Raw genomic sequence first — 288,358 nt, 5'->3', positions numbered from 1 at the left:
GTTAGATGCGCAAGGAAACCGCCTCTGCCGGTCCCTCGGGTGGGGTCACGGCGGGCAGGGCATCTATCATTATTGTACAACCACCCTGCAGTGTGCCGTTGGCGGCACCAGAAAGGTTCGCAGGAGAGCCCCTGAAATATATGATGTTTTTGATGCGATGTAGATTACATTTCCTATTCAAACCAGCTGCTTTTGAAACCATTCAGGCCAGGATAGTGTTTGTAATTTTGTACTTGACAGGGATGCTGCCGCATAGGCAATGCGCCTGATACAGAAGGATGATCTTTACTGTATAACTGGGAAGGATTTTTGGCAGAGTTTGGAAAATTGTTTGACCGACGTGAGGTATCTTTGGTACAGGATAAAGAGCTATTGGCTTTAAGGCAGGGGAAACACGATTGATATCATATGTGACCCAGTTTAACAATGGGTAGCAAATACTGTAGTAAACCAGAACTCACAATTGTACATTTTGGTGACATTTTATTTTTTGCACTAACTAAGCAGGAAGTATCAGCAATTGTAGATTCTGGGGCTACAGGGAATTTTATTGATATCAGCTTGGCAGAACAATTGCGGTTGCCTTTGCAGGACAAGGAACAAGTGGAGGGGGTGCAATCAGTGGATGGATCACCATTCATTTCAGGGTCCATTCGACAGTAAACACACTCCTTACAAATGAGGTGTGTGTCAGGGCATGTGAAGAAATTGGGCCTCATTACCAATCAGGTGTTAAGGGGTTAACGGCGCCGTAAACGGCGCCGACCCTTAACACCTGATTACAAGGTCCCTTAGCGCCATGGTGATTTTAACGCCTGCTAAGGGACCATGGTGCTAATTACGCCACCGTAATTTACGGTGGCGTAATTAGCGCCTTCCCCACTCCCATTATGCCCTATGGGGCAAAAATGGGAATGGGGAAGGGTAAAATGGGAAATGGGGATTTACCGCCCCACTCACCTTGGAATGGGGCGGTAAATCCGCCATCCACCATGGTGTAAACACAGTTTACACCATGGTGGTAAGGGTACGACCCAGACGGTAACTTACCGCCTGGGTCGTAATGAGGCCCATTGTGTTTGATTTAATAGCAGCTCCACAGTTTGGTCTCATTTTAGGAATGCCATGGTTAGTCGAGCATAACCCACAGATTGATTGGGCAATGCGCAAAGTGATTTTTGAGACCCAGGAGTGTGGGAGGCCTTTGGAGGGAGAAATGGATGCCACCCTGTTCTTGGCAGACAAGACACAAACACTGCAGGTGGTAGGAGCCATGGGAACGGGGATTCCGCCCCAATATATTGAGTTTGCTGGGGTCTTTGAAAAGGGTGGAGCTTAGAGGTTGCCCCCTTAGCAACCGTATAACTGTGTGATTGATTTAGAACCTGTGGCTAAGTTGCCATCTAGTAGGATATACGCTCTAACTGAAGTGGAGAATCAACACTTGCGAGGCTACTTGGATGGAATGCTAGAAAAGGGTTTCATTAGGCATTCCACTTCACCCTTATACTTGCCCTTATTTTTTGTGCCGAAGAAGGAAGGAACGCTCAGGACTTGTATTGACTATCATGCATTGAATAAGGTAACCATTAAGAATAGCTAACCGCTGCCTTTGATTGCTGTATTGCTTGACCAAGTAAAAGCAGCAGTGGTCCATACCAAACTTCATTGAGGGGTGCCTATCATTATACAAGGGTGAAAGAGGGGGATGAGTGTAAGACAGCTTTCAGAACTAAATTTGGGTTGTTTAAATACCTAGTTATCCACTTCAGATTTTGAAATGCCCCAGGCGCTTTGCAACATATTGTGCAGGATGTGTTGATCGAGTTCATTGATGTGTTTGTCATTGTGTACATCAATGACATTCTGATTTATTTGTCCTCAAACGAACAACATATAGAACATGTGAGAGCAGTGTTGAAAAGGTTGCAGGAATGTCAATTGTATGTAAAACTGGAGAAATGTAAGTTTCTCACAACACAGGTTGAGTTTTTGGGTTCACTCTGACCCCTACAGGCATTTTCATGGACACGTAAAAAGGTGCAGGCAGTCACTGAATGGCCTGCACCTCAATGTATAAAAGATATCCAATCCTTCCTGGGATTTGCCAACTTTCACCAGAGGTTCATTGCTGATTTTCCCCAGATTGTTGCTCCTATAACTAAGTTGCTGAGGAAGGCCACAAGTTTCAATTAGAATAAGTAGGCAGAGGGAGCTTTTTAAGAATTGAAAGAAAATGTTACTTCAACCGCAGTTTTGAGACATCCAGATCCTGTGAAGCCTTTTCAAGTTGAGACAGATGCTTCTAACATGGCAGTGGGGGCAGTATTGTCTCAGAAAGATGAGGAGGGTATCTGGCATCCAGTGGCTTTCTATTCTCACAAACTCACCAGCTGCAAGCAGAATTCTTTGATTACGGATAAAGAGTTAATAACCATTCGGGCTGCCTTTTTGCAATGGAGGCATTATTTGTTGGGGGCCAGGCATCAGGTGGTGGAGGTGACAGACCATAAAAACTTTCAATACTTTAAGACAGCCTAAGGCAATTGCGTTGGTCACTATATTTCAAAGAGTTTGACTTTGGGGTAACTTTTCGGCCTGGAAAGAGAAATGGGAAGGCTGATGCCTAAACGACGCAGCAAAACCTAGAGAATGTAGTAACAGAAGTCAGGTCGATCATTCCCACTGAGAAGGTTGTTGGGGCTATTACTAAGAAATTGCTCTGCCAAGTAAGAACAAGTATGAGACAACAGGAAGTGTTGCAGTGGGAAGTGGGGGACCTGTTGAAAACCATTTGAGATGGGCTTCATTATTATGCAGGGAAATTGTTCTTACCCATCATGAACTACAAAGAAAAGCCCTGTATTGGTGTCAAAGCATGCTAGAAAAGTATTTCTGGTGGCAGGACTTGATGAAAGATTCCATTGAGTACATTCAAAGACGTGAGACGTGTGTTCACAACAAGTGGACCATTTAAGGAAGGTGGGGTCGTTCCAACCTTTACAGATTCCTCAAAGGGCTTGGACACACATTTCTATGGATGTTAATACTGATCTTCCTCCCGATAATCAATATGAGATGATTTGGGTGGTGGTAGATTATCTATCCAAACAGGCTCACCTTGTGCTGTGTATTGGTATACATGGTGCAGGACAACTGGCAGAGTTATTTCTACAACATATCACTAGATTGCATGGACTGCCTCAAAGTATTGTTTCAGATGGGGGCCCTCAATTTAATTCCAGATTTTGTTGTGCCTTCTGCCGTATGTTGAGAATCAACTGTGCGCTGCCTACAAGCTATCATCCACAGATGGATGGGCAGACTGAGAGGGTCAAACAGACACTGGAACAGTATTTTTCCCTGTTACTTGGGAGATGGAATAGAGTCATGGGTAAGAGCTTTGTGGTTAGCAGAATGTATATACACCAATACTGAACAGGCCTTGCTGGGTATGGCCCCAAATGGATGTATGTAGGGGCATGAGCAAAATATGCTACCCGAGAGTCTATCCAAGGTGGAACATATTCCAGTTCAACAAGAAAGGAAACAGTTGCTTCTAGACATTAGGTGAAAGGCACGGTCTGATTTGTAACAGGCCAAAGTGGCCTACAAAAAACAAGCAGACAAGAAATGCCAGAAAGCCCCAATGTACAATGTGTATGGTTGTCAACACGTAACCTGCCTCTGGTGTGACATCGTAACTTTGCACCCAGATATATTAGTCCCTATGGCATTTTGCAGAGTGTATCTGCAGTGGCTGTTAAATTGCAATTACATACAAATTTAAAGATACTTCCAGTATTCCATGTGTCTCGGCTTAAACCTGCAACTCCTGGTATGCGTATGCAGAAACCACCAGTGATTATGAAGGACGGTCAAGCCAATATGAGGTGAAGCGGATTTTGGTATCAAGGAGAAGGCAATAAATATTGTGGTATTTGATTCAATGGTGTGGTTATGGTCCGGAGGACTGTTCGTGGGAGCCGGCAAGCGTGGTTCATGCACCAAGACTTGTGTGCCAATTTCACTTGAGTCACCCTGAGAAGCCAAGGCCTGGGAAGAGGCCTGGGAGAGGAGGTACTGTCAGGAAATGGGGATGGGGCATGAAAAAGGAGTGTAGTGGATTTGTAGGTCCAGATAGATTGGTGGGAGAAATACATTTCCCAGCAGCCCTGGGGAAGAGTTGTAGTATTTGCGCTTAACGCACATGATCAGCTGGGAATAATTAGTATCAGTCTATTTAACATGCCAGCCGTCCCTGCTCTGGGTCTGCTTATTGAAGATTTCCTGCATGGGTGTTCACAGTGTTTTGTTTGGGGAATTCTGAAGCTGGGAGGGATGCCAGAGTAATGCAGCAGTACTCTCATCCCAGGCCATAGCGGTGATCGAGGAAACAGTTCGGTGTGTGCTATGTTCTACAACTTAAGGTCCGGGTCGCCCTGAGGAGCTCCAGACACTCGGTTAATTGCTTGCAAAGATTACAGTACATTTGTCTGGTGCATTTCATGATTGTGCGCTCCTCGCATGGATTAACTCTGAGTGGGGAAAGCGCTACGCCTGCACGCCCTACCGCTCCACAGTTAGGAGGGTGTTCTTGAACGTAGAGTTGACGAGTTTGCTTATACTTCAGAGACGTTTACTGAGTCGCAAGGGGAAACCAGCGGAAAGCACGTTTACATTTTAGACTGTGAGATGTCAAGTTAAGATTATCGTCATGGCATGAGGAGGAGGGGCCAACCCTTGGATTTGTTATGTATAATCAAGTTGGGCCATGTTTTTGTTCATTCATGAAGGGGAAACCCCTTCTTTGTGCCATCATGCTTGCACTTGTGCCAATAAGTGTTCCACATACTACAAACAATTCCATATTCTTTTTTGCAATGCTTTGTTGAGTCAGTTGTTATGTGCTTTCATGTGACATTGAGTTTTATGTTACATGCTCCATGTTTCAGTGCGCTCTCTATGTGTTCTGCTTCCAGGCTATGTACTTCTATGCCACATTCATGTTATATGGTGGTAATTCCACATTGCAGTAGCAGGATAGGAGGTTCAGTAAGGACGCTAGTAGGTTAGGTTTTCGGAAATTATGACAAACCAGGGTTCTTGGTGAAGTTAGGTCAGGGGTGTTAATATATGTTTATGTTTGTTTTTTTCCCAGAACTGCCCCAAACTTATCCAAATTACGTTACCCTATCCTCTCTCCAGTGTTTCTCAGCACCCCCTACCTATCCACAACCTCTCCCTAATCCCTCTTCCCCCCATTGGGTGACACTTGGTTACCTGTTTAACTAACATTCAGGCGCCAGTGCCAGTGGGAGGGTCAATCTATTTGGCTTCTGTGGTTCGGGGGAGGGTGTCGGTACCCTCTTCCCCCTTGGTTCTTGACAGGTATCCTTAAAAAGCATGAAGCATGCAGATGTCTGAGAAATCAAATGAGCTTCTTCTACACGATCAAACTTTACTTCAATATGTTCAATATTTGTACTGTGAGGAAAAGTGTGAAATGCAATCACTGTTTCCATTGCTCCATTGACTAGACATTTTCTTCATTCAAGTTCCTCTTTAACATTACACATACATTGATGCACAGTTTTAAAACTGCTTCTAGACCGGCTGTTTTAGAAATGTAATTCTCTAGTTGAACTAATCAAGCTTTTGCTCTTTTATCTAACTCTAATGGCATAACATGGCAGTCAAAAACCTCACCCAATTTCATCTTCACAATAATTTGCTTCTGAGAGAGCAGCATTGTAGAGTTAAACGTGTTGCACTCTGCAAATGTACAAATCAAAGCAACACAAGATTTTGTTTTCTTGAAGAGGAAACATGACATAATTAACTAAAGTTTTTTCATTGAATATATATGTGTGAATCGAGATCTGTTTGTTTATCAAACAATCATGTCCCAATTTGAGGAGCGTGCACCTGCCCGTAATCCAATCCATTTACAGATTTTTCTACGCTGAAAGAACAATTTTGAAATAAATTAGTATTTTTTTTTCTTTATGTTGCAGTGACTGGAAAGCCTAATTCTCCTGCTCTCTTTAGATTGAATCTTGGTGTGGTCACACAGAAGGTGTTAGATGAGCTAGTGGGTCTTGATAACAGAATTATTTAAAAATATATGCAACAGGTAGGCTGGGGCAGTGTTGTAGAGGCATTTATGTGTAATGGACAACGTTTTAAACATAATGCACTCTTGCACAGTGTGCCAGTGATCCTGTTTTATAGCAGCAGATATTCAGAGGGCATTGTTCTGTATGAATTGTAGCTTGTTAATCTTATGGCTGGAGGTGCCTGAAAATAAGGCATTACAGTAGTCTAACCTCAAACCAATGAATGCCTAGGCAACTGTCAGGGGAAAGAAATGTTCTGCTGGCGTTGATTAGTTTGGTGGAGTGCGCCACTTAGGGGGCAATGGCATTGACCTGCCATGTTAGCAAAATGTTAACATAAAGATAGATACCCAGGGTTTTCACACCGCTCAACACTGGGATAGCTTTCCCCTCGATGGTTAATGAGTTGTTGGCTTTGTCACGTTTATTGAGTACCATTTTGGAGCTGACAAGGATTATTTAGTCATCATTCATACAAAGCATGTGAGAGGCCATTCATGCCTGGATTGTTTGGTACACTGATTGCAGCATGTTCGGATGTGAGGCGTAGTTGTCTGAGAGAAGGACTAGGATCTTCATGTTATCCACATAGTTAGTACAAGAGATGGCCAGCTCAACCAGAAGATCAAATAACGGTTTTGTAAAAATACTCTACTATGTTGGGGATAAGCAAGAGCCTTGGGGTATGAAGCAAGTGACTGGGGAGGGGGTGGCATCAGCATTGTATGCAAACACTCGCATGGATCTGTCAGCCAGGAACAGGGAGATCCAGGAGATGTCTTCAAGTGAGAAGTTGGCTGCAGTGGACAAGTGCTGACACTGAATTCGGAGGTCCACCAGATCAAAGGCTGCAGACAGGTATATCAGAAGGAGGATCACTGACTTACCTTCATCCTCTATGTCATATAACTGGTTTTCCAACATCTAGCAATGCAGATTCTGTTCAATAACTGGGTCTGAACCCAGATTGGCACAAGCCCAGGATGCCGTTAGCTTCAAGGCATCTCTGAATCTGGACATAGGCTGCTTGATCAAGGATCTTCAGAAGAAATGGAACTGTGGTGATAGGGCAGTTTTTGGTGGGGATTTCTATGTCTAAGGTGGGTTTCTTGACAACGGGGAGCACCCAGGCTTCATTCAGGTTGAATGACACTTGACAGGACAAGGAGGCATTGATAAACAAAGTGATGAACATCGAGAGGGCTTCTGTGCAGTTCTTGATGACAGTGACAGGACATGTATCGCCAATGCAGCAAGAGCATTCCAGAACTTTCATGAGCAGTGTGACCTCCTCAATTTTGACTAGTAGAAAGTGGAATTGGGGCAGGTTTGGTCAGTCTGCAGGCATGGGAGGGATGCTTGGACACAGTGAGTCGGCACCCACAGAAGATTTTTTCATGAGGATCTTTTTCTGGAGTGTCTCGATTTTGTTGAGGAGAGCGTTTTGGATACTAGAGCACCAGGTGAGGAGGAAGGGGTGTCAGTGGAGGATTCTAGCTCACACAGGTTGCGTAAAGCTCCTGAGAGCTTGATTTGGAGTTTGAGATTCTGGAGTTGTAGGAGGAGCCTTTTGCATGTAGTATGGGCAGTTTGTAAATTTACACCAGGGAAGTAAAGTAAATGATGTTACTGTCTGTGGGAGTTTTCCTCCAAGTGATTTCTGCTCCACGTTTTTTTTTGCTGGATTGTACGAATGTCATTAGTGAACCAGGCATTAAGGTGCTTGGCGGGTTTAGGTTTGTGCAGGGCCAGTGGTGTGATAGTGTAGATGGTGGCAGTGATCGTTTTGTTCAAGAGATTAAAAATGAGTGGGTTTAATACAGTTACTGTGCGCTAGTGACCATTTTGTAAGGTATGAATATTAGAAGTTTTGAACCGGCAGCGAGGATCACAAAACAAGAAACCCACTAGGGTTTGACACATAATTCTTTGTGATCGTTTTGTTTTAAAGATTTACTAGGAGGGTAGGGTCAGGTAACTGAGGCAGTGGGGGCTGCAGTTCATACACCAGAGGTAGGATGCAGTCTTTAGTGAGGTTAAGGGTGCTTCTGGCCATGGTGGCAGGGAAAGGTGGGATGGCACAAAGGTTTGGAGTCGCCGTGGGAATAGAGAATGTGATGAGATGATGATCAGTCCACAGGCAAGGTAGAATGGGCAGATCAATACTTGGCAGTTAAGGTCTGCTAGCTAGTCTAAGATGCAACCTTTGGAATCAGTTGGGCTGAGGATGAGTAGGGTAAAGCCAAACGAGGTAAGGGAGGCAGCTAATGAAAAAGCATTGTTGACGTCAGTGTCATTATTGGGAAAGTTCAAACTTTGCATGCCATACAACTGACTGGCGGTGGACATGCCATTATCGTCATTTCTGTCACTTTCACAAATTGGTACTAATACTAGAATATGCATAATAAATGGGATAAGGGTTACATTTAGGTTAATTTGTGTTATTTTGTATAGCATTGACACGTTTGTAGATTTGCATGCACGCAGAAACATAACAATAAAACATTGTTACACAGAGGGCCCCTCTCTTTTCAGGTAAAGCAGGCGATCTATATGTGATGCCAAGTTTCTCCCATTCTAAGTCAATGTGCAGTTCCTCTCCTCATTTGCTGGACCCCCACCTTTTTAAAGTGTCACTCCTCTTTCAAGCATGTGACATAAGCAGAAAGGTCTGAGTTTATGTTAGCTTAACCCTTCAAAGCATGTGATGTTGGCATGTGATGTTCTGATAATAGCTCCTAATGAGCACATTATGGGCTTTGTGACCTCAAGGTCACAGCAATGGTCCTATCTGGTCTTCACTACATTTCTGATCTAGGAAATAATTATTTCTTGTATATTTAAGGAATGGTTCTGATGGATGATGACAACCAGTCCTGAATCTCCACGGCAACAGGGGGAGGTCCTGGAGTTCAGTTTCACATCTGAAAAAAATGGTCAGCAGCTCATGGCCTTTCAAACTCACACACAATTACTTTAAATGATACCTCATATGTCACCCAATTTAAGAAGATATGTATATTTTTTCTGAATCGTATGTGTACATGAGAACACCATGCCAAGCTAGAAAGTCTGGTGGGAGTTTTGCTGAGGATGTTGTTAATCTTCGAATATTATATAATTTAATCCACATGTAAAATGTTCAGTTTCACTGCAGTTGTGTGAAACAAATTTCTGGCATCCCATTGAAGATACTGTGCACTGCGGTTTCCATATCTGTCGGTGCAGCTTTCCATAGATTTGTCAAACATTGTTTCCATGTGTCTTTCTTTCCCTTAAGAAATGCATTGCTCTCATTTTCGTGTTTTGAAATTGAGGATCACTTTCTTTACTTTTGATTTGGGTTCACTAGACCTTATGTCCAACATCATTTCTGTGCTGGCCTTTTATTTTGGTGAGCCCTCATAACTGACTATGCCCTCTTTATTTCTGGCATTCAGGGGCCAGATATTACCACAGAGGTCAGCTGCTCGGACTTGAGCCTGTGCCCCTACTCCTCATATCCATAGGACTCCCATCTGCAGTGGTCCCAGTGCCGGGACCCTCTGGCACTTCATGCCTTTTTCAGTAGGCTTGAGGAGCTTTGCCACAGGAGTTCTCAAGTTCTGCTTCAGACTGTACAAAGACGCCTTATCGGCCGCTTTCACGCAAGCTTCAGGACTCCTTGGAGCCTCAATCAGTGCTGCGCGAGTTCACAGGTGCAATCTTAGATCTTCAGATCTAAGCTTATCGGCTCTCCAAACACCACGGCTTGCTTTTTTCAGCAGCGGGACCTGTGCAAACCAATTTGGTATCTATTCCAATATCCATAGCTTCAGTTAGCAGCAACATTGGCACAATATTAAATATATTCCTAGAGCATCATGCAGGATCAGAAACTAACACGAGACACTATCACCTGATCAATAAAAAAAGGAAACAAGAACGTACCTTAAAGAAACAACCCAAACAGAACTTCACCTCACAAGAGCCCATCAAATAAAGATAACACTCCACAACAGACTTCTCAAAACTCTCCAAATGCCCTAACAGCTTGCGAGTGTGTGTTTCCCTGTGTAACGCCTACTGTCACAGCCTATCAAAACCCACTGAAATCTTGGACAAATAGCCAAAGAGGGACCTGGTTGGCTAGACAAACATGATAAATGAACCTGTTATTTCCATTGAGTTCTGCCACTCCGGATTGAGTGACGAATCATAACGCAAGTCTTTGACGCCTTGGGTAGTTATCATTGCGGAAACCCCATCCTGTTAATCCAGTAGGGATAATTCTTCTCTAAAAGATCATTTCACTTCTACAGGTCTATTTTCTAAGAAATGCATCTGTGCCTACTCCTGAAACTATGTGGCATCTAGATAGATAAAGCAAATGAAAGTTATCACAAATGAAACTCATATCCACCATCAGACCCTCAGGCTTAAGATTTGGTTAAGATTCAATTTTTCACTTTTAAATTCCTTCTGTCAAACTTTAAATTGTATATCAAATTGGTCTGTCTCCTTAGCGAATATCAGCTGTTATAATGGCAACTAAAACATGGTCTTCAACAAGGGAAAAGGCCCAACAGCTTAAAAAAACTGTAGATATTTGTGGAGTCTCGCAAGAGTTTGCAGCAAGTCAATCTGGCAAGAAAATGACATGATATAGGGGATTATAGGAGGTCGGAGACACCACAATAAAATGACAAGATATATATATATTAAGAGCCAGGAACGATTAGAGGGGGGTGCATGCATTAGTCAATGTGAAATAGCTAACCACAGGGGCATTCTGGAACACAATAATCAGAAAATGACCTGGGCATCATCAAAATATTTTAAAAAATTCAAGTACTCATTCTACTGCCTAACCTTATGAAAGACAGCAAAAGACATGGATAGCTAGCAGTAATAATACTGTATTGAAAAGACAAGTAATCACACATGACATGTCTATTATAGGTGCGCTAGTGGAGCACATACATCCAAGTAATACCACTGGCTTCGGCTGATTGTTCGCTATTCAATCAGATATTCATTTAGATTAGTAATAATTTGGATCCTTCAGAAATTCAGGCCTAATTTTCAAAAATGTTTTAACATGGGAAAATCCCATTGAATCCATGTTCAACTTTATATAACATTTGTCCTTGTATATCTACACAGACTAAATTGAAATTGTGCGACCATTAGCAAGAAAGACATGCCATGCAAAAAATATTACAAAATAAATCATTTAAAAGTACTCCTGTGACTAAACTCTGTTCTTAGTTTGAGCTATTAGGTGTCACTTGCAGAGCATATAAAGCTCAAAACATTGCCTTTGAATACTGATTCAAGTACAGATAGGGGGAATAGCATATGATGAGGGACTCAGAGGAATGACATTTGAGGAGGGACACACAGTGTATAGATGTTGTTTGGTTATAAACCCACCCATTGCTTTCTCCCTACGGCCTCTCCTTAGGGGAGGAAGGAGGCAGGTCAGTAGAGGAAGGAGGCAGGTCTCATGGAAGAGTGCAGCTGCAGCGTTGCATTGCTTGATCAGCTTGAGTTAAAGTTTGAGAGATTTTAAGAGTGCTTCTGTTTTTTTTTTCTTTTATGTTGAACATAAAGAACCACACTTGGGGAAACGTCCTAGCAAGGCAAGAGAAGCTGGGTTGTAGCATGAAGTGAGTTTTGAAGATGCTGCCTCGGACAAGGTTGAGTTCTTCAATTTGTTCCAGTACCATAATCTAAATGCTTTAAGATGGCATGGGCTCTTTGTGTCTTCAAAATAGTTTGAATCCTTTGAAAACATTTCTCCTCTGATGCTATCATGAGCAAGCTATTCCACATAGGGGCTCTGAATTTTAGCGGTAGGACTCTACATTTCAACGGTTCATCATTTTAGCATGCACATGTTAGCATGGGTTTGAACTGCAATAGTGGCTCAGGGGATGAAACTAATTTCTGGACTCAAGAGTGTGAGTGTAAGGCAGAATTAAATAGATGCCAGTGCACCTAGCATATGGTTGAAATTGCACATTGCTTCAGGATGATATTTTAATGGATTGAGCTGCACTAAACATAATACTAATATAAATTAACATACTATCCCAATCCCATTTAACATGTAACTGAATCCCTTAATAACATTTCCATGTAATAATGTCCCCACAAAAATGTCTCCTGACAAAAAAGTTGCCGTTTTTTACGGATACATTATTACATTGAACATGCGGGAGACACCGCAAACCATCCCCATACATAATGTCACCATATATAATGTCACCAATGGCTTTTCCCGGTGACATTATGCATGGACACATTATGTATGGGGTCATTATTATGTGATACCTTAACAACACTTAGTGCAAATTAAGCTATGATGAAATAGTCTGAGGGCAGATTAGGAAAATGCATGATGCCTTTTAAATTGGAAATGAAACATGCATCCTGAATTTGCGCTGGGTGATAATAAATGTAAAGATCCGTTCCACTGAAAACAGGTCACTGAATTGAGCAGGAAAATCATGGAGAGATGTATCTTTTTCTCTCCAGCAATGAAATCATATGCCATTTCAGTGGAACGAAATGCTCAAGGGGAGGTATTCCCCTTGAGTGGCAGGGGGATTTAATAAAAAGGGCTTTGAGAGGGAGTACCTTGGAGACATCTTCGGGCACTGGGAGACAAAGTAACAGAGTCTGACTAGGCATATGAAATGATGCTGGAGCAGTCCTTCTCTGAGCAACCCTGAGCGAACCAGGTGGAAAGATTGGGGAAGATTGCTATGCCAAACTGAATCAGAAATATCAGCAACATATCTAGGTAAATATGGGTTTAAGTGAGGGGCTGCTGTTTTGAATGAGGTCAGGTACTCTTATTGGGTGTTATCTATTTTTAAACGTGCATGTAAACCTGCATTTATGTGTTGAAAGGTTTTGCTACATTTTGATTTCCTTCTAAAGAGTATTTCTCTTGCCCAGTGCCATGTTGCCAAGGACATTTGGCAAGACTTGGCACAGACATAAACACATAAGATATTACAATGCATTTGCACTATGAAATGCAATGTGGGCATAACTGTTACTCCGTGTAATTTGCATATTTCTTTCTAACAATAAAAAACAGGTTTCAAAGTAACTTGTAGTCTCATTGCATTTATGCTGCATTTAGTGCATGTTATTTGACATGCATAAAAAGACAGAAGTGCCATGTAAGAGATCTCTTAAAATTAGTAGCTGCCGTGAGCTATTTAGCTAGTGAGATTGAATGAATGTGCAATATTTCAATCGCGTGCTTTACAATTATTGAAACTCTGCCAAAAGGATATATTGTGGTATTGTACATAAGGTACCAAATGGGACATGAGCCATTCATCCAGAGAGTATCATGTCCGGTATTTTTCTTGTTGTTAGTGACCCTGGTAAACAATTATTAGGTAATATTCTGAATTTACTCTAACCACTATAAAAATACCCCAATGAGTTACCACAATTTATTAACAAGCAATACAGAAATAGATATAATCCCACAATATATCCAACATATTTGGTTCATTGGCTGGGAAACTTTAAAACAGTTGCTGGGTGTGGTCTTGCATTCTAAAGCATACCATATTGTGCACTCATTAATTGAATTAGTGCTGTGATGTGGTGCAATACTGTGTGCTCATTTGACTCACACAATAGTGTCACCATGTCTACAATCCAAGCAGAGTTTTCTGAATTGGCTAAATATCTTGAGGCAAAGCTTTATGCCCATGCAGTTTGGTCCTCAGAAAATGCAACAATATGTAAAGACAGAATTACCACAGAGGTAGAACGGGAGGCATTTGAAAACATTTTTGATGAATGAAACATTGTGCAGGTGTGCCTCCTGGGGCTATTCCAAGCACCAGAACGCAAGGAGGAGAAAAACTGCATCACAGATTATGCACAAAATTGCAGTTTTTGCTACATAGGTCCTTAAGGATGCAAGGGAATAACAGTGAAGTTATTAGAACATTACAGTGCAGATTGGACATAGAATGTGTTCAGGTGCACTAGTTAAAAGCAGAATTAAAACAGAGGGATTAGGCACGGAATTGCAAGCTAAACGCAGCATAATAGCTACTCAACTGGCTCGGAGAGAGAAACAATTTAATGAGAGTGAGCAAAAATGAACCAACTTAAAAGCAATGTTAGATGAAATAAGACAAGACAAATATGTTGCTATTTTGGAAATACAAACCGTTAGAGAAGATAAAAGTGAGAAATACCAATAATTCCATGCTATGGAACAGGAGATATTCACATTACTGGAAGAAAATGACAAAAAGGACAAAGCGCTTAATCAGTTTCAGACACAAATCAATGAATCACAAGCAATAATCAATAAGGTCATAGAGGAGAATTCTGATCTCTGTCATGAGGCAGAACAGCTTCATGGACGGTGCACAAACTTAGATCAGCAAATATTTAGTCTCAGGTATTAGGAAAGGCGACAAGGCACCACATTCAGCGGAACTCACATCAGTCACAGCTATGGCTAAAAACTAGTCCTGTGGCCAGACCTGGTTATAACCCAATGGTGGTGTACGAATCACCAGCAAGTATTCACAATCATTCCTGCCCACAAGGGAACAGAATTGAGTGACAGAATGACACTCACCAGAATGCACCATGTAGTCCTATCAAAATTATGAAATCTATCAAGACTTTGATAAACCATTCATTCAAAAAGGGAGGCGATTGTTGCATGGAAGACCATTTAGAAACCATTTATGATATACTTAAAGCCCTCCACATACCTAGTGAACAATTTAGACAATACTTTCACCTAAACCTAGATTCAGCAGCTACTAGTGTCATTTGTGGCCTCAATGAGAAGGACAATTTGTCATGGGCAGACTTTGAGAAAGAGGTTAGACAGCTTACCATGGCGACCAAATGACACCATATGCACCATATGCAATTGAAATGCAGGTGAAAATGGATGTTACCATTCCGGCATTCACCATACAAGTTACAGTAGCGTTAAAATACAGAACGGGACAACAGATAAAAGGTTCTGATGCATTTGTATCCCTAAATGAATTCATTAGCCAAGTGAAATAGTGTGCTGTCATCAAGATGATTGTACTCTATTCAACTTAAGTGAATCTAAAAGAGAAAATAAGCATATTGAAATGGAGTTCAATGTCCCAAAATATTTCAGTGTAGTGGCCCTCCAAAGAGATACTGCCACACCATTAGAGGAACGCACAGAGGTTCCTCCTTTTGAGGACTTCCCAGAGTTTTCTAAAATGGTAGAAGAGGACATTTTAGCTACTGAAGCTTGCATAAGTGAAGAAAAAAAATACCAATTGAGAAAGATATTTATGGAATTCAAACAGGTTATTGCCAAATATGCATATGATTGTGGGTTAACAGATAAGCATGTTGCCACACTATGAAAAGTACATGGTAGGGAGCCAGTATTTGTGTGACAGTATAGGTTACCCCGGCATGTTTAGAATCACTAGCTGAAATAATCAAATATTTAGAATCTAGAGGAATCATTAGGCTTATTCATAGTACATCACATGCTCCTATATTTGTTGTGCTAAAACCTTATGGACAGTGGCGCTTGTGTGCAAATCTACAAGAATTAAACAAAAAGGCACCTGTTTCAAGGTGGCCCCTTCCATTTATTGGTCAGGGTCTTGCACAGGTTCATGGGTCAAGGGTGTTTGCCACATTACCTTACAGCTGGGTACTGGTGTGTGCCACTAGCTGAAGATATTCAACATGTGTTTGCATTTTCTTTTGACAAATCACAATATGCCTGATTCCAGAGACCTTTTGGGTATGTCAATAGTGGGAGTGAGTTTGGGATATTCCTGTGCAAGGCACTACCAAATACAACCAAAAGGGGGACGATAGTTTATGTGGATGATGTGCTAATCAAAAACTAAGATCTGAAAAGCCACTTCAATTAAATTAGACATGTGCTTAGACAGCTACAGAAGGCTGGGGCAAAATTATCTTTACAGAAAACACAGTGGTGTAAAAACAAGGGCAAACATCCTAGGTCATGAAGTGATAGAATATGGATTAAACCCACACAAGAAAAAGGTTGAGGCGATTTAGAAACTGAAAGATCCAACTAATTTAAAAAAGTCTAAAGAGTTTGTTAGGAATGACAAGTTACACAGGAAATGTATTAAGAATTATGCAGAGATTATACAACCTCTAACAAGATTAATGAAGCAGGGTGTACCATGGAAATGGGAAAAAGAACAAAATGAGGCAGTAGCCATGCCAAAAGAGTGTCTAATGAACACTCCTTGTTTGGCATATCCAATGAAAAAACAGGATTTATTGGTAGAAATAAGAATTAGAAATCAATGCATGTCAGTAGTGCTATATCAAAAACAGGATGTGAATAAAAAAAAACATTGCATATAAGCAAAGCGTTGTCACAAGTAGAGTTTAGTGAATGTGAAAAAGTGCTTATGACCACTGTCAGGGCGTTACAACATTTCCGCTACATAATTCAAGGGGAGCGGTTGATTATTGAAACAAATTATCAGCCCCTACAATTTTTGCAAGGTAAGAGAATCATCAGGCATTTCGGCCGAGTCAACATTAGACCCAGTGGACATTAGCACTTTAGGGATATCCTGTAGAAGTAAAGTATGGACAAAATAAAAAGAGTCCAGTTGCTAAAGGACAAGCAGAATTGCATGATTGTGCAGCCGTATGTGCACCTGAAGACATAGAGTTAGAAACAAATTTTAATGAATGTGAGCAATCGCTACACAAAGCATTCAACAAAGAAACATGTAAGGATTTACCAACGGTGTATGTAGATTGATGTGCATACCATGTAGAAAATGATACAGAAAAATAGCTTGTAGCAGGAATAGAAAACATATGGTTTAAATGTGACATCATTCCAAGAGTAAGTATGAGGATAGGTCCCAGAAGTAGTCAATTGGCAGAATTGGCCGCTATTAATAAGCCAATAACTACAGCAGTAGAAAATAAACTCAAAGAAATAGTTCCAGTAACTGATTCTGATTATGTATGAAATAGGTTTGTGGAGTATTTACCTGGCTGGAAAGTGAAAGGCATGCTCACTGATAATAAGAAACCACTCAAACATGGCAAGTTGATGCAACCTAAAGACAAGCTTGTGACAGAAAATGATCTAATAATCCATTGGAGGAAATTATGTGTACATTTGTAAACACCAGGCGAGGATAAGGAGGAAAATGATAAGGCAGATCAGTTAGCCATAATTGGAGATGTAAAGGGGGAGTTATGTCCGATTGAACACCTGCTTGGTGAAATACAGATAGATGCGATAACACGCTCCAAGACTCCAAACGCAGTTGAGCAGTCTGTGGCACAATGGAGTTTTAATACTCCAGATCAGTACCTGATCAAAGCTTAAAAGGAAGACCTTATTCTATGCCTATGTTATAAATATTTGCTAGATGCAGAACAATATTCTCTGGCTGAAGAAGATTGCAAAGGGAAAGAAGAATTGAGGGTAGTATTAAACAACAAAAATACCCTGTGTACCGCAAAGGAACAGAGCGTGACTGAAGATGAACTTTTGCGGATCGACAGCAAAGACAAATGCAAATCGCTGAAAATTCTCTAAACATTTGATGTCAAATAAAAGTACTTCACGAAATGTACAATCTTGCTGTTTGCTTTTAAATCACAGTTTCATATTCCGAATTGTGGCGCGCTGTGTTGTGAGATGATCTGTGTTGTTTTCCGGGATCTGTGTAAAGTCGCGTAGGACTGGAGACGACTGGGCGCGTTTGGCTACGCAACCTGTAACGTCACAGAGAGAGATGGGGAATATGAATGCTTTGATAATATCAGGCTTACAGGCGGGAGATATGATTTAGTGTCGCAAAAGCAGGTCAGCCAGGTCGATGGGGCAAGTGATAGGATTATCACATAATGTCGGCGAACAGCAGCCTGATTTATCGTTTGTTTAGTGGACTAAAAGTCGGATAAGGCCCATAGGAAATTGTAATGTCAACGGACATAAGGAGGGTTCTTAGAACATTTTCAACCTGACAACGAACAATACGAACAGCGTTCTCAGAACACCCCCATTTTGTTTAATTGCAAACATTACCTCCACGTCCACTCTTCCTCGTCCCAGTATTTACTTCATGAGGCTCCTGCCTCCGACACGGGACCTTCTTCTATTTCTTTAAATTCCTATAACTCCTCCCTCACATCCACATCACTCAGTTTCATATTACCAAGCCAGAGCATGGGACCTTCCCCGCAGGGAGGGTGAGGAGGGTTGTGAGTACTCTGACGAGGAAGAGTAGGACTAGGAGTAATGAAGATTACCGGTAAGTAATCAGAGCATTTCAGGACACCGCGAGTGTTCTTAGAACACATTCAACTTGCCAGAGTACAATACGGACAGCGTCCTCAGGACACCCCCATTTTGTTTATGTACGAACATTTAAGGACACCCCGAGTCTTCTTAGCTCAACTTTTGCTTGCGAACAAAACGGACACATACTCCGTCCTCAGAACACCCCACCATTTAGATTATATAGAACATTTCAGAACAGCCGTGTTGTCCACAGACGAATCGAACACAACAAAAGTGTCTAGCATATAACAAAAACAGAACATTGAACCTATCTCATACTCCCCACCTTCCCCAAACACTCTTACACACCAACACACTCCACTAAATACAATTTTTAATCCAAGTTTCACCGAGCTGTCCGCGGTCGTCGGCGAATGAAAACCAGATAATCATTAGATTTATCAGCACTTTCTCATAGTTTTATTTTTATTACTATACCTTCCCTGTATATGCTCATATTTGTATACATTGTAGTCACACTCCTTTCCTTAGGGTTCACTGACATCATTTGATACACATACATACAGTAAGTAGCACCTTTGAAACAGAGCAATCATTTCTCTGCATAAAGATAATCAGTTAGGTTATGAACTCTTTCTGCTACTACTTCTGCTTTTTTGCTTACTTCTCTGTCCCTTTATATACTCATATGTGTATGTGTTGTTGTCTCTTTGTGTTTTGTCTGTATTAAGTGTAATTATGTATTAAGTGGGTTTTATTAGCTACTTATTACATGTTAGATTATGAATATTGCACCTTCATCATGTATACTGCACCATCTGCCTAAGTTTCTGCATGAGTTGCTTAGTATACTGGATAGAACTTCATAATAGAATGCTATTTATATCAATTCATTGCTTAATGCACTAATTAGCTCATGATATGTATTCAAATGATCCTTCACACTTTTTGGTCAACATTATAAGGATCACTCCTACAGAGTTTTCATGAAAAGTAAATGCACATGTGATGTCATCAGTGATGTCATCAATGCCATTTGTGATGTAATCTTTGATGTCCTGGGTGTTAGTGTTAGCAGTGCACAGTGGCGTGAGTTATGATTGCTTATCTTACCAGAACTGACGAATTTCAGGGTTTTTTCGGTTTTACTTTGAACCATAACGCCCCTTTAACAAAGTTTTTTTACTGAATTTGATAGGTTTTTAGTAGCACAACTTAACCATAATGTCCCTTTAACAAAGTTTTTTTAGTGAATTTGATAGGTTTTTAGTAGCGCAACTTAACCATAACGTCCCTTTAACAAAGTTTTTTTTACTGAATTTCATATGTTTTTAGTAGCACAACTTAACCATAATATCCCTGACTTTATATACATGTAACATAGAACATACTGATGGCAAGTTGAAAGTGTTCTAAGAACAGTCGGGGTGTCCTGAAATGTTTGCAAATAAACAAAATGGGGGTGTTCTGAGGACGCTGTCCGTATTGTTCGTTGTCAAGTTGAAAGTGTTCTAAGAACTGTCTCGGTATCCTGAAATGTTTGTAAATAAACAAAATGGGGGTGTGTTCTAAGAACACACGCGTTGTCCTGAAATGTTCGTAGGGGGTGTCCTGAGGACGCTGTCCGTATTGTTTGTTGTCGAGTTGAAAGTATTCTAAAAACTCTTCTGGTGTCCTGAAATATTCACAGGGGGTGTCCTGAAGACGCTGTCCGTTTTGTTCGATGGCAAGTTGAAAGTGTTCTAAGAACACACGCGTTGTCCTGAAATGTTCGTAGGGGGTGTCCTGAGGACGCTGTCCGTATTGTTCGTTGTCGAGTTGAAAGTGTTCTAAGAACTCTCATGGTGTCCTGAAATGTTCGCAGGGGGTGTCCTGAAGACGCTGTCCATATTGTTCGATGGCAAGTTGAAAGTGTTCTAAGAACACTCGGGGTGTCCTGAAATGTTCGCAAATAAACAAAATGGGGGTGTTCTGAGGACGCTGTCCGTATTGTTCGTTGTCAAGTTGAAAGTGTTCTAAGAACTCTCGCGTTGTCCTGAAATTTTTGCACATAAACAAAATGCGGGTGTGTTCTAAGAACACACGCGTTGTCCTGAAATGTTCGTAGGGGGTGTCCTGAGGATGCTGTCCGTATTGTTTGTTGTCGAGTTGAAAGTGTTCTAAGAACTCTTGCGTTGTCCTGAAATGTTCGTAGGGGGTGTTCTGAAGACGCTGTCCGTATTGTTGGCTGGCAAATTGAAAGTGTTCTAAGAACACTGGTAATGTCCGTGGACAGTAAAAGTTTCCATAGGCCATAGTTGAAATGTTTTACTCTATGGGTGTGAAATGCTGTGGTGGTTGTGGCCAGGGCATAGAGTGTTGGGTGCATGGCCACTTGGCCATGCACCCAACACTCTATGCCCTGGCCACAACCACCACAGCATATCACATTTATAGTTGCTTATGACTTTGGGTCAAAAACAAATTTATAAGGAACAAAGTTATAAGATACTATGGATGTGATATGCTGTGATGGTTGTGGCCATGGCATAGAGTGTATAATATACTTACTGTTTGGTTTAGTAACTGGAGTACATGTATTTCTTGTTAATTTCTGTGATAAAAGGAAATAGCATGTTAGTATTAGTATTTTGTAATGACTTTTTACATTGTATAATCAACATTTTTTTCTGGACCCTCTTATTTAGTAGATTACAAACTAGAGTACAGTGCAATTTGCTCAGTTACTGTGTTTGTTGCTAAAATCATTGGGTCTGTGGGAGAAAAATAAATCCATGTTGGATTAAAAAAAAAAACTTTTTCTGTTATGCTACAGTTTATTTGTTTGTTTGTGTGTTTGTTTGTTTTCATGTTTTCAGTGTTCATTTGTTGTTTCTGAATAATGCTTTATACATTGGGTTGTTGCATTTTTTTGGAGCAGTAGCATATTATTTATTTGTTTGGATATTATGAAATGTTGGAGCAGTTAGATACCAGTAGGCGTATTCTAACTGTCTATTTTTTTATATAGTTTAGTGGTATTGATTTATCTGTTTGGATATTGTTAAATTTTGGGACAGTTAGATACCAATTGGCGTATTCTAATTGTCTTTGTTTTGCTCTAATATAGTGGTATTCATTTATGTGATTAATTGTTGTAGAATCTTTGGGCAGTTAGATAGCTTTTGGAATATTCTAACAGTTTAAATTTTTTACTACAAGTTTACTTGAGGTTTAAGTACAGTTTAGTTATCAAATTTTGGTTTTAAGAACATTAAATAAGCGTTTGTAAGATTTGCTTGTAATCTCTGCTTTAGAGTAATGGTACTATCATTACATTGAAACCATCCACATTTCTTTTTTATATATGCAGTGTAGTGCCCTGATTTGGTTGTGGCTCCTGCGTGGTAGATTATAACTATTGTTGTGAAGGTTTTCTTACCAAGTGATATTTGGCCATGTGTGAATCCAGTCAGCTTGCAGTTGTTTTTGGTACCATCTGCATTGTAACATAGAAGCATTAGTATTACGTATTTACTATGTGTTTATATTACTAACGTGGAGCGATTATCTGAATTGCAGGTAGAGCATAATCTACCTAGGTTTGCATTTTGTACAAGTTGCTGAAATGGAATGGATTCACAATTAGGTATTGATATATATATATGACGCGTTCATTGGTGATTTCTTCTTGTGTTACAATGTTGCAGAGAGTGCATGTATGTTTCCACATGTATGAAATCTGGAAGATTTCATTTATAGGTATGTTTTTGTTTTCCAGTACTTGTAGTAAGTACATTAGAAATTCTTGTGGATTTTCCTGTGAGCTTATAGTGAATTTCACCATTCCAGCACAGTAGTCCAATTGTTGTCTTATTCCATAAACACTATACGTGTTGTCAGGATTGTTTGCTGCATTTCTGTGAAGTACTAACATTTGCATACACAATGGGTCTGTACTGTGTAAGTAAATGTTGTCAACCTGGGTATCACTGGTCAGGCTCTGGCGTGGCTGACCTCTTTCCTTTCAAATCGACCCTCCCAGGTCCAACTGGGGTCCTTCCTCTCTGACATCTTTTTCTCCACCTGTGGTGTCCCCCAGGGATCTAATCTCTCTCCCTGGCTGTTCAACCAGTACCTGGCACTCCTTGCCCACCGCATCGCCGCTCTCTACCCTAATTTCCAGTGCTACGCGGACGATACCCAGCTCATTTTCAGGCTACCCTCAGCCTCCCCCTCTCCTTCCCTCATCTCTGACTGTCTGTCTGCTATCCAGGAATGGTGTGCCGCCAATGACCTCTGCCTTAATGCCAGTAAGACTGAGATTCTACTCATCGGTACACCCACTCCCTCCTTCCCTGCAGCTCTCTGGCCTGCTTCCCTTGCCCCCCTCCCTGCTCCTACCTGCAATGCAAAAAACCTTGGGGTCATCTTCGACTCCACACTCTCCTTCTCTCCTCATATTTCTGACGTCGCTAAGAAGTCACACTACCAGCTGCACCTCCTCAGAGGTATTCTTCCCTTCCTCTCCTTCCCCCAGAAGCTCACTGTCTCCCGAGCCCTGGTTCTCTCGAAGCTGGATTACTGTAACAGCCTCTACCTTAAACTGCCTGCCTCCACTCTCCGCCCTCTGCAACTCATACAGAACAGAACTGCGAGCATTGTCCTTGGCCTCAAGCCCAGGGACCGTATCTCTCCAGGACTGAAATCTCTACACTGGCTCCCAGTGGCTGCGAGGATAAAGTTCAAAACCCTCTGCATTGTCCACAAGGCCTTCTGGGGCCTTGGTCCTAAATACCTTCAACTCTCTTCCCAAATATCTTCCTTCCCGAGCCCTTCGCTCATCCGCCTCCAACTCCCTCAGGGTCAGCCGCTTCTCGAAGCAACGCGTTGGGGGTAGATCTCTCTCTGCGGCAGGGGCCTCCCTCTGGAACAGCCTTCCTGCCTCCCTGAAAGTTGAGGAGAACCATCTCCGGTTCCGGAAGCACCTCAAAACCTTCCTCTTTGTCTCTGCTTTCTCTCTCCCTCTCCCCTGCTGAACAGCTAAAATTCTTCACTGAAACTGCACTGATTCTGCAACTGGACCACTCTTAACGGCCTTGGTCCTGGGCCCAGCCACTCTCCACTTGCACTGATGCCCTGGAACCCCTCTGCACTGCGGGACTGTCTCTGTATCCCTACAGCCCCCCCCTTTTCCAGCACTTGTTCTGCACTTACCTTGCACTTGCCACCAGCTGGCCCTATTTATTTATTACTTTACGCCACTTACCTTGTACTGCACTTCCCCCCCTCCCTTTCCCCTTGCACTTTTCCCCCTCCCCCACCCATGCACTTGCACGATCTGAATGACACCTGGCCTAGTAGGATCGTTGTCTGTCTCCCCTTGTTTCCTCCCCTCCCTGCCTCGTCGCGCCTTGAAACACCTGTGTATAGGCGTGCTACAAATGTCATATCATATCATATCATATCATAACAATTGGTAGTAATTGAATAGAATATTCATTGCTACATTTGCGTAGCAACTTACACCAACTATATTTGAGAGTTTACATGGACCAGGTAGTTCTGTATCTGACTGCTTTATTTGGAGTTTGTCTTCCTTCTTTGAAGAAGTACCTGATTTACTTTCCCTAATTGATTCTTTTTTGCTTGTGGTACTTGATGAAGTATTACTTTCTTTTACTCTCTTTGGAGGATTTGCAGTGACATCCTGTTGCTTTTCTGTTTGATTTATTTTTCTTTTATAACTTTTTACTTTTTGTGGAACAGAATATGCGTTTAGATGGGGAGTGTATAGTGAGCGAAGTCTATTGTATTCTAAAATGCAAGGAATATCAGCGTTTATTTTACTTGCATCAAAGTTGATTAGAAATAGACCGTCAAGTGAACGTAAGCGTGATAGTGCTACATAGCTCATGCCTTTTTTAAAGACTGTGTTACCAATATCTAACATTGCTTTGTCTAGGGTAAGACCTTGTGATTTATGAATTGTGACTGCGTATGCAAGAGTTAGAGAAAATTGTTCTCTGCGTACATACATGTCTTTGAAGAGAAGGAATCAAGCTGTTGAGCATCCTATCCTTTTAACTTCTGAAAGTTTGTCAAAGAGTATATTGACAAACTGAATTGTGTTGTCACATGGGTATGTTTGAAAGCCAACAACTGTACCCAGTGCTCCATTAACTAGTCCTTGGTCCACGTCAAGGTTACGTTTAAGCATTACTCTGCAATTTAAGAATAATTTTAATATCTTTTCGAAGCCTGCTGTGTTTGAGATTGATTTTTCTAAACTATTAGTCTTGTTGTGGCTTGATCACACATAGGTAGTGTCATACCATGTACATCTAGTTTGCCTGTGGCGATAATTTCCATTATTGGTTGCATTTCTTTACTTAACATTATTTCATTGAATTTGAAACAGCTTGCAAGAGTTGGCATTAAGGCCATACAATTGACATTTTTGTGGTCTAATTGTTCCATAACACCTGTAGCACATGCATTATCGCCATAAAGTGCATTAATTTGCTGGGTTTTCAATATTGTTTCTGCTTCTTTAGAGAGTATACCAACTCTGATACTTTTTAAGATGTTGGCATAAGTGAGATCTGCAGATTGACGCATGTTTTCTGTTAATTCTCTGTATTGGAAATGTTGCCAAAGGTTGACATTTCCAATGCTGCCAACAGTTTTACGGTAGAGTTTGTGTCCTAATGTTTTAAAAATAGGCTCACCTTTTACTTTTGTCAATTGAAGAAGATCTCCGAAAACAATAATGTGTTTTCCTGCAAAGAGCTCTTCATTGTTTGTTTTCAGTACTTCTTGTAATCTGAGGTGAATCAAAGCCAAAATTAGGTTGGAGACCATGCTCACTTCATCTATTAGTAGCATTTTCATGTGTTTCAATACTCTGCGTAGTTCCATTGCAGCTTCTTCAGAAAGTTTGTAATAGTCTAATTTGTTCTGGTGTTCTACTGGCAATAGTAGTAATCGGTGTAAAGTGACACCACCTATGTTGTAGGCAGCTAAACCTGTGGGGGCAATGACAACAGCTGACAGTTTGTTGTTTGTCAATTGTTGAAGGAATTTGCTGATGATTTTGATTAGGAATGTTTTGCCAGAACCAGCTTCACCACTGACGTGCAGTAGTATAAGTTTATAATTATGGCAGGAACATTCTTTATTTTCATGTTGTACACCATGTGCAATTTGTTTTGTTACTTCTTCAAAAATGCTATGTTGTTCGTTGTTTAGTTTTGATTGTAGTATATTTAAGTCTTCTTTATCTTCATACTGACACATGGTGTTTTCTACTTCTATCATAGCTAATTCTGCCTCATTTATTATGAGTGGTTTTCCGAGTGGTTCTTGGCTTCCTGTTACAGAAGGTTGACCACTGTCAAGATTGTCTTTATCTAGTTGGGCCTGGAGTTCTTCTTCATGTTGCTGTTCATTGTGCAACATTGTTTTGTATTGTGTAAAGTTTACATCAGTTATAGTGCTTTCATTTGCTTTGAAAGCATCTTCATATGAGTCATAGTTTTCTAGTATTTCTTCTTCTTTTCTCCATGGTTTAAAGAGTTGTAGCAGGGACATGTGATATATTTCTTTATGTTGAGGAGTCTTCAATGACAATTTGATATGATTAATTAAATATGGTTTAATGAGTTTAACTAAGCTGCCTTCACAGTTTGTCACTCTGTATTTACCTTTTTTTTCATCAGGATTTATATTTTTTCTGTATGTGTAGTTTTGGGCTATGTGTTATAGACACATGGTTTCCAAAGTATTACTTCTGTTTGGGTAGTATGTGTCCAATAAATTGTTTTTTAAAATGTCTTGGCTGTTGGGATCATGTTTGGCTATTGTTTCTATATCTTCGTATGTTTTAGAATTCTTTTTCTAGATTTAGCTGGACCACGGCTTAGCCATACTATATTTTCAGATTTGCCATACAATGCAGTACCAGTTAAACGATCAGCTGCTTCATATGATCCACATTCTCTATGGGAGAGCATTTTTATGCCCAAGCTGTATAATTTCTGAGACACTGTTTTATCTGATGACAGGTCATTCCAGAGGTCTTGGAGCTCTGTCTTTTCTGTTTCGGTTAAGTATGCTGTGACATATCGTGCAACTGCAGTAGAATTGTCTGCAATGTACTGCACATCTATGTTTGCATTCCATAAGTGGGCAATGATTGCATTATAATCATTGATATATTTTTCTTCTTCTTTTCTTTTTGTGTAATGTGTATTTTTAGGTGACCTACCTTTAACACTATGTCTAACTGAAGACATGAGGTTGTTCACTTGACCTGTATTTGTAACTGGTCTAGGGAAACTAAATCGGCATTTGGTGTAGTATTTCCCTTTGTTTTTGTATTTGCAACAACAATATTTACCACATTTATGTCTTTGAAATTGTATAATTTGTGCATGAAGATCACTATTTGTGGATTCTGATGGAATTTCACAAGTGACATATTTTTCAATAAAATGTAAAACAGTGGCATCACTGTCTTGACCAAATTTAGGAGCATGTTTAATCCATAAAAGCATGTGGATATGTGGTGCTCCTCTGGGTTGGTATTCTTTTCTCCAAAAGAAGTGTTGCACTTCTCCAAGGGGAGGAACAGTTTTATTACAGATAAAATGTAGCATAGCAATGAAGCGATGGTGAAAATATCTTGAAACATTAACAGGATCCAAATAACCAAGTTCTCCTGGTGTTAGTATATCTATGTTTGTTTTGTTTTTATTCGATATGTATAGGAAATCATGTAAATCTTGCCATGCATATTCTGCACAACTTAATGTAACAAACCAAGTGGGTGGGCCAATGTTTCTGATCATACAACGTACATCTCCATGACTTCAAAACCAGTACTCTTTAGTACCACGCATATTTGCTAATAGATTTGTAACATTTGAATTTAAAACCTCATCCTTTTGTTGCACTTTTTGTAATAATTGTGTAGCTGTCACATTTTGAAAGTGTGATCCTGATTTTAATATGAGTGCAACTCTGTAACATAAAGTTGCTAGTTCACTTTCAAAGAGTAGGTGGAATATGTATTCCACATTTTGTCTAAATCTGGGATCTTCAGAATACATCCGTAACGAGCGGTATACTAAAGCTGATATTTGAATAGATCTATCATCATACTTTCCTCCTTTGCCAGTAGGAAAAAGTAGAGGAAAACCATGTGCTTCTATACTTTTTTCCCATATGCTGATTGGTGATCCTTTTGTTTGACGCATTTGGTATGTTTCCAGTGCATCTTATATGGTGTCATTACAGTGCAAAGGATGAATTGTATACTGGTCTAAAGTATTTGATATTGTAGCAGGATCGAGTAGCTCAAATTGACCAGCTTCTTGTGTTTCTTGAATTATTTCAGTTGTATCTTTCAAGTTTTCTTCAATATTAATTTCTTTGTAATATTCATTATTCTCTTTAAGATATTGTAAGGCTTGTCTAACTTTATATAAATCTACCAGCTGTTGCCATATTTTTTTGTCTTTTGTAGGTACTCCATTTACTAAGATAATTAAAGATTGCTGCATTGGACGTTGCACTCCTAGAGTATGCACATTTTCTTTTAGATCTAATGGTAAATAAACTACTTTTCCACGAATGCCTTTTACCAATTCAGAGGGAGGTCATTTTGCTGTTTTTGGTTGAAGGTGTATTATTGCTTGAAAGGGGTGCACTGTTTGAATTATGATGCTCTCATATAAATTGAGTTGTTGTAGGGGTTTTGGTAGTGGGAATAATTCCAGATTATTTGTGATAGCACGTGAAGGAGTTTGGTTGTTGCCAAGTTTAGTAGTGCAGTAACTGCAAAGTATTAAGGGGTCAGTTATTTCGTTTTTTTTTCTGCTATAAGGTAGAGAGCTAATTCAAACAATTTAGAATCTTCATTGTCTTCTATTTTATATGATAGGTCTACAGTTTTCGTGTCACTTTTATAAAAAGTTCTGCGGCAACATACACATACATGGTTTGGTACTTCAGCTGATGTACTTTTACATTTTAGTATTTATTTTTTGTATGTGTTTAGTAAAAGGTTGCCATGCGTAGAATTGTTGCTAATTTGGTTTAAAGCTATTTCATTCTGTAAGTGGCTTTCACTTCCAAAATATTTTTTCTGGATATAGTCAATTTCTTGAAGTAGGTCTTTCGCTGTACCATGTAGAAGAATGTAATTTAAATATGCTAGTGCTAAAGCAGGACTTTTACCATAGTACAGTTTATAGACTAGATTTCTTATAGTTGAATGATGTGTTGATATTCTTTTGATATCATGGAAGGTGGTTTTACAAGTAGGTCCTGTAATGCAGGCCAATGAATGTCCATGTAGTCCTGTGTATTTGCGCACTGGACAGGTATCCATATTTTGCAGTAGTTTAATTTTGATTTTGTCTTTGCTTTTTACATATTGATTGAGGAATTGGCATAAAAACTTGAAAAATTGTTGGGGAATGTTACATATTGACGTGCATGGCCATTTGTACACTAGACGTTCTGATTCAGTTGAATGGAGGGGTAATTCTAAGTTTTCAGGGCATATTTTTGTAAGGAGTAATTCTTGTTCCATTATGGTATTATTAACTTTTTCATAACCTCGACCAATTGTATTTGTTTGCTTTTGTTTGTACGCTATGCTTCTTCATTAAAATATGGTTATGTGCTCGTAGTGTGATTCCATTCACCTCTGCAGATACTTAAGAAGTTCTTTCTGTTGACATTTCGTTTATTGAGAAGTCTTTTTTGTAATTTAGTTATTAGTTTTGTTAGTGGTTTAATTTTGTTTAACACTAAAATAAATTACTTTCTTTTGAGAAGAATTGCACTACCTATCAACGCTTCTAAAATTAATTTCCTACATAGGTTTTAAGCATTGAACCTGATTTCTCTCCTGTTTTAATAAGATTTTGAAGGACTTTGTGATGGAACATTTTGGCTAAAATATTTTTCTTGGTATACTTACTTTGCACTATATTAAAATTTAAACAATTAGTTTTATCTGTAGTCATAGCTGATTTTCTGTTAATTGTTATTTGGTTTGTTTTACATTTTGATAGAGGAGGCAAAGTTTTTGTACTTGAAACTTCTTGGGTTTCACTAAATGACTGTATTAGCTGTTTTGTTTCAACTTTTTTTACAAATTCTGCTAGAGATGGATGCTTATGTTGGACACTTTTATTTTCATTTGCTCTACTTCTGTGTTGCTTTCTACGGACTTGACTTTTGGTAGGCATTCTTTAGGGTCTGTTGAAAAAAATAAAGAAGATATGGTTTGGGGTGTTCTGCAATATATGTGTGCTGTGGGCATGAGAAAAAAGTAAGCTGGTGGTGTGGAGAAGTATAAATAGTATATCTAATGCTATACAATGAAAACAGTTGTTTGTTCTATAACATCTAAATTCTAGCGGTTGAGTCGGGTAATTTGTGTGTCCAAAAGTAGGAATTTGTGCGCCATTCTGGCTGCAAATCGCTGTTTAAGACATGGGGATTTTTGGACAGAATGGTGCACAATCTCTATTTTTAGGTACAGAAATAGCATGAATTAACTTTACAGTATGTTTGAGTAATAATACAAATATAATGCTGATATTCTACTTACTTTTTTTCTAAAATGAGTAGTTTAATTCTTAGTTCTTCTTTGTTCCTGAAATTCGGCTGCTTCTTTTCAGGAGAATGGTCTTCACTGCAATTGTAAAAGAAACAAATTAGTAATTTTGTTTGTATATAGCATTGTTTTTAATTTAGATATTGATTTTTTTAATTGAAATCCTCAGCGCCTTTCTTAAAACCATTAAAACTATCTTATTCACATAAGATATATTGCACCAGTTCAATACATATGATATGTTCTTAATGAACAAATTGTATTGCAATGAGTAACTGTAACAAACAAAATATCTTTAGTATGTCTTGTGAAATTCATAATGTACTACTGAATACCACCATTTCTGTAACTAAGCTGTTCTAGGTAATAGTGCCTTACAGGGTAATTCATAGAATTTCGCAGAAAAGTGTCGCAAGCGGCTGGCGCAGAGTGTCCGCGTGCGATTGTCTGCGCCAGGCGCGTGCGCTAAAACCGATTTCCACGCACAGCGTATTCATGGATTTCAGACTCCCAAACCAGCCGTGGCGCAGAGTATCGCAGCGACCCTGCAGCAGCGCCAGTAACGCCCCCAAGAACGCCCTCGCCCAACGAAAGGCCATCAAAATCGCTAAATCATCGCAAAGGGCTGCGCTAACCCTGGACCAGTTTACAGGGCTGCCAAACAAGGAACGCAAAGCGGGTAACGTTTATATCAGGGGTACGCAGGAAGTTGTACATGCGATTAGCCAGGGTAAGTGTATTACAGGGGTACGCGGGAAGTTTTACATGCGATTAGCCAGGGTACGTGTATTACAGGGGTACGCGTGAAGTTTTACACGCGATTAGCCAGGGTACGTGTATTACAGGGGTACGCGTGAAGTTTTACACGCGATTAGCCAGTGTACGTGTATTACAGGGGTACGCGGGAATTATCACACGCGATTTGGCAGGGTACGTGTATTACAGGGGTACGCGTGAAGTTTTACACGCGATTAGCCAGGATACGTGTATTACAGGGGTACGCGTGAAGTTTTACACACGATTAGCCAGGGTACGTGTATTACAGGGGTACGCGGGAATTATCACACGCGATTTGGCTGGGTACGTGTATTACAGGGGTGCGCAGGAATTATCACACGCGATTTGGCTGGGTACGTGTATTACAGGGGTGCGCGGGAATTATCACACGTGATTTGGCTGGGTACGTGTATTACAGGGGTGCGCGGGAATTATCACACGCGATTTGGCTGGGTACGTGTATTACAGGGGTGCGCGGGAAGTTACACACACTATTAGGCTGGGTGGGTTCTCACAGGTGTTCCCTGTACACCCTCCACGGCCCCTGCAGGCAGCCCACAAAACAGAGGACTACCCTGCACACCTGCTCATGTCTTACACCCCCCCCAGCAGTGTGGGGCACCCTCCACCAGGCCCCAATCATGTCCCCTATCACCTCCACCCCCAGCAGTGCAGGGGCAGCCTCCACCAGGCCCCCACTCATGTCTCCCACCACCCCCACCCCCCAGCCACCATGGGCAGCCCCCACCAGGCTCCCACCCATGTCTACCACCACCCCCACCCCCAGCAGTGCAGGGGCAGCCTCCACCAGGCCCCCACTCATGTCTCCTACCCCCACCCCCCCTAGCAGTGTGGGGCACCCTCCACCAGGCCCCCACACATGTCCCCTATCACCTCCACCCCCAGCAGTGCAGGGGCAGCCTCCACCAGGCCCCACTCATGTCTCCCACCACCCCCACCCCCCAGCCACCATGGGCAGCCCCCACCAGGCCCCCACTCATGTCTCCCACCACCCCCACCCCCCAGCCACCATGGGCAGCCCCCACCAGGCTCCCACCCATGTCTACCACCACCCCCACCCCGCAGCACTGTGGGGCAGCCTCCACCAGGCCCCCACTCATGTCTCTGTTAGGGAGAATTCTCTGTTTAGGCTGAATTTCCTAACCTAGTGAGTCCCCCAGCAGCTTTGCTGGATTTCTGGAGTTTGTTTTTTCCATCCTGCCAAGAGTGAGACTCTTTTTCTCCCACTCTTGGACATGTATGTGTGTAATTCCTTTGAATGTCAATGTGTTCTATGGGCTATGGGGTCTTTTACTCCATAGGGTCTCGTATGTTTTTCTATGTGTGTTACACCGCCCCCTATGTGCCGTAGCACTGAGGCGTCCTAGCGGACCTCCACCATAGACTCCATACCCGGGGACTGACTACTGTCTCCCCGGGCATGTAAAGTCACCATTGGCTTTACTAGACCTAAATTTACTAACAGAACTAGTACAAACCATCTTATTGTGGACATACTAGTAGGGGTAATTCGATTACTCCTGGATCTGTTACTCGAGGGGGCACTGTCCCGTCCCCCCTTGTCGAGTTTTGGCTGGTGGCAGTGGAAACTACTTGTTATGTTCGACCCCGAACATAACCCTATGGGCTTCGTTCCATTGTTGGAGATTGATACTTTTTCTCGTTAATCTCTAACGTACCACCAATCTACTTATCTTAAATAAGTTTATCGGATGGTATTTTCTGCCAGAACTCGGTTTGTAAAATGGCGTCTGTGTTCGTCTCTGTGACTCCTAAACCAAAGGTTGAGCCCTTTGTTCCACTTTTGGCGGGCCTCTGTACAGAGACCCTCCAAAGTGGTGCCATTCTGTCTGGGTTACCACAGGGGTGTGGGAGGGGGTTTACGCACCCTGGACCGAGTTGCCTTGCCAACTCCGGTCGCACTCTGGAGTGATTGGCTCAAGTGGTGAGTCTTCCCGCTCACCACTTAGCATGTGTTGATTGACAGCTAGGCTGAATGAATGGGGGTTTTCTGCATAAAAGCTGGGCTTTTGGGACTGGATCTTCAGAAGTCGCCACAGGACCTAAGAATCCAACGAGGGTAACGCTGAGCCGACCTGCACGACGACACCGCCGGCGGAGCCCTGCGTAACAGACTCACCACTTCCCAACGACAGAGGAGATCTCCCTGCTGGACAGTCTCTTCCCCTGGCTGGTGGGAACAACCAGTCCCCTTTTCTTTTTATTCGCCTCAGGACGCAGTGGTCGAATTGTCCATGCAGAGCACCTCAGCAACCGGATAGCCACTACCCCTGTACCGCGACCAAAAGGTGGTGCCTTGTGACGGAGCACTCCGCGGCTGGTCTCTTCCCTGGTGGTGCACCGGACTTCACTTTTGTTCGACGACGAGAACATTTCTACTCTTGGCGAAGACCCGACATGCACCCACCACCAGGAACAACTGCCCCCGCCGGAACTGCCCTCCACAACAAGGTACCGTGTCCGCCTGGCTTCCCTTTCAATCGGTTCGAGTGAGGTGTCTTAATCCTATCCGTTCCGTTGGGTCGCCTCCAAGCTTTTCTGATTTATTTTTTCTGAACGGGTTCAATCTGCTGATAACAATTTGCTACAAAGACTTGAATGCATCTCCACTAGAGACTTGTTGGGACATCGCGCCTTGCCTCTCTCCGAGTGGGCCTGGCCTCTGAACTTTATGATCTATTGTGATTCTTGCCTTCCTGCCTTGCATTTTATCCGCGAAGGATTGAACTGTGTTGATTTCATAACCTTCCTATCTTTTTTCTCTCCCGTCCTAACTAATATTCGAGTGTCATCTAGGTTGAGGTATACACCTCTGTCTGTAAATAAGTGGTACCGGTAGAACCTAGAGTTGTCGAAATATTGCTAGGGGGATTGATCGTTTCTTCTTCGTAGAGTAATTGTGTTTGATTTGTTTGCCGTGATAGTGCCATAGTGTTTTTCATAGATGTGTTGTTATAAATAAATACCTTAATATCTTTACACTAAGCCTCGTTGCGTGTTTGCTTGTCTTGCTGTGAAGAATTGCCCTATTTTCTAAACTAGGAAAACAAAAGATATAAATGAATAGGTCCAAGGATGCTAGGCTCATAACAACACCTCCACATGTATTATCAAAATCTGCATTGCTACGGAAGGAATCACTCTTCAATAGTATGTTGTAGAGATAAATCTCATTTTTTTATATTAGAGTTGTGTGCAAAAAGACATAAATCCAACATTTAGAGAAATTAAGACATCAAAATGGTTTGCTAAAATAGAACAATCAGACAAAAAAACAGAAAGATATTTACAACACACAGTGCCAAAAAAACATTTTGTGGGACAATCTCCAAATTGTGTGTGTGCAACAAACCCGACTCCTATTAGGATTTGCCATGAAATTCACATATTACAGTGTACATATTCAAGTCAACATTTGTGGAAAACACATAGAACAATGGTGGGTACACAAAATTATTGTTCTTGCATAAACAGCATTAATGTGCTGTAGTTTTGGGGGGAGTAGTGCGTCTACACCAGGTGTTTCAGCCGTTTCTAGGTGGGCTAGGTGTGCCTCATCTTTAACACGGCCTTCATCAGGACGGAGTTCTGTGTAGATTGACGTCTGTGCTGCAGGGGAAGGAGACTACAGTCAGGGGGGTGTCTGAGCCAAAATTATTTATTTTGAGTGAATCACTTGTGGTTGATGTAAAATCACTATGGGTTAATAGATTTCACAGGCGCTAAATTTGAGATCTGCTAGCAGCATGGGCTGGTCTCTGTATGATCCTGTTGCAAATAACAGAGAACGAGAGAAGCAAAGGGAGGTTGAAGCTAAACATGTCCGCGTTTAAAAAGGCATGAAAAAAAGTTCAGGGAAAAAAGTCTTACCTCTCGCTGGAGGTCGGAAAATGCTGAACCAGGGTGGTATCAGTGGGAAACAGACACGGCTTGCACAGCTAAAAAATATATATGGCTCAAGGTGAGTGTGGTTACCTAGTAACAACTGTCTCATATATATAGCAGTAAGTGCAGGGTTTATTTTAAAGTACCTGTGAGGGTTGCAGCATGGGCAGCCTGTCTGCAAAAAAGAACGAGCTGGAGCCCCTCAGGCTGCTGAATCACAGATGAGACTGCAGGGGCCTGACTGCAAAGCGTTGGTAACGCTGTTGCTAGGTCCCTGTAGGTATTTATATGTCGGCCATCTTGGAATGGCCCTAGGATCGAGTGGGAAACAAAATGATGGATTCTGCTCCATCCGGGGGGCACAAAAAAAGCTCAATCAATTTTGGGTGTGATTAGTGTCAACGCGTGTCTAAAAAGTTAATTTAGACAATATTGTTGACAAACGGTTGTCATGGCAACCGTAAGCATTGCGGAGTGGCATTGGTTTTTTATACTCTGAAACAACATAGCTAATGGCCCCATGAGGTTGTGATTACCGAAAATACTTCATTTCTATATGTTGTGGCATGGATCACAAAATGTGTATGTGTCTCAGGAATCTCAGCAGAGAAAAACCATGATTAAGTAAGTGGACAGTTTGTATTGTATTACTAACAGCCCGAGAGGGTGAGAATTAGGGCGTGTCGCCTGGAAACTTACTACATAGTTTCATAATGACAGAAAACATTTGGAATTAACAAAGAAAGTAAACTATTGTCCTGGGCAATTGGGGGTCAAAGGGGTTGGGTACCAGATGGTAATCGTACCCTAGTGCTCTAGCAAGGCTGAATGTGACCCCTGAGGAACGATGACGGGTCACGCAACGCACAGGAAGCCCAAAAAAGGGAGATAACGTGCACGCAACCCCTCCTAGACCACGTGTGTGGAAAAATAAACCTGCACTACGCTGTGGCACCCAGTAACACAAGAATGAACGTATGTGTGTCACACGCAGCCTAGAATGACCTCTGAAGGGGTAGGCTACACACGGGGCAAGCACAGATGTTAGATACGTGCGTGACTCACCGTCTGCCAGGTAAAAGAGCGTGAAAAAGAAGAGCGTGTGCGCGCTGGCAACACCCCCGCCAAAAGAAGAATTGTATGCTGCGTGAGGAGGCAGGACAACAGTAGAAGGGAATGCTGTTTGAGGGAACAGGCCCAGGAAAACCAGAAAAAGAGAAAAAAGAGAAAAAGATGTCAGAGGTAACAGGGAGTACGAACTTGAAACGCCGTGAAGTAAATTGCGTGTGAAACGACAAGAAGTACAGATTTCACCCACTCGCTCTCCACGAAAAGCACATACAAGGAAATGGTGTTCTACACGTACCTTTTATGCAGGCCCACACGTCCAGCGTCACTTCCGCGTGTACGCGCTAGGGCCATTTCCACCAATTACACGCTTTGTCACTTCCGTGTGTACGCTCTAGGGCCATTTCCACCAATTACACGCTTTGTCATTTCCGCGTGTACGTGCTAGGGCCATTTCCACCAATTACACGCTTTGTCACTTCCGCGTGTACGCGCTAAGGCCATTTCCACCAATTACACGCTTTGACACTCGGACGTGACTTTCATTTTTTTAACACGCACAATTTCGAACGTGTGCCATATTCAACGTGCACGTGACTTCATAGACGCGCATACTCTGGTGGCCTTTGGGCCAATGAATGTACAGACGTGTGCTGACGCGCTTACGCGCTAAGGGCCGTTCCTCGAATTACACGCAGACGTGCTGGATTTTCACGTGCAAAATCACTCCGTATCAAGCTGGCCACGCGTTCACACACGGAAGACCACGCTCCTGCCCAGAAGGCCGAATTACTGCCCCCCAGAGCCCTGAGCACGCTCCCACCTGCCATCTGCTGCTGCCTGACTGCCTGCTGCCCACGTGCCCTGACATTTGCTGCTGCACATCAGCCATCTGCAGGGGTCCAGTTGCTGTGTCCACCCCTGCTGGGACAGAAGACTCCCGACTGGGATAACATCGCTCCACAGCCCAGCCCCAGGACCCAGTTGCCCACCCACTCCTGCCTCTGGGGTTGCCATGTCGGGCACTTCGACATCTGGCACCAGTGGCAACCCCAGGCCAGAGGGGCAGAGGGGCACCAGCTTCACTGCCACCGAAGTTGGTGTCCTGGTGGAGCATGTCCTGGGGCAGTATGATGCCCTCTTTGGATTGTCCCGCGCCAGCAAGGAAGGATGGCAGAGGATCTGGGCCGACTGTGTGGTTGCCATCAAAGCGGAGGGGGTGGCAACCCGCAACGTCCAGAAGATCAAGAAGCGCTGGGAGGACTTGAGGTCCAGGACCCTCGTGAAGGCCCGGTGCCTCGTGGAGGGGGGCCGGGGCCGCATGAGTTCCACCCAGATGAGGGTCCTGGAACGCGTACGCCCAGCGCTCCACGCCCAGATCCTTGAGAGGGAGACCAGTCTGGAGTTGAGCGGTAAGTGGCCAAGCATTGCTGTGTGAGACAGGGCATGTTGCGGTGTGCTGGTTGTCTGATACTTGCCTGTATGTGTGACATAGGCCATGTACGCATGTATGTGTGCAGGGACATCATGGTAATGCATGTGCGACCAGTGATGTGCGAACCACATGGTCGTTGCATGTGTTTAAATACGACATGGGGAGCCCTATGCAGATTTTACACATGAGAGCATGCCAGTCTCTGTTCCTGGACATGGGTAGGGGTGAGGGATGGGTGCTGATGCCAGGTACATATATGGTAGCCATGTCTGCGTGCCTGACCTGCGTGTCTGTGACTTGTGAATGCCATGGATGCATGACACATGTCTGTGACAATGCACATATTCACTGATGCAGCCTAGTTATCCTTGTATCCGCTGTGTTTGGGGTGTATGAGGCCAGATGGATGTGACTGAGGTGAAGTGTGTGCATGTGATAGGCATGACCCATGATGCATGTGAGTTCCATATCATTGTATGTTTCAAGAGTCCATTGGACATGTATGGAAATGTCAATGGCATGCTCCATGCCTGTTACTGTGTGTGTTTTGCCTGGACTGACCCATGTGTTGTGGAGGGACATGATGGAAGTGTACTTTGACAGTGTTACTCATCTGCTATTGCTTCCTGTCTAGGGGACCATTGTACAGTACCCTGATGCTTGTGTTCTATGTCTCCCTCTATGCAGCGGCTAGTGAAGAAGAGACGGCGCTGTGGAGGAAGGCGGCGGGGATGCCCCCACGGCTGCAAAGGAAAGGGGTGGGTGAGCCCCCACAGGGGTCTGCTACGGCGGAAGACGGTGAGGAGCCATCCCGGTTGGTGGTTTCCACAAAGGAGGAGGAGGCCGCCACTGAGGCGCACATGGGGACTGGTGGGGGCATCCCTGCTGGTGCAAGTGGTGCAGTCCAGGGGCAGGGGCAGGAGGCAGCACAGGTCACCGTGGAGGGGCCTGTTCATGTCGCTGTCCCTGACCCTGTGAGTGCACCACCATGCACCAGCAGGGATGCCGCGTCCCAGGCCCGTCCGCAGGTAGAGGGGATGTCATGTCACATGACTCCCCTCCACCTGTGGACGAGGGGACCTGTGGCTGTATGGAGAAGGTCCTGATTGGGGTCGCGATGCGCGCGGGTGCAATTCGTGATGACGTGCGTGCTTCCCGGGAGGAGCACGCACGTCATCACGAAGAGCACCGTGCCGACGTGGCCCAAATGGGATCTTCCATGTTCGGGGGTTTCCTGCATGTGTCGGCCAATCTGGCGGCCCTCTCCTCCTCTGTGCAGGCTATACGCCGGTCGTTCTCCTTGCCTTCTTAAGGCCCAGATGCCACCAGGGCCCCCTGTGGACCTGCCCTGACAAATGCAGCCAGCTCGGTGGGGATCCCATCCCTGCCACAGTCGGGAGTCGGAGGTCCAGCAGGGGTGGACACCACAGCAACTGTACCCCAGCAGATGGAGGATGTGCCGGCATCATCAGGCAGGGCACGTGCACGACGGCGTCGGTGGATTTCATCAGCCTGGATCCCGTCGTGCTGGCAGAGGCGGTTGCGTCGGAGGCAGCAGCAGAGTCAACGTGGGAGGCATCATGGCTCGGGGCCATCAACATCGGAGGGGCAGGCATCGGCCGGAGGGCAGGAGGACCCAGGACAGGAAGAGTCTTCCGTGTGGCTGCGGTTGGGCCAGCAGATAGGTGGGGAGCGGCGACGGGCGGAAGAGGCACGGCTCACGATGGTCAGGGCGGAGAACTCCATGCGGAGGGCCCTGAGGCAGGCCGAGTGCCTCGAGGCAATCCACAGGGGGTTGGAGGAGCAGATGGCGTCGTCCCTGCGGACCCTCTGGGTCATGGAACAGGACCGCCTCCGGGACATCAAAGAGGAGTTTGATGATGCCCTGGCCCGGAACACCACGGAGTGAGCCGCTGGACTTGCCCGTCGCCTTTGTATATAATTCTTTAGTTTTAGGGTTCCTTTGTTTCTTCTTATGATTTGGAGTCGACGGACACTGCTCCACTTTTTGTATATAGTTGCATTTTAGTTAGGGTTTTTTGTAGGTTTCCTTTGTTCAGTTGGGCTCATGGACCCTTGGGTGTTTTGTGTATAGTTCTTCATTGGATTGTTTTAGTTTTTTGTTTTTATTTATTCACCATGGAGCAATGGTCTTTGCATTTGTTTTTCTCTCTCGGATTGATTTTATTTTTAATGTGACTTTGGACAACATTTTTTTGAATTTGGATTTGTAGTTTTAATTTTTTTTGACGGACATGCAGCTTATCTTTTTTTTATTGACATTGTAGTTTGTTTCATTTCATTTGCATTCAATTTTTTTTAATACAATTTTGTTTTCATACTTCACTGTGTGGTATCATCTCATTGGTTTCATGCATGTCATGTTGGGTGTTTTCCCATTCAATTGCAACCATTGTGTGTGACAGACATGGGTTCATTTGCTTTATGAACATTGGGGGTGTAACATGTAATTTCCATTTCCATGTGGCTGAATGGGTTACTTGGTAGGGCCTTTTGGCTGTGGAGGCTGACCATAACGCAAATGATTGGGGATTGTGAGGACCTGGGTGCAGGGGGACATGAGTGGGGGCCTGCTGGCAGGTGCCCCACAGTGCTGGGGGGTGGGGGTGGTGGGAGTCATGAGTGGGGGCCTGGTGGAGGCTGCCCCTGGTGGCTGGGGGTGGGGTGGTGGGAAACATGAGTGGGGGCCTGGTGGAGGCTGCCCCTGGTGGCTGGGGGGTGGGGGTGGTGGGAGACATGAGTGGGGGCCTGGTGGAGGCTGCCCCTGCACTGCTGGGGGGTGGGGGTGATAGGGGACATGAGTGGGGGCCTGGTGGAGTCTGCCCCTGGTGGCTGATGGGTGGGGGTGGTGGCAGACATGAGTGGGGGCCTGGTGGAGGCTGCCCCTGGTGGCTGGGGGGTGGGGGTGATAGGGGACATGAGTGGGGGCCTGGTGGAGGCTGCTGATGCACTGCTAGGGGGTGGGGGTGGTGGGAGACATGAGTGGGGGCCTGGTGGAGGCTGCCCCTGCACTGCTGGGGGGTGGGGGTGATAGGGGACATGAGTGGGGGCCTGGTGGAGGCTGCCCCTGGTGGCTGGGGGGTGGGGGTGGTGGGAGACATGAGTGGGGGCCTGGTGGAGGCTGCCCATGGTGGCTGGGGGGTGGGGGTGGTGGGAGACATGAGTGGGGGCCTGGTGGAGGCTGCCCCTGCATTGCTGGGGGGTGGGGGTGATAGGGGACATGAGTGGGGGCCTGGTGGAGGCTGCCCCTGCACTGCTAGGGGGTGGGGGTGGTGGGGGATATGAGTGGGGGCCTGGTGGAGGCTGCCCCTGCATTGCTGGGGGGTGGGGGTGATAGGGGACATGAGTGGGGGCCTGGTGGAGGCTACCCATGGTGGCTGGGGGGTGGGGGTGGTTGGAGACATGAGTGCGGGCCTGGTGGAGGCTGCCCCTGCACTGCTGGGCGGTGGGGTTGATAGGGGACATGAGTGGGGGCCTGGTGGAGGGTGCCCCTGCACTGCTGGGGGGTGGGGGTGATAGGGGACATGAGTGGGGGCCTGGTGGAGGCTGCCCCTGGTGGCTGGTGGGTGGGGGTGGTGGGAGACATGAGTGGGGGCCTGGTGGAAGCTGCCCCTGGTGCCTGGGGGGTGGGGGTGATAGGGGACATGAGTGGGGGCCTGGTGGAGGCTGCCGATGCACTGCTAGGGGGTGGGGGTGGTGGGAGACATGAGTGGGGGCCTGGTGGAGGCTGCCCCTGCACTGCTGGGGGGTGGGGGTGATAGGGGACATGAGTGGGGGCCTGGTGGAGGCTGCCCCTGGTGGCTGGGGGGTGGGGGTGGTGGGAGACATGAGTGGGGGCCTGGTGGAGGCTGCCCATGGTGGCTGGGGGGTGGGGGTGGTGGGACACATGAGTGGGGGGCCTGGTGGAGGCTGCCCCTGCATTGCTGGGGGATGGGGGTGATAGGGGACATGAGTGGGGGCCTGGTGGAGGCTGCCCCTGCACTGCTAGGGGGTGCGGGTGGTGGGGGACATGAGTGGGGGCCTGGTGGTAGCTGCCCCTGCACTGCTGGGTGGTAGGGGTGATAGGGGACATGAGTGGGGGCCTGGTGGAGGGTGCCCCTGCACTGCTGGGGGGTGGGGGTGATAGGGGACATGAGTGGGGGCCTGGTGGAGGCTGCCCCTGGTGGCTGGGGGTGGGGGTGGTGGGAGACATGAGTGGGGGCCAGGTGGAGGCTACCCATGGTGGCTGGGGGGTGGGGGTGGATGGAGACATGAGTGCGGGCCTGGTGGAGGCTGCCCCTGCACTGCTGGGCGGTGGGGTTGATAGGGGACATGAGTGGGGGCCTGGGGGAGGCTGCCCCTGGTGGCTGAGGGGTGGGGGTGGTGGGAGACATGAGTGGGGGCCTGGTGGAGGCTGCCCATGGTGGCTGGGGTGTGGGGGTGGTGGGAGACATGAGTGGGGGTCTGGTGGAGGCTGCCCCTGCACTTCTGGGGGGTGGGGGTGATAGGGGACATGAGTGGGGCCCTGGTGGTGCTGCCCCTGCACTGCTAGGGGGTGGGATTGGTGGGAGACATGAGTGGGGGCCTGGTGGAGGCTGCCCCTGCACTGCTGGGGGGTGGGGGTGATAGGGGACATGAGTGGGGGCCTGGTGGAGGCTGCCCCTGGTGGCTGGGGGGTGGGGTGGTAGGAGACATGAGTGGGGGCCTGGTGGAGGCTGCCCATGGTGGCTGGGGGGTGGGGGTGATGGGAGACATAAGTGGGGGCCTGGTGGAGGCTGCCCCTGCACTGCTGGGGGGTGGGGGTGATAGGGGACATGAGTGGGGGCCTGGTGGAGGGTGCCCCTGCACTGCTGGGGGGTGGGGGTGATAGGGGACATGAGTGGGGGCCTGGTGGAGGCTGCCCCTGGTGGCTGGTGGGTGGGGGTGGTGGGAGACATGAGTGGGGGCCTGGTGGAAGCTGCCCCTGGTGGCTGGGGGGTGGGGGTGATAGGGGACATGAGTGGGGGCCTGGTGGAGGCTGCCCCTGCATTGCTGGGGGGTGGAGGTGATAGGGGACATGAGTGGGGGCCTGGTGGAGGCTGCCCCTGCACTGCTAGGGGGTAGGGGTGGTGGGGGATATGAGTGGGGGCCTGGTGGAGGCTGCCCCTGCATTGCTGGGGGGTGGGGGTGATAGGGGACATGAGTGGGGGCCTGGTGGAGGCTACCCATGGTGGCTGGGGGGTGGGGGTGGTTGGAGACATGAGTGCGGGCCTGGTGGAGGCTGCCCCTGCACTGCTGGGCGGTGGGGTTGATAGGGGACATGAGTGGGGGCCTGGTGGAGGGTGCCCCTGCACTGCTGGGGGGTGGGGGTGATAGGGGACATGAGTGGGGGCCTGGTGGAGGCTGCCCCTGGTGGCTGGTGGGTGGGGGTGGTGGGAGACATGAGTGGGGGCCTGGTGGAAGCTGCCCCTGGTGGCTGGGGGGTGGGGGTGATAGGGGACATGAGTGGGGGCCTGGTGGAGGCTGCCGATGCACTGCTAGGGGGTGGGGGTGGTGGGAGACATGAGTGGGGGCCTGGTGGAGGCTGCCCCTGCACTGCTGGGGGGTGGGGGTGATAGGGGACATGAGTGGGGGCCTGGTGGAGGCTGCCCCTGGTGGCTGGGGGGTGGGGGTGGTGGGAGACATGAGTGGGGGCCTGGTGGAGGCTGCCCATGGTGGCTGGGGGGTGGGGTGGTGGGACACATGAGTGGGGGGCCTGGTGGAGGCTGCCCCTGCATTGCTGGGGGATGGGGGTGATAGGGGACATGAGTGGGGGCCTGGTGGAGGCTGCCCCTGCACTGCTAGGGGGTGCGGGTGGTGGGGGACATGAGTGGGGGCCTGGTGGAGGCTGCCCCTGCACTGCTGGGGGGTAGGGGTGATAGGGGACATGAGTGGGGGCCTGGTGGAGGGTGCCCCTGCACTGCTGGGGGGTGGGGGTGATAGGGGACATGAGTGGGGGCCTGGTGGAGGCTGCCCCTGGTGGCTGGGGGTGGGGGTGGTGGGAGACATGAGTGGGGGCCAGGTGGAGGCTACCCATGGTGGCTGGGGGGTGGGGGTGGATGGAGACATGAGTGCGGGCCTGGTGGAGGCTGCCCCTGCACTGCTGGGCGGTGGGGTTGATAGGGGACATGAGTGGGGGCCTGGGGGAGGCTGCCCCTGGTGGCTGAGGGGTGGGGGTGGTGGGAGACATGAGTGGGGGCCTGGTGGAGGCTGCCCATGGTGGCTGGGGTGTGGGGGTGGTGGGAGACATGAGTGGGGGCCTGGTGGAGGCTGCCCCTGCACTGCTGGGGGGTGGGGGTGATAGGGGACATGAGTGGGGCCCTGGTGGTGCTGCCCCTGCACTGCTAGGGGGTGGGATTGGTGGGAGACATGAGTGGGGGCCTGGTGGAGGCTGCTCCTGCACTGCTGGGGGGTGGGGGTGATAGGGGACATGAGTGGGGGCCTGGTGGAGGCTGCCCCTGGTGGCTGGGGGGTGGGGTGGTAGGAGACATGAGTGGGGGCCTGGTGGAGGCTGCCCATGGTGGCTGGGGGTGATGGGAGACATAAGTGGGGGCCTGGTGGAGGCTGCCCCTGCACTGCTGGGGGGTGGGGGTGATAGGGGACATGAGTGGGGGCCTGGTGTTGCTGCCCCTGCACTGCTAGGGGGTGGGGGTGGTGGGAGACATGAGTGGGGGCCTGGTGGAGGCTGCCCCTGCACTGCTGGGGGGTGGGGGTGATAGGGGACATGAGTGGGGGCCTGGTGGTACTGCCCCTGCACTGCTAGGGGGTGGGGGTGGTGGGAGACATGAGTGGGGGCCTGGTGGAGGCTGCCACAGCACTGCTGGGGGGTGGGGGTGATGGGGGACATGAGTGGGGGCCTGGTGGCGCTGCCCCTGCACTGCTGGGGGGTGGGGGTGGTGGGAGACATGAGTGGGGGCCTGGTGGAGGCTGCCCCTGGTGGCTGTTCGGTGGGGGTGGTGGGAGACATGAGTGGGGGCCTGGTGGAGGCTGCCCCTGGTGGCTGGGGGTGGGGGTGATAGGGGACATGAGTGGGGGCCTGGTGGAGGCTGCCCCTGCACTGCTAGTGGGTGGGGGTGGTGGGAGACATGAGAGGGGGCCTGGTGGAGGCTGCCCAGCACTGCTGGGGGGTGGGGGTGATAGGGGACATGAGTGGGGGCCTGGTGGTGCTGCCCCTGCACTGCTAGGGGTTGGGGTGGTGGGAGACATGAGTGGGGGCCTGGTGGAGGCTGCCCCTGCACTGCTGGGGGGTGGGGGTGATAGGGGAAATGAGTGGGGGCCTGGTGGTGCTGCCCCTGCACTGCTAGGGGGTGGGGGTGGTGGGAGACATGAGTGGGGCCTGCTGGAGGCTGCCCCTGCACTGCTGGGGGGTGGGAGTGATAGGGGACATGAGTGGGGGCCTGGTGGTGCTGCCCCTGCACTGCTGGGGGGTGGGGGTGGTGGGAGACATGAGTGGGGGCCTGGTGGAGGCTGCCCCTGCACTGCTGGGGGATGGGGGTGATAGGGGACATGAGTGGGGGGCTGGTGGAGGCTGCCCCCGGTGGATGGGGGGTGGGGGTGGTGGGAGACATGAGTGGGGGCCTGGTGGAGGCTGCCCCTGCACTGCTGGGTGGTGGGGGTGGTGGGAGACATGAGTGGGGGCCTGGTGGAGGCTGCCCCTGGTGGCTGGTGGGTGGGGGTGGTTGGAGACATGAGTGGGGGCCTGGTGGAGGCTGCCCCTGGTGGCCGGGGGGTGGGGGTGGTGGGAGACATGAGTGGGGGCCTGGTGGTGCTGCCCTTCACTGCCAGGGGGTGGGGGTGGTGGGAGACATGAGTGGGGGCCTGGTGGAGGCTGCCCCTGCACTGCTGGGGGGTGGGGGTGATAGGGGACATGAGTGGGGGCCTGGTGGTGCTGCCCCTGCACTGCTAGGGGGTGGGGGTGGTGGGAGACATGAGTGGGGGCCTGGTGGAGGCTGCCACAGCACTGCTGGGGGGTGGGGGTGATGGGGGACATGAGTGGGGGCCTGGTGGCGCTGCCCCTGCACTGCTGGGGGGTGGGGGTGGTGGGAGACATGAGTGGGGGCCTGGTGGAGGCTGCCCCTGGTGGCTGGTCGGTGGGGGTGGTGGGAGACATGAGTGGGGGCCTGGTGGAGGCTGCCCCTGGTGGCTGGGGGTGGGGGTGATAGGGGACATGAGTGGGGGCCTGGTGGAGGCTGCCCCTGCACTGCTAGGGGGTGGGGGTGGTGGGAGACATGAGAGGGGGCCTGGTGGAGGCTGCCCAGCACTGCTGGGGGGTGGGGGTGATAGGGGACATGAGTGGGGGCCTGGTGGTGCTGCCCCTGCACTGCTAGGGGTTGGGGTGGTGGGAGACATGAGTGGGGGCCTGGTGGAGGCTGCCCCTGCACTGCTGGGGGGTGGGGGTGATAGGGGAAATGAGTGGGGGCCTGGTGGTGCTGCCCCTGCACTGCTAGGGGGTGGGGGTGGTGGGAGACATGAGTGGGGCCTGCTGGAGGCTGCCCCTGCACTGCTGGGGGGTGGGAGTGATAGGGGACATGAGTGGGGGCCTGGTGGTGCTGCCCCTGCACTGCTGGGGGGTGGGGGTGGTGGGAGACATGAGTGGGGGCCTGGTGGAGGCTGCCCCTGCACTGCTGGGGGATGGGGGTGATAGGGGACATGAGTGGGGGGCTGGTGGAGGCTGCCCCCGGTGGATGGGGGTGGGGGTGGTGGGAGACATGAGTGGGGGCCTGGTGGAGGCTGCCCCTGCACTGCTGGGGGGTGGGGGTGGTGGGAGACATGAGTGGGGGCCTGGTGGAGGCTGCCCCTGGTGGCTGGTGGGTGGGGGTGGTTGGAGACATGAGTGGGGGCCTGGTGGAGGCTGCCCCTGGTGGCCGGGGGGTGGGGGTGGTGGGAGACATGAGTGGGGGCCTGGTGGAGGCTGCCCCTGGTGGCTGGGGGGTGGGGGTGGTGGGAGACATGAGTGGGTGCCTGGTGGAGGCTGCCCCTGGTGGCTGGGGGGTGGGGTGGTGGGAGACATGAGTGGGGGCCTGGTGGAGGCTGCCCCTGCACTGCTGGGGGGTGGGTGTGATAGGGGACATGGGTGGGGGCCTGGTGGTGCTGCCCCTGCACTGCTAGGGGGTGGGGGTGGTGGGAGACATGAGTGGGGGCCTGGTGGAGGCTGCCCCTGCACTGCTGGGGGTTGGGGGTGATAGGGGACATGAGTGGGGGCCTGGTGGAGGGTGCCCCTGCACTGCTGGGGGGTGGGGGTGCAGGGAGACATGAGTGGGGGCCTGGTGGAGGGTGCCCCACAGTGCTGGGGGGTGGGGGTGCTGGGTGACATGAGCAGGTGTGCAGGGTAGTCCCCTGTGGTGTCGGCTGCCTGCAGGGGCCGTGGAGGGTGTACAGGGAATACCTGGGAGCACCCAGCCAAATCGCGTGTAGAATTTCCCGCGTACCCCTGAAATACACGTACCCAGCCAAATCGCGTGTGGAAATTCCCGCGCACGTACCCAGCCAAATCGCGTGTGGAACTTCCCGCGCACCCATGAAATCCACGTACACTGCCAAATTGCGTGTGAAACTTCCCGCGCACCCCTGAGATCCATGTACCCAGCAAAATCGCGTGTGGAAATTCCTGTGCATGTACCCCCGCCCACCCCTGAAATCCACGTACCCTGCCAAATCGCGTGTGAAACTTCCTGCGCACCCCGAAATACACGCACACGTTATTTTTCAGTCAGCAGGTGTCCGTGTTTGTGGGTACCCCTTTGCACGTCATTTGTCCTGGAGGGCCACAGTATAGGACATTCATCATAGCTGTATATAGGTGTTATTTGTTGGCGCACCTTTTGGCGCACATTTATTACAGGCGCATAGACGCTATCGCCTTCTTTCTTGTGGCGGTCGTGTTTGTACCTGTGCGCTGGTTTGACCGTGCGCTTTTTTGCCCTATTCAATTCCATGAATACGTGTTGTAGGCGAGCGTGTGGGCGTTCCGCGCAATTGCACCCTGTTCTTCCCCCGTGACGCCCACATTTTGGCAAGTTGATCCCCATTCCGAGTGTTACGCCCCGTGTTCCGCCTACTTTTGTTGTGTGCGCCGCGCTATGTGCGATTTTCGCTGTGGCGTGTCCGATTTTCACTGTGACCTGGCGCACGCCGTTAGATGGCCTGTGCGCCAACGTGCGCCGCACACTGCGATTTTCGCTATTCCACTGCGAATCGCACGTTTTTGGCCACTTGCGCCGCGCTAATTATTCCATGAATCGGCCTGTATATGTCATGCTTAAATTAAAGTAATCAAATAAATAAATAAATAAAAAATGTAATTGTATAAGTATTATTTTTTGAGATTTTAATATAGAGTGTGCATGCATGCAATTTTGTTTAAATATATGTAGTCTATAAATTTCATTTAAAAAATGTTAGTTTAACATGATTTGATAGTGTGTGTATAAAGAAAGTAAATAGTATAAAGGTTTATAAATTGATTTTAGGAAATTGGAAAAAAGACAGTAAATTCATTTTACAGATTACACAAGCTAAAAGTCAGTTTGAAAATGTGTTCATGTACTGTACAGAAAATATGCATACCTGTAGTTTGCGTTCATGCATATGGATATGCATGGAGCTGCAAGTAGAAATCTTGGAGACTTTTACAGTATTTCTTGTAGATGGTGCTTACCAATGATATGACACTTGTACTCAGAGAGATTCACGGTACCTTTGCAGTGCTGATCTATGATGATGCAGTTAGATGTAGAGGTCTTGAATGTGATTGGTGCATGGTCATGTGATTTCTTAGCTACATACAATGAGGGAAAGGCAGAGAGAGTGAAGTGGAAATGGTAGAAGGGCTGTTCATGTTACGATATGTCCGCGGACATGGCGGTAGTTTGCGGACATCGGGAGTTACATCCAGGGATTTTTGGATTCAGAAGTCATGCAAATGAGAATGAGCAGTGAAAGTGATTGGTCAGGAAAGTTTAGTGGGTGTGTTGTGCCAGGAGAGAGTTTCTCAGTTACTCTTATTGCTGAGAGAACAACAGATAGCTATGGCTGTGTGTTTCAGAAAACAGATTGTTTGGATTTTGGGAGATTGGTGGATACATTGGTTGAAGGTGCATGCAGAAAGCTGTGGAGTAGCTGTAGATCTTGGATTTCCACATGTGGAAGTACACTGGCATGGAGTACGTGGGATGAAATGGTTGGACTTGCTACCTCTCTTTGCTACTTTGGAAACAAAGCAACATCCAGACATAATTGTAATTCATTGTGGAGGGAACAGTTTAGGACATGTGTCTGGAATTTCTTTGCAATTTGCTATGAAAGAAGGTCTTGGGAAAGTCATGGACATGTTTCCTAATTCTCAAGTAATATTTTCACGGATTGCGCAGAGACAAATGTGGCTTCGTTCTTCTTCATTTGGTCCACAAATGGAAAAAGCAAGGCGCAATGTTAATAAGGCTGTTTGTGCATTTCTAAGAGATTTTGGCATGTCCTCTTGTCACAATGAAAATATTATGTTTCGTAGTACGTACATTTTTCGCAGAGATGGAGTCCATCTTACTTATGCTGGCAATCAGATTTTTCTGAGAAATGCATTGCGACCTTTTAGAAATACAGCATCCATTTTGAAGTAGGTGTTAAGTATTTATAATTTTTTGACATACAAACAACTCCCAAAGACTCTTTTCAGAGCCACCACTTCCTCCCAGAGAAAAATGCAATGGTAACAATAGGGTAGCACCCCAATTTTTTTATTGTTCGTGAACTGTCTGCGGACTTTTAAGAAATACAAATGGCCCTGCTTTATTTATCTTCACTTCTATTTTTTAACTGTGAAAGGCGGCTCTGAAAAGAGCCTTATTTTTTTTTATTTTTGTAATTTTGTATTTTGTTTTTGCTTTTTTAGACACAAAACACTAGAAGAGGAGGGGAAAGGAGGGTAAAGGGGGGACACCAACCACAGTGATAAGAAAGGGCGAGCTGAGAGAGGAAGATGTAGAGTGGGTTTTAATTGGGTAGTGAGCAGGTCTTCTCGTGCTCTGAGACGATAGTCTCAAAAGCACTCCGAAGTCGCTCCCCCCTGCAGAGTACTGTGTCACAGTACATACATACAACTGTGACCCTCGAAAGGTAAGGGTCATCAGCATTCTGTATGGCCTGTGAGGCAGCTTGAGGAAGACGCTGTCCCACAGATGTGGTCCTTGTGGTGACAGGATCAGAAACGGAGGATGAAGTAGAGGAAATCAACCTACTACGTTCTTCGCAAGGTACAACCTTGCGAATAGCCCCAGAGTGAAATGACCTCAGGTGTCGCTTCATTGTCGTGGCCCCAAAACTGTACGAACCGTGCTTCCCGTGACTGAGTATCATTTTGCACTCATTGCAGATAACACGGTTCGCACGAGCCTTAGGACCATTCCCATAAATGGAAAATAACCGCCAAACCCAAGACTCACGTCTAGTGCTGGTAGTAGGGATTTCCTCTACCTCATTCTCGTCATCCTCTTCTTCCTCCTCTGCATACTCACTCCTGTTCCCCTCTTCAGGCCCTTCGGAAGGTGGTGGTGGTGGAGGGGGTGGTGCTGAAGCAGGTGCAGCACCAGGTGACAGTTCTGCAGCCAGGGATGCCATCTCGATGGTGTAATCAGCAAGTTGCTGGAGAAATAGCTGTGCTCTAAAGAATAGCCAGAAACACAATGTGAATAAGCTCTAGGGCGCTGTCCGCGGACAGATCGTACACAAAAAAGGGTTCAAAAAGTTTCAAAAGATATGTTGAAACTCAGGATTACTATGTGGGACTTGTGCCATGATGAGTTTTTATGGAAAAATATTATGGATTACTCGAAAATGTACTTTTAAATTGTTCGGGGACACGAACAGTGTCCTCATTCAGAACACGCGATCAGCATGGGCGTGGTCACATGATCCCTTCGCGAACAGGTCCGCGATGGAAGCTCCTGTCCGCAGGATACCAAATGCACGGACATTGGTTTGCGCATGCGCTTTGATGTTCTACGGACTGTGTTCGGGTCAAGAATTAATTAAAAGTGCGTCACACATCAAACGAACATTTCTGGACATCGCATATGTTCTAGAACAGTTTAAACTTGCTAGCAAACACTACGGACAGGTATAGTGTTCTTTAGGACACTTCCATTTTCGTTTGATTACGAACTTTTCAGGGCATCAATTGTGTTCTTAGAACAGTTTAACTTGCTAGCGAACATTACGGACAGGTATAGTGTTCTTTAGGACACCTCCATTTTCATTTAATTACGAACATTTCAGGACATCAATTGGGTTCTTAGAACAGTTTGAATTTGCTAGCGAACAGTACGGACAGGTATAGTGTTCTTTAGGACACCTCCATTTTCGTTTAATTACGAACATTTCAGGACACCGCTTGTGTTTTTAGAACAGTTTCAACTTGCTAGCAAACAGTATGAACAGGTATAGTGTTCTTTAGGACACCTCCATTTTCGTTTAATTACGAACATTTCAGGACACCAATTGGGTTCTTAGAACAGTTTCAACTTTCTAGCGAACAAAACGGACAGGTATAGTGTTCTTCAGGACACCTCCATTTTCGTTTATTTACAAACAGTTCAGAACACCCACGCTGTCCGCAGACATCTACATTGTTTTTAAAAAAATAAAAAATGGGAAGTAATTACAACACAATATAAAAATTTAACTTTATTTCACATATATTAATAATTTATGACAGAGAAGGTGAGGCAGAAACAGAAACAAAAACAGGAGAATTAGGGGTTTCAACATAATTGGTATCAGGTGAAGAAGGGATGGAAGTCTCATGAAAACGTTTTGGATTATGGAGAGGGTTTGGGGATAATTGACTGTGATATGGTGAGGGGGGACAAGTACATGTGGGACAATGGTATGAGGTTTTTTTTAAAAAATGATCCTCAACAAAAGTTTTCAAATTATTAAAATTGCTCAATAATAAATCCATTGTTTCTTTTAAGCTGTCAAGCGTGGTTCCATATAAGTTTCTTCAGACATATTTTCTATTTTGGTATGATCTGTACAAAAACAAATATATATGTTAAATATATATAAAATAATAACAATTAAATGGTTTATATTATAAAGTGTGTACCATTAGCTTCACTATTTTCTGACATTTCGTCACGTGGGAAGTGCTCCTCTAGCCATTCCAGAGTACTAGACATTTCTGTGAGAAAAAAAAAATATATATATTTTTTTTAATCTAATACAGAAAGTTTATAAAGATATGAGTAAAATGATGTACACTTACTATTTCAGGTAAGATATGTTCTGAGTACCATGTAGGTCTCGTCTTGGTCTTAGTTGTGGAGTGTGTGTGAGGTAATTATGTTGGAAGCCTATTTATCTTCTCTTGGTATATTCCATTTTAGAATATATTGTATTTAAATGAATGGTTAGTGAGGTACATATATGGGTTACATTTCTTATGTATTACTACATATAATATGTATGTGTACTACTTTGTGAATTTTTTAAACGTTATCATGTTGTAATATAACAATTAAACATACTCCCCCCCATACTTTTTAGGTAGTCGTACTGTTGTCCGAATATGTCCGCGGACATCAAAAATGTTTGCGGACATTACATTCAGTAGAAGTGGTTCAGTATGTTCCATATTACATGTACATAAAGTCGAAGTTACTCTTGTTAAGCTTTGCTACTAAAAACCTATGAAATTCAGTAAAAAAAACTTTGTTAAAGGGACGTTATGGTTAAGTTGCACTACTAAAAACCTATGAAATTCAGTGAAAAATCTTTGTTAAAGGGACGTTATGGTTCCAAGTAAAACCGAAAAACCCTTGAAATTCGCCAGTTATGGTAAGCTGAGCAACCATAACTCGCGCCACCACCGTGCACTGCTAAGACTAACACCCACGACATCAAAGATGACATCACATATGTCATTGATGACCTAACTGATGACATCACGTCTGGCTCACTCTTTTTTCATTTGCTGACATATCTAGGCCACATGGTTTTCTTCAGTAACAGTCAGAAACTAAACATTTTATTTTATTTGTAGACGTATCCTTTAAGTAGGTTCTTACAGTAATTCCCTTAGAGTATAGTCACATCATATGAAATATATACATAGGGGAAGACACAAGCTTGAAAGACAGCAATCCTTTTTGTGCATAAAGATAATCAATAGACTTATCAGCACTTTCTGATAGTTCTGTTGTTTTTGTATGGCTGTACTTTCCCTGTATATGGTCATATTTGTATACATTGTACTCACACTACTTTCCTTAGGGTCCAATCACATCAAGGGATACATATACATAGGGTAAATAGCAGCGTTGAAACAGAGCAATCATTTATTTGCATGAAAATGATCAGTTAGGTTATGAATTGTTTCTGCTACTACTTGTGCTTTTTTGCTAACTTCACTTTCCCTGTATATACCCATATTGGTATGTGTTCTTGTCTCTCTGTGTTTTGTCTATAGTAATGCAATTATGTAATACATGGGTTTTATTAGCTACTCATTACATATTTCACAGTACACAAAAAGCTATTAAGAAAACAATTATCATTTCATTATTCAACATATTAACATTATGTATATTATACCTTCATCTTGTACGCTGCACACAATGCTATGTTTCTGCATGAGTAGCGTAGTATACTAGATAGAACCCCATAATAGAATGCTATTTATATCAATGCATCATTCAATGCACTAATTAGGGTATGATATTTATTGCAATGATCCTTAACACTTTTTTGCAACATTATAATAAGAATCCCTTGTACACATATTTCATGAAAAGTACATACACATGTGATGTCATCAGTGATGTCATCAATGACATTTGTGATGTCATCTTTGATGTCCTGGGTGTTAGTCTTAGCAGTGCACGGTGGTGGCGTGAGTTATGGTTGCTTAGCTTACCATAACTGGCAAATTTCAAGGGTTTTTCGGTTTTACTTGGAACCATAACATCCCTTTAACAAAGTTTATTAACTGAATTTCATAGGTTTTTAGTAGCGCAACTTAACCATAACTTCCCTTAAACAACATTTTTTCAATGAATTTCATAGGTTTTTAGTAGCGCAACTTAACCATAACGTCCCTTTAACAAAGGTTTTTCATTGAATTTTGTAGGTTTTTAGTAGTGCAACTTAACAATAATGACTTTCACTTTATATACATATCATATGGAACTGACTGAATCTCTTCTACTGTACTTGATGTCCGCAAACTCATTTAATGTTCGCGGACATGTTCGAAGAACAGTACCACTACCTAAAAAACTCTGGGGGGGTATGTTTGGTTGTTATATCATAACAGAGGAACATTTAACAAATTCAAAAAAAAGCACACAATCACATTATATGTACTAATACATAATAAATGTAACCCATATATATAACACACTAACCATTAATTTAAATGCACTATGTTCTAAAACGGAATATATCACAAGAAAATAAATTGGCTTCCACCATAATTACCTCACAAACACAACAGAACTGAGAACAAGAGCAGACCCACTGAGTACATAGGACATATCTTACCTGAAATAGTAAGTGTACTTAATTTTATTTATATATTTATAAACTTTCAGAAATGTCTAGTACTCTGGAATGGCTAGAGGAACATTTCCCACATGAAGAAATGTCACAAGACAGTGAAACTAATGGTAAACACTTTATAATATAAACCATTTAAATATTATTATTTTGTATACATTTAACATATATTTTTTTTTGCACAGAGCATAACAAAATAGAAACTACTTCTGAAGAAGCTGTTATGGAAAACACGCTTGACAACATAAAAGAAAAAATTGATTAATTGTTGACCAATTTGAACAATTTGAAAACTTTTGTTGAAGATCATTTTAAAACGAAAACATCATACCATTGCCCCACATGTACTTGTCCCGCCTCACCATATCCCAGTCAATTATCCCCAAACCCTCTCCATAACCCAAAACGTTTTGATGAGACTTCCACCCCTTCTTCACCTAATAACAATCATGATGAAACCCCTAATTCTCCTGTTTTTGTTTCTGTTTCTGCCTCACCTTCTCTGTAATAAGTTATTAATATATGTTAAATAAAGTTAAATTTTTATATTGTTTTGTAAATAGTTTCGTTTTTTTTTAAAAACAATGTAGGTGTCCGCGGACAGTGCAGGTGTTCGAAAATGTTCGTAAACAAACGAAAATGGAGGTGTCCTGAAGAACACTATACCTGTTCGTACTGTTCATTAGCAAGATGAAACTATTCTAAGAACACACGCGGTGTCCTGAATTGTTCGTAATTAAACGAAAACGGAGGTGTCTTAAAGAACACTATACCTGTCTGTACTGTTCGCTAGTAACTTGAAAATGTTCTAAGAACCCAATTGGTGTCCTGAAATGTTCATACATAAACGAAATTGAACGTGTCCTAAAGAACACTATACCTGTCCGTACTGTTCGCTAGCAAATTTAAACTGTTCTAAGAACACACGCAGTGTCCTGAAATGTTCGTTTCACGTGTGACGCAATTTTAATTTGTTCAGGACCCGAACAGTGTCCGTAGGAACATCAACGCGCATGCTCTAGCCAATCTCCGTGCATTTGGTGTCCTGCGGACATGCGCTTCCTTCACGGACTTGTTCGCGAACGGATCATATGACCACGCCCACGCTGATCGCGTGTTCTGAATGCGGACACTGTTTGGGTCCCCGAACAAATTAAAAGTACATTTTCAATTAATCCATAATATTTTTCAATAAAATCTCACCATGGCACAAGTAATCCTGAGTTTCTACATACCTTTTGAAACTTATCAAACTTTTTTTTGTGTTCGATCTGTCCGCGGACAGCGCACATGTCCGCGGACCGCGCACAAGCACCCCTATAAAAGACCACGCCCTAGACCTTATTCTCATTGTGTTTCTGGCTATTCTTCGAAACACAGCTATTTTTGCGACCAACTACAGATTTCCATCGCATCTTTGATGGCATCCCTGGCTGCTGAACTGCCACCTGGTGCTGCACCTGCTTCAGCACCACCCCCACCACCTCCACCACCACCACCTCCCCAAGGGCCTGAAGAGGGGAACAGGAGTGAGGATGCAGAGGAGGAAGAAGAGGATGATGAGAATGAGGTAGAGGAAAACCCTACTACCCGCACTAGGTGTGAGTCTTGGGTGTGGCGGTTATTTACCATTCATGGTAATGTTCCTAAGGCTTGTGCGAACCGTGTTACCTGCAATGAGTGCAAAATGATACTCAGTCGTGGGAAGCACGGTAAGTACAGCTTTGGGACCACTACTATGAAGCGACACCTGAGATCATTTCACTCTGGGGCTATTCGCAGGGTTGTACCTTGCGAAGAACGTAGCAGGTTGATTTCCTCTACTTCATCCTCTGTTTGTGATCATGTCACCACAAGGACCACCTCTGTGGGACAGCGTCTTCCTCAAGCTGCCTCACAGGCCATACAGAATGCTGATGACCCTTACCTTTCGAGGGTCACAGTTGTATGTATGTACTGTGACACAGTACTCTGCGGGGGGATTGACTTCGTAGTGCTTTTGAGGCTATCGTCTCAGAGCACAAGAAGATCTGCTCACTACCCAAATAAAACCCACTCTACATCTTCCTCTCTCAGCTCCCCCTTTCTTATCCCTGTGGTTGGTGTCCCCCCCTTTAACTTCCTTTCCCCTCCTCTCCTAGTGTGTCGTGTATAAAAAACAAAAAAAGAAATATCAAAAATCAACAAAACAAATAAGGCTCTTTTCAGAGCCACCTTTCACAGTTAAAAAATAGAAGTGAAAATAAATGAAGCAGGGCCCTTTGTGTTTTTTAGAAGTCCGCGGACAGTTCGAGAACATTTAAAAAATTGGGTTGCTACCCCATCACAAGCATTGCAATTTTCTCTGGGAAGAAGTGGTGGCTCTGAAACGAGCCTTTGGGTGGTGTTTGTAAGTCAAAAATTATAAATGCTTAACACCTACTTCAAAATGGTTGTTGTAATTCCAAAAAAGGTCGCAATTCATTTTGTACATTTCTCAGAAAAATCTAATTGCCAGCATAAGTAAGATGGACTCCATCTCTGCGAAAAATGTATGTACTACGAAACATAATATTTTCATTGTGAAAAGAGGACATGCCAAAATCTCTTAGAAAGGCACAAACATCCATATTAACATTGCGCCTTGCTTTTTACATTTGTGGACCAAATGAAGAAGAACAAAGCCACATTTGTCTCTGCGCAATCCGTGAAAATATCACTTCAGAATTAGGAAACATGTCCATAACCTTCCCAAGTCCTTCTTTCATAGCAAATTGCAAAAAAAATCCAGTCACATGTCCTTACCTGTTCCCTCCACAATGAATTACAATTATGTCTGGATGTTGCTCTGTCTCCAAAGTAGCACAGAGAGGTAGCAAGTCCAACCACTTAATTCCACGTACTCCATGCCAGTGTTCTTCCACATGTGGGAATCCAGGATCTACAGCTACTCCACAGCTTTCTGCATGCACCTTCAACCAATGTATCCACGAATCTCCCAAAATCCAAACAATTTGTTTTCTGAAAAACACAGCCATAGCTATCTTTTGTTCTCTCAACAAAATGAGAATCTGAGAGACTCTCCCCTGGCACAACACACCCACTAAACTTTCCTGACCAATCCCTTTCAGTGCTTATTCTCATTTGCATGACTTCTGAACCCAAAAATCCCCGATGTAATTCCCGATGTCCACGAACTACCGCCATGTCCACGGACAATCGTAACATGAACAGCCCTTCTACCATTTCCACTTCACTCTCTCTGCCATTCCCTTATTGGATGTAGCTAAAAAAATCACATGACCATGCACCAATCACATTCAAGACCTCTAGATCTAACTGCATCATCATAGATCAGCACTGCAAATGTACTGTGAATCTCTCTGAGTACAAGTGTCATATCATTGGCAAGCACCATCTACCAGAAATACTGTACAAGTCTCCAAGATTTCTACTTGCCGCTCCATGCATATCCATATGCATGAACACAAACTTCAGGCATGCATATTTTCTGTACAGTAGATGAATACATTTTTAAACATACTTTTAGCTTGTGTAATCTGTAAAATGAATTTACTGTATTTTTTTCAATATCCTAAAATCAACTATCACTTATAAACCTTTATACTATTTACTTTCTTTATACACACACACTCAAATCATGTTAAACTAACATTTTTTAAATAAAATATATAGACTACATATATTCAAACAAAATTGCATGCAAGCACAATCTATGTTTAAATCTTTAAAAAAATACTTATACAATTTCATTTCTTTTTTGTTTTTATTTATTTATTTACTTAATTACTTTAATTTAGACATGACATTGAGGCGCTATTACCTAGATCAGCTTACTTACAGAAATATTAGTATTCACTGGTATAGTATACATTTCACAAGACATAGTAAAGATATTTTTTTTTGCTACAGTTAGTCATTCAATACAATTTGTTCATTAAGAACATATCATATGTACTGAACTGATGCAATGTATCTTATGTAAATAAATTAGTTTAATGGTTTTAAAGAAGGCACTGAGGATTTCAATTAAATAAATCAATATCTAAATTAAAAACAGCACTATATACAAACAAAGTTACTAATTTGAAGCTTTTAGAATTGCAGTGAAGACCAGTCTACTGAAAAGAAGCAGCCGAATTCGAAGAACAAAAAAGAACTAAGAAGTTACCTGTTAATTTAAGAAACAAAGTAAGTAGAATATCACCATCATTTTTGTATTATTAATCAAACATACTATAACATTAATACAAGCTATTCTGGTGCCTAAAAATAGAGATTGTGTACCATTTTGTCCAGAAATCTCCATGTCTTAAACAGCGATTTACAGCCAGAATGGCCCACAAATTCCTATTTTTGGACACACAAATTACCCAACTGAACCACTACAATTGTCATATTATAGAACAAACAACTGTTTTAATTGTATACATTAGATTTACTATTTGTACTTTTCCACACCAGTAGCTTACTTTTTTTTTTGTCATCTGAACCCCAGTTTAGTAACACATAAATTCAAGAATACCTATCCCTACTAGTTGTAGTTCCCAATGCACAATCACACACCATTACATACATCTTTATCATCTTACTCAAACACTCATGCACACAGTACACATACATTCCAGAACACCCCAACCCATATCTTCTTTATTTTTTTCAACAGACCCTAAAGAATGCCTACCAAAAGTCAAGTCCGTAGAAAGCAACGCAAAAGTAGAGCAAATTAAAATAAAAGTGTCCAACATAAGCATCCATCTCTAGCAGAATTTGTAAAAAAAAGTTGAAACAAAACAGCTAATACAGTCATTTAGTGAAACACAAGAAGATTCAAGTACAAAAACTTTGCCTCCTCTATCAAAATGTAAAACAAACCAAAAAACAATTAACAGAAAATCAGCTATCACTACAGATAAAACTACTTCTTCAAATTTTAATATAGTGCAACGTAAGCATACCAAGAAAAGTATTTTAGCCAAAATGTACCGTCACAAAGTCCTTCAAAATCTTATAAAAACAGGAGAGAAATCAGGTTCAATGCTTAAAACCTATCGTAGGAAATTAATCTTAGAAGCGTTGGTGGACAGTGCAATTCTTCTGAAAAGAAAGTTATTTATTTTACTGTTAAACAAAATGAAACCACTAACAAAACTAATAACTAAATTACAAAAAAGACTTCTCAATAAGCGAAATGTCAACAGAAAGAACTTCTTAAGTATCTGCGGAGTTGAATGGATTCACACTACGAGCACAGAACCATATTTTAATGAAGAAGCGTACAAACAAAAGCAAACAAATACAATTGCCATACATAGCAGTGGTCGAGGTTATGAAAAAGTGAATAATACCATCATGGAACAAGAAGTACTCCTTACAAAAATATGCCCTGAAAACTTAGAGTTACCCCTCCCTTCAACTGAATCAGAACGTCTAGTGTGCAAATGGCCATGCACGTCAATGTGTAACATTCCCAAACAATGTTTCAAATCTTTACGCCAATTCCTCAATAAATATGTAAAAAGCAAAGACAAAATCAAAATTAAATTACTGCAAAATTTGGATACCTGTCCAGTGCGCAAGTACACAGGACTACAAGGACATTCATTGGCCTGCATTACAGGACCTACTTGTAAAACCACTTTCCATGATATCAAAAGGATGTCAACACATCATTCAACTATAAGAAATCTAGTCTATAAACTGTACTATGCTAAAAGTCCTGCTTTAGCACTGGCAAAGACAAATAACATCCTTCTACATGGCACAGCAAAAGACCTACTTGAAGAAATTCACTATATCCAGAAAAAATATTTTGGAAGTGAAAGCCATTTACAGAATGAAATAGCTTTAAACCAATTAAGCAACAATTCTACACATGGCAACTTTTTGCTAAACACATACAAAAAAGAATTACTAAAATTTAAAAGTACATCAGCTGAAATACCAAACCATGTATGTGTATGTTGCCGTAGAACTTTTTTTAAAAGTAACACAAAAACTGTAGACCTATCATACAAAATAGAAGACAATGAAGATTCTAAATGGTTTGAATTAGCTCTCTACCTTGTAGCAGAAAACAAATACGAAATAACTGAGCCCTTAATACTTTGCAGTTACTGCACTACAAAACTTGACAACAACCAAACTCCTTCACGTGCTATCACAAATAATTTGGAATTATACCCAGTACCAAAACCCCTACAACAACTTAATTTATATGAGAGCATCATAATTCAAACAGTACACCCATTTCAAGCAATAATACGCTTTCAACCAAAAACAGCAACATTACCTCCTTCTGAATTGGTAAAAGGCATTCGTGGAAAAGTAGTTTATTTACTATTAGATCTAAAAGAAAATGTGCATACTCTAGGAGTGCAACGTCCAATGCAGCAATCATTAATTATTTTAGTAAATGGAGTACCGACAAAAGACAAAAAAATATGGCAACAGCTGGTAGATTTATATAAAGTTAGCCAAGCCTTCCAATATCTTAAAGAGAATAATGAATATTACAAAGAAATTAATATTGAAGAAAACTTGAAAGATACAAATGAAATAATTCAAGAAACACAAGAAGCTGGTCAATTTGAGCTACTAGATCCTGCTACAATATCAAATACTTTAGACCATTATACAATTCATCCTTTGCACTGTAATGACACCGTAGAAGATGCACTGGAAACTTACCAAATGCGTCAAACAAAAGGATCGCCAATCAGCATATGGGAAAAAAGTATAGAAGCACGTGCTTTTCCTCTACTCTTGCCTACTGGCAAAGGAGGAAGGTGTGATGATAGACCTATTCAAATATCAGCTTCAGAATACCGCTCATTACGGATGTATTCTGAAGATCCCAGATTTAGACAAAATGTGGAATACATATTCCACCTACTCTTTGAAAGTGAACTAGCAACTTTATGTTACGGAGTTGCACACATATTAAAATCAGGATCACACTTTCAAAATATGACAGCTACACAATTATTAAAAAAAAGTGCAACAAAAGGATGAGGTTTTACAATCAAATATTACAAATCTATTAGCAAATATGGGTGGTACTAAAGAGTACTGGTTTCGACATCATGGAGATGTACGTTGTATGATCAGAAACCTTGGCCCACCCACTTGGTTTGTTACATTAAGTTGTGCAGAATATTTATGGGAAGATTTACATGATTTCCTACGCATATCAAATAAAAACAAAACAAACATAGATATACTCACACCTGGAGAACTTTGTTCTCTGGATCCTGTTAATGTTTGAAGATATTTTCACCATCGTTTCATTGCTATGCTACATTTTAATTGTAATAAAACTATTCCTCCCCTTGGAGAAGTGCAACACTTCTTTTGGAGAAAAAAATACCAAAGCAGAGGAGCACCACATATCCACATGCTTTTATGGATTCAAGATGCTCCTAAATTTGGTCAAGACAGTGATGCCACTGTTTTACAGTTTATTGAAAAATATGTCACTTGTGAAATTCCATCAGAAGCCACAATTAGTGATCTTCATGCACACATTATACAATTTCAAAGACACAAATATGGAAAATATTGTCGTCGCTAATACAAAAACAAAGAGAAATACTATACCAAATGCTGATTTGGTTTCCCTAGACCAGTTACAAATGCAGGTCAAGTGAACAACCTCATGTCTTCAGTTAGACATAGTGTTAAAGGTAAGTCACCTAAAAATACATATTACATAAAAAGAAAAGAAGAAGAAAAATATATCAATGATTATAATGCAATCATTGCCCACTTATGGAATGCAAACATAGATGTGCAGTACATTGCAGACAATTCTACTGCAGTTGCACGATATGTCAGAGCATACTTAACTAAAGCAGAAAAGACAGAGCTCCAAGACCTCTGGAATGACCTGTCATCAGATAAAACAGCATCACAGAAATTATACAGCTTGTGCATAAAAATGCTCACCCATAGAGAATGTGGATCATATGAAGCAGCTGATCGTTTAACTGGTACCGCATTGTATGGTAAATCTGAAAATATAATATGGCTAAGTCCTGGTCCAGCTAAATCTAGAAAAAGAGTTCTAAAATCATATGAAGATATAGAAACAATAGCCAAACATGATCCCAACAGCCAAGACATTTTAAAAAACAATTTATTGGACACATACTACCCAAACAGAAGTAATACTTTGGAAAACATGTGTCTATACCACATAGCCCAAAATTACACATACAAAAATAATATGAAACCTGAAAGGTAAATATAGAGTGACAAACTGTGAAGGCAGCTTAGTTAAACTCAATAAACCAAATATAATTAATCACATCAAATTGTCATTAAAGACTCCTCAACATAAAGAAGTATATTACATGTCCCTGCTACAACTCTTCAAACCATGGAGAAAAGAAGAACAATTGCTAGATAACTATGACTCATATGGGGATGCTTTCAAAGCAAATGAAAGCACTATAACTGATGTAAACTTTACACAGTACAAAACAATGTTGCACAATGAACAGCAACACGAAGAAGAACTCCAAGCCCAACTAGATAAGGACACTCCTGACAGTAGTCAACCTTCTGTAACAGGAAGCCAAGAACCACTGGGAGAACCACTAATAATAAATGAGGCAGAATTAGCTATGATAGAAGTAGAAAACACCATGTGTCAGTATGAAGATAAGGAAGACTTGGCTATACTACAATCAAAACTAAACAATGAGCAAAGTAGCATTTTTCAAGAAGTAACAAAACAAATTGCACATGGTGTAAACATGAAAATAAAGAATGTTCCTGCCATAATTATAAACCTATACTACTGTACGTCAGTGGTGAAGCTGGTTCTGGCAAAACATTCCTAATCAAAATCATTAGTAAGTTCCTTCAACAATTGACAAACAACAAACTGTCAGCTGTTGTCACTGCCCCCACAGGTTTAGCTGCCTACAACATAGGTGGTGTTACATTACACCGATTACTACTATTACCAGTAGAACACCAGAACAAATTAGACTATTACAAACTTTCTGCAGAAGCTGCAATGGAATTACGCAGAGTATTGAAACAAATGAAAATGCTACTAATAGATGAAGTGAGCATGGTCTCCAACCTGATGTTAGCTTTGATTCACCTCAGATTACAAGAAGTACTCAAAACAGACTATGAAGAGCTCTTTGCAGGAAAACACATTATTGTTTTTGGAGATCTGCTTCAATTAACACCAGTAAAAGGTGAGCCTATTTTTAAAACATTAGGACACAAACTCTGCCGTAAAACTGTTGGCAGCATTGGAAATGTCAACCTTTGGCAACATTTCCAATACAGAGAATTAACAGAAAACATGCAGCAATCTGCAGATCTCACGTATGCCAACATTTTAAAAAGTATCAGAGTTGGTATACTTTCTAAAGAAGCAGAAGGAATATTGAAAGCCCGGCACATTAATGCACTTTATGACGATAATGCATGTGCTACAGATGTTATGGAACAATTAGCCCACAAAAATGTCAATTGTATGGCCTTAATGCCAACTCTTGCAAGCTGTTTCAAATTCAATGAAATCATGCTAAGTAAAGAAATGCAACCAATCATGGAAATTAGCACCACAGACAAACTAGATGTACATGGTATGACACTACCCATGTGTGACCAAGCCACAACAAGACTAAATAATTTAGAAAAATCAATCTCAAACACAGCAGGCTTAGAAAAGATATTAAAATTATCCTTAAATTGCAGAGTAATGCTAAAACGTAACCTTAACGTGGACCAAGGACTAGTTAATGGAGCACTGGGTACAGTTGTTGGCTTTCAAACATACCCACGCGACAACAAAATTCAGTTTGTCCATATACTCTTTGACAAACTTTCAGAAGTAAAAAGGATAGGACGCTCAACAGCTAGATTCCTTCTCTGCAAAGATATGTATGTACGCAGAGAACAATTTTCTCTAACTCTTGCATACGCAGTGACGATTCATAAATCACAAGGTTTTACCCTAGACAAAGCAATGATAGATATTGGTAACATAGTCTTTAAAGAAGGCTTGAGCTATGTAGCACTATCACGCTTACGTACACTTGACGGTCTATTTCCTATCAACTTTGATGCAAGTAAAATAAACGCTGATATTCCTTGCATTTTAGAATACAATAGACTTCGCTCACTATACACCCCCCACCTAAACACATATTCTGTTCCACAAAAAGTAAAACGTTATAAAAGAAAAATAAATCAAACAGAAATGCAACAGGATGTCACTGCAAATCCTCCAAAGAGAATAAAATAAACTAATACTTCATCAAGTACCACAAGCAAAAAAGAATCAATTAGGGAAAGTAAACCAAGTACTTCTTTAAAGAAGGAAGACAAACTCCAAAAAAAGCAGTTAGATACAGAATTAGCTCGACCATTTAAATTCTCAAATATAGTTGGTGTAAGTTGCTACGCAAATGTAGCAATGAATATTCTATTTCAATTACCACCAATTGTTGACAACATTTACTTACACAGTACAGACCCATTGTGTTTGCAAATGTTAGTACTTCACAGAAATGCAGCAAACAATCCTGACAACACATATAGTGTTTTTGGAATAAGACAACAATTGGACTACTGTGGTTGAATGGTGAAATTCACTATAAATTCATAGGAAGATCCACAAGAATTTCTAATGTACTTACTACAAGTACTGGAAAACAAAAACATACCTATAAATGAAATCTTTCAGATTTCATACATGTGGAAACATACATGCACTCTCTGCAACAATGTGACAAAATGAACGCTTCATATATATATATCAATACCAAATTGTGAATCCATTCCATTTCAGCGACTTGTACAAAATGCAAACCATGGTAGATTATGCTCTACCTGTAATTCAGATAATCGCTCCATGTTAGTAATACAAACACATAGTAAATACATAACACTAATGCTTCTACGTTACAATGCAGATGGTACCAAAAACAACTGCAAGCTGACTGGATTCACACATGGTCAAATATCACTTGGTAAGAAAACCTTCACAACAATAGGTATAATCTACCACGCATGAGCCACAACCAATTCAGGGCACTACACTGCATATATAAAAAAGAAATGTGGATGGTTTGAATGTAATGATAGTACCATTACTCTAAAGCAGAGATTACCCGGAAATCTTACAAACGCTTAGTTGATGTTCTTAAAACCAAAATTTGATAACTAAACTGTATTTAAACCCTAAGTAAACTTGTGTTAAGAAAATATAAACTGTTAGAATACTCCAAAAGCTATCTAACTGCTCAAAGATTCTACAACAACTAATCAGATAAATGAATACCACTAAATTAGACCAAAAAATATACAGTTAGAATACGCCAATTGGTATTTAACTGTCCCAAAATTTAACAATATCCAAATAGATAAATCTATACCACTAAAATATATCAAAAAAATAGACAGTTAGAATACGCCAATTGGTATCTAATTGCTCCAAAATTTTATAATATCAAAACAAATAAATAATATGTTACAGCTCCAGAAAAATACAACAAGCCAAAGTATTAAGCATTAGCCAGAAACAACAGGTGAACACTGAAAACAAACAAACAAATAAACTGTAACAGAAAAAGGTTTTTTTTTAATCCAACATGGATTTTTTTTCTCCCACAGACCCAATGATTTTAGCAACAAATACAGAAACTGAGCAAATTGCACAGTACTCTGATTTGTAATCTACTAAATATGAGGGTCAAAAAAAAAAAAGTATATTGATTATACAATGTAATAAGTCATTACAAAATACTAATACTAACATGCTATTTTCTTTTATCACAGAAATTAACAAGAAAAACATGGACTCCCGTTACTAGACCAAACAGTAAGTATCCAATAATAAGGAGAACCATAGCAGCATATCACATCCATAGTATCTAATACCTTTGTTCCTTATACATTTGTTTTTCACCCAAAGTTATAAGCAAATATGAATGTGATATGCTGCGGTGGTTGTTGCCAGGGCATAGAGTCTTGGGTGCATGGCCAAATGGCCATTCACCCAAGACTCTATGCCCTGGCAACAACCATCGCAGCATATCACATCCATAGTCAAACATTTCAACTATGGTCTATGGAAACTTTTAATGTCCGTGGATTTTATGAGTGTTCTTAGAACACTTTCAACTTGCCAGTGAACAATACGGACAGCGTTTTCAGGACACCCCTACGAACATTTTAGAACAACGCGATAGTTCTTAGAACACTTTCCACTTCACAATGAACAATACGGACAGTGTCCTCAGGACACCCCCATTTTGTATATTTGCGAACATTTCAGGACACTACGAGTGTTCTTAGAACACATTCAACTTGCCAGTGAACAACACGGACTACGTCTTCAGGACACCCCCTACATACATTCCAGGACACCGCGAGTGTTCTTAGAAACGTCTTCAGAACACCCCCATTTTGTTTATTTGCAAACATTTCAGGACACCGCAAATGTTCTTAGAACACATTCAACTTGACAATGAACAATACGGACAGTGTCCTCAGAACACCCCCATTTCGTTTATTTGCAAACATTTCAGGACACCACGAGTGTTCTTAGAACACATTCAACTTGATAGAGAACAATACGGACAGCGTCCTCAGGACACCCCCATTTTGTTTATTTGCGAACATTTCAGAACACTGCGAGTGTTCTTAGAACACATTCAACTTGCCAGCGAACAATACGGACTACGCCTTCAGGACACCCCCAACGAACATTCCAGGACACTCGGAGTGTTCTTAGAAACGTCTTCAGAACACCGCCATTTTGTTTAGTTGCGAACATTTCAGGACACCGCAAGTGTTCTTAGAACACACACAACTTGAAAGAGAACAATACGGACAGCGTCCTCAGGACACCCCGTACGAACATTCCCCGGACACCGCGAGTGTTCTTAGAAGCGTCTTCAGAACACCACCATCTTGTTTATTTGCGAACATTTCAGGACACTGCGAGTGTTCTTAGAACACATTCAACTTGACAACGAACAATACGGACAGTGTCCTCAGAACACCCCCATTTCGTTTATTTGCGAACATTTCAGGACACCATGAGTGTTCTAAGAACACATTCAACTTGCCAACGAACAATACGGACTACGCCTTCAGGACACCCCCTACGAACATTCCAGGACACCGGGAGTGTTCTTAGAAACGTCTTCAGAACACCTCCATTTTGTTTATTTGCGAACATTTCAGGACACCGCGAATGTTCTTAGAACACATTCAACTTGCCAGCGAACAATGCGGACTACACCTTCAGGACACCCCTTACGAACATTCCAGGACACCGGGAGTGTTCTTAGAAACGTCTTCAGAACACCTCCATTTTGTTTATTTGCGAAACATTTCAGGACATCGCAAGTGTTCTTAGAACACATTCAACTTTCGAGCAAACAATACGGACTACGCCTTCAGGACACCCCTTACAAACATTCCAGGACACCGGGAGTGTTCTTAGAAACGTCTTCAGAACACCTCCATTTTGTTTATTTGCGAACATTTCAGTACACCGCGAGTGTTCTTAGAACACATTCAAATTGACAGAGACCAATACGGACAGCGTCCTCAGGACACCCCCATTTTGTTTATTTGCGAACATTTCAGGAGACCACGAGTGTTCTTAGAACACATTCAACTTGACAGAGAACAATACGGACAGCGTGCACAGTACACACAATAATAAAAAAACATTTATGATTTCACTATTCAACATTTCAACATGGGAAGATTATAAATCCTCCATCATGTATGCTGCACACAATGCTTATGTTTATACATGAGTAGCTTATTATATTGTAAAGAACTTCATAATACAATGCTATTTATATAAATGCATTGCTTAATGCACTGGATAGCTCATGACATCTATTCCAATGATCCTTGACACTTTTGTCAACATTATAATAAGAATCCCGTGTACACTTTTCATGAAAACTATTTGCACATGTGATGTCATCAGTGATGTCATCAATGACATTTGTGATGTCATCTTTGATGTCCTGGGTGTTAGTCTTAGCAATGCACGGTGGTGGCACGAGATATGGTTGCTTAGCTTACCACAACTAGCAAGTTTTAGGTGATTTTCTGTTTTACTTGGAACCATAACGTCCCTTTAACAAAGATTTTTTACTGAATTTCATAGGTTTTTAGTAGCGCAACTTAACCATAACATCCCTTTATCAAAGTTTTATTTATTTTATTGAATTTGATAGATGTTTACTAGGATTCCCTTACTTTATATATATGTAACATAGAATATACTGAACCCGCTGCTAGTGATTTTGATGTCCACGGACTGTGCGCATGTCCACGGATGGACACGGACAACATCAACACTACCCAAAAATTCAGGGGGTATCTTAGATTTATCTATCATGCCACATAAACGCTGAACAAGTTGAAAAAGCAGCACATGAACAAATTATATGTAATAATAAATAAAAAGTGGAACCTATATATGTAAGACATGAACCGTCAATTTAAATAGCATATGTACTAGAATGGAATATACCAAAACAAAAAAGATATGCCTCCAACATAATTCCCTCACAGAAACTGCACAGCAAGCAGCAACAGCAGACCTACACAACAGTAACAACAAAAGTTACCAGAAACTAGTAAGTAAACGTTTTCTTATATATTTCTAAACTTTCTTTATTAGATATACTAAAAGTAATATATATATTTTTTTACACAGAAATGTCCAATACTTTGGAATGGCTTGAAGAACATTTCCCACGTGATGAAATGAGTGAAGACAGTGGTACTAATGGTAGACACTTGATACTCATGGTAGACACTTCTGTATATAAGCAAATTAATAATCATTACTTTATGTGCACTTAACACATTTTTTTTAACAGACCATCAAACAGTGAGCATAATATAGCAAAAGAGACATTAGAAAATGCTCTGCAGCGAATGGAACTAAAAATGGATATTGTAATGGAACATTTCAACCTTTTAAAACATTTTGTGGAGGACCACATAAAAGAAAAAAATTAAATATCATTGTCCCACATGTACCTGTTCCCCCTCTCCATGTCCCAGTCAACTATCCCCAACCCTCACTACCAAGAAAAAAGTTATGATGAGACTTCCATCCCTTCATCCCCTCCCATCCATCTTCTCCAAACCCCTAATTCCCCTCTACTTGTGTCAGTTTCTGCTTCCCCCTCGTTCATAAATTTTATATTTGTATATAAGAAAAAAATGGTGTGTTTTAATTCAATCCTCTGTGTCTTTCTTTCTTTAAAAAGGCAGTTGGGGTGTCCGCGGCCAGCGCGGGTGTCCAGAATGTCTGTATTTAACCAAAATGGAGGTGTCCTAAGGACACTATACCTAGCCTTACTGTCCGCAATCAAAATTGAACTGTTCTTGGAACACACTCAGTGTCCATAATGTCCGCAATTAACCAAAATAGAGGTGTTCTAAAGACACTATACCTGTCCGTACTTTCCGTAGAACATCTAAGCACATGCGCACCACACCCATAGGTCCTACGAACATCGTGCCTGTCCGTAACTGTCCATCACACTTTTAATAAGTTTGAGGACCCGAACCCTGTCCGTGGAACACCCGCGTGCATGTGCATAACCGACCCTGCACATTTGGTGTCCTGCAGACACCGTCCCATTCGCGGATGTGTTCGCAATATCATCATTTGGCCGCACCCACGCTAAGCGTGTGTCCTGATTTGCGGACACTGTCCTGGACCCCGAACATTTGAAAAGTACTTCTTTGGACAATCCAAAGTATTTTACAGTAAACATTCACCATTGCACATGTCCCAGAAAATGTCCCTGGTGATCTACATACTTTTTGGAACTGTTTGAGGCTTTTTTGGCTGTTCGAAGTGTCAGCGGACAGCACAGGTGTTCGCAGAGTGCTCACCAGCACCCCTATAAAAGGGCACACCCCAGAGCTGATCCTCATTGTGCTTCTGGCTACCTGACAGAGCATTGTCATTCCAGTACTGCAGAATAACCTGGCAGATTGACCTGTTTTTGCTGATTTTACTGCTTTTGCTTCCTGGTTCCTGATGGTATCCCAAATTGCTTCAGTTACTCCTGCATCAGCATCAGCACCCCCACCCCCTCCACCACCACCACATCCCAAAGGGCCTGCAGAGGGGAACAGGTTTGAGGATGTAGAGGAGACAGATGAAAAGGATGAAGAGGATGAGGTAGTGGTAGTCCTTACTACCAGCACTTGCCGTCAGTCTTGGGTGTTGCGGTTGTTTACCACTCTTGATGGAGTGCCAAAAGTGGTGCAAATAGGGTCACTTGCAACCAGTGCAAAATTGTGCTGAGTCGTGGGAGGCCTGGTTCGTACAGCTTTGGTATGACATCAATAAAGCGACACCTAAGGTCGTTCCAAGGTTGTACCTTGTGATAAACGTAGTAGGTTGAGTTCCTCTACAACATCCTCCATTTCCACTCCTGTCACCACAAGAAATACTCCTGTGGGACAGCGCATCCCTCCATCTGCCTCACAGGCCATTCATGATGCTGTTGACCCTTACCTTTCGAGGGTCACAATATTGTGTATGTACTGTGATGAAGGACTCTGCAGGGGGACTATCTTTGGAGTGCTTTCAAGACTGCAGTCAGGGATCATGAGAAGGTCTGCTGCCTACCTAAATAAGGCCCACCCTACATCTTCCTCTCTCCACCTGCCCCTTCTTATCCCCGTGGTTGGTGTCCCTTCCTTACCTTCCTTTTCCCTCTTTCCTTGTGTGTCGTGTTTAAAAAAATATATATATAAAACAATAAAAAAAACAAAAAATGTTCTTTTCAGAGCCGCCTTTCACAGTTTAAAAATAGAAGTACAATTAAATAGTGCAGGGCCCTGTGCATTTTTTTTCGACGTCCCGCGGACAGTCCGCGGACATTTATTTTTGGGGGGTGCTGCCCTATCAGAACCATTGCACTTTTCTATGGGAGGAAGTGGTGGCTCTGAAAAGAGCCTTTTGGTGGTGTTTTTTGTGTTTCAAAAACTTCAAATGATTAACACCTACTGCAATTTTTTTTAATGTAATTATAAAAAGGTTGCAATGCATTTTGTATATTTCGCAGAAAAATCTGATTGCCAGCGTAAGTAAGATGTACTCCATCTCTACGAAAAATGTATGAGCTATGGAACATAATATTTTCATTGTGAAAAGAGGACATGCCAACATCTCTTAAAAAGGTACAAACATCCTTATTGACATTATGCCTCGCTTTCTCCATTTGTGGACCAAATGAAGAAGAATGCAGCCACATTTGTCTCTGTGCAATACGGAAAACAATTACTTAGGAATTTGGAAACATGTCCATGACCTTCCCAATTCCTTCTTTCATTGCAAATTGCAAAGAAATTCCAGACACATGTCCAAAACTGTTCCCTCCACAATGAATTATAATTATGTCTGGATGATGCTGTGTCTCCAAAGTAGCACAGAGAGGTACCAAATCCAGCCACTTCATTCCACACACTCTATGCCAGTGCACTTCCACATGAGGGAATCCGAGATGTGCACCCACTCCAAAGAGTTATTCATGCACCTCCAACCAATGTATCCATGAGTCTCCCAAAATCCAGATAATCTTTTTTCTGAAACACACAGCCATAGCTATCTTTTCTTCTCTCAGGAAAAAGACTTTCTGACAAACTTTCTCCTTATACAATACAGCCAGTAAACTTAATTGACCAATCCCTTGCTCTACTAATTTTCATTTGCATGCCTCTCCACCCCCAAATCTCTTTAAGTAATACACGCTGTCAGCAGACAACTGCCATGTATGCGGACATATCGAAAAATTTGATTGTGATGAATTTCAATTTAAATAATGTACCAGATTTCCACTTTGAGGTTGGCTGGAAAAGTGGAAAAGAACTGTTTTTTTGTAGATGCTTGAGAGAAACATGTAATTTTGTATTTTTTTTTGTCTTACTTTACTCCTAAAATCTTCACAAAAGCTTCTCCAAAGCACCCCTTATATTCCAAACCAGCATGGCATTTCCCATAAAAGATAAAGAAATGCCATCTTCTTTAAAATAAACAGCATTACTAGAATCAATATTCTCATAATTACAAAAGAACATACCAGCTCTAAGAATGAAAGCAAGCATGCCTTGGTTGATTGCACACCTAGCAATGTTTTGCTGAGGACAAAAAACAGAACTATTGTCCCATATTGCCCTAGGTACTAAACCAGAAAAAATAACTTTGGCATTTGGAAGGTCGTTAATCACTGCTTGAACCAAGTGTTCCAAATCTGCCAACAAAGTAGGGGCACTGACATAGCCCAAAGGCAAAGCACCACAGTGCAAAACTACCACATGGGGACTGTTCAAGATAAGCAACCACATGGGGACTGTTCAAGATAAGCAACCATAACTGGCTCCCTCTTTTTTCCTTTACTGATATATCTAGGCCAGTTACAATCAGGAACTAAAAATTCACTATACTATAAACAAAGTACTATGTTTGTAGACTTATACTACAAATATGTTCTTACAGTAATTCACTTAGGGTCCACTCAAAGCATATGAACCATATACGAGGGAGAAAACACAGACTTGGAAGACAACAATGCTTTCTATGTATGAAGATGATTAGTACGGTTATCAACACTGTGTTATAGTTCTGCTATTTCTTTATTACTGTACTTTCCCTGAATATGCTCATATTTGTACACATTGCACGTACACTACTTTCATTAGGGTCTAGTCACAATATGTGATAGTTATACATAGGGAAGTAGTAGCTTTGAAGCAGAGCAATCATTTCTGTACATGAAGATAATCAGTTACGTTATGAAAATTGTCGGGTAATACTGCTGTTTTTTTGTTTACTTCACTTTCCCTGTATATGCTCTATTTGTATGTCTTATTGTCTGTTTGTGTTTGGTGTGCAGTAATGCAATAATGTAGTAATTGGGTTTTATTAGCTATCTATTACATGTTTCACATTATGCAAAACTCTAATAAAAAAGCAGTTATCATTTCAGTATTCAACATGGCAAGATTATGAATATTGCACCTTCATCATTTATGCTGCACACACTGCTTATGTTTCTGCATGAATAGCTTAGTATACTGGATAGAGCTTCATAATAGAATGTTATTTATATCAACACATTCCTTAATGCACTAATTAGCTCATGATATTTATTCCAATGATCCTTGACACTTTTTTGTCAATATTACAATAAGAATCCCTTCTACAGAGTTTTCATGAAAAGTAAATGCACATGTGATGTCTTCTGTGATGTCATCAATGACATTTGTGATGTCATCTTTGATGTCCTGGGTGTTAGTCTTAGCAGTGCACGGTGGCGGCGCGAGTTATTTTTGCTTATCTTACCATAACTGCCGAATTTCAGGGGTTTTTTGGTTTTACTTTGAACCATAACATCCCTTTAACAAAGTTTTTTCACTGAATTTCATAGGTTTTTAGTAGCGCAACTTAACCATAACGTCCCTTTAACAACATTTTTTTACTGAATTTCATAGGTTTTTAGTAGCGCAATTTAACCATAACATACCTTTAACAAAGTTTGTTTACTGAATTTCATAGTTTTTTAGTAGCACAACTTAACAATAATAACTTTGACTTTATGTACATATAATATGGAACATACTGAACCCTTTCTACTGAATTTGATGGTCCGCAAACATGTTTGGACAACAGTACCACCACCTAAAAACTCTGGGGAGGTATGTGTAATAGTTATATCATAACACAGGAACATTTAACAAATTCACAAAGCAGCACACATACAAAGTATATGTAGTAATACTTAAAAAATTTTACCCATATATGTAACACACTAACCATTCATGTAAATACAATATGTTTTAAAATGGATATACCAAAAGAAGATAAAGTGGCTTCCACCATAATTACCTCACAGACGCTCCACAACCAACAACAAGACCAGATGTATACACTACTGATTACATATCTCACCAGACATAGTAAGTGCACTTCTTTTTACTCATATATTTATAAACTTTCTATATTAGAAAAAAAAAACATATTACTTTTTTGTTTTCTCACAGAAATGTGCAGTACTCTCGACTGGCTAGAGGAGCATTTCCCACGAGAGGAAATGTTAGAAAATAGTCCACCTAATGGTACATACTTTATTATATAAACCAATTAATAAATATTATTTTGTATACATTTAACATATACATTTTTTTTATTACAGACATACAAAAATTCCAAGCATCTCACAACAACAATCAGAGGATATCACTCTACAGCAGATTAATCAAAAAATGGACGACCTTATGCAAAATTTTATGGATTTGAAAAACTTTGTGGAAAATTATGTGAAACCCCCAACAGCACACCATTGTGCAACCTGCACTTGTCCCCCCTCACCCTATCCCACGCAGTTAACCCCAAACCCTGTCTATGGACCAAAGCGTTTCGATGAGATTTCCTTCCCTTCTTCACCTGATCAAAGTTATCTAGAAATCCCTAATTCTCCTGTTTTTGTTTCCGTTTCTGCCCCACCTTCCCAGTCATAATTGTATATATATACGAAATAAAGTTACTTTTCTTATATTGTGTTGTAATTACTTTCAGTACCTTGTGATAAAACCAATTTAGGTGTCCACGGACACCGCGGTTGTTCGGAAATGTTCGTAAAGAAACGAAAATGTAACTGTCCTGAGGACACTACATCTGTCCGTAATGTTCTCATGCAAGTTGAAAATGTTCTAAGAACACTCGTAGTGTCCTGAAATGTTCGTAAATAAATGAAAATGGAGGTGTCCTTAAGAACACTATGGGCCTCATTCCGAGTCCGGCGCTAATGGAAAAACGATGGCGGTAAAGTAATTCCGCCATCCTTTTCCGCCGTGGACTATTCCGACCCTTCACACCGTAATTACCGCCGCCGTAAACTACGACGGCGTAAATAGCGGACCAGTGTCGCGCGCTCGACACACCACGTCGGAAATAACGCCAAGGCGTAAACCAGTGCTGATCCCAAGTAAAGCGGACACGTTAAAAACGGCCTCCACAAGGGCGCAAAGTACCTTAACGCCATGGCGTAATTACCGCCATCGCAGAGAAGGTGTTAACAACCCTGAACAGTGCCAGAAAGAGGAACAGGTGCACCCAATCAGCACAGGTGGAGTCCATAGAGTCAGGCACAACACAAAAGGAGCACACCCACAAACCACACCCCCTCCCACACCAAGATGATACCAATTCTCGCAGCATTCATGGAGCTGGAGGCCCTGCTTGCAAGGCAGCAACGACGACAACATCAACAACAGCAACCACAGCAACCACAGCACCCACCACAGAGGATACACAGGAGGAGAAGGAGGCAGAGACAGGCCCAGCATGCCCTACCGGTGCAGCCACCATTACCACGCCGTCAACCCCCAATTCCACGCATCAGACCCACCCCCTTCAACCTCACACCAGAGCAGATACACACCCTGTACCGGCTTGACCGGGACACGATAACCACCATAGTGGCCCTGATACATAACGACATAGTGAGCCTAATAGAAATCAGCACTGCCATCCCCCCTCTACTAAAGGTAGTGTCTGTGCTCCACTTCCTTGCCACAGGGACCTACCAGCATACAGTGGGGCACATGCATGGCATTTCACAGCCCATATTTTCCCGGATACTCAACCAAGTGCTCGATGCCCTCCTCAAGCACAGAAGGGACTACATATGCCTCCCCCGGACTCCCCAGGAGACATATGATACCAAAGCTGCTTTCCATGCACTTGCAGGCATGCCAAATTGCATAGGTGCCATCGACTGCACCCACGTAGAATTGGTGGTTCCCCATGCCATGGAGGTGCCGTATCGCAACCGCAAGCAATATCACTCCATCAACGTCCAGATGGTGTGTAATGCCAGTAAAGCCATCACACAATGCAATGCCCGATACCCCGGATCAACTCATGACTCCTTGGTCCTGCGCAACTCTACACTACCACGCTACATGGAGCGACATGCTGAACGACGTACCTGGCTGCTTGGTGAGTAACTGGAATGGGCCATGGCAGTCCATTGGGGCTGTGAGTAGGCTGTCAGCATACTCCACCCGGGTGGTAAAGGGTGGGGTAGAGAGATGCATAAGGGTGGGACAGTCAACGCCATTGTACGATGTAATGGGGTGACTGTATCCTGGGACATGTGTGCATGGCCAGTGAACACCTGCTGCAATGTCAGATTAGCCCAATTCTCCACCATGATTGCACGAACACTTACCTTCATTCCACTCTCATGCAGGTGATGCTGGCTACCCATTGAAGCCATGGCTCATGACCCCGGTCCGCAACCCACAAAACAGGCACCAGGAGGACTACAATAGATCTCATACCCGTACACGGGTGGTGATAGAGCAGACCTTCGGCCTTTTGAAGGCACGATTTCGTTGCCTCAGCCGGTCAGGTGGGGCCCTCATCTACAGCCACGAGAAGGTGTCCAAGATCACCATGGCATGTGCAATGCTGCACAACATGTGCATCCATCGGAACGTGCCACTGCCCCCTGACGTGGGTCTGCTACCACCAGAGGAGGAGGAGGAGGAGGAGGAGGAAGGAATGGCAGGACAGCATCACGGGGCCGATGCACAGGAGGGACGTCACGTGCGACAAGCATTGATTGACCAATATTTCTGAGTCACAAGTCAGCTGAGGGGGTGAGGATGACAGGACATTGGGCACTGGGTGTGGGGATACATGTACTACATGCACTGTGAGACATTAAAAGACACATGCACAATGATCAATGTCCACTCTGTTTTCCAGGATACACCAAACTGTGTATTGTAGAATCATGTGAAAACGTGTACAAATAATCCTCCACCTTCACCCCCCTCCCCCCCAACTCCCACGCACACCCTCACCCCCTCCCCCCCAACTCCCACGCACACCCTCACCCCCTCCCCCCCAACTCCCACGCACACCCTCACCCCCTCCCCCCAACTCCCACGCACACCCTCACCCCCTCACCCTCCCCCCACAACAGCCCCACAATGGTCCCATCAATACTACATAGGCCACATGTGTGTGGCTTCATAGTCAATGGGCACGCCCCGAGCATGAGGAATCATTTACGCATTGTGCGTTGTGACCTGCGGACCGGGCTGGTCTGCGTGGAGGAGCACTGGGAGGGTGGTTCCTCCTGCTGGGGCTGAGGTCTGGGGGTAGCTGCCTCCAGGGCATCAGCAATCCTGCCGAGCACCTCACAGAGCCGGTTTGTTGATGTAGTGATGACCTCGCCCAGAGCCTGCAGGTCATTGTGATGCACCAACCCTGATTCCCGGTTGTCCCGGAGAAACTCCTCAATCATGGCCGTGAGGTTCTGGGAGTGCACAGCTTCTGCGGCCGATGTGGGGGATGTGGTTGGCAGGCTCGGTATTGGGCCTGCAGGCCTCTCAGGTGTTTCGCCAGGGGAAGTGGGCTGATGTGAGACAGGTGTTACCCCTTCGCCTGTGAGACCTGGCCCATCACTCGACCCGGAGTCGCTGTGTGCAACCTGGCTGTATGATGGTGACTCAGGGCTGCAGACGTTGGTCTCCTCCACGTTGACCACGGAATGGGATGTGGGGCTGTCTGGCACACTAAGGAGGCACATGGCAGCATTCTCCCCTGACATGCTGGATTCCTCAGGGTGCAGCGTGGGGCATGTTTCCGGCGGTACTGCAGCCATGTCCAGGTGCGCGGGTGGGGGTTGTGTACCCTCCATGGGGGTTGCTGGAGCAGGTGGTGTAGTATGGGCCTTATGTCTGCCAGCAGGTATGCGCTGTACCCTGCCCCTGTCCCGGGAGGTACTTGGCCGGGAGCCTTCCTGCTCCTCACTTTCATGACCGCTACCTGTGGGGGGCAAGAGAGAGACAGCACGATCAATGATCTGGGGGTCATCATGACTTCAAGCCTATGGTAACACATTGGGAGAGCAGCGTCTTGGTGATATTTTGGTTGGTGAGAGAACTTGGCTTGGATGGTGAAAGCATACTGTTGGCGGGGTCAATGATGTTGGCGGAGTACTGTGGTGAGTGACATTGACCAGCTTTCTGTGTGGAATGGCCAATATGGGTGTCAGCCTTGCACCTGACATCATCCTGGGTCCCACTTGTTACGACATGGTTGGGGGGGGGGGGGCTACGAAGCAAACATGATGTGACTCTTTGGCCGGCCCTTTGCGGTGAATTAAATTAGGGATGCATGTACTGTTTGGACTCATGACACTCACCTGCATCAGCGGATGAGGGGTCACCGCAATCCATTTCGCCCACACCTTCGATGGCTTCTGTGCCCATCATCTCCGCACATGTTTCCTCCCAGGGCATCATTTTAATGGGTGAGCCTGGGCCTCCTCCTGTCTCCAGGGCCTGCTGACGGTTTGCTGACATGATGGCCCGCACCCTGAGACGGAGGTCATCCCAGCGTTTGCGGCAATGCGTTGTGCTGCGGGGGGTGTTCCCAACGGCGCTCACCCTCTGTGCGACCAACTCCCATATCTCCTTCTTTCTGAGGATGGTGGGCCTACGCATGTCGCTGCAGAATACGATATCTGCATGTTCATGCAGAGTGTCGACCAGGACCTGTAACTCATCCTGGGTGAATTTTTCTTTTCGGATGCGCGCAGCGCCCTTTTTCAGAACTTTAGGCATGATGATCTTCTCTGTTGTATATTTGGTCGATCTGAGTCCTGTATGGAGTCCTGTATGTCCTGTATGGAGAGGATTGCAATGGATTGTGATTTTAAATATGGCCGCCGTGATGCTTCCCGTTCCTGTGCGATGACGTTATTTCCGTTTCCGGTTTTTAACGGTGGCCGTAATTTACGGTTAGCGTAAATTACGGTCTCCGCTAATTACGGATTCCATCGAAGGCGATGGTGTTAATTACGTCTAGGTTTATGGCGGTAAGGGGTTTGACGGGACCTTTTGCGCTATGCCGCTAGGGAGTTTACCGCCATGGCGGAATACTCGTGCACGCGAAGTCGGAATATGGTGGAAATAGCGCCTTCCAACCACATCGTACATGGTATTTACGCCATGGCGGTAATTACTGTTACTTACCGCCGGACTCGGAATGAGGCCCTATGCCTATTCGTAGTGTTCGATAGCAAGCAGAAACTGTTCTAAGAACACTCGTGGTGTCCTGAATTGTTCGTAAATAAACGAAAATGGAGGTGTGCTTGAAACGCTATGTCTGTCCGTATTGTTAGCAAATAAATTAAACTGTGCAAAGAACAAACGACTGTCCGTAACTGTTCGTTTTACATGTGACGCACTTTTAATTAGTTCAGGACCTGAACACTGTCCGTAGAACATCAACACGCATGCGCAAAACAATGTCTGTACATTGGGTGTCCTGCGGACGACCGCTACCTTAGCGAACATGCTCACAAAACAATCATGTGACCGCGCCAACGCTCATCTCGTGCTCTAAATGCGGACACTGTTCGTGTCCCTGACCAGTTTAAAAGTACATTTCCAAGTAATCCACAATATTTCTCATTAAAAATTCACCATACCACAAATCCCACATACTAATCCTAACTTTCCACATAGTTTTTGTGACTTTTTGAACCTTTTTTGATGTTCGATCTGTCTTGCGGACGGCGCACATTTCCACGACCCGCGCACAAGCACCCCGATATAAGACCACGCTCTGGAGCGCATTCTCATTGTGTTTCTGACTATTCCACAGAGCACACTGCATTTTGCTGTATACTTTGCAGATTTTGAGATTTCCATCTCCAACCTAAGACATCCATGGCTCGACTATTACCACATGGTGCTACATCTGCCTCAGCAGCACCCCACCCCCTCCACCACCACCATTTCCCCCAAGGGCCTGAAGAGAGGAACAGGAGTGAGGATACAGAGGAGGAAGAAGAGGATGACGAGAATGAGGTAGAGGAAATCCCTACAACCCACCGTCAGCGTGAATCTTGGGTCTGGCAGTTGTTTACCTTTCATGGAAACGGTCCTAAGTCTCATGCGAACCGTGTCACCTGTAATGAGTGCAAAATGGTACTCAGTCGCAGGAAGCATGGTTCATATAGCTTTGGGACCACTACCATGAAGCGACACCTGCGCTCATTCCACATTGGGGCCATTCGCAAGGTTGTACCTTGCGAGAAGCGTAGTAGGTTGATTGCCTCTACTTCATCCTCCGTTCCTGATCCTGTCACCACAAGGAACACCTCTGTGGGACAGCGTTTTCCTCAAGCTGCCTCACAGGCCATACAGAATTCTGATGACCCTTACCTTTCGAGGGTCACAGTTGTATGTGCGTACTGTGACACAGTACTCTGCAGGGGGGAGCGACGTCGGAGTACTTTTGAGACGATCGTCTCAGAGCACCAGAAGACCTGCTCACTACCCAAATAAAACCCACTCTACATTTTCCTCTCTCAGCTCGCCCTTTCTTATCCCTTTGGTTGGTGTCCCCCTCCCTTTACCATCCTTTCCCTCCTCTCCTAGTGTGTCGTGTATAAAAAAGAACAAAAAAAATACAAAATAACAAAAATCAAAAAAAAAAAGAAGGCTCTTTTCAGAGCCGCCTTTCACAGTTAAAAAATAGAAGTGAACATACATAAAGCATAGCCATTTCCATTTCGTGAAAGTCCGCGGACGGTCCGCGAACAGAAAAACAATTGCATTGCTGCCCTATTGAAACCAATGCATTTTTCTCTAACAGGAAGTGGTTGCTCGGAAAAGAGACTTTGGGAGGTGTTTGAATGTAAAACATTTTAACTACTTAAAACGTACTTCAAAACTAATGCTGTATTTCTAAAAAAGGTCGCAATGCATTTTGTACATTTCTCAGAAAAATCTGATTGCCAGCATAAGTAAGATGGACTCCATCTTTGCGAAAAACTTATGTACTACGAAACAAAATATTGTCATTGTTAAAAGAGGACATGCCAAAATCTCTTAGGAAGGCACAAACAGCCTTATTAACATTACGCCTTGCTTTCTCCATTTGTGGACCACATGAGAAAGAACAAAGTCACACTTGTCTCTGCCCAATCCGTGAAAAAATTATTTTAGAGTTTGGAAACATGTCCATTATCTTCTGAAGTCCTTCTTTCATTGCAAATTGCAAAGAAATTCCAGACACTTGTCCTAAACTGTTCCCTCCACAATGAATTACAATTATGTCTGGATGTTCCTCTATCTTCAAAGTTGCACCGAGAGGTAGCAAGTCCAACCACTTCATTTCACGCACTCCATGCCATTGCACTTCCACATGTGGGAATCCAAGATCTATAGATACTCCACAGCTTTCTGAATGACCCTTCAACCAATGAATCCACGAGTCTCCCAAAATCCATACAATCTGTGTTTTGAAACACTCAGCCATAGCTATCTGTTCTTCTCTCAGCAAAAACAATATCTGAGAAAACCTCTCCTAGCACAACACACTCACTAAACTTTACTGACCAATCCCTTGCTTCATCCAATCTCATTTCCATACCTCCCCTCCCCAAATTCCCCGGATGTAATACGCGGTGTCCTAGAACTACCGCCATGTCCGCGAACGTATCGTAACATGTACAGCCCTTCTACCATTTCGATTTCACTCTCTGTGCAATTCCCTCATTGGATGTAGCTAAGCAATCACATGACCATCAACCAATCAAATCCAATAACTCTACATGTAACTGCATCATCATATAGCAGCACTACAAATGTACGGTGTACCTCTCGGAGTACAAGTCTCATACCATTGACAACCACGATCTACGAGAAATACTATACAAATCTCCAATATTTCTACTTGCAGCTTGGTCCATATCCATATACATTAACAGAAAGTACAGGTATGCATATTTTCTACACAGTACATGAACACATTTTCTAACCGACTTTTACCTTCTATAATCTGAAAAATGAATGGACGATCATTGTTTCATTGTCCTAAAATGACCTGTCACTTACAAACCTTTATATCATTTAATTTCTTCATACACACACACACATGCAAATACTATGAAACTAACATTTTTGAAATAAAATATATACACGACATATAATCACACAAAATAACATACACACTCTATGATCAAATCGCAGAAAATAATATTTGTACAAAAACATAATTGGTTTTAATTTTATTCGTTTACACATTTATATAGGGCAAGCAGACTATGACATTCACTCACTGTTACGTGCAAAAGCAGGCTATGACACATAGCTCTCAACTCACACGCTTTTGGCAGGTGTCACCTGCCTTGTAAACGACTGACTCACCCGCCAAGCCTCCTGCACGCCAATTCATTCCAATGGGTGTCTCACCCGCCAAAAACAAAATCAGATGATTTTACCCGCCTAAGCGACACACATGATTGAGAGCTATGATGACAATGACTCACTATTACGTGGAAAAGCTTAGTTACAAGAATAGTGGTATACGTTGGTAGATTATGAATTCCACAAACCATAGTAAAGATATTTTCTTTCCTACTCTTAGTCATAATATAGTTTTAATGGTTTTCAGGAAGGCGCTGAGCATTTCAATTTAAAAAAATCTATGTCTAAAATGAAAACAGTGCTATATAGCAACCAAATTACTCATTTCTTTCTTTTACAATTGCAGTGAAGCCCATTCTCCTGAATAGAAGCAGCCGATTTTGATTTACCAAGAACAACTAAGAAGCAAACAACTCATTTTTGAAAAAAAAGTAAGTAGATTGTTACCCTAATATTTGATTTATAACTCACACGCACTCTACGGTGCATTCATGGTATTTCTGTGCCTAAAAATAGAGATTCTGCACCATTCTGACCAAAAATCCCCCCCGTCTTAAACAGTGATCTCCTGTCAGAATGACCCTCAAATTCCTATTTTTCGGCACACAAATTACCCAACTCAGCTGCTAGAATGTAGATGTTGTAGAACAAACAACTGTTTTAATTGTATAGCTTTACCTATATTATTTATTCTTCTCCACACCACCGGCTTACTTATTTCTGTCATCTGAACCCCAGTTTAGTAATACATTAATTGAAGAATACCCATCCCTAGTAGTTCAACTTCCCAATTCACAATCACACACCATTACATACATCTTTATCATCTTACTCAAACAATCATGCACACAGCACACATGCATTGCAGAAAACCCCAACCCATACCTTCTGTATTTTTTTCAACAGACGCTAAAGAATGCCCACCAAAAAGCAACTCCGTAGAAAGGGACGCAGAAGTAGAGCAAATGAATAGAAAAGTCTCCAATATAAACACCCATCTATAGCAGAATTTGTAAAACACGTTGAAACACAACAGCTAATACAGTCATGTTGTGAAACAGAAGTGCAAAAACGTTGCCTCCTCTATCACAAAGTAAAACGACCCAAAAAACTATTAACAGAAAATCAACTATCACTACAAATAAAACGTCTTCTATAAATCTTGTCAAAGTCCTTCAAAATCTGATAAAAACAGGAGAGAAACCAGGTTCAACACTTCAAACCTATCGTAGGAAAGTAATCTTAGAAGCGTTGATAGACAGTGCAATTCTTCTCAAAAGAAACTTATTTCTTGTTGTGTTAAACAGAATTAAACCACTAACAAAACTAATAACTAAATTTCAAAAAAGACTTCTCAATAAACGAAATGTGAACAGAAATAACTGCTTAAATATCTGTGGAGGTGAATGGAGTCACACTACAAGCACAGAACCATACTTTAATGAAGAAGCGTACAAACAAAAGCAAACAAATACAATTGCCATACATAGCAGGGGTCGAGGTTATGAAAAAGTTAATAATACCATAATGGAACAAGAAGTAATCCTTACAGAAATATGCCCTGAAAACTTAGATTTACCCCTCCATTCGACTGAATCAGAACATCTAATTTACACATGGCCATGCACGTCAATGTGTAACATTCCCAAAAAAATGTTCAAATCTTTACGCCTATTCCTCAATCAATATGTGAAAAGCAAAGACAAAATCAAAATTAAAATACTGCAAAGTATGGATGCTTGTCCAGTACGCAAGCACACAGGACTGCAAGGACATTTGTTGGCCTGCATATCAGGAGCTACTTGCAAAGCAACCTTCCATGATATCAAAAGGATATGAACACATCATGCAAGTATAAGAAATCGAGTTTATAAACTGTATTATGCAAAAAGTCCTGCTTTAGCACTAGTAAATTTAAATAACATTCTTCTACATGGTACACCAAAAGACCTACTAGAAGAAATCGAGTATATACAGAAAAAATATTTTGGAAATGAAACCCACTTACAAGATGAATTAGCTGTCAACCAACTTCGTAACAAATCTGCACATGGCAACCTTTCACGACACACATACAAAAAAGAAATACTAAAATTTCAAAGCACTTCAGCTGAAGTACCAAACCACATGTGTGTATGTTGCCGCAGAACGTGTTATAAAAGTAACACAAAAACTATAGACCTTTCATACAAAATAGAAGACAATGAAGATTCTAAATGGTTTGAATTAGCTCTCTACCTTATAGCAGAAAATAAATACGAAATAACTGACCCCATAATACTTTGCAGTTACTGCACTACCAAACTTGACAACAACCAAACTCCTTCATGTGCTATCTCAAATAACTTGGAATTACATGCACTACCAAAACTCCTTCAACAACTTAATTTATATGAGAGCATCATAATTCAAACAGTTCATCCATTTCAAGCAATAATATGCCTTCAACCAAAAACTGCAAAATTACCTCCCTCTGAATTAGTGAAAGGTATTTGTGGAAAATTAGTGTATTTACCATTAGATCTAAAAGAAAATGTGCACACTCTAGGAGTGCAACGTCCAATGCAACAATCTTTAATTATCTTGGTAAATGGAGTACCTACAAAAGACAAAACATTTTGGCAACAACTGGTAGATTTACATAAAGTTAGAGAAGCCCTGCAATATCTCAAAGAGAATAATGATTATTACAAAGAAATTAATTTCCAAGAAAACTTGAAAGATACAACTGAAATAATTCAAGAGACACAAGAAACTGGTCAATTTGAGCTCCTAGATCCTGCTACAATAGCAAACACTTTAGACCACTATACAATTCACCCATTGCACTCTAATGACACCATAGAAGATGCACTGGAAACGTACCAAATGCGTCAAACAAAAGGATCACCAATCAGCATATGGGAAAAAAGTATAGAAGCATGTGCTTTTCCTCTACTCTTTCCTACTGGCAAAGGAGGAAGATACGATGATAGACCTGTTCAAATATCAGCATCAGAATATCGCTCATTACGAATGTATTCTGAAGATCCCAGATTTCGACAAAATGTGGAATACATATTCCACCTACTCTTTGAAAGTGAACTAGCAACTTTATGTTACGGAGTTGCACACATATTAAAATCAGGATCACACTTTCAAAATATGACAGCCACACAATTATTACAAAAAGTACAACAAAAAGATGAGGTTTTACAGGCAAATCTTACAAATCTATTAGCAAATATGCGAGGTACTAAAGAGTACTGGTTTCGACGCCATGGAGATGTACGTTGTATGATCAGAAACCTTGGCCCACCCACTTGGTTTGTTACATTAAGTTGCGCAGAATATGCATGGGAAGATTTACATGATTTCCTACGCATATCAAACGAAAACAAAACAAACATAGATATACTAACACCTGGAGAACTTTGTTCTCAGGATGCTGTTAATGTTTCTAGATATTTTCACCATCGCTTCATTGCTATGCTACATTTTATTTGTAATAAAACTGTTCCTCTCCTTGGAGAAGTGCAGCACTTCTTTTGGAGAAAAGAATACCAAGCCAGAGGAGCACCACATGTCCACATGCTTTTATGGATTAAAGATGCTCCTAAATTTGGTCAAGACAGTGATGCCACCGTTTTACAGTTTATTGAAAAATATGTCACTTGTGAAATTCCGTCAGAATCCACAAATAGTGATCTTCATGCAAAAATCTTACAATTCCAAAGACACAAATGTGGCAAATATTGTCGTCGCAAATACAAAAACAAAGGGAAATACTACACCAAATGCCGATTTGGTTTCCCTAGACCAGTTACAAATACAGGTCAAGTGAACAACCTCATGTCTTCAGTTAGACATAGTGTTAAAGGTAAGTCACCTAAAAATACATATTGCATAAAAAGAAAAGAAGAAGAAAAATATATCAATGATTACAATGCAATCATTGCCCACTTGTGGAATGCAAACATAGATGTGCAGTACATTGCAGACAATTCTACTGCAGTTGCACGATATGTCACAGCATACATAACCAAATCAGAAAAGAAAGAGCTCCAAGACCTCTGGAATGACCTGTCATCAGATAAAACAGTGTCTCAGATATTATACAGCTTGGGCATAAAAATGCTGTCCCATAGAGAATGTGGATCCTATGAAGCAGCTGATCGATTAACTGGTACTGTATTGTATGGTAAATCTGCAAATATAGTATGGCTAAGTCTTGGTCCAGCTAAATCTAGAAAAAGAGTTCTACAATCATACGAAGATATAGAAACAATAGCCAAACATGATCCCAACAACCAAGACATTTTTAAAAACAATTTATTGGACACATACTACCCAAACAGGAGTACCACTTTGGAAACCATGTGTCTATACCACATAGCCCAAAACTACACATACAAAAACAATATAAAACCTGATGAGCAAAACCGTAAATACAAAGTGACAAACTGTGATGGCAGCTTAGTAAAAAACACCAAACCAAATTTAATTAATCATATCAAATTGTCATTAAAGACTCCTCAACATAAAGACATATATTACATGTCCCTGCTACAACTCTTTAAACCATGGAGAAAAGAAGAAGAAATACTAGATACCTATGACTCATATGAAGACGCTTTCAAAGCCAATGAAAGCAGTATAACTGATGTAAACTTTGCACAGTACAAAACAATGTTGCACAATGAACCGCAACACGAAGAGGAACTCCAGGCCCAACTAGATAAGGACACTCCTGACAGTAGTCAACCTTCTGTCACAGGAAGCCAAGAACCACTGGGAGAACCACTAATAACAAATTAGGCAGAATTAGCTATGATAGAAGTAGAAAACACCATGTGTCACTATGAAGATAAAGAAGACTTAACTACACTACAATCAAAACTAAACAAAGAGCAATGTAGCATTTTTCAAGAAATAACAAAAGAAATTGCACATGGTGTGCAACATGAAAACAAAGAATGCACCTGCCAAAATTAAAAACCTATACTATTGTATGTCAGTGGTGAAGCTGGTTCTGGCAAAACATTCCTAATCAAAATCATCAGTAAGTTCCTTCAACAATTGACAAACAACAAACTGTCAGCTGTTGTCACTGCCCCCACAAGTTTAGCTGCCTACAACATAGGTGGTGTCACTTTACACCGATTACTACTCCTGCCAGTAGAACACCAAAACAAGTTAGATTATTACAAACTTTCTGCAGAAGCTGCAATGGAACTACACAGAGTATTGAAACAAATGAAAATGCTACTAATAGATGAAGTGAGCATGGTGTCCAACCTAATGTTAGCTTTGATTCACCTCAGATTACAAGAAGTACTCAAAACAAACTATGAAGAGCTCTTTGCAGGAAAACACATCATTGTTTTCGGAGATCTTCTACAATTGACACCTGTAAAAGGTGAGCCTACTTTTAAAACATTAGGACACAATCTCTGCCGTAAAACTGTTGGCAGCATTGGAAATGTCAACCTTTGGCAACATTTCCAATACAGAGAATTAACAGAAAACACGCAGCAATCTGCAGATCTCACTTATGGCAACATCTTAAAAAGTATCAGAGTTGGTATACTTTCTAGAGAAGCAGAAGCAATATTGAAAACCCGGCACATTCATGCACTTTATGGTGCTAATGCATGTGCTACAGATGTTATGGAACAATTAGCCCACAAAAATGTCAATTGTATGGCCTTAATGCCAACTCTTGCAAGCTGTTTCAAATTCAATAAAATAATGTTAAGCAAAGAAATGCAACCAATTATGGAAATTAGCGCCACAGACAAACTAGATGTACATGGAATGACACTACCCATGTGTGACCAAGCCACAACAAGACTAAATATTTTAGAAAAATCAATCTCAAACACAGCAGGCTTGGAAAAGATATTAAAATTATCCTTAAATTGCAGAGTAATGCTTAAACGTAACCTTGACGTGGACCAAGGACTAGTTAATGGAGCACTGGGTACAGTTGTTGGCTTTCAAACATACCCACGTGACAACAAAATTCAGTTTGTCAATATTCTCTTTGACAAACTTTCAGAAGTAAAAAGAATAGGATCCTCAACAGCTCGATTCCTTCTCTTCAAAGACATGTATGTACGCAGAGAACAATTTTCTCTAACTCTTGCATACGCAGTCACCATTCATAAATCAGAAGGTCTTACTCTAGACAAAGCAATGATAGACATTGGTAACACAGTCTTTAAAGAAGGCATGAGCTACGTAGCACTGTCACGCCTACGTACAATTGACGGTCTATTTCTAATAAACTTTGGTGCAAGTAAAGTAAACGCTGATATTCCTTGCGTTTTAGAATATAATAGACTTTATTCACTATACACCCCCATCTACAAACATATCCTGTTCCACAAAAAGGAAAATGTTCTAAAAGAAAACTAAATCAAACAGAAATGCAACAGGATGTCACTGCAAATCCTCCAAAGAGACTAAAAGAAACTAAAACTTTATCAAGTACCACAAGCAAAAAAGAATCAATTAGGGAAAGTAAACCAGGTACTTCTTTAAAGAAGGGAGACAAACTCCAAAAAAAGCAGTTAGATACAGAACTACCTGGACCATTTAAATTCTCAAATATAGTTGGTGTAAGTTGCTACGCAAATGTAGCAATGAATATTCTATTTCAGTTACCACCAATTGTTCACAAAATTTACTTACACAGTACAGACCCATTGTGTTTGCAAATGTTAGTGCTTCACAGAAATGCAGCAAACAATCCTGACAACACGTATAGTGTTTTTGGAATGAGACAACAATTGGACTACTGTGCTGGAATGGTGAAATTCACTATAAACTCACAGGAAGATCCACAAGAATTTCTAATGTACTTACTATTAGTACTGGAAAACAAAAACATACCTATAAATGAAATCTTCCAGATTTCATACATGTGGAAACATACATGCACTCTCTGCAACAATGTGACACAAGAACAAATCCCCAATGAGCGCTTTGTCTATATATCAATACCTAATTGTGAATCCGTTCCATTTCAGCAACTTGTACAAAATGCAAACCACGGTAGATTATGTTCTACCTGCAATTCGGATAATCGCTCCACATTACTAATACAAACACATAGTAAATACGTAATACTAATGCTTCTATGTTACAATGCAGATGGTACGAAAAACAACTGCAAGCTGACTGGATTCACACATGGTCAAATATCACTTGGTAGGAAAACCTTCACAACAATAGGTATAATATACCACGCAGGAGCCACAACCAACTCAGGGCACTACACTGCATATATATAAAAAAATGTGGATGGTTTGAATGTAATGATAGTATCGTTACTCTAAAGCAGAGATTACCAGCTAATCTTACAAATGCGTATTTAATGTTCTTAAAACCAAAATTTGATAACTGAACTTTACTTAAACCTTAAGTACACTTGTAGTAAAAAAATATAAACTGTCACAATATTTCAAAACCTATCTAACTGCCCAAAGATTCTACAGATAAATTAATACCACTCAAATAGAGCAAAAAATAGACAGTTAGAATACGCCAATTGGTATCTAACTGTCCCAAAATTTACAAATATGCAAACAGATAAATCAATACCACAAAATTATATCAAAACATAAACAGTTAGAATACGCCTACTGGTATCTAACTGGGCCAAAATTTTACAATATCCAAACAAATACCTAATATCTTACTGCTCACAAAAACTGAAACAATCCAATGCATATAGCATTAGGCAGAAAGAACAAATAAACGCGGAAAACAAACAAATAAATAAACTGTAGCATAACAGAAAAAGGGTTTTTTTTTTAATCCAACATGGATTTTTTTTCTCCCACAGACCCAATGATTTAAGCAACAAACGCAGAAACTTTGCAAATTGCACAGTACTCTGGTTTGTAATCTACTAAATATGAGGGTCAATAAAAAGAAGAAAATGTTGATTGTACAATGTAATAAGTCATTATAAAATACTAATACTAACATGCTATTTTCTTTTATTTCAGAAATGAACAAGAAAAACATGGACTCCCGTTACTAAACCAAATAGTATGTATAACAAGATAAATACAACCATCGCAGCATATCACACCCATACAAGCTTATAACATTGTTCCGTATAAATTAGTTTTTGACCCAAAGTTAAAAGCCACTATGGGTGTGATATGCTGCGGTGGTTGTGGCCAGGGCATACACTCTTGGGTGCATGGCCAAATGGCCATGCACCCAACATTCTATACCCTGGCCACAACCACCGCAGCATATCACACACATAGATGCAAGCATTGCAACCATTTTTATGTCCGCGGACAGGGGGAAGGTCCTACGACACATTCAACTTGCCAGAGGACAATACAAACAGCGTCCTCAGGACACCCCCATTTTCTTTATGTACGAACATTTCAGGACACCGCGATTGTTCTTAAAACATGTTCACCTTGCCAACGAACAATACAGGCAACGTCTCCAGGACACCCCCTGCAAACATTCCAAGACCCCACGAGTGTTCTTAGAACACTTTCAAGTTGACACCGAATCCATTCTGTTTATTTACGAACATTCCAGAACAGCCGTGTTGTCCGCAGACAAATTGAACACAACAAAAGCCTCTAGCACATAAATAAAATACAACTTTGAACCTATCTCATACTCCCCCATCCTCCCCAAAGACTTCTACACACCAACACACTCTACTAAATACACATTTTGAACAAACTTTCACTGCGCTGTCTGCGGACGTCCGCAAATGCAAGATGGCGGGCGCAACAGAAAATCTGACGCGCATCACGCACCGCGCCGCCCAATCAGCGAACACGTTGCATGTCCGTGGACATGACGCAAGCCACTGGGCCAATCGGGGTGCTGTCCGCGGAGCGAACAGGGAAGTCCGTCCGCGAAGCGAACACAGATATCACTAATTTTTTGCCTTACATTTTGGTCATTTTTAAAAAAACTACTGGACGGATTTATACCAAATTTGCAAAAGCACGCTTTCGGGACCAGTCCGCCGCTCCTGCCGCAAATTTGGTGTAAATCCGTCCAGCGGTTCGGGCTGTAGCCGTGCACAAAGTTTTTTCCCATTCAGTCTATGGGAAAAAAAAAAGTTTTGGGACACCCCCCATAACTTTCACCCCCCGGACGAATCCTCACGAAACTTTGCAAAAAAAATCAGAGTGGGCCATATACTTTTTTTGCAAAGTTTGTCCAGGGGGAGCGAAGTTATAAGCCACCCAAAAAGTGCTCTTCCTATGGAAACACCAACTTAACCATAACTACATGGCCACTATCGTGGCCATGTAATATATTCATATATATATATATATATATATATATATTCAATGAAACAACTTTGTTAACGGGACATTATGGTTAAGTTGCACTATTAAATACCTATGAAATTCAATGAAAAAACATTGTTAAAGGGACGTTATGGTTAAGTTGCGCTGCTAAAAACCTGTGAAATTCAGTAAAAAAAATGTTGTTGACAGGATGTTATGGTTACAAGTAAAATCAAAACAACCCTGAAATTCGCCAGTTATGGTAAACTAAGCTATCATAACTCGTGCCACCAGAGTGCACTGCTAAGACTAATACCCAGGACATCAAAGATGACATCACAAATATCATTGATGACATTCCAGAATCCGGAATATCAACATACATCCTTTCACAGCACAGCACGTCCCAATTCCGAATACAAAACACTAGCTTTAAACGAAACCACAATACTCTGCAATTTAGAATGTGCTTTTATTTCACAATAAACGCTCTGAGAACTTCCGCCAATTTCCATATGCAACCACATTTTTTTTCTTTCTTTGTTCTTGATACACAGATGTTTATCGTGATTCACACACTGTTCCTTCGGGTATAAGCTCATTGGATGGAGGAACTGTGATTCACAAGTCTTCGGCATCAGCTTGTTGCTACACCACCATAAACAATGTCAAGGTACTCCTTATTGCCTGTACCGCCAAAGGTCATATGGGCCCAGGGCGATCATCTCAAAACAGCGTTATGCTCATCCAACCATTGAGGTGTATCATCAACTGTCGGCTGAAGAAGCCGTCAATTGGTATCTGAAAATTACGACATTCGCAGTAGGGCAGGATGTGGCTGTGTAGAAAACATAAGACAAATGTGTCTCAGTAGCCGTTCTTAAATCTATTCTAATTGATCCATTACTTATGCACCGTGTGAAAAGTGAGTATGAACACAAACGAGAAACAGTGCAAAAACAGAGAAAAAACAACGTGCAATGTTAGAGTCAACGATGTGATTGAGAGGTTAGTGCTATGCAGGTTGTTTAACTCAAAATTGGAGGCCGATGCGGAAGTCGATTGAAGAATTCCAAGAACACATATGTTGAGATGGATTTCTGAACTCTGTCCTGGAGGGGCAGAGGTTCAGATGGCCAGCTTAGTTTCTTGGAACAGGGTAACCTCTGGACAAGCCAGACCAATCAGGGTAGCAATGGCGGCAGTCCAGACTAGGTCTCAAGAGGGGTGAGGGTGACTGAAAGGCCGCAATGAGCACACAGAGCAAGGACGTTTACAAATTACTCCAAGCAGGTGTTATATTAAAAATATAGACACATTTATTACAAGGCCTTTGTAACATTGACCATAGTAAAGAATCACGGTAAAACTCAACACATCACAATCAAATACAATATATATACAATTACCGAAGGGTCTAAAGAGTTTGAAGCATGAAATATGCACACCACCTAGATGGGGAGGAAAACAGGCAGTGCAAGTAATCGTTAGACCCAGTTCGCCTTCAAAGGCCACCTAACTAGAAGGAAGTCTGAGCCCTACGAAGAGTGGAGTCTTGTGCTTAAAAGTACCTGCACACGCTGGTGCCAATGGGCCAAGGGGAGTCTTTTCAAGGATATCAGGCAGTTCAGAGCGGTGAACAAATGAGAACGAACAGATCTCCGCTACTCAAGCGCGGCTTGCACTTGCGGGAAGAAGCAGAGTGCGAGTGCGAAAAAGGCGTGCTGTTTAACACAGCGAGGAAAAGCTACAGGCTACTGCAGGAGGGTGTCCGGTTCCTAGTGTTGCTACTCACCTGTCCCCGATGCAGGCAGACCCAGGATTCTCCGCGTCAATTTCAGTGCTGGCAGGTTCAGATACGAGCAGGGGACGTCTCGGCGTCGTGTAGATTCCGCTGGAGCAGAAGTTAGAGTTGAGGATGTCCCAAACGCAGTGAACCCGCACAGATTGTTACCACAGCAGGGCAACAAAGCGGCTGTGTGTATTTCAGCCCAATGTACACTTCTCACTTCAGACCTGGGAATGCCAAGTGTACGAATCGTGTGAGAGTGTCAAGGACTCGGAATACAACAGCAACCTGACGGCGGTGACAGAGCAAGACTCCTGGGTAGGCTGGTCAGTCCACCGGATGGCCCAGAGACACTTCCAAAGGCTTACGTGCAGGAGATGATGAAGATGCCGAGAATAGTTGTTCCCACTATTCCAAAGGGTCGCAGTACCAGTACAGGCCTTCTCGTTCGATCAGAGGCAGAATGGTTTCACAGGGCGACAGCAGTGCAGAGGAGCAGTCCTTCAGCGGGTCACCAGCGATTCCTCGGTTCAGCCTCTTAGTTGCAGGATACTTGGCTCCTGTATCCGTCGTTCGTGAGAACTCAGGAGATTGAATGGTAGTGGTGTTTCCAGCCTCCTCTTATCCAGAGTTCCCTTCACGCCAAAACGGAGAGGACCCAATGGCAGATCTGCTCACAAAACACTCACACCATAGGTGGACCTATCACGGACCATGGTGGTCCCAGGAATTCAAGACACACTAGACTCTCTGGCACCCAGGATATGTATTGGGACCAGACATCCCAGCCGACATCCTGGAGGCACACACAAGGCATGCAGGAGCCCCCGAAAGCATCTGTGTTTCGCGGGAAAGTACATGCCCAAATAAGGATGGCCCCGGGTCGTCTCGACCTGGGGAAGGTGAAGGGGCAAGACGGTCAGCGGACAGGACAAAGAACCTCGTGCCATGGCCATTTTGGAAGCCAGGCCACCCATTTTGGCCAAACGTGGGAAGCGCGGTTAACAGGGCAAAAGAGAGTTCAAAACACAAAGAAACGATTGCTGCCAGCAGTCCCGTCTGTGACATACTTGCACAGTTCGTTATAAATCCATTGAGAGTTACTAGGGCCTGTAGAATGACTAGAGACCCAAGAGCGCGGTAATGTAAGTTACGGTGCACTCTTGTGCCATGTTGCACGAAAGCTGCAACATGAGAAAAGAACTACGGAAAACAACGTTTCCCAGTACTGACTGTTTTAAGGGCATGTCAGTTTCCCCGTAAGAATGGAGCGAAAGGCCAGAGGAGTGCGGCGGAAGGCTGTGCTTCTCTGGCAAAGTCTAGATCAGGGTGTAAAACAACAGCAAAAAGTTTGGGGGTTGCCACATGGAAGGAAAATTACCTACAATATGAAATCTTTCCTAACACTCGCCCCTCCCAGACTAAGGACAGGGGGAACTAATCCACCCCTGGATAAGTCTCTTGTTCAGGTCGGTTAAACATTCTGGACAACCCATCAGCATTGCTAGGTTGGACAACTGGCCTATGCTCAATAGTGAAGTCAGAGCCTTGTAGACTTATGGACCACCTAAGCAACTTTGGATTCTTTCCCTTCATGTTCATCAGCAACTTTAAGGGCTTATGGTCAGTTTGCACAGTCAAGTGGGTCCCATAGAGATAGGGCCTCAGCTTCCGTAGGGCCCACACAACAGAGAAACATTCTTTCTCTAATGTGGACTATCTGAGCTCTCTGTCCTTAAGCAGGCAACTAATGAAAGCAATAGGGTGTTCCTTACCCTTATCACCTACTTGCGATAGTACAGCTACTATACCAGTGTCAGAGGCGTCTGTCTGCACAATAAAAAGCTCTTTGATAATCAGGGGCCTGGCACAAGGAGTTTTTTAAGCTGTTGAAGGCCTTCTCACACTTGTCGGTCCAAGTTACCTTCTTGGGTTTCTTCGGAGTGGTGAGGGAGGTAAGAGGGGCAGCTATGGTGCCATAGTCTGCCATGAAGTTGCGGTAATCCCTGTGAGTCCTAAGAAGGCTCCCACTTGGGTCTGTGTAGTGGGGGTAGGCCAGTCTTGTACTGCTTGTACTTTACTGGGAAGAGGCTGTATCCTCCCTCCACCTACTTCATGTCTAAGGTAAACCACTGAGCCTTGTCCAATCTGGCATTTACTAGACTTTATGGTCAAGTGTGCCTTGTGAAGAGCCTGTAGCACAATCCCGAGGTGTTTCACATGGTCTTCCCAGGTGGCGCTGAAAACTGCTATATCATCCGGATATGCAATACAGAATTCATCCAACCCATTCAACACATGATTCACAAGCCTCTGGAAAGTGGCAGGTGTATTCTTCAACCCGAACGGCATTACCCTGAATTGGTAAAGACCGTCTGGAGTGGAAAACGCTGTCTTCTCCTTGGCATGTTCTGCTAAGGCTATTTGCCAAAAGCCCAAAGTGAGGTCAAACGTACTGAGGTACTTGGAGGCACCCAAGGTATCCACCAGCTCATCTGTTCGAGGCAAGGGGTGTGCATCTGTCTTGGTGACAGCATTCAGAGTCCTGTAATCCACGCAGAACCTCAATTCAGAAGTGTCTGCTTTTGGAACCAAAACCACAGGGCTGGACCAAGGACTACTAGAGGGTTCAATCACCCCAAGATCTAACATTTTGTTGAGCTCTGTCTTAATGTAAGACCGTACTTTGTCTGACATCCTGTATCCTCTACTTTTGGTAGGAATGCTGTCTCCTGTGTCTATGTTATGTTTGCACCAAGGTGTCAAACCAGGGGACTGCGAAAACAGGGGGGAAAATTGCCTAAGAAAACTTTTCACCTCAGCCTGTTGATCAGAAGTCAGGTGAGAGGCCACTCGGACACCCTCAAAGGACCTGTCTGAAGGACCGCTTTGGAACAGGTCGGGGAGAGGTTCAAACTCCTCTTCCTCAACATCTGAAGCCAGTAGCAGTGCTGCGATTTCGACTCTTGGGACGAAAGCCTTCAGCCTATTTACGTGGAACACTTTTGGAGCCTGTCCAGGCCTTCCAAGGTCCACTAAATAGTTGACCTCACCCAGGGGCTCCACCACTATGTAAGGGTCTGACCATTTGTCCTGTAAAGCTCTAGGCCTTATGGGATTCATGATCAGGACTTGCTGACCAGGTGTAAAGTTGATGAGGGACGCTTTCTGGTCTTACCAATGTTTCACCAGCGCTTGTCCTGCATTCAACTTGTCACTAGCCAGACCCATCAGAAGTACCATCCGTTTTATGAGCCCTAACACATAGTCGACTACGTTGGTAGTAATAGGGGGAGTGGGCATCACCCATCCCTCCTTGACTATGGCTAAGGGTCCTCACACAGGGTGACCAAACAGAAGTTCAAAGGGGCTGAAGCCAACACCCTCCTGCGGTACCTCTCGGTAGGCAAATAGTAAGCATGGTAAAAGAAGATCCCATTTTCTTCTTTGAGGTTCTTCCAGAGCCCCAATCATGCTCTTTAACGTTCTGTTGAAACGTTCCACCAGACCATTGGTCTGGGGGTGATATGAAGAAGAGAACTTGTAGGTGACCCCACATTCTTTCCACATAGCCTGCATGTACTTTGACATAAAGTTGCTGCCTCTGTCACACACAACTTCTTTAGGGAAGCCAACCCTAGTAAAGATGCCAAGTAACGCTTTTGCAACTGACTTGGCAGTTACAGTTTTCAATGGGATGGCTCAGGATATCTGGTAGCATAGTCGACTAGCACCAGGATAAACCTATTGCCTGAGGATGTTTGCGGGTCAAGGGGACCAACAATGTCGATCCCTACCCTTTTGAAGGGTATTCCCACAACTTGGAGTGGTACCAATGGAGCTTGGATTGTTGAGCCAATCTTACCAGATAACTGGCAGGAGGCACAACTCCTGCAGTGACTTTCAACTTGCACCCCCATCTTAGGCCAGTAGAAGTGCATGGATAACCTTTGCTGGGTCGTCTTAATACCAAGGTGACCAGCAAGGGGCACTTCATGCACCAGCTGCAGGAGGAAGGGTCTTACAGCAAGGGGAACCACAAACCTCCTATGGTCTCCTTCTGCAGACTCTGTGGGCTCACTATACAGGAGTCCACCTTCCCAAAAAATCTGATGCTTCCCATTAGGTTCACCCTCAAGCTGGGAGCAGGCCTGTCTCCTTAGGCCTTCCAGAGATGGGCACTCACGTTGGCCTCTACTGAATTCTTCCCTGTCAGGACCACCTTCTACTAACAAGTCTTTTAGTTCAGGATGGTCATTGGGGTCAAATACTTCAGACACTGCCACCTCCTCGTCAGGTCCGGGCAATTGACCAACTTCCTCCACCGCAGTGGTAGGTGAGTTTGGGGGAATATTTTCTTTCCCTTGTTTTGGTTTCTTTACTCCTTTAGCCTTGGGTTTCCCCTTTGGCTGGGACAGTGCATTGGTCTTGGCCAATGCTGCCCGTGTTTGAGACCGTGTGCAGAGTCTGTCAGCAGTTTCTCCTATGAGCCCTAAAGCTCTGAGATGGTTGCCCAACAAGACCTTTTCTGGGACGTTTCTCTGAATGCTCACTGGAATCCTGACTGCTGTACCATTTAAAGTAAGATTTACAGGTATTACTGGAAACATGCGAGGTGGGCCGTCAGCCAACTTAGTGGGCCTCAGAGTAGCTCTGGCAACTTCCTCTGAGTCTACCAAGGTAGAATCCACTACAGTGCGACTGCACCCACTATCCCTAAGAGCTGGAGTATCTACTCCATTGATCAGCACACTGTCTTTAAAGTAGTGCTTGGTATTATCTGGAATCCTAGCATAAGCCTCTGCGACTTTAGGCTCCCGGGAACCCAGGGAAACTAAAACTACCTCTGCTTCTATCCCACTGGGGACAGAGTCTGAGGAGAAGGATGCTCCTGTAATCTCTTCTTCCTCCTAGGAGGAGAAGGCCAGATTAGCGGAGTGGACCCCCAAAGGTTTAACCTTACACCGGGGATCCCCCTTCACGTGGTCAGTTGCTCCACAAGCAAAACAAGATCCATTGGATCTGTTTACATAGGGAGGCTTACTATAACCAGAGTTCTGTTTCGGAGGCTGACCTCCACTACCCTGTGAGTTCTCTTGTGTCTTACCCTTATTTTTCTTTTTGTGGCCCTTTTGAGAAGAAGATTTATCAGATTCTCCACCCTCCTTATCTTTGGACTTTTTCCCTTCCTCCTGCTTACAAGGATGAGTTTTGTCCTTATGGGACTCTCGATGTGACACCCATAAATCTGCTGCAATGGCAAGCTTCTTAGGATCTATCTCCTTTGAATCTGCCAAATGCTCCTTAAGCTTAGGGGAAGAAGATGCAAAAATATGTTCCAGCATGACAAGACTTATCATACCTTCAAAGGTAGAAACCTTATAACCTTCGACCCAGCCAGTCAAGTTTTTTAAGGATTCGGTTACATAAGATACCCAAGTACCACTTTCTTTTTTCTTATACTCTCGGAATCATTTTAAATATTGGGCAGGAGTCTTTCCAAACTTTAAAATGAGAGTTTGCTTCAACATTGCAAAATCTGCTCACTCAGCCTTTGACATTTCCATAATGGCACTGCAGCCAGAATGGGGCAGTCTGCTGAGTAACCAGGCAATTTTATCAGCATTGTCAACTTGTTGAACTTCACATGCATACACAAATGTATTCAGCCAGTCCATAATGTCATTCTTTTCCTCATACACACTGAGCAGATCTTTTGGAAACCTTGGATGAGAGGAGGCCCCAGACCCATGTCCAGGACCCTTGGATCCATTTGCAACCTGAAGCTTGGCCAGTTCCAACTGGTGATCCCTGACTTTCTGTTTTTCTGCCTGTTCGATTTTTAGTTTGGCCATACTGAAATCAAGCTCCTTCTGCCTAAACAGCAGCTCTTGCTTCTGGAATTCAAGCATGGCCTCTGTTAGGCGGAAACCTGTGCAGTTCCCTCTGGGACCACTGCAAAAGATTTAGGACTACAGGTGTTTGGCAGTAAACCCACTTGATAGCAGTCTGTACCACACAGATTCACTTGGTAGCTGTGGCTGGGCAGTCAGACTTCCCTCAAGAAGAGTTAGGCAGTATGTAGAGTATACAAGATAGGGTAATTTACACAGTAGAACAAGCAAACACGGAACAGAGCTTCGGTGTAAAGATATATAGTTATTTATTTATAAAAACACATCTATGAAAAACACACTGGCACTAATACGGCAAACAACTTCAATTGCAATTACTATAAGTAAATCAATCCCCCTAACAATAGTTCGACAAGTCTAGGTTCAACGGCACCACTTATTTGCAGAGAGAGGTGAATGCTTTAACCTAGATGGCACTCTAATATTCGTTAGGACGGGAGAGAAAAGGCAGGGTATGAAATCAACTCGGTACCAACACTTTTATGAACAAATGCAAGGCAAGTAGGGCAGGGTCTACTGTATATCGAAAAGTTCAGAGGCCAGGCCCACTCGGAGAGAGGCAAGGCGATATGTCCCAAAAAGTATCACAGTGGAAATGCACTTCGAGTCTTTGTCGCAAATTGTCACAGAAAGATTGGACCAGTTCAGAACAGAAAGTTTAAGAAGGCTTGGAGGCGACCCAATGGAGAGGCGAGTATTAAGACACCTCACGCTAACCGTCACAAGGGAAGCCAGGCGGACACGGTACCTTGTATGTGGAGAGACAGCTCCGGCGGGGGCAGTTGTTCCTGATGGTGGATGCAAGTCGGGGCTTTGCCAAGAGATAGATGCTCTCGTCGTCGAAGGAAAGTTGAAGATTGTTGCACCACCAGGGAAGAGACCAGCCGCGGAGTGCTCCGTCACAAGGCACCACCTTTTGGTCGCGGTACGAGTTAGTGGCGATCCGGTTGCCGGGGTGCTCAGCACGGGGCAATTCGACCACTACGCCCTGGAAGCGAAGAAAAAGCAAAGGGGACTGGTTGTTCCCACCAGTCAGGGAAAGAAGACTCTCCAGCCGGGAGATCTCCTCTGTCGTTGGGAAGAGTTGATTCTGTTCAGCAGGGCTCCACCGGAGGTGTCGTCGTTGCAGGTCGGCTCAGCTTTATCCTCGTCGGATTCTTAGGTCCTGTGGCGACTTCTCAAGATCCAGTCCCAAAAGCCCTGCTTTTATGCAGAAAACCCCCATTCATTCAGCCTAGCTGTCAATTAAAACACACTAAGTGGTGAGCGGGGTGGCTCACCACTTGGGCCAATCACACCAGAGTGCGACTTGAGTTGGCAAGGCAACACAGTCCAGGGTGCCTAAACCCCCTCCCACACCCCCTGTGGTACCCAGACAAAATGGCACCACTTTGGAGGGCCTCTGTGCAGAAGCCCACCAAAAGTGGAACAAAGGGCTCAAACTTTGGTTTAGGAGTCACAGAGACGAACACAGATGCCATTTTAAAAACCAAGTTCTGTCAGAAAATACCAACCGATAGATTTATTCAAGATAAATACACCGGTGGCATGTTAGAGATTAACGAGAAAAAGTATTAACCTCCAACAATGGGAAGAATCCCATAGAGTTATATTCGGGGTCGAATATAACAAGTAGTTTCCACTGCCACCAGCCAAAACTCGACGAGGGGGGACGGGACAGTGGCCCCTCGAATAACAGACCCAGGGGTAATCGAATTACCCCTACTAGTACGTCCACAATAGGATGGTTTGTACTAGTTCTGTTAGTAAATTTAGGTCTAGTAAAGCCAATGGTGACTTTACATGCCCTGGGAGACAGTAGTCAGTCCCAGGGTATGGAGTCTATGGTGGGGATCCTCTAGGACGCCCCAGTGTTACGGCACAGAGGGTGCAGTGTAACACACACAGAAAAACATATGAGACCCTATGGAGTAAAAAACCCCATAGCCCATAGAACACATTGACATTCAAAGGAATTAACCACATTAATTGCAGCCCTCTGCACTGCACTGGTCTCTCACTTTATCTCAAAAACTCAGGACATCCTGTCCTCACTCTCCTCCTATCGCCTCCCTCCCTCTCTTCCCGGCTCCTCCTCTGACCCTTCTGCAGCCACCCCTCCTCCCTCCTTCTCTGCCTTTCCACTTTTTTCTGCTGACGAGGTTTCCAGACAAGTCTGATCTATGAAAGTCTCGTCTAAACAGGTTCACCCCTGTTCCTCCAAAACTATCAAGGACCACATCGACTCCCTGGCTCCTGCACTGGCTGACGTCTGCAACCCCTCCTTCGCCTCTGGAGTCTTCCTATCCCCCCTCAAGCACTCCCTTGTGCACCCTCTTCTCAAGAAACCCTCTTCCGACCCCTCCTGCCCGGCTAACTATCGCCCAATCTCCATCACTCCCTTCCTGGGCAAGCTCCTGGAGAAACTGGCCATCTCCCAGCTTAACCTCCATGCTGAAACTGTTGGTAGTCTCCACGACCATCAATCTGGCTTCAGAGTGGCCAGAAGCACGGAAACTGCTCTTCTGAACATCCGTGAGGACCTGCTCTTGAACCTCGACTCCAACACTCCATGTGTTCTCATTCTGCTCGATCTCTCTTCTGCCTTTGACACTGTCAACCATGCCATCCTGCTCAACCGTCTCTGTGATAACCTAGGTATCACCGGTCATACTCTGGCGTGGCTGACCTCTTTCCTTTCCAATTGACCCTCCCAGGTCCAACTTGGGTCCTTCCTCTCTGACATCTTTTTCTCCACCTGTGGTGTTCCCCAGGGATCTAATCTCTCTCCCTGGCTGTTCAACCAGTATCTGGCACTCCTTGCCCACCGCATCGCCGCTCTATGCCAATACTTTCAGTGCTATGCGGACAACACCCAACTCATTTTCAGGCTACCCTCGGCCTCCTCCTCTCCTTCCCTCATCTCTGACTGTCTGTCTGCCATCCAGGAATGGTGTGCCGCCAATGACCTCTGCCTTAATGCTAGTAATACTGAGATTCTACTCATCGGCACACCCACTCCCTCCTTCCCTGTAGCTCTCTGGCCAGCCTCGCTTGGCCCTCCTCCTGCACCTACCTGCAAGGCAAAAAACCTTGGGGTCGTCTTCGACTCCACACTCTCCTTATCTCCTCACATATCTGACGTCTCTAAGAAGTCACACTACCAGCTGCACCTCCTCAGATGTATTCTTCCCTTCCTCTCCTTCCCCCAGAAGCTCACTGTCTCCCGAGCCCTGGTTCTCTCGAAGCTGGACTACTGTAACAGCCTCTATCTTAATCTGCCTGCCTCCACTCTCTGCCCCCTGCAACTCATCCAGAACAGAACTGCGAGACTTGTCCTTGGCCTCAAGCCCAGGTACCGTATCTCTCCAGAACTGAAATCTCTACAATGGCTCCCAGTGGCTGCAAGGATTAAGTTCAAAACCCTCTGCATTGTCCACAAGGCCTGGGGCCTAAATACCTTCAACTCTCTCTTCCTAAATATCTTCCCTCCCGAGCCCTTCAATCATCCATCTCCAACTCCCTCAGGGTTACATACTTGCCAACCTTACCGATTTAGGCGGTAGGATTCCGCTTTTTAAGCAGTCCTACCGCCTACCGATTTTTTGACACCAAATACCGATTCTGTTAATGTCAAAGGCACCCACGACGGTGGGCTAAAAGCGCCCCTCCGCCGCGGGAGCCTTTGGCAAAAGGCACCATTAGCCCCCACCACGCCAACTCGGGGGAGTCTTTCAAGGACTTCCCCGAGCTGGCATAGCGGGAGAAGGCGCGGCATGCAGGCTGTTAATGTCAAAGGCACCCACGGCGGTGGGCTAAAAGCGCCCCTCCGCCGCGGGTGCCTTTGGCAAAAGGCGCCATTAGGCCCCCACCACGCCAACTCGGGGGAGTCTTTCAAGGACTTCCCCGAGCTGGCATAGCGGGAGAAGGCGCAGCATGCAGGCTTTTAATGTGAAAGGCACCCACTGCGGTGGGCTAAAAGCGCCCCTCCACCGCGGGTGCCTTTTGGCCAAAGGCACCATTAGCCCCCGACCACGCCAGCTCGGGGGAGCCTTTCAAGGACTTCCCCAAGCTGGTGTAGCGGGAGAAGACACAGCATGCAGGCCTTTGATGTAAAAGGCGCCCACGGTGGTGGGCTAAGGGTGCCCCTCCGCCGCAAGTGCCTTTCACAAAAGGCGCCATTAGCCCCCCACCACGTCAACTCCGGTGAGTCTTTCAAGGGCTCCCCCAAGCTGGCGTGATGGCAGAAGGCGTGGCAGGCGCCTCATTGTCATTGAATGCACCCGCGGCGGCGGGCTCATTCAATGACAATGGGCTGCTGACGCACCCTATTCCTATCATTACCTCCTCGCCTGACTATTTTTGAAACTTTAAGATTCCTACAGATTTTTGGTCACAGAATGTTGGCATGTATGGGGTCAGCCGCTTCTCGAAGCAACAAGCTGGGGGTAGATCTCTCGCCGTGGCAGGGGCCTCCCTCTGGAACAGCCTTCCTGCCTCCCTGAAAACTTGAGGAGAACCATCTCCGGTTCAGGAAGCACCTCAAAACCTTCCTCTTTGTTTCTGCTTTCTCTCTCCCTCTCCCCTGCTAAATTCTCGACTGAATCTGCACCTAATCTGCAACTGGGCCACTCTCACCGACCTCGGTCCTGGGCCCAGCCACTCTCCTCTTGCACTGCCTCCCTGGCAACCCCTGCACTGAGGGGCTGTTTCTGTATCCCTACAGCCCCCCTGTTTCCCATCACTTGTCTGCACTTACCTTGCACTTGCCACCAGCTGGCCCTATTTATTTACTTTATTCTACTTACTTGTACTGCACTTCCCCCCTCCCCTTCCCCTTGCACTTTTCCCTCCACCCCCTGCACTTGCGCGGTCTGAATGACACCTGGCCTAGTAGGATCGTTGTCTGTCTTCCCCTTGTTCCCCCCTCCCTGCCTCGTCACGCCTTGAAACACTTGTGTATAGGCACGTTACAAATGCCGTATCATATCATATCACATTCATGTCCAAGAGTGAGAGAAAAAGAGTCACACTCTTGGCAGGATGGAAAAAACAAGCTCCAGAAATCCAGCAAAGCTGCTGGGGGACTCACTAGGTTAGGAAATTCAGCCTAAACAGAGAATTCTCCCTAACACTCGCCCCCCCCAGACTAAGGGACAGGAGGATTTAATCCACTCCTGGATGAATCTCATACCTCTAGTCGATGACATACATCCTAGAGAGACCATCAGCATTTTGGTGGTGACACCCTGACCTGTGCTCAATGGTGAAATCAAACCCTTGCAGGCAGATCGACCATCTCAGTAGTTTTGGGTTTTCCCCTTTCATTTGCATTAACCATCTCAAGGGTTGGTGGTCAGTCTGAATGATAAAAGTAGAACCATACAAGTATGGCCTAAACTTCTTCAGAGCCCACACGATAGCAAAGCATTCTCTTTCGATTGTTGCCCACCTTGTTTCTGGATCCTTCAGCTCGTGGCTAATGAAGCAAACGGGGTGCTCCCTACCTTTCACATCCAGTTGACTGAGTACGGCACCTATTCCTACATTTGAAGCATTGTCTGCACAATGAAAGTTTGGTGGTAATCAGGAGCTCTGAGTACTGGGGCTTGGCAAAGAGCCTTTTTCAGGTTTTCAAAAGCCTGATTGCACTCCTCGTTCCATCTAACCTTTTTAGGAAATTTGGGAGATGACATTCAGAGGAGAAGCTATGGTCCCATAGTTCTCAATGAAATTCCTGTAATACCCAGTGAGACCTAGGAAGGCTCTCACTTGGGTCTGAGTAGTAGGTGTTGTCCAATTTTGCACAGCTTCAATCTTACTGAGCAAAGGCCTTATTTCTCCACCTCCTACCTCATGTCCAAGATAGACTACCTTACTCTGTCCAATTTGGCATTTACTCGCTTTTATGGTCAGATTGGCTCGTCCAAGAGCCTGCAAAACATCTCTCAGGTGGGTTACATGTTCTTCCCAGGAATTGCTGAACACTGCTATGTCATCCAAGTATGCCATGCAGAAGTCCTCCATCCCATTCAGAACCTGGTTTACCATCCGTTGTAATGTAGCAGGTGCATTTTTCAATCCGAAAGGCATTACCTTAAACTGGTATAAGCCAACGGGGGTAGAAAATGCAGTTTTCTCCTTGGCATGGTCTGTCAGGGCTATTTGCCAATAGCCTGACGTCAAGTCAAATGTGCTGAGGAACTTGGCGGCGCCAAGTTTATCCACCAACTCATCTGTTCTTGGCAAAGGGTGGGCATCAGTCTTGGTGACTGCATTAAGAGGTCTATAATCCACGCAGAATCTAAGTTCTTTAGATCCGGGCTTTGGTACTAACACAACTGGGCTAGACCATGGACTAGTAGAGGGCTCTATTACCCCGAGATCAAGCATCTTGCTGACCTCACCTTTGATGTGGGTTTGTACGTTTTCTGACATTCGGAATCCTCTGCATTTGACTGGCAGACAGTCACCAGTGAGTATGTCATGCTGGCCCCACGGGGTCAAGCCTGGTGAAAGCGAGAACAGAGAGGCAAACTGATTTAACATAGATTTGCACTCTTCTTGTTGCTTGGGTGTTAGATTTGAAGATGGATTTACTCCTTCAATTTGTTTGTCTAAAGGTAAGCCTCTGAGGAGATCCGGAAGAGCTTCACTCTCTTCTTCTTCCTCTGAGGATGCTAGAAGCAACGCTCCTACATCAGGTCTTGAGACATACGCTTTGAGTCGGTTGGTGTGGAAGACTGTCGGAGCCTCCTTGGGATTGCCCAAGTCCAGCAGATAGTTGACCTCTCCGAGTTTACCCACAACTCTGAAGGGTCCCATCCATTTGTCTTGCAAGGCCCTCTGCCTTGTTGGGATCATAACGAGAACGAGCTGGTCTTGAGCAAACTCAACCATGTTAGCCTTTTGATCATGCCAGTGCTTGACCAATGCTTGTCCAGCTTTCAAGTTATCGCTTGCTTGTGTCATCATGTGCGACATTCTCCTCCGGAAACCTATCACGTAGTCAGTCACTCTGACTGGCTTGGGGGAAGGAGCACTCTCCAACCCCTCCTTAATCAGGGCCAATGGACCTCTGACGGGATGACCATAGAGAAGCTCAAAGGGAGAATAACCTACTCCCTCCTGAGGGACTTCTCTATAAGCAAAGAGAAGGCATGGCAGTAGAAGGTCCCACTTTCGTTTAAGGAGTTCTTCTAGAGCACCTATCATGCTCTTCATGGTTCGGTTGAACCGTTCTACCAACACATTGATTTGTGGGTGGTAAGCCGTTGAGAACTTGTAAGTAACTCCACAGGTTTTCCACATGGCTTCCATGTAGTGGGACATAAAGTTTGACCCCCTGTCAGAGATTACTTCCTTAGGAAACCCGATCCTGGTAAAAATACCAAGGAGGGCCATAGCCACAGCCGGAGCTGTAACAGTCCTCATAGGAATTGCCTCAGGATACCTAGTAGCATGGTCTACTACAACAAGTATAAATCTGTTGCATGAGGAGGTTGGAGGATCAAGGGGACCAACAATGGCAATCCCTACTCTCTCAAATGGGTCTCCCACAACTGGGAGAGGCACTAAAGGTGCCACATTCTTGGAGCCAACCTTACCAGATGTCTGGCAGGTGTAGCAGCTCCTGCAGTGTTTTTCTACTTCGGCCCCCATCTTCGGCCAATAAAAGTAGAGAGAAAGCCTTTCCTTAGTCTTCTTGAAACTCAAGTGACCAGCCAAAGGAATCTCGTGGGCTAACTGCAAGAACTGTGGTCTGTTCTCTTAGGGTACTACAAGTCGTTTGTAGTCTCCAGGTGCAGACTCGGTCGGTTCACTGTAGAATAGGCCATCTTCCCAGTGCAACCTGTATTTCCCAGGCTCTTGCCCTTCAGCCTGAGCTTCTGCCTGGTGGCGAAGACCTTCCAGAGTTGGACATTCTCTCTGTCCCTTACTGAAGTCTGCCCTGCTGGGTCCACCTATTGCCAGTAAAGACTGCAGCTCAGGATGGTCAACAGGATCCAGATCTCCAATGGGTTCCTGGCCTTCCATTAGCTCTTCTTCAGAGTCTAATTCTACCACACAGGGTTGTACCTCCCTCTCAGCCTCAGCTGGAGGGGGAGTTACGGGTGTAACTTTGGACAACCGCGGGGAAGTCCTTGTTGGCTGCACTGAAATGCTGGCTGCTGGTTTCGGTATAGAAGTCTTAGGTTTCCCTTTCGCTTCTGATTTCTTTGAGACAGCAGTTGACAATTCCAGTGGAGCAGGAGTGATATCTTTCTTCATCATCTCCTGGAGAGTACCTCGCATGGTTCTCTCCCTTGCAGGTCTGGTTAGTTCCTGTAAACATTTACTAGGAGGTCTGGGGGTATGCGACACAACTCCAAGAGTTTTCAAATCGTTACCCAACAGAAAGCGTCCTGGTACCTCACTCTGTATGCTGACAGGTATCTTCACAGTAATGTTGTTACACTGGATGAGAACTGGTAATTGGGGAAGCATCTGCACAGGCCCTCCAGCTAACTTGATGAGGCGTGTGGGTGCCTTAGCAACATCCTCAGTCTGAAAAAAAGATGTATCCACCACAGTTATGCTGGCCCCAGTGTCCCTAATGGCAGGAGTCTCCTGACCATTCACCTGGACACTGTCCTTATAATACTCTTTAGTATTATCGGGGATGGAGTTATAGACATCTAAATTCTGTTGTTCCCCCAAACCCAGAGACACTAAAGAAACACTGGCTGAGACTCCAATGGGTTCATCAGCCAGCAGTAGAACGTTTCCACTTGCCATTTGGACTTCCTCCTCTGGAGTGAAGGCTAAGGAGACAAACTGGACCCCTGAAGGTTTACCTTTACATCTGGGATCTCCTTTCACGTGGTCAGTCGAGCCACAAACAAAGCATTTCCCGAATGCTTTCTGGAATGGTGGCTTGTTCTGGCCTCCTTCCGGTTTGGCACCAGAAGGTACACTATTCTGCTGTGGTTTTCCTTGTGGTTTACCCTTATGGTTTTGTTTGGGGCCCTCTTTGGAATTTGAGTTATTTGAATTCTCTTTTGAGTCTTTCTTAGGCTGTTTTCCCTCATCCTTTTTCTGAGTTGCCCCAGAATCCTTATGAGAGCCCTGTTGGCAACCCACAAGTCAACAGCCTTAGCTAGCTTCCTGGAATCCAATTCCTTCGAATCAGCCAAGTGCTGTCTGAGCTCAGGAGAACAGGCATCATAAATAGACTCCAACATAAAAAGATTCTTCATACCCGCGTAAGTGTTCATTTTGTAACCCTTAATCCATCCCTCTAAGTTTTTCAACCCTTCACTCACCCAGGTAGCCCAAGGGGTACCATCATGCTTTTAGAGGGTTCTAAACCTCTTAAGATACTGGAAAGGGGTCTTCCTGAACCTAGCTATCAAAGCTAGTTTCACACTTTCGTAATCCTTCTTATCCACCTCCCCCAACTCCATTACCACATCAGTCGCAACAGGGGGAAGCCTAGAGAACAACCAGGGAAGTAACTCATTCCCTGTGATGTCCTGGAGCCCTTGATTATACTCAAACAGTTTTAACCAACCCAACGCATCCAATCTCGGTTCATACATACCCACTAATTCCTTAGGCATCCGGGGTCTTTTGGGACTGGAACATCTAGAGGAACCAGAGGAGAGAGAAGCATTTTCCATAGATAACTTTTTCATCTCTAACTCATGATTAAGTTCTATTTCTCTGAGCCTTAACTCAGCTTGCTTCTGCTCAGCCTGGGCATTCATCTGTCTGAATTCTAGCTCTTGGTTTCTTTCAGATTGAGCCAAAAAACGCTTGTATTCTAATTCGAGCTTCATTTTTTCAAGTTCAAAATACGCAGGGTTACATGTGGGACCTGCTATGGGCCCCGTAGGTACAGTAGGTAAGGCAGACAGAGGCTCAGAGCGGCTAACTTCATTAGGTTCACTTTCCCCTTCTGACTCATTATCAAGACTTTGATTCAGATCAATACCATTACTGTTTTCTACATTCGCTGGAGAAGTTGGTTCCTCTGAACCAGTACCCAGACTTTTGTTTTCCAGCAATCTCGCTAACAGTTCCACTTTCTTGCCTCTTACAGAAAGATTCTCTTGTCTACAGAGAGCTTGTAAACTCTCAGTATTTTCACCTGACAAGGATTCTTGACTGTAAACTTCCATAGTAGACATGTTTTTGAAAGTTGCTTTTTAGTGCTAAGCTTTGTTGTTAATTATCCTAAAGTGTTGAAAAGCACTCTAAACTGTATACTTGATACAAATCCCACTGCTGTACACCAGTGTTAGGCGGAAACCTGTGCAGTTCCCTCTGGGACCACTGCAAAAGATTAAGGACTACAGGTGTTTGGCAGTAAACCCACTTGGTAGCAATCTGTACCACACAGATTCACTTGGTAGCTGTGGCTGAGCAGTCAGACTTCCCTCAAGAAGAGTTAGGCATTATGTGGAGTATACAAGATAGGGCAATTTACACAGTAGAACAAGCAAACACGGAACAGAGCTTCGGTGTAAAGATATATAGTTATTTATTTATAAAAAGTAAATCAATCCCCCTAACAATAGTTCGACAAGTCTAGGTTCAACGGCACCACTTATTTGCAGACAGAGGTGAATGCTTTAACCTAAATGGCACTCTAATATTCGTTAGGACGGGAAAGAAAAGGCAGGGTATGAAATCAACTCGGTACCAACACTTTTACGAACAAATGCAAGGCAAGTAGGGCAGGGTCTACTGTAGATCGAAAAGTTCAGAGGCCAGGCCCACTCGGAGAGAGGCAAGGCGATATGTCCCAAAAAGTATCACTGCGGAAATGCACTTCGAGTCTTTGTCGCAAATTGTCACAGAAAGATTGGACCAGTTCAGAACAGAAAGCTTAAGAAGGCTTGGAGGCGACCCAATGGAGAGGCGAGGATTAAGACACCTCACGCTAACCGTCACAAGGGAAGCCAGGCAGACACGGTACCTTGTATGTGGAGAAACAGCTCCGGCGGGGGCAGTTGTTCCTGGTGGTGGATGCAAGTCGGGGCTTTGCCAAGAGAAGAGATGCTCTCGTCGTCGAAGGAAAGTTGAAGATCGCTGCACCACCAGGGAAGAGACCAGCTGCGGAGTGCTCCGTCACAAGGCACCACCTTTTGGTCGCGGTATGGGTTAGCGGCTATCCGGTTGCCGGGGTGCTCAGCACGGGCAATTCGACCACTACGCACTGGAAGCGAAGAAAAAGCAAAGGGGACTGGTTGTTCCCACCAGTCAGGGGAAGAAGACTCTCCAGCCGGGAGATCTCCTCTGTCGTTGGGAAGTGGTGAGTCGGTTCAGCAGGGCTCCACCGGAGGTGTCGTCGTTGCAGGTCGGCTCAGCTTTACCCTCGTCGGATTCTTAGGTCCTGTTGCGACTTCTCAAGATCCAGGCACAAAAGCCCTGCTTTTATGCAGAAAACCCCCATTCATTCAGCCTAGCTGTCAATCAAAACACGCTAAGTGGTGAGCGGGGTGGCTCACCACTTGGGCCAATCACACCAGAGTGCGACTTGAGTTGGCAAGGCAACTCAGTCCAGGGTGCCTAAACCCCCTCCCTCACCCCCTGTGGTACCCAGACATAATGGCACCACTTTGGAGGGCCTCTGTGCAGAAGCCCGCCAAAAGTGGAACAAAGGGCTCAACCTTTGGTTTAGGAGTCACAGAGACGAACACAGACGCCATTTTAAAAACCGAGTTCTGTCAGAAAATACCAACCGATAGATTTATTTAAGATAAATAAACCGGTGGCATGTTAGAGATTAACGAGAAAAAGTATTAACCTCCAACAATGGGAAGAATCCCATAGAGTTATATTCGGGCTCGAATATAACAAGTAGTTTCCACTGCCACCAGCCTAAACTCGACGAGGGGGGATGGGACAGTGCCCCCTCGAATAACAGACCCAGGGGTAATCGAATTACCCCTACTAGTACGTCCACAATAGGATGGTTTGTACTGGTTCTGTTAGTAAATTTAGGTCTAGTAAAGCCAATGGTGACTTTACATGCCCTGGGAGACAGTATTCAGTCCCAGGGTGTGGAGTCTATGGTGGGGATCCTCTAGGACGCCCCAGTGTTACGGCACAGAGGGTGGGGTGTAACACACATAGAAAAACATATGAGACCCTATGGAGTAAAAGACCCCATAGCCCATAGAACACATTGACATTCAAAGGAATTGACCACATTCATGTCCAAGAGTGGGAGAAAAAGAGTCACACTCTTGGCAGTATGGAAAAAACAAGCTCCAGAAATCCAGCAAAGCTGCTGGGCGACTCACTAGGTTAGGAAATTCAGCCTAAACAGAGAATTCACCCTAACAGCCTCCCCATCGACATTGGCAGAGGAAACATTAGACACCTCATCCTCCCCGTCCTCATGGTCGAGGTGGACCAGTGCAGCGTCAGAAATGTCAGTTCTACCAGTGAGAGCAGCCCCACCTCCATCTGCACTGTCCTCGGAAGCTATAGTGTCAAGCTGAGCTTCTTGCCACGCCACGATTCTTTGGATCATATCCAATTTGGTGCCTTGAGAGGAGACACCTCTCTCAGCACACGTCTTTTTCAATGTTTCGGATTTAGAAGCATTTAAAGTTAACAAGGTATGTGTTTCCATATTGTTAGGACTATGGCCTTTTAAAAGTTATACTAAGACAATTCACTACGTGTCCTGGTAGGAATAACTTGAAATGCCTTCGCTCGTGCGCAACACTGGATACCTTCAGTCGTATCCCACCGCTGTACACCAATTTGTTAAGATGGATTTCTGAACTCTGTCCTGGAGGGGCAGAGGATCAGAAGGCCAGCCTAGTTTCTTGGAACAGGGTAACCTCTGGACAAGCCAGACCAATCAGGGTAGCGATGGCGGCGGTCAAGACTAGGTCTCAAAAGGGGTGAGGGTGACTGAAAGCCTGCAATGAGCACACAAAACAAGGACGCTTACAAATTACTCGAAGCAGGTGATATATAAAAAATATAGACACATTTATTACAAGGCCTTTGTAACATTGACTATAGTAAAGAATCACAGTAAAACTCAAGTAAACCAACACATCACAATCAAATACAATATATATACAATTACCGAAGGGTCTAAAGAGTTTTAAGCACAAAATATGCAGACCACCTAGATGGGGAGGAAAACAGGCAGTGCAAGTAATCGTTACACCCTGTTCGCCTTCAAAGGCCACCTAACTAAAAGGAAGTCTGAGCCCTACGAAGAGTGGAGCTCAAAAGTACCTGCACACGCTGGTGCCATCGGGCCAAGGGGAGTCTCTTCAAGGAAATCAGGCAGTTCAGAGCGGCGAACAAATGAGGACGAACAGATCTGCGCTACTCAAGCGCGGCCTCCTCTTGCGGGTAGAAGCAGAGCGCGAGTGCGAAAAAGGCGTGCTGTTTAACACAGCGAGGAAAAGCTACAGGCTACTGCAGGAGGGCGACCGGTTCCTAGCGTTGCTACTCACCGATGCCCGATGCAGGCAGACCCAGGCTTCTCTGCGTCAGTTTCAGTGCTGGCAGGTTCAGATACGAGCAGGGGACGTCTCGGCGTCGTGTAGATTCCGCGGAAGCAGAAGTTAGAGGTGAGGATGTCCCAAACACAGTGAACCCGCACAGATTGTTACCACAGAAGGGCAACGAAGGGGCTGTGTGTATTTCAGCCCAACGTACACTTCTCACTACAGACCTGGGAATGACAAGTGTACGAATCTTGTGAGAGTGTCAAGGACTCGGAATACAACAGCAACCTGAAAGCAGTGACAGAGCAAGACTCCTGGGTAGGCTGGTCAGTCCACTGGGTGGCCCAGAGACGCTTCCGAAGGCTTATGTGCAGGAGATGATGAAGATGCCGAGAATAGTTGCTCCCACTATTCCAAAGGGTCGAAGTAACAGTACAGGCCTTCTTGTTCGATCAGAGGCAGAAGGATTTCACAGGGCGACAGCAGTGCAGAGGAGCAGTCCTTCAGCGGGTCACCAGCGATTTCTCGGTTCAGCCTCTTAGTTACAGGATACTTGGCTCCTGTATCCGTCATTCGTGAGAACTCAGGAGATCGACATGGTAGTGATGTTTCCAGCCTCTTCTTATCCAGAGTTCCCTTCGCACCAAAACGGAGAGGACCAAATGAGAGATCTGCTCACAAAACACTCACACCATATGTGGACCTATCACGGACCACGGTGGTCCCAGGAATTCAAGACACACTAGACTTCTGGCACCCAGGATGTGTATTGGGACCAGACATCCCAGCCCACATCCTGGAGGCACACACAAGGCATGCAGAAGCCTGCGAAAGCATCTGTGTTTCGCGGGAAAGTACATGCCTATATAAGGATGGCCCCAGATCGGCTCGACCTGGGGAAGGTGAAGGGGCAAGACTGTCAGCGAACAGGACAAAAAACCTCGTGGCATGGACATTTTGGAAGCCAGGCCACCCATTTTGGAAAAACGCGGGAAGCGGGGTTAACACAGCAAAAGGGAGTTCAAAACACAAAGAAACGATCGCTGCCACCAGTCCCGTCAAACACATACTTGCACAGTTCGTTATAAATCCATCGAGTTACTAGGGTCTGTAGAATGACTAGAGACCCAAGAGCGCGGTAATGTAAGTTACAGTGCACTCTTGTGCCATGTTGCGCGAAAGCTGCAACATGAGAAAGAACTATGGAAAACAACATTTCCCGGTACTGACTGTTTTAAGGGCATGTCAGTTTCCCCATAAGAATGGAGCGAAAGCCCAGAGGAGTGCGGCGGAAGGCTGCGCTTCTCTGACAAAGTCCAGATCAGGGTGTAAAACAACAGTAACATTATTGGGGGTTGCCACATGGAAGAAAAATTACCTACAATATGAAATCTTTCCTAACAACATAGACAGCATTTTAACGTAACATTAGCCTAGATTTGAGCGTTGGTGGAACCTGTGTGAACACAGACGTGGACTCCATGCATTTTGGTGCTGGACTGCCCACGTGCCCTGGGACAAATACAAGTACACACCGGTTGCTTCTGAGTCTCCTCACCAATTGGCAAAACCAACAACTCACTGCAATGTTAGCCAGCCATCCATACCGGTCAAAAAATGAAACCTTGACTCCTTTGTCTACAAATTTGTCAACAGTAAAACTTACATAATAATCAGCATTTCCATTCTGTTGGCGTAACGCGGGGTGTCTGTTCAGATCAATGAATTTTCAGCAAATTAAATGAAATGTTACTCTGTCCAGTTTTCAAATGCACACCCTTATCATGTGTGACGTTTTTACATACCTCACCCCATTCCTTTCCTTTCCTTACGAAAACTCCCTTTATTTCCAAGGATGAAAAACAATAGGGGCTTATGCCTAGCTTGCTTTTGGTAAATGGAAGCAACAAATTAGTTCAGCAGGATGCGAGGGAGTAGGCAGCTCACGGCATTGACCTTGAGGCTCACAACATCGATTCCCATGTGCACCACTGTAGCATTAGGAATATTTAGGAAAAACAAATTATTTGCTTGCATACACCAGTACCGCGTGAAATTTCCAGAGATTTACACATTTTATGAAAACACTCGGAATTCATAACCCACCTGTCAGCGTTTTGTATTTTGTGCACCTTGCGCCTTCAGACACTACCCCCACACCACCTTAAAATCACCTCTCATATACCTTATATGGAGTGCGCAAACAGGCACCTCTTGAAAAAGAAATTGACAAACAAGGTACATCTGGAAAGACATTTTTGTGTAGTCTTTATTTGGACAATTTATACGTTTGATAGCTTTGAAATTCAAGTGACATATGTTTTCCATTGGTCATGTACAATCTTTCAAAATTGTTGAACATACGAATAGCTGAAAATAATTGTATCAGGATGCAAACTGTTCCACAAGTTCTGCTTTCGATGGACAGGGCACCTTTGCAATGTTTTGTGGCAATGTATGTGTCTTAGGAACCAAACCACAAACGAGTATGCACGTCCAACATAGTCAAAATCAGATCTTTCATGAAATAGAATTGCATTTCCTGGTATATTAGCTTGACCATCCACTTTTTGTTTCTTTTTACAAAGGCCATTTCGTATCGAAGCATCCCAAATTTGCCAGCAGTTCTAGATTGTTGTTTGCCTATGTTGTCGTTATGCGCTAATAACTCAAGTAGTGTGCGAGATTCCATACCCTGTATACCGAAATGCAATCTCTTGGGCCGGTTCTTTAGGCACATATTGTGGAACATCTCCATATCTCCCGTGTGACAGAATTCTGTGAGTCCCTTCAGATCTCTTCATAAAGTTTTATCAAACAAGAGCTTTGTGTGCAGGTGAAGATGGAACCAACCGCTTTTTTATTGCGTTCCTGCTCCTCCGTTAAAGGTCCATGTTCACATTTGTAAAAATGTTGGGTTTCTGTCCATGAGTGAACGTTAGAGCAGTGGTGCATCAATGAGCGCAATTTTTCAATAAAAATTCCCAACTACTTTTCACCAACCCTGTAATGCTGAGGTGTCTGCAACCTTCTCAGGATGGTTAGCAGACTTTCACGGTGAAATATACCAGTTTTTTTGCTTCTTGCAGCCATATCCCATCCCATCCTCATAACCCCTCACCTCCCCAGAGATTATTTGATAAGTTTGAAAAGTGAAATGTGTTTTTTTATATGTTTATCACGATGTACACGGACACCAATCGCTGTCCGTGAATCCAAGATGGAGGGCATTACCAAAAATCTGACGCTCTTCATGCTTTTCACCATCCAATCAATGGGCGCATCCGATGTCCGCAGACTCCATGTTGCCTTCTAAGTGTCTCAGTGTCCGGTCTGCGGAGTGAACAGGGAAGTTTGTCCACAGAGCGGACATAGATATCAATAATTTTTTTAGCCCCACTTTTTGGTAGTTTTAAAAAAAACGGCTGGAAAGGATTTTCACCAAGCCGCAGCTCCTGCTGCAAATTTGGTGAAAATCCGTCCAACGGTTTGAGCTGTAGGCGTGAACAAAATTTGTTCTCCATTCAGTCTATGGGATAAAAAAATTTTGGGACCCCCCCATAATTTTGCCCCCCCTTGACCAAACCTCACCAAACTTTGCACAAAAAAAAATCAGATTGGTCCATATACTTTATTTGCAAAGTTTGGTGAGGATTTGTCCAGGAGGAGTTATAAGGCTCCCAAAAATTGCTCTTACTATGGGTTTAGCAACTTAACCATAACTAAATGGCCGCTACCACAGGCCTTTGATATCATGCTAGTGCACAAAAGTACAAATAGACACATGAGGGAAAGGTGTGTTGTGATAGGGGCAGTGATCTGAAATACCAAGTGATAATAGGGTGATTACTTCATGTTCATTTTTCAGTAGTGACAACATTTCTTGGCTGCATGGTAAGTTATTTCTATAATTTGTATTTTTGTGGATAACTAAATTTGGTTTCAGATGCACCATTGAGAAAGGAAAGTAAAAGGTTTGATGTGCTTAATACTTATGTAGTCGTTTCTTTGTACTCTACAAAAATAATTGATTTCTCCATCAGCGCTGGATCCTTGGAGCGTCAGATCCCTGGAGTTTACGAATGGATTGAAGTCCCCTGCAAAGCTTGTTGGACCAAAGAACGGTATGAAGGTGATGCCCCCAATAGATGTGGACATGATGAACACGAAGTCCCATGTAGTCCCAGAATGGAGGAGTTCCATCAAGAGCAAATTACTGTGTGATTTGTTTTAATCATAAACTATTATTTACAAAGTCTATTTCTATTACAGACTATTTTTACTATTTTTATCACAAACTATTTTATTACAGACTGTAGTTACAAAGACTATTTTTTATTCATAGACTATGAGACTATGTTTATCACAAATTGATTCTTATCACAAACGGATTTATTTTTATTTTTGCTGGTTTTTGCATTTGACTGAAGACAGTGACACAGTATTGTTGTATGTATGATTTCTGAAAATGGTAATGATTTGGTTATACATAAAAAGAAGATAATTTTAAAAAAAATTATCACCAGTTAAAAAAGAAAAAAGATAAGAAGATAACAGTGATAAAAAAATAAAATGATAGAAATTCAACAACAAAACTAAATTTAGAAGATAAAAAAGAAAAAAACAGATCACCAAATAAAAACTAAAAAAGATGGAAAGATAAAGGTGATCAAGAGATTAAAAAGAAAAAAAAAGAAAAAATTATTGTTTTTTATTCTTCCTTAAAGATATTGTTGTTTTTGTTTAATAAAGACTCTTTGTTTTGCCCAAAACTAGAAATGTATAGATACTATTTCTCATGTTGGAATTTTGCCATTTGTGTGTTGCTTATCTACAACAGATAAGAGACGATTCAGGTGGGAGAAGCACATGGGTTTTAGAACATTTATGTTTGTTTTTCCTGCAGTGATTTCACGTTATATCCCAGCAGTAAATAAGGAGGGAGTGTAGGAATAGGGGCTCTGAATTTTAGCAGTGGGTCTCAATGATTCTTTATTTTCGCATGCACATGTTAGGGTCAGTTTGAACTGCAATAGGGGCTCAGGGGATGAAACTCATTTATGGACTCAAGAGTGTGAGTCTGAGGCAGAATTAAATAGATGAGAATGCACAGTGCATATGGTTGAAATTGCACATTGCTTCAGAATGATATTTCAATGGATTGAGCTGCATTAAACATTATACTAATATACAATAGCATACTAACCCAACCCAAGTTAACATGTAACTGAATGCCTTAATAACATTCAGTGCAAATTAGTCTATGATGAAATAGTCTGGAGGCATATTTGGAAAATGCATTATGCTCTTTAAATTGGAAATTAAATGTGCAGGCTGAATTTGCGATGGGTGATCATAAATGTGAAGATCCATTCCACTGAAAACAGGCATTGTATTGAGCAGGACACGCATCGAGAGATGTATCTTTTTCTCTCCAGCAATGAAATCACACGCTGTTTCACTGTAATGATCTGCTCAAGAGGAGGTATTTCCCTTGAGTGGCACGGGGTAATAATTAAATTAATAAAAATGGCTTTGAGAGGGAGTAGCTTGCCGACATCTTCTGGTACTGGGAGATGAAGTAACAGAGGCTGACTAGGCAGATGAAATTCAGCGCTGGCAGGCTGTCTGATGCTGGAGCAGTCCTTTTCTGAGGGACCCTGACAAAGGCAGGCGGAAAGGTTGGGGAAGATACTATGCCAAACTGAATCAGAAATATCTGAAACATATCTGGGTAAATATGAGTTTAAGTGAGGGGCTAATGTTTTGAATGAGGTGAGGTTGCCATATTAGGTGTTTTCTATTTTTAAACATGCATGTATGTGTTGAAAGGCTTTGCTATGTTTTTTTCCCTCCAAAGTGTATTTTTCTTGCCCAGTGCCACGTTGCCATGGACAGTTGGCAAGACTTGGCACAGACATAAACAAATATGCTATTGCAATGCATTCACACTATGAATTTTAATGTGGGCATAACGGTTACTCTGTGTAACTCGCATATTTCTATCTTATTATAAAACACAGATTTCAAAGTAACTTGTAGTTTCATTGCATTTATGCTGCATTTAGTCCATGTTATTTGACATGGATAAAAAGACAGAAGTGCGGTAAGAGATCTCTTAAAATAAGTAGCTGCCATGAGTTATTTAGCAAGAGTGATTGAATGAATGTACGATATTTCAATTGCAGGCTTTACAATTGTTGAAACTCAGCCAAAACGGCGTAGTGTGGTACTGTACATACGGTTTCACAGGGGGCATGAACCATTCATCCAGAGTGTATCTAGTCCAGTATTGTGACTGTTGTTAGTGACCCTGGTAATCAATTATTAGGCAATATTCTGAATTTAGTCTCACCACTATGAAGATACTCCGAGTTACCACAATATATTACCAAGCAATATAGTAATAGATATATTCCCAAAATATATCCAATAGGGACACAGAGGAATGACATTTGAAGAGGGAAACACAGTGTATAGGTGTTGTTTGCTTATGAGCCCCCCCCATTGCCTGCCTATAGCCATGCTGCTCCCTATGGCCATTCACATCAATTCCTGCCTCTCCCTGCAGTTTGTGCTGCGTGCTGAAGTAAGGCACAGGCAGGCTGTTTTTTTGTTTGTTCTGGTTAGGGAAGGAAGGAGGTGAGTCGGTAGAGGAAGGAGGTGGCTCTTATGGAAGAGTGCAGCTGCAGCGTTGCATTGCTTGATCAGCTCGAGATAAAATTTGAGAGATTTTAAGAGTGCTTCTGTTTTTTTTCTTTCATTATGAGCATAAAGAACCACACTTGGGGAAACGTCCTAGCAAGGCGAGAGAAGCTGGGTTGTAACAAAAAGCGCATTTTGAAGATGCTGCCTCGGGCAAGGTTGAGTTTTTCAATTTGTTCCAGTACCATAATCCGAATTCTTTAAAACGGCATGGGATCCTCGTGTCTGTAAAATAGTTGCAATCCTTTGAAAACATTTCGCCTCTGCTGCTAACACGAGCAAACTAATCTACGTAGGTTGGCCACATTTTTCAAACCAAAAACCTATTGGAAACACACTAAAAATGCTTCTTGTCAGTCTCCATCGACTTATAAGCACTCTGCGTGTCCGTCACTGAAGACTTGTTAAACCAAGCATTGGCAAAGCAAAGCATTGTGGCTCATGTACAAGTCTTAGGCATTTACCAGACACTGCTATTAGATTCCAGGTATTCATCATTTTGCACCTGCTACCCCCATGGGGCAGTTATTACTACTACAGCTGTACATGATAAGTGCCTTTGCCATTGCTACACACAAGCCCAAACTGTTAGCATTGCCACTGGTTTTCGCAGCTTGTAACCATTTCTACTTCTAAGTCAACCGGTGCATTGCGTCACTGGACTGGAGCAGAGACATATCTCTTTTTGTAAAGCAGACACAAGATGTTTGGGGAATTATCTTGTTTTGCTAAGTGTGTTAACATCTTGCAAAGAGGGATTTAAAGGCCAGGTATTAACAGAGAGCCAAACACAGTGATTCATTAAGCAACATATTTAGGGATCAGCAAGGTGGCGGCTTCTCTTTAACTAGACCAGATGCGAGAGCCTTCTGTAGAATTGGGCTTTAGTGGGCATTTAGCAGAAATAAATGATGAATGATGATACACCCCTCGATTCATTTGGACACTGAAGGTTAATGTACAAGTAAAAGAGAGTGTGAGTGCAAACTTCCGCACCACCACCTTACTTAACATACATTTTAGAGGGCCTGTCCAGTGACGGGTATCCAACAACCTTTCCTGACATTGTCCTATTACAACCCGGCTAAGTGTACGGTGTGCAATTAAGAGTTACTTCTCTGGTAAAGGTACCGTGGCGCAAGAGTCAGAAATGTTAGACAGCCACCCTATGGGCCCTTTAAGCCAGTATCATAAATAAATCATGCTATCTGTGTCCTGCATAATGTACCTGTTAGGGAGAATTCTCAGAAATGTGCTAATTTCCCCTTACCTTTTGAGACCCCCAGCAACTTTGCTTGATTTCTAGGACTTACATTTTTACCTGGAAAACATGTGAGCCTTTTTTTCCCACTCTTTCATGTATTTTGATGTGTGTGTTTACTTTTGTGTTCTTTGGATATGCATCATCTTTTTCTTGTGTGTCACACAGCACCTTCAGTGCAGTGGCACAGGGATGTCTTTCAGACTTCCCAAGATTTACATACCTTCTCTGGGACTGAATACTGTCTCCCAGTGCATGTAAAGTTAAATTGACTTTGCTAGTCTTTTTAAATTCTTAGACCCAGCACAATCAATCTTCCTATAGAGTGCTGGAGGGGTTGCTAGCATCTCCTATGTCTAAACACTCATGTAACAGTCAAATGGTACCCTTTCCTCTTGAAATGGCTGGTGGCAGTGCTTTTAGAACAAACTACCATGATTTTTCCAGACCGTGAACACCGGTAGCTAAAATTCGGGTCAGCCATGCTTTTCAATATGGCGCCCAAGATCCCTCTGTAAAAACTGAATCTGGTCATCTTTTTTTGCTGTTTCTTTTAGGAATGGTCCTTCTAGTGTTTGTCTCTGCGTGCTAAACCAGGTGTGTTCCCTATGTTCATTGGCCTTTGGCAGGCTTCAGTGTTGAAACACTCCTCTGGCACATGAGTGTCTGGGGTGGACAGGATGTGAGGGAGGTTCCCAATACTCTGTGTGCTTAGTCTCCTGTGAGACCTGAATGTATTCTGGTGTGATTGGCTGCTTGACTGTCTGGCAAGGACATCCACCCGGCTGGGTGAGTGACAGCTAAGCTGGAATGAATGGGAGAAAACTGTTTAAAAGCAGGCCTCTGAGACTTGGAAGGCAGAGTCGACCACTGGAATGAAAGAATAGAAGACGAGCTGAAGGAAGACGACTGCTGCATCTCTTGGACCATTGGTTTACCCGGTGAAGCCCTGCTGCAGGTCCAAATTGCCTGGAACTCACATGACAGAGAAGCCCTTTTCAAGGACGACTTCTTCCCTTGAGCTGGTGGGAACAACCAACTCGCAAGCCACCTGGAATCCATCTCCATACCGGTAGAATTTTCTTCAGAGTGCTTTCGAAAACCGGATAACCAGTTAGAAGGATACCAGTTTGTGGACTTTAAGGCACTCACACCTTAAAACCGATGTTTAGCCAAGTTTGTGGCTTCTTCCCTGGGCAGTGCAGGAACCTCCTGACATCCTCCTTCTTGTCCCCACGACTGAAGCTCAGGAACAGCGAGATCAGCAGAAACTGCCAGGGACAACTGCCTCAGCTACAGCTTTTTTTCATCCATAAGGGACTGTGCAAATGCGGTTTTGAAATCCTTTCTGCCATGGTGAAACTTTGTGAAACGTTCCCATCTTTGGAGTCTTGTTCGCTCCTAACCCAACATATAACTCTTTTTCTGGCATTGGTTTAGTTTATTCATAACACAACATAGCAAGGTCATAGAATTGTAGTTTCATTCTTTTGTTGATGTTGTTCTTCTGTGCTTGCACTTTCCCACGCCAAATAATAGAGGTAATGTTTCTGCTCATTGAATTGTCATGCATTGTCCTGTCCTCATATACTTTAAGGGAAATGTTTACGCTGAAAAGAAGTGTCCTTTTGTTGAAAGGCAACAGTTTCAATGAGAGGCACCTGAGCAGCAAGGGAATGATGCATGTTAATGGAGGCTTCATCATTTCAGCTATTATTTGGTGCTTTCCAGTTTTGCTTTCTTTTATGAAATCCATGAAAGCCCGCCTGTCTTCTCGAAAGTTTCAGTCATGGAAATGCTTCCGACGACAAGTGGATGTCCTTGGAAGTATCAATGCCTCCACGGATCTGAGAGTCCTGCTAAAGAAATACGCGCTATTTGAAGGGATATTGCTAATTGATAGAACATAATGAGCTCTCTTTGACTCAAAGGCATCATTAATTCATTGACACGTGTTCGGCACTCTCCATTATTCAGACACATGCGTAACCATTTTAAAGATAGTGGCTCATTAAATAAACTCAAACTGCCCTAGTCCCACAATATTGATTTATTGTGATGTTAATTATAATTCCTCCAAAGTATGATTTTAATGCCGAAAGGGGAAAGGCCAGGCATTCAACAACACAATTCAAGTGACTGCATTGTTCATTCGTCACGTTAATGTGTCTGTAGTTAAATAAATTCCAAACAAATCACGTTTTGATGAAAAACATTCCTAACACATCATTACTTCCTTTACATCTTTGCCGTCTCAAGGCAAGAGTTTGTTGCTGTTTGAGAAGTGGATTGAATAACGCAGAGGCTTCGGGACTACGCCCTTTTGAACTGCCTTTAGCCCATTGATGGTATAAAAAGAGGGCACCAGACTAAAGCAGCGCTTTTGAATAGTGGCACATTGATGCAGTAGTTTGTTGCTATGGTGACTGCTGGGCTATGCCGTTTGAGCCAACAAGGTGTGGAGGAGGGTCAGAGTGTCATGCCTATCGCCAATTTTAAAGGAGGGCCCTAGACTGGGAGCTGTTTCTGTTTTAGCTCTGCATTGAATTCAGATGTGACTGCGGGCTATGCCACTTTGATCTGATCCATGGGTGGCGCAGGATCAGAGTGTCACATCCATTGAAGATATTGAAGGAGGACACCAGATTGAGGCATTGGATTTGCCTCATACTGGTCCCAAACATGTTGTGATTTGGGTGGAGAGATGACCCTCCTAGTTGGGGGCCAAGGGTCAGAGTTTTATGGTGAGGCAGTCATGTCTGACTGGCGCTCACTGAACAGGGTTTAACCAGTAATCACATGGGGGAGGGGAAAATGGGCCTGGGGTGTCGTCAGGTCACGCAAGTCTCCTCATGCCCCAAGTGCTGTTCTTTGGATGCGGGGATGATGGGCAGTACCCACCCCCCACACATAAGTATGGATGGGCCCTGGGATTTTGATTATGTATTGTTGGCATCCATTTTGTCTGTTGCATTTTGTGACTAAGGGCTTAATTCACAGACGCGTTTTATAATAGCAAAAGCCCATTGGAAAAACCTCTCTGAATCAGGCCCTCAGTGAGACCAAATACCTTTCAAAATATAACGGTGTCTTGTCTCTCTCATTTGCCTTGCTGCCTGTGTTGGCCATGCCAGCAACACACAGCAGCTAGCTTTCTGGTGAGGTGTGATTGGGAGGTGTGGGGGCCATCAAAGTGAGAGAGCTTGAACGGGCACATCCGGTGTAGAGCTGCAGGGTGACAGCATCATTAGACGCAGTGGTTTGGCACCATAAATCCGCAAGATGCCAGGTCTCAAAAGCAGACTTATAAAAGGGGAGGAGGTGTTGCCCCACCCCCTTTTTGTTCAGCATGATTCAGGCGAAGCAGCAAGAGGGCTGCTGTCAGAATCGGTTTCCCAACTACTTCAGTGTTCGGACAGGAGTGGATAGGGGGAGAGTTGGAGCTTGGCCGTAGGTTAAGCACATTGCATTGCCTTTATACTGCTCCCAAGCATGCTGATATTCTCGTAGAGATATTCTCCTCGTAGATGGGGGCCAAGGATCAGAGCTTTACGGTGAGGAAGTCATGCCCAGTACTCAACGCTTGGAGCTTCACCAGTAGTTGCACAGGGGAGGGAAGAACAGGACTGGGGGCATGGCCGATCCACAGACATCTCCTCATGGCACCAGAAATCAGAGTTGTAGCCAGGATTGTCTAACCAGTGGGGCCTACAGTTTATGTAGTTGGAGCCACCACAGTGCCATTAAAATCTGTAAATGCCCACAAAGTGCTGCTGAATGGGCATTTACAGATTTTGGGTGGGCCTTTCCTGCTCAGACCCTACCCTATCTACGCCTCTGCCAGGACTAGTTTTTGGGCATGTGGGAGATAGGAAGAACCACTCCTCCACATGTAAGTATAGATGGTCTATGACAATGGTCTTCAAACCTTTTAAGCCTGGCCCCCCTTGAGCAAAATGTGGACAGGCTACCCCCCCACCCAAACAAATGCCAAATGGACAGTAAGTCCAAATGGCTATGAACTATCACGCGCAGTCACAGCACCCTAATCCCAGTATAGTCCATAGGTTCCCTCACCTGCTCTCATCACAGTCTCTGGGCACCTTCATCCCACTCCAACACAGTCCCTGGGTTCTCCCCACCCCCATCACAGACCCTGGGCTCTCCCCACCCTGCGCCCACCACTATCCCATTGCTACCGCCCAGCCTGCTCCCAGCACAGTCCCTGGGCTCCCCACCCTCATCACAGACCCTGGGCTCTCCCCACCCTGCTCCCACCACTATCCCATTGCTACCACCCAGCCTGCTCCCAGCACAGTCCCTGGGCTCCCCACCCTGCTCCCAGCACAGTCCCAGGCCCAGTGGCGGCTGGTGAATTATTTAAGTGGAGGGGCATAACTATTTCCTCCAGATATGCCATGGCGACAGAGGGTAGCAAAGGAGCCTGAACCAATCAAGGGGTGTTTAGGGGGATTTCTCCCAGGGAATTATTTTAAAATAATGGGTTAAAATGTTGCATTTTAGAGCATACTTTAAATGGGTAAACGGGCAAACAGTTTGCAATTGGCGTTGGGGGGCACAGGGGACAGGCATGATATTTTCTACTGGACGGCTATGATAGATGTCCAGTAAAAAGATACCACCCCTCTCACCAGCAGCCCACGTTTTCTAACACAATCAACATGATTATGTGTGTATGCAAGGCTCTGTGGGGGCCAGGGGGAAAGCATGGTATTTTTGACTGGACATCTATGATAGATGCCCAGGAAAAAAATACCATACCTGTTCCCTGGGCTCCACAGTGCCTCAGGAGGAGAGCTAATTCTGGCAGGTGGGTAGGGGGATTGTGCAACAAAGCCATTTTTAAAATGCTTTTGTTGTACAACCCCTGCCTCCACTCGTCAAAATCTGCTCAATGGACCAAAACAAACACACACACATACACACACACACACACACACACACATAGCAATCACTCTATCATTTACACGAGCACCCATCACCATACACTCACTCATGACACAAGCAAACATGCATCCATAGACATATTTAAATAAAAAAATAAATGAACATAAACGTACCTTCTGCCCCATTCCTGAATTGTCCTCCCAGCTCTCCAGCTTCTGCATCATGAAGAGGAATCAGGAAACAAGAGTTTCCTGGTTCCTGCACATGCATGCACAGGTCTGTGTGTGGGTACTGAAACACCACACTCCAGACTGATCAGTCCGTATTTTCAGACATACAGACATGCAGTTCCCAGCCAGCATTTCCAATGAGCTATGCAAGGCCTGTGAAGAAAAACACCCTCAGCCTTGCATGGCTCAGTGAGCATGTGTGGCTGGGGAACTCAACTGTTACAGGGAAGCAGTGTTTCCCTTTGACAGTTCAGCCAGCCCAGGAGCACTCCTTCAGATGGAAAAAGCAGCTGAGGGAGTGCTCAGTGTTTCACCGGAAGTGGCTCCTCAGCTCCTCCATAATTGAGGAAGGGGCCACTGGGTCGACGCCCCCTCTCCCATTATGGATGATACGCCAGGCTCAAACTATCCTATTGGGCAACATGGCAATGCCCGAACCAAAAATGTAAAATGCTAGTATGGGCCAGTTTTTTGGGTCAACATGGGCCACTTTTTTGGGCAATGTGGGCCAGTTTGATGAGTCACTATGCAGATAGTAGTTTTGACCATTGTTGCTGAATACATATTCTTTAAACTCACAATTTGCTTACATTTTAACAAAAAACACCCCCTTGGGTATTATTTAAACAGGCTGTCACTAAAGAATTGAAATGCCATTTGCAATGGTGGGCCACTAATTATTGGTTCCAGAGACAGTTTTATGTTCCAGTCCGACCCTGTGAGCCGCCCCTGCCCATTTCCTCCATTTAATACATTTTTTTTAAACTTAAAAAACGTTTTAAAAAAAATATCCCCCACACCCTAGGGAATGCGTCCACTCACCTCTGCTCTAGGGTATGTTGATTATCTTGTGTTTACAAGCATTCTCTTCTGGCATTCACCACTCAAGTAGCCAGATTTTCTATCAATTGCATAAGTGCTAAAAAACGAGCAAATACTTGAACAATACTGAATAGATCAAACAGGTTTTTTCACAATCCGTATTATCTCAAATAGTTTGCAGTAGGGCAAAAAATAAGCATGTTGTTTTATTGTATTGTTTTTCTGCATAAGATAAAAATAAATGTGTTTACTGCATTTCTCTTTATCTTACACAGAAAACAAAGTAAACAATAGAGCTTAATCTTTGCAGTAGTTAAAAGATTTTTCCACTATACGATTGGGCTGAAACCTGTTAGCTCAATTTCATAATACCAATCCAGCAAAACTGGCACTTAATTAATTTGATATGTTTCTTTGCACTGGGGCAACATTTAATTTGGCCCCAGGTCAAGGATTGGAAGCCATCAACGTGTCCTCCCTCTGTGCTGCTGGCTCACAAATGAATCTAGGTCATTGTACTGGTTCCCCTGTTTTAACAAACATGGAAATTAGAGAATCCAATGTACACAATTTTGAAGAACTCCCTACAGCACTTCAAAAGGGTGTGCAACAAGTTGATAACAAGCATCGTATACATGTGGATGGCTGTGATGCTGGGAATGCCTTATGGAGGGGCTGGGCCTCCTGTCCTTGTCCTGCCACTTCTCTGTTTGTGTTTTCTCTATGGTCTCTTCCAGTGCGGGCCAGCCTGGAACTGTGGCAGTGTGGCTCTTCATTTTATTTTTTGGTGAAAAAAACTCAAGGGATACACATATGGTACCCATGGGTGGGGGTACACCCATATGTGTTTCTGGGCACATGTGGCAGCTACATGCTAACTTGGCAGTGGATCTGAGTATCTTCTATATTGGGATAGCCTGGCCCTGCCATAGGAATCAATGAATTCCTAAACAAAGGCAAAATGGCTACTGGGCCTCTTGGTTTCTATTGCTTTTTACCTTGTTTCGTAAAGTCATGGGAAGCCCTGACTCTGTCCCTTCCCCCTGAATGGCTGTTGGGTGGAAACACTATATATGTCTTTGTTGTTCCCTTTCCCCCTGATTGGCTGTTGGGTGGAAATACCATATATGGCTCTGGGACTGCCCTCTGTCAGACTGACTGGAGTCTTTCCATATGATGTGTTGTTGGTACACCCTAGGGGTGGAACATGTGTGAATGGCCACTCCTCTGGAAGGATGCTATGGAGCAGGTGGCACCCTGCCTCCCCCGACCCACCATGAATCCCCCAGCAACCAACTCCCAAATTGTTCACCATCTGCCTAAAAAGTGAACACCTCCTGGGCTTTTGCGATCGAGTGGCGCGTTAGCCCTAAAATAAATTGTTTTAAAAATAATTGTATTACTTCTTCCTTCTTGAAGAAGGTTCTCATGCTGAAAGAAAAGTATCTGTGGTTGCTGAGTGCTGCATTTCATGGTGGCAAGTGTGTGCCACTACTGTCCTTTCCTTGGTTGGGACACTCCAAGATGGCTGCCCTCATGAAGAGCACTGGAGTGCCTGGTGTGTCGGAGCAGAGGGCCTAGGATTGTCTTAGAACATCATCTTCTGGGCCTATTAAGAGACGGCAGGCTTGGCCGGATTTTAGGACAGTTTTTCTGAAGTTCTACCAAACTTCATCAAAAGCATTCAACTGGAACAGTACAAGACTCCACTCTTGGTATAAGTCTGTCCCAACTGAGTTTGTGGTAGCATAGACAGAGCAACCAGACTTATTTTAGGAGGGAAAGAAGGCTGTAGACAGGAACACATAATCTATAACACACAATGAATCAATAGAAACACTGACAACCAGAGGTTTTGTAACAAATCGTGGTTTATTTTAAATACAATTAGGCCAAGTTAACTCTTGGGGCAAGTGCTGGTCAAAGTGATGAACACATTAGAAAAATAAATACAACACAATACTTGAAGGTACACAGACCAAAGCATCTAAACTTACTTGGAACACCTAACAGTAGTTATAGGGAAGTCAAACCGTTTTAAACACATTGAGTATAGGACACGCCTTTTCTTGGGGAGTAAAACCAATGGTTACTATCAGATTACATTCAGTAATACCAGGGTAGTAGACCCTAACAGTTGTACCTTGATGCTCAGGAAGAAATCACATAATAAGTCAACTGGACAATATACTTTATCTGCCAGTGGTACACTTATTCTAGGTACAGTAAAAAACAAAACCTATATCTTCTTTTGTGATAATACACAGATATTCTAGGTGAGTAAAACCTAAGGATGTAGCATTCAATTACAGGTGCTTTTGAGATCAGTGAAACACAGATTGAGATAAGCAGTAACTCTTGTAACTTATTTTGGGATGGCACACAGCAAACTCAAGGTAAGTAAAACCCATATACATTTCCAAGGAGCTATCAGCAACTTTATTGTGTCTGTTTTAAATAAAACAGGGAAAGCAAAACCCAGCGTTACACTTCATGAATGACTCAAAGTTATTCTAGGTAGGTAATACCTAATGCAGATTTATTCTGGACAGGCTAACAGCAAATCACGGGAAGCAAGACACAGTTTGGGGACACTCATACAATTATACTAACATGAATAATAAAGTAAAACCAACAGCATTACTTTTCACAACTGAGTAACTTAACCATATATATACTTTTCAGAATAGTACAACACAAATTCAAGGTAAGTAAGAACTTTTTTAACTGTTCGCTCTAAGAGTTACAGTTACCAACCAACTTCTTTTACAAGTAAGTAACTTATAAACATGTATTCTCTTTTCTAGGCAAAAGGCCCAATCCCTTAAAAGTCTTTCCCTTATTCTTGGAGAATGAGTATTCTCAGTGGCAAAGGATGGGTCACTAGGGTGTATTGTCCAACATGCATTGTCAGGATAGGTTCTTAAGTAGCAAAAGTCAGAGTTCCTAAGGAAGACTGTTCAAACAGGTGAGTATTTTACTTTAGAGTTAGTTGAGGGTCCAGGGGCTTCACAGAAGACACCCATGGAGGATTCCAGCAGTGAGCCTGGGTGAACTGGTTGAGAGGCCTCCCAATCACAGAAAACACCCCAAAAGAATGCAGCAATCACAAGAGTCTTAAGGTAAGTAAATACCCAAGCCAGCACAGTACCTCAGCACAGAAGAAGATTTTGCAGCAGGAGGACTTCAGGGTCTTCAGCCAAAAACCCGATGAGTGAATTCCTTGTCGTGGTGACTGAAAACATGACCTTGGAAGGGACTTTGCAGCAGGTATCAATGGGGAAGGATCTAGGCAACGTTTTCCTAATGTCTTGATGTGGCTGTGGATTTAGCACTTTTTTCAGGGGCCCATAAGAAGACACAAGCCCTCATTAGGACCCTGGCGCTAAGTATTTAACGGAGCCGTAAAAGGCTGCGGCGCCGTTAAACACTTAGCGCCTTACTACGAGGTCCCTTTGCGGGACCCGACCTGAATGGCTGGTCTAGACCAGCCATTAAAGTAGGGACCCGCAAAGGAACCTTGGTGCTAAGTACGGTACCGCAATTTGCGATACCGTACTTAGCGCCTTCCCCAGTCCCATTGAGCCCTATGGGGCAAAAATGGGAATGGGGAAGGGCCAATGTTCAATGGGGAATTACCGCCCCGCCAACCTTGGAATGGGGTGGTAATTCCCCATTGAACATTGGCGAACTCGTTACGATACCGGCACCAACCATGGTGCTAATAGCGTCATGGTTTAGCGCCAGTATCGTAATGAGGGCCATAATATCGCCAGTCGTATTCTCGTTGTTACAAATGTCCAGAACTCTGGTGAGGGGAATTTTTGGACGAGAATTGTGGCTCTGGACTTCCAGAAGGATGCCCACAAATCTTCAGCAAGATTGAGAATTCAGGAGACTGTGCAGCACACAATGGCTCAAGGTCCAGGGGTATTGTGGTATTGCAACCTCACAATGTTGCAGCATGGTGTGGGGTGTCTAAAAATGCAGGTCTTCTTGAGTCTAGTGGGTCTAACCAGGCTATGGGTCAGAGTCGTCATTTTCTGAGTTGCCAGGTCGATTGGAAGAAAGGGCTTCAGGAGGCTCAGGTTAAACAGCAGGCTCTATGGTCGCTGGAAATCGTCTAAGCCGCTTTTCTTTCATCATCCTCTTCGGTTTTGGTTCCAGTGGTCAACTTTTCCTTCAGCTTCCAGGTTCTGAGTATTTAACAGGCACTAGAGTACAACCTCTTCATTCACTCACTGCATTTTACAACAAGGGGCGGTCTGGTTGTCCAGTTAGGACAGCCAGACCCCCACTGGGATTTGTCCCCATTCAGGCAAGGAGGAAGAAAAAGGGCTGTGGGTTTTTGAACTCCTCCCTGGCTTCCTGCCTTCACAGACAGACTGGAGCCTGGGTGGGGAGTCCAGGGGACTCCCGCCAAAGATAAAAATCACACAAAGTAAATTCACACCCTGGATGTCAGGAAGGAACATGGAAGGAGCAGAAACACTAAAAATGGCATAAAAAGAAGGCAGGGGCCATTTTGGTAAAATGAGCACTCATGGGTGCCTTTACCGGGCTGTGCACACAGCACGTGGGAAAGGTGCACCAAATTAATAAAATGTATCACTGCCACCAGCCATTAAATGTAAGCTTGTCCCTGTAGCAGAATTGTTACAGTTTTAGTTTGAAAGGGGATCAATGGATCTCCCCAGCACTCCACATAAATTGGGGGTGCTGGTGTCACTAAATAAAATGTAAAAGGGAACCAGAGATCCTTTCTACCTTTGGCAACTGTAGTTCTCTAAAGGTTAGCCAGAGAAAGTTAAACGGGGAGCCCAAAGGGCAATACAGCAACAATGGGAGGAATCTGCCAAAAATTGTCAAAGAGGATATAATTAGAAAGACACTATGGAGAGTCTAGAAATGACACCCATAACAAGACTAAAAGACTCTGTGAGTGTGGAAAAAGGTACCCACTCACTGAGGTATGAGGAAAAATAATCCACCAGTAAAGCAAAAGGTTCTGGGGTTCCCACACAGGTCAGGAAGATGTATCAATACTATGAACATCTGTCACGCTCACCTGAAAACTCAGCAGGAGCGATGGATTCTCTCGACCTCTGCTCTCCTAACCTTTGAATTCTGTTCTATCTCCTTCTCCTGGGGTTCTTCCTGCAAGGATAGGTAAAAGACGGGTTAAGTACTGTGCCTGGCCCAGATAACAACACACCTCCCAACTCCCAGAGAGAGCGCGGTGCTAGGAGCTCACCTCTTAATTTGGTAAGGCGTTCTCTCCGTCCTGGCTCTGCAGGGGCGCTACGATGCCAGGTGGCTGTTGTACAGTATGGAAGCTGTCCCCCACTTGTGTGGTTTGCGGCGGGAGAAAACACGAGACCGCCTCCTTGAGTCCTTGGAAAGTTCTGGCGGTCCGAAAAAGTTCGGGGACAGTTAATTCACTGGCCCTTATATGGTGGGTGTGAGAGGTCAATGCCCAAGTGTTCTCTGAGGCCCCGTTACTTCACTAGGCACAGGTAAGGAGAAAAGTTTGTCCTTTGGGTACTTGAAACCCAAATTGTCTCTAGCTACTAATCAGCCTTTCTCTTGTCTTTTTCTGGTTTTGTCCAGAAATACATTGGCAAATGGGAAATCCTATGAGCTGCTGAGGCCAGAGGGTCCGCGTGATGAAGATGGAGCTGAATAGACAGACGGACCCGCCCAAAAACAGGTGAGTAGAGAAATGAAGTTCACTAATGCTTTCTGTTGTTTTCTTTCTTGCAGATGCAGAGTTCAAAGACGCGAGGATGCCGCCTGGCCGGGGATCGGGTCTTCAGAAGCTGTGGAATTGGTCCGGAGACTGAACAAGTAAGCGCGTGCTCACTGTCACAGAGAAAACACACGAAGCAAATCCCTGCTCTTTGGGCATGGATTTTATAGAGAACCTCGCCCAAAGACTAGAGTGTTGCATAAAGTCCAGATTGGCACAAAAGGAATCCATTGAAATGGAACAGGAAGTCCCTTGCTATTCAATTGGTGTAAGCGGTTCCTAATGGAGACATGAAAATCAACCTGTCCTTGCCCTCCAAGCTCTTACCCATAATGCTCCCGACTGATTTCCCCTTGTGCTGTCATGAACTGGGTATGAAATAGACTGAACAGTTTGACCTAACCTAGCACCCATGACAGTCCTCCCCCTCAAGACCCCTCCCAAGGATGTGTTTCCCGGACCAGGCTTAGTGGGATTGTTCTTATGGAACTTGAGTAATAACCGAGGGGCATGAATGTTCTCACTTGGCTTCCATGACCTGTCTTGAGGACCATATCCCTTCCAGTCCACAAAATAATACAAGGCCTTTCTCACTATCTTCAAATCTAGTATTTGTTTGGCCTCAAATTCTGGTTCCTCTCCTTGTAATACTAGAGGGGCTGGGGGTGTTAAAGTTCTAGTCCCGGGCTGCACTGGCTTCAACAAGGACACATGTAACACGGGCTGCATGTGCATTTGTGAGGGTAGAGTTAACCCTATGGCGACTGGAGTTACTATCTTTTCTATTGTGAATGGCCCTAAGAATTTGGGTTGAAATTTCCTGGCTCCCATCAAGTCTATATACCTGGTTGCTAACCATACCGGATCTCCTACTTGGTAGTTAGGGGCCTCTTGTCGATGGTGGTCAGCGTATTTTTTCTGTGTGATCTTAGCTGCCTTAAGGTGTTCAATTGCATCTTTGTTTGCTTGCAAAATCCTCTCATGTAAAGTCTCTATGGCTGGCATTTCGATGGCTTCTGGTGGGTCATATGCTGAGGTTCCCAGGTTTGCGGCCATACAGAGTGTAAAATGGTGTCATGCGTGTGGAGGCATTTATTGAATTATTATAAGCGTATTCGGCTATCCACAAGATCTCTTCCCAGGAGCGTTCTGTTTGATGTAATAGACAACGGATGTACTGCTCTAACGTCTGGTTGGTATGCTCAGTTTGGCCGTCTGTTTGAGGGTGATGACTGGTAGACAACTGGATTTCAATTCTAGCCAGAGAACAGCAACGCTTCCAGACCTAAGACACAAATTGGCTCCCCCTGTCGGAGATTAATATGGACGGAAACCCATGCAACCTTACGATGTGGTAGAAGAATTCTTTAGCCAAGACTTGAGCTGACGGAATCCCTTTAAGAGAAATAAAGTGGGCCATCTTGGTGAATAAATCTACTACCACAAAGATGGTGTTGAATCCGGAACTGGGAAGCAAGTCTGTGATAAAGTCCATAGCGACTGTATGTCAGGGACTGGGTGGTATAACCAGTGGTTGCAATAAACCGGCAGGCCTTTGCTTTGAGGCTTTGTTTTGGGCACATGTTCCGCATGAGTTGACAAAATCTTGAAGATCCTGGTGCCAGTTTGGCCACCAGTAGGCTCTCTCAATCTTCTCGGTAGTTTTATTCACTCCAGGGTGGCCTTCCCTTGGTGAATCGTGGTAGTTTTCAAGTATTTTGTCCTGTAGGGTACGTGTTGGAAGGTACAGACGGTCTCAATAGTACGGTAGGCCATTCTTAACGGAAAAATGGATTCCTTTCTTTTCCCATGTTTCTACTTCCTTTACGGGCAGGATGTCCTTAACCTTCTGCTTGACTTCTTCCCATGAAGAATCATTTCCGCCTAGACCAAGGATCTTGTCTCCCGGAATGATGTCCACGAGATCAGGAATTCTGTAAGCTTGTTCTCCTTTGCCTATGCGCGATAGAGCGTCCGCTTTTCCATTCTTAACTCCAGGCCGATAGGTAATCACAAAATCATACTCTGATAGGAACAGAGCCCAACAAAGCTCTCTAGATGATTGTGCTTTAACGGAATGCAGGTACTGGAGGTTCCGATGGTCTGTTATGATGGTAATAGTGTGTTTAGTTCCTAGCAAGTAATGCCTCCATTCCTTGGGGGCTTCTTTTATCGCAGGCAGTAATTTATCTGTAACCGCATAATTTAGTTCTGCTGGTGAGAATTGTTTTGACCAGAAAGCCACAGGATGAAGTTGACCCGTATCTGTATTCCATTGGGACAAGACCGCTCCGATGGCCACGCTTGATGCATCAGTCTCTACAATGTAAGGGAGATCTGGTTGCGGGTGTTGTAGTACTGGGGCGGATGTGAATCGGCTCTTCAGAGCACAGAAGGCTTCCTCAGCTGCGGGGGTACATTCAAATTTCCGATGTTTGCGTAAAAGAGCGGTGATAGGATACACCAAATGTGAGAAATCAGGTATAAGGCGTCTGTAGAAATTGGCAAAACCTAGGAAGCTCTGCACTCCCTTTAAGGACGAAGGTGATGGCCAAGTGAGAATCGCTTCCACTTTCCTGTTGTCCATACGGATGCCTTGTGGCGACAACATGAATCCTAAAAACTCAACTTCGGTGACGTGGAAGGAGCACTTTTCAAGCTTGGCATATAGGTGATTATCGCGCAGCTTGTGAGGAACCGCTCGTACATGTGACACATGCTCTTGTCCAGAAGCCGAATAGATGAGGATATCGTCTATGTACACTACGGCACATACGTATAGCAGTTCTCGTAGGACATCATTCATGAATTGTTGGAAAGCCGCCGGCGCAATGCATAACCCGATCGGCATAACCTGATAGTCGTAGAGGCCATATCTGGTGCGGAACACGGTCTTCCATTCGTCACCCTCTTTAACGCGCACCAGGTGATAGGCCCCTCGAAGATCCAATTTTGTGAACACCTGCGCATGGCGCACTTGATCGAGCAATACAGGTATTAGAGGTAACGGGTACCGGTTTTTCACAGTGACCTGGTTTAACGCGCGATAGTCAATGCACGTCCTTAGATCCCCCTTCGTCTTAGGGACGAAGAAGAGGGGAGCCACCGCGGGGGACTTGGAAGGGCAGATAAAACCGTTAGGGAGGTATTGGTCCAGGTAAGCCTTCAGATGAGCGTTTTCCTCTTTCGCCAAAGCATATATGCGGCTACACGGCACCTTTGCCCCTGGTACCAGGTCTATTTGACAGTCGTAAGGACGATGCGGGGCAGAATGTTGGCTTGTTCCTTGGCGAATACATCTCGGAATTACTGGTATTCGGGAGGTAAAACTCCCAACATCCCCAACCCTGGGAGAGTCTTCTGCAATGCTGTTATTGGATGCTCCGATGCCCCACCTGACTCGTAACAGTGTCTGCAATCCCTGGGGAAGGTTAATGATCGACCACGCCAATCTATGAGTGGGTTATGTTTCTCGAGCCAAGGTATGCCAAGGATCATCTGGAACTGCGGAGCTGAAATCAGATTGAATTAAATTTCCTCCTTGTGCCTGTTTTGACAGAGCATAATGACCTTGGCGGTACAACGGGTAACTGGACCTGATAGTAGCTGAGTTCCGTCGACAGCGGTTACATTGTCCACGGTCTCCTTCGAACAAATTGGTAAGCCGATCTTGTTGGCCATCTCAAGGTCAAGATAGTTTCCTATGGCTCCACTATCCACGAAGCCTTCTAGAGCATGTAAACTTGAGGGTCGGCACTGGTCCACAATGGTAACTGGGATGGTAAAATGAGAGGTCAGGGGAGTTTTTCTTGCGCCCGACAAACTGACCTCTAAGTTTGCCGGGCGTTGGAGTTTTTCGCCTCAGTTATCTACTTGGGCCACATGTAAAATGTCCTGCTCTACTTGCGTGAGCGGTCGGCCCTCCTGGTCTGCAAACGATGATCAAGCTGAAGTGCAAGGTCTATGTACTCGGCGCACCCATCAGGGGGATTAACTACTTGTGCCAGGACGTCTTTAAGCTCTCCTCGTAGCCCTCGGTAAAAAAGGGTTGTCCGTTTCTCCTCAGGCCAGTTTGTTTCGGCTACCAGGCGGTTGAAGGATGACACATAAGCTAAAAGATCCTGATTCCCTTGCCGCAAAGATAACAACTCGTCGTCCAAGGCCTGCCCTTGTGTGCTACCGGCAAACAGCTTTTCCAATTCACGTTGAAAGCCCGCAATATTTCGGAGCAGGGGGTCATCCCGGTTGACTAACGGTACAGACCACTCCGCAGCATGTCCCCCCAAATATGACAAAACAAAGGCGACCTTGGACTGGTCTGAGGGAAATAACCCCAGTTTACACAGAAAGTGTAGACAGCACTGGGTCATAAATGTGCTGAATTTTTTGGGCTCCCCAGAGAACCTTTCCGGGGGCGCCAGAGGTATATTGCCAGGAAGGACTACTTGTACTGGAGCTGCTATGGGCTGGGATGGTGCTACGGTTCGTGGGGCCGTGGACCCCCTGGTAATGCTGGTAATGGGGCTATACTCGCTTGAGTCTGAAGCAATAGGCGAGCTATCGCATCTGTCTTATCTCGGTTCACTGCCAACTCATGCCTCAAGGCGTTTGTCTCCGAACGAGCTGCGTGTACCTCTGCCCTCAGCTCCCCCAATAACTGTGAAACTTGGTTTACAACCGAGGTCTTCATCACTCAGGTGGAGGTGTTTTAAGGTAGGCTTCGTGTTCCGTCACGCTCACCTGAAAATTCTGCAGGAGCGATGGATTCTCTCAACCTCTGCTCTCCTAACCTCTGAATTTGGTTCTATCTCCTTCTCCTGGGGTTCTTCCTGCAAGGATAGGTAAAGGACGGGTTAAGTACTGTGCTTGGCCCAGATAACAACCCACCTCCCAACTCCTGGAGAGAGCGCAATGCTAGGAGCTCACCTCTTAATTTGGTATGGCGTGCTCTCCGTCCTGGCTCTGCAGGGGCGCTACGATGCGGGGCCGGATGGCAGTTGTGCAGTATGGAAGCTGTCCGCCACTTGTGTGGTTTGTGGCGGGAGAAAACACGAGGCCGCCTCCTTGAGTCTTTGGAAAGTTCTGGCAGTACGAATAAGTTCCGGGACAGTTAATTCACTGGCCCTTATATGGTGGGTGTGAGAGTTCAATGCCCAAGTGTCCTCTGAGGCCCAGTTCACTAGGTACAAGTAAGGAGAAAAGTTTGTCCTTTGGGTACTTGAACCCGAATTGTCTCTAGCTACTAATCAGCCTTTCTCTTGTCTTTTTCCTAACAGGTTTTGTCCAGAAATACCTTGGCAGATGGGAAATCCTATGAGCTGCTGAAGCCAGAGGGTCCACGTGATAAAGATGGAGCTGAATAGACAGACGGACCCACCCAAAAACAGGTGAGTATAGAAATGAAGTTCACTAATGCTTTCTGTTGTTTTTTTTCTTGCAGATGCAGAGCTTGAAGACGCAAGGATGCCGTCCGGCTGGGGATCGGGTCTGCAGAAGCTGTGGAATTGTTCCAGAGACTGAACAGGTAAGCACGTGCTCACTGCCACAGAGAAAACACACGAAGTAAGTCCCTGCTCTTCGGGCGTGGCTTTTATAGAGAGCCTCGCCCAAAGACTAGAGTGTTGCATAAAGTCCAGATTGGCACAAAAGGAATCCATTGAAATGGAACAGGAAGTCCCTTGCTATTCAATTGGGGGTATGCGGTTCCTAATGGAGACATGGAAATCAACCTGTCCTTGCCCTCCAAGCTCTTACCCATAATGCTCCCGACTGATTTCCCCTCGTGCTATCATGAACTGGGTATGAAATAGACTGAACAGTTCGACCTAACCTAGCACCCATGACAACATCTTATCTAACACTGCCCCACTACCGAAGGCCCCACTCCTGAGGCTCCTGTCTGTGCCTGTCAGGGCATGATGGGTTTGTGTGCCCACTCTCTGTTAGGGCAATCACAGATATGGACCATGCTGGGCACTGCACGTGTGCACCCCTGGACTGTGGCATCCCTCAAGCCACTACATGAGTACTGACTATTACCTTGCATTACGGTGCTATATAAAACAATAAAATACAAATAAAATACAAATACAAATACTCAATGGCCTTCATCATCTCTCCTTGACTGCTACCTTCCTGCTGTCCAGGCATTCTAACTACCCTACAACTGTGAACTTATGTTTCCCTTACTGATTAACTGTCTCTAACATTGGTTCCTTTCCCTTCCGGAGATCCCACCACAATGCCCACACTTCTGCACTGCTGCACTGTAATACCTGTGTCAAAAAAATTGATTTATGGGTGTGTCTTCCACATGCATTGGTTGTGACTGAAAAATAAATGAATGTAGGTGTGCTTTCTACTTGCATTGATTGTGACTGTTTGTTAAAAAATTGAATTTAGGTGAGCTTTCCACTTGCATTGATTGTGATTGTTAAAAAAGTGAATTTAGGTGTGCTTTCCACTTGCCGTGATTATGACTGTTTGTATAAAAAAACAAAATGGGGTGTGCTTTCCACTTGCATTGATTGTGATTATTGGTTAAAAATATTGATTTGTGATGTGCTCACATCCTGCATTTGTTTGTTCTGCTTGCTAAAATTCTGACTTACTCCTGTGCTTTGATTTGTTTTGTCCCTTGCTCCCTTATACCCCCTCACCTTTTGCTCCCAATGTTTCATCCCATTCCGATTGTGGTTCCTTGTTTGCTTGTCAACTCCCTCTCGTGTGCCTCAACTGGTCACCCTGGTTAAATGAGCACGCTCTGTGCCCCCTCATGGTGCTCTCTATTTCTCCTATCTTCTCTAACTGTTTCTGTATCTCCGACGCTTCATCCCTCACCAAGTCTGACAGGAGGAAACTTAAGAAGGACACAATTGGCTCCAGCCCAGGCCGTCCTATCACTGACAAGTCAGTGTTCCCGCCATAGAGACTCTCACCGACATCCTCTTCATTGTTCCGTCCCCCGACCTATGGACTCTTCATATGGTTGCTCTGCTTAACCCTTACTCTTCCTCACAAATCAATGGTGGCATGCGCTGGGAGGTTCTTCTTCCCTCCTTCTCGACCTCCAGGGTCATCATTAATGTCTGTCGAAATGGTACCATCTTGGTGCAAGAACCTCAACCCAACCTCCTTCTTTTTGATAGGCTCCTGCCTCGCCTTATCAACTTTCCACCTTCCTCACCACCGGCTTCCTTGCCAACTACTCCGACGGCGTCCCTAGCTCTCCTGCATGTACCTGGCCACACCACCTGTCTCACCATTGCACCTTTGACCTCTTCTACTACCCTGGCTCACTTGCCCTTACACTCATCACTAACATCCCTATCAGCCTCTCCCACACTTGTGCCCTTGTCACCCACTGCTGACTCACCTGGGGCTCCGTTGCCCTTGGCAGCCCCTCCTTCACTGGCTCCCTTGCTACCTACTACTGCCCAGGCTTGCATGCCTGCACTCCCTTTGGCCCCTTACCTTCTCTTGCCCTTATTTCTTTGGAACACTCGCTGCTTACGGAAGGGCCCCTGCCCCTTGTACCTCCCCCTGTAAGTGCTTCAAAAATAGTAACTGCTCCATGATGCCACTCTCGTTCCGTAGTCAAGCTTTCCGTTGACATCTGCCACCTCCTTGAACACCTGGACCTTGATGCTCTTGCTCTCACTGAGACCTGGTTTAAGGACAGCTCTGTCACGAGTTTTGGCACACTTTCCTCTGAAGGCAACAAGATCCTTTGTGAGCGCAGGCCCAACATGCCAGGAGGGGTTGTTGCCCTGATCTTTCCAGAGTGGATCCCTGTTTCTACCATTCCGATTAAGGCCTATTCCTCTTTTGAATGCCTGGTCTGCATGCTCTCTCTCTCCTGTCTCCTCCCTTACTCTGGCCACCTTCTTTCAACCACCTGGTGAGTACACCCTCTTCCTCTCGGAATGGGCTGACCTGGTATATTCTCTCCTTTTTGTCCACCTCCCAACTCCTCCTGATGGGGGATCTTAACATCCATCTTTGCTCTTCACGAGCATTTTGCAACCTATGCGATTCACTCTTTCCATTCACCTCTGGTCCGGCACACACTGCTGGCCACACCTTGGATGCTTTCATCCCCACAGACATCCCACTCTCTACCCCTCTCATTTCTTCACTCTCATGTACTGATCACTCTCTTCTCTCCTCTCACTTGAAGCTCTCTTCTCATTTAGCACTGGCACACCCTTCACCGCCTCCCATCTACAAGGTCTTCCAATACATGAAAAAAGTGTCAGTGGCTGACTTTGCCGCCACCTACTCCTCTCCTCCCACTCTTGCGGCTGACTCCCATCCTGGCACAGCCCTCTCTAACTTACATCTTTCAATCTCCATTACTCTCGACATCCTTGCCCCTGTCATGAGTGTCCGACTGAAGCCTCCCAAAAAATGCAACTCTTGGTATGACTCAGATCTGTCTGACCTTAAACACAAGTGCTGGGAAGCAGAACGGAAATGCGGATCGACAGGCGTACCCTCTGACAAACTGGCCTGTCGCCTATGCAAATGCAATATCGACTCAGCATCCAGCTCATGAAAAGAGTCCATATGCAAGTCAGCATCTCCACGGCATCCAACAACACGGCCACATTTTTCAAAGTCTGTAAGGAGCTGGCCAATCCTCCTGCAACCTCATCCTCTATTGCACCCACCCAGGCCCTCTGTGGTGCCGTGGCTGCACAATTCACAGCCAAACCACAGGATATTCTCTCCTCTCTCTCTGTCCCTCCCGCTCATGCACCATCATATCCTGGGCCTTCCTTGCCCACCCCTACCATGCCCCCTCTTACCTCCCTCTACCCTGTCACACCTGAGGAGGTTTCGAGACAAGTCCACTCTATGAAAGCCTCCTCCAAACAGGTGGTCCCTTGCCCCTCCAAAACTAGCAAAGACAACATTGACTCACTGGCTCCAGTTTTGGCATACCTCTGCAACCTGTACTTTGCCACTTGAGTTTTCCCCACTTGCCTCAAGCATTCTCTTGTACACCCTCTGCTCAGAAAATCCTCTACGGACCCTTCTATTCAGTGTATAACCTGATCTCCATCACTCCTTTTTTGGCCAAACTCCTGGAGGAGCTGGCTATTTCTCAGATTACCCTCTACAATCTGCTCATTGTCTTCATGTCTGGCTTTAGAGTATCAAGATGCACGGAAAATGCTCTTCTGAACACCTGTGAAGACCTGCTCTCAAACCTTGATTCTAATTCTCCCTCTGTCCTCATTCTCCCTGACCCCTCCTCTGCTTTCGACACCGTAAACCACAACATCCTGATCTTCCGTCTCTGGGATACTATGGGAATTACAGATCAGGCCCTGGCATAGATTGCGTCCTTTCTCTCTGACCATGCTACACAAGTGGAACTTCGGTCCTTTCTCTCCGCTATCACTCGCTCTACTTGTGGTGTCCCCCAGGGTTCTAACCTATCCTCCTGGTTTTTCAATATCGACATGGACCCTTTGGCCCCAATAATCACTGCCTTCATCTCCAACTTCCATTGTTATGCAGCTGACATACAGCTCTCTTTCAGGCTACCATCAGCCTCTTCCTTTGTCTCCCTCATTCCTGACTGTCTGTCCGCAATTCAGTCCTGGTGTGCTGCTAACGATCTCTGCCTTAATGCCAGCAAGACAGTGATTGTCCTCATTGGGACCCCTGGGCCCATATTCCCACTCTCTCTCTGGCTGGCCTCCCTTGGCCGTGTGCCCCAACCCACCAATGAGGCAAAAAACCTAGGTGTCATCTTTGACTCTACGCTCTCCTTCTCTTTTCACATCTCGGACATGTCCAAAAAGTCTAACTATCAGCTGCATCTCATCAGAGGTATTCTACCTTTTCACACCTTGCCCCACAGGCTCACTTTCTCCAGTTCATTGGTTCTCTCCAGATTGGACTAATGCAACAGTCTCTTTCTCAATCTTCCTTCTTCTAATCTCCGACCTCTGCAACCTATCCTGAACAGAACCACAACACTTATCCTTTGTCTCAAGCCCAGAGACGGCATCTCTCGTGCTCTAAAATCACTCCATTGGCTCCCTGTGGCTACAAGGATCAAGTTCAAGTCCCTCTGCATAGTCCACAAGGCTTTCTGGGGCTGAGGCACTTACTATCTGCAACAATCTCTTTCCAAATACTCCCCTTCTAAAGCCCTCCGTTCGGCCTCCTCCAAATCACTGTGGTTGAGCCGCTTCTCCAAACTGAGATTTGGGGTAGATCCTTATCCTCTGCTGGTGTCTCCCTCTGGAACAGCCTTCCTACCTCTCTCCATCTTGAGCTGGACCTCTTTAAGTTCGGGAAACTCTTCAAGACCTAACTATTGTCTTCTCCCTTCTCTCTCCCTCTCTCCTGCGAATCTCATTTCTCCTCGCTACTTTCCCTCCTTCCTTCTCTTCCACAACCTGCTCAGTCAGCTGACTGGTCGCCTGGTACACCTCCAGAGCCTCACAGGTCCCAGGCCCGCCCCCGCCAGTCCTGTACTTGCCTCCGTTCCTCCGCACTCTGCAAGTGTACTATAGCAATATGCTCCCTGAGAGGGGCACCCACTCAGCACTTAACCCAGGCCCCTGATGGACTGGGCACAATTGCCCCCCTTCCCCTCCCTCGTACCTCCTGTGATGCTCACTTACACGTCCTTGACCTTGAATGTTCTAGGTCTTGCAAGTCTGTTTGTCCTGTCCACCCTCTGTCTCCCCTCCCTAGCTGCAAGTGCTTGTAATGCACCTACATAGGCACATTTTGATGACCAACTACCAAGCAACTTGAAATTTCTCCAGGCCAGTACTGTAAATTATCGATCTGTTTGCTCCTCTCCCTCCTTTCTCCCTCACTCATTGTCAATCACTTCACTAGTATATATGCCTCTGGCCTAACATGCTAGCTATTGTAAATGATTCGGAATCTTCAAGTCCTAAGAATTACGACTGTACCCCCTTGCTCCATTCCCGCCTTGAAACGCTTTGAAGCACTTCACTTGTGAATAAGCACTCTACAAATAAACAATTATAATTACAATGGAGTTGGGAGTCAACTCACATTCTCTGTTGTGGGTGTCTGGTTTCTGTGTGTGTGACACAATGAATGAGACAGCCCTGACTGAATTTCACATGAATGCAGCGTATTGTGCTGAAAGGCTGGGTATTTGCCCCAATCCACATTCTTTGTTATGGGTGTCTAGATAGAGTGAATGGTATGAATGCCTGTGAGCCTGATTTGCTGCCTGCCAGCATGAATGCCCTTCTGTGTGATTGGCTGACTGAGTCTGGCTCAGCCAGAGTGAATGAGGTACAGATGTGTATATCTGTGGACCTCTAATTTACCAATTTGTTTAGAAGCTGAAGCAAGAATAAGCTGTTCATTGAAGCACACCTGGAAGAGAGGTCTGCTGCTGCATTTCTTCAAAGTAATCTGAAAGCTGTCATGTCTCCCAAGGCATGATCCAGAAAGGGCCTGCAAATGAGACCTCTTCCAGAGCTATGAGGGACTACTGTGCAAAGCCACTGCTCTTCATTAAAGTATCTTGGAAGCCAGTCCTGTGTGCCTGCTGTTCAGAGAAGGGGTCTACAAAATCCAGAAGAGGAGTGCCGGATACCTTGAGCCAGAGATGTCTATATGTGTCACGTAGGGTCTGGAGATGTGTTTCGTGACAGCTGGAAGCAGTTGCTCTATACCACCCAGAAAAGGGGGTACACTGGGACACCCAGAGCTGCAAAAGTTCTAAACTGCCCAAGAACATTTGAAAGGCCATTCTTGCCATCACCACTGACCACTTTTTCCCACTTGAGAGAGCCTAGAGTCAGTGGGTGCAGTGGAAGGTCCATCAGTGGGTTTCCCACCACGAGAAGCTAACAAAGATGTCCCGAGGGTCCAGACTTAGTGAGTGTCCGTGATACATTCCAGTGGTCGATTCAACGTCACCAGAAGCTGTCCAAACGTTCATGCTGCGGCTGCAGCACTGAATAACCAACATTTGGAAAAGTGCGTAATTCTGAAACCCGAAACCAAAAGTGACCTATGCACCCGTCACCACCAGAAGTCTATGAAGATATACAGGGGTCTTTCATCTGCAAAGCCTTTAAGGAGACCACAGCAAGTTTCATCTTCACAAGACTACTACACTCAGAGAAATCATCAACCAAATGAGAGCACTGCGAAGAGCCAAACTGCTGCACTTCAGAAAGACTTTGGTTCCTTTTTATTCTTGGACTGAGCATCCCAGCGGCTCCTTCTTCCAAAGGGGGTCCATCCTCAGAGGGAATTGTTGAGTAAAGACAGAAAACACACCCACTTCACCTGCCAAGGCACCAAAGGTACTGACGAGGATCAGTATCTTCTAGCATCAGGACTCATCAAGGGGTCCCCGATTCATCTTGGATCCTGTTCTCCTGTGGCCTCTCAGGTACTTTGAAGTGGTAGAACATTTTAGAAGAAAGTACAAGGGTATTGAACATTATTGGACTGGGCTGTAAAAGAAAACATAAGTTAATCCATTAAATGTCCCTTACAGGTTGCCCAGGTGGGGGGATGCTCCCTTAGAATTACTTGTCTAGTCTAAAGAAAGCATTCTGCCACTGTTCATACCCAACCTGCCTTTCTTTCTTATTCTATGCTGTTACACCTAAATTAAGAATCCACCTGCCTTTTAAAAACTGTCTGCAGTTAGTGCATCTATTACTGGAGTTAAGTAATGTGTGGTACCACATAGAGTCTATACATTTTTTGCCATTCTTTGAATAAGTATTTCAAGTACAAGTGCTATTTTTGTATGTATATTTGGTAGAAGTAGCAATCTTATTTTATATTTAAAAAAATCTGTGTTATCACCTAAGATAGTGAGTGGACATTCCTTTATCTGGGCTTTGGGGAAACACTGTCCTTAAGAACCTGCCTGCATTATCTCCTGAATGCTTAAGCCTGACTGCTCGCAACATTATACCAAATTGAGAGTCTTGCTGGGGTGTTCTGTGCCGAATATGTGAGAGACAATCTCGCTTTGGCACAATATCTTCGTTTAAAAGGAACAGTACGAGGAAAGTTGATTTTAAGAGAGGCTGAGAAGCGCCTATGCTGGAAAGGGTATCCAGAGGCAGTTACTGCAAAAGCATTAAAAAGGGCTAGTAACAACCATAGAGTTGCCTTACTAGAATATAAGGACCGGCCTTCAAATCAAGAAAAAGAGAAGACCCTTGTGTTTGTAAATACGTTTAGTCACCCCTCCAATGCGATCAAGAAAATAATCTCTAAGAATTGGAATATCCTTGAGAAGAGTCTGCAGCGAGTACCTAGACCAGTGATAGCATTCAAGAGAAGAATTTAAAAGATCATCTTACTAGGGACAATGTCAGTTTGAAACCACCTAAACAGAGAACATTGCCACAACAATGCAGGCTGCCGCAGATTATTGGGCACTATCCATGTGGTCAATACACATATTGTAATATACATTCAAAAGTACAGAAATTGACATCCATGGTTATATACATCATCTGGTGTCCTTGCAACAAAATATATATATTGGCAAAAATGATAGAAAGATTATAGTCAGAATAGGCAAACACAAGAGTTGTTTGAAAAACCGTACATTGAATGCTCCAACGGTGGAACATTGGATAGAAAAAATACATTCACCCGAGGATTTAAAATGGTCCATCATTTATAAAATTAAACCCAGTATGGATACAAATAGAGACAAAATTGCTCTGCTTAAAAAAACAACAATTGATGTTTTTTACCAAAAGTGCAGGAAAGGCTTGAATGACAAAATCGATTGGTTTGTGTACATAAAACAGGCCCTACCATGTGTAGTTCCATCTGGACATGTGTGTGTTCATTTCAACTGGTGCTTGCCTGCAGCCCTATTTTGTTTTGCAGGAAAAGGATTGACCTGGGCAGAAAACTCAACGGTCCAAAGAGAAACGCATCGGCTCAATGGGCGTGGTCCCTGCATTACACAATCATGGTGAAGTACATCTCACGTGACGTTAAAGTCAAAATCAGCTGTGGCGTTATGCGAGTTCGTTCACCGGACATCTGCTAAGCTGTTAGTAGCGCCACAAGAGACCTAAGCAGACCCAATTCAGGTAAGCCTTCTTGTGAACTTGGTGCAGAATCATGTCTTTTCAGTAGAGTCCAGCAGGGACTAACAGGGAAACATGGTTCTGTTTGTGTTCCCTTGTAGTAGGCTGGGAGGGTTTGGCAGGGTATTTATAACCTCACACCAGGGATACTCTGCTCATAAGTCAATCTTCAAACACGATCGTAGTGCAGAAATCTATGCAGTGTTCTGGTCATTCCAGGTAAATGGAATTTTTTTTTTCTGTTTTAAGTAGCAGGTCTCTGGAGTATCAATGCTAGTCACCGTAATTTATGCTAGACTTAGAAATAAGTAGAAGCAATTTAAAAGTGTGCCATATTCGTTGTGTAATTTACACAGGATGAAATTTAACATCGAACACAATAGATACGGCAAGAGTGGTATCATTATTTCGCATTGAATTGCCTATTTGAACAACCATCCCTCTCTGATATGGAACGCCATTAGGAGGGACGGTTTTCCAGCACTCTCGAGGGTAAGCCGAAGAGTGAATACGCACAGGTGTTAGTTGTTGGACACGACTGGATTACCACATTAGAGGTGGTTTTTTTTTTAATGGTAAAACTTTGTTTCTATCATGTTGCCTGACAGAGCAATCTGGATCATGAGTAGCCAACAATTGAGAAGTGCCTAGGCATGAGCAACCGTCCACACATGAATCGGTGGTGGTAGCGGTTGTAAAATAGGTAAGCTTTTACACATATGTATTTTAACGTCTTGAGGGGGGTTATTTAAGAGCTGAAGATGAATTATGCTAGAGTAGTAGGATGGTTATTGGAGTTCTCCACCCTTTAAGGAAAGTTGATTTAAAACTCTTCTGTTGAGCATGTATTATTCTCTAAGTCAATTGGTGTTTTCAGAACACGGTGGGTGACCTATAGTCAATGGTGTAATTATAACACACTGTCCTAGTTCATTGGAAGAAGTTACAGTCAAATTAATAAGAAATACTGCATTACGTATGGTGAATTAAAATCAATGTTCATTCTGATGCAGGGGATGGTCCCGCGCTTGCCAGGATGAGATCTCAATCTGTTTAAATGAAGCATTAATATAGCACAATCTGTTTTTTATTAGTAATTCAACTGAAGTTGGAAAATAGGTTTTGTAGTTTTTTTTTTTTTTTAGAATATAATAGTGCATTGTGTATAGACAGACAGCCCCTGAAGAATTTCTGACACTGGTCAAGTTACTAATGTTTAGGAAAGAAACATGCTGGGTTATGGTAGATTTTATGAACTAGTATGATTGGTATGAAATGAGTATGAATAGAGTGTCTGATGTGGTTTATTGTATTCACATTTTTTGCACAACACTAGACGCTTTGGGGGTCATTACGACCCTGGCGGTAGGGGGTTAACAGCACCGATAAGGATGCCGGTGCCGTTAACCCCTTACCGCCCTATTACGAGGTGCCTTAGCGGGTCCCACCAGGACCGGCTGGTTTTACCAGCCTGTCTTACGGGACCCGTTAAGGCACCATGGAGCTAATAACGGGCCTGAAATTTGCAGGGCTGTTATTAGCTCCTTCCCCATTCCCATTGAGCCCTGTGGGGGCTCAAATGGGAATGGGGAATCGTTTTCGAAATGGGGACTTACCGGGTCCACATAGGTCAGAATGTCCCGGTAAGTCCCCATTCCGACACCACGGACCCAGACCCGAGTTTGGAGGCAGCCATGGTGCTAATAGCACCGTGGCTGCCTCCAAACTCGGAATGAGGCCCTTTATCTATACGGATGGAAGCCTTCAATTTAGATGCTTCCTCTGTATAAACTGCCTGGGTTTTTTTGCCTATGTAAACCCTAAATAATTGAATTGTGGTTTGCCGAATAGACCGTTATTGTTCTGATTTTTATCTGAGATTTAGATACTAATTAAATTTGTATGAACTTAACTGTTGTATTGAGTGCTGGTAGGTTGCTTCTTGGCCTTGGTTAGTGTCATAGGTTTAACCTCTCCTTCAATAGATGTTTTTGCTCCCAAGCACTTTGTTGTTTGCATTTAAAGGTTGTTGAACCTATTTGAGGGATCGCTTGGGGGTGGGATCCCCTCCTGCCTCTTATAATTGTTGTGACTTTGCCTTTACCCTACCATGTAGAGGGCAGAAGCACTGATATGCTGCTGGCTGATGGTGGGCCCTCTAAGGGGATTCTTGTAAGGGTCAAAGAGAGTGACACTTTCTTGAGGGTCTAAGGAAACTGGCCCAAGCCCAGGCACACGGTGAAGTGCCTAGGACTTTTAAGAATTATTGGGAGGGTGAATTCCTTTACAGTGAACGCACTCAGCCTGAACCTGGTGCAGGGAAGAGGTTGGTCGTACCCCAGGTATACAGGCTGTTGCTTTTGCATTTGGAATATGGGGTGCCCGTAGCTTGTCCTCCTGGGACCAAGAAGACTAAGCAAAGGCTCTCAGTACACTTGTATTGGCCCAGGATGGGAGTAGAAGTGGAAGCTCACTGTAAGACCTGTACCACTTGTCAGTGTCTGACAAAACTGGAGGCAGTGTCACTGCCCAATTGCAGCCTTTGCCAGTGGTTGGCACACCATTTGAGAGGGTGGGCATCAACATTGTTGGTCCCCTTGATCCTCCCACATCAGGTGGACACAGGTTCATCCTGGTACTGATAGATCATGCCACCAGGTACCCTGAGGCTATACCCCTTCAGACCATAACCGCCAAGGTCCTTGCCAGGGTTCAGCTGGGCATCTTTACCAGAGTTTGATTTCCTAAAGAGGTGATTTATGATAGAGGAAACAACTGCATGTCTAGTTACATGCAAGCTATGTGGAAAGAATGTGGTGTACAATATAAGTTATCCACCTCCTACGATCCACAGACCAATAATCTGGATCAGAGATATAACAAGACTCTCAAGGGAATGTTGGGTGCTTTGGAAGAGCCCCTAAGGAGGAAATGGGATCTCCTCGTACCATGCCTGCTGTTTGCCTACAGAGAGGTGCTGCAAGAGTCTGTTGGTTTCAGCCCCTTTGAGCTCCTCTTTAAATATGCCTTAGTATGAGAAGGTTTGGAAGCCACCCTTCCAGGTCCTGCCAAGCAAGTGGGGGACTATGTGTTAGGCCTCAGAAGGAGGATGACAGAGATGATGGGCCAGGCAACAGCAAACCGTAAGGCAAGCCGAGAATTAAACAAGTACTGGCATGAACTTAAAGCCTCAAAAGTGGATTGGACTCATGGTCAGGAGATCCTTGTGATAGAGCCTGCCAAGCCTCAAGCTTTTCAGATAAGGGGACTGGACCCTTCAGGTTAATCTCCAAGATGGGTGAAGTCAACTATCTGGTAGACATGGGTGTTCCTGGGTTTGCCCCTTAGGCCTACTTATCAACAAGATTCAAGCCTTTCCACAGGAGAGGAGACATCTCAGGCATTTTACTAGCTTCAGAGCATAAAGAGGATGAGAGTGAGCCCCTCCCTGGTTCACTGCATAGCAACCCTCGGGATGGCTCAGTGGACGGAGTGCAACTCCCTCCAGATTTGGCACCAGAGCAGCAGTGGACCTCCAGGGCTTTGCTCCAGCAGTATGCCTCTCTATTATCATTGACACCATGCCTCACCCTATGGTGTAGGCATGATATTGACACTGGTGACAGCGTACCTATCAAAAGCAGATGATACAGGATTTCAGACACTGCTAAAAACGACATCCAGGCAGAGGTTGCAAAAATGTTGGACTTGGGTGTTATTTACCCCTGAACCAGTCCATGGTCCAGCCCAGTGGTCCTTGTTCCTAAGCAGGAACCAAGGATTGGAGGTTCTGTGTGGACTACAGAGGAGTCAATGCAGTCACCAAGACTGATGCACATCCATTGCCCAGGGCTGATGAGCTATTGGACAAGATAGGCTTTACAATAGGTGCTGCCAGGTTTGTGAACAGCTTTGAAGTCACATCAGGCAATTGGAAAATAGCTCTCACTGACCAGGCAAAGGGGTAAACGGCTTTCTCAACACCAGAAGGGCTTTATCAGTTTAGTGTTATGCCTTTTGGGTTGAAGAATGCTCCTGCCACCTTCCAAAGGTTAGTCAATCATGCCTTCTGTGTGGCCTACCTAGATGACATGGCTACCAGCAGTTTCACCTGGGAAGAGCATTTGACACACTTGCATAGGGTGTTGCAGGCCATGAAAAGGGCCAACCCACTACCAAAGCAAACAAGTGCCAGATTGCTCAGGGGAAGGTTGCCTACCTTGGTCACGAGTTAGGAGGATATCAAATCCAACTCCTCCCTATTAAAGTTCAAGCTGTACAGGACTGGCAGACTACCTCTACTGAAACCCAGTTGAGTGCTGTTTTGGGCCTCACTGGATACTACAGAAACATCATGGCAGACTATGGCATCATAGCTGCACCCCTGACAGCTATGACATTACCCAAACAGCCTAGGAAGGTTCATTGGAGTGAGCACTATCAGCAGGCCTTTGATGGCCTGAAGGAAAGCCAATGCAGGGCACCTGTCTTGTGTGCCTTCGAATAAAGTAAACTATTGTCCAAATTGATGCCTGTGACACTTGAATCGGAGGTGTCTTGTCTCAGTTAGACGGTAAAGGGAGAGAGCACCCATCATTTTCATCAGCAGGCAACTCAAGAGTAGGGCACTTAGGTGGGCCACTGTTGAATAGGAGTGATTCAGCATAATTTGGGCACTCAGGCATTTTAGAAATTACCTTACAGTGTCTGCCTTTAAGGTCCAAACTGACCATAAACCCTTAACGTGGCTTATGCAGATGAAGGGTGAAATCCCCAAACTGCTCAGGTGGTCCATTAGCCTGCAAGGGATAGACTTCACCATTGAGCATAAGCCAGAGAAGAGTCATGACAATGCACATGGCCTTTCCAGAAGGTATGTTGACCATCTGGATGAGGGTAACAATCTTGTGGGAGATCAGTTGCCCTAACCTCAGTCTGGGGGGGCGGCATGTGATGCTGGAAATGCCTTATGGAGGGACAAGGCCTCCTGTTCTTGTCCTACCACTTTTCTGTGTGTGTTTTCTCTATGTCTTCTGGCACTGAGGTCCAACTCTGGCAGTGCAGCTCTTCATTTTATCATTTGGTGAAACAACACCCATGGGATACCCCTATGGCACCCATGGGTGGGGGTACACCCTTGTACCCCTTATATGTTGGCCACAGAATAGGGTATGGACCAGTGGCAGCTACATGCTGACTTGGCAGTAGCTCTGAGTATCCTCCATATTGGCATAACCAGGCCCTGCCATAGGAATCAATGGATTCCAACACACAGGCAAGATGGCCTCTGTGACCTGTTGGTTGCCAATGTCTTTTACCTTGTTTCCCAAAGTCCTGGGAAACCCTGACTCTGTCCCTTCCTCCTGAATGGGTGCTGGGTGTAAACACCATATATATTTCTGTTGTTCCCTTTCACCCTGACTGGATGTTGGGTGGAAATACCATATATGGCTCTTGGGCTGCTCCTGTCTGACTGACTTGAGCCTTCCAAGGTGTTGTGTTGTGGGTACACCCTAGTGGTGGGACTTGTGGGAATGGATTTGGAAGTCAACTCACATTCTCTGTTGTGGGTGTCTGGTTTCTGTGTGTGTGACACAATGAATGTGACAGCCCTGACTGAAACTGACATTCATGCAGTATAGTGTGCTGCAAGGCTGGGTACATGCCCCAATCCGCATTCTTTGTTTTGGGTGTGTGAGTGGAGTAAATGGCCTGAATGCCTGCGACCACGATTGGCTGTCTGCCTGCATAAATGTCCTTCTGTGTGATTGGCTGACTGGGCCTGGCTCAGCCAGAGTGAATGAGGGACAGATGTGTATATCTGGGGAACTCTAAATTACCAATTTGTTCAGAAGTTGAAGCAAGAAGCCCAGCTGGAGGAGAAGTCTGCTGCTGCATTTCTTCAAATCAATCCAAAAGCTGTCATGTCTCCCAAGGCCAATCCACAGAGGACCTGCAAAGCAGACCTCTTCCCGAGCTAGGAGGGACCATTGTGCAAAGCTGCTGCCATTCATCAAAGTATCCTGGAAGCCTGTCCTGTGTGCCTGCCATCCAGAGAAGGGGTCTTCGAAGTCCCGAAAAGGAGTGCTATTGGTGTCGCCCAGGTTCCGTAGGTGCGTTTCGTGACCGCTGGAAGACATTGCTGTCTATCGCCCTGAAGGCACTGTGGCATAGTGCTGCGAGACACCCAGAGCTGCAAAAGTTCACATTTGCCTAAAAACATTTGAAAGGATATCCTTGCCGTCACCACTGACCACTTTTTCCTGCCAGAGAGAACCCAGACTCGTTGGGAGCAGTGGAAGGTCCGCTGGTAGGTTTCCCACCACCGGAAGCTAACAAAGATGTCCCAAGGGTCCAGACTTGGTGAGGATCTGAGGTCCACTGCAGTGGTCTAGATCGGGTTTCCAGAAGCCATCCAGAAGTCTGTGCTGTGGCTGCAGTACCAATGAACCAAAAGTCAGAAAAACCCTGTAAATCTGAAACCTGACACCAAAGGTGACCTATAATCCCGTCGACACCAGAAGTCAACAAAGGATCCCAGGGGTCTTACTTTCATCTGTCAATCCATTAAGGAGCCCACCGCAAATTTCATTTCGCAGGACTTCTGCACTCGGAGAAATCGTCGACCAAAGGAGAACACTGCGAAGAGCCAAGATGCTGCACTTTAGAAAGACTTTGGTTCCTTTTTATTCTTGGACTCAGCATCCCAGTGGCTCCTTCTTCTAAAGAGGGTCAATCCTCAGAGGGAATCATTAAGTAAAGCTGAGAAACTCTGCCACTTTGCCTGCCAAGGCACCAAAGGAACTGTGATGATGAAGAGCATCTTCTAGCCTCAGGAGTCATCCAGCGGTCCCAGATTCGTCTTGGATCCTGTTCTCATGTGGCCTCTTAGCTATGTTGGGGTGGTAGAACCTTTTAGAAGAATGTGCAAGGTTATTGAACAATTTTGGACTGGGCTGTAAAAGACGACATAAGTTACTCCCTAACTTTTCCTTTACAGGTTGGCCATGTGGGGGGATCCTCATCCAGAATTACTTGTCTAGTCTAAAATAAGCATTCTACCACTGTACATACCTAACCTGCATTTTTTTCCTATTCTCTGCTGTTACACCTAACTTAAGAATCACCCTGCCTATTTAAAACTCTGTACAGTTAGTGCATCTATTACTGGATTTAAGTATTGTGTGGTGCCATATATAGTGTATGTATTTGCCATTCTTTGAATACGTATTTCGAGTACAAAGTGTTATTATTTATATGTATATTTGGTAGAGGTAGCAACCTTATTTAATATAAAGCAGCTGTGTTATCACCTAACATAGTGTGTGAACATTCCTTTGTGGGGGCTTTTTGGAAACACTGTATTTAAGAACCTGCCTGCATCACCTCTTGAAAGCTTACACCTGGCTGCTCGTCACGGTATACTAAATTGAGAGCCTTTCTGGAGTATTCTGTGCATTTACCCTACCATATGGAGGGCAGAAGTAGAGATAAACGCCTCCAGTCTTTACAATGGTAATAAAGACAAATCTTGGAAAATTAAGAGAATCTTCATATCCAGTGGTAAATCTGTAGCAGAGAAAACTGAACTTAATGTGTCATGTCTTGGTTTGTCTCTGAAGTCAATAGCCAACTAGCACACACAACATAAAAGGATGCTTCAAGACATTGCATGCTTGGTGACTGATAGCAGTGGAGTAACTTTGCTGAAAATGTTGGGGGGTACATCATGACAACTGAAAACTGGGTGGAGTGGGCAGACCTTGGCACTGAGGGATAAGACTAAAGTACTACACAACAAGTGTACATTGCCGACGCGCTCCATTATAACTTTCATAAGGCTGAAGGGTATCTTTCAAATTAAATTCTAAAGACACGCCAGTCTTCTGAAACTTATAACACCACAGTTGGTCCTTAGAATTTACTGCATTGACAACAGTAAAAAAGGGATTGTAACCAAGACAGCACTGTAACAAAGCTGAGAATTTGCCTGCCTTTTCTGCGCCTTGATACCCTCGGGTCTGGCGCACGCTATAAATAATAAAACAAACAAACAAACAAACAGGATACTGCACAAGAGAGACCCAATAAACAATGCACAGAAAGGCTACACAGAAAGCATTGCAGCTTTTTCAAACTTTAGCCTGACCAGTAATAAGCTGATGAAGCGTTTTACACAAAACTGGCTTTTAATGAATGGTAAAGGGTCCACAGTTCCTCAGCCGCTACCTCCTCACTATTACACAGCCCTCAGGGGTTATCATGGTACTGCTTTGTAGAAAGGGTGTTTGGCCTAGTGGTTTTACATTTTGAGGCAACTTCTTTGCTTTATGTGTTTAAGTGTGGGCACAGTATGGCATGCTCGTCAGAATCATATGCACAAAACATTCCAGTGTGCTCTTGTATGGACATTGGGCAAATCAGACTAAAACAGGTATATGTGCTGGTACATAAGGAGCACCACATGGGTGCCATTAACCAGTGGGGTGGTGACTTGTGCAGCACACATATCATTGCTGCACACATATCACTGCACTGTTTTGCCATGTATTACTGTCTGCACAGTAACAGACAATGAACTCTACTTTCCTAATCAAGGTGCCAAGTGACATTGAGTTGCCATCTGGTGGCGCTAGGCAGCGGCCGGCTTGTTTAGAAAATTAAAAGACCTTTGATGCATTTAGTCCATGTCCCAAAGAAGCCACTAGAATACTTAAGCAAGAAAATTAGAGTTAAAGGACAGCAAGACAATTTGCTCTAATTAAATAGTCATTTCTGCAATGTCAGTCCCATTCAAGTTGGAACTCTTTAAGATCCAATGACACACTCTCAGTTCCAACAAGGCAAACAAGCTGTGGTTTTTCAATTATTCTTTACAAACTCACTACTTGCAAGACTCATACAGATTCAAAAATGTTCTTATGGTCGGACAAAGGTCGCAAAAAGGTGCGAGTACCGGGGCATCTAATAGCACTGCCTGGTAAATACGTAAAACGTATACACAAGCCAAAACTGTGACCGTTAATACAGTCTTCATGCCTGAGCCCCATACAGCTTGCCAGCTATAGTCATTCTGATGACGTAGCACAGCGGTGAAGGGGTGTCGGTGAACCTAAGAACATGGTGACTCTTTGCGTTTTTATCCGTTTGAACTGAGCACTGTGATGTTTCTTTTTCTCCGAATATGGAACGTGATGTTTCCTTTCTCTGAGACTTAAACAATTTGAGGAAAGGCTGAACGTATGTGGCCCAACGTTATGACATATGCGGAAGGGCCACAGGGGAAAGGGGCTGTTCCCCAACGTTGTGCTGTATGCGGAAGGCCTGAAAGTAAAACAACTGTTTCTTCCATATTAAAATGATGACAGGAATCTATGCAATCACCGCAGAAAGATGAGGGAAAATATGAAGGAAAATACCTGTTGTGTTTCCTTTGCCGTTGTTTCCTGTGCCGACTGACATGGATACTGGTTTGCACTACATGCGTAATGAGGATGATGCTATTAACAAGAAATGTTGCCCGAGAGGTAATGGTGTTGTATGTAGCACTGGTGCTGTATGTGACTACGTCGGATAATGAGCAGCCATTGGGTGTTCTACAATTAACTTCTCATCGATCGTTTGTTTACATAAACTGCATCAGGCATTTTTTGGGGGTTTGTTCATGTATTGATTCTTGTTGGTGCGTCAGCTACAAGTGTTTAAGTTTTTTCCCTGATACGCTTAACTTTCATGAGGTTATTTTTATGACATGCTGTGGTGCAAGTAATGACATACGAGAATGTCATGAGCAGTATGAAATATTTCAGCACATGTTTTTTTATAAAGAGTTATTGGGGGTGACTAACGTTTCCTTCTCAGTGGATATTTATATATTGCCAGCAGCATTTTGTACTGAAAAGAATGGTAACGCTCACTTCTCTGTGTCTGGCTGGGAAGGCGCTATTTATGAGAGGAGGAAAAGGCTGTGATGAAATATGCTTAATGTTTACTCAAAGTGCTCCTCTGTAAGTGGGGTTGTAGTTTCCAATACCTGTAGGCAGCTGGTTATATCTGTTACACAGGTGTTTGTGAATTGTTTGTGAATTACTGGCAATGTGGCTGATACATAGGGGGTAATTCATAGAATTCAGCGCACAAGTGGCGCACGCGGCTGGCGCACAGTGTGCGCGTGTGACAGTATGAGCCAGCTGCGTGCGCCAAAATCCATTTCCGCGCAGAGTATTCATGGATTTTAACATCCATTACCAGCCATGGTGCAGAGTGGCGCAGCGACCCTGCAGCAGCGCCAGTTATGCCCCGAATCCCTCCCTGTGCGCCATGTACAGTGCACAAATCCCGTACATGGTGAACAGGCCCCCAACCACGAAAACGCCTGTAAAACTCCCCATGCACCCCTCCGAATACACGTACCCCGCTGCGCACAGAGTTTCACATGTGATAGGCCCTGTGCGAGCGGGGTACGTGTATTACTGGGGTGCGCGGGAAGTTTCACACACGGTTGGTCTTGTGCGAGCGGGGTACGTGTATTACTGGGGTGCGCGGGAAGTTTCACTCACGATTGGCCCAGTGCGAGCGGGGTACGTGTATTACTTGAGTGCGCTGGAAGTTTCACACGCGATTGGCCCTGTGCGAACAGGGTACGTGTATTACCGGGGTGCGTGGGAAGTTTCACACACAATTGGTCCTGTGCGAGCAGGGTACGTGTATTACTGGGGTACGCGGGAAGTTTCACACACGATTGGCCCAGTGCGAGCGGGGTACGTGTATTACTGGAGTGCGCTGGAAGTTTCACACGCGATTGGCCCTGTGCGAGCGGGGTACGTGTATTACTGGAGTGCGCAGGAAGTTTCACACGCGATTGGCCCTGTGCAAGCGGGGTACCTGTATTACTGGGGTGAGGGGGAAGTTTCACATGCGATTGGCCCTGTGCGAGCGGGGTACGTGTATTACTGGGGTGCGCGGGAAGTTTAACACGGAATTTCGCTGTCAGAGCGTGGTACGTGTATCCACTGGGGTGCGTGGGGAGTCCCACACATGAATTGGCAGTGTGGGTCCTCCCAGGTGTTCCCTCTACTCCCTCTATGGCCCCTGCAGGCAACCCACACCACAGGGGACTACCCTGCACCCCTGGTCATGTCCCACAGGCAGCCCATCCACCATGGGCATGCCCCCCAGCCAGCCCACATGTCACCTTCCACTAGTGATCGCCAACTCATGTCCCCCAGCACCCCCACCCCCGAGCAGTGAGGGGCACCTGCCAGCAGGCCCCGACTCATGTCCCTCAGCACCCCCACCGCCCAGCATTGATGGGCACCTGCCAGCAGGCCCCGACTCATGTCCCCCAGCACCCTCACCCCCACTATTGAGGGAAACCTGCCAGCAGGCCCCGACTCATGTCCCCCAGCACCCCCACCCAGCCAGCATTGAGGGGCACCTGCCAGCAGGCCCCGACTTATGTCCCCCAGCACCCCCATCCACCCAGCATTGAGGGTCACCTGCCAGCAGGCCCCGACTCATTTCCCCCAGCACCCCACCCCCCAGCAGTGAGGGGCACCTGCCAGCAGGCCCCGACTCATGTCCCTCAGCACCCCCACCCCCCAGTATTGACGGGCACCTGCCAGCAGGCCCCGACTCATGTCCCCCAGCACCCCCACCCCCCAGCATTGACGGGCACCTGCCAGCAGGCCCAGACTCATGTCCCCCAGCACCCCCACCCCCCCAGCATTGATGGGCACCTGCCAGCAGGCCCTGACTCATGTCCCTCAGCACCCCAACCCCCAGCAGTGAGGGTCACCTGCCACCAGGCCTCGACTCATGTCCCCCAGCAGTCCCACCCCCCATCAGTGAGGGGACCTGCCAGCAGGCCCCGACTCATGTCCCAACAAACAACATGTCCTAACAAAACAGACCCATGTCCCTAAAGCCAACCCTAATCCCCCTTGCCCCCCAATCCAAACATGCAACCATCCACAGAACCCACTCCCAAATTACCCATGCCATGCCCATGCAGGAATGCACAACGTAGCCACACAGTGACAACACGTGACTGAGGAAATGTTCAATGAGACATGCACAAATCCAATTACAGAACACAACACCAATTCAGAAGTAATAAAAAATGTATAAAAAACATAAAGAACTGACTTGGAGGAATAGTAAAATGAAAATCAATGTACAATGACCGATGTAGAAAAAAAATATTGTAAATCCAATGAAGTTAAAAAAAAGAAAAACCATGTAGAATAAAAAAGTGGTCCATTGCCAATGTCCATAATAAAAACATAACCATTGATCATGGAAATATAGAAAAAGAAAGTATGTACAAGTTCCGCAACTATATACAATGTAAGTCCAAATGGTCCATGATCCACAAACAAAAGGAAACCTACAAAAAAGTCCGATGAAGAAAAAACTATATACACACGAAGTGGAGCAATTTCCATTAACTCCAAATTAAAAGAAAAACAAAGGAAACCTAACACTATCTAACTATATACAATGGCGGTGGGAAAGTCCTGCAGCTCACTCTGTGATGTCCCGGGCCAGGGCATCATCAAATTCCATGTTGATGTCCCGGAGGCGGGCCTCTGCCCTGGCCCCGAGGTCTCGCAGGGATGCACTCATGGCCTGTTCCAACTCCCTGCGAGTTGCCTCGAGGCACTCTGCCCGCCTCAACGCCCGACACATGGAGAACTCTGCCCTGACCATGGTGAGCCACGCCTCTTCCGCCTGTCGCCGCTCCACATCTATGCGCTATCCCAACCACAGCCACAAGGAAGACCCTCCCATTCTAGGGTTCTCCTGCCCTCTGGCCGATGCCTGCCCCTCTGATGTCGATGGCCCAGAGCCATCATTGCTCCCACCTAGATCCTGCTGCTGTTGCTGCTGTCCATGTGCCCTGTCCGATGCCTGCACATCCTCCATCTGCTGGTCTCCAGTTGTTGGGGTGTCCACCCCTGCTAGTCCGCCGACTCCCGACTGTGGCAGGGATGGGATCTCCACCAAGCTGGCTGTGTTGGTCAGGCCAGGTCCACAGGGGGTCCTGGTGGAATCTGGGCCAGAAGACAGCAGGGAGAACGACTGGCGCATAGTCTCCACAGAGGAGGAGAGGTCCACCAGAGTGCGCGTCACATGTAGGAACCCACCGACCAGGGCCCCTCCCAACAGTGCCACGTCGCAATGCTGCTGTTCGTGATGGCATGCGTGCCCCGCCCAGGAAGCACGCACGTCATCATGAATGTCACATGTGCGCAACGCGACACCAACCAGGACGGAGCCCATACCGTCGTGGGACCCCTCGTCCGCAGGTAGTGGAGAGGCAGATGACGTGGCACTCCCCCCTACCTGCGGACGGGCCTGGGACGGGGCATCCCTGCTGGTGCATGGTGATGCAGTCACAGGGTCAAGGACAGCGACATGCACAGGCCCCTCTGCAGTGACCTGTGCTGCCTCCTGACCACTTGCACCATTGGAACTACCCCCACCAGGCCCCATGTGCGGCTCAGTAGCAGGCTTCACTTGACGCTGCATAGAGGGAGACATAGAACACAAGTATCAGGGTACAGTACAATATTCCCCTAGACAGGAAGCAATAACACATGAGTGGCTCTGTCAAATGTCACTTCCATACTGTCCCTCCACAACAAATGGGTGAATGCATGCAACACACATGCAGAAACAGTCCCGGCGCCTGCAATCAACATCAGCATCCATGTACAAGGGCCTCTGTTAACCAAAATGTTGCCTTCAAACTCACATGCATCATGGCTCACACTGATCCCATGCACACACATCACCGGAGGGTCATGCATCATGGCTTGTACACCACAGACACAGTGCATAGTCACAGTGGATACAACGGTGACGGGACTGCATGAGTGAATCCACACATCATCACGGACATGTGTCATGCATCCTTGGCGTTTCAAAGTCACACACACACTTCTCAGACACACACAGACATGTGCACCATATATGTACATGACAGCAGCACCCATCCCTCACACCCCCTACATGTCCAAGAACAGAGACTGGCATGCTTTCATGTGTGCATTCTGCATACAGCTCCCCATGTTGCATTGGAACACATGCACCATCTATGTGGTTCACACATTACTGGTCTCACATGCATGACCATGATATCCCTGCACACACACATCCATACATGGCCTATGTCACACATACAGGCAAGTATCCGACTACCAGCACACTGCAACATGCCCTGTCTCACACAGCAATGCTTGCCCACTTACCGCTCAACTCCAGACGGGTCTGCCTCCGAAGGATCTGGGCGTGGAGCGCTGGGCCTACGTGTTCCAGGACCCTCATCTGGATGTTGCTCATGCTGCCCCAGCCCCCCTCCACGAGGCGCCGGGCCTTGTAGAGGGTCCTGGACCTCAAGTCCTCCCAGCGCTTCTTGACGTGCTTGATGTCGCGGGTTGCCACCCCCTTCGCGTTGATGGCAATCACTGCGTCCTCCCAGATCCCAGATCCTCGACCGTCCTTCCTTGTTGGCGCGTGATGTTACGAAGAGTGCATCACATTGCCCCAGGACATGCTCCACCAGGACACCAACTTCCTTCTCACTGAAGCTGGTGGCCCTCTGCCTCTCTGACTGTGGGTCGCCAGTGGTCTCAGATGGTGTTAGCCCCGACATAGCGACCCCCGAGGCAGGCGTGGGTGGGCAACTGGGTCCTGGGGCTGGGCTGTGGAGCGATGGTATCCCAGTCGGGAGTCTTCTGTTCCAGCAGGGGTGGACACAGCAACTGGACCCCTGCAGATGGCTGACGTGCAGGCACCAAATAGCAGGGCACATGGGCAGTAGGGAGGCAGGCAGCAGCAGATGGCTGGTGGCACCAAATAGCGTGCTTGGGGTTCTTGGGGGCAGGAAAATGGCCTTTTGGGCAGGAGGGTGGTCTTCCATGTGTCTGGGGGAAATTCTGCCGGGGTCGGCCGGGCCGTCCGTAGACCTCCGGGCAGGGAGGCCCCAACTCCTCCCGTATATCCCAAAACAGATAGAGTATGAGACACACGCAAGAAGCAAGGTTACTCTGCTGTTTATTACACAAAACGGCAGGGATGGGTCAAGGACCGTACGCGTCCGTCTTGACACACACACAATCGTGGGGCTCGCAGGCCCTTTTTACCTTAGTATGACGCGCTACTTGCGTCATCTTACAAAGTTTAGCAAAAAACCTATTTCCACTCTGGATTGGTTACTCGAGTGGTAGGGTTAGTATAGCATACATATAGAGAACGGTATTAGTGGTTGAGGGTTAGTCAGGTGATATACTTGGGCTGTCCCTTCAATTTGATACGTGAAAATTGTTACATGAAGACCTCTGAGGATTGGTCAATGTTAATGGCGTCAATGATAAGAGCCCCATGTTCTGATTGGTCCACTCGCGAGCCTCCCAGTCTGGGACTATCGCTGTTCCCAGCTCGCGGTGCACCTGTCATTTGCAACAATGTTTTTACTATGGGTAGGTGTAAACAATGTGAGGATTTATTCATATGTTGGGAGGTCGACTACTCCCACTGCTGCAGATGTCCAATGAGTCTTTTAATTGTATCTGCCTGTGTCTTGAAACGTGGGATTCAGGCGTCTCCTTCCTCCTGGGCTTGGCATCCTGTCAGGTTTGGCTTTGTCACATGAGGTGAGACCGTGTTTGAGGCCGAATTCAGCACAATTAATATTGTTTTTCCCACTGTGTGCCTGGTTTATCTTGCAGGTGCGACCTTGGCGTTGGCTTGCAGCGTGTGAGATTGCAACATCGTGCCCTTGGCGGTGTGCTTTCGCCGGGTTCATTCTGCAGGGTCAGCAACCGAGCTCTCGCTCATTCAATGTTCATGGAAACTTTTGCTTGCGGCCTACTTGGGCCTGGTACATAGGTGGAACCGTTTGATGCAGAGCTCTTTAGGTTACGGTATCATATTGCTCTATCCTCAGTATCGTGTCTCCGTTATATTCTTCATTATGGTACATGGTTCTTAGAAGAAGCGTGAGCAAGCCTTTTTAGATAAGTTCATTATGCGTCTTGCGTTTCTGCATTTTGAGAGCCTATGTGGAAAATAATAAAGATGCACGTCCGTGGGTATGTCTGTCGCCTATGTCATAGCACTGAGTATGTTCTTCGTGTGGATTGGTGTGGGAGTGTCCAGTGTGCATGTGTGCACAGGTGTGCTGACCGTTGGCTAGGTCGTCATGGCATCTCTAACGACGTGTAGGTTTAGTCGAGTTGATCCATGCCGCAGGTGTCGGCATGGGCAGGGCGGGCTGCTGGGCAGGTAGGTGGGCACATCCGTATGTTCCTATACCAGGGTATTTGGTCATCTGGTAGATAGGCAAACTCCTCTCGTGGCGGGTGCCTAGGCCGTGATCCTCTAGGCCAAGCACAAGAGGGGAAGGGTGGGAGCTTGTTCTTCCATTCTCCCACTTCAGTCCCCCCTCTGGTCGACTTGTCGACCACAAACATATCCTTTTCTTTATCTCCTCTTACTCTCCATATTTTAGTTATTCCTCCCAAATGTCCATAGTGGTTAACATGGTATTCAAATGACCAATACATATATTCACAGGCTCCTCCAGGAGTGCAGTATACCCATTTCCCTATGTAGCTCCTTGGGTTGCTTGGGTTTTCGAGCTTCACAGATGGTGGGTCCAGGTGGTTGGTGATGATCTGGTTGCGCAACTTCTCTCTCTCTTTTATGATTGTGCCTGTGTGTTGGCCGTCATCTGTTGGCATCAAGAGGTGCATACCAACCATTTCGATCATCTCGTCTGTGGTGCGTGTCTTCCGGGCCATGTAGCTCCAGCCAAAATAGTACATCCAACTATAATTTTCAGTCCATCTGACAGCCAAGATGGCATCCATGACCATAATATTGAAAACCAGCTCTCATCCTTTTTCACACCTTTACTTTCATCCGTCATTTTTGAGTGCATCTGGGCCAATTGTAAAACTGCTTCTGTCAGTGTACCATTGTCAGCATCGTTGGCAGGGATGAATGTGCAGCATGATTGTCCTATCTTAGCGCAAACTCCTCCTTCCATTGCTGTGAGGAGGTCCAGTACATATCTGTTCTGAAGTGCTACCATCCTCACAGCTCGCAGTTCCTCTTTTATTGCGTTGAATCCATTTACCGTAGAATTAATAGTCATCATTAGTTCCCATCGAGTTATCTGGAGCCATTTTGTGTTTGCGTAAGCCTGTAGTCCTGGATGTATTATTGAGGAGAAGAACATTGCTGCTCTGCTGAATAGTCTGTGCTCTGGTGGAATTGAAGTGAGTGCTGTTTCCGACCTTCCCCATAAGTAATTTCCTGTCAGAGGTTCTCCTTGTCTTTTCTTTCTATTCAGGACAGTATTATTGCCGTCGGTTTTGCTCTCTGGCTCCTTCTGAGGTTGTACAGATCTCTTCTTCCTTTTGTTCCCTTCATCCATTTTGGGGAAGTTCGCCATATTGACATGTTTCTGGGGTACCACTAGTGATGGTACATTAACATGCACTATTGTGCATATACCATTCCACAGAGGGGGCAGTGTGTGGTATGCTTTTTCTCCACAGGCCCAGTAATGGTCCATTACTACTGCTGTTCCTGCTCCCCCCTCAGGTAGCTCGATCACGCTTTCACAGTTGGTGTTGTATCCTACGTCCACCTCCCCTTTATGTTGTTAGCATACCTTAGGCGCAGTTAGCGGCAGTATTGTTATTGTGTCTTCATCCGTCTCCATCCACATGAGCATGGGTACGTACTTGACCCAAGTCATCCATCATCTATGGTAGTGTCCATCGATAGTTGAAATATTTTCTCGTTACCATGTTGCTACCAACCACTCCTATGTCCCATTTGTTGTTCATGTACACCTTCCCTGTTATTATCACCAGTGGTCTTTCCCAACATCCGTTCTTACCAGGGACTTCAGTGGCGTACCAATCACATGGTAGGTACTGTAGTGTTACTTTCTTTGTTTCTCCTTTTTCAGGACCACTTGTTATGTATCTGAATCCTTCAGCATGTAAACTGCTCTTGTGGTAACTCAAATAAGTCTTGAGGAAGTTATTTTCATATGGATATGTATCTCGTGTTTTCCACACCAGTTGCACCACTGTCCCTTGAAATCTTCCTTTCATCTGGAACAGTGCCAGGTATATTATACATCGTGCTACTTTTTCATCTATCTCCGTGGCAACAAATGTTCGAGAAGCGCTCATGGCGTATGGGATTAATGAGCAAACGTAGCAGCTGTCTTCTGTTGTCTGCTTGCCTATGCGGGTCATGTGTTGGTACCATATGTTGTTTGAGATGTGTGCTGAATCTTGTATGTAGTTGTCAATACCTTTATTATCTGGGTATGTGCTGCGTTTAACTCTATTTTCCTTGTGTGGGATTTTACTAGTACCACCTGATGTAACACCTGTTGCAGCTGGGGGTGGGGGTGTATTAGGTTTGGGTACAGCAATAATATTGATAGCATAGCTGTACTGCCATACAGAGGCAGCCAAGAATCCGGTGATCATTAAAATCCCTATCAATTTTATTACAAATGCTAATTTCACCGGCATTTTGCTCTTACCTTGCTGCAGTCCGGCAGCTTATTCTTGCGACGTTACAGTTGCCCGCCTGAAAATTCTTAATATGCTTGTTATTTGTGTTAGTTTAAGCTCTCCCTATCAAATAGTCATTCAGTGCCCAGGCGAAGAGCTGTTCCCACGCCAATCCAAGCGATCTATTTCTTTGGGCAGGCAAGTATGGTTGTAGGTGGGGCATTGAATGTTCTATGGCCAAGAGGAATGCTATGTAGTAGACACGTACCCTCCTTCTTTTCAGGTACGTTGGCCTTTTTATTTCATATACAAATTGGTGTGACAATTCTTCCGGGTAATTATCGTCTGAGGGTACCATCTACTCCTGGGCAGTGAATTTGTTAGTTATTTACTTTCTTAGTAGTACAATAATACGCTGTACCTGCATGTGCGAGAGAAAAGAAAGAGAACATTCATGTGTTTACATGTGTATATGTGCAAGACAATGTCCTTCAGTTCAGTTATTACTGCAGTGGGTAGGGGGTCAATGGGCAGAGGGTTTGGGGCTTAACTGGCGGAAGTCTCTTTACCCTTTAATCGTGTAACAATGGGGTGGGCGGTATGGGGATCACCCCTTTCTTTTCTGGTAGTTGTCTCTGCGGAATCTGAGGGGTGGCAGGGTATGGGGACACTTAGGCCGTTAGTTGTGGTAGAAGTCTCTTCCTCCGTTGGTGACGCTGTTGTTGTTCTTCCAGTGGCCCTGTCGGTGGCGCTGGGGCGGGTCTGGAGTTTGTAGATCTTTACGTCGTGTAGGTGGTTCCAGGCACGTTTGTCCTGTAGCTTTACTGCTCTCGTTGATACCTCCTCTACCAGATGGGGACCAGTGAAGCGTGGGCTGTTCCACTTTCTGTTGAAATTGCGAAGTAGTAGGTGGTCACCTTTAGCAATTTTGCACAGTCTTTCCTTTTCCAATTCTTTATCCGCGTCTTCTTGTTGATCGCTGTTAGACCCGCCCCGCGTGCGCTCGAGCTGTTGAGACACAAACACTACACTAGTAATCAAAGAAGACACATATTGGTACATTTCATCACCAAGGACATTTGCAGTACTCTCGTGATCGGTAAATGCTCTTGATGTTGGCGTTAGGGGAAGGCGCATTTGACGTCCGGTAACCACCTCGTGAGGGGTGAGGTGGTGGTCGGAAGTCGGAACCTGGTCTATTCCTTAGCTCAAATAGGGCTAGTGGAAGGCAATACAACCAACTCTTCTTTGTTGTTTGCTGTATTTTTGCAATTGCCTCCTTTAATAGGCCATTCAGGCGTTCACATACACCGTTAGCCTGTGGGTGGTATGCACATGCAAATTTATGCTTGATGTTCAGTAAGGATGTGATGTGCTGGAACATTTCGTTTGCGAAATGTGGGCCATTATCTGACCGCAGTACCTCGCACACTCCCCACCTGGGGAAGACCTCCCTCACTAGGAATTTAGCTGCTCTGAATGCATCTGGGTGTGAACAGGGCCCTGCTTCAATCCACCTCGAGAATGGGCATACTACTACAATCATATACCTATTTCCTTGACATACGTTGATCATATCAACATAGTCAATATGGAGATGTCAGAAGGGTCCCTCTGGCCGGGGTATAGTACCTCTTATCACCTTCAGAGTGTGACCGGCCGTAAACTGTTGACATGTGAGACAATTGCTGATAAAATTTGACACATGAGAATTTAACTCGGGGCAGAACCAGTCTTCTCTAATTCGTGCTGCAATTACTTCCTTGCTTGTGTGGGCTGGGTGGTGTAGTTGGCTCAGGGCGGTGTTCAATAGTGCCAGTGGCATTACAATCTTTCCAGTGTCACCCTGGCGCCATAGTGCGTCAGTTGGTGACATTGTGCATCCTCTTTTTACCCATATTTCTTTTTCTGCCATTGGTGCAGCCGCTTGTAGCGCCATTATCTGTGCGGCTGGGAGGTGGGTGTACCCTTCTCTTATCAACATCTCCTTAGCCATTCCCCTCCCTCTCCCTCTCTCTGACTCTGGGGGGTTCCATATCTCACCAAAATATGCAGCATACATCGAATGTGCGTCTGCTGCTGCATTCCCTTTTGAAATGTAGTCTTCACCATTGGTGTGTGCGGTGCATTTGACCAAAGCTAATTCTTGGGGGTCATTTATTGCTTCAATTAGTTCAGCCAATAGGAGGGCATGTTGCACTGGAGTGCCATCAGCTCTCCTAAATCCTCTTCTTCTCCATTTCGACAGCCCTGAGTGGACAGTGGAAGTAACATATGCGCTGTCGGAATATATGGTCACTCGTTTGTCAAAGCTTTCCTTCAACGCCAAGATTAGTGCAATTAGTTCTGCTGCTTGAGCGGAATAATGCTGTGGTAATTGTACACATTTCATTGCCACACACACCGGTACCTCTATCATTTTTACCACTGCTGCCCCAGTCCTCCTTATACCATCCCTTTGATCGATAGTTGATGACCCATCAATGAACAGGAGCTCACCTCCCTCTAGTGCGTTCTCTTCAATCTTTCTAGTACATGAGTACATTTCAGTGATTTGTGTACAATCGTGTGCATAATCTCCTTCCTCAAGTACTTCTGCTAGGAACCTTGCAGGGTTGACCGTGCTACATCTAACAATTGATAGTTCAGCTCTGGATAGGATGATCTCATAACCTGATGCCCTTTGCGTGGTTAGGGTGGACTTAGGTTTATTCAATATTGCAAATAGTGCATGTTCCACAAACAGTGTAGTCGGGCACCCCATGGTGATTGCTGATGCTTTCTCTGCCGCAAAAGCAGCTGCGGCGAGACCTTGTTCGCAAGGGAAATGACCTAACATCACAGGGTCTAAGTGGCCGCTGTAAAATGCTACTGGTTTGTAGCCCATGCTCGTTTTTTGAGCTAACACTGCTTTCATTACTGCTGAGTCGCAATGTGAAAATATAAAGAATTGTCGCTCATAGTCTGGGGATGCCAGTACCGGAGCAGTTGATATCGCATCTTTCAGTTCATCAAAAGCCTCTTTCATTTCCATTGTCCACCCCAACTTTTTCTCCCCTTTATTGGCTTCCTTTAATGCCTCAAGCAGGGGTCCTATGTATGAGCTATAATCAAATACCCATGCTCTACAGTAGTTGCACAGACCCAGGAACTGCTGCAGTTCCCTCACTGTTTGTGGTACTGGCGTTTTTGAAATGGCCTGTGCTCTTTGTGGTGCAATCTTTCTTCCATGTTGGGATATGAGCTGGCCAATGTAAAGTACCTGTTCTTGACAGTACTGTAACTTTTCCATGTCTACCTTGTAACCTTTTTCAGCCAGTATTGTCAGCATCGTTAATGAATCCTCTCTGCATGTTCTTTCATTTGTACTGCAAATTATGATGTCGTCAACATATTGCAACACTGTGCTTTCCACTTCAATGTTACCCAAATCCATCTGTATTACTCTGTTGAATATTGAGGGTGATTCGCAGTACCCTTGTGGCAATCTGGTGTGTTTCCACTTTGTGTTTCTGTAAGTAAAGCTTGTCAAATCTTGTGAGTCTGGGTGCAATGGTATTGAGAAAAAAGCATTTTTAAGGTCGATCACTGTAAATCGTGATGCTCCTGCTGGAATGCCACACAATATTGTGGCCGCGTTTGTGGCTATAGGGTATTCTGCTTCTACTATATTGTTCAAGGGCCTGCGATCCTGTATGAAACGCCAAGACCCCCCCTCTAGCCTTGAGCACTGGGTATACAGCCGTGTTACATGGTGATTCTGAGGGGACCAATATGCAATTATTTATAAGGGCCGTTATGGTTTCATATATGCCCTCATCTGCCTCTTTTGATAGTGGGTACTGTTTCACTCTGGGGAGTATTGCACCTTTCTTTAATTTTATCCTTACTCCCCCTATACTTTTTATGCACCCCACGTCATAGGGGCTGGTAGTCCATAATGATGTGGGTACTTTTGTCATATCCTCCTCAAAGAAGGGAACTGGGGTGGATGTGGGTGCCTCAAGTGCCATTGCAATTTTCTGTGCCACTTGTTTGTACGCCACTTTTAGCCATATTTCCACACTCATCATGAACACCATTTCACCTTCCTCCTTTTCTTCTGAGAACAGCTCCTCATCTGACACCTGGGTGAGTCTACATCCTTCTGCTAGTGCTATCACTGCCCTCCATGCTCTTCCTTCTCTGTCTTGGGCATGTACCGCAATGTAATCAGCTGTTGCTATAATGCTCTCAATGTCCACTGGAACCACCTTTCCTTCTGGTTCATTGACTGGTGTTTCTGGTCTGAACAAATAGGCGGCTGGCCTCCTCCAGATCTTTCCCTCTATCCCTGGTATCCATGCAAATGCTATGTCTGTCCCGTACTGGAATAGTTCACCATCTACTGGCTCAGCCCTAATCGCTGTCTGTCCGCAGTAGGCTTGCATAATCTGTCGTGCTGTGAGCATATTAATTCCTGGAGTAGAGCAAATTATGCCGTCCTCCGTAAAGGAGATCGTCATATTCAACCTGTTCATGATGTCTCTCCCCAGTATATTTACTGGTGAGGCACTATAATATAAGAGTGGGACTGACATGTCATAATCTCCTATAGATAAGGGAATATTATCAGTACAGGGAACCAACCCTCTAGCCCCAGAGAATCCTTGGGTGTTCATGGCTTCGCCCGACATCTTAAATTTACCTTCCCTTATGCAAGACCGGGTCGCCCCGGTGTCAACGAGGAATGATAATTTTTTGTCACCTATCATTACCTCTATGCGTGGTTCCTCCACACTATTAGGTGTTACTGACAGGATGGGACACACCAAGGCCGTCTGTGGGCTATCCTATTGAGGATACAACGATTGACCATTTCCTGTGTAAGGGTTGTGTCCCAGGACCGTCACCCTACCCAGTTGTGTTTGTTGTGCTTGGGGTTGTTGTGTTATCGCTACCTGTTGTTGTGGCAGTGAATATGTCTGTGGCTGTTGCTGTGTTATTAGGTGTTGCTGTTTCCCTGTTGCAACGTCTGCTGTTGCTGTATGCCCTGCTGTTCCTGTGTGGGCCTTGGTTGTCCCTGTTCGCTCCATGATGGTGTTCCTGGTCTTACTCTACACGTGCGTGACATGTGCCCTATTAATCCACAACTCCAACACACTGGTGGTTCCCTACTCTGCCATGGAAAGCTTCCTGTGTTGTCCTGGTATACTGGTTGTCCGGTGGGGTAGGAATATCTAAGTCCTCCTTCCTGCTGTTGTGTGTTATATCCATATCCTCTCCCTCTCATAATTCCTCCTCTTCCCCTGTTGTAATTATAATACCCAGCTCCTGGCATTGAGTATCCTCCTCCCATGTTGGTCGTGTATGGTTGGAGTGGCGGCACCTGTTGTGGAATAGTCTGTGAAGGTGGTATTTGGGAGGGATCTTGTGCAGCCACTACTTGTGTGGGGCTTTGGGTCATTGTTGTAGGTGTAGTTATTAGTGCCCCTTCCATTGTGTATTTAGTAAGTTTTTTCTGTACTAGTTTAGCCTCTTCCGTTTTCCTGTCCTCTTCCTTTTGTTTCATTTTTCCTTGCCATGTCCTGCAATGATCCACTATTGTCAGTTGTATTTCTGGCCATGCTTTTGCTTCCATTCCCACTACTTTCTTCAGTTGTTTCTGAACTCCTTCTGGGAGCCCTTGAACTAATATATGATAAAATATTGCTGGTGTTTTGTCCCATTGTTCTCTAGTTTCCATGCACCACTTCTCTTGGATTTCCTGGATATAATCAACAGGATCTTCGTTCTCACGCATCTTGCGTGAGGTAATTGCTCCTATGTCTGATGTGTCTGGGTACTGTACCCTCAGTGCCTGCCATAGTGCATGTCTGCAGTTTGCGAATGGTGCCCCATCGTGCAATGTGTTTGCTATTGTTACCCCAGGGAATCCCGCTCTATTCCAAATGTCATCCGCTGCATCCCCTAATATCGATATTAGAAGGCCCTTTACATCTCCCACTGCCAGTTTCTGTCCTGCGGTGTGTTTTTCCATTTCATATATCCATTTACCCGCACCTCCACTTAATGATGGGAGCCTGCATTTTATATTTTCTTTGTCTGTATGCTTCCAAGGGACGTACTGTGGTCTAACCCCTCCCCTCTCCAGAAGTGGCATTAAGTTGTGTCTCGTTTTATCCCTTGGGTTCCATAAAATCGAGTCCTCACACCCCTCTTCTTCTTCCCTCTCTCCTACATCGTCAATTTCATCCGTATTTCCCCTACTCATAACTCTTTCTTCTCCATCTTTTCCCCTTCTTCCATCATTTCCTGTATTTAATGTGGGCGTGTGTATTCGTCCTTCCTGCCTGCGTCTAGGGAGGTCTCTAAGCCAACCTGCATAGGGTGTCAATTCGTTTGTGAAGGGCGCAAGTTTGATTGTACGTAATGAACGTGAGGTGGTTGAGCATGTGGGGTGGGATGGGAGAGGGTGTGATGGTGACGGTGTGGCTTCATGTGTCTGTCTTTCCGCTATCCCTTGCTCTTCCTCCTCACTTCTCTCCAATTCATCCTTTCTCCTACAGATCCATGGAGAGTCTGTATTGGTCCGGGTGGTGTATAGTTTATCTAGACTTTCCCTTTCACTGTTTCTTTCTTCCTTCTCCATTCCTTCTTCTTCCTCACTACAAAAGTCATTCGTAAATGGCAGCCCCCACTCTGTCTTTTTCCCCTTGATTGTTACTGTTTTTAAGTCTATTAGGTCCGGTTCTCCCTTTTCTCCTTTACCAACCGCTCCCCTTTGCGCTGATGTTGTTGCTACCTCTGTGTCTCTATATACATACCCCCTTACTTCACTCTCCCCTCTCCTACCTTCTCTTTCCCCTTCATTTCTCTCCTCCATCTCTCTACCAATTTCCTCCCTTTTCCTTTTTAATTCCTCCATTACTTCACTACTCATCTTTTCCAATATCCTTTCATCCTCTTTCTTCCTTTCCCATCTCACCCTCTCCCTTTCTAATATACTCTTTATCACCCTCCCTTCTTCGTATTTCTTAGTCGTTTCTGATAGTAATCTCTTCTTCCATATTGCCATTTCTTTTTCTTTCTCTTCCTCTTCCTTTTTCCTCTCTCGTAGTACCGCTCTTGATACCCTTTCTGCTGCTGCTTTTACCCTTTCAGCTTCTCTCCTTTGCTTCTCAGTTCGTTCCCTTATTTTTTCCAATTCGTTCTTACCTTCTTTCCTTTCCCTCGCTCTCTCTCTTTCCTCCCTCTCGAGCTGTTTGATCAGTTCATTCTGCTCATCCCTTAACTCTGCTAGTCGTTCCTCCAAAATCTCTTCCTTTTGTCGTAACAGCTCTTCCTCTCTCATTCCACTCTCCCTGGTATTATCCTCGTCTATTTTCCTCACTACCTCCTTCTCTTCTCCTGTTAATGAACCTCGTAATTTTAATAGTATCTGCGCAGCCACCCACTCATCATGTCCTATTTCCACAGTTTGTTCTTCTCCAGTCCTCCCCTCCCCTGCTGGCATCTTCCTGTGGGCCACATATGGTGGCGGGCTGTATGCCGGGTTCGAGTACCCCTCAGCCGCCCTTAACTGTCCTCTTTCTATTTCTCCTAATTCTCTTAAAGCGTACAACCCCCCTCCCTCTGTTTTCACTACCTTTGCTAGGGGTATATCGTTGCTCTGTTCCTTTTTTATTTCATTTTCTTTTGGGTTATTATTCTTTTCTCCTCCCTCTTGTCCGTTCCCCGTGTTCTTTGGGTCTTCACTCCCCTTTTCCCCATTCTCTCCTTCCTCCTTAATCTCTTTTTCTTCCGGTATTTCCCCCACAGTGAACATTCCATTTGGTCCTGGTCGGGACCCTTGGAACATCCTCCATAAGTTAAACACCTCCACGTGGTGTGTCAACTTCTTCCCTTTGTATGTATTATGAAGATGGTTTAATAGTGAATGTTGGGTATATGGATCGAAGCTACCATTAGGCGGCCATGGTGTTATCATTTTGTTGTCCGTCCCCTGTGTCCATTCTATACTATACTTGATCAGTTTCTCCCTATGGGGTGACAGTGTTGTACATATGTGTTGCAGTGGGGTAGTGAGGGTGTTCCCCCACCCTCCCGATCCTGTCCCGTATGACATAGTAGCGCTTCACTTGTTATCCTTCCCCTATTTGGTAGCTATTATCTTACTAACACTTACAATACACAGCCTTATACCTTTACCTGGCCCCGTAAATTTGGGGACTTGCGATAGTCTGCTAAGGAAAATTATTAAAATATAGTATTTACATTTGTATATTTTCTTCTTTCCTTCTTCCTTTACACAACACCCTTACGGCCCCCTGCGGCTGAGGCACACGTAGCCCCCTGCGGCTGCGTACCCCTTGTGACGTTCTTATACAGCCGTCCTATTTTCACTTGCTCCTCCTCCCTCTTCTACACTTGCCGTGGCCGGCGTTCTCCGTGCGCAGCCACGTCCCCCGTTTCGCCTTTCCCCGATCAACTCATTACCGTTTATCTCCGTTTCCACTCCCTTACCACAGTTCTCTTCCCCACCACTCTCAGAAAGAAAGATGCCTTGTACTCGGGATATCCTATGAAAGCCCTACTGGTGACGTCACCGATCTCTTCGAACTACTGGTAAGTTCTTCGTATATTTTTTAAGTCCAAAATACACTTGTAATCTACCCCCGTTAACCTCACAGCTGTCTTCCTGTCACTCCTGGAACAAGGTAATCAATAATATAATCGGACTGCGCACGCTGCGTCGCCTCGCGTGTGATACGCCCCTCGACAGGAGGGCTTAACCAGCCAATTATCTTCCGTATTGAGCAACTAACTAGCTACCACCTACAGGGAAACGTCATCTACCTATCGAGTTTCTTGCTCGAACAATAGGGATCCTCATCTACTCATTGATCAATAAATGCCAAATTGTAGGAAACCACACACACACACCCTTACGCATAGTCGCGACCTAGGCCAATCAGTGTCTACGAGCGGCCGCACGTGATGTTTTCGTGCTCCACCCCCTCTCTCGCGTAACGTAGCCGACTGCTCTCGCACTCGTTCGGCTACCATTCATTTCATTGCCAACACTAAATTGTCAAACCTTCGCCGCGCACCTGTGCAACACCTCCCACCTCCCGCTTTTAATTCCTCCCCCCTCCCTCACAATTTCACGTTGCTTGTTGTGCGTGGCATGCTCACCAAGTTCTCTTGATGCGGGGCCGCTCGACTGCGTGCACCCCTCCAAGCGGCCTGCCACCTCCCCTCGTCTGGACCACGTCTGGACACTCGCCAACCGCGGGCGGGATGCTTCTCAACCGGCTCCCGAAGGCCAATATCCGGATTGCGCTGTCCGGTCTTCTCGCAGTTCCGCGATGGTCCTGTAGTCCTCAGAAGGGGGCAAAGGCAGAGGGGGCCGCGCCGCCGGGCCTCCTCGCAACGGGAGTACCTGGAAAAAATAAAAATAAAAAAGCAGATCTTAAACAGATCTCAGCAGTGCCTCCAACTTGTCAGGGGGAAATTCTGCCGGGGTCGGCCGGGCCGTCCGTAGACTTCCGGGCAGGGAGGCCCCAACTCCTCCCGTATATCCCAAAACAGATAGAGTATGAGACACACGCAAGAAGCAAGGTGACTCTGCTGTTTATTATACAAAACGGCAGGGATGGGTCAAGGACCGTACGCGTCCGTCCTGACACACACACAATCGTGGGGCTCGCAGGCCCTTTTTACCTTAGTATGACGCGCTACTTGCGTCATCTTACAAAGTTTAGCAAAAAACCTATTTCCACTCTGGATTGGTTACTCGAGTGGTAGGGTTAGTATAGCATACATATAGAGAACGGTATTAGTGGTTGAGGGTTAGTCAGGTGATATACTTGGGCTGTCCCTTCAATTTGATACATGAAAATTGTTACATGAAGACCTCTGAGGATTGGTCAATGTTAATGGCGTCAATGATAAGAGCCCCATGTTCTGATTGGTCCACTTGCGAGCCTCCCAGTCTGGGACTATCGCTGTTCCCAGCTCGCGGTGCACCTGTCATTTGCAACAATGTTTTTACTATGGGTAGGTGTAAACAATGTGAGGATTTATTCATATGTTGGGAGGTCGACTACTCCCACTGCTGCAGATGTCCAATGAGTCTTTTAATTGTATCTGCCTGTGTCTTGAAACGTGGGATTCAGGCGTCTCCTTCCTCCTGGGCTTGGCATCCTGTCAGGTTTGGCTTTGTCACGTGAGGTGAGACCGTGTTTGAGGCCGAATTCAGCACAATTAATATTGTTTTTCCCACTGTGTGCCTGGTTTATCTTGCAGGTGCGACCTTGGCGTTGGCTTGCAGCGTGCGAGATTGCAACATCGTGCCCTTGGCGGTGTGCTTTCGCCGGGCTCATTCTGCAGGGTCAGCAACCGAGCTCTCACTCATTCAATGTTCATGGAAACTTTTGCTTGCGGCCTACTTGGGCCTGGTACATAGGTGGAACCGTTTGATGCAGAGCTCTTTAGGTTAAGGTATCATATTGCTCTATTCTCAATATCGTGTCTCCGTTATATTCTTTATTATGGTACATGGTTCTTAGAAGAAGCGTGAGCAAGCCTTTTTAGATAAGTTCATTATGCGTCGTGCGTTTCTGCATTTTGAGAGCCTATGTGGAAAATAATAAAGATGCACGTCCGTGGATATGTCTGTCGCCTATGTCATAGCACTGAGTATGTTCTTCGTGTGGATTGGTGTGGGAGTGTCCAGTGTGCATGTGTGCACAGGTGTGCTGACCGTTGGCTAGGTCGTCATGGCATCTCTAACGACGTGTAGGTTTAGTCGAGTTGATCCATGCCGCAGGTGTCGGCATGGGCAGGGCGGGCTGCTGGGCAGGTAGGTGGGCACATCCGTATGTTCCTATACCAGGGTATTTGGTCGTCTGGTAGATAGGCAAACCCCTCTCGTGGCGGGTGCCTAGGCCGTGATCCTCTAGGCCAAGCGCGAGAGGGGAAGGGCGGGAGCTTGTTCTTCCATTCTCCCACTTCACATGTGTTTTCGCGTGGCTAGCTTGATACAGAGTAATTTGTCACGTGAAAAAATTGCACGTCAGCGTGTAATTCGAGGAAAGCCCCTTAGCGCGTAAGCGCGTCTGTGATGTAGCGTGCACGGGCATTTCCCTCGTGACGTGGGCATAGTGGTTCAGCGCATGCATGAAAAAACTGCACGTCTGCGTGTGAATGCGTGTAATCCGAGGAAAGGGGCTGCGCGTGACGCACGCAGGCGTTTGCCTCAGCACGGGTTAAAGGTGAGCGGGGCCAGCAGTTCGCTGTACGTGCCTTTTGTGAAGACTGACGTGTGTTGCTACTTTGCGCGCCATCACAACTCCACAACGGATCAAAGACGTATCTCTTCTTTTGGCGGGGGTATTGGCTACACGTGTTTTTCATTATCACGCTAGTCAGACGGTGAGTCACACACACTACTTTTCCCACTGCAGGTGCCCTTGTGTATCGCACCCGTTTTCGAGGTCATAGTAGCCTTTCGTGTTACCGGGTGCCACCGCGTACTGTGGGAGGTTCATTCCACGCACGTAGGCTGCAGAGTTGCGTGCACGGTTTTACTGCAGTTTTGGGGTGCCTGAGCGTTGCGTGACCCGTCACTGCATCACCGGGGTCACATACAGCCTTCCAGAAGCAGGGGGGCTGTTAACATCTTGCATCCCACCCCCTTCGCCCCAATTGCCCATGACAATTGTGGTGTACAACTCCCATTGGCACTCCTCCTTCTGTGCCGGCACTACTCCATCTGTGCCATGGTTGGGAGGCCACCAAAGGTGAGGGGAGCATCAGCTGGGCGTCCTCCTCATGGCGAGCGTGGTCAAGGATGTGGCCGGGGTGACCAGTGAGTAGGGGGACTCCAGGGTTGCAGGGTCACCGCAGAGGGGGAAGAGGCTGGGGTGCGCCACTTGAGTACGATGTTGCGCCATGTGTGGGTGCAGTCATGCCACCACCCCCTGTGGTTCCTGGAGATGCAGCTTCTGCATCTGGCACTGGTGCCCGTGTGACCCGGCAGTCTGTTTCATCGACTGCCACGGGCCCAAGGGTAGTGGTAGCTGCAGGTGCAGGAGTGGACACCACCACCCAGTCTCAGGGTCTGCCAGCGGAGGCTGCGTTGGCACTTGAAGAGCCCTTGGTAAATTTCCAACAGGCCAGGAGGGAAACCGTAGGTGCACGCAGGGCTGCCCTGGCCAAGACACGTGTCCCTGGGGCAATAATGTCATCTGCTGCCCCGACTAGCCGGGTGTTGGCAAGTGCAGGGGCAGATGCAGCCAACAACACCCCGGTTGTGAGTCTGCAAACCAGGACAGTCGCGGTCAATGACCCTGCCACATCGGATGTTGCTGTGCAGGGTTCATTAGAGGGCACCCAGCTGCCACTGATGCAAGTCAGGCCTTTGGTCGTCCCTCCACCTGCCACTCCCTTGGCTCAATCCACCGGTGCTACTGGCCATAGTAATCAGGGCGGCATTTGCCAGCCAGGGTCGGGACCACAATCCAAGAGGAGGAAGGTTGCACCTGCAGCACAGGCTGCGACCCCACACGCAGCCACGACCTCCTGCACATCGAGGAAGAAGCCTTTCTGCAAACAGGAACTGGACTACCTCGTGGGCTACGTGCGGGACCACAGCCATGACATGCTAGTGGGCCCTAATTGTCAGACTACGGCTGCCCACTGTGAGTGCATTCGGCCATGAGGTGCGCATGGCGCAAGAATGCAAAAAGCATTGGAATTACCTCAAACGCAGCGCTAAGGCTAAGCGTGCCTCAAATCACAAATTGACTCTGATGACTGGCAGTGGGCCTGCACCTCAGGAGGAAGACCTCACTCTGCATGAGTCACTCGTTGCAGGGTTCGTACCATCTGAATCGGTCAAAGGAGTGAGAGAGATGCCGGTCTTTCATGCCCAGTCCAGTGAGTGTCGCTGCGTGTTTGTTGTGGACATGTGTGTTTTACTTGTGTGATGTGTTGTGCATGACTGCCACTACATGCACGTGTACTTGGTTCTGATGTGCAAGTAATGCAATGCTTCCCTGATGCATGTCTGCTCTGCTGGATGGTGGACATGTGGAGCGGACGGGGACTGTCCGCATCACCACTATTGCACCCTACTTACATGCTGGTCACCAGGATGCCCCTCAAGTCCATGTTCCAGCTCACTGCCCCTTCTGCATGTAGCGTGGGGTGACCTTCCTCTCAGCCCAGGGACTATGTCATAGCATGACTGACGTGCATGTGTCCTCTGCCTACATGTGGGTACTCCAAGTAGGCATGCTCCCTTGCCCCTCCACTCCCCCCTCTGCACCCCAATTCCACCTTAGCAATGGTATGCTTCAATTTTGTTGTTGAGTACTTCCCTGTTCATGCGTCCTGTGTACATGCTAACTTCCAGCAGCCAATCTGCCAGACATATGCTGTGTGGTACATCCTTTGTACTTGACAAAGGGTATCTCACTTGGACTGTGCAGAGGTCAGATGCGCCGCAGGGACATGAGTGCCCATTCATGCTCGATGTGTATTCCATTCATGCCCCTATGTGTCCTTGACTGGATGATCGTTGTAGTAGGAGTCCAGGGGGGCCTACTTTGCATGGAATTTCATCAGCCTTCCCATGTCCACTGTGGCTCAGTCCTGCATCGCACACATGTTTAGGGTGTGACAGTCTGTGTGGGTCACAGGCCTCAGCCTGTTTAATGGCCAATGGGCCTCATTCCGAGTATGGCGGTAAGGGATAGCGGCCACCGCTAACGAGAGCGGTGGCGGTAATCCCTTACCGCCATACTCCGAGTTCCCTTAGCGCCATGGTGCTTTTAACACCTGCTTTTAGCAGGCGTTAAATACCATGGCGCTAAGGGACCTTGATGTTAATTACGCCACCGTAATTTACGGTGGCGTAATTGACGCCTTCCCCACTCCCATTATGCCCTATGGGGCAAGAATGGGAATGGGGAAGGGCAAATGGGGATTGGGGAATTACCGCCCCGCCAACCTTGGAATGGGGCGGTAATTCCGCCAACCACCAAGGCGCTGCCGGTCCGGGTACGGCGTCAACCAAGGCGTTAATAGCGCCATTGGTTAGCGCCGTACTCGGAATGAGGCCCAATGACTCTGTCCAACTGGTGTAGTGTCTTCTTCACACATGGGTGTACTCCGGAAGTTTCATCATGTGTCCTGCTTACTGTACCATCATCATTTGCTGTGTTGTCACTTGACTCACATGATGCAGTTGATGCTAGTCTACACTGTCTGTCAATACACAGGTCTATGGTCAGCCTTTGGATACCATGCTAGGGATCCCTGCATTTGCACCTTGGGGGAGGGGTGGTTGCTTGTAGCCATGCTAGCCATTGAATGCACGTTGCACGTGATGGCTGAAGTTGACCTTGCACTGCCTTCACATTTTCAGATACACATCATGAAGTACTTGTACATGTAGACAGTGAGTAACGTACACATTTTCTGCACTGCATCGACCCACTTCTGTGCAAATGAAACCATTCTACATGCCTAATCACAGAAGCAGTGCCAAGTTGATCCAGCATGCATGGCAGGTTCTCTTTTGTGTGTGACATGTCTGCTTGATGTGTTTGGTGTCTGTATGATGTCTGTGTGTGTGTGTGTTGTGTGCTTCTAACATGTGTAGTGACCTTTTTTCTCTCTACTTTTCAGATGATGACGCAATGGAGCCAGAGGATGGTGCTGTCATGCCAGGCACAGGGTTGTTATCTCTACAGCAACCTGGCACAAGTGGGGGTTGTGGGGTGGTAGGCCACGAAAACCCACATGTGCTACAGTCCATCTTTTCTCCAGCCCTGATGACCACTCTGACGTCCATGTCGAGTTGGATGAGCATCAGGTCCATATGTCAGGGTTGAGTGATTCTGATGTGGGCACTCCTCTGTCCGCAACACCTGCAATGAGGGGTCAGACAGTCTTGGAACCTCCGCCTGTGGTGGATCGGGATGCAGGGTCACCCTCCACACCAGTCACTGATGTGCCTGGGCCATGAGTGGGAGCAAGACATGACTGCCAATTCTGAACGCCAGCGGGAAGCAATGGAGAACATCGCTGTGAGCATGGAGCGTGTGGCCCAATCCGTGCTCCCCCCTGCTAGGCAGGTGCTTCTCCAGCAGCAGGCGGCACTGTCCACGGCCCGCTCGCTCAGGCTGGGCATGGCGGCCTCAGACAGGGCATGCCAGGCTGAGATGTTGTCTTTGCATCGAGCAATTGCTGCTCACGCAGAGGCACACATGGAGGCCCAGAGGGGGGAGTATGCTTCCCTCAGATCCACTCTGGGTGTCCTTATGATGTCCCAGAGGGAGCGGGCAGAGGAGAAGTTTGCGCAGCTTGAGCGTACCATCACGGCTGAGCTACTTGCTTGCCTGGAGGTGCAACAGTTGTCCTGCCAGGCCCTGCAGGAGGAACTCCATGTTACACCTGTTACCTTGCAAGAGGAAGCATGCGTATCATATGTGAGGTCCTGCATGCAGACCTGCGTGTGATCGCCGCACAGAACCAGGCTCACCCGTCCGGCAGACTTGCTGCCAATGAGGGGCAAGCTGCGGCTAGGCGTGGTCAGGCTCCTGTGCCATGTCCTCCTTTCCAGGAAGAGCCAGACTTGGACGAAAATCAATCTCCCACATAGGTCGGGCTGTGCAGGCGTTGAGCCCATGGAGGTTTTTTTTTCCTCAACATCATTGCATGTGCGTGTTGAACAGCACCCTGTACCTCCCCCCTCCTGGGTGCCTACCCCACCGGGTCGTATGTGACCATTTTTGATTTTTCTTTTAATTTAGTTAGTTAAGTTTCTATTTGATAGTTTAATTACGTAATGTAGGTTTTTCATAGTTAATGTAATTAGTTAATATAGTTTAAAATTGCTTGTCTATTGTGCTTTCATGTGACGGTGTGGTGCTTTGTGGCTTTTGAAAGCATCCACTGTCTGTTCCAGCTGGGCCCTCAAGCTTGTCTTGTGTATGTCTTTGCAGCTTGGGGTCCTTGACTCACATATGCCACTCCTGCTTCCCTTATCCATGGGCTTGCAAGGATGGTTCGGTGTAACAGCCTATTACACAAGGGCTTTGGACTGTCATATCTGTGGCATGTCTGCTGCTGTCGAACTTGTGTTAACACCCTTAGTGGGGATGATAGGAGTGTTATTGACCACTGTTCTTCTTTCGCTAGATGGGGGTTTCATGATTCATGTGTACATACATTGCTATGCATTGTGTAGTATGTTTCTTATCTTTACTGTACATGTGCTTGTTGCAATTCATGCCGTAGATAGTGTGTTCCACACTTTGCCGGTGAAAGACGGACTGATGGTGTGATTTCTGATGTACGTCTCTGACATGGTCCAGTCATGAAATGCCTGAGGAGACACACACAGATGAATTTAAAGCATTAATCATGTGTTTCATGCCCTTTCTGCAGGGGGATGAACCTCCAGACCACCTTTGCAGCCAGACATGGGCCATTGGACATCTGCAAGCTGGACACGTTTGGTAGTGCCGACATGCACATGTGTGCGCAAGCAGAGGCACAGGGATTGCACTCATACATCTGAAAACAGCTGACGTGTTTCAAGGGACTCCAGGCAAGGTGAGCAGCACAGGGGGGCCACAACACACCAAACCTTCCACTAGGCCAGTTGCACATGCATGCTTAGTAGCAGCACTGACGGTGAGACGGACAGATATTGGTGTTGGAGCACACAATACAGCTGACATGTGTTGGTGAACTAATGGCTAGTTGATGGGAAAGTTGTCTGAGGCACCTGCAGGGGCAGTGGCACATACCCTATGGTCCACCATGGTCCATTGAGGCACTTGTATTAGCCATGTAGCGTTGCGAGACATGGAAAGAAGCAGCTCACAGGGACAGACAGCAAGGGACAGACTTGTGTGCAGTGCATTTCATTTCCAAGTAGAATTTGACACATGCACTACCTACTTTATTTCGGTCATGGTGGAACACGACTTGTTCTGAAGTCATACCTTGCTATATGCGTCTGGCTGCTTACCCAGGGAAAATTGCATGTTGTGTAAATCGTCACACATTCGTCTTCCATTTGCCACGCACCCACTGGCGCCTGACTTATTGCATTGACTGTGTATGAACCACCATAGGGGTAATGTTACGTATGGGTACGAAGCATCCACACCAGATTGTTTGTTTGTAGAGTGGTTTGTTAGTTTGGGGCATATATGGTGGTGTGTTTGTGTGTTATGGGCACACACAGATTAGTAACTGTGGCTCTCTTTGCAGCATTGAACTGCTCATGTTACCGGACCTGAGAGTGCACAGGCAGGAGGCCAGCACTCACCCCAGAGATACGTTTCTCTTTGTCTTCCATTTGAGTAATTTGTTACAATGTGCATGATGATCAAGTTTGGTGTACTTGTGTATGTGTTAATGTGAGTAGTACAGTTTTGTGCATTTCCTACTTTCCCTTGTCAATCCTACTCCCCTCTCCTGCCCCGCATTCCGGTTCTCCAGTATAGCAATGCCTGTCCCGACTGCATATCCCTGAACCTCCTTCCCCACCAGGGTCTCAGAGGCCTGTGTGAGTTTGACCTTGCAGGCACCCAGACCACGTAGTGGGTGGTTGTTTCATGCCACTCCTGCGCCTGTACACGGGAGCTGTGACAGTGCACATCAGTTTGTGGTGCATCATTCTGTGTTGTGTACCACACATGGTACACATCCTGTTGTGACATTATTTTACTGTGCTACCTTGGTTGTTACATCATTTGGTAGTACTTGGGCTTTGTGACGTACTGCTACTTCAAGTCATCTACTGGAGGCTCTTCTGGTTTGTTTTGCTGCCTGCAGGCTTTTTGCTTGGCTTCTGTGTTGGCCTGCTTTGAGTTTTCTTTGATGTGGTGTTTTTGCAAGTCAAGGTGGCCTATGAGGGTGCTGGACGATTTTTGCACACATGGTGGGAGATGGTGAGAAAGGGGAGGGAAGGGTGATCCTGTGGCCAGGTGAAAATCAAGGATGAAGGCTACATAACCCAGGTGCAGTTGTTCAGTGGGTCATGGTGATTTGTGAGGGAGGGGGGGTGTTTTGTTGTTGACAGTTGCCTTGCCCTACAGTGTGATGCGCACCATGACATTGTAATTGCGGTATCCTATGTACATGATGTATTCTGCTGATCAATGCCTGTTCATGTCTTGTGTTCACCTTTCAGGTGTGAGGGAATAGTTGTGGCTTGACATGCTGGGGTGAACACATGGTGAATGTTCACACGTGATGTGCAGAGGAAACTGATGGTCACTTGATTGCACATGCATATATTGAGTGCATGTCCCTACCGACCCACACACTCGCACTATGATTCACTACATGTACAACCACCCTTCCATGTCCACATGTACACTCAATTTGCCTTCCGGGGCCCACTATGTCCCTGAAGCACATGATCTATGACCATTTGAGGATCCTGTACATGCATAATTTGCTTTTTGATGTAGTTTGTCATTTTGATGTGATGCTCAGGGTGTGCGTCACACACAGTGGCTGGTCACTATGCAGTGTGTTGCAGGAGATGGACACAGCACACAGACTCTGCAGTGTTGATTTATATATATGCACAATGTGCATGTAAACAGGGATTCATTGTTATGTTCCAACTACAACTGTTGGAATGCATTTGGGTATGACTTATTTTGGGTGAGAGGTTGTTGGTCAGTCATTTCATCTGATTCCATGTCAGGCATCATTGTTTGATGCCACTTTACATTTTTCACATGTCAATGTGTATATTATTGGTACTGTGTTGGTGTTTTGCTAATGCTTGCCATGTCATGTTGTGGTTTGGGAGGGTTTGGGTGACATACCAGTGATAGTCATGGCCTGTTTTGCAGGTCTGTGTGATACACACATTGCATGTGTACCTTTTGGTCACACAGGATTGGTTGGTTTGAGTAGCTAGGGATGCACACAATGTGGATCTTCCATGGCAACATTCTCAGGGTGCTAAGGTTGTGACAGTTGACTGGATACCAGACTTAACGTGCCCAAAATATGTCCAAAAGAGCATGATGTAAAGCGCACACTTTGTAAACTCATGGGTATTACCAACCTATTCCAAACACAGGAATTAATTATGTAAATCACATTGGTGTGCTGAAATTGTTACATTAAATGCAGCAATTCTGAATGATCACATGTGATGACATATTACTGGTAGATCTGCTGTAGAATCGATGTGGTTGCATCTGTCTCCATATTTGATTTGATGACACATAATGACATATAAGGAAAGGTTGCAGTGTACGGTTGTCATTTAGTAAATAATGATGATTGAGAGATAATTGTATACATGACACAGTACAAGAAAGGTTTATAATCGCATTAAACAGAAATGTAAATATGCAGACGGAATTGAATTTCAATGAGGACTTGTATTGTAAAACAGCACAAAGAACAAATGCATGGTAATTGTTATCAAACACCTGAAAGCCAAATAATATAAAGCAACCCAAACTGTTTGTTAAACAATGTGTTCTGCGCTACCACCAGGTTTAGTCAGTGATTAGAAAGAGGATATTCACATAACATCCTAGTACTTTAGGACATATTTGCAATTTAAGATTGGTAGGCATTAGAAGAGATAGATTACACAGGGTGAAATAATATAAGGTAACCACATACTGAATCTAAAATAGGTTGTAGACAAGGATGATTGCATATTAGTGTAAGGAACACATTCCAAATCAAGAACATAACAACAAGGAAGAAATCCCTACTAAAGCCCTACTAAATTGGCAGGATTAATTATAGATACAACATTGTTTTCATGAGCAACACAAAATATGGAGCTGAAGATCATTTGTCTAAAGTAAACTGAGAACAAGGAGACTAATTCAGTTTAGAGTGAGGAAAGCATTTTTTAAAAGAGCTTGTTATGTTGAATTACAACTCCTACTCGCTTGTCATGATGGAAAGGGTGTCCCTCAAAGGTGCAAATAAATGTGTGTGCACCAGAGTGACATTTCCCAACAAAGTAAAAGGGAATTCACAAATTGTGACCTTTTGTAGGGCCTTTAAATACAATTCTAGAGTCTGGGTTGATATCAAGGACATACAGAGAAATACACATGGATGGTGCCACATCCAGCATAATTCTGCAGGTCCCCAGAACATTTATTGAACATTTATTTATATAACATAAATGAACAATTTCAGAATATTATGTCAGTGTCATGTTCCTGGGTCTCAAGAATGGAGAAGAATAATGCGCTTAGGTATTATAAAACCATAATTTGTGTTCAATAATGACATCTTCAAATATATTATTTGCCTAAAATAATGGGAATTTAAATAGAAGTTCCATTGTATCTAGCCATACATTTAATTTAACTTTCAATTATCCATCGTTATCCATCGCGCTGCTAAGAGGTATGCCATGCGTTGTTTGCATTTCTGGTAAATGCTCGCCTTCTCTCCATTTCTCTCTTCTATCAAAGTACTTCTGCTCTGCTCTTGCTGTTTGTTCTCTCAAGAGCTATGCTATTCACAAGGTCCTACACTCTGAATAACATGGGACATAACTCGGACTCAGATAACTCAGACCTGCCTACGGGATCTGCCCTTTATGGTATTGCCATTTTCCAACCAACATACTGCCTTAAGAGGGGTGGTATCATGTCTACAGCCCTTACAGACTATGGACCTCATTACGAGTTTGGCGGTAGCCATGCCCTTAATAATGCATGGCTACCTCCAAACCCCGTTTCCCGGTCCGGGTCCTGCAAAAGGGGACTTACCGGGCCATTCCGACCTTGGAGGGCCTGGTAATTCCCATTCGCGGGACCCGGTCCCGGTAAGTCCCCATTCCCATTTGTGCCACCATAAGGCTCAATGGGAATGGGGAGGATGGTAGCAGCGGTACCGTTAATAACGGTACCGCTGCTACCATCTTGGTCTGCTCGCGGGTGCCGCTCTGCATGCCTGTTCTGACCAGACGTCCAGAGTGTCACCTGCGAGCGAACTTGGAATGTTGCGGTGAGGTAACAACGGTGCCGGTAGCACCACCTTCGCCGTTGTTGCCTTACCGCAACACCCCTCTTCCGTCTATGAAAACAGCGAATGAGATTGTAGCCAAAAAAGTGCCCCCACCCATACTTATGCAGCCATTGAACATGGCACTACCCTCCTGTGTTGCCCACGCAGGGGTGCATGGGGTTTCATTGGAGGGTAGGGGTCCTGTTCACTTGGAGGACTCTGTGTCTTCGTGTGCCTCGACAGCCCCACCCGGTTGGCAAGGTTAGGGGAATGGACAGAAGAAGCCTCCTTGGAAAGTTCTGGCAAAGGGTCTGGTGATCTTAACACTCCAGGAAAATGGTTTCACCTCAAGTAACATATTATGCGGGAACTCAGTGCATGTCTAAATGCTGAGGATTTCCATGATTGGGTCCCCTTAGCCTATAAAACCCTTTTGCGACATCCGCTATGCTTGGATAAATCCTCTCAATCTGAGCCCAGTGCTGAGGAAAAGTCCTGCCAAACCTTGAATACCCAGCTTTGGAATCCTTGAGGCCCACAAACGTGTCCTGAAGAGTCTATTCATAAAGGAATGAATCCTCTGGTTGCTATAACTAAACCTGCTTTGGACTCATCTGATGAACTCTCCATGGGTGGTATTCTTGTTTCCATTAAGCCGGTTATTTTACCTGATCTCCCACCCTTGAAGGATATTCGTCTTAAAAGTCTTCTATGCTAAGAATTGCTGATCCTCTCTTAAGAGCTTTGCCATGGATCCCCGAAACATAATTATCACCAACGTGGACAAGCCCGGGGAATACGAATCCAGGGAGGCACTTAAAAATAAAGTCTTACCCTGGCTCAACCAAAGAATGGGTCATAATTATATCAGAACTCAAGATCTGAGAGTTCTTCAAAGAATACAGATCAATAATTGGTATTCCCTGGACAATACAGATTGTATTATTATTGTATTATTATTGAATGTGGTTCGAATAGTCTTGAAACAAACCCTCATTTGTGAGCAAAAGCATAAAAATAAGGAACATGTCTTCCTTTACTAAGTTAAAAATTATAGTGAACTGATGATCTTTTTTATTTTACAAATTATTTGTTCCTCTTGTTATCTTCTTTTTCCCTGATGCCCCTATAATGCCTGATTAGTATATGCATTTTATGTTATCCTGTGTATATTTGTTATGATGGTTTTTTTGTTAGCGCACTGAGGCCTACGGGTGTGTTGCGCTTTATAAGAAACAAATTTAATCAAATCAATACAATTGCATTTCTATGTTGCTTGAAATAAGACATGCCTGTGCAAATTCCTTGATTCACATTAGAGCAACTAGCCCCAACTTTAGGAATGTTCATCATGAGACTGATCATGGGTTGTGAGGCCACAGTAACAAAGATTTCATTAATCATGTCCAAACTGGTTTTAAAGGCCGGGCCCCATAATCATGCTAGCTAATATGTAAGTACAGCAGGAGCTGACACATCCACTTTCTCATGCCCCTCATACAAATCCATGTAACGGAAATCATGGGACTGTATCTGATATTCTGTGCACAGGAAAATAAACTAGCCTGGACATGTATTCATATCATGAAAGAGTATGGGCCTCATTACACGGATTGCGGTAAGGGATTACCGGCACCGGTAAGGGCACAGGTGCCGGTAATCCCTTACCGCCCTACTACGAGGTCCCTCACACGTTAAGGACAGGACCCGCTGAAGGACTTCAGAGCAAATAATGGTACCGCTAATTGCGATACCGTTATTTGCTCCTTCCCCATTCCCATTGAGCCCTGTGGGGGCTCAATGGGAATGGGGAAGGGCCATGGTGAATGGGGAATTACCGACCCCGCCAACCCTGGAATGGGGTGGTAATTCCACCATTCACCATGCCAGACTCAAGCGCAACCATGGCACTACTAGCGCCATGGTTACCGCCATCGTGTAATGAGGCCCTATGTGTTTGTGACACCTGCAGGACGAAATTGACACTAATACTTCTTGTCAAGCTGAAGAGAAGTTTCACATATTGCATTTTAATTAAAAAATATAATCATTGGAAAATATATTTCTACTGTAGGCATATTGCGATTTCTATATGCAAATGATATAAAATCAGCTAGGAGTATAAGGTTATCCAAAATGTTAAAAGACATAAGAAACATATTTATCTCTGTGAATATACATCAGAAAGTCTTGAATTGCTCCTTCTGACATTTAGATTATACTACTCTTTATTCCATTGAACTCACATATTGACTTTCAAAGTTATATCATTTATAAACAATGGGCCTCATTACGACATTGGAGGTAGCCATGCTGCTATTTGCGGCATGGCTACCCCCATTCCGGGTACTGGGTCCGGGTTCCCTGAATGAGGAAATACCAGGCCATTCCAACCTTGGAAGGGCCCGGTAGTTCCCCATTCATGGAACCCAGACCCAGTACACCCCCATTCCCATTCATGCCCCAAGAGGGCTCAATGGGAATGGATAGGATGCAAACAAACATGGGGATGTTATTAACGGGCCCGTTGTTTGCATCCTGGTCTGCTTGCGGGACCCGCTAAGGAATCCTGGTTTTACCAGACGTCCTTACCAGGTCACGAGAGGAGACCTCGTAATGAGGCGGTAGGGGGTTAATGAGGCCGGCAGCTCTACCCGACCCGCTTAACCCCCTAGTGCCTAATGTGTAATGAGGCCCCTTACAATTAAGAGTGAAATCCCCTTTCATCTTTTCAGTCCTGGAACTTAGAGGCAAAAGATGCTCCTTTCAAATCACAGAGCTAGGGGAAGAGTGTCATATTATGAAATAGCTTACACAGATAGATAGCTAGATGGGAAGGAATATTGAATAATTATTTTCTGGATACCACTGAAAGTAGATGGCTGAAGATAACTGAGATCCATTAGATACTGGTTTGTATGTAGGATAGTGAAAGAAATGCTTTCTTTCACTATCAATAACAGGACATTTATTGGTCAAGAATTTGCAGATAGGCAGATAAACAAGGGACCTTGCTGATGTGGAAATCTACAGACAAAGGGACCCAGTTGATTTCCCAAAATGAGAACCCACCTTTAAAAATATAAGTTGAAGCCCCAATACATCTGCAGATTGTCCTTATATGTCTGTCATTTATAACATTCTATGAATCAGAGGACTGGATCAAAACAGGGGGTTTATAATTGACACAGAGACAGGGGCAGTGTAATGCAAAACTAGCACAGTGTTCTCTTTTTGAAATTGAATTGAAGTGAGTTTTAATTTCCAAAATGTTCAATGCATTTTTGTATTGAGAAGCACAGTTTAAAATTGACAGCATATTTTGCACAACTTTAATGCAGATTGCTTTTGTAAAATCATAGGAAATTCAAAACAAATCTGTGACTTGGGCTGGCATAGAATCACACCGATCATAGTGTCATCATGAAACACTATAGTTTCATGAGTTTTTTTTTTTTATTGTTGCCGGTAGTAACCTAGTCAGTAAATAGATTCTTGCACAATTTAAAGTATCTTTGAGAATTCATTCTATTCATGGAACATCATGGAAAGTGTAAAACACTTGCAATCCCTTATCTTGAAATGCACATGTAGGGCCGTGACTAATGTGAAAGGACAAGGATGCTTTAATATTCTACCCCTTTAAATGGAGGATGTTATGGGCGTGAATCACACATTTTCTAATGGGATTGTGCCATTATAGAATACTTCTGTAAATCAGGCTCTATATCTCCAGTCCACAACCCACAGATAGGAAGGAAAACAAATAGAAGTTTATTGAAAGTTGTATAAACACATGTATATTGAAAGCTGCACACAAACCGTATTCTGAAAGTTGCCCACACATGCTCACTAAAAGGTAGCCATACATATTCTGAGGAGTCTGCACACACATGTTCAGAGAAGAGTGCACCCTCCCACACTCCCTGGTTGTATTATGTTCCTAAATGAAACTCTTAAGAGTCAGACACAATGGGCCTAACTCACAATACATTTTCCAATGGAGTTTTGCCATTATAAAATGCTTCTGTGAATGAGGCCCAATGGGCCTCATTACGAGAACGGAGGTAATGAAAAAAGGAAGGCGGAATGGTAATAGCGGCATCGTTAATGGGTCCGGGACATTCCAACCCGACAACCCGCCAATACCGTCACCGCCTGTACGGTGCCCCCTCATACCGGCATGTGCGCGTACATGTGCACTTCGGGGAGCAAATACCGGCATGCCAGTAATAGGAGGACATCACAACCCACGCGGACATGGAAATACCGGCATCCTGAAGGTGGTAATCAGGGGCTGCACAATGCCGGCCACACAGCAATCAGCAATCAAGCCAACTGCCACAGGTGCACACAATCACCACAGGTGGACTCAATGGAGTCTGTCGCAGTATAAAAGGAGTACACCCCCTTCCTACACCAAAATGCTACCACTAGCTGTTGCAATCATGGCACTGGAGGTCATACCTATACTGCTACAATTACAGCAACAACAGCAACTACAACAACAACAACAACAGCTGCAACAACAGGCAGCACTGAGGAGACGCAGGAGGAGAAGGAGGGTGAGACAGGCCCAGCAATTACCACCGGTGCAGCCAGTAGTCCCTCGTAGGCAGCCGCCAATCCCTCGCATCAGGCCCAGTCCATTCTATCTAACCCCTGAGCAGATGCACACCCTGTACCGTTTGGACCGGGACACCATCACCACCATAGTGGACATGAAAGACAACACCATTTCCAGCCTCATAGAAATAGGCACTGCCACCCCCGCTACTAAAGGTGGTGTATGTGCTCCACTTCCTGGCCACAGGCACCTATCAGCACAGTGGGCCAGCTGCATAGCATTTCACAACCACTATTTTCACGCATGCTGACCAAAGTGCTGGATGCCCTCCTGAAGCATGCTAGCACACACATATCCCTACCACGGACTGCCCCGGAGATAGCTGACACCAAAGTAGGCTTCCATGCACTGGCAGGCATGCCCAATTGTGTTGGTGCCCTGGACTGCACCCATGTCGAATTAGTTGTCCCCCATGCCGTAGAGGCAGTGTACCGCAATCGCAAGCAATACCACTGCATCAATGTGCAGATGGTATGTGACTCCAGCAAGATCATCACACATTGCTGCACCCAATTTCCCGGATCAACATATGATGCCATGGTGCTGCGCAACTCCACGCTACCCCGTCACATGGAGAGACATGCTGGACCACGTGCCTGGCTGCTTGGTGAGTTGCGTGAGTGGGCCATGGCAGTGCATTGGGGTAGGAATGTGTTGCGATGCATACCCCACCTGGGTGGGAATGGGGAGAGAATGCATACCCCGCCTGGGTGGGAATGGGGGGGATGCCTACCCCACCTGGGTGGGAATGGGGGGAGGGGAGAATGCATACCCCTCCTCGATGGGAATGGTGGGGAATGCATACCCCACCTGGGTGGGAATGGACAGTGAGTGGAGAATGCACGCAGAACTAATGACACCTGACCTGAACCCCCAACCACACCAGGACACATCATTGGCACACATCTGACCATTAACGCATATCAATGACCACATGTAAGACGCACAACCTGACCACCATGTGTATGACAAGCAATGCATCACTAAACAGGATTGCAACTGTGCCAATGTGGCTACTGTGTCCATGCACAGTGTAGTATACACAGCATAAATGGGAGGCTAAACATTGTCGTACAACCACAGTACATCCCCCTCAGCATGCGTCATTTCACCCTGCATCATCTATTGAACACCATCCAGACTACCATACCTCATAGCAGTATAGAATGCATCTAGATGACATTCGTGCATACGTACAGGGACATGTGCATGTCCACACCAAATAGCTGCGGCCATGACTGTGATTCCTGAAGGTGGCAGCTTAGAGTGACACACACCTATTTGTATTTTCTTGCAGGTGATGGAGGATATCCCTCGAGACCGTGGCTACTTACTCCTGTGTGGAACCCCCAGAACAGCCATGAAGAGGAGTACAATCGGGTACACACCCGTACCCGTGCTGTGAGTGAGCAGACCTTTGGCCTGTTGAAGGCGCGGTTCTGCTACGTAAGCAGGTCTGGTGGAGCACTCCTTTATAGGCCTGAGAAGGTGGCAAAGATCACCATGGCCTGTGTCATGCTGCACAACATGTGCGTCCGGAAAAATGTACCACTGCCAACTGACATTGACATGCATGCACCGGGTGAGGATGATGAGGATGGAGACGGAGGTGAAGCAGCACCCCTGCCAGTACGTGATGCACAGGATGGCCATGAGTACGCCAGTCACTGATTCACGCATACTTCTGAACCACAGGGAATTTGACAGACATGTGTTAGTGACACACGGGGTCCATGTGGACATGCACACAGAGAATGTTGGGATTTGGGCACTGAACACCTTCATACAATAAATGGATACACACCAAATCACCAATGTCCAGCCATTATGTTTTTTCTCACAATGGGTGTATTGGATCAAACTGCAAAAATGTGACAACCCCTCCCCCCAAACCCGCCCAGTGAACTCCCAGACCCCCCAGTGAACTCCCAAACCCCCAGTGAACTCCCAAACCCCCCCCAGTAAACTCCCAAAGCCCCCCAATGAACTCCACCAAATGCTCCCATTCATCCCCAACCATGTGTCCCACTCCCATTGTCCGCCCACACTACTTGCAGGACTTTTTGCTGTCCAGAGGCAGCATTTCGGTGTGCCTTGCACTCCTTCTAGTAGGACGCACAGGGCTGGTGGGGACTGAGGAAGCAGGTGTGGTGGCTGATGAGGAGTCGGTGGCAGGTTCCACGCCTGCTGCAAGGCGAGGCCGCTGCATGTGGAGCAGGATTGATGTTAGTACCTGTGTTATTGCCCCCAGACAGTCCCTCATCAGCACTGCCGACGCATTCACTGCGGCTTTGTTGGCGGTAATAGCGGCAGTGGTCCCTGCTATGTCAGTGGCTATTTCCCGCCTGCTGTCCTCGCCATCTGCTATGTATTGCCGCAGGAGCTCCAACATGGACACCTGTCGGCCCTCCACCCTCGCCAGACGTGACTCGAGGGTGTTGGTGGGAGCAGGCGTGGTGGGTGGTGCACTCACGGGGCCTGCATTTTCAGTGCTGTCCTCCAGGAAGGGGCTCAGGTCCGAATCATGGAGGCAGGGATCAGCACTGCTGTAGATGGGTGGGGGCTGAATTTGGGGCGGGGGGTGGCCACGGGGATTGGGGTGGGTGGACATGTCACTTCCGTGACTCCCTCCTGGTCCACTTTCTCCTCCAAGTCATCTTCAGTGGTGGCCAGTGCTACTAGGGACTCCCCTTCCACTGGTGTGGGTGTGGGCTGCTGAGTCTTTACTGTGTCAGGCACATTGGCAGTGGGTGTTGTCAGCTGTGTCTCGGCTGTGTCAGGCACACTGGCTGAAGGTGTGGCATGCTTGGCTGCCCTTGAGGTGGTGGTGGCAGTAGCACGTTTCTGTGTGCGGGACGTGGATGCCCTCACAGTGGTGTCTTCGCTGGCATCTTCTCCATCGGTGCCTAGGGGGGTAGAAGAGATGCAGGGCATCAGTGATGGTGTTACATGCCAGAAGCATACTATGGTGCTGTTCATTATTTATTTAATCATGCATTCATGTCTTACAGGTGTGTCACATAGGGTAGTCTGAGGGGGCATTTTGGCATTTTCTGCATGGCAGGTGGCATGCCGTTGATGTGGGGTTTGTGTGATGTATTACATGGGCACGCTCCATGTGTGTTGGTGTGTGTTGGTTATGGGATTGCCACTCAGCATGCATTTCTGTCTGGCAGGGTTTGGCCCGCCATCTGGACTTGGATGTGTTCATGTGGGTGTTGGGACATGCATTGCCTAGCCTAGACTCTCTTCCACATCACTTGTGCTTCATCATGGTTTCCCCTACAGGGATCTGCAGGGTCACTCACCTCCTTCTGGTGATGATGACGCACCCGTCTCCATCTCCCCAAATCTCTCGATGGACTCTGGATTAATGAAGGTGCTTGTGGTCTCCTCCCAGGTGGTCATTTTGGCAGGAGAGTGGGGACCCCCGCCTGTGGCCATGGCCTCCCTCCTGTTGCTTGCCATGATGTTATAGACCCTAGAGCGGTGGTCATCCCACCTCTTCCTGCAGTCCTTGACACTACGTGGGGTGGTTCCTACAGCTGAAACCTTACTGGCTACCTCCTGCCAGATGTCCTTTTTCTGCTGCTCCACCTCACGCTTCAGGTTCTGGGATTTGATGAGATCTGCATGTGCAGCAAGGGTGTCTGCTAGCATATTTAATTCAGCATCGTAAAAGCACTGTTTCCGCAGCCGGGGGGTGGTCTTCCGGGTTGCCTTGGACATTATGGAAGTATTGGCACAGAGCTCTCCAAGAAACAACTGGTGGTTTGGGAGGATTGCAATGGATTGTGTTTTTAAAGATTGCCGCCGGCCCATTTCCCGTTCCGACGCGATGACACTATTTCTGGGCCCGGTATTACGAGCCCGGTATTAGCATTTTGGTATTATCGGGTCAGTATTTAGGGGTTCCTCCTAGGTGGTGGCGGTATCGGCGGGTCCCATGATGGCGGTATCGGGGTTTGGAGGGCCTTTTGCGGCATGCTGGTATGGCCATTATCGCATGTGCTCGCGCACTAGTAATCACCTGCTATTAGTGGCGTCATACGAGCACGGACCCGCTCGTTCCGCCATGCCGGTAATTACCCCGTTTTTGCCGCGCTACTTGTAATGAGGCCCAATGTGTTCTTAACTATTTTTAAATCACCTACACATAGCTTAGTCATTCACAACTTCATACACAAGTAAACATGCAAATGCAATGTTTTAAAGGTCTGTGCATGCATATGATAAGAAAACTCTTTTAGCAAGGCATAAGACCCTTGGTGGTAACGTAGATGTCACAAGTTGTTTTTAATGTGACATTGTATTTAGAGTAGAAGTAGTTTTGCCACACTTTTAGGCTGCATGCTGCACAGGAAAACATGCATGCAGCAAACCACTTTGTATTACACTTTCATTATTAAATGAAGTTAAGTAGTTTGGAAAAGGTTTGAATGTGTAGATTGAGTTTTAGTAAGTATAGGTGTTAGTTGTATTGAGCAAGAAACCTACTATGTTGAAGCTAAACATTGTTGCCGGCTACAGACCATGTGATGTAATTCGTAGCTATGGTCCTCTAATTGAAATTACATTTTGCTGCTGAGCAGGAGGCTGGAAGCAGCCAAGGTCAGAATGGGAAAGGGATGCTGAACATTGTTTAGTTTATTGTTGTGAGGAGGAAAGTTCTCGGGTGAATGACATTTGTCTCGAGCTAGCAGGTGCCTTCCAGATGATAGTTGACTGAATAAATAATGGTTGTAAAGGATACAGTGAGAAACACGAGTTGCCGAATTGAAGAATTAGGATGTGAGAACAGCACCCCCAACGAGAGCAAATTGCCATGTTGAAACAGAAAAATAGAGGACATTAATTTCCAGGAGCAGGACCGCACACATGTTTTTTATAGAGCTATTCATTGTGAAGGGATAACCAGAAGGATACATCCAGAGTTGGCAGCATGTTTCGGGACAGGACTTGCAGCTGCAAGGGGAGGAATGCCAAAGGGCCAATTATGGGAAAGAGACTGTGTTTTTCCAGGGGATGCAAACCTTTTTTAACCTCACGAATTTCCTCTTACAATATCATTGTCCTAGGTGGGATGCTACTTCCCAAGTTGTCTCAGGTGTCGTTGCCCAATTAGGACAGAGATTTGTTAACAACTATATATTGAAGCGTGCCAACCATTGGCAATGCAGCACTTTCTGCTGACTATTAAATTATGTCATGGTTGGGGGTGGTATTTTAATTGTCACGTGAATATGATAATTCTGTGGTTTTCCACCGTAAATATTGTAGCCCACAATGGGCGTGTCAAGTTGATCATCAGTTCAGTTCCACTGAGCTGTCTGATCCTCCTGGCTGTATTTTGGGGAGAAGAGCTTTTTTTTCTTGCAAGTTTTCTTTTATTTTATTGAGCATTTGTGTGGTGCTTTATACTGCAGAATTGTGTTTCAAAGCGCCACAAGATTAAATGGGAGGGGAACAGGGGGAGAAAAAAAAAACATGGCAAAACAGTAATATACCGCTGTGGTCCGACTAGGCCTTGTGGCATTCGGGGTTGCAATTACACTGATGAGTAGTGCAGGGGAGGTGGATGGGGTGCAGAACAAAGGGGTAGACAAGTGCTGCGGGACCAACTGGGAGGGAAGAGCTTAGGGGAGCCAAGGAGGAAAACCTCAGGCTAAGTGCTGATACAGGAAACTCTCAAGATGAGATGTGGAGCCACCAAGCATGGGCCTGCAGGGCAGTGCAGTGGCGGGAGGGGTGCTGCAGGTGACTGGAAGAAAGAGCCTGGGATCCTGTGAGATCCATGAGGAACAGGCCACTAGTCACAGTGGCATGGGGTGATTAGCAGGGAAGGAAAAGCGGGAAAGAGGTAGAGAAAAGAAGAGTTTTTATCAGTTTCCAGAACTTAAGGTGGTCTGGCTCAAGTCTGAGAGGGGCAGGGAGGCTGTTCCAAAGGGAAGAACCAGCTCAGGAGACAGACCTGCCCCCACCCTCTGCTTGGAGAAGCATTTGACAGTCAGAAAGCTGGAATTAGAATAGTGTAGGGCTCTAGCTGGGGAGTATTTAGTGAGGTAAAGTTGGAGATAGTGTGGATCCAAACCCCAGAAGACCTTGTGGATGACACAGAGGGTCTTGAATTTGATCCTTGCAACCACCCACTGCCAGTGCATAGGTTCTAGGGTTGGAGAGATTCGGTCCCTGGGTTGGAGGCCAAGATTATGTCTAGCAACCCAGTTCTGCATTACCTGGAGGGGTCAATGGGAAGAAAGGGAGAGATTGAAAAAGAGGCTGTTGCAGTAGTCCAGCCTGCAGAGGATCAGAGCTCTGGGGCCATTGAGCTTCTGGGGGAAAGTGAGAAAAGGAAGAATGCCTCTGAGGATGTGGAGCTGGAAGTGGGACTTCTTGGTAAGGTCAATGATGTGAGCAGTGAAGGAGAAAGCAGAGTTGAAGATGACCCCAAGGTTTTTGGCTTCACAAGATGGTGGAGGTAGAGGGCCCAAGGAGGGTGGCCAGAAGGTAGGAGGAAAAGTGGGCACAGGTGTCCCAATGAGGAGGGTCTCTGGCTTACTGGCATTAATACAGAGATCATTCGCTGCACACCATGCCTGAATGGTGGACAGGCAATCGGGGATGAGAGAGGAGGATGAGGGGAAGTAGAGTGAAGTTTGATGGAAAGCTGTGTGTCATCAGCATAACATTGAAATTAAGAGAGAAGGAGAAGATCAGGTGAGCAAGAGGGGCGAGATAGATATTGAAGAGCCATGGCTAAAGGATAGAGCCCTTGGGGATGCCACATTTTGAGAGGGTGGTTGAGGACGGGAAAGGGCCCAGTTGCAGCTGGTAAGGGCGGTTAGTGAGGAGCAAGGACAACCAATGTTGTGCCTGGTCAGTGATGCCGAGGGTGTCACAGACTCCTTTTTTAAGGATCGAATGGTTCACCATGTCAAAGACAGTGGAGTGATCGAGGAGAATGAGAACAGAAGGAGAGTTGGAGTCAAGATTTGCAAGCATGGCTTCACGGGTGTACAGGAGAGCAGTTTCCATGCCTCAGGATGTCCGGAATCCAAAATGATGGTCATGAAGACAACCAACAAGATCAGTGTGGAGAGGCAGTTGGGGAAGGACCAACCTTTCCAAGAGTTTACCCAGGAAAGGTCTAGTAGAGATAGGGCGATAGTTAGCCGGGCAGGAGGGGAGAGCAAACATATTTTTTAGGAGTGGGTACACAAGGCAGCAAGAGCCGAGGTGAGAGTGGGAATGTCCTTGATAGTTCTGGTGGAGCAGAGGAGCACGTATTTGGAGGAGGCTTTCATAGAGCAGACCACTTCAGAAACCTCATCTGTTGCTATGGGCAGGAGGGAGGAGAATAAGGTGGCATCAGGATGGGGCCAAGGGAGGCAGAAGAGGAGGTGTGGGAAAGGTAATGGGGTGGAGGAGAGTGAGGATAGGATGTCCTGAGTTTTGGATGTGAAGTTGGAGGGCAAGGCAGTACAGTTAGCCTGGCAAGGAAGGAGAGAGGTACAGACTTCAAGTGGATTGGCAAGTTCCTTGCAGATTTTGAAAAGTTTGCCTGTGTTGTTAGAGGCTCAAGAGATACAGGCTTGGGTGTGGGCACACTTCTTTGAGCGGTTATAGATGAAATATTGCCTTTGGAGCAGGCGGCAGGCCAGTTTGTCAGAGGATAAGTCCAAGGTCTACCACTTCCATTCAGCAACTCTGCACTTGAGTTTCAGAGATGCTAGATCGGATTCATACCCGCCGTTGTTCTTGGTGGCAGGTTTCAGACAGATCCTCATGGCAGGGTCAAGGATGTCAAGGGTGTTAGTGATGGTAAGGTGCAGTTAGCAAGTAAAGAGTCAGAGGGAGAGTCAGGGGTGGAGGCGGAAGGGGGATGAAGGAGGAGGGAAAAGCAGCAATGGACACTCGCTTCATTGGTGTAATGATGGCGAAGGAGGCTGGTGTTAGGGAGAATTCCCTGTTTAGGCTGAATTTCCTAACCTAGTGAGTCCCCCAGCAGCTTTGCTGGATTTCTGGAGTTTTTTTTTTCTCCTGCCAAGAGTGAGACTCTTTTTCTCCCACTCATGGACATGATGTGTGGTGTTCCTTTGAATGTTAACGTGTTTCATGGGCTATGGGGTCTTTTACTCCATAGGGTCTCATATGTTTTTTTCTATGTGTGTAACACCGCACCCTCCGTGCAGTAACACCGGGGTGTCATAGTGACCCCCCACCATAGACTCCATACCCTGGAACTGACTACTGTCTCCCAGGGCATGTAAAGTCACCATTGGCTTTACTATTCCCAAATTACTAACAGAACCAGTACAAACCATCATATTGTGGACGTACTGGTAGGGGCAATTCGATTGCCCCTGGGTCTGTTGTTCGAGGGGGTACTGTCCCGTCCCCCCTCATCGAGTTTTGGCTGGTGGCAGTGGATACTACTTTTTATATTCAACCGCGAATGTATCTCTATGGGATTTTCCCATTGTTCAAGGCTAATACTTTTTTAACATAGCCTCTAACATACCGCTGGTTTATTTATTTAATATTAATTCACCGGTTGGTATTTTCTGCCAGAACTCGGTTTTAAAATGGCGTTTGTGTTCGCCTCTGTAACTCCAAACCAAAGGTCGAGCCCTTTGTTCCACTTTTGGCGGGCTTCTACACAGAAGCCCTCCAAAGTGGTGCCACTCTGTCTGGGTACCACAGGGGGTGTGGGAGGGGGTTTAGGCACCTTGGACTAAGTTGCCTTGCCAACTCAGGTTGCACTCTTGCGTGATTGGCCCAAGTGGTGAGCCACCCCGCTCTCCACTTAGCATGTTTGAATGACAGCTAGGCTGAATGAATGGGGGTTTCTTGCATAAAAGCAGGGCTTTTGGGACTGAAACTTCAGAAGTCGCCACAGGACCTGAAAATCCGACGAGGGAGAAGCTGAGCCGACCTGCTACGACGACACCATCGGTGGAACCCTGCTGAACCGACTCACCACTTCCCAACGACAGAGGAGATCTCCCTGCTGGAGAGTCTTCTTCCCTTGACTGGTGGGCACAACCAGTTTACCTTCTTTTCTCGCATCCCAGGACGTCTTGTGGTCAAATTGCCCGTGCCAAGCACCCCGGCAACTGGATAGCCACTTACCACTGGACCGCGAATAAAAGGACCGCTCATTTTAATTGAGAACTCCGTGGCTGGTTTCTTCCCTGGCAGTGCAACGGACTCCTGTTTTCCTCCCCACCGAGATCCTCTCTTCCCCCTGACAAAGCACCGACTTGCACCCGCTGCCAGGAACAACTGCCCCGCTGGAGCGTTCTCACCATTTTAAGGTACTGTGTCCGCCAGGCCTCCCTCTCTAAAGATTGCTACAAGGTAACAATAATCCCTTAACCTTCTGGACTGGGCTGGCCACCTTGACCATCTAACTGGTCCCTTTCTTTTTGGTCCAACTCTTTCTGAACTTTTGCGAGACTTTTGGGCACTTTCAACCGTGTGACCTTGGACACATTTCGACTGGAGTCTCTTAAAGTGGGTCCAGCCTTGTTAACTTTTAATCTGCCTTCTTCTCCTACTGTGTTCTTTCGAAAGTGTTGGGATCTGTTTCTATCTTTGGTCTGCCTTTCTCTCCCTTTTAAACCGATTGATTAGAGTGCCATCTTCGTTAAGCACTCACCGCTGTCTGAAAATAAGTGTTGCTTTACTTAAGACTTGTCTAACAATCGTTGAAGGGAGTGTATACCTTTTAGCAACCGTGTTTTTGAACTGCTTAATATTGGTGCCAGTGTGTTTAACTAGATGTGTTTTTAAATAAATAATCATATCTCTTTTACACCAAGCTCTGGCCAGTGTTTGCTTGTTCTACTGTGTTCTTTTGACCTATTGGGAATACTCTGTATACTGCCTAACTCTTCTTGAGAGAAGTCTGACTGCTCAGCCACAGCTACCAGGTAAATCTGGGTGGTACAGACTGCTACCAATTGGGTTTACTGCCAACCACCTGTAGTTTTAAATCTTTTGCAGTGGTGCCAGAGGGAACTGCACAGGTTTCTGCCTAACACTGGTGTACAGCGGTGGGATTTGTATTGAGTATACACTTTAGTGTGCTTTTTGAATACTTTAGGACAACTAACCACAAAGCTTAGCACTAAAAAGCTTATTTTCTAACTATGTCTGCTATGGAGAGTTATAACCTAGAATCATTGTCTGCCAAAACTGCTGATTGTTTAAAAGTGTTGTGTAGACATAAGAATCTCTCTGAGAAGGGCAAGAAAATGGAACTTATAGAAAGATTGTTAGAAAACCAAAGTCTGGGTGGTACAGAGGAATCCACCCCCCCAGCAAATGTAGAAAACAGTGATGGTATTGATCTGAATCAAAGCCTTGATAATGAGTCAGAAGAGGAAAGTGAACCTAAAGAAGTTAGCCACTCTGAGCCTCTGTCTGCCTTACCCACTGTACCTACTGGGCCTATACCATGGCCTACATGTAATCCTGCTTATTTTGAACTTGAAAAAAATGAAGCTTGAATTAGAGTACAAACATTGTATTGCTCAATCTGAACGAAACCAAGAGCTAGAGTTCAGAAGAATGAATGCCCAGGCTGAGCAGAAGCAAGCTGAGTTGAGACTCAGAGAAATAGAGCTTAATCATGAACTAGAAATGAAAAAGTTGTCTGTGGAAAATGCTTCTCTCTCCTCTGGTTCCTCTAGGAGTTCCAGTCCCAAAAGACCCCGGATGCCTAAGGAATTAGTGGGTATGCATGAACCTAAGTTGGATGTATTGGATTGGTTAAAAATGTTTGAGTATAATCATGGGCTCCAGGACATCACAGGGAATGAGTTACTTCCCTGGTTGTTCTCTAGGCTTCCCCCTGTTGCAACTGATGTGGTAATGGAGTTGGGGGAGGTGGATAAGAAGGATTATGAATGTGTGAAACTAGCTTTAATAGCTAGATTTGGGAAGACCTCTTCCCAATACCTTAAGAGGTTTAGGACCTTCAAAAAGCATGATGGTACCCCTTGGGCTACCTGGGTGAGTGAAAGTTTGAAAAACTTAGAGGGATGGATTAAGGGTTACAGGGTTAACACTTATGAAGGAATGAAGAATCTTGTAATGTTGGAGTCAATTTATGATGCCTGCTCTCCTGAGCTCAGATAGCACTTGGCTGATTCAAAGGAATTGGATTCCAGGAAGTTAGCTAAGGCTGTTGACTTGTGGGTTGCCAACATGGCCACTCACAAGGATTCTGGGGCTACTCAGAAAAAGGATGAGGGAAAACAGCCAAAAAAGGACTCCAAAGAGGATTCTAATAATTCCAATTCCAAAGATGGCCCCAAACAAAACCATAAGGGTAAGCCACAAGGGAAACCGAATCAGGCTAGTGTACCTTCTGGTGCCAAACAAGAAGGAGGTCAGAACAAGCCACCATTCCAGAAATCATTTGGTAAATGCTTTGTTTGTGGCTGTACTGACCATGTGAAAGGAGATCCCAGATGTAAGGGTAAACTTTCAGGGGTCCAGCTTGTCTCCTTAGCCTTCGCTCCAGAGGAGGAAGTACAAATGGCAAGTGGAAACTTTCTATTACTGGCTGATGAACCCATTGGAGTCTCAGCCAGTGTTTCTTTAGTGTCTCTGGGTTTGTGGGAACAACAGAACTTAGATGTCTATAATTCTATCCCAGATAATACTAAAGAGTATTATAAGGACATTGGCCAGGTGAATGGTCAGGAGACTCCTGCCATTAGGAACACTGGGGCCAGCATAACTGTGGTGGACTAATCGTTTTTTCAGGCTGAGGATGTTGCTAAGGCACCCAAACGCCTCACCAAGTTAGCTGGAGGGCCTGTGCAGATGCTTCCCCAACTACCAGTTCTCATCCAGTGTAATGACATGACTGTCAAAATACCTGTCAGCATACAAAGTGAGGTGCCAGGAAGGGTTCTGTTGGGTAATGACTTGAAAACTCTTGGAGTAGTGTCACATACCCCCAGACCTCCTAGTAAAAGGTTACAGGAGCTCACCAGACCTGCATGGGAGAGAACCATGAGAGGTGCTCCCAAGATGATGATGAAGAAAGAGATCACTCCTGTACCACTGGAGATGTCAGCTGCTGTATGTAAGAAACTAGAAAAAAAAGGGAAACCTAAATCTTCTAAAAAGAACCCCACAGCCAGCACTCCAGTGCAGCCAACAAGGACTTCCCCTAGGTTGTCCAAAGTTACACCAGTAACTCCCCCTCCAGCTGAGGCTGAGAGGGAGGTACAACGCTGTGTGGTTGAACTAGACTCTGAGGAAGAGCTAGTGGAAGGCCAGGAACTCATTGGAGATCTGGATCCTGTTGACCATCCTGAGCTGCAGTCTTTTCTGGCCGAAGGTGGACCCAACAGGGCAGACTTCAGTAAGGGACAGAGAGAATGTCCAACTCTAGAAGGTCTTTGCCACCAGGCAGATGCTCAGGCTGAAGGGCAAGAGCCTGGGAAATATAGGTTACACTGGGAAGATGGCCTCTTCTACAGGGAACCAACAGAGTCTGCACCTGGGGACAACAAACGACTTGTAGTACCCCAAGAGAACAGACCACAGTTCTTGCAGTTAGCCCATGAGATTCCTTTGGCTGGTCACTTGTGTTTCAAGAAGACTAAGGAAAGGCTCTCACTCTACTTATATTGGCCAAAGATGGGGGCTGAAGTAGATAAGTACTGCAGGAGCTGCCACACCTGCCAGACCTCTGGGAAAGGTTGGCTCCAAGAATGTGGCACCTTTAGTGCCTCTCCCAGTTGTGGGAGTCCCATTTGAGAGAGTAGAGATTGACATTTTTGGTCCCCTAATCCTCCAACCTCCTCAGGCAACAGGTTTATACTTGTTGTAGTAGACCATGCTACTAGGTACCCTGAGGCAATTCCTATGAGGACTGTTACAGCTCCGGCTGTGGCTAAGGCCCCCCTTGGTATTTTTTACCAGGGTTGGGTTTCCTAAGGAAGTACTCTCTGACAGGGGGTCGAATTTTATGTCCCACTACATGAAAGCCATGTGGAAAACCTGCAGAGTTACTTACAAGTTCTCAACAGCATACCACCCTCAGACAAATCGGTTGGTTGAAAGGTTCAACAGAACCATGAAGAGCATGATAGGTGCTTTAGAGGACCCCCTTAAAAGAAAGTGGGACCTTCTACTGCCATGCCTTCTCTTTGCTTATAGAGAAGTCCCTCAGGAGGGAGTAGGTTATTCTCCCTTTGAACTTCTTTATGGTCATCCGGTCAGAGGTCCCTTGGCCCTGATCAAGGAGGGGTTGGAGAGTGCTCCTTCTCCCAAGCCAGTCAGAGTGAATGACTATGTGCTAGGTCTCTGAAGGAGAATGTCGCACATGATGGCAGAAGCAAGTGACAACTTGAAAGCTGGACAAGCATTGGTCAAGCACTGGCATGATCAAAGGCTAACATGGTTGAGTTTACTCAAGACCAGCTAGTTCTCGTTATGATTCCAACAAGGCAGAGGGCCTTGCAAGACAAATGGATGGGACCCTTCAAAGTTGTTGGTAAACTTGGAGAGGTCAACTATCTGGTGGACTTGGGCAATCCCAAGGAGGCTCCAACAGTCTAACACACCAACAGACTAAAAGTGAATGTCTTCAGACCTGATGTAGGAGCTTTGCTTCTAGCATCATCTGATTAAGAAGAAGAGAGTGAAGCTCTTCCTGATCTCCTCAGAGGCTTACCTTTAGAAAAGATTGAAGGAGTAAATCTCTCTTCAAATCTGACACCTGAGCAACAGGAAGAGTGCAAATCTATGTAAAATCAGTTTGCCTCTCTGTTCTCACTTTCACCAGGCTTGACCCCTTGGGGACAGCATGACATACTCACCGGTGACTGTCTGCCAGTAAAAAGCAGAGGATATCGAATGTCAGAGAATGTAAGAACCCACATTAAAGGTGAGGTCAGCAAGATGCTTGATCTCGGGGTAATAGAGCCCTCTACTAGTCCATGGTCTAGCCCAGTTGTGTTAGTACCAAAGGCAGGATCGAAAGAATTTAGATTCTGTGTGGATTACAGAGCTCTTAATGCAGTCACTAAGACTGATGCCCACCCTTTGCCAAGGTCAGATGAGTTGGTGGATATACTTGGTGCAGCCAAGTTCCTCAGCACATTTGACTTGACGTCAGGCTATTGGTAAATAGCCCTGACAGACCATGCCAAGGAGAAAACTGCATTTTCTACCCCAGTTGGCTTATACCAGTTTAAGGTTATGCCTTTTGGATTGACAAATGCCCCTGCTACATTTCAAAGGATGATAAACCAGGTTCTGAATGGGATGGAGGACTTCTGCATGACATACTTGGATGACATAGCAGTTTTCAGCAATTCCTGGGAAGAACATGTGGGCCACTTGAGATATGTTTTGCAGGCTCTCAGAAAGGCCAATCTGACCATAAAGGCGAGTAAATGCCAGATTGGACAGAGTAAAGTGGTCTACCTTGGACATGAGGTAGGAGGCGGAGAAATAAGGTCTTTGCCCAGTAAGATTGAAGCTGTGCAATATTGGACAACACCTACTACTCAGACCCAGGTGATAGCTTTCTTAGGCCTCACTGGGTACTACAGGAATTTCATAGAGAACTATGGAACCATAGCTTCTCCACTGAATGTCATCTCCTCTCCTAAATTCCCTAAAAAGGTTAGATGGAATGAGGAATGTAATCAGGCCTTTGAAACCCTGAAAAAGGCTATTTGCCAAGCCCCAGTACTCAGAGCTCCTGACTACCACCAAACTTTCATTGTGCATACAGATGCTTCAAATGTAGGAATAGGTGCAGTCCTCAGTCAACTGGATGGGAAAGGTAGGGAGCACCCCATTTGTTTCATCAGTTCGAAACTGAAGGATCCTGAAACAAGGTGGGCAACCATTGAATGAGAGTGTTTTGCTAATGTGTGGGCTCTGAAGAAGTTTAGGCCATACTTGTATGGTTCTACTTTTGTCATTCAGACTGACCACCAACCCTTGAGATGGTTAATGCAAATGAAAGGGGAAAACCCAAAACTACTGAGATGGTCAATCTGCCTGCAAGGGTTTGATTTCACCATTGAGCACAGGTCAGGGTGTCACCACCAAAATGCTGATGGTCTCTCTAGGATGTATGTCATCGACTAGAGGTATGAGATTCATCCAGGAGTAGATTAAATCCTCCTGTCCCTTAGCCTGGGGGGGGGGGCGAGTATTAGGGAGAATTCTCTCTTTAGGCTGAATTTCCTAACCTAGTGAGTCCCCCAGCAGCTTTGCTGGATTTCTGGAGTTTGTTTTTTTCTCCTGCCAAGAGTGAGACTCTTTTTCTCCCACTTTTGGACATGATGTGTGGTGTTCCTTTGAATGTTAATGTGTTTCATGGGCTATGGGGTCTTTTACTCCATAGGGTCTCATATGTTTTTTTTCTATTTGTGTTACACCGCACCCTCCGTGCAGTAACACCGGGGTGTCATAGTGACCCCCCACCATAGACTCCATACCCTGGGACTGACTACTGTCTCCCAGGGCATGTAAAGTCACCATTGGCTTTACTAGTCCCAAATTACTAACAGAACCAGTACAAACCATCATATTGTGGACGTACTGGTAGGGGCAATTCGATTGCCCCTGGGTCTGTTGTTCGAGGGGGTACTGTCCCGTCCCCCCTCATCGAGTTTTGGCTGGTGGCAGTGGATACTACTTTTTATATTCAACCGCGAATATATCTCTATGGGATTTTCCCATTGTTCAAGGCTAATACTTTTTTAACATAGCCTCTAACATAACGCTGGTTTATTTATTTAATATTAATTCACTGGTTGGTATTTTCTGCCAGAACTCGGTTTTAAAATGGCGTTTGTGTTTGCCTCTGTAACTCCAAACCAAAGGTCGAGCCCTTTGTTCTATTTTTGGCGGGCTTCTACACAGAAGCCCTCCAAAGTGGTGCCACTCTGTCGTACCACAGGGGGTGTGGGAGGGGGTTTAGGCACCTTGGACTAAGTTGCCTTGCCAACTCAGGTCGCACTCTTGCATGATTGGCCCAAGTGGTGAGCCACCCCGCTCACCACTTAGCATTTTTGATTGACAGCTAGGCTGAATGAATGGGGGTCTCTTGCATAAAAGCAGGGCTTTTGGGACTGAAACTTCAGAAGTCGCCACAGGACCTGAAAATCCGACGAGGGAGAAGCTGAGCCGACCTGCTACGACGACACCACCGGTGGAGCCCTGCTGAACCAACTCACCACTTCCCAACGACAGAGGAGATCTCCCTGCTGGAGAGTCTTCTTCCCTTGACTGGTGGGCACAACCAGTTTACCTTCTTTTCTTCCATCCCAGGACGTCTTGTGGTCGAATTGCCCGTGTCAAGCACCCCGGCAACGGGATAGCCACTTACCACTGGACCACGAATAAAAGGACCGCTCCTTTTAATTGAGAACTCTGCGGCTGGTTTCTTCCCTGGCAGTGCAACGGACTCCTGTTTTCCTCCCCGACGAGATCCTCTCTTCCCCCGGATGAAGCACCGACTTGCACCCGCTGCCAGGAACAACTGCCCCGCTGGAGCGTTCTCACCATTTTAATGTACCGTGTCCGCCAGGCCTACCTTTCTAAAGATTGCTACAATGTTACAATAATCCCTTAACCTTCTGGACTGGGCTGGCCGCCTTGACCATCTAACTGGTCCCTTTCTTTTTGGTCCAACTCTTTCTGAAGCTTTTGCGAAACTTTTGGGCACTTTCAACCGTGTGACCTTGGACACATTTTCGACCGGCGTCTCTTAAAGTGTGTCTGGCCTTGTTAACCTTGACTTTACAGTTTTAATCTGCCTTCTTCTGCTACTGTGTTCTTCCGAAAGTGTTGGGATCTGTTTCTATCTTTGCTCTGCCTTTCTCTCCCTTTTAAACCGATTGATTAGAGTGCCATCTTCGTTAAGCTCTCACCGTTGTCTGAAAATAAGTGTTGCTTTACTTAAGACTTGTCTAACAATCGTTGAAGGGAGTGTATATCTTTTAGTGACCGTGTTTTTGAACTGCTTAATATTGGTGCCAGTGTGTTTAACTAGATGTGTTTTTAAATAAACAATTATATCTCTTTTACACCAAGCTCTGGTCAGTGTTTGCTTGTTCTACTGTGTTCTTTTGACCTATTGTGAATACTCTGTATACTGCCTAACTCTTCTTGAGAGAAGTCCGACTGCTCAGCCACAGCTACCAGGTAAATCTGGGTGGTACAGACTGCTACCAATTGGGTTTACTGCCAACCACTTGTAGTCTTAAATCTTTTGCAGTGGTCCCAGAGGGAACTGCACAGGTTTCTGCCTAACAGCTGGCAGTGCCGAAGGTGGCTTGGATAGAGGGCCAAGGGGCCCCAGGTGGGAGGAAAGGATAGAGTGGTCAGTCCAGGAGAGGGTGGTGGTGACCGTGCTAGAGATAGGGATGTTGCCAGAGATTATGTCGAGAGTGTGGCTGACAGAGTGAGTCGGGCTGATGGAAGAATAGTGAGGAAGAGGGAGTCACAGAGGACCCGGAACTGAGTGGTAGAAGATTCAAGAGAGTTGAGGTGGATGTGGAAGTCACCAAGGAGGAGGAGTTTGAAAGAGAGGTTGAGAGGGATGAGGCAAGGTCACCCATTCAGAGAGGAAGAGGGGATAGGGCCAGGGTTCTGTAGATAGCGGCGAGGATGAGAAAGAGAGTAGGCGAGACCTCCAACCCTACAGATGAGGCATTCAAAGGAGGAGTACAATTGAGTAGGAATTCCGCTCAGGGAAGATCAGGACCACTCAACCTCCAGGCCTTTAGGGTCCGGGTTTGGAGAGGATTGTGTAGCCAATGGGAAGGAATGTGTCAAGAGCAGTGACATAGCTGGCACTGAACCACGTCTCAGAAAGAGAGAGATCGTACAGGTCAAAGTCTATGAGAAGGAGACAGATGTCAGAAGAGTTTTTGACGGTAGAGTAGCTAAGTGAAGCTGGTTACCACCTCTGAAGGGTTTCCTAGGGGGCGTACAGGGTCATGGAACTCCCATCAGTGATGGCAGAGAAGTGAGTATAGAGGAAGCAGTGGTGGCAGGAGAAGGGAGCAAGTTTATGAGAGAAGGCATGCACCAGTCGAACAGGAGAAGAGCAGGTTGAGAACCTTAGGCCATGATAGTGCCATTGTGATAGGTATTCATGATATACCTAGAGGATGACAAGTATGCAAGCAGTACTTCCCACCTGCTGCCACCATTAATGGGTAAAGAGGACGAAGGAGAAAGAGTCGAGACCAGATAGGGGTCCATAGGTCAAGAGAGGTGACAGTGAAGAAGATGTCTGTAATAGTCTGTCTGGAAGTGTCATTGACGTGCGTGTCAGCTGTAGGTAGGCATGGATTAGAGTCCAAGAGAGCTTTCTTAAGCTTTTTTTTCCAGATTCCATGAAGGAGGATTTTCAAGTTCACATATAACACAAGTGCACTCTTGCTTGAAAACATAGAATTGTGGATTATTTGTGTTTATTGTTATTGGTTAGTTTGTTGTTCAATTGGTTATTATATTAAGTTGGAAGGGAACTCTTCTGTTGGGGCAAAGACAGCGCTGTGTAGTATTGCATGTGTTTTTAAAGAGATATTGAAGCAAACTCCTCTGTTGTGGGGAAAGACAACATCATAAGTAGAATAGAGTGTGTTAATTTGACTTTGGATCTCCTCATATAAGGGAACGGCGGTGCTGTGAACAAGTAGAAAAATGAGATCCCTCAGTCCTCCTGTGGGAGGGGCTGGAGGAAGATATTGTTGTAAACATTAGTGGTTGAAATGTTGTTGGATACTTTTGCAAGAGGTTATTGGTTAAGTTTTGTAAGAGTGGTGTAGTTAGAGGTTTCTGTGAGGAAATGTGAAGCATTTGTGGAATGTTTGTGTAAGAAGAGCAGAGTTTGATGTGTGTGTGTGTAGGCATCTTTCAGAAGAAAAATATAACCGGTTTGTAATTGGATTTTTAGAAATCGGCTTATTGGATGGACAAAGTGTTGTTGGAATGTATGAAAATTGGGTTTTCTTGGGACAAATTGAGATTTTTAATTAATGTTATTTTTGGGTAAACACAACACTGCTGGAACAGTGTCAGGGGATCTTGAGAAGGGAGGGATGACATTTTATTAACACCTTGGATACTCCATTAAAACACATGTATGAGGGACTCTCACAGTACAGGAATACAATATTAAAATTCAATGCGCATTCCATACAGGAAAACAGTAATAATTCTTTTTTAATCCTAGCCCACAGAGTGCACACATGCAAAATAAGTTTTAGAACACATGTATAAATATGTATAGTTCACACACAAAGGAAAATACTGAAGAGTAGACATAGTATATAGAATTGTTTAAAATGTCTGAGGACTGGAGGATGCTACTACTGTGAAAACAAAATCAACATATCGAGGCTGAGTACCCCAAAAGGAAATACACCGAACACGGGTTACAAAGGAACATACAAAGTACTTTATTTTATACTGAATCCAGTTACGAAGAACAGAGCAAAATCAGATAGCTATAGGCCCTCAGTGCAACACAACAAACTCCAGCGTGGTTCAGTGTGTTCAGTGAGAGGCGCTGTACATTAGAATGCATTGGTCTTTTATACTCTACGTGAGCACGATGTCCAGCCCTACTTCAGGTTAATATTCCGCTAATACATCACCGATCTAGGGTTCATGCCGAGTTTTGCACATCCACATGTAACTGGCTTGCTTTTAATACATATATCAACAAGCCTATACAGCAACTGTGTATTCTGGGATTTCCCATGCAGGTCTTCTCAAACATTAATACAATGTAGTTTAATCAAGTGTTCTATGTTCAGTATTTGAATACATTGTTCTTAACATATGCTCGTGGATTAGTTTAATTGCACGAGTAATCCTTTATACACAGGTCAACAAAGGACAAGGTCTCAGTTCACAACCTCAACAAGTGGCCTGCAGGCAAGTTACATATTAGCTACATACAGAGGTCAAGACAGCCATGTTGTATTTCGGAATGACATCGTCCACCTTTTTAACTCACAGGGTGACTTTACAAAGCAAACCTAAAATGGCGGATTGACCTAAAATGGCGGCTTACATTGATTTTAAGGTCAGGACCAGATTTCTTAGTAGGCCATTTGTTAGCAGCTTGGCATAGGCCAATATACATATATTCATTGTAATAGGAGTCACAATATCCTTTCTCATTTGACACTAATACTGAGACAGACAAAGTTAATAAGGAAATTACTGTTACTTCCACCCCACCACCTTATGTGTGATTTTCTCTACAGCCTGCTGTAGGGGATACCAATCCCAGTCATGCACCTGTAGGTGATGATACAAAATGACCAAACTAGAAACCTGCAGGAGCTATTAGAAAAACAGCAAGAGATGCTGTTAGCAATACCACAACAAACACTGTTAGGAACCCAGTACTTTCAGAAATAGGGAAACACACACAAAGGCAGATATATGATGTATTGAAAGAAGCAGAGGAGGAGCTCATAAGAGCAGAACGAGAGCAGGTGATGGGGCAATGCGCAGCAGTAGCAACAGATAATCAAAAACAATTATGTTTAAACTAGGCAGTAAACCTGTCACAGACCTCACTGCTGTAGAGGAAGCAGATAGCAACTCAACATGCAGAGAAGTACAGGCCGAAAGCAATGAAGGGGTCTGTACAATGGAAGATGCAGGGGACAGAGACTTTTTGGTAGACAGGAATAGGGTATTATGGCCCAGGGAGGGCTGTGATCAGATACCATCATGGTCAGGGCAGCTTAGAAAAGGGCCTACCAAAATAGCTGTAGGAAGTAGTTAGAAGGAAAGGAGAACGTACATCCTCAAATGCAGGGGACACAGTTTCCCCTATTACAGAAATGGCGAGTGGGGGGCCGCAGTATGTACCTTGGCCAAATATGGATAAGGAGAATTTAATTAATAGCTTGCTGTCCCTAACAGAGGGGGCAGGCAAGTGGATGTACGCCCTTGAGAAACAGACAGCAGGGATTACGCTGGCTGTGGGGGTATGAAAAGTTTGTTTGCCACGTTATTGGGTGAACAAACAAAGGCACTTTGGAAAAAGACAGGATATGACGGAGAAACATTAAAGAGTAATGACCATGATGGCGCACCATTTACTAACTGTCGAACACACATATGGAGGGTATTAAAGGAAATGTACCTAGTTACCTCAGACATGCAGTCGATCCTAGCTCGCACTATGAGACCAGATGAGGACACCACACTGTATATTCAGCAGATACAGGAGATATGCAGTGAGACGCGGCAAACATTGGTTAGGAACATAACCATTTTATCACCTATTGGTGAAATGGCTCCCCGAAGCATTACAGGCAGACATAGAGAAGGTGGCAGGCATTGAGACAAAAAATGGGATGAGATACAGAGATACAAGTGCACATAGTACGTCACTTGAGAGGGAAACAGGATAAGGAAAGACTGAAAATTGACCAAGCGCAGAAGCAAAGCTGGTACAAAAGAAATTAGCTAACTTTACTATGGAAAGAGCAGTAATTATAAGAATTGCAGAAGGGCAGCCCAAGAACAACTGTCCACAGGGAGGGGGTAGTACAGTAGGGTATCCCCCACTAGCAGGGTTTCATCAACAAGTAGAGTAATCTCCACACGTTCCACAAGTAGGGTATTTCCCATAGGGAGGGGATTTCCTACAAGCAAGGTGTGGCTTTCAGAGAGGAAGGTGGACTGGATTTGGATATGGGGGAGCAAGACCAAGGTTCACATGACTATTCTTTATCTATGTGAGAATAGGACACTTTGCACGAGAGTGTTGGGGCAGGAATCAGGCACAATATGGCCCTGGGGGTATCCCTGAATCTGAGAATATAACACATCCCACAAAGCCACAGATGCACCCTCAACAGATGCCATTTCCATTACTACAGCAGATGCCCCCAGTTGCTCCAAAAACACCACATCACATGCCTCCAAATACCCAGATGCCCCAAGTTATCCAAACTATACAAACTGTGGCACAATAGCAGATGTTTTCCCAATACAAACAACCAAATGCCCTCCAACTACAGGCTCGGGCACCTGCTCAGCAATGGGACAAAATGTGTTTCCCCAAGGTGCATTACCACACTAGGCCAGAGTAACAGTGTTGGGAGGAAACACCTTTACATTCCCAGACACAGATACAACATCCCCATAGCACATCCCACAGAGGGCTCTGACGTGCCCAGTTCTATCAGTAACTGCATAAGCAGAAGAGGAACCACAGGTTGCAATGGAAATAGGTGACAGAACATTTTCATTTTTCGTTAGCACAGGGGCTACCAAGTCTTGTGTTATGGAAGGGTTTATTTGTCAGACAAAAAAAATGGACACACAGGGGTTTTCTGGCACTGTGAAACCAGTTCCTTTCACTGAAGATTTGAGTTGTTGCAGCACCCTTGTTGTATTCAAAAGAGATACTGATTAACATATTGGGCAGAGATAGTATGAGCAAACAAAACATGCCGCCACCGTTGTTTCCATACCGGGTGATCACGACTCCTGCAGGCGGAGGCGTCAATCCCGCCAGGTCTGACCTGGCGGGTTTAACACTGCCCGCCTGCAGGCGGACAAAGAAACACTGGCACCATCGAGATGGTGCCGGTGTTTTCATGATCCCCATTCCCAGTGAGTCCTGTGGGACTCAATAGGAATGGGGATTTACACCATTCCGCCTCCGGAATTCCCGGGTAACCGGGGTTGTAATGCCCCGGTAATTCCGGGAATCACGGAGGCGGAATGGTAATACGAGTCCGGCAGTAACCAGGCGGTTTTACCGCCTCGGTTACCGCCGGACTCGTAATGAGGCCCAAAGTCACTTAAGTGGACTCATTTCAGGAAGCAAATAACATGCACGTGACATGAGTGTATAGGTTCAGCACCCAAAGTAGATAAAGAAAATAACACAAAAGTACTAAAAAAAAATGGACTGCGCAACGTATTCGCAAAATATTGTCGGGAAGATCAGACTGTTCCGGAAGCAAATAACATGCACGTGACAAATGATAGGACGGTACACAGGCATCACATATCATTCTGCAACTTTAATTGAGTTTGCATTTTTAAATCATTGCTTAAAACATTTTTGATGTTATACCTCGATTGGAAAGTGATCATTTCCTGCTTCAATTCAGATGGGCAGTAGATTCAAAATGTAGTAATGCCTCTTTTGAATTGGTAATTGTAATCTAAATATTAGATAAAACTGGAATTGGTGTGAACCCCAAGTCCTGGGGCCCTTTAAGATGAGGTAGCAATACTAAGAGATGGATGGGGATGCTGAACTTACTCATACATCAATAATCAGACCGACTCAGGAAGTTGACAAAACACTGTAATGTTTTATTAACAATTATCTAAAACAGGGAGTTACAACGGACAACAACGGATGTTCACTCGGTTTCTCTCAAAGCATCACATGACAAAACAACATTCGTATACTAAAAATTCATCACTACTGACATCATCCTATGTGCCAAACTAATGAAACCTACTAGGGGATGTGATAGGCTTAAGGGGAACATCTAGGTATACGTTTGATACAGATGAAAGTTGTGATTGGGTCTCTAAGATCAGGTTGACCACTTAGCCCTCCCAAGTGCTTATTCTTCTGTGTCATACTAATACACAACACCCTATTGGCATCACAAACTATAGGGCTCCTTAATACGTGGCCCTCTATAAGTGGTTGACACACTTGTACCCTTCTGGAATATTCCACTTGCTAGCAGCACGCAAGCTGGTTACCCCTCATCTATCATCACACCTGCTGTCTGTCATTCAATTAAGGATTCAAACAGTGCCTGAGAATAAAAGGGAGTGTGGCATGGGCTTATCTTTTGGTTTCTGTGTAGCTCGACCCACAGTCTATTTCCATCTGACCATGTGACTGGAGACCACGTTTTCAAACTCTTCATTGCATAAAATACTATTAAATGATGAACTCTTGGCACCTTCAGTGTTTTTCCATTACACATCAACAGGATTTTGCTTCTTTTTCTTGTTTATGTAGCTTCTTGACAGATAACAGGCTGATGGTAGCCCCAACCATTGATGCTGGGCAGGCCAGCCTTTCTATAATTCTCCTTCACCATCAACTGTTTTCAACTGCGCTACACTTCAAGCCCTTTCCATTCACGTCGTTCAAGTTTGCTAAAGTGCATTGTGGAACATCCAGATTCTGTACATTCCTATGAATATACATTGGCACATTGCCGCAATCTATTTACTACTTAGCCAGCTTCAGGATTACTTTGTCTACTTGCGTTACAGCATCTGTACAATTCTAAAATTACTTTGCATTTCCTACAGTGTTTCTTTGCATGAGCAATCTTCATTTTGATCCCGAAATGTTGCTTTTCTTTGATACCTCATCCTCAGATCCTTTTGAATGTCTATACTCCTTCTTCATTTGTGTCTTTTCTGGGTGTGTCAATTCAGATTCATATGACATCACCAGTTTTCTTTCTCGCTCATTTTCACACTTCTTCCGGGATTTTTTCCAGACTACTGTTATTTCTTTGTGAGTTCAAATAGGTTTTTCCCATTAGATACCTTTTCTCAAGGTTTCTTCGCTGTATAGGCATCCTCACTCGTACTGTGCATGTCGCAATTTCTGGTTCCCGACATATAGGCAACATGGGGGCGGAGCTTCTGGTTAGGGGTATTTGGCTCTTCCTCTAGAAGTGTTCTAAAGCATATATTGTAAAAGTTGGTAAATACACCTCTGATCTCACATGGCATGTGAATTCTGATCCAGTGACTCATATTTGCATTTATGAAAGCATTTAACATGAACTAGACATTCAGCATTCAAGCATTGAAATCAGAATAAGGGGATACATAAGAGGAAAAACAAATATCCATATAAGTATATTGGAGATGATAGAAAGAAACTCGGCACTGCATTGAGAATGGTTGTAATGAACTCAAAGGATATTAGAAACGCCTGCCATGTTGGATAAGCGGACAGCGGCTGGTGCCAGCAGAAATCGTGGTAAAAATGTATTAAAAAACACAACATTGCACTTGTCAAACTAATGAAACAATCTCTGGGGAGATGAGGGGCGATGAGGATGGGATTGGATATGGCCTTATATAGCCAAACAACAGGTGTTTTTCTTTTCCTGTTTCCGTGAACAGTCTGTGGCAGTCCTATGATGTCCACGAAGATCTTAGATCTTCGGGGGAATCCTTGCTAATTTGTGCATTACAGGGTTGGTGAAAAGCAGTTTTTGGATGGCTTATAACTAAGGCCACCCTCAATGAAACTGCATTGAATTTGGGAATGTCATTCTAGACCTGATTCGAATGGTTTTGGTCTCAAAATATTGTAAAGAGTTATAAATGTGATGCCACTTGACAAATCTGCACAAATGTTTGCAAAGATATTTAAAATCTGGATATACATGTTTTTGCAAAGTTTGGTGGGATTTTGTCAAGTGGGGGCTATAGTAGAGCGGAGTTGCGGCATAACATTTTTTAGATGGATTATAACTTTGTTGCCATTTGACTAATGTGGACAAAAGTTTAAAGAACTATTAGTTACCCAATCTTGAATGTTTGTGCAAAGTCTGAATGAAATTTGTCAAGTGTGGGCTAAGTTAAATGACTATTGTATGTACGTACATTTTAACACTTTTGAAAAAATAAAACATGGGTGGATATTCAGCCAGCAAACGCTTGTAAGGAATATTGACAAGGACCTGAAAGCATGGTTTTGCAAATGTGATCGTGTTTTACTTTTTTGACATGAGTCATAATGTAGGTACAACAAATAGTGATATAACTATGGTGACTGAGGTATAGCCTGTGGCCATGGGCAGTGGCCAGATGGTCCGGGTAACCACAAGGGATGATCAATGGGGATAAAGTGGCCATGTCAACCAGGGACCGGCTATGTGGTAAACATTTTCGAAATTGGGATAGGTTTGAAAGGGAAAAAAGATGTGCTTGTGGTATTATGGTCATAGGGTTCTCTCTTAGCCTTCTACAGGGCATTATGGAAATGGAAGAGGGGCTCTGTATGGAGCCCCGCCTTCCCTTTCCATGGTGGCCATCTTGGAAAGGTATTTTCCTTCCTATAGTGGGAAGCCATGCGCGTTCTAGTGTTGGAAGAAAAATCCTTTTATTTAGCACCCCAGGTTGCCGCTTTGGCAACCTGGGGTGCTAATGGCCTTCATCCCCCATTGCAGGGGCTGGAACAGGGAATGAACACCACATTATTCACATTAGCATAACACAAAATGCTAATGGAAATGTTGAAAAATCGTACTGATGTCTGTGAACTTTAATGAGAAATGTAAAGTAGATGGAGTGTATAAGATGTTTGTTGGTTCTATTTTTTAACTGTATACAGTGTATAAAGTGGTTCCCAAAGGTGCCTTTGTTGTTGTTTTTTGGTTTATATTTTTTTCAGGAGAGGTTACAATATAAGGTGGGCAGGGAAGTGAGTGAAGAGGCACCAAGCACTAATATGGAGGAGCAGGTGGACAGGGGAAGATGTTGCACGTCTGTTACATCTAAGGTAGGGGCAGTTTTTCTAATGCTCCTTGATTACAGCTTCAAAAGCTATTTGAAATTGCTCCCCCCTTCAAAGTGGTTTGTTGCAGTATATACAAAGGACTGTTGTCTTTGAAAGATATGGATCAACAGCCACTTTTATTGCTTGCAAGGTAGCTGGTGAGATTTTGTGTCCAACAGAATTAGGCTGTGTGGTTAGAGTACTGGTTGAGGAAGATGAGATGGAGGAAGACAGCCTACTACTTGCTAAGGAACAGCCTTTCTGAGAGCATGATGGTGGTCTCGTAGCAGTACCATCCAGTTAGTCCACAACTGAGTGCAGTGTTGCACTCAGTGTATTTTACTTTGGTAGCTTTAGCGTTTGGTACATTCCGAACAGTGGTAAAGAACTGCCACACCCATGATTCTCTTTCGGTGTTAGAGGTAGGCACTTCCTCTACCTCATCTTCTTTGTCTTCCTCATTGTCTTTGGAAGTACTGCCCTTTTTTCTTGTGTAGGTCCTCCAGCTGTTGGTGGTGGTAGCAGTTTTGCTAATATTCTTCCAAGTATGTGCTGTGTGCTAGATTGTTAATGGATAATGAATAAGTGTAAAAGTTCTTAGATCAGCAGATAATGCAGTTCCAAACTGTCCGTGAAGAACGGACTCTATCGCGAAGTGCGGACGCGTTTGCTAACATGTCATCATGTCGCACGCATGTGAGGTCACGTGATGCTGTCCAAAAGGTCTGTGATTACATCAGATGTTCGTGGACGTCAAAAGACACAAAAATGGTGGGAAAAGTTGCAAAAAGTGTATAGAAGTTTTAGAAATTATGCTAGAAGTTGGAAAACGGCAGAGTTTTAAGGTGAAACTTTGTAAATTGGACAAAAATGTTGCTATATGTGGGTACATTTAATATTAGTAAGTTGTAGGAAATTAGTATGCACTTGTACAAACCCATGAAATTCACTGAAAAAACTTTGTTAAAGGGACGTTATGGATAAATTACACTCATAAAAACCTATAAAAGTCAATGAAAAAACTTAAAGGGACGTTACGGTTACAAGTAAAACTGAAAATCCTCAGACATTTGCCAATTATGGTAAACTAAGCAACCACAACTCGATCAACCATTGTGCATTGCTCAGAATAATACCCAGGACATCAAATATGGCATTACGCAGTATTTTTAGAGCCCCATTAACAGTACATTTTAAGTACTATGCTTGGTAGAACATTAGTGTATGACACACTGCTGTTTTTTTTGACATAACATAATCATTGGGTTATTGGGAAAAATAAACCGTACTTGATTTAAAAAACAGATTTCAGTTACTTGAGTGTAAGGTGATAGTTTGTTTGTTTGAAGTATGTTGTGATTACGGGAATGTTTGAAATAGTTATATACCTGTTGATGTATTCTAACTACATCAGAGATTAGAAGATGTTTTATCATGTAAGAATTTAGATGGCGTATTTGAAGTGCATTTCAATGAAGGGTGTTTTTAAAGTAGCTAGATACCTGTTGGCGTATTCTAACTGTTAATTGTTCTATAGTTTAGTGACTACATTTGGGTTGAGGGAATTTTATGTAGGCATTTGTTAAATTTGCTGGTAATCTATGTTTTGGAGTAACTGAGGTATCGTTACATTCAAACCAACCACTTCTTTTTTTTACATTTACAGTGCAGTGCCCTGCTATGGTTGTGGGACCAGTGTGGTATATTAGGCCTACTGTTCTGCAGATTTTCTTGACAATTGGCTATGTGAGTTTATTTGTATGGTGGAATGATTATCTGAATTGCAAAAAAGGCATACTGTGCCATGATTTGCATTCTGCAGAAGCTCATGAAATGGAATGGATTCAGAGTTTGGTCTGGATACATATGCAAACCATTCATTAGGGATGTGGTCTTGTGAAACATGGGTGCCGAGAGTGCATGTAGCATGTATGTTTCCACTTGTATGAAATCTGGATGATTTAATTTACAGGGATGTTTTTGGTTTCTAGTACTTTACTTTCAGTAAGTACATTAGGAATTTGTGTGGATCTTCTGTGTGTTGATGGTCAATTTTACTATTCCTGCACAGTAGTCCAATTCTAGCCTTATACCTGAGACACTGTGAGTGTTGTCAGGATTATTTATGGCATTTCCTTGAAGGACGAGCATTTGCAAACACAACTGGTCTAAGGCGTTTAAGTAATTGTTGTGAACAATTGGTGGCAATTGAAAGAGAAGATTAATTGTCACATTAGCATAACAATTTACTCCAGTTGTTTTTCTGAATTTAAATGGACCAGAGAGTTCTGTTTGTGGATTGTTTGATGGGCCTGCATATGTTTCTGTAGAAGAGAGATTTGTGTGTTTCTTTTGTGATGGATGTGCAGTTGATTTTGTACTAGTATTGTTCGATGGAGAAGGAGTTGGTCATTGTGTTTCTGGTGGTATTGTTGGGAAATAGGCTATAGGTTCTGCTTCTATTATTTGTCTTTTAGAAGGTCTCTTTTTTTAGGTACAGAGTACATATCTAGATGGGGGTGTATAGTGCCCATAGCCTGTTGAATTTGATGGTGCAAGGAATGTCAGCATTCACTTTGTTTGCATCAAAGTTAACTAGGAATAGACCGTTGAGTGTACGTAAACGTGAAAGTGCTTCGTAACTCATACCTTCTTTAAAGACTTGCTGCCAATGTCAATCAATGTTTAATATAGGGTTAGAACTTGTGATTTGTGAATAGTGACAGCATATGCAAGAGATAGAGACAGTTGCTCTCTGCGTACGTACATGTCTTTGAAAAGAAGGAAATGTTCTATTGTCTGACCAATTTTATTAACTTCTGCAAGTTTATGAAAGTGGATGTTGACAAACTGAATGTTGTCATGTGGATATGTTTTAAAGCTAACACATATACAAATTGATCCATTGATTAAACCTTACTCTACGTCAAGGTTATGTTTTATAATTACTCTGCACTTTAGACACAAAGTCAATATTTTCTCCAGTCCAATAGTGTTGGAGAAACATTTTTCTAAGATATTTGGTCGTGCTGTTGCTTGTTAACACATTGGAAGTGTCATGCTGTGCACTTCTAGTTTGTCTGTGGAGCTGATAAGCAGTATGGGTTGCATTTCATTTTTCAACATTGTCTCATTTAATTGACTACAGCTTGCAAGGGTTGGTATTAAGGACATACATTTTATATTTTTTTGAGTTAATTGTTCCATGACATAAGAATCAGATGTGTTTCATCCATGTATCTCATGGATTAGTCTACTATTTAAGATTGATTTTGCATCTTTAGTAAGAAGCCTAATTCTAATGCTTTTTTAAAATGTTAGCATAAGTGTGGTCTACAGAATGGTGCATGTTTTCAGTTAGTTCTCTGTAGTGAAAATGTTGCCAGAGATGTACATTTCCAATGCTGCCAAGGGTATTGCAGCATTATTTCTGCCCTTATGTTTTATACATACACTAGTGGTAAGTGTAGGAGGTCTCCGAAAACAATAACATGTTTTCCTTCAAACAGGACTTCGTAGTTGTTTTTTAGGACTTATTGCATTCTAAGATGAATTAAAGCCAACATGAGGTTGGAAACCATGTTCCACCGGGAGGAGTAGTAGGGGGTTTAAAGTTACACAACCTATGTTGTAGGCAGCTAAACCTGTGGGGGCTGTTACTACAGCCGAAAGCTTGATGTTTAAGTTTTGACTGGCCTCTGTCATACCCCTAAGAAGAGCAGCTAGTAGTTTTTTAATGTCGGCCAGTTCGGAGAGAATGCTGTTACAACAGCAGCCAGGGTCAGTAGTTGAATCTTTGGGTGATGAGGCTGGCAGGGACTGATACCCTTGAGTAGGTGGCTTAGGGAACCTGAGTGGGGTTAAGTGTAAGTAGGAGCTAACCCCAGAAGGTGCAGCTGGCGTGAACACACTCCAAGTGCTGCAAGAGGGGATCAAAGAATGCTTTCCCTTGCAGGGTCTTTCGTGGACAGGGTCCATTTATTCCACTGTCAGGGGATAGGGAGTGATGGAGGGTGAGTAGCCTCAACAGCCAGGGCCATCCATGGTTTGGGGCAAAGCAAGTGGTATGAGAGGCGGGCCTTAGAGACGGCACAGGAGATGTTAGGGGCACGCCAGTGCCATCGGTGGAGTTGATGGTACACAGTCCCCAATGAGGTTGGCTATCCTCTTTGCATCCATTGCCCAAAGTGTGGAGGAGGACGGCAGTAGCAATACAGTCAAAACCTTCTCCAGGGGTTAACAGGTTGGCGTTGGACACTTGTCCAACTGTAGTGTGGGCAAATAAGTAATTCTGAGCATGTTCTTGGGTAGCGCTGTGTCACAGGAGAGTCGCCCCTTTGAAGCTTGGTTAAGGGTGCTTGAATGATCAGAGCCTGGCCCCAGCGACACTCCCCCCAGGCTTGTGTATGGTCAGCAATAGTCGTCACAGGGACAGAGGCCCTACCTGCACTGTCTCCCACAGGGTAATCTTCACTTCCCTGACCCTCTCTCGTTACTTTGCTGATTCCCCCACCTATTCTTTACCCCACTTTGATCTTACAGTCCACTTCAGATACAGGGAGGACTCGTAGATTTGACATAAGGGCCAACTTGGAGAGGAAGAGGGGGAGAGGGGAGAGATCCTCCACTTCTGCAGTGCCAGCCATTCCCTAGACTATCCTTGGGCAAATCAAGTCTCTTGTGTGAGGGTGATCAGCAGCTTTTCTCAACTTACAGAATCCAGGTCCACTGGGTGATCTGTGAGGTATCATGAAGACTGCAGCCTTTCCTTTTCCTTTAGGGCTCCACAGGCGGCAGGGCTCAAGCACCTGCACCCTTTCTCACCGTGGGTGAATTCTGCTGGATTTCTTCATTGGGGGCATGGCTTCAGGGATCCGGTAGCAAAGAGGAAGGACAGACTTCCATGGGTGTTCAACATTTTACCTGAATATGGGCTCTTCAAAATACATCCATAAAGAGTGATATTCTGATGCACTAATTTGTGTGGACCTTTAATCATAGCTTCCTCCTTTTCTTGTAGGAAAGAGCACAGGAAAATAATGTGCTTGTACACTTATTCCCATATGCTCATTGGGGATACTTTGGCTTGATGCATTTGATAGGTTTCTAATGCATCGTCAATTGTTAATTTGGAGTGAAGTGGGTTAATGGTATACTGGTCTAAAATGTTGGCTGCTGTAACAGGATCTACACATTAACATTGACCAGTTTCTGGTGACTCCTGAATAATGTGGGTGGTTTCTCTTAAGTTTTCCTCTATGTTTATATCTTTGTAGTATTGATTGTTTTCTTTTAGATATTGTTGAGCTGGTTTAACTTTGCTTAAGTCAACTAATTGAAGTTTTTTATAAAACGTTCTGCAGCACCAGACACATATTTGGTCTGGTATTTCAGCAGATGTGTTTTGAAACATAACTATTTCATGTTTGTATGTCTTTATTAGGATGTTGGTGTTTATGAGGTTTTTGGTAATGTTTTCTAAAGGTACAGAATTTTCTAAGTCACCTTCAGTTCCAAAGTATTTACGTTGGATGTGCTATATTTCTTGAAGGAGTTCTTTGGCTGTTCCATGTCAGAGAATGTTATTTAAATGTTGCAGTTCTAGAGCAGGACTTTTTGCATATTATAGTCGATGCACTAGATTCCTTATAATAGAATCGTCTATCCCTAACATATTGATGTGGTGGAAACTGCTTTTGCACGCAGTTCCTAAAATGCAGGCTAATGAATGCCCTCACATTCCAGTGTGGCTGTGCATTGGATAGGAGTCAATGGTTTGTAAAGTTTTCATTTTTCTTTTGTCTTTTAGTTTCACATAGTGATTGAGGAATTGTTGTAAAGATTTAAAGGATTGTTGGCGTACATTACACATTGAGCTGCATGTCCATATGTACACTGGACGGTTTGGGTGAAAGGAGCATTTGGTTCAAAGTTTGTTGGTGACTATTTTTCTATAAGTGTTTCTTTTACCATAATGTTTTTTTCCACCATTTCATACCCTGACCAATTATTGTCTATGGCAATTGTGTTTTATTGTTTTTGTTTACAAGCTTCTTCATTGAAGTATGGTTCTGTGCTACCTGTGTGAATCTATTCACCATCACTGAAGTTTGAAAAGGTCTCTATAGTGACACTGCATATGTTTATATGCACTTGTTGCAATTTATTGATTAAGATAGTTCATTCTGTTTAAAATCAATGTAAACAATGTTCTCTTAAGTAGAAAAGTGCTGTCAATTAGAGCTTCCAGGATTACTTTCCAAGGTAGTTTTTACGGGAAAATCGTGACTTTTCAGTTGTTTTTATAAGATTGTGAAGAACTCTAGGTGGAACATTTTTTGTAACATCATTTTTCTGGATTGCTCTACTCAGACTATGTTAACACTGGTTGATAGAGGATTCTGTTCGTTAGTAGGTCTGCTTTTCTTTGTACATAATTATTTACTTTTTGTTTCTGCAAGTGGGGCATTACTTTCCTTTGGTGGGGCTTGTTTAGTTTTGTTTAGTGAGGTTACTAGCGCATATTTTAATTTTTTCAATACATTGCTTTAGAAGTGGATGACAATGTGGTGTACTTTTAGTCTTATCTGCTCTACTTTTGCTTTCTTTTCTACAGAGTTGCTGTTTAGTAGGCATTTCATTGTGTCTTTTGGGAAAAGAGAAAGGTTGCGTTGCAAAATTGTGCAATGTATCTGAATGTATGGTGCATGAGTGTGTGGGTGTGATTGTAGAGATGAATGCAGTGCTGTTGATTGGGAGGTGGTATATTAGGTGTGGTCGCAAAGGTTGTGAGAATACGAGTGCAAAGAGGTATGATGGTGTGGGGTTAATGAAGAAGGTAGTGGTGGTGTGAGGGGATCTGAATCATGATTGTGCTGTGTTGAGGAACAAAGTGGGTGTTGCAAGGGTGGTGTGTAGATGGGAATAGTAGGAGTGTGAATGGTGGAATATAATGGGTAGAGTAAAAGAAATGTTGGTTTGAAAAGAGTAGTCTAGGGTGATATATATATAGTGGAACTGTGCTGCTATAATTACATACATATACCTGGTACATTAATGTACTTACTTTGTTGGATGCATGGGTATTTGTTTTTAGGTTGTTGATTGCTGTGATGAGCTTCTTTCTTGTAATTGTAAGTGGGGTTATGTGGCAATTGCGAAGTACTTTTAGGAAGCAAGGTTCCTATTTAGAATGGAAGGAGGAGCAGTGGGGAAAAGGTTAATAAAATTGATGAACGGTTAAAAATGTTGCTTTTAGGAGCATTTTCATGAAAGTTAAGAAAGGCATTTGCAGAAGCTCTGTAACATTTTGAAAAAGAGAAGAAAAGTTGATGGAAAACATTGTAGTACACTTTTAAGTGGCATTTGGTGTGTAGAATTTTAATATGTTAGGAGTATATGCATACTTGCCAACCTGGAGCATTCTAATCTGAAGGTGTTTATGTAGTCCTCGATGTTTTGTTTGCATTATGGCACTTGCAGGTCCACTTTGCCCATTGTGAAAGTTGCAGTACAAGCCTCAGAATGTAGGGGAAAAAGTAGGACTGCATAAGCAGGTGGGGATTGGAATGGGTTATGCTGGGAAGTATACATGTACTGTGAATACAGTAACCTGGCACACAATGAGTGCAAATGACAAATGGTGTAGAAATGTCAGTTGTCTGCTTTCACTTTCTTTTATGAAAACGTGACCCAGTGCTGCAGTAAATGCAGAAATGCATTTCTTAAAAATGCTTCCATGAAATGTTTTGAAAAGCATAGCATTTTATATGGTTATTGGATGTACATGTCACAGTTTTGACGCCTGAAGTTAGTTGTGTTTTTTCTTTGCATTCTGGGACTTGTAGTTTGTGTTTTATTATGGGAGAAGTGGAATTGTAAGTGACAAAATGCAAATGAAAAAAGAAAGACTTAAGAAGCACCAATACATTGGAATCGGTGATGTTGGGATGTATGCATGTGCTGCCAACATATAAAACTGGCAGAAATGGTCTACAGATTTTTTGTGATGTGGTTTTCCCTTACTTTATGAAACAGTAACACTGTGCTGCTAGATATGTACCTATGCATTCTTTAACGTTCATAATAAGGATCGTAAATAAAAACAGTTTGAAGTGTAGAGCATTACAATCGTTTGCTGCTTCATTTGAGCAGGTGATGAATGCTGGAATGCATGGCATCTGCTAGAGTGTTTAAAAATGAGAATATACGTATTGAGAAGCTTATTGCAGGGGAAGTAGCAGGAACCCTTTATATATGTGAAAGAGTTGAAATAATTTCTTTTTTTTACATTACATATACATTTGGGATGTCATCTTTGATGTCCTGGGTGTTAGTCTTAGCAGTGCACGGTGGTGCTTGGCTTACCATAACTGGTGAATTTCTGAGGTTTTTCGGTTTAATTTGTAACCATAACATCCCTTTAACAAAGCTTATTCATTGAATTTGAAAGGTTTTTATTAGTGCAACTTAACCAATAATATCACTTTAACAAAGTTTTTTCAGTGAATATGTATACTACATTGCCTGTGGTAGCAGCCCTGTAGTAATGGTTAAGTTGCTCAACTCATAGAAAGAGCACTTATTGGGTGGCTTATAACTTTGCCCTCCCCCCAAACAAACCTCTCACCAGACTTTGCAAAACGTGTATAGGGCCCATCAGAAGCACTTTGCAAAGTTTCGTGTGGTTTCGGGCGGGGGGGGAATTATCGGGGGTCCCAAAATGTGTGGAAATCCTAATATACACAATGTAAAATATTTTTTGATTGCGCTTACAGCCCAAACTGCTGGATGGATTATCAGCAAATCTGTGCCAGTAGTGGCAGCTTGGTCCCAAAAGTGTGCTTTTGTAATTTCGGTCTAAGTCCATCCAGTAGTTTTGAAAATAATTGCCAAAAACTAGCTCAACAGATCTAGTGATATCTGGGTCCAGTCTGCTGACTCATTTCCTGAATCAAGGTCTGCGGACACTCCTGGGCCAATAAGGGGCCGGTGTGATGTCCGCGCACATCGAAAGCGCCCGCTGATTGAATGTTCTAAAACATGAGCTTTGTATTTTTTTTAAACAGTCGCTTCGTTGGATTCGCAGAAAGCCACAGCCGACCGCAGACACCGCAGTGAGCAAAAACTCTGGAAAAGTTGACGTGGTGTTGTTTTTATAGGTGAAAAAAAGATTTACAGGTGCCACTTTGTCCAGTAACATGTCCGCTGACGGTGGATAGCGTGGTGAGAAAAAAAACTGGAAAACAGATTTCGGGTTATTAAGTGGTGGAAAGCGGGCCTGGAAATGGTTTGGGGTGAAAAAAATGGTGTGCAGGTGCTATAATGTCCGGGGACATCGATTGAGTCTGTGGATAAGCTTGTGCCATCTGGGTCTTTTAGGGATGCCAGGCATGGAAATGGGACTGCAGAGAATGCAGACAGTTGTGGCTGTCTGCAGACATTGGGGGATCAGCCAATCAGGTGTTTTGGTTGTGGTGTACAGGAAGAGAAGTTAGCAGATTCTCCTTTGTTGGGTGCAATAAAGATGTCTGTAGCTATGGCTAAGAAGAAGCAGAGAATGTGGATGGTGGGAGATTCTTGGATGCATTCATTGTAGGTTTACACTAAATCTTGTGGCATCTCTGCTACTATTGGTTTGGATGTATTAGAAGTTTCATGGAATGCCATTTGTTGGTTGAACTGGGTGACCTTATTGCCATTCTGGCTCACCTTAACTGTCCACTTAACATTGTTGTGCATTGTGAGGGCAACAGTTTGGGCTGCATAACGCCACTGTCTCTGCAGCTTGCCATCAATGATATGTTGAGAAGCCTAATGGAACTCTTTCCAGCTGCACAGATTATTTCTTTTCAAGACAATCAAAGCCAGATATGGAGATGTCCAGATTTGTTTTGTCCTCAAATGGAAGAAGCTAGGCACCTGGTCAACAAAGGTGTATGTGCTTGTGTATATTGTTTAGGGATGGCATCTTATGAGAATGAACATGATTAGTTGGATGGTGTAAATTATTTTCAGAGCGATATAGTAAAGCAAAGAGGGGGCATATAGAAGTTTCACCAGCTGTCAGTCTTAAAAATGCACTTTGAGGCAGTACGGTGATGAAAAGAGTTGTAATCTAATTGGATATATCATCAATCTAGTGGGTCATCAGGAGGTATTATGTGATCAAAATGTTACATTTAGCTAAAGAAAAATAAAAAAAATCAAGTGAACACTACTTACAATGGAAAGAAAGGTTTATGGTCTTTGCATCTAATGCCATTGCCTCTAATGCCATTCCAACACATGGTCTTTGCATCTAATGCATTTTATTCCCCCAACCACTGTTTTTTTACCCTTTATAATGCATGTAAACAAAAATTAACCCTTTACCCCCAAAAATATGCATAAGATGCAAAGTTTCTAGGTGGAAAAAATGTGATGGAATGGCATTAGATGCAATGGCATTAGATGGAAAGACCAGATACCGAAATAAATCATCCACATGTGATAATTGCCTCTAATACAGCCTAGTGATATTTGCAATGGCGTAATCATATTTCCGAAGGAGCTCAGATTACAATGCCACCATTCAATTGTATTCAACTGGGAGCTTTCTTAACCACCTGGTCGGGTTTAGAAGAGAAAAATAAATGCATTATGTGCCAGGTCGGTAAGGAAGATTTGTTATATTTCTTCTTTTTTTGCCACATGTTAGAGGGAGAACTTTGGAACTGGAGATGTTGTTTTTTCACAGTGCTGCCATGCTTATACTTTTTACTGAAGGCATGCACTCAGGTTAGGACATGGGGGCATTATCATTTTTGTGCCAAGCTTGGTGGATCAGATCTCATTGTAACGATTCTATAATTGGTATCAGATGAATTCATCCATAACTAGTTTTAATCTATTTAGGGTTTTTTGTCTTATTATAATGATCTTGTGAGTGATAATGTTGATGTTTTAACCTATTTGGGTTTTCATGTCATATTACAATGATTTTATGTATGATGGTGTCAAAGTGTGTTTTTTCATTTTTATTTTTCTTCAGTTGGTCTATTTTTTAACATTTAAACACACTTTTTTGTTCCAAGAATAGTTTAATAAGGTTGCTGGAGTAAATTTTATTCCTCCTGTTCAAAAGATCTGAATGAGTAAACAGTGAGTAATTTGATTTAGCTGCTCACAAAGACGATTTCTGTTGAATATAACATGGAAGCTGCAATATGACAAAGATGAATGACCTGTCCTTTTTTCTTCCTCTCAGATTCTTTGCTCGAGATAAAAAGGTTCACACTTAGGTTGCAAAAAGAAATATATTTTGGTACAGAAATTGTACATGTGATTTGACAAATTATTTGCACCTTTCACTTTCCATTATATACCCTTGCTTAAAGAAACAGAAGGTTCCCATTTAGGTTGGACAAATCCCCTGCATGCATCCCCCTCCAGACGGGACACTCCCACCCCAACACCCATTACCCGTGACAGGACCCTGCAGGCAGCCCCCACCATACGGGGCACCCCAGCCCCCATTACACATGACACAACTCTGCAGGTAGCCCCCTCCAGACGAGACACCCCCATCCCAGCCCCCATTACCCATGATACCACCCTGCAGGCAGCCGCCACTAGAAGGGACCCCCCACCACAGTCCTCATTACCCATGACACCACCCTGCAGGCACCCCCCTCCAGATGGGACACCCCAACCCCAGCCCCCATTACCTGTGACACCACCCTGCAGGCAGCCCCCACCAGACAGGACCGCCCAGCCCCCATTACCCATGACACCACCCTGCAGGCAGCCCCCATCAGACAGGACACTCCAGACTCCGTTCCCTGTGACACCACCCTGCAGGCAGCCACCACCAGAAGGTACACCCCAGCCCCAATTACCCATGACACCACCTTGCAGGCAGCCCACAACAGACAGGACACCCCACCCCAACCCCATAACCTGAGACACCACCCTGCAGGCAGCCCCCACCAGACCGGACAGCCCAGCCCCCATTACCCATGACACCACTCTGTAGGCAGCCTCCAGCAGATGGGACACCCCAACCCCAGCCCCCAATACCCATGACACCACCCTGCAGGCAGCCACCACCAGACAGGACACCCCATTACCCATGACACCACCCTGCAGGCAGCCCCCTCCAGAAGGGAAACCCCCCACCCCAGCCCCCATTACCCATGACACCACACAGCAGGTAACCCCCACCAGACAGGACAGCCCAGCCCTCCATCACCCATGACACAACCCTGCAGGCAGCCCCCACCAGACAGGTCACCCCAGACCCCATTACCTGTCACACCACCCTTCAGGCAGCCACCACCAGAAGGAACACCCCATACAGACGGGACACCCCCACCCCAGGCCCCATTACCTGTGACACCACCCTGCTGGCAGCCCCCACCAGACCGGACAGCCCAGCCCCCATTACCCATGAACCTACTCTGCAGGCAGCCTCCACCAGACGGGACACCCCAGCCCCAGCCCCCATTACCCATGACACCACCCTGCAGGGAGCCACCACCAGACAGGACACCCCATTATCCATGACACCACCCTGAAGGCAGCCCCCTCCAGAAGGGACACCCCCACCCCAGCCCCCACTACCCGTGACACCACCCTGCAGGCTGCCCCCACCAGACAGGACACCCCAGCCCTCATTACTTGTGACACCACCCTGCAGGCAGACCCCACCAGATGGGACACCCCATCCCCCATTACCCATGACACCACCCTGCAGGCAGCCCCCTCCAGATGGGACAACCCCACCACAGCCTCCATGACACCACCCTGCAGGCAGCCCCCACCAGATGGGACACCTCCACCTCATCCCTCATTACCTGTGATGCCACCCTGCAGGCAGTCCCACCATGTGGGACAGCCTAACCCCCATTACCTGTGACACCACCCTGCAGGCAGCCCCTCTAGATGGGACACCCCCACCCCAGCCCCCATTACCCATGGCACCACCCTGCAGGCAGCCCCCAACAGAGGGGACACACCAACCCCAGTCCCCATTACCCCTGACACCACCCTGCAGGCAGCCCCCACCGGACAGGACACACCCGCCCCAGCCCCCATTACCCATGACAACACCTTGCAGGCAGCCCCTCCAGATGGGACACCCCCTCCACAGCCCCCATTACCCATGAAACCACCCTGCAGGCAGTCCCTACCAGACGGGATAACCCAGGCCCCATTGCCCGTGACACCACCCTGCAGTCAACCCCCTCCAGATGGGACACCCCAGTCCCCATTACCTGTGACACTACCCTGCAGGCAGCCCTCTCCAGATGGGACACTACTTGCCCAGCCCCCATGACCCATGACACCACCCTGCAGGCAGCCCCCAACAGATGGGACAGCCCCACCCAGCCCCCATTACCCATGAGACCACCCTGCAGGCAGCTCCCACCAGACAGGACACCCCCACCCCAGCCCCCATTACCCATGACACCACCCTGCAGGCAGCCACCACCAGAGGGGACATACCTCACCCCAGCCCCCACTACCCGTGACACCACCATGCAGGCAGCCACCACCAGACGGGACACCCCAACCCCAGCCCCCATTTCCCGTGACACCCCCCTGCAGGTAGCCCCTACCAGACTCGACACTCCAGCCCCCATTCCCCATGACAGCAACCTGTAGGCAGCCCCCTCCAGCTGGGACACTGCCACCCCTGCCCCTACCCGTGACAACACCCTGCAGGAAGCCCCCATCAGACAGGACACCCTAACACCCATTAACCATGACACCACCCTGCAGGCAGCCACCACCAAGCGGGACACCACCACCTCAGCCCCCATTACCCATGAAACCACCCTGCAGGCAGCTCCCTCCACAAGGGACATCACATGCTTGCTGTACCCTGACATTGTGACACATCATCACTGCAACGATTGTGTGTTGTACAACTGGACCGCCGTGTTCTGACATCAGCCAGAATATCCTCAGGAAAATGTATCCTGCAAACCAAAATGAAATGACACACCTGTGGCACATCCATTAGTGCAGCATCTGCTCACACACAATTGCTGGCTGTATCCATCTCCCAACATACACATGTGACAAGTGATTGTGAAAATGACGCCCTGCTACCCATGTGACAATGTCATATCATCAATTTCCAGGGACCAAATGTTTAATAAGGACACAATCAAACATAACCGCAATGTGTGCCACAAGAACAAACAATTGACAGGTGGATCACATCCTGAGCCTCATTGATCTGCTATTTCCAGAAGAGATTCCCTAACAAACACATGACTGGTCCATGCATGTGTGAAGGACATTTCAATCAGAGAGTGCACTACTCACAGAGACAGCTGCATTGGTCAGCCACTATGGAATATAAAGAAATGCCACTAGTGTATTCCAGTGCAAGAGCTTGGCAAAACCTGAGATAATTAATACTGTAGAAACACATGCTGGTGAAGGGTGAAAAACCTGCATGTATGTCACACAGCATTAAGTAAATAATGTGCCATTATCCTGAATATGTAACACTCCCACAGTCAACCCACCCATCTCCCTACCACACACAGTGAGGGCTAACAGAGCGTGATGCAGCACATGTCAAAGGAAATACCATTTGACAGTGCACACCAATACTTCCACTTCATACACTAGCACCGGTCATCCACATGTGTATACTGACCTCGTAAAAACCCTGCAACTATACACATGCATGTAAGCAACCACACCCATGACTACCAGTGGTCAGAATCAGGGCGCATAAATGTACTACCAAACAGGCACATATCAAACATAACTGCTACAAACAATGACTATGAGTAAATAAAATAATACATTATGCAGTTGTATTACTGGCATACAGACTGCAAACAAAAATACAAAAGGTGCACATGAAAATTAGTAAAAAAATAAACATCCACATTGCAAAAATATATGTACAATCCAAGAATAAAATAATGGTCCATAAAGTCTGGTGAAATTTAAGTAAAACACATCATCAAAAACTATGTACAAAATGACCATGGAAAATTGTCCAATAAGTCCACTCCAAAACAAAAAAAATCAAAAGGAAACTTACATCTATTAAACTATGTACAAAATAAATGGAGTATTGTCCAAAATGTCAGCTCCAAATCATATAATCAAAAATTAAACATATATCTACAAAACTATGTACACAGGCAGCGGGCTAGTCCTCCTCGTCACCAATCTCATGCAATGTCTGGTCCAGGCAATCATCGAGCACTGCGTCCAATTCCCCCAGGCGTGGCTGTGTTCTTCCCTGGAAGGCTTGCAGAGCCTCCAGCATGGTTTTCTCCATCCCCTCTGCCCCCCTGCAAGTTTCCTCCATGAAGGCAGCCGGCAGCCCGCCTCCTTCCTGGACGCAGTGCAATCTCCACCCTGACCATTGTTACTGTGGCCTTCCGAGCCCACTGCCTCTCTGCCCTGATTTGCTGCCCGTAGTGCACAAACACAGAAGAAATGCTGTTTCTGAGTTCCACATTTGCGTCCTGCCTGACGCTGGACACCTGCCCCCTCGCAATGGGATGCCCTGTGTACAATAGCCTCCTCCTCAGAGCCTGCTGCTGCCATAGTGCCTGTTAGGCAGAATCATATTCAGTACCCTTTGGGAACACTACACACAATTAAGACTACGAGTGTAAGTACAATTTCACCTTTAGTACAAGCCTGTACTACACAGTAAAGTAGTAGTGATGGCTGAGCAGCCAGACTTATCTCAATAGCAAAGTGAGCAGTAGAACACGTTACACAAAGGACCAACAAATACAGTGGTTCAAACAAACACTTACTCAAAGTTTCTTGGTTAAAGAATATACATTGTTTTACACAATAATTTGGTAAACATTACACTTGCAAGAGCAGCTCAATATCACACACTAATAAACCACAAATCCACAACAGATAAGTAAATGAACAAGTTTGGCTCCACTGAAGTGTGAGCAAAATGGCACTTCAGATACTTTAAAAAGGGGTAAAAAGACAAGGTTATACGGAGTAGCAGCAGAAATACTTGCATAGACAGGGCAAAGGGTTTCAGTAAACTACAACCAGCAATTCATCTCATAGGCCTGAGCCAAAGTCAATGGTTCAGAGTCTTTGTATTGATCAGCACAGTTCTGGTAGTAAACGGTAAGTCTTTGCCACGGTTTTTAGAAGAGTTTGGCTAGGCGAAAAGTTAGACGAATGTTTAGGGAAGGACAAGCCTTCGAAGTCGGGAAAGTTGGGCGAAAGGATTTCCGGACCGCGTTTGTACAGTACCTTAGATTTTAAGAAAAAGCTGTATTTGAGGCAGTTGTTCCTGGCAGTTCAAGCAGATCTCGCTGTTCCTGAGCTTCAGTCATGGGGACAAGAAAGAAGACATCGGGAGGTTCCTTCACTGCCCAGGGATGAGGCCAAAAGCTTAGCAAGACATTGGTTTAAGGTCTGAGTGCCTTCCCTCTGGCTATCTGGTTTTCAACAGCACTTTGATGAAGATTCGACAAGATGGGGACGGTGTCCAGGTGGCTTGCAAGTTGGTTGTTCCCACCAAACTCAAGGGAAGAAGTTAACCTTGAAGGGCTTCTCTGTCTACGGAGTTTTAGGCAATTTGGAACTGCAGCAGGGCTTCAGTCGTCCAGGAATTGCAGCAGTCGTCTTCCTTCAGTTTTCATTTCAGTTCTTTCGTTCCAGTGGTCGACTCTGCTTTCCAAGTCCCAGAGTCCTGCTTTCAAACAGTTTTCATCCATTCATTCCAGCCTGTCTGTCACTCACAGAGCAAGGTGGCTGTCCTTGCCGGACAAACAGCTGGCCAATCACACCAGAGTGCATTCAAGTCTCCTCGGAGACTAAGCACAGGGAGTTTCGGGCACCTCCTTCACATCCTGTCCATCCCAGACACTCCGGCACCAGAGGAGGGCTTCAGCACTGAAGCCCGCCAAAGACCAATGGACAAAGGGACCAAACCTTTTTTGGCACGGAGAGACAAACACAAGAAGGACCTTTCCTAAAAGAAATGGCGAAAACAGATGACCGCAGTTGGTTTTTACAGATAGGTCTGGGCGCCATATTGAAAAAAATGGCTGACCCGATTGTTAGCTACCGTTGTTACCGGTCGGGAAAAATCATGGTAGTTTGACCCAAACCACTGTCACCAGCCATTTAAAGTAGGAAAGGGTAACATTTTACTGTTAAATTAATGTTTTCACTCAGGGGAAGCTAGGCAGCCCCTCCAGAACTCTATAGTAAGATAGTGTTGTTTTAAAACTCCATAACCAAAGAACACAAATGTAAACCACACACAAAATACATGGAAGAGTGGAAAAAAAAGGGTCACACTCTTCCCAGGTGAAAAATCAAATCCTAGAAATCCAGAAAAGTTGCTGGGGGTTTCAAAAGGTAAGGGGAATTAGCACATTCTTTTGAATTCTCTCTAACAGTGCCCGGTGCCTGATTTGTGTGGACACCATCTGGGCTGATGACATTACTCGGGGGTGTCTGTCCCATGCCCCGCTCCTGGGTGCCTGCTCTCCATCCATTGCCGTTGCTCCTGTCATTGCCTGTATTGGCAATGTGACCACCTCATCTAATCCACTGTTGACTCCCAAATCAGGCAGGGAGGTTTGCTCCACCAGACGGGCCAACATGGGTCGGACTGGTGCACATGGGGGCCCTGGTGTCATCTGGGCCGGAAGGAGACCCAGACTGGAGCACAGAGGAGCAGGAAGAGGAGGGGGTTGCATTAGTGGACAGGCCACGCAGCACATTTGAGACCAGGAATGCTACTAGCCAGTTCAGGAGATGCCAGACGTCATTGTGATGATGTGCAAGCACCTGACAGGTAACCCGCACTTCATCACATATGTCGATGGTACTCCTCCCAATACCAACCTGCAGGGGTACCACTCTGTTCCAAATGGCAACAGACACTGGCATCGGAGTGTTTGTCTGGGTGAAAGTATCTGACACCTGCGACTGGGTCTTGGTTCAGGCATGCCAGCAGGTGCATACAGCTGTAGCCGCTGTTCCAGGGGCAGGATTTTTCACAGGCATCTCCACAGTGACCTGCACAGCCTCATTCTCCTAGGGCAGGACTACAGTACTCACACCCATCTCACGACCTCCGCCTGACCTAATGGCCTGGGTTACTACGGCCCGCTCCTGCTCCCCTGCCATCCTGGATAACTCCTGAGCATCTTCCGCACTGGACAGCCCCCGTGTTGCCTCACCTGTCACCCCGTGCTGCCGAGGAGTCCACGTCCACCTTCACCCTCTTGGACATCCCCTCAGCAGCTTTGGCCGATGGTCTAGACGCGGCACCAGCCTCCTTGCTCTGCGATGATGTTGTGTCCAGGGAGCATAGCTGGGCCTTGCGCCTCTGCCTGTTGGAGGTATCCCTGCCTTGCTCCACAGCACCATCTGTACCCTCTTCTTCCAACGCAACTGCAGATAAGGAGACATAGAACACAAACATCCGGGTACTGCACCAATGTGTGCTTGGCATCAACGAATTTCACATGAAGTATATTGCTAAAGGGCACAACCATCATCCTCCTCCAAAACACACATGTACATGGAATTTACATACATACACATAGATATCTGTCCATCACAACAGACAATCACATCCAGGGACATGGCACTGTCACAACCTATAAATCGTGCATGCTACACACACATGCTACACACACACACATGCATAATGGACACATGCACATGTCATGCACACACATCACCTGACAGTCCTCAAGCACTGCAATGAGCAATAACATTGAGTTCTTGACCGCGGAAAAAAACGTAGGCGAGCTTCCACCTTATCTAGTAAAATACCCTGACCCCAGAAAAAGATCCAACTTTTTGCGGGTGAGATTGAATCTGGTCCCCACAGGGGAGGTATTGGTAATAAGAAACCAAAAAGAATCTGCAATCAAACCATGCAAAATATGTTCCAACCCAAGACTCCAATCACTCCGTCACATCCTTGTGTGAAGGGACTTGATCCCTGAGGTTAGAGAAATTACGAAGATTCACGCATAAGGAGGAGGGTTTAATTTCAGAACATTTTTGGGAAAGAATGATTGCAGGCCATGAAATTCAGCTCACCGCAACAGTTGTCGATATACTGGAAACATTGAATCTGTTAAATTAGCTCTGATGAGAAATGCTCTGGTTAGGGCAAGTGGGGAAGAGGGGTAATTGCCATTTATATTAAGGAAAAATGCATCACGCGAATAGCGCTGATGCGTATTGAGGAAATGGGAAGGACAAATGCATTTTTATGCTGATTGGAAAGCAACCTTTGAATAGAGGGAAAGATGAATTTGTCCCAAAGAGGGCTTTAAGAAGTGGGGTAAATGAACCTATTTTATTGAAGTTACTGTTTTTTAATGGTTATTGATTTCTTTTTATTCATTTTCTCTTTTATTGGTTTATTTTCTCCATTTCTGGGAATGCTTAATCTGTATTATGGTGAACAATTGTAAAGGTTCTAATGAAATGTTAATTCTTTTTCTTGAACCAAAAACAAAAAAATAAATAAAATAAAATAAAATAAAGCAATAACATCAGAGTACCCTCAACGGCAATCCCACAACATGACTATGTCACACATTGAAATGCACCTGTTTCATCTATCCATGAGTGATGGCCATTCACACAATCACATCTTTGACACATACACATGAATAGCATGCATGCACATGAGGTCGCCAACAACACCTCATCTGGCACACTTGTCACACGGGCATGTCTCAGACACATGTAACAAACCATGTGCACATTGCGAATTGCTGCAGTACAACGCGCAATGCAAATGTAACACCATTGAAATTAAACATGGTTCACTGCATACATGTAGAGCACTGTCTGTGACATGCACGCAGACATGCGTACAAGACGCATAATTGCTGTAAGCCCAAGGTGCACACTTCCAACATACATGAACATGCAAATGCACTGTGAAGCAAAGCAACACTCACCTTATGACTCCAGGCGTTGCCTCAAATCTCTGACCTGGATGTGCAGCTTCGAGTAAAACTTCTACAGGTCCTGCATGTTGGTCTTGTTCATCCGGCCCTTGTGCCCCCTTCCATTAGCACCGGCCTTTAGGAAGCGCAGGGCCTTGGTGTGGGTCCCGGATTTTAGGTCCTCCAGCACTTGTGCTTGTGTCAGAAGTCACGGGATGCCACCCCCTCCACGTGGATGGCATCCACCATCCAGTCCCAGATCAGCTTCCATCTTCCCTTGCCGACTTGCATTGGGACATTGAAAGGGGAATCATAATATCGCAGGACATGCTCCACCAGGATGTCAACTTCCTTGGCACTGAAGTTGACAGCCCTCTGCCCCGCTGCCGTGGGGTTGCCACTTACCTCAGATGATGTTACTTGAGACATGGCAACCCCTGAGGCAGGTGTGGGTGGGCAATGTGGTCCTGGGGCTGGGCTGTGGAGTGGTGGTGATGTTCTGGCATGTTAGAAGTCTTTAGAATCAGCTGAAATGGTCACAGAGCCAAGGACAAGAGCACTGGCAAAGGCTGGACAGCAGGCACTCAAATTGCAGGGCAGGTAGGCAGCAGGCGCACACAGTGGGCAGGCAGCAGCAGATGGCTTGTAGGTGGCAGCTCAGGGCAGTTGGAGGCAGGTAAAAAGGCTTGTAGGCAAGAGCGTGGGTCTTTTGTGTATATTGCATGGGTAGCTGGAAACAGAGTGACCGTTACTCTGCGCATTCGAAATTAGCGTGGACACATGAAATCCATAACCAAAGAACACAAAAGTAAAACACACATCAAAATACATCGAAGAGTGCGGAAAAAAAAGGCTCACACTCTTCCCAGGTAGTAATCAAATCCTAGAAATCCAGCAAAGTTGCTGGGGGTCTGAAAAGGTAAGGGAAATTAGCACGTTCTTGAGAATTCTCCCTAACATTAGGTATTTTCCACTTTCAGCCTCCACTGAGTTAAATGTTTATCCTGTCCATCTCTAGTCGGATCGAAAACTGCAAAGGGGGCTATGTCTGTTTGATACACACATTTTGTATATAGGACATTTGACTTCCACAATACCAGGGTTTCCAGGGATTGTAATTTCAATTCTTGCCTGATTTTACCTATTGGCACAGCATTTGTGAGTCTTAGTACTGTCTGCCAGAAGTAGCCTTCCAGTTTCTCCCATACCCTCCGAGATAAATGCAGGATGGCCTCAGCTCCATATGTTAGAACTTGAGCTATCTTCTGGTTGTAGAAGGAAAGGATGGGAATTATCGTAAATCTCTAAAACCTTTGGTAGAAGGCTCTTCCTTGGTTATTTAGGAAAGTCAATCTAGATCTTAGATGCATGTACTGAGCCAGATCATTCCTGTTACGATTTACCACAATCCCCAGATAAACCATGGATTCCACTATTTCGAGTGTCTTTTTTCCAACTCTCTGGGCAAATCCCCTACTTTTATTCTTGTGGGCCGATTTCATTGTCACTTTCAATTTTGCGACATTTATCTTCATACTATTCTCACTTAGATATGAGCTAAAAGCGTTTATCCTCCACTCGAGGCCAATTGGTGTTAAATCTAAGAAGACTAAATCATCTGCAAATATTATCCAGGGCACTTCCATACCATTGATTCTAGGGGGGAAGGCAGCAACCTCCCTTTGCAAAACCACCAGGTCCGCAATATAGAGACAAAAGAGGAGGGGGCCAGGGCACACCCTTGTTTGAGTCCCCGATGTGTTGGGATCTTTTGTGATAGCTGTTCTTTCCCTGAAAGTCTAATACTAACCAAGGTGTTAGTATAAAGAGCCTACATGGCCTCTAACAAATCTTCTGGGAAATCCAACACTCTCAACTTGGCCCAGAGCTTCCCCCTAATAACTCCATTGAACGCCTGTTCGAGATCCATAAATGCGAAGTATAGGCAAGTTCCTTCTTCTAGCGCCATTGCTTTAAGAATATTAATAATAAAGAGGTTAAGAGTGGTACCCACCCCCCTAACAAAACCTGTTTGTCTCGGGTCGAATACACCACTCCATAAAGCCCATGTTCTTAGATCTCTTAACAGGACGGTCGCAAACAATTTCCCTAGGAAGTTGAGCGATAGGACGGTAGATTTTTGGCTCCGCCATATCACCTTTCTTATAAATGGGCACAATATTGGCCTCTCTCCAGGAGGATTGAATCTTTTTATTTGCCATGATCTGGGCAAACGTGATTACCAAGAGTTTGCTCCATAGGGCTTGATTTTTTGTTCCTGGTTTGAAAGACCATCAGGTCCTGCCGCTCGAGATGAGCTTAGTTTACTTATCATCATTTCAGCATCCAGTTCATCGAAAGGCAAACTTCCAGGTTTGGGGCTGAGCCCCTCCAACACTTCCTACTCTCCACCCTGAGTCCGCGAACAAGGCTGTATAGTGGGCAACCAAATCGTTTTCTGACACCACGCTGATTTGATTATCAGACCTAAAGGAGCCACCATTGTTTAATAGCTCCCAAAGATTCCTTGTGCTTTTAGCACAGATCACTTTCAACATGTGTTCTCCATCATTCTGTGCTCTCCCCATTCTTGAGGCAATACACCAGTTCCTGTATTGTTGTTTGACTAGCCTAATTATCTCTTTATTTCCAAGCCTGTCGCGCTCTTTACTGATCTGTCTGATGGACCTCCACATCATTTTTATCCTCTTTACCAAGACCTGGTCATACCTATGCTTCTGGACCCTTTTGCCTTTATTTTTCAATGCTCCTTGGTGTCCATAGTCTCTGAGTATACCTATGTTTTCATATCTCGTGGGATCTGCTAGAGCAGAAGCCATATATCATCTTGTAATCTGTGTCACATTGCGCTGCTTTAATCTTAGGTGATTTTTTCCCCATTCTAATTCCATCTCTCCCATTTTTTTCCTCTCTTTCACCATCTCCCCTTCTCTGATGGAGATTGCCAGCAGGTTGTGATCAATGAATTCCTGCGGCATAATACTAAAACTCTCCACCTTTCTTCTTAAATTTTCAGAGACAAAACAGTAGTCGATACCTGATTCCTGCACACCGCTTTTCTATGTGCATTTCCCTGGGACTTCCCCCCGAGTTTGACCATTTAGCATGTGCATATCCCTTTGGCCCATATTACTCATCCACTCCCTCTCTCTTAAATTCCATTCACTCTCTTTCAATGGATGACCACTCCTGCTCAGTAGTTTACTATTTAGGTCACCACAAATAACAATCCTCACATCGTCCCTTTCCCACATTGCTTCATCTGTTACTCTCCCAACTGACTCCATTAACTTAGTTTCTTTGCTCATATTAACTCGCCAGTAAATATTGATAAGAATTAATGACATTTGGTAGCCCTCCTTCATTTCATGCAGTAACATTATCTGAACATAGGGATTGGGACCTCAACTTTAACAACATTCCAGCTCAAATCCAATTTAAGAAGAGTTAAGAGACCATCAAACGGTCGGCCTGTTAGACCCTTTGGAGCAGGGTTTAAATGTGCATTGTATCCATCCCAAAGTGGTACCCCCCTCAGCCACGTCTCTTGGAAGCACAAAACGTCAAATCTCTCTAAGTCAGGGATCTTTTCTCAGAAGAGTATGCGGAACCCTCTTGTATTCCACAAGGCTATACTAAGAGACTCCCCCAGGACCCTAGCAGGGATCTATTCACCCCAAGCACTACTCACAGCACCCGCCAGCCAATCCCAGCTCTCCACCTCAGCAGATGCTACTTCATCTGCCACTTGTTTTAGCACCACTATTTCCCTGATTGGCTATTGTGAATGTCAAAGACCTCAAGTTTTCTTTCACAAGTTTTGCGCCTCGACCCTCCGGAGTGCTTGTTTTCTTTTGAGCCTTTTCCGGGGGACCTTTCTTTATTGTTTCCTTTGAAATCATTGCTTCTCTCCAGTTAGCTCTAATATGTTCCTGATAGTTACTTACTTCGTAGCCCAATGGGAGGCATTTCTCCTTGAGGGATATAATTACATCTTTCTTAGATTGAGTGACCAAGTGTAGTATGACCCAATCGGTCCTTTTCTCTAAGACAAATTCCGCAATACTAATGTCCCTTGTGGATATCTAATGCACTGGTATAATGCAGTTCAGCAATCTTAGGGAGTTTCTCCTATTCAACACTTGTGTGCTGGCGCCCCCAATAATTATCTCTAAATATATTTTAAGGCTGGAGCTCAGGTTTGCCTTTTCACTTCCTCTTTGTTCATCTGTACCCACTCTCCCAGGGAGGGCCCTTTTTTTCCTTTTGCTTTTGACTTTTTCCGTCCTCCTCCACCCTTGCCTTGCTTTGATCTTTCAATGGGACCACCTTTCTCTTATCCTCCAATGTTCTAAATGGCCTCAGCTCCTGTTGCAGTAGCGGGGCTTTCAGATTTTCACTCGGTTTTCGAGTGTCCTTCCTTCATTATATCTAATTGGCTCTCAATTTTCTCCCATTCTGAATTACTGACCTCTTTCCACATCTCATCTTCAACTCTTTCTATTTCTTCTATGAGATCACTTTGGTCCACTTCAGATATCTCTCGCACTTCCACCTCCACTTCTCCCTCTAAAGACTTTGCTCACTTGGCTGTCTTACTTTCTTCTACAATGGACAATTGTTTCCTGGCTCTTCTTGGTTCAGGCCTATTGCCTCTTGGGGGAGGAGAGCGTAGGTTTCTAAGAAAAGCTCTTGATCCATTTGATTTTCTCTTTTGTTTTGTCGGAGGCATGTTCTTGGATTTCTTTACATTTTGCCGGCTTTTCTTAGTGGCACTTACCAAGGTTGTGTTTACCTTTACTATTTTCAATGGTTTGAACATGGAAAAAATATTCCCTTCTTTAGGAATCAGTGGGACCACCATTCTCTTATCCTCCAATGTTCTAAATGGCCTCAGCTCCTGTTGCAGTAGTGGGGCTTTCAGATGTTCACCTGGTTTTAGAGTTCGTTCTGGGGGAGCCTTGTCATTATATCTAATTGGCTTTCAATTTTCTCCCATTCTGAATTACTGACCTCTTTCCACATCTCATCTTCTTCAACTCTTTCTATTTCTTCTATGAGATCACTTTGGTCCACTTCAGATATCTCCCGCACTTCCACCTCCACTTCTCCCTTGATTCAGGCCTATTGTCTCTTGGGGGAGGAGGGCATAGGTTTCTAAGAAAAGCTCTCGATCCGTTCGGTTTTCTCTTTTGTTTTGTCGGAGGCATGTTCTTGGATTTCTTTATATTTTGCTGGCTTTTCTTAGTGGCACTTACCAAGGTTGTGTTTACCTTTACTATTTTTGATGGTTTGAACATGGAAAAATATTCCCTTCTTTAGGAATCGTTTGGATATCTTGATTGTCTAAAGTTGGCACAATGGACTCTGAGATTTCCAGCCTTTCTTTAGATATGTCCTTGCTGTGTGATTCCGTAGTTCTCAGCATGTGAAAAACTTTGAACTGAGACCTCATCCATTCGCAATCTAATAGTAGCGCCTCCATCATTACATTTTTGTCTGTTGTTTCCCTCCTGGCGAGATCACAGAGATGATTTTGCCAATTCGTTGAGACTTCTGCCTCTTTATACATCCTGGTGTCCATCTTATTTGCCAGAACTTCCAATTGATCAACTTGTTAGATGTTCCCAGGATCAAGGAGGATTGGTCCTGGAGGCTGTTGGTTATCGCCTCATACAGCTTTGTGAAAGGCAGCAGGGATGTTGTCAATGAGGTCATCATAAGCTGCTGGAGATGAGCCCAATTCTCCGTTCGTAGTGGGGCTTCTCTATTCCACCAGTCCTTTCTTACATAATCTGAGCAGTGGGATACATTTATCAGCCCAGCAGAACTCCCCTACATCACCAAACTGTATTTTCAGCAGTTACCATCAGAATGGCTGCACTGCCTCTGTTGAGGACCATTGCCTTGCACCAAAACTGTGTTTTGCAGTCACCAAAATGATGGATGCACTGTCTTTGCCAGGCACATATGGGGCGAGTTGGAACATGGAACACCCTGAGAATGGCTGCCAGTGTTTTCCTTATGTGCACCAAAGAAAATAATTTAAAGGCAGAGCTGCTATGCAGCCAGCTCAAAACTTCCCACTGAAAAAGAAAATGTCCTGCATTAAAATGACTGCACACTGATGCTCTTTTCATCTTTTCAACATTACCCAGTTTGGTTCCAGTAAGACACATTCATGTACACCCCTATTGAGGGTGTACACCAGCAAATAGGGGCATTCCTCACTGAATGGCAGGTGGTGTCAGACAAAATCTGTGAAAGAGCAGAGAACTTCACTCCAAGCGGTACGGAAAATGCTTTACTTTTTGCAACAAAATAACAGAAACAAACCCTTCACAAGAAGCTCTCGCTCTCTTTGCTTATAATAATATTAATTTGGCACTTATACAGCGCTACAAACCCTCAGGTATCTGAGTGCTTCTTATTATTACCCACGGTGTGTGGTGCTCATTTATTGACCTTGGAAGGATGAAAGGCTGAGTTTGGCCCCACTGGGATTCAAACCTGTGTTAGCAAGCTCTGCACGGATGTCAAAGTGAGCGCTCTACCCGCTGTGCCACTTGACCGGCTTATGTATTTCAATGGACCCTTGCCTTGGACAGATTCCTGTGTAGTAGAAATTGAATAGGGCTATAAATAATGTTCAGAATCTTGATGCAAGAGAAAGCAGCATTTGTGAAAGTGACATCCCAGAAGAATTAACCCATGTGTAAAAGGGTACATTTTTAAAAAGTGAAATGTTAAACTAAGGTCTTGTGCTTGCATAGAAATGTGATGGGGTTTGCTTGAAACATATACATGATATTTCTTTTTAAAAGACTTGCTTTTTGGTTAAGGGAAAGACAAATAAATAAATAAATAAATAAATAAATAACATTACTATGAAGCCAGCAGAACGTGTTTGACAGGCTCTGGCTTCAAAAGGCCCTATCTTTCCTGGGAACAGGATCATCTTCCCCCCAAATTGACCAGCCCTCTGGAAACTATGAAAGGGCCAAGGGGAAGCATCCCACACCCTCATCAGACAAAGCGGCACTGCTCCAGCTTCAAACGATGCACTGCAAGGACACATAGGTGTGAATTCCTGGTGACACCTCCCCCCAACTCAAGCTGAAGGGCTTCATAGGTGAATCCATGACAACACTGGTCTAAACTGACCAGAGTCTGGCATTTGGCTGTGGCATGGAAAGGAATGCCCATATTTGGAGCACAAAGCCAGCCCAGTTGATTTCAGAGACTATTCAGCTTATGTCCTTTATTTCAGTAACCAAAAGAGATATTAATGTGAAATTATGACCATTTAAATGTCAGGTTTGTGCCATTAAAATAAGACGCTGTAGGTTTTTCTAGCATGTTGGAGACACAAACCCCAGGAAAATGTGTATTCCCGGGGAAACATACAAGGTACAACTTTGAAAATGAATGAGAACATGGCCAGTGATAATATGTATGCATTTATAAAATTGTAGAATTTTAGGTGAACTATTTTGAATGGAAATGGCAAAAGATTGACAGAATGACTAAACAGCATCATGCTATCTTGGGATTTGGATCAGCATGTGTCTTGTAAGATATGTAGTCTGCCCGTATACGTTTCCTGATGATGACATTGGTAAATATGAGTGTTTTGTTCCATAACTGATTTTGGCAAAAGTAACTTTGTTAGAACAAAGCACATTGTAAAAACACCCACCATAAAACTGAGTCGCCTCCTTCAATCCAATCTGCTTCCAGGGAGGAGACAACATATAGGCTGACCTATCCGATGTTAAGAGGTGTGTCTAGCTTGAGTAAGCCTGATAGTAAAATCCTGTGATGTCATGCTCCTTATATAAAGGGGAGGAACAGGGAGCTCTGGACTCTCTCTTCTGACCTTTCCAGCTTCTGTGCATCCAGAGGTCCAGACATTCCAGATTCACTCTGCAAGATTCCAGATTCCACTGCCAGGCCAGAGCTAGCTGACCCTATTCAGGCAGAACCACTGATCTAGAAACCCCCGACAAAAACCCCAATAATTGATGGAGAAAGGGGGAAAAGCTGTGGTACACTTTTGGGAGTATCCTGTGACCAGACTGGCTTTTGCCCCGCTACCTGCTTGCCCAGCTGATCCACCTCGCTGTCCAGTGGCCAGACTAGGCCCAGCCATCCCCTTCCGCTACTGTGTGCAGTGACCAGACCTTGCCTCGCTGTCCAGAAGCTTGGTCCGCTGTCCACGCTATCCCATTCAAGTGCTTGTTGTGAGTATTTCCCTTGCCCAATGACCACAAAGTGCATCCCTTTCTTTGTTACCTTGTTAGGTCCAATCCCATAGAGATACTATAACTGCCCTAGCAAAAAAATCCTTAAACTGTCAGAACCCTCTGTGTACCTTGTTTTTAGGAAAATCTGTAGTGATCTCCAAGTGTTAGCTCCATTCTTTCCAACTCATTTCAGTCCTTATGTAAGTCCTTAGTGCTATTTTGAAAAATTAATGAATTCCCCCATAAAGAGGCACACAGCGTGAGGGGGTTGAGACTACAGCTTAACCTTTTTACGGGTGGTGTTCCTCTTTTCTAGCCACTAAAATGTAGTCTCAGTAAAACATATCATTTCCTTTTCAAACCGATTTTCCCTGTGCAACTGATTCCCATTTAAAAACAGAGTTTCCTTTCCCATTAAGAATCTCATACTATCAATAAAAGAATAAGAATATCAACAAAAAAAAGAATCTCATACTATCATCCCTCCAGAGTTACCCTTTCATTTTCATTTTATACTTGTGATGTGCATTTTGTCTGTTGAATTCATTTTCAAGCTGTTTTGTCATTTTAAACCCGTGAAAAAAAGTGAATGCGATTTCTCCACGTGTGATTTGGCTGCACTGTGTTTTTTCTTCCCAAGTCGATTTTTGGAACTGTATGCCCGTTGTTAGCACATTGCCTTGTAGTTTGCTAGTGTTCTTACATCTTTGATACTGCTATGCTCATTTCTACTTCACTCATTTAACCGCATATGTAAAATTGGTATTTAGCAATTCTGAGTGCTATTTTGCTCAATTTTCAAAGATTTTCAATCCAATTTTGCCTCCCATTCAGAGGGGAAAGGTCGGATTTGCATTCTGTTACATAGTATCCCTGACTCCTTACTACTCTTTTCTACCCAACAGAATTCGGTTAACACCGGTTTGATGGAGCGGTGCAGGGGGAAATGCTAACTGTGGTGCTATCAGAAAACACCTTCCAAAAATAATCTTGCCTGTATTCACTTGTGCGCTATATAGCTGATGTTAGGATGTCAAACTAAGTGTGTTCTATCATTTTACAGTGTAATTATCACCACACTGGTGAATGCTGCCCCATATTATATTTGTTTGATTTTCATTGAAATGTTTAAATAAATAAATATTGTATTATTACACACCAGCCTGGTTCATGGTATATTGTGACCCGGGGTGTTTGTAGAGGTGGATGTGAGACGGGTTGGGTGCCTTCTCAAATTGAGTTCAACATAAAATAAAAGTATTTTGATTGTGCGCTGCATCCTGGCCCAGTATCAAGAGCCCTGGCCTGGAGTTTACCGTGCCTTTGAAATCCTTAACAGACGATGACGGGAAGATCCCTCAAATACTGAATGCTCTCCCTGAATCCCCAACAGGTTTTGATTTGGTATCCTCACTTCTATAGGGTCATCATCATACTCTTTATCTAAAGATCTCAATAGGTCCAGTTCCAAAGCCTCCTTACAATGTAATCATTCTCTCTCCATGTTATTATCCCTTTGTTGGGAAGCTGATTTCAGTTCCACAGGGCAGTTGGTGTCTCCCACTTGCGAGTTTTGATGAGTTTATCTGCAGCTTCTTGTTCAACCCGCAGGTCAGCTTTTTTCAATGATTGATCCAGCATGCATACTCACTTAGTGACAGTGTACAGGCTCAAACATTTTTTGTAGTTCAATTTTGATGGTCAGTGCCGGGAGCTCCTTTGCCAAATGGGCCCCCAGACCTGCATTTTGTCCAACTTCTAGGGGGCCTAGCTTCTTAATTGACCCAACTTCCTGGTCCATGTTATGTTGCGCATCCACCACACATTTTCCTTTTTTTCATTGAGTCCATCCCGTCAGTTTTCTGTTTATCAAACAAGCACGTCTCTTCATAGCTATTAATGTGGGATGGCCCTTGTGGGCTATTCAGCATGTTATCCCCTTTCCCCCTTTCTTCATGGAATTTTGAAGACTGGCATGTACTTTGGGTCCTTCCCTATGTGCCCAATGCATTGCTGGTACAGGCCTCTTCCACCTCAGACTTTCTATAGTAGCAGTCCTGTGTGGGGCTACCGGGGCCTTGTTTTCTTTCACCACACCTCCCACCTTTTTATTAGCTGGAGAGATAACAGGGACAATAGGGCTTACCGCCCGATGGAATTTTCATTGGTCCCCTTTTCTCGCCTAGTGTCCGGACTTCCCGCATCATAAGTGTTGAGCACACTCACCCCGCACCTTATCCGAAGGCTCGTTCTCGGTACAGGGGGGCTCAGCTGTCTCAACATTCTTCTCCGGACTCCTCTCGGCAAACTCTGGCAAACTCCCACTTGGCTCCTACTTCGCTTCGCTCAACAGTCAGATTTTAAAGACTGGAGCAGGTGAGATGCACAAGCGGGCAGAGTGGAGCTCGCACGTTGATTTTTTTAAAGTGAAAGTGACACAGGCTGCTTTCCTTCTTCACGTCGGATCAGCTACACCAGAGCATATGCGTAGGCAGAAGTAAGTGGATATGCAGTCCAACAGTCCGGCAAACTCCTACTTGTCTCCTACAAAAATGTAATGATTACTGCATAATACTGTATTCACATATAAAACAAAAATACACATTTCTATTTGAAAACAAGTCCAACAACACTTATTTCACTCCACCTTACGTTCACATTATCTATCACAAAGATATTGCATGACTGCCTAGGTTATAGACTCTAAATAACCATCTAAACACATATTTAATTCAACTGTTCCTTCACACCCTTCTAGATTACAAATGTGTCTATCTGTTAAACAGCAAAATAAGCTTGTCAACTTGTCAACAGGCATACCTCTCAACCTTTTTTGATACCAAGGCGGGTGAAAACCCAGAAAGGCCATAAACATAAAAGTAGGACTGCCGTATAAACATGAAACGGCAGTCCTACTTCTATGTCGCTGACCTTTTACGGGAGGGGGGTGGGGAGGAATGCTCCCAGGCACAATCCTCTCATTGGAGGAGAGCGCCAGGGAGGGGAAGGGGGAGGAAATGGGGGCGTGAAAAGCATGACACTTGCTTTTCACGCCTCCATTCGCGCAGGAAGAGTCGCGCCGGGACCCGATTTCGGGATCTTGAAATCGGGTCCCGGCAAAAATATGAATCGTAGCTCCCACCTTTGCCAAGGCGGGTGAAACATATGAGCTGGCGGGTGGGCGGGTGTGTAGATGCTTTGGCGGGTGACACCCGCCAAAAGCGGGTGAGTTGAGAGCTATGCAACAGGTGTTTCGCTTGGTTTTGCAGGCTTCTGATTTCGCCCTCTATTTGCCCAACCTTCTTCAGGACGGTGGTACTGCCTCACCCTTATAACTATGGAGTGTGAGATGTCATCTCCAATTTTAATCATGGGGGTAGTGCAAAACAAGGGATCAATCCCTCATGCTCCAGTGATTACACCCTTTCTCAAACAGAGCTTCCAGTCTCCAGGCAACAGTTGCTAGTTGCCAAAATCGCCCAGCGTTTTCAATCTGTGGTGCCGTTGGCCAATCCCAGTAATTTCCATATGGTTTCTGCATACAGACAACTGAACGCGGGATGCCGTTCAATTTATAGTCGCGTGTTCTCAAACTGCAGCTTTCTAATAGTTGCGTCCGTCTCATTCAGAATGTGCTTGGGGCGTCTGGTATTCCGCCCCCTGGATGGACATGCCCGTAGAGATGCACATTTCATAATGAAAGTGCACTGGGGACATGTCAGAATAGCCAGAACAGTAAACCAAGTCGTACAATCACACATGTATTGCCTACTCTACTGCGCTGGGCCCAGGGCTGGACTGGGAACTAAAACAGGCCCTGGAAATAATTACTGGGGACCAAAAGAGGCCCTGGAAATAAAGTTCAAAGGGGCCCCATATGACAAATTTTCAGCAAGCCCAATGCTTTTCCTATGAGAAAAATTGGAAATACCACACAAAAGAGGCCCAGGGAGCAGAGGCCCACCGGGAAATCTCCAGAGTTCCCTATAGGCCAGTCCACCCCTGGCTGGGCCATGTTCAATAGTGTTGAAGGTAGAGAAGGGGCAGGAAGCAGAACGAACGTCTGTGCTCTCTCTTCCTTTTTAACTTAATTGTATGCCTGCAGCCAATTGCTACGCAGGCATAAAACAAACTGAGTACCTGCTGAAAGAAAGACGATTCCATGGGAATCCAGCGTGAAAGATGCCTGCAAAGCATCATTTGCAGGCGCCTTACTGCATTTACATGTGTCACAAAATGAAGCATAAAGTCAAAGGTGTTTTCACCTGGTTTTACTATTCACTTTTGCCCTCAGCTTTGCAAACGTTTCAAATTGCCTGCGAGGTAGGCCCAGAATGCAGTTAACACTTTAAAAACAAAATTGCATTAAGAGTGATCTGGATTTTGTGGTTATTAAACTTCCAATTAAGTGAAGGAATACAGTGACTTTTACCATGGGTATCATTTGGGGGTCGTGAATAGCACTGAAAGGAGTACATTTAAACAGCAGCAGTAACAGAGTGGACGAGGTATTCACTTCTGTATATGCGAGAAATAAAGCAGCAGACTGAGCTCACAAAACGTTATTGTCATTCAAGCGTTTTCCCTTGTACCATTGAAATGAATAGGCAGTAAAATATAGATTTGTAAGTGTTTGCTCTTCGGATACTGCCATCTTTAGGAACAGGATTATATGGTCACAACATTTTTTAAAGCAGTTTTCTCATGTCCTTTGAATATATTTTTAACCAAAGCTCTTAAGTTTCGCGCAGCAATGTTTAAGAAGGAAGGCCCGTCAGTTCTGTTTTCTCTGTGAATTCTTAGACGTGTAGTTTGCCTAAATTTCAAACGGGAAATAACAAACTACAAATTATAGAATTCAAAAAGAAAAACAGGACTTGATGGCCTGCTCACGCATGGCCAGGGAAACTTCGTTAATTAGTCTCGAGCAGGTCATTATTTATATACAACTCGTGGTCTACATTTTCCTCATGCTTGACATAGCCTGTTCCTGCAGGGCAGCTGCAGGAACAACAGCAGAAGATGTAACATCGAGAACTGTGCACCTTTCTCATCTGTGGGAGAAAGATTGAATGCAAAATGATCTATAATTGCAGAACACACATGCAGTCAAATTGCAGTTCTTTTTTTTAAAGATTTCTTTATTAGATTTTTGCAAGTCATAATATATTCACATAGATTTTAAATACAGAATGCACTGATGAAAGCAGGTTTGTTTTCTCCAAAATATGTTTGTTGCCCAAAATGTTCAGGTTGGGACAACATGCAAAGAAGCACATTCTGTGCAAGAATGATATTTTAGAGATTGAATGCCCAATTCATGGAAAAGTGTGCAGAGATCCTGCAAAGTTTTTCTGCGTGTTTGGCATATTCATGAAATTGTTTGTGCAAAGTCACCGAATACGCACGTGGCATGCAGGACGCTCCTGACACGCCCCCACACAAAGCAAGAACAGCCAGAAACAGCTACCTTTGCATGCTGCTCGGGCGCAACCACTCGAGGAGCACCCTTGAAACAGTGTGTGGCATTCCCTGCAACCAGGTCTGCACCTCAGGGACACTGCGCTGGGTCCCCCATAACTGTTATCGGCAGCATGACAACATGGGTACATATTTCCATAAAACAGGTGAAACTTGGAAAAATCTGCGTGTGAACCCCGGTAAACTGTTTCTGCACCCCTCAAGTTAGATCGGAACCCCAGCTGCATACACGCACCCCTAAATCCAACATGTGAACTCACCTCTGCGCAGTGAATCCTATGCACAAGTGTCTGTACGCCTGCCTTCAGGTGGTGGCTAGAATGAGGGATTTGCGTGGCCATTTACCCCACGAGAGGTTGCGTGGTCGGATCCATGAATACGTCTTGTTTCACACATTTGTGGGTTTGTGTTGGACTGCATGCAGCCCGTCCTTCGTAATGCCCACGTGTTCCCTTGCTTTTCCCCATTTTGCATGTTCTGCCCCTACACTGCCCTTTGTGCAGGCCATGCATCGACAAACGCGATTTTATGTGAAGACTGGTGGGCAAAGTCCCTATTCACCACACAGAAATTCCATGAATTAGCACCTAAACCTTGCGTTGAAAGTAGTTCTGCACAAATGAATGCTGTATTACTCAAGCAACCCTTTTATTGAAGGTTGCACACTCAGTGTATTACTCTAATTGGATATGCATTGCAATTTTAGACCTTAGTTACACATTTTGACTGTATTAAATGCAGTCATGCTGCGGCTAGAAGATGAAGTTTAAGATGAGTCCTCATCGGCACCAGATTATATGAGTTATTGTGGCCCAAGCCCTACCAATTAATAATGTGCCTATGCTTGAGTGGCTGAAACACTGCCTGGTGCAACGTTATAAACTCAATTCAATCCAGTCAGACTCAGTGGAGACAGCCCAGAGAATCAGCATGAGGCTGTAAGAAGCATGGTGCTTTGCTGTTGTCCGCCATTTGCACTTACAGGTCTACCAACCGGCGCCATCAGTGACACACTTATGCTAATAATCAAAAAGACCCTATGCAGAGGTTAAGAGTGTGGCTTAAAAGTCGCCATTTTAAGTGTGTTTGTGTGTGTGTATAAAAACAAATTATGCGCATGCGCACAGATTGTTATATAATCTAGTGGATCTAATAGTCTTGAGGTATATTTGGGCATTTGAATTTGCACTTGGTATGTGATGACAGCACCTGAATAGGTGATGTTATATCTTGCTTTTGATGATTACATCTGGCATGTGAGGCTTCAACTAGCCTATGATGTCAGCATTTGAGGTTGCACTTTGCATGTGACGCCAGCATCTGGCCATATAATACTTAACCTTGCATACAGTAACTACCCCTGGTTTATAAGGTGTTAACTAACATAAGGCAGCAGTACTTTGCACGTGAGCGTGTGGACTATGATAGCATCATCTTGACATGTGAGACTGACCCATCCATAATATCATCACAAGGGTAGGTGAGGCTGTGTGCAGTAACTATGCATGGCTTTTGAATCTTCATCTGCCATAGAATGGCAGAAACTGTTCATGTCAGACTGAAGTTGCATAAGACGATGGTGCCCCTTACCTATTGTGTGTCTGATGTGTATGCCCTTTGCAAATAGGTGCTGCACCTCTGGCATCAACCGAATATTAACCAGGTCACTAATTAACACAACCTTTTGTAGGCCCTAACATCCTTTTTATTGGATTAATTTTACAAAAGACTTGACACCACTGGTATCAAACGTCATGTTACATCATTCTCTGTGATGTTGGGGGTCAAATGGTTATGTGATGTCACTTTCTATGATGCCCTCAGATTCATGATGTCACTTCTGCTACCCCTTGGATTTTGGTGAAATGATGACCCTAGACCTCACTTCTCAGAAACCGAGCAATATTGTATATTATAAATTAAGACAGCCATCACATGATTTAATTAACAGCTGCAATGACCTGTACCGTTGAATGAATATTATTAGTTCTGAGATTTTGATCTGTATCAGATGCTGCTTTTAACTCCCCCGCAAGATGTGCGTACATCACATGTTCATAGTTGAGGTGTGTATACCACTGTACACACGAAAAAATACACATATGCCACCATGGGGTCCATGTTATTTACTGTTTGGAGATTACTAACTATAACAATCTCATTTTGGTCTTTGTGCATGGTGGCCCCTTTTTCCCTCCAACATGGCCCTCCTTATGAAACTCGAAGCAATGCTCTACATATGTGCCACATATAACATACAATGTGATATCCAACAAGGCCGTTGATCAAGCTACACAATAGGAGCAAAGTAACATGCTTCTTGTGCGTAGAGTCCCGCTGCAGTCATACACTCTATGTAACAAGGTACCACTTAACACCCATGTTTTAATCCACTAAAGCACAAAGCACAGATTACCCAGTCTTTTTATAATTTACAACTTTAGAAAATGATGCTTTCGTTCAAAGATCTGGCAGTATACTTAAAGCCTGTGTGAATGAGTCTCTGTATATTTCTGACATAAGTTAAGGGATATTATAACAGATTTGTTTAATACCAATTCTGCCACAACACTACTCTTTTACATATCCGCATCTTATACTAATTACTTTTATTAACTAATTTACATAATATGATCCCATTCAATGATAACCAGATGCCACCCTATGAAGCAAAGCTTTCCTAGCAATCCTAGACAATAGGTAAACTGCTGATTACTGGTAGAAGACACTGATGATCATCAGGTCTAGTCATAAGCTATATCCTCTCTGAGAGCACTCCACCTTTCTCGCAAAGCAAAGCCAGTGTAATCACAATCTGTTTGTGGACCCTGAACGGGGACCCAAGCAAACAGGAGGTTCACTGTTTACTCAGTGTCTTCCAAATCTTCTTGCTTCTTTACCACAGAACCCACCCACCCTACAAAAAGGGGAGAAGAGCAAAAAGAAGTACAAGGCACTGTACAGTGCCCACAACAAGTCGTAGGACACAAGAAGGCGGCACGGGTCCGAGGGGGTAACCTCAGGACCCGGTGCCCAAAAGTATGATACCATCATGATATGTGATATTGTTATTGTCATAACCCATATCTGTACTGTCAAGGGTTTTGACCCATGTTGAATCCTTAGACTGGGTAGATGTGGGGATGATCTATCGCCGCCCACATACACGCCAGAATCCAGGAGAACTGCGCAGTTGGCACAAGACCACTCCAAAGATACAACCTTCTTGTGGGGGGGCTCCACATCACCACTCTACTGTAAGGATGCCATCAAAACAATGTTAAGCAAGGATCCTATAGTATCAAGCAAAAGACCACTCCATTGAAATGCAGTAATTCAAGACAGATCCCAAAAATGGATGCAGTACCGGTGCTCACCACTATCAGAAAGCCGGCGTTTTAAAACCACCAGCCTTTTTGTGTAAAACTGAACAAATGAACCAAAACCAGGCCAAGGAAAGACTTGCTAAGAGGTGGATACAATGTAAAACTATATTCTGAAATGACTTGAAGGAAGTAATTATTTAATGTATATATAAAAAATAGCTGCATGTAAGTTGGATTTGAATGTAGAAAACTGGGAACTAAAGTGACATTTAGCTGAATTCTGCCTGACAACTACCCCCGACAGGAGAAACCTGCTCAGCCACTCTTCCCAGGCCTGGCTGCATCCTGTTGCCCCCACCAAAAGGAGATCACACCTCTCTGATTGAATTAAGGGAGGTTGAACAAAGCCTTGTCCTGGACTCAGGGAAATGTTATATTGGGGGGGCCGTAAATTGGCTTCCTCTTGGGAGAAGTGGGAGGAGAAGTGCCTGTGAGAGCCAGCTGAGCTTGGGGGAAGTGGATAAACCAGTTATTCCACCATGGGATGTGGGAAGCCACACCCCTTTTTGACCGGGGCATCATTTTAAAAAAGATGGATAATTCATAGTACTGACTTGTCAGAATTATATAAGTAATATCATTATTCTTGTGATTTTTCTGTGCACGTTTTAAGAGGTGTTACGACCCTGTGGTGTATTCTGGGGGGTTGCTAGCGGAAAATAGGGTCTTACTCCAAATGTCTGCACGTTAAAAATCTGACACTTCATCAATTAATGTCCATACTCCTTGCGCACATGTGTGTAATTTTTGGTAAATGTCCGATATTGCTAAACCAGTCAAAAAGCGCAAAATGTTGTCATTTTTGAATGCAAGGCCCCAGGAAGATCAGAGGCGGACAAGCATGGACCATAAGGAATATATAATGTGTACATGTAATTTCAACAAATTGTGTATCTGGGAAATATGTATTTGAATCAAATATAGATTTGTGGGCAAATTGACCAGGGGAGGATCCTCTGACCCATAAACAGACCTCATCATGATGACAATATATTTCCTTCCCCCAATCATGGGAGAGGGGAGAATTGGGCCAATGACAAGTAGAGAGGGGCAGGCTCAGTTATGCCACGCACACACCCACTTCCAAAACACATAAAAAGAGACTGCTGGGACAGGTAGAACATTCATTTTCCATTTCTGCGGAGCATTTTGACGGCCGACATCCCATCCAGACAGAGACCAGAACCAGAGACCCATAGACTACAGAACTTTGAGCCTAGGAGGCCCACTGCAAGCAAAAGTATTCTCAGCAGGCCTTCAGAATCCAGCAAACCTAACCAAACTATTCAACAGCCGGACAAGCTGTTTGAATTATTTGCCAAGAACTTTTGCCGGAACAGCAGACCAGACCCAGATCACTGTGAGCAGAACCGGTGCCTGATTGACCCGCCGAGCAGAGAGAACCGCCACTGGACGTGTTGACCAGATCCGTGACAAGGCCTATTTCAAATTTATATTGTGAGTACCTAGCAGAACTGTGCAGAACCCAACCTCTTAGTTAAAATAATCTAATTCAAACTATTTTAACCTAATTAGAACAGCCTCCTAGAAATCCTGTCATCTGTCATTCTAAAGCTGCGAGCTGTCATCTGTCATTCTAAAGCTGCAAACTGTCACCTGTCATTTTGAGTTATACTTTAAATCCGAAAATCTACCTTTATTAAATCGTTTGTTTCTCTGGAAACCGTTTGTCCTAGGAACGAGATTTAACTTTCCGCTGAAAGCTTAGAGTCTAAGCCTAGAACCGACTTCCTACTCCTTATACTTTTACCGCAATCGCGATTTACGCACTCGCAAAATTTACCGCGATTTGCAATTTGGCCTGACTTTGTCATCTGTAAAAAGATAGCCCCTTTTGCCTGAACTGCTAAAATTCGTTTGCAACCTAATAACCATCCCTGAACCATTGTTAGGGCTGACCTGGACTGATCTAAAGTGTCTACCACTCACCCTGAACCGCCTATAGGGAATTAAAAGCAATTTTAGCATTTTTCACTTCCTTGCCACCACATTACAAAGCACTCTTGCCCGTGTTTTAAAAAGCATACCTGTTGTCTAAGCTTGCTGGGGGGGGAACTGAATTCCGTATTGTATTTGATTGTATTCCTGAAGACTGTTTGTGTTATTTCCATCTACTCGCATTGCATATAGGGGGGGGTGAAATGCCACCAGGGGAAAAGTGAACATATTATCTCTTGTGAAACCATATCAGTTTATTTTCTGTACTGCATTTATTCCACCTTGCATTTCCTTGGAACCATAAAGCATTTCAGCTACCTCATCCTCTATACTACTTCTAAGTAACCAAATCAGTTTACCAGTAGAACATTATCCATTGTTGATCACTGTCATATTTTAAGTGTGATATCCAATATTAATTTATTATAAAAGTGTGATAGATATATATTGTTATATTTCTCAAATAAACCTTTTAAATTTGCAAAATAGACCTACTTCTTGGCTCAGTGGGGTCAGGGGGATTCTAAGAGAGGGGTGTTATATAAGGGTTGTCATCCAGAGTACATGAACTGGACCTAAAAATATATCAATAAGGGTTTCCCTCAGCAGCCCAGACTAGGCATTGACTTAGCTGTAGTGTTGAAGTGAAGCCGCTTAACAGTACAATAAAAACCTACAGCCTTTTTATTGCCAACACTTGAAACAAGTTGTGAGCCTATCACTATGGATGAAGGTTTGGGGTTCGACCAGTACTAATGCATGCATATGGGTTCAGCAGTTATGACTATGCACTGACTTTGCATGATCTTTGCAAGGCGAAAATATACTTTGCACAGTTCCATGAATCAGGGTTTGAGTCGGCATTGCAAAGTCACTTTTCAGCTGTGCAAAGTCACTTTGAACCATGCAAAGAATGACATGAATCATGCCTTTAGTCCCTTTTCCATATGGTGGCAGCCATCTTTTTCATTTTCTTTCTTTTATGCATCGGGAGATCCGGTGTGCAAGCAGCGCAAATCTCCCGAGGAAAACTAATGAATGCCATTCACACACAGGATGAACCCTGGGGTGCGAATGGCGTTCATGGCCGGTCGGGAGGGACGAAATGGCTGGTAACAACCCACAACCCGGGCTCAGGCCCTTGCTTCACTCAGACCTGAGTGAGTTCTGGTTGGCAGGCTCTCCTGACATACCCAACTCTTTTGCACGTTGAAGTCTGTTTAGCTGACCCATTGCTCTCTCTGATAATGAGGATGTGTTTCTATGTTCTTACCACATTAATGGACTAGCTCTCCTATAATCAGGGTTATTGTTTATTTTCGGTGCTGCCCAAACTGCAATACTTTATTTATTTATTTGGATGTATAAAGCGCCCATCGGCCCGGAGGCATTATGGCGCTGTTAAAGAATGTTCGCTTAATACAAGTTAGGACAGATGTTTCAGAGGCAGTGACAGTGTTGAAGGGGTGTTCCAAGGTTACAGAGGAACAGTGTTGGAGACTGTACATTGTGGAAGTGGTCTAGTAATATCAGCATACTGGACCCTATTACTAAAATGTGTATTGTTTTGAGCTACCATTATGCAGGAGGCATCTCGGGTTCAAATCTGTTCACATTTATCATGATTAACTGTAGCAAACAACAAATTACATTGGTAATCAAGCATAATCCAAGTTAAATTTTCATATATTTTGCACACTTCATTTATTTTAGTTAGTGAGACAAATGCATTAAACAGGCTGACATGTTCATTCCCTTTACAGATGCATCACACACATACGACTTAATGGAGACATTTATTTTTCTTGTCTCCATGCGCATGCTTTAAATTATGAAATAGCGTGACAGTATTAACATATACACATGGTTAATTACTTCAAGAGACAAACCAAAGAGGTAACTTTGCTATGACATTGAACGGTGTTTTAACACCTTGTCTGTGGTTCATGTTTAAGGATAACCATACCTGACAGATATGTTCATATCTTTCCTTTAACAAACTGGAACACATTTTTTTCTAGTGGACGCATTCAGGGACGTCATTTGGGGCTCGCCAGGGGTCGCAGCTACCTTGCTACCTCGGAAGTCTCCATTGCTACGCTTAAAAAAAAAAAAAAGATTGTATTTAAAGTATTTTTTAAAATGTAACCTTATGGGCTGTGGCCACCGCCATGTGACTCTTTGTTTCTGGAGTGCTTGACTTTCTTGTTCAGGCCTCTTAAAAAAAACAGGGGGTTCCACAAGCATAACACTTTGAGCAGTGAAAGAATAGCAATAACAAATAATCTGCCTTTCTGGACTTCTATACAATAATTGCTACAGTAATTAAAGGTTTATTTCAGGCACACTTCAGAAGTGAGTCACTGATTTAGTCTGTTCTTAAACACCTCAGACTTTCATCCTTCTGAGGTTGATAAATGAATACCAACACAAGTTGGGTGATTATTGAATGTATATTCATTCTGGGCAACGCTGCAGGGCCGCCCCAGGAAAGGCAGGGTAACTGCTGCCCCATGGCAGCACGCCCAGGAGAGGGGCAGCAGCCCTCCCCATAGGTCCAGCTCTCCTCTCCCATCACCCCAGGAGACACGCAGTCTCTGCGCTAAAAAGCGCAGGAAGGGCGAGGTGTGAAAGAACACCTTGCCCTTCCACAAAAGCAAATGGGTGCTAAGCACCCAAGGGAAGTGAGGGCAGCCAACAAGGGAACAACAAGGACCCAGGGGATACCCTGCGTCTTATATAAGGATCTGCTTGCAGCACAAAGAATACAAACTGTTTGTGGACCCTGTACGGGGACTCAAACAGCTCGGGAAGTGCGCTGTGTACTCAGCATCTTCCTCTTTCTTTTCTTTTCCGCAAACCCTCCCACCCCAGAAAAAGGGAGAAGAACAAGGAAAGGAAAGACAGGACACGGTACGGTGGCCACAACAAGTCGTGGGACAAAGAAGGTGGCACGGGTCAGAGGGGGTAACCTCAGGACCCAGTGCCCAAAAGTGCTATATTATTACGATATGTGATATTTGTTTATGTTCCATAACCATATCTGTAACAATGAAAACCTACGGCCTTTTATTGCCAACACTTGACCGAATGTTGTGGTGTAATACTTCATGGGATAGGGCAAGGGCAACAAGGCATGACAACACAACAAATGTAAGTTTGCCTGCATATAGGTCCAGCAGTTATAAATAAAGTGCTTAAGCATAAGTGCTTTATAATACCACATCATCATTTGGCCTTTGACATCTGCTTGCATTCATAGTCATTTGGTAATATGGCCCTATAGATACCGATATTATAAATACATATGGTGATCCATTCTTGTATTAAATGTATATCGCATTATAGTGGTATCGTAACCATATTTTTCATAGGAACGATGCTATGTGATACCACTTCCTGTTTTGTCATGGGGTGAAAGGTCATGCTCCATCGCTTTCATTTATGTCACTACGGGGTGTGTCAAATGACAACACATCTGGTATTGTCATCAGAGGTCAAGGGTTGTGTGATGTCACTTCCGCTACCCCTGGCATTTTGGTGAAATTACATCCCTGGACGCATTGCATTATAAAATCATATTTCAGAATATCGAGACAAAACGATATGAGAACATTTGTAATGATTTGCGATCCAATGATTTGCATAACTGTGACCATTGTGAAGCACGTCTATTTATTTGTTGCGTTGACAAACCCGCCAATAACCATAGAGCACTTTTTAGACGTGGTGGATTGCAGTACACCCGTTCTGATATTCCCCACTTGTACACTGATTACCAGGATCAGTGTTCAACAGAAATATTCCAGCAATAAACAAAGTTCCGGAGTGAGGGATGTTACAATAGGATTTGGAATGGACCGAATTTCAATATTGATTTTAGATAAATCTGACAATTTCACCAATTATTCCTGAATGTATTCTAGTGTTTTAAACGTTTTATTGAAATGGCCGAATACACAATGTGGCTTTGTCTTAAACAATCAGCTAGGTAATTTCACATATGCTACAGATAACCCTCTAGTGCAAAAATGTTTTTATTTTTACGACATCATCAAGGCCAATTTTATATTAAAGGCTGCATGGCTGCTACCTTTGGAATGGATGTGTTACCTGATGTGGCACCCCACCAGCCCCAATAGGGAATGTTATTTCCCCTGTGCGTGGTTCATATCAATCAACCATGTAGATGGACAATTTAGTCATGTTATGTATGTCCACTTAGGTGGGAATATGCACGTGCACACCCACACACATGCTATTTTGAAGTAAAAAAGTAGCTATCAGAGCCCCATCATGGCTCCTGCATGGGACATGGGTGCAGTTATACAAAGCAGCCCCACACAGGCGAGTAAATCATTATAAACATGCTGCATCACTCCTGAGTACTAGGTGAGGCTCATTTTCGAAGTCTCCAGAAAGTAAAATGATGGTGTAAAACAAGACTCATACACTTCTATGGTTTTTCACCAACTTTTAATCAAAGGAATATGAAATGCTCAGAACAGGGGCAAAAATAAAATTGTATTTCATACTCACAGGGCCATGATCTTGCAGGGTCCTGTGCGGTAAAATAATGTAAAGTCTGAGCTCTCTTTTACTGCGCCAATATCAAGGAGCAGGTCGCAAAATATCTCAAAGGCAAACTCACCATCAGTGCAACCGATAAATAACTTGGTAGAGATTACTCTGAACTCGATGAATTTAGCAATTCAATCAATGGGAAAATTATTTGAGTCGATGGAACTCGATGGAATCACTGCTCAAAGTAAACAAATTGAGCGAATGATCTTGTGGCAGCATTCAGTGATGTCAAAGATAGAGGGAACTCAGGAAAGAACCGTCAAAGATGTCTCTGACCTGAACCCGGAATCTTTCATCACTGTAACCTCGCAAACCTTGAATGATCCTGTCCATGAGCTAATACAACCACCGACTAAATTTGCTGCCCCTCACTTTCCAAAAAGCATTACTGATTTGACTGATGCAATGCAAGGGGTAAATGGAAACAAGTGCAATGAAAATTGTATTTCATCATAGGAGGGGCCAATCAGCCGAAAAAACCATGCAACCACATACAAAACACATGTATTCATCAAGCTAGTAATTAGGGGGTGAGGCACACGTAAAGCAGAGAATCAAGAAGCCTCATTTTCCAACGCCATAAAAAGAGAAGCATCTTTGTCATTCCAACTGAGGCAGTTAAGGAGGAAACTCGTTCAGCAAAGTTGGCCTAAGAATATCCTCCCATTAGACTGCACCCCAGCCCCCACCACAGTCGGGCAATTAGCCTTCACCAAATAGCCGACCACAGGCAGCTCATAAGACTACACCCAAGCCCCTACTGCAGGCAGGTCATCAACCTGCAATGCAGCCCCACACCAGGCCACTCTTCAGCGTGTAACCCAGTTCAAACTAAGGTACAGCCCCAGATCCGTAGGGGGTAGGGGAGCTTGAAAACACTACACACCAAGTGTGACCAGGCCCAGTTTGCCCCATCGATACCACAAAGACCACAGGTGCTTGCCACCTATCTCTTGGACTTGCCCACAACTTTAAACTTCTGGAACAAGTTGAAGGCTACCCTCATCCTGAAAAGGAGACAGTTACAATGACCCTCAAGCAACCCTGCTGAGGCTTCTAACGGTGCTCTATTTATGTGCCACGGTCAACTGTAAGCACATTGTGGTCCTAATACATGACATCAGAGAGCCATGCACCCTCAAAGTCCTCTCACAGATGTTGCCTGCCATGATGAGGTAGAGGAATCATTGCCTTCCACATGACCATGCTGTTCCAAACCAGATCAAGGCCCAGATGTATGCAAGTGCGGGCTTCCCCAATGAGAATGGTGCCCAGGACTGCACAAACGTGACTTCATAAGCCTGTGCCATGGACTGCAAACATGTGAACCTCACACTACCCAGAGTCAGAGAGCAGGTCTTCATCAATAGATGCATGAAGCATTCTTATCAATTTGGAGATGGTATGTGAAGTCAACATGCTCTTCACACATGTGTATGTCAGATTTCCCGTTTCCAACCATGACCCCATGATCCTGGCACAGAGTAACCTGCAACAAATCATGTAGGGATTACTGCATTGCTGGGTACGGCTACTTGTGATGGAAACACACCACCTCACCAGCCATCACACACCATATCCTGCATGTGACACTGTCTCTTCCTACTGAGCATGTATATTTGCTGCAGCAAGCAGAGGTGATGGACGCATCGATGCAAGGGGGACAGAAGATTTGATTAGACATCACTCTGTTATGTACCCAGAAGCTGTTACATATCACATTTCAGAACAAGTATCGACTGAACAGGGATCCTGTGTGATCACCATTTGTGTCCTTTCAATTCTTTATGAACAACTACTAGAGGAATTGTTGTCTACATTCAGCAGGCACCATAGTTAATTCTTCTGCAGGGAGTTCTCTCACTGTGTGGCATGGAATACCCGTACAGCATATAACTGCACAACATCCTCCATGTAGTCCACTTTATTCATGTAAGCATGAATTTGAAGTAAAATCAACAAATATGTAATGCTGTGCCCAGAATCTTGTGTGAAGTCTAATAGATGACATTTATCTGGTATTGCTATCATACAGAAATGACCATCTTGCACGTCATGGCGGCACCTGGGAAAGTGTGGCTAGACGTAAATTAGGCATATCAGTGGACTGTACACAAAACAGGAAATAGATTGAAAAATTGCTAAATGTAGCCTTTGCCCTAGTGTAGTGTTCCTGTTCTGGATATACTGTCACTGAAGAACACATTTCTCACTCTTCATCTTCTGCAATAAGGTATACATATGCACGCAACCTCCCACTATTAAGCATGCACCACAGACCCCTAAAAGCAAAGGTAACACTAAACCAGGAGTATTTGTATTGAACGTGTCATATGGGCATGTATGCTTAGGATTTTCAGGAGCATTATTTGGGAGCATAGGTATTTAGGGGGTCAATGGGGATATTTTTCACACCAGACTTAGGGGCCTCAATAAAGGCTTGGGATGTCAGAGCCATTAATGATTATATAAACTCTAAACATGTATAAGCAAGGGCAAATTGTGTAGTCACCTTCAAAATCACCATGTGCAGGTTGAAGCAGGGCAAAGGCCAATTTGTTATGGGTTGGCCAGGTGATCCTACCAAAGGTGTGAGGACAAATCCATTATGCATTATGTGTGAATCCCATAGTCAACAGACCAAATGAGGCAGATCTTTTGTCTGTCCCAGTAATAATTGTGAGCATGTCATTCATCCCAGATAACATGAGATCCACCCAAGGACATGTAGCACCTTTTAAGCATAACTATTCCAGTCCTACGTGTAACAGAACACAGGGCAGAGGACCTCATGTCTCATTCGGGTTTGTCGCGAGGAGACATGAAAGCCATTTGTGGGGCCATTTTGAGCAAGAGGCAGTCTCAGCAACCTCGAAAGCTGGGCAATTGGGATCCTTCATCATTCCCTATAAAGACACCATGAACGTATCTGTGGCCTTTACATTAATGTTTTGCCTGGCTTCCTGACACATGCATTAGTATCACCTGTCTCTCATGGTGGTCTGAGCGTGATTGGGACAGCCTGTTTGCAAGAACACAAAGCAAGATCTAAACGTTACTTCCAAATGGCATCCAACACCTGTTCCATTCATTTCATCTATTAAGGTATACCAGTGAGCAGCAAGACCATCCATTCTCCTGTCGTTGCTGGATATACAATTCACCCTTGGCTGATAACACCACTACTCGCGTTATTTTTTCATTCATTATAAAGGCTGCATACTGAAATGCCACACAGCAGCACAATAAGAATGCCCAGTGACACACCACCATCGAGCGGGCACTTTGACTGCCCTAAAACCGCTTCAGATGTCTGCAACAGATGGGTGGTTCATGTATCTATTGACCATGAAAGGTCTGTTTCATTTTGGCTAGGTGTTGCAACATAACCTTCAAAAACAACATACCCATGCTGGATGATGGTGATGACGATGTAGATGTCACTGAAGATGGCAAAGGACATGACAGGTAGCCAACAGGACATCAATAGCAAAATAACAACGTGGATGGCCTATTGTTGCTTGAAGAGATTTTCAATATTTTCGTCTGATGGACATTAACTAACTCATTTCGGGCGTTCAAATAAAAAGCAGCACAATAAATTAGCAAAGAAATATCCAGGTGTATTTGTAAAGACTGGAAGGGGGTGCCTGTACTTCTGCTCTCTATATGGTAGAGGAGAGGCATAGTGGACCCCAGCCAAGATTCTCTATTATTGGTACATGGTCGAGCAATCAAGGCCTAGCTTCTCAGGAGGTGATGCAGGCTTGTTCTTAAGTATAGTGTAGTCCCCAAACCCCCACAAAGGAATGTCCACACACTGTATTAGTTAAAACACAGTCTTTATATAATTAATATTCAAGGTTATATACAATATCACGATAACTCACTTTGTACTCGGTTATCTATAATGGTAAATATACAGTTCTAAGTGGTACCACTCTTTCTATTAGATCTCATTAAAGTGCATCAAATGTACGGTTTAATGTCACACAAGTCAGTTCGTAAAGGAAACCAACAATAGATATAAGAGGAAAGCAGTTGGTGAGAACAATAGGCAGAATACTGGCCCCGTTTACCTAGACACAGTTCTGTGTGGAGATCCCCCCACCTGGGCAACCTGTAAAATAAAGATATATCACAAGCCCAGTCCATGTATTGTTCACACAAATCTTTCCAATAGTTCAGCAACCCCAAAGTACCTGGTGTTGTAGGGTTCCTCCTCGGGAAATCGACGGCCCTTCTTGAGTGCACTCCCTTTAAGGCAGGAGCCACGGGTCATCGAACGTCCGGCGGTGAACAGGGAGAACTACGGCGGTGACGTGGCCGCTTCGTTCCTAGCGATGCTCGTCAACAATGGAGTGTAGACGTCCTGCAAGAAAGAGGCGTGTGGGGCACCTCAATGTCGATAGTTCAGGAATGCAAAGAGTTTGAAGAACTGTGGCCCAGCAAGGGCGTTGAGTCGTTGGTGTCTCTGTGGTCTTCATGTGGCGGGAAACCCACCAATGGATGCTTCTCGGCGTGCCAGCGACCTCGGCTTTCTCCGGCGGGACAACGGGGTCGACGGTACAGGCGAGAGCGTCCTTCGATCAAATGAAGTTATTAGGCCGATGGTGACGGACAACAGTCTGGGCGCTTCTCTTTGGGATTACGTGGCAGTCCCCGTCTCCGGTCGGCAGCCTGTCGTAGGTATGTCTACCAGGGAGCTTCGGCAAAGATCAGCTGGTGCAAGATGGCCCCTCGTAGCTCAGGAAGAGGTCGCATTACAAGGTCCTCTCTGGGTCAGTCCTTGGAGACACAGAAGCTTTCAGATTGGTGAAGAAGAGCAACAGCACTTCTTCTCTTCCAGCAGGGCTTCAAGGCTATGCTTCAGTTTCAACTCCAGTTTCTCTTCAGCTTCTGAACACAAATTCTAGCAGTGAGAGGCCGCCAGATATAGTAGTTGATCTCCCATTCATTCTGCTAGGTCACACTCAGGCAACAAATCAGTCAGAAGGGCATTCATGAAGGCAGGCAGCCAATCAGGTGCATAGTGCATTCAGGCCATTCACTTCTCTCCAGGCACTCACAACAAGTTATGTGTATTGGGACAAGTACCCAGCCATTCAACACTCCACACTGCATTCATACCAGTTTCGGGCAGGGCTGTCTCAGTCATTGTGTCAAACACCAGAAACTAGACATCCACAACAAGAAGTGCATATTGGTCACACACTCCATTCACCCAGGTCCCACCCACAGGGTGCACCCACAACATACAGTCACTAGGAAGGCTCCAGCCAGTCTGGCCTGGACTTCACAACAACACCATATATGGAACTTCCACCCAACATCCAATCATGGGGAAGGGACAGAGCCAGGGCTTCCCAGGACTTTGGGCAAACAAGGTAACGGGCAATAGAAAGCAAGAGGCCACAGGGGCCATCTTGTTTCGTATCAGGAATCAACTGATTCCAATGGCAGGACCTGGGTATCCCAAAATGGAAGATACCCAGAGCATCTGTCAAATTCAGCATGGAGCTGCCACCAACCCATACCCTGCTCTGTGGGCCACACACGGGTGCCCAAAAACATACACTAGGGGCACAGGGTTGTACCCCCACCCATGGGTGCCATAAGGGTATCTCATGGGTCTGCACTCCAAACCAAAATAGAGAGCTGCACCGCCAGGAGTCCCACATGAACTCCTGCGCAGAAAACACAACATAACACATGATACAAAGCAGTAAAGGACTAGGATACAGAGGCCCTCCGATGCATTTCCAGCATCACAGTATTAATAAGGGTGGCATGTGAATTTTGCTGTTGCCTGATTGGGGGAGAGGTGAAACTTTTAAAATGTAATTTTCAGCCACATTTAAAATGTTTTCACTGTCTAGTGTGTTCATCAAAAGATAAGTCCAGAGTACTTTCCAAGAGTTCCAGATGGAGCTCTAAGAACACAGAATGAATATTTTGCAAAATAACCCAAGCAGCAGAAACATTAACAAATACACTTTGTTAATGGAATGAGAAATAGCGAGAGATGGAAGTTGATTTATTTTCCAAGTTGACTCTGCTTCTCTTTTAGGTCATGTTTAGTTGGTATTAGTAGGTAAAGAAAAACACAAACAGCAAGAACAGCAGGGTTGGAAATGTCTAACATTCGATTCCTGTGTTGATCGGGCCACAGAGGGAGGGATGGATGGGGTTGAGGTGGGGTTGGGGTTGTTCATGTGTATGTCCCTACCCACATACACATGAACAAGTACAGGACTTCTCTGGGTGAGGTAGCTGCTCATTAGTTGTATCCTGCAACTGAGCATGGCCCTGGATGGTTCCCATCATCTGGGCAAAGGGCAGCATTTCTGCAGGACAACTGGAACACAGCAGTGTTGGAATTATCAGCAGTGCATGCTGCCCACCTATGCCTACAGGACCGCTCTCCAACCAGAAAATCATTTTCCCTTGATTCAATGCAGGCCTTCCATACAGTGGAAGTTACCTGATCTTGATATTACAAGGTTTATGGTGATAAATACATGTTTAGGTACATATTGTTAAGTTATGTTACGTTGACTTAAACCACACACTGTTACAATTAGCATGGTCTCCAGGTGCTCATGTAGCTCTGTAAGAAAGTGAGTTGGGTAGGTTAGTGAGGGAAGAGGGAATAGGATAGAAGTTGTACTTTCTTGTTGGTGCTTGTAGAACAGGAGACCCTGATGTCTGTGTGAGTCAGCTTTCTAGGTGTGTTTGGATTGTGCACACAGGGGTTATTGTGCCCAGCAGTTCAACGTTCATTGACTGGGATGTTTGTTTGTGGCAGCTGGTTCTTATGGTGGATGTGTGGGTTGTGTGTTTGTGTGAGGTGAAACTGACCGCTACGTTGTGTGAAGTATGTGTGGGGTGTGGTGGAGAGGAGCGAGGAGTGGGGATGGTTAGTGGTTGGTACAGTGTTTTTTTTGTATTGTTGGTTCTACAATCTGTGCTGTCATTGGATTATCTCAGGTCTCCAGTGATATTGTTGGAAGCGACTGTTTTATTCTAATCACTGTGAATTGAATAGCCAGGTTTTCGGTAATTTTCTGAAGATGAGGTGGTCTTTTGTTGTTCTTATCTCCATCGGGATTGAGTTCCATAGATTGACGATTAGACATGAGAATGTGGTTGCTCTAAATGTCCTTTTTTTGCAGTGTTTCATTTCGATTTGGAGGTCACTGCTTGATTTAAGGATTTTTCCTGGTTGGAAGTGGTCGATGTTGGATTGGAGGAATTAATCTCCTTGTCCAGGTAGTGATTAGTGGGTGATGCAGATGGCAGTGAAGGTGATGTGTTATTTTGCCGCTAGCCAGTGTAGGTTTCTCAGGGCTGGTGTGATGTGGTCTCTTCCGTTAAGTCTTAGGAGTATCCTTGTTGCATTGTTTTTGATGCATTGTAGTTTTTTAGTGAGACATTCTGGCACACACAGATAGAGGCTTTTTGCATAGTCGACTCTTGATAATACTGGGGAGATGATTGCAAGAGTTCTGTGTGAGAAGGAGAGGTAGGGGGATCCCTCTAATTAGTCACTGGACGTAGACAAAATTCGTTGCTATGGCGTTGAGTTGTGGTTCTAGTGAGAGTCCATCGTCCATGAGTATTCCCAGGTTTTTTATCATGACAGATGCTGGTTAGGTTCCCATGCCATGTGGCCAATTCAGTTGTGTATCTGTTGCGTTATCCTCTGGGGGTGAGATCATTGTTTTCGTTTTGATCAGGTGTAGCATGAGGTTGTTGGTTGTCATCCAGCTGTATATGTGAGTGAGGCATTTGTTGAGGGTGTTGTTTGGGTCTTGGGTTATGGCTATCTTGATGATGAGTTAGGTATCATCTGTGTAGTTGTAGGTGGTCAGACAATGGTTTTGAATGATTTTCAAATGATATTCCTACGGTTGTTTTCAGGAGAGCAAGGTTCGATTGACATGGCAGCTTGGAGGTACCCAGCTTGATATGTTGGGCTCAAAGACTAAAGATGTCTTTGATATGGAGAAATCCATCCTGTTTCCAGGCACTCTCAACGACTCTGGGTTTGCTCAATGAGTCATTAGTCATATAGTGAATAATATAATGCATTAAACAGCTCTGTGTGTTGGCATCCTTGCTGTTAATCCTAACACACTGCCAATCTGATATTTTTCTACAAACCATTACAAATATTTCACCAAAGATTGTCAATGCTATTTATCCTTGGCTAGCGTATGTGGACAATGTGATTCTGATTGATCAGACATTCAACTGTTTAGTCATTTGCACTGAAGCAGTTTGTATGTATGCTCTGAAGAATCATTTAAATGTACACATAATTAACACTGATTATGTGCTTTGGTTTAAAGGCTATGAAAACACATATTTGGAGGATGGGCATGGCGGAAATAGAACAGTTTAGAAGATATGCACACTTGGGTGCTGTTATAACTATTAAGAAATGTGGATTGGAGCGTAGAGAGAATTAAAGAACTACAATGTTGTCACTAACGACAACTACCAGACATTCTGTGGCAAACATTGCAGGATTCAGTTTACAAGGAAGCATATCACCCTGCACACAAAGTGTGATCCCATCAATCCTATATAGGCTAGAAGCCGATTCTGGTACTCATTCAGAGCAGTTGAACACAGTTACATTTAACATTTGGTACTCAGCCTTCCTTACATCTCCCCTTTAATGTACTCACTTAGAGTTAGGATTGACTTCCACTGATACATGTTTGTCCATGGGAATATGTTTTCTATATTTGAAACCAGGCACATACCTGGATTCTCCTCTTGTGTCCATCTTGGGTCTAGCTTTTTTTACAATGGAGTACCAAAGCTGCAAATTAATTTAAATTGATCAATGATAAATGTATCAGGATGATTGACTGGAAGGTTGATTAGAGTTTATTATTGTATGTTCTGAAGAAAAGGTTCTTTATGAAAGCAAAACACTGGGATTGGTACTGTAATCAATAACACAAAGATAGTTTGAAATCGTTAATGACCTTTGCTTTTTCTCCATATACCTTTCTTACTTTACAATCCTACATATTGCAATCTCCCCCAGTAAAACGTCAAAGAACATTTATAGAACTGAGACTGAACTTGTTACAAACTTTGACAATGATGGCCCCAAATTGGCCATTGAAGCAAGCAAAATGCACCGCTATGTTTGTAAAGTATTTGAGATTTTTATTGAAATCCCTTAAATGTATTGATGTTATGAATTCCTTTTTGTTTTTATTAAGTATGGTGAAATCAACTTTTCAAACAACAACTTTTACTTAAGAAAAGTTTAGTAAAGTATTAAAGAAAGTGATTATCTTATTTTAAATTTTTTATTTAAGATGAAAAGTTTATATTAAAACTGTAACACGTTTTACACTAAAATATGAAAACAATACTACATGTGAGCAGGCAGGGCTGTATGTTGCCTCAAATTCATGAAACATGTTAACAATAATGAACTAATATAGGGAGACTTGTTAATTCAACCCCAAAGAATATTCTTAAATAATGGCTAAAATGGTACATTTTGCAGAAACTACACAAATAATTGAAGACTCACCAGCAACTGGCCAATGTGAACGTCTAGATCTGATTACTGCAGCCGACATTTTAGACCAGTATCCAATTCACCCACTACACTCCAATGACACAATTGACGATGCATTAGATACATATCATCAAATGCATCAAGCCAAAGGATTTCCAATGAACATATGGGAAAAAAGCGGAAAAGCACATTCCTTTACGGTACTCTTTCCTACATGAAAAGAAGGAATATATGATGAAACGTCCACAAAAATTTGTGCATCAGAATATCGCCCTTTAAGATTCAGACAAAATGGTGAATACATTTTACACCTCCTCTTCAAAATTGAACTAGCAACTCTGTTATGGAGTTGCACGCACATTAAAATAAGGCTCCAACTTGTTTAACATGTCCACTACCCAACTGCTTCAAAAGATAAAAGAGAAAAATGGAGTTTTGCACTCAAGTATCACAAATCTCTTGGCAAACATTTGTAGTACAAAGGAATACTGGTCCCGGCATTAAGCTCATGTATATTGTATACTAAGGAACCTAGGCCCACCCACCTGCTTTGTTTATTTAAGTTGTACAGAGTATGCATGGGATGACATGCACTACTTCTTATGCACTGCAAACCAAAATAAAGATAGAATAGATATAAAAACACCAGGAGAATTCAATAGATATAAAAACACCAGGAGAATTCTGTTCTCTTGACCCTTTCAATGTATCAATGTACTTTTACCATCACTTCATTGCATGCTGCACTTTATCTGCAATAAAAATACACCTCAGCTCTGAGAAGTTGAACACTTCTTTTGGCGAAAGGAATATCAATCCAGAGGAGCACCACACATCCACATGCTTTTTTGGATGAAAGATGTTCCTAAATTTGGCCATGATAGTGACGTCACTGTTTTACAGTTTATTGAAAAATAAATTACCTGCAGCATCCCTTCAGAAACCACAGATAGTGACCTACAAACACACATTTTATGCTTCCAAAAACATAAGTGTGGCAAATACTGCTGATATAGATATAAAAACAAAGGGAACAACTAAATCAAATGTTGCTTTGGCTTCCCTAGACCAGTTTGCAAAAAAAGGACAAGTAAATAGCTTGATGTCATCTGTTAGACACAACATAAAAGGCATATCCCCTAAAAACACATACACCATTAAACGGGACAACGCATCCAAGTACATCAATGATTACAATGCAATCATTGCCTTCTTGTGGAATGCAAACATAGACATACAATACACTGCAGACAATTCGACTACAGTTCCAAGATATGTCACAGCCTATCTCACCCAAGCTGAGGAAATAGAGCTAAAAGACCTCTGGGATGACATATCATCTGACAAAACACTATCACAAAAATTGTACAGTTTTGGTATAAAAATGATCCCAACAGCCAGGACATTTAAAAAAAACGATGTATTGACAGATACTACCCAAACAGAACTACTGCTTTGGAAAACATGTGCCTGTACAACACTGGCCAAAACTACACATAAAAAAAAAACAATGTTATACCAAATGAGAGAACGGGCAAATATTCAGTCTCAACTTGTGAAGGAATCCTAGTGATCATATAAAGTTATCTTTTATATTTCCATAACATAGACAACTATATTACATGGCCCCACTCCAACATTTTAAACCTTGGAGAAAATAACAACAATTATTAGGTTACTATGACTCATTTGAAGCTGTATTCAAAGCAAATGAAAGTGGTATAACAAATGACATTTTCAAACAATACAAATAAATGTTGGACAAGGTACGCTAACAAGAGGATGACATTGAAGCTCAACTAGATAAAGACACTCCTCAGGGCAGTCAACCTTCCCTTACAGGAAGCCAATAACCACTTGGAGAACCACTCATTCTAATGGAATCAGAAATAGCTGTGACCAAGGTAGAACATACCATCTATCAATATCAACAATCTGATGAAAACTTGTCAATGTGTTTACAGCTACACATTTTTGTTTAATCTTAAAGCAATGTTCAATTTCTTCAGTGACTTCTAGATGAATGTTCAGTTGTTCATTATTTAGTTCTGCACTGTCACCCCGGTGCAGCACGCTTTTAGATTGTGAAGATGTCACCCTTCAGAAACTGGTAGGAGGAGAACACCAGTGGCTGAGTAGGTTAACTGTGTAGGGAACTAGAGTGTATCCCTCTCTCCTGTTCATCATATTTCTTGGATTTCTTAAGGGTGGAATCTTCACAATCTAATGCTGCACCGGGGTGACACATGCCCTGCTTTGGAGTGTCTCACTGTGGGCCACTGCCCCCTTTACCCACTGTGGGACTGTGTGTGAGCTTGTCCTTGCAAACCTGATTACTACAGCTACCAGAACTCCTTACAGCAGAATCATCATTGATTGTGAACACCTACGCTTGCTGTGAGCTGCAAGCTAAGACTGCCTCCCTGATGATGTGAAGAGCACAGAAACCGGTAGGAGGAGAACACCAGTGCCCGAGTAGGTTAACTGTGCAGGGAACTAGAGTGTGCCCCTCTCTCCTGTTCATCATATATATATATATATATATATAATTACATGGCCTCCGGTGACAGCCATGTAGTTATGGTTAAGTTGCTAAACCCATAGGAAGAGCACTTTTTGGGTGGCTTATAGCTTTGCTCCCCCGGGACGAATCCTCACCAGACTTTGCAAATGAAGTATATGGCCCAGTCTCAAAGTTTGGTGAGGTTTGGTAAAGGGTGTACACAGTTATATGGGGTTCCCAAAATTTCTTTTTTTCCCATAAACTGAATGGAGAAAATATTTGCTCACGCATACAGCCCAAACTATTGGATGGATTTTCACCAAATTTGCAGCAGGAGCGGCAGCTTTTCCCAAAAGCGTGCTTTTGTAAATTTGGTGAAAATCCATCCAGTAGTTTTCACTGATTAGTTGTGGTGAAGTGTGACATTTGTCGCATTCTTTTGATGCACCCGCCATATCAGATCCGCGGACATCCGCGAACAGCGCGGCGTGGAAGTGAGCATAAATCCAATTTTGGGGAGTGTGTTAGTGTATAGGAGTGCTTGGAGAGGTTGGGGGAGTAAAAGATGGGTCAAATGATGTATTTTTTTAGGTGGGAGAAGGACGTGATGTGTTTGCGGTATCCGCGGTCGCCACGGTTGTGCGCAACCATACTAAACAATGCGTGCAACACTGGTTATTTTACTTTACTATGATGTTGGTTTTGGGTAATTAGCAGAGCATTGGGTGAAGAGGGTATGTACTGAAGAGTTTGTGTGTTGGTTGTAATTATTATTTTAGAATGTTAATTGAAATGGACAGGTTTTGAGGTGGATGTGTTATGTTTTTGGGTTGTGGTCATTTGGTAGGTGTTTGTTTCTATGGGTGTATTATGCTGCAGTGGTTGTGGCCAGGGCCCAGAGTCTTGGGTGCACCAATGCTACCAAATATTTTGACCCTGGTATGTGGGCTGCTTAGGGGATATGTTTTCAAAAATGTGAGTACTGATTGGCAGTAATGTAATAGTGTTTATAGGATAGTGAGATGGTGTGTGTTAGTTTGTTGGATTGTGTTCAGAATGCTGGTATTAAAGACTGTAGGGATTTTGGGTAGTATTTATTGGTGAGGTGTTCATTTGCATGGCTGTGTTATGTTGCAATGTTTGTGAGTCTAATGATTATACACTTACTGTTTCCTTTATTGAGGCTGTATGTAGAGTGTTGGCCTGGTCATGAAGTCAAGATTGTAGTGTTTGGCAACAAGCACTACAGCATAAGATACCCATGGAAGCAATCAAAGTACTATAGTTCAAACCAGTGTACTGTGCAATTTGCTCAGTTCCTGTGTTCTTCATTAAATCATTGGGTAAGTGAAAAAAACAATCCATGCTGGATTAAAAAAAAAAACATTCTACGTTGTGGTACAATATATTTCTTTCATTGATTTCAGTAGGAGCAACTGAATAGGTGTATGCTTTTTGATTTGGAAGTGGTGGTAGTATTGTTGCAATTAGATAGCAATCTTTGTATTCTATTTGTTTATTCCTGTTTCTATTGTAGTGGTATTCATCTATTTGTTGGCTTGTTGCAGATTTTTGGGGCAGTTAGATACATGTTGGTGTATTCCAACTGTTTATTTATTGTTTAATTTTAGTGGTATTCATTTATCTGTTTGCTTGTTGAAAAATCTTTGGGCAGTTAAATACATGTTGGTGTATTCTAACTGTGCATAGTTTTGAAGTTGGAGTTTTGTTTATGTTCATACACAGATTAGTTATTAAATTTTGGTTTTAAGAATATTAAGTAAGCGTTTACAAGATTTGCTGGTAATCTCTGTTTTAGAGTAATGGTAGTATCATTACATTCAAAACATCCACAATTATTTTTTATATATGCAGTGTAGTGACCTGCATTGGTTGTGGCTCCTGCGTGGTAGATTATACCTATTGGTGTGAAGGTTTTCTTACCAAGTGATACTTGACCATGTGTGAATCCAGTCAGCTTGCAGTTGTTTTTGGTACCATCCGCATTGTAACATAAAATTACTATTACATATTTACCATGTGTCTGTGTTTGTAAGGTGGAGCGAGTATCTGAATTGCAGGTAGTACATAATCTACTATGGTTTTCATTTTGTACAAGTTGCTGAAATGGAATGGATTCACAGTTAGGTATGGATACATATACAAAGCGTTAATTAGGAACTTCTTCTTTTGCGACATGGCTGCAAAGATGCATGTATTTTTCCAAATGTATGAAATCTGGAAGAATTCATTTATAGGAATGTTTTTGTTTTCTAGTACTTGTAATAAGTATATAAGAAATTCTTGTGGATTTTCTTGTGCGTTTATAGTGAATTTGACCATTCCAGCACAGCAGTCCAATTCCTGCCTTATTCCAGAAACACTGTAAGTGTTGTCAGCATTGTTGGATGCATTTCTATGAAGGACTAACATTTGTAAACACAATTGGTCTGTCCTGCATAAGTAAATGTTGTCAATAATTGGTGGCAATCGGAATAGAATATTGATTGCTACATTTGCATAGCAGTTTACACCAGTTGTATTTGAACATTTGAATGGACCTGACAGTTCTGTGTCCAAGTCATTTGTTCGGAGTGCGCATTGTTTCTTTGAAGAGGTAGTTGACTTTGTTTGTGCAGTAAATATTTTTTTTGGTTGTGGCCCTTGATGAAGTAGTATCTTCTTTTAATTTCTTTGGAGGAGTTGCTGTGAGATCCTGCATAATTTGAGAGTGAAGTAGTTTTCTTTTACAAGTTTTGCTTTTTGCGGAACAGGATACGTTTTTAGATGGGGGTGTAGAGTGAACGCAGTCTATTGTATTCTAGAATGCAAGGAATATCAGCATTTACTTTACTTGCATTAAAGTTGACTACAAATAGTCTGTCAAGTGTACGTAAGCGTGATAGTGCTACCTAGCTCATGCCTTCTTTAAACACTGTGCTACCAATATCTATAAATGCTTTATCTAGGGTAAGACCTTGTGATTTGTATGCTAGAGTTAGAGAAAATAGTTCTCTACGTACATACATGTCTTTGAAAAGAAGGAAGCGGGCTGTTGGGCGTCCTATACTTATAACTTCTGATAGTTTGTGAAAGAGAATATTGTCAAACTGAATGTTGTTGTCACATGGGTATGTTTGAAAGCCAACAAGTGTACCAAGTGCTCCATTAGCTAGTCCTTTGTCCATGTCAAGGTTACGTTTAAGCATTACTCTACAGTTTAAAGATAATTTTAATATTTTCTCCAAACCGGCTGTGTTAGAGATAGAGTTATCTAAGGCATTTACCCTTGTTGTGGCTTGTTTACAAATGGTATCGGTGGCATTTCTTTTTTTAACATTGTTTAATTACATTTTGAACAGCATGCAAGAGTCGGCATCAAGGACATACAGTTTACATTTTTGTGTGCTAATTGTTCCATGACATCAGTAGCATATGAGTTATGGCCACAGAGCGCATGGATGTGCCTGGTTTTCAATATCGATTGTGTCCTTGAGATAGTCCACCCACTCTAATACTTTTAAAAATGTTGGCGTATGTGAGGTCTGCAGACTGACGCATGTTTTCAATTTTCAAAGAATTGTCAGCAACCAAAGTGAATACGAAGTAGCAGTTAAGGCAATGGGCAGCAAATTTCTTGCACGAGGCTACTCACAGGAAGAAACTGCATCCACAGAAGCACGGACAATCACACAGAATCGAGAAGATCTACTCAAACCAAGAGAAACCAAGAAAGATACTTCACCTCCACTAGTCTTTGTTTCCAAATATTCACGCCAAAGTAATCGCATTAAGGCAATTATAAAGAAAAATTGGAACACCATCACATGCGATAAAAGGGTTGAACATCTATTTAAAGAAACTCCCACGTTTGCCTACCAAAGAAGCTCCAACCTTAAAGACAGATTAGTTCACACGAGACCTCCTCAGAAGAAGAAAAATACAAACCAAATAGGTACATTCCCATGTTTGAACTGCAGCAACTGCGGCTATATCATGAAAGGAGAAAAAATCAATCATTCCTATACTGGAGAGAAGATAAGATTAAAATGCTATGCAACATGTGACACTCCAGGAATCATATATGGGATCAAATGCCCATGCGGATTGTATTACGTTGGACAAACGCAACATACAGCTAAAATTAGGTGGAACGAGCACAGATCGTGCATCAGGAACAATACTGTGAGCTCGGCGGTGGCAAGACATTGGCAGAACAAACAACACAATTTGGCACAGATAAAATTTGTGATCCTAGAGAGGGTCCAAAGGAGAGAGAAACATGAGGATTTACAGAAAGGACTGGACCAACGTGAGACGTTTTGGATTGATAGATTGAGTTCTCTCACCCCAAAAGGAATTAATGAAGGTATCAATTATATGTGTTTCCTGTAATTTAGATAACAAGTGTATGTCTGCAGCTCCCAACTGTAGCTCTGCGAACCAGAACATTGTGGACGCAATTGTTAAATTTTTTTTTCTCCATACACATCATGAGGTCATCATAATAATGTATAGTTGATGAATTCCGGATATGGCTATACGTTCTGTCCTTAATTAAGATGTTCCATTTGGATTAGCATTTGCATATGGTTTTTTAAACATTAATGTTCTTCTTTCTTATTTCTTATGCCTACTTTTTATAACTCTGTCCAGGATCACGGAATGAAGTGATCGTATATACACTGACATTTGTGCACAGTAACATATCTTTTCACACTGTTAACGTTCTATGACATACGGGTCGCCGTGGCAACAATCCCGCCCCTCTGCAGCTCTGCAGAGAGGTGGGACCCGAGGCGTACTTGCAGCAGCGTTCGCGCTGCTCAGCGTCGCCCCGCCCATGTTCCCAGGGCGATCTTAGATGGCGTCTGGGCTCGCGGGCATTACACTTTCGCTTTCAACGCGATTGGTTCTGCGTGTGAGCTCCGCACACGAAGGTAAGATACTCTTTAGAGCGGATATTTTGGTTGTATGCAAATGAACAGATAGAAGCACTCAGACTCTCCTACTGTTAATCAACAGGAATGTTGAAGACAACTATTGAGAATACCCATATGAGAGGACAACCAATTTAAAGCAGGTACAGACTGCCGCACGTTGGTAATAGTTAAACACTGGAAATACATAGTAGTTTAACAATATTGATATACTTTCCATTTATTTTCTCCCTTGTTCACTCACACGGATCCACCTGGGGGTATGTGCTTTATCTCATTTTGTATTATCCTTGAATCATTAATATATGTTTTGTGTTGAAATGCTGTATTGTTATACGAATGATCAGTTGATGGTATATTCACTAAAGCATGGCCCTGACGATGGTCATAGACCGAAATGCATTGGCATATGTGCTTACTGATGAAACAACCTATGTTTTTCGAAGTTGCCTCACTATATGAGAATTGAATTGGTGATACTAAATCTGGAAATGTGAATAAAACATTTCTTGTTGAAGAATTCACTACAACCTTTGCATATCTATGAATCAATATTAAATACTTTATTAAATTTTTTGAATTTGACTGTGCAACCCTGCCAAGGGTCAACTGAGAGCTCTAGCCTTTAGTAAGGTAATGCTACCTTACTTTCCTTCTAAACTGTTCATTGAGATCCAGATGCCATAGGATCTTTTTTCAGACTGGAAGCTCCAGGTCAAAACATCTATAAAGATTACAGAACAAGTAATATAATTACCATTTTTGCAGAAATCCCTGTGGTGCCCGCTGAAACTCTGTACTAATTGCTCATTGTTCCATGACATCAGTAGCATATGAGTTATGGCCACAGAGCGCATCGATGTGCCTGGTTTTCAATATCGATTGTGTTCTTGAAATAGTCTACCAACTCTAATACTTTTCAAAATGTTGGCGTATGTGAGGTCTGCAGACTGACGCATGTTTTCAATTAATTCTCTGTATTGGAAATGTTGCCAAAGGTTGACTTTCCTATGCTGCCAAGAGTTTTACGGCATAGTTTGTGCCCTAAGGTTTTAAAAATAGGTTCACCTTTAACTGGTGTTAATTGAAGAAGATCTCTACTCGAAGGAGTAGTAATCAGTGTAAAGTGACACCGCCTATGTTGTAGGCAGCTAAACCTGTCAGGGCAGTTACAACAGCTGACAGTTTGTTGTTTGTCAATTGAAGGAGGAACTTGCTGATGAATTTGATTAAGAATGTTTTGCCTGAACCAGCTTGACCACTCACATATAGCAGTATAGCTTTGTAGTCTTGGCAGGTACAATTTTTACTTTCATGCTGCACACCATCTTCAATTTGTTTTGTTATATGTTGTAAGATGCTACGCTGCTCATTGTTTAGTTGTGATTTTAGTAGAGCAAAGTCTTCTGTAGATTGCTCATACTGACACATGGTGTTTTCTATTTCTGTCATGGCTAATTCTGCCTCATTTGCTATTAGTGGCTGTCCAAGTGGTTCTTAACTTCCTGTTACAGAAGATTGACTACTGTCAGGAGTGTCCACATCTAGTTGCGACTGGAGTTCTTCTTCTTGTTGCTGTTCATTGTGCAACATTGTTTTGTACTGTGTAAAGTTTACATCTGTTATAGTGCTTTCATTTGATTTGAAAGTGTCTTCATAGGAGTCATAGGTATCTAGTAAATATTATTTTATTCTCCATGGTTTAAAAGTTGTAGCAGGGACATGTAATACAGTTCTTTATGTTGAGGAGTTTTTAATGACAATTTGATATGATTAATTAAGATTTGTTTGGAAAGTTTCACTAAGATGCCTTCACAATTTTCCACTCCGTATCTACCTTTCTTCTCATCTGGTTTAATATTATTTTTGTGTGTGAAATTTTGTGCTATGTGGTATAGACAAATGGTTTCCAAAGTGGTACTCATGTTTGGGTAGTATGTGGCTGGTAAATAGTTTTTTAAAATGTCTTGGCTGCTGGGATCATTTTTGGCTATGGTTTTTATGTCTTCATATGATTTCAGAACTCTTAATCTAGATTTTGCAGGACCAAGGCTTAGCCATACTATATTTTCAGATTTTCCATACAAGGTAGTACCGGTTAAACGGTCTGCAGCTTCATATGATCCACATTCTCTATGGGAGAGCATTTTTATGCCTAAACTGTACAATTTCTGTGATAGTGTTTTGTCAGATAATATGACATCCCAGTGGTCTTGTAGTTCTGTTTTTCTGCTTTGGTTAAGTAGGCTGTGACATATTGTGCAACTGCATTGGAATTATCTTCAATGTACTGAACATCTATATTTACATTTCATAGGAGGGCAATGATTGCATTGTAATCATTGATGTATTTTGATCCTTCTGTTCTTTTTATGTAATATGTGTTCTTAGGTGATTTACCTTTGACACTATGTCTAACTGAAGACATGAAGTTGTTTACTTGACCTGTTGTTGAAACTGGTCTAGGGAAACCAAAGCGGCATTTGGTGTAGTATTTCCCTTTGTTTTTATATTTGCGATGACAATACTTCCCACATATGTGTCTTTTACATTTTAAAATGTGTGCATGAAGGTCCCTATGTGTCATTTGTGAAGGGATTTCACTAGTGACATATTTTTGGATGAACTGCAAAACAGTGGCATCACTGTCCTGACCAAATTTAGGAGCATCTTTAATCCACAAAAGCATGTGGATGTGTGGTGCTCATCTGGCTTTGTATTCTTTTCTCCAAAAGAAGTGTTGCACTTCTGCGAGGGAAGGAACAGTTTTATTACAAATGAAGTGTAGCATATCAATGAAGCGATGATGGAAATATCTTGATAAATTTACAGGATCCAGTGAGCAGAGTTCTCCTGTTGTTTTTATATCTATATTTGTTTTATTTTTGTTTGCTATGTGTAGGAAATTGTGTAAATCTTCCCATGCATATTCTGCACAACTTAATGTCACAAACCAAGTGGGTGAGCCAAGGTTTCTTATCATACAGCGTACATCTCTGTTACGTCAGAGCCAGTATTCTTTTGTACCACGCATGTTTGCTAAAAGATTTGTAATGTTTGACTGTAAAACTTCATCTTTTTCTTGCACCTTTTGTAGTATTTGCATAGCTGATATATTGTTACAATTTATTACCTGATTTCAATGTGTGTGCAACTTTATAGCATAGAGTTGCTAGTTCACTTTAAAAGAGAAGGTGGAATATGTATTCCACATTTTTGTCTGAATCTGGGGTCTTCAGAATACATTTCTAAAGAGCTGTATTCTGATGCTGTTATTTTTGTGGGTCTATCATCGTACCTTCCTCCTCTTGCAGCAGGAAAGAGTAGAGGAAAGGCATGTGCTTCTATACTTTTTTCCCATATGCTGATTGGAGATCCTTTGGCTTGTCGCATTTGGTACGTTTCCAGTGCATCATCTATGGTGTCTTTAGAGTGTAATGGGTGAATTGTATAATGGTCTAAAATATTGGATTCTGTAGCAGGATCTAGGAGTTGAAATTGACCAGTTTCTGACGAGTCTTGAATTATTTCAGTGGTTTCCCTCAGGTTTCTTTCTATATTTATTTCTTTGTAGTATTCATTGTTTTCTTTTAGATATTGCAGGGCTTGTCTAACTTCATGTAAGTCCATGAGTTGTTGCCACATTTTTTTGTCTTTCGTAGGTACGCCATTTAAAAAGATAATTAAAGATTGATCTATCGGACGTTTCACTCCCAGAGTGTGTCCTTTTTTTATTGAGATCTAATGGCAAGTAAACTATTTTGCCACGAATGCTTTACAGTAATTCAGAGGGAGGTAGTTTTGCTTTTTTGGGTGGGTATTATTGCTTGAAATGGGTGCACTGTTTGAATGATGTTGCTCTCATACAAGTTAAGTTGTTGCAGGGGTTTTGGTAGTGGCAATAATTCCAAGTTATTTGTGATAGCACATGAAGGTGTTGTTGTCAAGTATTGTAGTGCAGTAACTGCAAAGTATTAAGGGGTCAATCATTTTGTATTTGTTTTCTGCTATAAGAGATAGAACTAATTGGAACCACTGGGGATATTCATTGTCTTCTATTTTGTACATTATATATAAAGTGTTTGTGCTATTCTAATAAAAAGTCCTGCAGCAACACACACACACACACACACACACACACACACACACATGGTTTGGTACTTCAGCAGATGTACTTTTAAACTTGTCTGTTTAAAAGCTATTGCATTTTGTAAGTGGGTTTCACTTCTAAAATATTTTCTCTGGATATGCTCTATTTCTTCGAGTAATTCTTTGGCTGTACAATGTAGAAGATTGTTACTTCAATTGGCTAGTGCTAAAGCAGGACATTTGGCATTGTACAGTTTATGAACCAGATTTCTTATAGTTGAATGGTGTGTTGAGCCAAACAGACTGCTCAAGTCAAGCAACAAAATCCGCCTGGAATCAAAACCATACCTCAAGAAGAAACTTGGAGGCACCTCCTTCTACCACTTAGCCGCAAAAACCTGGAACAACATCCCAAAAGAAATAAGAAACACCAAAAATCACCTAAAATTTAGGAAATTACTAAAAACGTGGCTCTTCAACACCACAGACTGAAACTGAAAACAGAAACAGAAAGGAAAAAAACTCCCACGGCACCTGGACAAAGGGCACCGGTTAGAGTGGAACACAGGCAACACCAATGAAAACAGAGTCAACAACCCAAACTAATCCCACCCAACACCCGCACTCGCACTTTAGTTACCACCAGGTACCACAGTGTGGTGGAATTATCGGGATATTGCCAATCAACACACTATCTGAACTGTGGACATTGGAAGGTGCACTAAACTTATGAGTGGGAAGGGAAGACAAGTAGTGCTGCGAGGGAGGCTGGGGGATGAGGGAGCCAGATGTGAAAGGGCCTTGAAGGCTGGACAGACCCAGATCAGGACAGAGGCACAGGGGTGCTCCCGAACCCCACCTTGGGAGATTACAGAAGACCAGTGCCTCAATTCAGGATAAAGATGCCAACTAACCAATTGCACTAACAATTTCCCCCTCTGCATACACCTCTCAAACTCCAAACCAAACACAACCACAAACCTACAGCACAACAAACTGCACAAACTTAACTACATTGCAACAACAAAACATAAACACACATAGACTCGCACAACAGTAGGCGACGACTACCAGTCGCAAGCACCCCAGGCCCAGCCAACGGACCCACCGGATGAGGCCGCCAACAGCACATCACTGCTTTCTTGCACTTTCCAGCTTCTTCCCTCTAACCCCCCTCCCTTCCTCTTTCAGAGCCGCCAGAGCGCCAGGGGACCTCTCCGGTGGTGATAGTGTGTGGTACAAATGTCCTTTAACATTAACATTAACATATATTTTTGATATGGTGGAAGGTGCTTTTGAAAATAGGCCCAGAAATGCAGGCTAATCAATGTCCTTGTAGTCCTGTGTATTTGAACACTGGACAGGAGTCCATACTTTGTAATAATTTTATTTTCAATTTGTCTTTGACTTTCACATACTGATTGAGGAACTGGTGTAAAGATCCGAAAGATGTTTGGCTGTGTTACACATTGATGTGCACGGTCATTTGTAGACTAGATGCATTGGTTCAGTGGAATGGAGAGTTGATACTTGCAGGCTAATTCATAGAATCCAGCGCACAAGTAGCGCACGCGGCTGGCGCACAGCGTGCGCCTGCGATAGTCTGCGCCAGGCACGTGCGCTAAAACAGATTTCCGCGCACAGCGTATTCATGGATTTCAAGCTCCCAAAACAGCCGTGGCGCAGAGAATCGCAGCGAGCCTGCAGCAGCGCCAGTAACGCCCCCAAGAACGCCCTCGCGCACGGAAAAGCCATCAAAAGCGCTAAATCATCGCTAAGGGCTGCGCTAACCCCGGACCACTTCACAGGGCAGGCAAACAAGGAAAGCAAAGCGGGCAATCTCCAAATCAGGAGTACGCGGGAAGTACTACACGCGACTAGGCAGGGAACGTGAATCACAGGGGTACGCGGGAATCATCACACGCGAACAGCCAGGGTGCGTGTATTACAGGGGTAGCGGGAAGTCCAACACGCGATGGGCCAGGGAACGTGTATTACAGGGGGACGCGTGAAGTAGAACACGCGATAGGCCAGGGAACGTGCATCACAGGGGTACGCGGGAATCATCACACGCGAACAGCCAGGATGCGTGTATTACAGGGGTAGCAGGAAGTTCAACACGCGAAGGGCCAGGGAACGTGTATTACAGGGGGACGCGTGAAGTAGAACAAGCGATAGGCCAGGGAACGTGCATCACAGGGGTACGCGGGAATCATCACACGCGAACAGCCAGGGTGCGTGTATTACAGGGGTAGCGGGAAGTTCAACACGCGATGGGCCAGGGAACGTGTATTACAGGGGGACGCGTGAAGTAGAACACGCGATAGGCCAGGGAACGTGTATTACAGGGGTACGCGGGAATCATCACACGCGAACAGGCAGGGTGCGTGTATTACAGGGGTAGCGGGAAGTTCAACACGCGATTGGCCAGGGTACGTGTATCACAGGGGTGCGTGGGAATTATCACATGCGAATAGGCTGGGTGGGCCCCCACAGGTGTACCCTGTACACCCTCCCCGGCCCCTGCAGGCAGCCCACAAAACAGTGGACTACCCTGCACACCTGATCATGTCCCCCTGCACCCCCATCCACCCGGGGCACCCTCCACCAGGCCCCCACCCATGTCTCCCACCACCCCCACCCCCCAGCAGTGCAGGGGCACCTGCCATCAGGCCCCCATCCATGTCTCCCACCACCCCAACCCCCATCCACCAGGGGCACCCTCCACCAGGCCCCCACCCATGTCTCCCACCACCCCCACCCACCAGCACTGTGGGGCACGTGGCCAGCAGGCAGTCAGGCAGCAGCCGATGGCAGGTGGGAGCGTGCTCAGGGTTCTTGGGGACTTAAATTCGGCCTCCTGGCCAGGAGCGTGGTCTTTCGTGTTAGAACGCGTGGACAGCCTGATAGGGAGTGATTTTGCACCAGAAAACCCCACACTCATCGCGCGAAAACCCGCATCGCGCGAAAACCCGTCACCAGCATATGTGCGTCAATAGTTACCTGCACGTGCAGTGTCAAAGCGTGTGATTGGTGAAAAGTGAGCGACACGCAGGAGTGTCGAAGCGCGTGATTGGTGAAAAAGGATCCACATGCAGGAGTGACAAAGCGTGTGATTGGTGAAAAGTGAGCTACACGCAGGAGTGTCGAAGCGCGTGATTGGTGAAAAAGGATCCACATGCAGGAGTGACAAAGCGTGTGATTGGTGAAAAGATACCTACACGCAGGAGTGCCAAAGCGTGTGATTGGTGAAAATGGGCCAAGCACGTACACGCCGTAAGTGACGATGTACGTGTGGGCCTGTATAAAAGGTAGTGTTGAACACAATTTCCTTGTACGTGCTTTTCGTGGCGAGCGAGTGGGTGAATTCGGTACTTCTTGTCGTTTCACACGCGATTTACTTCACGGCGTTTCCAGTTCGTACTCCCTGTTACCTCTGACAGCTCTTTTCTCTTTTTCCTCTTGTACTGGTTTTCCTGGGCCTGTTCCCTCAAACAGTGTCCCCTTCTACAGTTGTCCTGTCTCCTCAGACAGCGTACACCTCTTCTTTTGGCGGGGGTGTTGCCAACCAAAAGTGCTATTTTTTCACGCTCTTTTACCTGGCAGACGGTGAGTCACGCACGTATCTAACATCTGTGCTTGCCCCGTGTGTAGCCTACCCCTTCAGAGGTCAATCTAGGCCGCGTGTGACACGCATACGTTCATTGTGTTACTGGATGCCACAGCGTAGTGCAGGGTTTTCCATCAGCACACGTGGTCTAGGAGGGGTATTGTGCACGTTCCTTAACTTTTTTGGGGTGCCTGTGCGTTGCGTGACCCGTCATCTTTCCCCAGGGGTGTCATATAGCCTTGCCACTGCACTAGGGTACGAATACCATCTGGTACCCAACCCCTTTGACACCCAATTGCCCAGGACAATTGTGCACACCCACTCCCATACGCACAATACCATCAGTGCCATGGTTGGGAGGCGTGCAAGCCGTAAGGGTGGCAAAGGTGGCCGAGCCACACGTGGTGGCCGTGGAGGATCCAACAGGGGACGTGGTTGTGACTTGCAGGGCGCCCCTGTTCCCCCCAGTCTGGAGGAACAGTCAGGGACACCCATGCCCCCCCCCCACCCCCCCCCCCAGTTGAGAGTCATGTGGCTGATACCAACCCTGATCAGCCCATGTCGGACCAGGCCATTGTGGCACCAGACCTGTCCGAGGGTGATTCCATCGCTGACATCCAGGTCAGCAGGTCCACTGTACGTGCACCGGTGCACATTGGTGTCATCAGGGCACGCGCATCTATGCCAGATAGGTCATCTGCTGGCCCCCGTAGCCAGGGTGTGGCTCAATCCACCCCACCTCTCATACACCCTGCCAAGACTGTGTCGGTCCTAGTTCATGCACCTCAGATCAGGCCTGACCCCATCCCACTACCCCCAATGCCTGCACCTACTCCCATGCTGAGTGGGCAATCACACACACCCAGTACAGAGTCCACCACGGCTCCTGCCCCTAGTGTCCACAGTGGCGTAGGACACTCTGGATCCCCACCCCCTTCCAAGCGCAAGAGGAAGAGTGCACGTCCGGCACAGGCTGATGCCCCAGACACGGCTGCACAGTCCGGCCCATCAAGGAAGCCAAGCTTCACAGACGCCGAACTTAATGCACTTGTTCAGTATGTGTCAGATCATGATAGGGAAATGGTCATCGTTGCAGGGTCCAAGACCACACATGCCAGACGCCAGGCACACTGGCAGACCATTGCTGACAGAATAAGTGCCCTTGGAGTAGTGAGGCGCACAGCTAGTGATTGCCAGAAGCGCTGGAATGACCTTAAGCGCAGGGCAAAGGATAAGCTGGCCTCAAGTCATGCCGCAACCTTGGTGACTGGAGGTGGGTCCCCAGCACAGGAAATAGAACTCACACCACACGAGTCCGTAGCTGGATCCTACGTCACCGAGGGACAACTCCAAGGTGTGGGAGACCTCCCTGATTACGAGGCATCATCCGGTGAGTGCACATGCATGTGTGTATCATCCATGTGCATGGTGTGTGTGTGAAGCATTCATGTTGGGTGCCTGTCAAGGGGGTGTGTGGCAGAGTTGACAGTGGCACCCATGTGCCTCATCCAGTATGTACAGTGCAACACCATCTGGCCACAGCACTATCCCTACTGGCAACAGTGCACATATGGGCCAACACCATGGAAGTTGCCCTTGATTAGTAATTTTGTCACTACATTGTTGCTCATACTCCCCTGTCTATTCATCTGATGTCTTACATACCATTCCTCTCCTTTCCCCCAGCCATTAAAGTTTCATCTTCACATGCCTGACATGCAATGATACCACATGCTAATGCGTCCTCTGTATATAAATGCCTACCAACATGCAGTCATAATGTGGATGTAGCCTTGACATCCACCTCCTTCCTGGGTCCTTTGGTACCGTCTGGTTTCGAGCCCCATTCCCTCACACTCCATGCTGCTCTTCATGGTCTATCTTCCATGACTTCTACAGTTCAGACCATCGTGCCCTACGCACGACACCTGCTTGCCAAAAGTCAAATGAGGGCAGCCTGCCCTCCAATGCGACCCACCCTATTGCTGACCAGTGCATCTGAGCCTACTCTAAGCTAACTCTCACTGACATCTGCTCATACATGCCTTTGCCTGTCCCATAGACCCTTCACATGGTCCCTGTCCTCTCTCCTTGCTCCTCTTCCACCATCATAGGTGGGACCCGTTGGGGTGTACTCCTGGCCTCCTTCCAATCCTCAGATACCACTAATGATGTGCATGGTAATGGGAGTGTCTCAGTCCAAGGCCCTTAGGCCAACCTCAATCTCCTTGAGAAATGCTAACCACATCTCATCAACTTCCTTACCTCTCCTGCTGTCCCCCCTCCTCTCTCCTCATCAATCCTGCACTGCCTCCCTGCACCCTCCCATGAACCTTCTCCGCCTCCCACTCCAACTCCTACACATGCGGCACCTCTGATCTCTAGCACTCCCCGTAAGTCCTACAAGGCTGTCAACCTCCTCCACAATTACACTCCTTTCACTGCGGCTGCATCAGGCATTCCTCCGATAACTGTCACTTACATGAGGTTATGCACCTTGACATCCTTGGTCTCATGGAAACATGTCTGACGGCCAGCTCTGTCTGCATCCTTGACCCTCTCCTTGGCCCGCCACTACTGTGCAGGGGGGGTGTGCCCTTGGCTTCCCTGAGGGTATTCCTGCCACTGTCACACCTACTTAGACCTACTCCACTCTGGAATGGCTTGTGTGAGGTTTCTGTCCACCACACCTTGACATTCCAAACAGTGCGTACTGTGTCTGGGAAAACTGGTCAAATGTACTACTTCCTTTCTGAGTGTCCTCACCTCTCCTCCTCACTCATGTCCCCAGACACAGAATTCCTCATCCTTGGTGCGGTACGCATCCACCTGCATGCCTGTTGACGCCCCCACGTGACCTTTCTGTGACCTCAGCAACTCCCTCTCACCCTCTAGACTCCCGTCTGTCCCTACTCATTCTGCAGGGCACACTCTTGATGCTCTGATCTCATCTGACTTTCCCCTCTCCGTCCATCTCTGCACTCCTCTCTCCTGGAGTGAT

The sequence above is a fragment of the Ambystoma mexicanum genome, chromosome 3p (assembly GCF_040938575.1).
Source record: "Ambystoma mexicanum isolate Mex_15411 chromosome 3p, UKY_AmexF1_1, whole genome shotgun sequence".
Taxonomy (NCBI): Eukaryota; Metazoa; Chordata; class Amphibia; order Caudata; family Ambystomatidae; genus Ambystoma; species Ambystoma mexicanum.
This window is presented reverse-complemented; position numbering follows the sequence as displayed.